Source organism: Pseudophryne corroboree, chromosome 6 (assembly GCF_028390025.1).
Source record: "Pseudophryne corroboree isolate aPseCor3 chromosome 6, aPseCor3.hap2, whole genome shotgun sequence".
NCBI classification, from domain to species: Eukaryota; Metazoa; Chordata; class Amphibia; order Anura; family Myobatrachidae; genus Pseudophryne; species Pseudophryne corroboree.
This window is the reverse complement of record NC_086449.1, coordinates 286379053-286634431: the sequence shown is the minus strand read 5'-3', so window position 1 is coordinate 286634431 and position 255379 is coordinate 286379053. Positions and strand designations below refer to the sequence as shown.

Sequence of the window (255379 nt, the reverse complement as noted above, 5' to 3'; positions counted from 1 at the left end):
ATACTGACAATGTTTGTTAAGGAATCTGCTCCATTTGGGAGGCCAAAGTTAGTAAAGATAGGGGCAGTAACCATCTGGGCACCTCCTCCATGTTACGTCCTTTGCAGCAAGTTCACGAAATTTATTTTACAAAATCAAAATGTAATTAACACCCTCATCATCAACCTCCTTACTAGTGATCGGAGATAGTCCTGCCAAAAATATTGGTATGTGCAGGCCCAAACAAAGCAAGCACTTCAGCCACAAAAGTGTCAGTCCCGTCGCTGAAGTTCTTAGTTTGTTAAACTGTGCATGTTCTTTTTAATATCCAGCATAAAAGTAGGTGGGAGGGCCCAATGACAATTCCATCTCCCACCACTTTGCTTTTCATTATGAGCTGTAATTTTGGGGGGCATTGGTGATGGCCTATTTTGCATAGACAAACATTTTTATTGGTTAATTCTCCAACATTTTTAAGTAATTTGTAATAAAACATGTGCTTCATGCATGTTAAATTTAATCAATCAATCAATCAATCAATCAATCAATCAATCAATCAATCAATGATTCTTGTATTTTATGATATTTTCCCCCTGCAGAACAGCCTCACAAATGTTAATTTTAATTATTCAATTGATCGTTCGATCATTTTTAAATTCTTCTTTCATTGCTTTTCTGTCTTTTTGCCTGTAGACCTCAAAGAGAATATGTAGTCATTCACATCAGTCTCTGCCCTAGTGGACCATACAGTTGCCTACCACAATCAATCAATCAATCAATCAGTCAATAATTTGTTTATTCTTCTTTTAATATCTTTTTGCTGGTAGGCCTCACAGAGAATATTTAGTCATTCACATACAGTTGCCTACCACATGGACCCACACATACACGATGGTTAATTTTTAATCAATCAATTGTTTTGTTATTCTTTTTTTAATACCTCCATTTCCCTGTACTGCCCCCCGGTTTCTGTACTACTTCTTGATTAATGAAAACATTCTTGGTTACTTTCTATGCGGTCATGTAGTTTATTAAACTGCCAGCCTGTCTGCCACTCTGTTTGCCAGATGTGCCATATTTGAAGTTGAACAGCCACATGTGTGTACCACCCACTGCTGTTGCTTATCCTAGTCAGCCAGCTAGCTTGGTGCAACCTTTTGGCCTGAACTGGATGAAAACAATATTGTGAGTTGTGATGTGGTCAAAATTGACTGGAAATAAAGGGAAATTAATATTATTGAAGTTAATAATACTGTAGGAACAAAAAAGGCCCAAATCAGTGGCGGAACTACCACCAGTGCAAGCAGTGCCGTTCACTGGGGCCCGCCACTGTCCAGGGGACCAAAGCAGCGCGGCATGTAATGAGTCAAACTGACTCATTACATGCCGCTGTGTGCTGCGAGCCACCGCCGCCCGGTGTGGAAAGGGGACGCTGTCTGCCGTAATGTGTAAAAAGGAAACGCTGTCTGCCGTAATGTGTAAAAAGGGGAATCTGTCTGCCGCAAGGTGTAAAAAGGGCTCTACCTGGTGTAGTGGTGCTACTGTGCCGCGTAATTTGAATAACTGGAGACTACTGTGCACCGTTATATGAATTGGTATTATTTTGTGGCAACACCCCTTCACCACGAAGCCACGCCCCTATATTTTTTGTGCGCCTGCCGCGCGCACTGCCCCTATTTTACATAGGGGGGGCTCCGATACCGTTTCTTGCACACAGCGCTAAAATGTCTACTTACGGCACTGTTGCTAGGTATCCATTCTCTGGCCCTGAGCAGGTCCCCCTCACCAGATCCTCTCCAGGGGTGAGGGAGTGGACTTGGATGGGATGAGGGGGGGAGGGGGGGGGGGCCCAAAGCATTTTGTTGCACCTGGGCCCGCCGCTTGCTAGTTCCGCCACTGACCCAAATGTTTTTTTTTTTTAAATACAGGTAATACAAATCCAAAACCAAAACTAAAACCTGTGAGGGCGGTTTTGGCAAAACCAAAACATGGAGTTTATACAGATAAAAAACCAAAAAACACGGTGGTCGGTACACATCCCTAATAAGAAGAGTGATCTTCTAGATGCCTGATTAAAAAGTTTGGGCTACGTTGCACTGTTACAAAATAGTGAAGAAAAAAAAGGAGATATTTCAAAATAAATGTAATGAGCTAGTTCTATGGTTGCCACTTTTGAAATAAAAAGTCTCACTATGTGGATAATATTTCTGCATTACTAATAGCATTGGACGTGACACCCATTTTTGCCCACAGGTCTCTAATATACTGGCAAGGGGCCACTGAGCAACATGTTAAAAAGATTTTGGCAGGATAATGGTTACCATTCTTGTCCTTTATTCATTTGTCACTCTCGCACCAGTACTAGTGGATCACATCTATGTTCAAAAGGCTGATATACATTAAATGGGATGGGATCGGGATCCCAGCGCTTGGGATGCCGGTGGTCAGAATACCGAAAGCGATATCCAGATGTGTAGAATCCCGACACCTACTAAGTAAGTATACTAAGCCTAACCTCCTGCCTCCCTAACCAAACCTCTCCCATCACCGCAGCCTGACCCTACCCCCCCTAAAGGCGGTGCCTAAACCTAACCCCCCACCTCCGTAGCCTGAATCTGACCCTTCACCCCTGCTGCCTAACCCTAACCTTCCCCGTTGGTGCATAACCCTAACCCCCCCCCCCCCCACACTGCAGCCTAACCCTAACCTTCCCCAGTGGTGCATAACCCTAAACCTCGCTCCCTGCAGCCTAACCCTAACATTCCCCCTCCCCCACAGCCTAAATCTAACCTCCCCCACCCACCCCCGCACAGCCTAACCCTAAGCAGCCCCGGCATATTTACACTTGGAATGCCGATAGTCAGGATTCCATGCCGGCATTGCAATCAATGTCGGGCTCCTGGTGTTGGTATTCTGAGTAGTGTTGGGATTCTGGCGCCGGTGTTCTGACTACCGACATTCCGAATGCCGGGATCCTGACTAAAGCCCTATTAAATAGCAAGTGAATCCCATAACTAAAATGTTTCTATATCGAGTATGACGTTACCCTACTTGCTTCTGCAGGTCCTATAAAAATGTAAATCAAGATGGAGCATTTAGTCCCTAATCTATTACAAACCGTTGAAGCTCCCCTTTACAGTACTGTATGCTGGACAATTCACCAATCTGCCAATATGCTGACTGCGTAGAACATATGCTACCTAGGAGACTTTATAACAACAAAATGTGATTTTTGCATTTTTCACAGTCATGAAGGTCCAAGATGCTTTATCCTCCTAAGTAATGTCTACTTTCACTAAAGGATACAGGAAACATGGATAGATATATTGAAGTATAAACATATTAATATGCAATAGATTATTAAGTTTAATGATACACAAGTTTATATATATGATGACAAAATGTAAATTTATTTGCCAATGTAATTTTTCCTCTTTATTTAGTTACTTATCATCCAGCCTTTATTTTCTGTTTAATGCTGTCAAAAATATGTCAGTTTGAGATTAATCTCATATGATATGCAAGGTGTGACTGGTATCTATAGGCGGATCCAGGGGGGGGGGGCACTCGGGCCCGTGCCCCCCCTGTCGTTTCTGACTTCTTTTTTTCAAAAGGAGAACAGCAGCAGCACTACTGCTATTTCTGTCAGTCAGATTTAATAAAAGAGCCGGCAGGCACTAGGACCCGCCGCAGCTCTAACAGCAAGTCTGTGTGGTAACCAATGGGGACGCTGAAGCCTCAGCTCGTCTCCCCCTGCTCACACCGCAACCTACCTCCCCCACTGCCAGGCGGCCAGAGTCCAGCCCAGGCGCGGAGTTCAAATGCCAGCATCGAGTAAGACTGTTACTTATGACAACGCAGAAGGCTTCATTAGCCCTCACTACACCGCACAGTTTCCCAGTGCTTCCTCCTCCACTTCCTTTACCACCATGCTAGGTGCAGTCAAACTCAGCCTCAGCTTTGAGAAGGCGGCCCTTGTAATTGTGACAGGGCTGTCCTGCAGATGTCTTATGCTGCTTGTTGGAGATCCAGCTGGCTGCTTCTGCTAATCAAAGATGGGCAGTTCGTGTCCTACAGTCTGAGTCTCAGTACAGTGCCCAAAACAAGGTATGCTGCACCTGCCACCACCAACTAATAATTATATTGTGCTGGGGTGCCTTCCAGGCTCCCATAACTAATGGAACAGGTGACCAATATTTCAAGGCCCAATCAGCCTTTTCATCAGGGTGAAACATTGGCAATAAACCAGGATGCGCTCCTACATCCAATCATTACCTGATGGCCTATTCTGTGAGGCCACGCCCCCTATGATAACACACCCCTTTTCTGGGAGCATGCGTGCCTTAGGTGCATGTAAATACAGGTTGAGTATCCCTTATCCAAAATGCTTGGGACCAGAGGTATTTTGGATATCGGATTTTTCCGTATTTTGGAATAATTGCATACCATAATGAGATATCATGGTGATGGGACCTAAGTCTGAGCACAGAATGCATTTATGTTACATATACACCTTATACACACAGCCTGTAGGTAATTTTAGCCAATATTTTTTATAACTTTGTGCATTAAACAAAGTGTATGTACATTCACACAAATCATTTATGTTTCATATAGACCTTATGCACACAGCCTGAAGGTCATTTAATACAATATTATTAATAACTTTGTGTATTAAACAAAGTTTGTGTACATTGAGCCATCAGAAAACAAAGGTTTCACTATTTGACTCTCACTCAAAAAAGTCCGTATATCGGAATATTCCGTATTTCGGAATATATGGATATGGGATACTCAACCTGTATAACTATTACTGTTCGCCTATCATGGTGCCCCCCCTTTCATTTTCTTCTGGATCCGCCCCTGTGGTATCCACTGTTATTAATCACACTACCAAAAAATTAAATGAACCATTAACCAGTGACAAAATGTAAGCAGGTGATAGAATCAGCATTCAAACATTTGAGTGCATATTTTTAGATCTGCAGTTTCCAATATTCAGCTTTGAAATGGTTTACTCCTCAACCTGCATGCTTGTAGCATGAAAATCTCTATTATGCTTGCCCTGGTTGTTCTGTGGAAGGAGATATGGCATGCATGTATGTACTGACATATGTGGTTAAATGTTAACAAATACTGTACAGGCCATGACCACATACACAATCTAATGAGGTCATTGACTGAACACATTTTCCAACCATTCTGAATTACATTGGCTATTGACTGAGATTTGCGGCTTTTTGGGGTATGTTACAGTTTACACTCAATTAGGCCTAAAACAGTCTAAATGGACATCTAGGGGTGTATTCAATGCTTGTTGGATCCGTTCCGACAGAAAGGATCCGACAATGCAGTATTCAATGGTTCTCGACAATACCAATCCAGCTTTTTTTAAAGTGGGATTGACATTGTTGGAAACGGGGCTAAAACCTCCACGGCTATTCCGCCAATCCACGTGTTTTCCGACAAGTCGGAATTGCCGACTTGTTGGAAAGGATTGAATAGGTCGGAACAGGATCCAACATTAAAAGGTCGGAAACTGCCATCTTTCCGACAAGACGGCTGTTCTGACTGCAATTGAATACACCCCTAAATGTTTGCATAGGTGATTTAGCTAATGTGTTAGTGAGGAGTTAAAAAAGAGCAATGCATATGCAATGTCCCTTTTATACTCCTTTCAGACATACGCCCGGCAAATGTGCGGCTCCGGCCGGGTGCCAGATCGGAGAACCCTTTCACACTACACAACAGACCCGGGATTTTCCGGGTCGACCCCCTTCACACATACAGTAAGCCCTGTCTTCCCTGGCATTCTGCATGAAATCATTTAAAGGAATGCTGTTTTGCAGTCTTCTGCCATCTGCTGCTGATGACGTAATCTGTAACAGCCCTAGGTAGCCCTGAACAGCCAATCAGCTCCTTCTCAGTGAGACACAGGTAGCCATGAACAGCCAATTAGCTCCTTTTTGGTGAGACCCAGGTCTAAAAACCCTGGTTGCACCATTCTGACATAAGTTGGGGCACTGACCAGTGTTGTGAGTCCTGGGAGGTACTGTCAACACGGGTCTGATCCTTTTAGATATAAGCAGGACCCAGGTCGACTCTGTGTGCCCCGGCAATATCCAGTTTTTTATGGCTATGTCTGAAAGGTGTAATATTTGTGTTTCTTATATGTTTATTATGCCCATTCTTGAATAATTAGTTTTAAAGAAGGTTGTGTTAGCGCAACATATAGCCAATTAGATCATTAGAATGCTCACAGCAATGGCCTGACCACTCATGTAACTAAGTAAATGGGGGTAGGGCATTAAGCGTCCAGGGAAAGAAGGAAAGCTGGAAGCCAAAGACTAAAGAGGCCTACGCAACAGGCAAAATGTGGGGCAATTCCTCATTCTGCCGATGCTGGGTTGTGGTATCAAGAGAAATCCAACATGTTGGATTTCCCTGACTCACCAGTACTGACCAAAATGTTGGGCCGGATATAATGACGCCAAGTTTGGCAGCTGAGTGGGATGCGGGCCGAACATGGACTTTTTTTTAAAGGGTCAATCACTTAAAAGGCAAAACCATTGCCCCTTTAAAAAAAATATCTGAGTTAGACCGGATTCATGCACGTCGGCCGAACTCAGTCGGCATTACATCCTGCCCATGGTCGGGATTGGCGAATCAGGGGTTTTTAACATGTTGTTTGTCACTGATTCACTGGAAAATCGATATTGGTGAATCGGCTCCCTGATCATATTGGCCATAAATGTAGATGTATAGCCCACGTAAGTGGCATATATGGGGTGTATGTGTATATATACAGTATGAACATATGTGTACCCACATTAGGGTTAGAACTTAGAAGTGCTTGTAATTTCATCAGTGTTATACAGCTAAGCTATATCTTTTTAAGACTGATTCAAGAAATGATTTAAGTGTTTTTTGCAAAATAATTGCTTTATGAAAGATGATTTGGTGTCGAGTGATACATATCTCATGATCGAAATACTGTTGATGTTATCAGGTTTAAAAGCTTTCAAGGAGAGTGAACTATCCGTTCTGTAAAAATTAATTAGCAAAAATGGATGCCATATCTGTCCATGACAATTTCAATTGCATATGAGTGTGTTTTTTAGACCAGTTCCCTGTAGACAATTATGCTGATTATTGTATTCCCCCCCATCATTCATTTTATGACAGTAAAAGAGTATGGTTTAAAGTGCATATTTATACTCCTCTAGCAGAGTACAATAGTGCTGAAGGAGGGTCTCAGTTGCATGTTAGTGTCCTGTGATTTTAAAGTAAAGAATAAAATGTGTTTGCTATTGCTGAGGCAGAACTTTGTCATGAACAATGGGAAACAGCCACAGGGAAGCATACAGATATCCGTGCTTGTCTCTTCACTGCTGGATTTACACTACACAGAAGATCATTAGGAAGAAGAGTGATTGAACCAGAGAAGCTAAACAAAGGACACAGATACATAGAGATGCAGTGGATTAGTGAATCTCTGAGACAATATTTTTATTTATACATAACATATGATGCACCCATTTCCTCCCCCATGTTCTAAAGGAAAGGCTACAAATGTGATAAATGGAAATGTTAAGTGTATTATGTTAAAGCCTTTTGTATTAACGAAAAACTCCAACTGTCTGGCAGAAACTCCCTACTCCTTTTAATCGATGCTTGCTGCCACAAGGCATCTAGTCATTTTTTATTCGATCTCCTGTAGCCTTCCCTTCAATGAAGTGGCTCAGCAGGCAGAGGAAGGACAGCTGCCTAGCCCAGGCGTTCAAACCACCAGTGAATCAGAAAAGCAGATTGGAGAGAATAATGCACGACAAAACGGGTGTGTGTTTGCTTGTATATGTGTGTGTGTGCTTGTGTGTATGTATGTGTACATGTGTCTGTGCTTTTGTGTGTGTGTATATACAGTATATATATATATATATATATATATATATTAACACGAAGAGGACAAAAGGGGGTTGGTTTCTCAGCTATGCCCTGCACCATAATCATAAACTCAAGGTTCAAAGGATTGTTAGGCTGTTGGTCTCCAATCTCATCTCAAGGTGATAGTCACCTCTGGCCTTTCTGCAGACTGCAAGCCTACTGTCCATCCATCTTAAAGCAGCTTGACATTGGCTTCTCTACCCATTTTACAGCCAACGAACATTTTCTATTGATTTATTGATCTCTGTCTGCCTGTGGAAGGAGCTCAGAGCAGACTCTATGTGCTCGTGCAGCCTCTGCATAGATTTTTTTTTCTTCTTTTTATCCCAGCCGTGCTTGCAGTCTGTGGTGAAGCAGAAATTAGACCATGCGGGAGCCCAATTTGCCGGCAGTGAATGTGCCAGGCTCCAGATGGAATAGAGGCTTCTCTCTCCTTACTCCCACCTCCTTGTATTGAATAACACTCCTCTCCCCTACTACTACCTCTTCCATCCTTTCGCTGACCTATCTGCACAGCACCTATTTGGCTTCATACAGAACACATCACATTAATTAGTTATTTTTTATGGCCTGTCACTAGCCAGAGGATTTCAGAGCACTGTGGTCAATAGAAAATTTGTCATTAGAAAGTATTTGAACTGTGACGAGCTGATCCAGTAAAATACAGTCACAGCATAGGGATCACTGGTTGTTGTTTTTTTAAGTAATATACCTAAATGAATCAAAAGGGTGAGAAATGTTATTCGATGTCAAAAGGACAAACTTTGGCAGGACATGTTTCTATACATTTGAACACACAGTTACTATTTATTTGCTCTATATTAGAGTGACGATATTATCCCTTTTACCTGGGACGCTCATGGATTACACAGGTTCTGTGGCTGGCTGACTTCAAGCCTACATTTCAGCTGGTTTTAATCATCCACAGAACCTGTGTAATCCATGAGCGTCTCAGGCAAAAGGGATAAAATGGTCACTCTATCTATATTATCTATTTTTAGAGATGTGCGGTGGGCACTTTTCGTGTTTTGTGTTTTGGTTTTGGATCTGGATACTCGCTCGTGTTTTGGATCTGGATTGGTTTTGCCAAAACCCCCCTTTCAGGTTTTGGTTTTGGATCTGGATGATTTTTGGGAAAAAAAACCCATAAAAACAGCTAAAATCACAGAATTTGGGGGTAATTTTGATCCTACGGTATTATTAACCTCAATAACATGAATTTCCACTCATTTCCAGTCTATTCTGAACACCTCACATCTCACAATATTGTTTTTAGGCCAAAAGGTTGCACCGAGGTCGCTGGATGACTAAGCTAAGCGACACAAGTGGGTGGCACAAACACATGGCCCATCTAGGAGTGGCACTGCAGTGGCAGACAGGATGGCACTTTTAAAAACTAGGCCCCAAACAGCACATGATGCAAAGAAAAAAATAAGAGGTGCAAGATGGAATTGTCCTTGGGCCCTCCCATCCACCCTTATGTTGTATAAACAGGACATGTACACTTTAGCAAACCAATCATTTCAGCGACAGGGTCTGCCACACGACTGTGGCTGAAATGATTGGTTTGCTTGGGCCCCCACAAAAAAGAAGCAATTATTCCCCCACCAAAAAAGAAGTAATTCAGTCTGTCCTTGCACAAACTGGCTCTACAGAGGCAAAATGTCATCCTCATCCTCCGATTCCTCACCCCTTTCAGCAAGTACATCCTCCTCCTCACAGATTATTAATTCATCCCCACTGGAATCCACCATCACAGGTCCCTGTGTACTTTCTGGAGGCAATTGCTGGTAAATGTCATCATCTTCTCCACATTTTCTGGAAGTAACCTCTGAAGCCAATCACTGACAAGGTTACCAGCTGCACTAAACACTCTTTCAGAGTACACACTGGAGGTGGGGGGGGGGGGGTGGGGGGGGGGCAACTTAGGTACAATAAAGCCAGTTTGTGCAAGGGCCTCCAAATTGCCTCTTTTTCCTGCTAGTATACATACGGACTGTCTGACATGCCTACTTGGATGCGGTTACCCATATAATCCTCCACCATTCTTTCAACGGTGACAGCATCATATGCAGTCACAGTAGACATGTCAGTAATCGTTGGCAGGTCCTTCAGTCCGGACCAGATGTCAGCACTTGCTCCAGATTGCCCTGCATCACTGCCAGCGGGAGGGCTCGGAAATCTTATCCTTTTCCTCGCACCCCCAGTTGCTGGAGAAAATGAAGGAGGATCTGTTGACGGGTCATTTTCCACATGAGTTGACAGCTGTCTCACCAGCAGATCTTTGAACCTCTGCAGACCTGTGTCTGCCGTAGAGATACAATGTAGGCTTTAAACCTAGGATCGGGCATGGTGGCAAAACTGTAGTGCTCTGATTTCAACAGATTGACCACCCTTTAATCCTGACAAAGCAAATTAAGGGCTCCATCCACAAGTCCCACATACTTAGCTGAATCACTCTATCGTAGCTCCTCCTTCAATTTCTCCAGATGCTTCTGCAAAAGCCTGATGAGGGGAATGACCGGACTCAAGCTGGCAGTGTCTGAACTGACTTCACGTGTGACAAGTTCGAATGGTTGGAGAACCTTGCACAAGACGGAAATCATTCTTCACTGCACTTGAGTCAGGTGCATTCCCCCTCCTTTGCCTATATTGTAGGTGGATGTATAGGCTTGAATGGCCTTTTGCTGCTCCTCCATCCTCTGAAGCATATAGAGTAGAGATGTGCACCGGAAATTTTTTGGGTTTTGTGTTTTGGTTTTGGATTCGGTTCCGCGGCCGTGTTGTGGATTCGGACGCGTTTTGCCAAAACCTCCCTGAAATTTTTTTGTCGGATTCGGGTGTGTTTGGATTCGGGTGTTTTTTTACAAAAAAACCTCAAAAACAGCTTAAATCATAGAATTTGGGGGTCATTTTGATCCCATAGTATTATTAACCTCAATAACCATAATTTCCACTAATTTCCAGTCTATTCTGAACACCTCACACCTCACAATATTATTTTTAGTCCTAAAATTTGCACCGAGGTCGCTGAATGACTAAGCTAAGCGACCCAAGTGGCCGGCACAAACACCTGGCCCATCTAGCAGTGGCACTGCAGTGTCAGACAGGATGGCACTTCAAAAAATAGTCCCCAAATAGCACATGATGCAAAGAAAAAAAGAGGTGCACCAAGGTCGCTGGATGGCTAAGCTAAGCGACCCAAGTGGCCGACACAAACACCTGGCCCATCTAGGAGTGGCACTGCAGTGTCAGACAGGATGGCACTTCAAAAAATAGTCCCCAAACAGCACATGATGCAAAGAAAAAAAGAGGTGCACCAAGGTCGCTGGATGGCTAAGCTAAGCGACCCAAGTGGCCGACACAAACACCTGGCCCATCTAGGAGTGGCACTGCAGTGTCAGACAGGATGGCACTTCAAAAAATAGTCCCCAAACAGCATATGATGCAAAGAAAAAAAGAGGCGCACCAAGGTCGCTGTGTGACTAAGCTAAGCGACACAAGTGGCCGACACAAACACCTGGCCCATCTAGGAGTGGCACTGCAGTGTCAGGCAGGATGGCACTTCAAAAAAATAGTCCCCAAACAGCACATTATGCAAAGAAAAAAGAGGCGCACCAAGGTCGCTGTGTGACTAAGCTAAGCGACACAAGTGGCCAACACAAACACCTGGCACATCTAGGAGTGGCGCTACAGTGTCAGACAGGATGGCACTTCAAAAAAATAGTCCCCAAACAGCACATGATGCAAAGAAAAAAAGAGGTGCACCAAAGTCGCTGTGTGACTAAGCTAAGCGACCCAAGTGGCCGACACAAACACCTGGCCCATCTAGGAGTGGCACTGCAGTGTCAGGCAGGATGGCAGATTTAAAAAATAGTCCCCAAACAGCACATGATGCAAAGAAAAAAAGAGGTGCAATGAGGTAGCTGTGTGACTAAGCTAAGCGACCCAAGTGGCCGACACAAACACCTGGCCCATCTAGGAGTGGCACTGCAGTTTTCTAGTGAGAGGATGAGTGCTTCCATCCTCATGTGAATCTGAACCACTAGCCATGAACATAGGCCAAGGCCTCAGCCGTTCCTTGCCACTCCGTGTCGTAAATGGCATATTGGCAAGTTTACGCTTCTCATCGGACGCTTTTAATTTTGATTTTTGGGTCATTTAACTGAACTTTTGTTTATTGGATTTTACATGCTCTCTACTATGACATTGGGCATCGGCCTTGGCAGACGACGTTGATGGCATTTCATTGTCTCGCCCATGACTAGTGGCAGCAGCTTCAGCACGAGGTGGAAGTGGATCTTGATCTTTCCCTTTTTTAACCTCCACATTTTTGTTCTCCATTTTTTAATGTGTGGAATTATATGCCAGTATCAATAGCAATGGCTTACTACTATATATACTGCGCACAACTGAAATGCACCACAGGTATGGATGGATAGTATACTTGACGACACAGAGGTAGTTAGAGCAGTGGCCTTCCGTACTGTACTGCTATATATACTGGTGGTCACTGTCAGCAAACTGCAAAACTAAAATGCACCACAGGTATAGAATCTAGATGGATAGTATACTTGACGACACAGAGGTAGGTAGAGCAGTGGCCTTCCGTACCGTACTGCTATATATACTGGTGGTCACTGTCAGCAAACTGCAAAACTAAAATGCACCACAGGTATAGAATCTAGATGGATAGTATACTTGACGACACAGAGGTAGGTAGAGCAGTGGCCTTTCCATACCGTACTGCTATATATACTGGTGGTCACTGTCAGCAAACTGCAAAACTAAAATGCACCACAGGTATAGAATCTAGATGGATAGTATACTTAACGACACAGAGGTAGGTAGAGTAGTGGCCTTCCGTACCGTACAGCTATATATACTGGTGGTCACTGTCAGCAAACTGCAAAACTAAAATGCACCACAGGTATAGAATCTAGATGGATAGTATACTTGACGACACAGAGGTAGGTAGAGCTGTGGCCTTCCGTACCGTACTGCTATATATACTGGTGGTCACTGTCAGCAAACTGCAAAACTAAAATGCACCACAGGTATAGAATCTAGATGGATAGTATACTTGACGACACAGAGGTAGGTAGAGCTGTGGCCTTCCGTACCGTACTGCTATATATACTGGTGGTCACTGTCAGCAAACTGCAAAACTAAAATGCACCACAGGTATAGAATCTAGATGGATAGTATACTTGATGACACAGAGGTAGGTAGAGCAGTGGCCTTCCGTACCGTACTGCTATATATACTGGTGGTCACTGGTCAGCAAAACTCTGCACTGTACTCCTCCTATATAATATACTGGTGGTCCCCATTACCAACAATAAAGCAGTGTGAGCACAGATATATGCAGCACACTGAGCACAGATATGGAGCGTTTTTCAGGCAGACAATGTATACTGGTGGTCACTGGTCAGCAAATCTCTGTACTGTACTCCTCCTATATAATATACTGGTGGTCCCCAGTACCCACAATAAAGCAGTGTGAGCACAGATATATGCAGCACACTGAGCACAGATATGGAGCGTTTTTCAGGCAGACAACGTATACTGGTGGTCACTGGTCAGCAAAACTCTGCACTGTACTCCTCCTATATAATACTGCTGCTCCCCAGTCCCCACAATTAAGCAGTGTGAGCACAGATATATGCAGCACACTGAGCACAGATATGGAGCGTTTTTTTCAGGCAGAGAACGGATAACTGGTGGTCACTGATCAGCAAAACTCTGCACTGTACTCCTCCTATATTATACAGCTGCTCCCCAGCCCTCCCCACAATTAAGCAATAGTGCACAATCAAGTTCAACAATAATGGAGAGGACGCCAGCCACGTCCTCTCCCTAACATTTCCAATGCACGAGTGAAAATGGTCAGCAAAACTCTGCACTGTACTCCTCCTATATAATATTGCTGGCCCCCAGTCCCCACAATAAAGCAGTGTGAGCACAGATATATGCAGCACACTGAGCACAGATATGGAGCGTTTTTCAGGCAGAGAACGGATAAAACTGGTGGTCACTGATCAGCAAAACTCTGCACTGTACTCCTCCTATATAAAACAGCTGCTCCCCAGTCCCCACAATTAAGCAATAAGCACAAATGGAGAGGACGCCAGTCACGTCCTCTCCCGTATATTTCCAATGCACGAGTGAAAATAGCGGCGACGTGCGGCTTCTTATATAGAATCCGAATCTCGCGAGAATCCGACAGCGGGATGATGACGTTCGGGTGCGCTCGGATTAACCGAGCCATACTGGAGAATCCGAGTATGCCTCGGACCCGTGTAAAATGGGTGAAGTTCGGGGGGGTTCGGTTTCCGAGGAACCGAACCCGCTCATCACTAATATAGAGTGTTGAATTTCACGTTGTTACCACCTCTTGCTGCAGGTGATGGCAGGGCAGGTTCAGGAGTGTTTGATTGTGCTCCAGTCTTTGGCACGTGGTGGCTGAATGCCAAAAGTGGCCCACTATATTTTGGGCCACTGATAGCATCTCCTGCACGCCCGTCATTTTTCAAAAAATTCTGCACCACCAAATTAATTGTATGTACAAAACATGGGACATGCTGGAATTTGCCAGATGTAATGCACGCACAATATTGGTGGTGGCATTGTCCGACATCACAAATCCCCAGGAGAGTCTAAGTGGGGTAAGCCATTGTGCGATGATGTAGTTACCATAAGAGGTTGTCAGTGGTGTGCCTCTTACGGAATCCGGTGATACACAGCATAGCCTGCCTAGGAACGAGCTGGCATTTATGAGATGCTGCTCCTGGTGCCGCTGCTGTTGTTGCTGTGTGAGGCAATGCATCTACCCAGTGGGCTGTCAGAGTCATGTATCTTTAGTTTGCCCTGCTCCACTTGTCCACATGTCTGTGGTTAAGTGGAGACTGGGTACTACCGCATTTTTCAGGACACTGTGGACACTTTTCTTAATGTCCCTGTACAGTCCGGGAATCGCTTTTCTAGTGAAGTGGAATCTAGATGGAATTTGGTACCGGGGACACACTACCTCCATCAATTGTCTAAATCCCACTGCACCAATGGCGAATACCGGATGCACGTCTAACACCAACATAGCTGTCAAGGCCTCAGTTATCCGCTTTGCAACAGGATGACTGCTGTCATATTTCATCATCCTCGTAAAGGACTGTTGGACAGTCAATTGCTTAGTTGAAGCAGTACAAGTGGTCTTCCGACTTCCCCAATGGGATGATGATCGACTGCCAGCAGCAACAACAGCAGTGGCAGCAGCAGCAGCAGTAAGGCATACCTCTCAAGGATCCTCCGGAGGAATCCTGGTTAGGAGAGGACTCGTCAGTCATGCCAGTGACATGGCCTGCAGGACTACTGACGTTCCTGACTGAGGAGGAAATTGACGTTGAGTGAGTTGGTGCTGTGGCTTGCAGGAGTTTAGGTACAAGAGGAAGAAGGGATTTAGGTGTCGGTGGACTGCTTACGCTCTTACCCAAAGTTTCTGAACTTGACAATGACTTCTGATGAATGCGCTGCAGGTGACGTATAAGGGAGGATGTTCCTAGGTGGTTAACGTCCTTACCCCTACTTATTACGGATTGACAAAGGCAACACACGGCTTGACACCTGTTGTCCGGATTTGTGGAGAAATAATTCCACACCGAAGCGGTGGCTTTTTTGGTATTTTGCCCAGGCATGACAATGGGCTTATTCATCCCACGGACAACAACTCTCTTCCCCGGTGCCTGATTTAAACAAACCACGTCACCACCAGAATCCTCATCATCAACTTCCTCCTCAGCACCAGCAACACCCATATCCTCATCCTGGTGTACTTCAACAGTGACATCTTCAATTTGAATATCAGAAACTGGACTGTGGGTGCTCCTTCCAGCACTTGCAGAGGGTGTGCAAATGGTGGAAGGAGCCACCTCTCCCCGTCCAGTGTTGGGAAAGTCAGGAATCGCAACCGCCGACACATTTGGACTCTCCTTGGGGATTTGTGATACCATCTTAGAATGCACAGTTCTTTGCTGTGCTTTTGCCAGCTTAACTCTTATTATTTTTCTACCGGGAGGATGAGGGCTTCCATTGTCAGGTGAATCTGAACCACTAGTCATGAACATAGGCCAGGGCCTCGGCCGTTCCTTGCCACTGCGTGTCGTAAAATGGCATATTGGCAAGTTTATGTTTCTCCTCAGACCATTTAAATTAATTTTTTTGGGTAATTTTACTGAACTTTGGCTTTTTGGATTTTACATGCCCTCTACTATGACATTGGGCATTGGCCATGGCAGACGACGTTGATCGCATTTCATAGTCTATGTCATGGCTAGTGGCAGCAGCTTCAGCACTAGGAGGAAGTGGTTCTTGATCTTTCCCTATTTTATCCTCCAAATTTTTGTTCTCCATTATTTTTCTGGAGATATATAACAATATGCGGCACTGGAGAGTGTACCTCTACATCACACAGGGCAAACCCTGTAAAAATGACGTGGATTAAATATTAATAATCCCTTTATTTGGAGTAAATAATATACAGCACAGGACAGCACAAGTCCAGTGGTACTGCCGTATAACTTGGTTGCTTTGGGCAACATCCTATCTTAAATAGAACTCCCATCTTAGTAAATTTACCCCTAGTTCTTTCTTTCCCCCACACAAAATATCCTGAGCCACTGGCTGCCCTATAACCCCAGAGCATAATAAATCCACCACATGCTTGATGGTTAAGAAGGTTTAATCTTCTCCAAATTTGTTGCCTGTTTTATTTTTGTGGCTATGGCAAAAAAAAAAGTTATTTTCATTGGGTTCATCAGACCATAGAACTGTGGGCCCGATTCAGACCTGACCTATGTTGTGCAAAATCACACAGCGGACGACTATTGAACTACTGCATATGCTTATGCACCGTAATGCACAGGTGCAACGCCAAACAGCGACAGAATGGTGCAAAAATTTCGATCACTAGGTGTACGCAAGGTGATTGACAGGAAGCAGACGTTTGTGGGTGGTAACTGGCCGTTTTCTGGGAGTGTCAGGAAAAACACAGGCGTGCCCAAGCATTTGCTGGGAGGGTGTGTGACGTCTGCTCCGGCCCTGAACAGCCTGTTTCTATTGCACTGTAGGAGTAAGTCTTGGGCTACGCACAGACTAGAAAAATCATTAGATGGTGAGTGAGTTCCGAACGTATTTGCAGCTGTCCGCTGTCTGGTGAGGTTTTCGCACTGTGTACACATTCATTCGCACACTTACATGGGACGGGTTTTCACTCTCTATGGGCGGCAACTATCGGATCGCAGACCTCTGCAATCAAGTCTGAATTAGGCCCTGTGTTCCAATACATTCCTGGCGTAGTTATTGTTTTGCATTCTCCATACAGTATGTTGCCTTTGATTTATCAAATGAGATGGAGCCCCTCACATTGGGGGTAATTCTGAGTTGATCGCAGCAGGAATTTTGTTAGCAGTTGGGCAAAACCATGTGCACTGCAGGGGAGGCAGATATAACATGTGCAGAGAGAGTTAGATTTGGGTGGGTTATTTTGTTTCTGTGCAGGGTAAATACTGTCTGCTTTATTTTTACACTGCAATTTAGATTGCAGATTGAACACACCACACCCAAATCTAACTCTCTCTGCACATGTTATATCTGCCTCCCCTGCAGTGCACATGGTTTTGCCCAACTGCTAACAAAATTCCTGCTGCGATCAACTCAGAAATACCCCCATTGTCTTAATCTTCTTTGGTTTTACTTTTTTCAGTTTTTAAATTGTGCAAATAAATAGTAACTTTGTGTAGAAATGTCATATTTCAGTTGTACCCTGCGGAGATTGTGGTAACTTCTTTCAATCGAAGCATCAGTGAACCATGCAATTTTAGTAGTGGTGCCGAAACTTTTGTATATACAGTGTCAAAGTCGAAAAATATTGCAGTACACACATCACATACAAACTACACACAGATGGCCTCCCTGCGTGCAGTTGTTCTGTCGTGCGTGCGCATATCCGCAATTTGCGTATGGTCGCTCCCGCGGTCCTGCGCATTAGCGCGTGGTATGAGTATTTACGGTAGAGTTTGTGAACGCATGGAAGGCTATCAAAACACATTACATATTTAATCCAAATAGTGCACAATGTACACATAGTATCCCTGCACCACATCAGAAAGTAACAACAGTTTAAATGGTAACAGAACAAAGGGATTCACCTTTACAGAATAGGAAGGGATAGAACAAGGTCATAAGGTGGTGTTTGGTATCCAGCTGAAGGGTATTTTAAGGGTAACATTCCGGTGTTGGTTTGAGAAAGATCGCATGTTCCTGCGGATAGTTATGTGCAGGAGCAGAATATAGATATAAACTGTATTTACTGTACATTATGTATGCGGCGGGAATCCAGAGGAGACCACCCACAAGAGCAGTTGGGAAAGACATTGCCTACCTATTCAAACTGACCTATGACCTCTCCTGTACTGTAAATGTGCTTTCCTGTGTCCAATGGACAAAGATATTACAGTATCTATTGTATTGCTTTTTGGAAGAATTGTATAAAGAGAGCTGCTGCAGGCCTGGTCTGCCACAAGACTCACAAAGTTATCTATCAGATGACCGGGGACCGGGCCGGGAAGCGCAAGCGAATCTACTCATGTATGTACCATTGAATGTAGCCATTTACTCTGTTATATTATATTGTATTGTATTGTTTGTATTGTAACCCCCCTTTTAGCAATAATCCACTGTGGTGTCGGAACCCAGCGGTAAAATCACAATTGGTGTCGTGTCTTCATTGCCCTGCTAAGGTTTAAAGCGTATTTTCATTGCATTGCATAACTGTTCAGGGTTTGTGGTGTATCTCTGGGTATGTACGCGCTGTGAGTACTTTGTACCGTCAGCGCGGCGTTTGTACGCGAAGTCCGTACGCAGTACGGGACTTTGTACGCTAATAGCGTACAAAGTGCGCAGAGTGTGTGTTATCTACAGCGGCCGCAGCGGCTCCATGGTAAAGTGTATTTAAGGTGTGTTTAAGGTATAGCTTTCATTCCTAAGGATATTTCAGCATTATCAATTTGGGGCTCTCCGGTTTTCCACATACTTACTACCTAACAGGTCACAGCTGACTCAATCTATCAGCAAAAGGGTGGACAGAAAGTATCCTACGTATCCTTTTCTTGGTCGTTGGATGCTGAAAACCCTGCTTGATTGCTGATTAGATGGTGTCTGCTCTGTATGGTTTGTAGAGATGCTGGTAGAACCCGTAAGGTAAACAGGAAAAAAGCTATTTAAAATCTGTGAATTTCTTTTTGGCGCCAAAACCGTACACAGCACCCATACTCTTTGCATACTCTCTCACATTGTTGCCATAACATTCAGATTGCTATATTCATTTAGACTTGTGTGAAACCGGAGATATTTGTTGCTATATAGTTAAAAAAAAAAATTTAAGGAAGTAAGCGTAAAGCACAAACACAGTCTGGCCTAGTTGTAAAGGTTTATACAGAAAGAAACTGTGTTGTGTTTAGTGGGCAATAGTAGTTTTATTGCTCACATTTATAGAAGTTGTGTGATCTATTTTATTGCGTACGCACATAGGTATACGTGGTACGGAACGTGAGGACAGCGTACAAAAACGTGCACGTAGCGCAAGGCCGCACACATGGCATAGAGGTACGCACGGTTGCGTAATTACGCAAGCTTGCATAGGGTTGTGCGCGCATAATAAAACCACACAATAGGTTCGTTTAGTTTAAAGGTGGGACAGTAGCCACGCTACAATAGCACCAAACCACACGGTTTCTAAAGAAATTTAGTATAAAAACAAAATTTAGTATAAAGATTTTTTTTTAAATTGCCTCTGGGGGTAAAGCTGCCAACTTGAATGAATCCAAATTTTCTGTACAGAAAAATAAAGTGTATTTGAGTGAGCGAATGCAGGAGTGAGTGGATACTGAACCCAAGAACTGAAGTGGTCTAGGTGGTCTAAGCTAGGTGGTCTAGGTGGACACACTGGGTTAGTAGAGGCCCGGTGGCGTAGGGTTCGCAACCCTGCGTTATTAACTAGGTGGTCTTAGTGGACTGAGTGGTATCCCATACAACTCTTAGTGGTCTGAAGTGGTCTAGGCTAGGTGGTCTACAGCAATCGTAGGGCATATAGATAACTAGTATCTATAGGCTGTGCTATTGCATCACATGTCCGTTTGTTCTGCACAGCGCAACGTGATATTATTGTGTAATATGCGCTGTGGAAGAGCATACACAGACGTGATTGTATAGACAAAGGGGTTTTTCTTTGATAACTTTGGGAAATCTCCCTGGTGGGCTTCACTGGAAAGGGTGAAAGATAGTTATCTAATTTCTCTGTTTTTCACCCTACAAACAATTCCAGTTGAAAGATGCCGAAAAGGAAATTTTCACTGCCTCTCTCAGGAAAATATTCCAAACAGAACTTCCACCGAAAGAAATTACGGTGTAAGGTCTGATAGGAGCCCTAAGTTGGGTACATTGAGATCCGCTACCAACAGTGTATCGTTGTACTGGCCAGCGTGGGCGAGAGCAAGTGGAAGGCGCTCGGGTATACTTCCACCGTCTACTTATATTGAGTATTTTGGTGTTTGTGGGAATTTTTTAAAATTATTAGAAGAGACCCACACATATGGGAGCCAGTTGCTCAAGTAAGAGACGTTTAGAGAGGGTTCAGGCAGAATTGTGGCCAAAAGGCTCAGCAAGGTTTATCATGTGTGAAAAATATGGTTCACACACAGAAGTTTTATGCAATGAGTGGGTATGTATGACTAACAATGATAGGGTACCATTCCCTAGAGTGGGCAGCTTTGAAACAGAGGTATTACAGAACTTAAGGTTAAGGATATGTCTGATAAAATCCAAGAAACAAAGGATTAAACATACAGACTATTTGAATTTATGGCAACATGAGGGGGATATGCAAAGGGAATTAGCTCGCGCAGCAGGTTCCAAACCTAGCGGGAAAACAATGGCGACCGCACCACCACCACCATATATTGTTGGGGAGAAAATGGCTACAGGCAATGATACATTGGTACAGAATAGGAGTGTAATTGCAAAATGTACTAACGCTAACCCTTGCCAGTTGTACCCTGTTTTATATTTTCCCCACGACTGCGAACAAGAAGATGAGCCCAGCACGATATCGGCACTCTCTCTAGCAGCCACCATACAAGACACTCAGGTGGGCACGGCCCAACCAACAAGAGCAGTAGTCAGGCCCCCTAGTGGAGGGATAAGTGAGGTCGTGTCCACAGGTAAGTACGGTACCATATATTATGCAGAGACAATAGCACCTCACATTGTAGAGTCAAATCAAAATGATGTAATTGAATTAAATCCTGTCAGGGTGATCGCAGTCACCAATGGGAAGACTGACGCTCAGGGAGTAACTCCCATCAGGAACATTGACATGCATTGTCCCTGGTCCCGGACAGAATTAAGGTAAATTATGTCAGAATTTCCCGATCCCAGAAAAGATCTAGTCGCATGCCAGAGGTTCATTAAAGAGTTAGGTAACGCCACCGAACCCACAAACAAAGATTGGCGAACAGTGCTACGGGTATGTTTACCCTTCAATATTGACCCTGCGAAATTTATAACTGATTGCAACTTAGACGCAGAAGTACCTCTCACTGATGAGTACACTCAGGAGAATGTACGACAAATCAATCTGCAATTAGGAATATATTTCCCTACTGTTGTCAAATGGAAGAAAATCTTTTCCATAAGACAAAAGGAAGGTGAAACGGCATCCGAATATTTCCATCGAGCACTGCAGGAAATGGCTAGATACACTGGGATCGAGGACATTAGAGACAATGTACATCATAGGGAGGTAGCTGTTTCAGTAATAATGGACGGGTTGAAGGAGGCACTCAGAACAAGGGTACAGACCTCTCTACCAAACTGGAGAGATATCTCAGTGGCTGCATTGAGAGAGTCCGCTATTGAGCATGATAGGAACATCATTAAACACAGGGAGTCACAGGGGGAAAAACTGATGACGGTAAGTATACAGGCCCTTACGGCAAAACCCCATCAGCTGAAAACCCGGACCCCTGTTGTTTGGGACAGACCTAGAACATGTTATATTTGTAGGAAGGAAGGGCATTTTGCCAAAGACTGTAAGAGTAGTAGAGCGCGTAGCCAAGATAGACCCCTAGACAGAGAATATGAACCACACTACTACTCACATAATTGGGATCAGGGACCGCATAGGAGAAGTTACGAGCCACATGCAGGGGAAACAAGGAGGTACCCACCAAGGAGAGATGGGCAGACCTCCGGAAATTCTCAGCTACCTCCCGCACATATCGTAGCTGCCAATGCGCTGTGGGAGGGTCTCACCACACAATAGGGGTTGGGCCACACCTGTAGTCTGCAGCCAGTGAAGTTGATTGCTAGCCTTGGTAGTGAATCTGAGGTCACGGTTGATGTAGCTGGTGTACCATTTCCTTTTCTTGTAGATACAGGGGCGGCCAGGACAGTGCTAAATTCGACTGTAGGTATAAAAACCACAGGTAAAACAATTTCGGCAATGGGAGTAACAGGTACAGTGCAACACTACCCTTTGAGTAGACCGGCAGAGATTACGATAGGGCCCCTGCAGACCAAACACTCTTTTCTGCTGGCTGCATCGGCTCTGACTAATCTGCTCGGCAGAGATTTATTGTGTAAAATGCGGTGTGTCATATATTGTACTCCTGAGGGTGTCTCCTTGGATATACCCAAGAATCCTGCAAGATATATTAGACACCCCTCAAAGGCTAATGTCGCACTCTGCTGTTATAGACAAGTGTCCATCAAAGGTAGAGCAAATGATCTCACAAATACCGGGTTCCCTTTGGACCAAAGATGGACAAGACACTGGATTGATGGCGAATGTAGCTCCAGTAGTAGTGCAAGTAAAAGATGGTAGGATAGCTCCAAAAATCCCTCAGTATCCTCTGAAGCCAGAGGTAGAATTAGGAGTGTACCCCATCATAGAGCGGTTGCTACAACAGGGCATCCTAGTCAGGACGTCCAGCACTGCCAATAGTCCCATCTTCCCTGTGAAAAAGAGTGGGGGGAGGGGTTACAGGCTAGTGCAGGATCTAAGGGGGATAAACAAAATAGTTGAGAGCCAATTCCCCGTAGTGCCCAATCCAGCTGTCATCCTCATGCAAATTCCCCCTACTGCGAAATTTTTCACTGTTATTGACCTCAGTTCTGATTTCTTTTCTGTCCCTCTGCACCCTGACAGCCAATACCTCTTTGCATTTACATACAGAGGAGTACAGTACACCTGGACTCGTCTTCCCCAAGGCTTCATTGACAGCCCGAGTATTTTCTCCCAGGCCTTGCATGACTGTTTACAATCCTTTCAACCTGAGAGTGGATCAGTGCTAATACAGTATGTCGATGACTTATTGTTGTGTTCTGATTCACTCGAATCGTCCTTGAAAGACACGAAACAGCTTCTGTTTCATCTTTCCCAAACGAGACACAAGGTTTCAAAGGATAAGTTGCAGTTGTGTCAGACCAGGGTAAAATATTTGGGATATTGCTTGACTCAAGGACTTAGACACCTCACCGCTGATAGAATACAGGCGATTCGCGACATGACTCTACCACAAACGCAGCAACAGATCCGCACTTTCCTTGGAATGTGTGGGTACTGTCGAAACTGGATTCCAGGGTTCTTTATACTGGCTTTACCTTTGCAAGAAATGGTCTCTTCAAACAAACCAGAACAGGTCTCGCACACAGATGAGTCCGAACTGGCATTTGAGACTCAAACAGTGCCTATCACAGGCACCTGCATTAGGTATGCCAGATTATGGGAAGCCCTTTGAATTATACGGTACAGAAAGTGCAGGGTGCGCGGCAGGAGTTTTAACCCAGAGACATGGTGATGCCAGCAGGCCGGTAGCTTACTACAGTGCACAGTTGGACACTGTAGCGCGATCTCTCCCCACATGCTTGCGAAGTGTTGCAGCGATAGCTTTGCTAGTAAGTAAAAGCGAGAACGTAGTGTTAGGACACAACCTGACCATCCATACACCTCATGCAGTACCAGCCTTACTGAACTCCGCCCAAACCAGACATGTCTCATCTGCTCGGTTTACAAAGTGGGAATTATCACTGATGGCCCCTGTAAACCTCACCATTAATAGATGCAGCTCACTAAATCCTGCAACTTACTTGCCAAGTGTGCCTGGACAGGCACAAAGGGTGGAGGATAAGAATGATGGTGAAGGAGGATTTAGTGCAGACACTGATACGCATGATTGTATGGAATACCTGAATCAGACTTTCACAGCGAGACCTGACATCAGTGACAACCCACTGGAAGGGGTAGACTTTACCTTTTACACTGATGGTAGTTGCCACAGACAGACGGACTCGGGAGACCTGTGCACTGGATACGCAGTTGTAGACGACAGAGGTATCATAGAAGCTGAACCCCTGGGCCCACCGCACTCAGCACAAGTTGCTGAGTTGGTCGCCCTAACCAGAGCATGTGAATTGGCCAAGGGTAAGTCAACTAAAATATACACAGATTCTAGGTATGCCTTTGGAGTGGTGCATGATTTCGGGGCCCTATGGCGCCTCAGAAATTTCATGACGGCAGCTGGCACACCTGTAGCGCATGCGTCCCACATAAAAAGACTTCTAACAGCGATACAGGTAACCAGACAGTGGCTGTTATCAAGTGCAAAGCACCTACTTACAACCAAGACCCAATTTCACTTGGTAATAGCCGGGCAGACAAAGCTGCTAAATCAGCAGCCAGCACCCCCACACAAACGAGCATCACATCACTGATGACATTTAACACGATCAATACACAACAATTAATTGAAATGCAAGATTTGTGTTCTCTACAGGAAAAGGCAGTCTGGAGGTCAAAGGGATATGGCCAGAAATCCTCGGGACTGTGGACAGGTGGACAAGGTAAGCCAGTAGCCCCCAGAGCATATCTTCCAAGCTTAGCTGAGGCGGCACACGGTCTGACTCATCTGGGTAAAGAGGGTATGTGTAAGCTGGTGAGAGCCTACTGGTGTGCGCCAGGAATCTCTTCTCATGCAGGTAAGAGAGCAATGACATGTTTTACTTGCTTGAGAAAGAATATTGGAAAGTCAATACCAACAGAGCCATCCCATATCCCTCCAACAGACGGCCCTTTCCAGGTAATACAAATCGATGTCATACAGTTACCCCCTGTAGGAATTTAAAATATGTGTTAGTTTGTATTGACGTATTTTCAAATTGGGTAGAAGCGTTCCCTGCTGCCACAAATACTGCTACGTTCACTGCAAAGAAAATTGTGCTGGAATTTGTGTGTAGATATGGTATCCCTAGAATAATTGAAAGTGATAGGGGTACCCATTTTACAGGTGAAGTCTTTCAGGTCATGTGCAAACTGATGGGAATTAATAGCAAGCTGCATACTCCGTACCGTCCACAGGCGAGTGCAAAGGTGGAGAGAGTGAATAGCACTATTAAGAACAAGCTGAGCAAATTAATGGTTGAAACTGGATTGTCGTGACCAGAAGCTTTGCCACTAGTGTTGTACAGCATCAGAACCACTCCCAGGTCTCCCCTTAACCTATCACCCTTTGAAATCCTTTTTGGTCGACAACCTCATGTAATGATAGACCCCCAGCATGATTTGAAATGTAATAATGAAGTGACTGTGAAATATTTGGTTGGGATGAGCCAGCAGCTGAGAAATCAACAGAGAAATTTAAAGCTGGTGATTCCTGACCTACCGAACAGTAATTGTCATGACATTGAACCTGGGGATTATGTGATGATTCAAAATTTCTTACGCTCAGGTTGCCTCATAGACAGGTGGGAAGGACCATATCAAGTCTTGTTAACCAGCACAACAGCATTGAAAGTCGCCGAAAGAGAGACGTGGATCCACTCGTCCCACTGCAAGAAGGTCGCTGACCCGGAGAGAACTCGTGACAAAGAGCAGTGTAGAGAATCTCGTATCACTGGAGTGTCTGTACTTTTTTCACCTCCCCCTACATTTTTCCTTTCTTTTCTCCTTCTTATTTTCCTCCTTTCCACTAACGAAATGGATCGATCACAACAGACTGCGTTTCGGGTTCTGTTACTAATTCTGGTTTTGATAAGGACAGTTTGTTTTGATGAGGGTCCCAGAGAGGTCGAGCAGGGATCTGGAATGGGTTCTGACGGCAAGTACGAATTTGTAGGATCTCAGGATCAGCACATCATTTTGGTAAAGGCTGGCATCAGTAAGCACTCTGGTAGTCAAGGAGCTCGGAGGCACTGTGAGGGGTTATTGTCTGATGAATATTGCATTTGTAGGAATTGTGAGAATATAGTTGAGGATGGGTGCATCCAGAGATGTCAGTCCAACCTTAATATCGACATGAACCGTCATCCGTTGAGTGATTACCACTCACTAGTGGGTAAGGTCTTAAACCAGACAGAATGTTGGGTGTGCTCACAGGTACCTCAAGGTCAGAGCAAGTCAGGATTAGTACCATACCCTTTAGCAATAGATGAGGTACTTGAATTACGGGGTGGGAGACCGGGGGACAAGAAATTCAATATTTCTAGGCCACCTAGTTTGAAGCTCCACCAGTATCATGTAGACAGATCCTTATTATGTTTCAATATTTCCAATTACCGAAAACCGGGAAATTGGGAAGTGACGTGGAATAACCAGACAATGACCTTTTCACACAGAGCTGATAGGATACCCATAGACTCTGAACTTGTATGCCAAATAGCCAACAGTGGGAGGTATTTCCGGTATAGGTATATTCGTGGAATCAAGACCACGTGGTTGGAAAAGTATCGCCAGGGTACTGTGCTCATATCATCTAGCCCGATACTTGTACTGAGCAGATGGGAGAACTAGGGATTGGTTTCTTCACTTGGAAAGTTTGTAATATGGTGATGTTATATTTTGTCCCCTATGTTCTCCCAGATGATGCCTATTTCATATGTGGGAGGAAGGCGTACAAGTGGCTTGCCCCGAGCTCAGAGGGATTGTGTTATATTGGGAGAGTACTGCCAGAGGTCATGACCATAACCCATGATAAGATGAAAGACGTTCACCGCAGTGCTCAGGCTTCTTATACTCACTATGAACACATTATCAAGAGACACCTCATAGATAGGACAGAGCACGCAGCCTCTGATTTTATCCAGGAATCCACCGGTATTCAATTCCTTCTCGCATTAGACATCACCCGTACTGCCAGAGGAATTATAAATTATAGGTATATCCATGCGCCAGCGAACTTGATAGATAATATCACGGAGATGTATGACGACACCTTCAGGTATACGGGAAGGGAGTTACAAGCTTACAAGAAGGAACTGATTCAGCACAGGATGGTCCTAAATTATATCACAGCCGTGACAGGTGGGTACTGTGTTACTCTGGCAACTCAATATGGGGTGAAGTGCTGTATGTATATTACGAACAGTACTGACGACCCAACGGAGATTATCGATCAAAAGATGGATGATATCTTGCAGTTGAAGTGGGAGTTCAGGAGGAAACACAACCTTACCTTGGCGACTGTGAGTAATGAACTGACCGTCTGGGTCTTATGGTTGAACCCACGAAATTGGTTCTCAGGTTTAGGAGAGTGGGCTCAAAATGTTATTATGAGTGTAGGGACATTTCTCCTTTGTATCCTGAGAGTCGTCATAATTATTGGTTTGATATTTAGTGGTATGAGTATTTACGGTAGAGTTTGTGAACGCACAGAAGGCTATCAAAACACATTACATATTTAATCCAAATAGTGCACAATGTACACATAGTACCCCTGCACCACATCAGAAAGTAACAACAGTTTAAATGGTAACAGAACAAAGGGATTCACCTTTACAGAATAGGAGAGGACAGAACAAGGTCATAAGGTGGTGTTTGGTATCCAGCTGAAGGGTATTTTAAGGGTAACATTCCGGTGTTGGTTTGAGAAAGATCGCATGTTCCTGCGGATAGTTATGTGCAGGAGCAGAATATAGATATAAACTGTATTTACTGTACATTATGTATGCGGCGGGAATCCAGAGGAGACCACCCACAAGAGCAGTTGGGAAAGACATCGCCTACCTATTCAAACTGACCTATGACCTCTCCTGTACTGTAAATGTGCATTCCTGTGTCCAATGGACAAAGAGATTACAGTATCTATTGTATTGCTCTTTGGAAGAATTGTATAAAGAGAGCTGCTGCAGGCCTGGTCTGGCACAAGACTCACAAAGTTATCTATCAGATGACCGGGGACCGGGCCGGGAAGCGCAAGCGAATCTACTCATGTATGTACCATTGAAAGTAGCCATTTACTCTGTTATATTGTATTGTATTGTATTGTTTGTATTGTAACCCCCCTTTTAGCAATAATCCACTGTGGTGTCGGAACCCAGCGGTAAAATCACAATTGGTGTCGTGTCTTCATTGCCCTGCTAAGGTTTAAAGCGTATTTTCATTGCATTGCATAACTGTTCAGGGTTTGTGGTGTATCTCTGGGTGTGTACGCGCTGTGAGTACTTTGTACCATCAGCGCAGCGTTTGTACGCGAAGTCCGTACGCAGTACGGGACTTTGTACGCTAATAGCGTACAAAGTGCGCAAGTGTGTGTTAAGTACAGCGGCCGCAGCGGCTCCATGGTAAAGTGTATTTAAGGTGTGTAACTGTCTGTATCTGTATCATATGTTTCATAGCAACAAAGCAGACCACACATGAGCAGATCCTCCTGCTGCTGATTGTGTACATAGATGCCCAAACTGCACAATATCTAACCATTCTGACCTGTAGACCAGGTGGCCAGGTTACTTCTGGTCACTAATGGTCATCTCATGACTGCAATTACCAATAGTCCCAAATGAAATACATACATATTCCCAGCGGATGGGATGCTGGCTGTCAGTATTCCGACAGCAACATCCCGGCAACCACCAGAATGCCGGCAGCAAGGCGAGCGCAAGGAGTCCCTTTGCATGCTCCGTGGCTCGCTGCACTTGTCACAGGTTCTATTCCAACTCTATGGGTGTCGTGAACACCTACGAGTGGGAATAGCCCCTGTGTGCTGGGATTCCAGCTATAGGCATTATTGGCTGTTGGGATTCTGGTTCGGTATCCTGATTGCTGGGGTCCCGACAGCCAGCAAATTAACTGCATCCCATCCCAAATATGGTCCAATTGATATTGACTGGATTATTACTAGACATGTTACAATATTGGGCCAAGTGCTCGATATTATTTTATTAGGTTTTGCGTTCGATGGGGTTTGTCTACATTGTTCACAATGTAGAGGTTGTTAGAGGTAAACTATTTTGCTTGGCTAGTGAGGGTTCTAAAACCAAGTAAACATAGAAGTAAAGTTATATTATACTTATCTATCCACAGTGTAACCAATCGGATCGTAGCCACACTTATTGCACTTGGCACTGCCACATCAATGTACTTTGCACATCGTCTCTACCTCAGCAGCATCCCTGCTCTTTACAGCATGTAATGTAAAAAAAATATGCCAGCTATATGGATGCAGCCATCTTAGAATTCCCTGTGTGACTATCTAGTCCAATCGCTGCACTGCAGCTGTGCTCATGTGATTCTGGCAGTCTATGTACTACCACTGTGGCCTATTTAAGCCTGCTCCTGAGCACAGCACATCACCAGAGCAATGCCTTCCTTCTGGGAAAGTTCCTGTTGCACAGGCTAAATTTTTCAGTGCCTCCCCTGTCATTTATGATTAAAAAAATATAAAAGAAGATACTTATGACACAGATTCTGTGTCATAAGTATCTGTTTTTGCCTTTATATTATTTAAATCATTTGTAGCATGACAAAAAATAGAATTCACTGTGTCTGGAGGCTGCCAATAAGGGAGGGCTGGAAACGGGGGGGGGGGGGGGGCAGGGACAAACATCGGGCAGTAAAAGCCCATTGAAAAAAGGCCCATATGCGGCCCCTAATAGCAGTGCCTCTGTGACAGGGGCGTGCTTTAAGCCCATACGAAAGCGCGCCCCTGTCACTATGGCTGGTGTGATTGGGCAGTGGGCAGGGCAACAAAGTACCTAACTCCCGGGGCTAGCTGATGCAAGCATTATCTGCCCCCCCTACCCGCGAGCTTATACCAGTGGCGGCCAATAATGCATTGCATACCCCCAGCTGGAGTTTACAGCCGCGGTCACGGTGGGTGCATCATATGGTGGAAGAGTAGTCCTGCAGCAGAGGTCCCCGCTCTGCTACCCTGTGCTGCTAAATCCACCAATGTTACTGCCGCTGCACTTGTCAAACTGACAGGCAGCGGCACGGGCAATGTGAACAGCGGTGGGTTTCAGCGCCGGGCCTGCCATGTGGTGCTTAGAAAGCTGTTGCTGCAGGTTTTCCGGAGGCAGAGCCCCTCGAGCAGCATTAAAGAAGACCAGGATGAGTGAGGAGACTTACAGTCCACCGGCTGCGGAGACTCCATAGCGGGATGTTGTAACTGCCATGGCCTGGAGGGACTCTGCTGGAGCTTAGGCTGCATGTGACAGAGGATGAACTAAAGTACCAGGACTTAAGGTTGAAGGTGGACTCCAGATAGCAGCAGCCAGAAGGTAATGTAGTGTAACTCTAATCCTACCCCTCTCAGCCTAACCCCAACTCCCCCAAAGGCCTAACCCTAACCCAACCCTCCCGCAGCCTGACCCTAACCTCCCCTCCTGCAGCCTAACCCTAACCTCCCCTCCCGCAGCCTGACTCTAACCCTCCCTCCCCTCCCGCAGCCTGACCCTAACCTCCTCTCCCGCAGCCTAACCCTAACCTCCCCCTCCCATCCCACAGCCTGACCCTAACCTCCCCCTCCCTCCCACAGCCTGACCCTAACCTCCCCTCCCGCAGGCTAACCCTAACCTCCCCTCCCGCAGCCTGACCCTAACCCTCCCTCCCCTCCCGCAGCCTGACCCTAACCTCCCCTCCTGCAGCTTGACCCTAACCTCCACTCCCGCAGCCTAACCCTAACCTCCCCCTCCCATCCCGCAGCCTGACCCTAACCTCCCCTCCCACAGCCTGACCCTAACCCTCCCCTCCTGCAGCCTGACCCTAAACTCCCCTCCCGCAGCCTGACCCTAACCTCCTCTCCTGCAGCCTAACCCTAACCTCACCCTCCCCTCCTGCAGCCTGACCCTAACCTCCCATCCCACAGCCTGATCCTAACCCTCCCCTCCCACAGCCTGACCCTAACCCTCCCCTCCTGCAGCCTGACCCTAACTTCCCCTCCCGCAGCCTGACCCTAACCTCCCCTCCTGCAGCCTAACCCTAACCTTGCCCTTCCCTCCTGCAGCCTGACCCTAACCTCCCATCCCACAGCCTGATCCTAACCCTCCCCTCCCACAGCCTGACCCTAACCCTCCCCTCCCACAGCCTGACCCTAACCCTCCCTCCCACAGCCTAACCCTAACCTTCCCCTCCTGCAGCCTGACCCTAACGCTCACCCTCCCGCAGCCTTACCCTACCATCGCCCCCCCGCAGCCTAACCCTAAACTCCCCATCCCGCAGCCTGACCCTACCCTCGCCCTCCCGTAGCCTGACCCTAACCTCCCCCTCCTGCAGCCTATCCCTAACCTCCCCCTCCCACAGCCTATCCCTCCCCCCTCCCCCCAACAGTCTAACCCTCCTCAGCATACTTACGTTCAGGATTCCGGTGCCGGCATTCTGACAGGTGTTAGGATTCCGGCGCTGGTCTGCTGATGGCCGGCATTCGTACATTGGGATGCCAACTACATCCCGCTGATATGATGTTTGTCCTTACTACTACCCCCAACCAGTACCTAACACTACTATGATCACATAGATTATAGATTATTTCTGTTGAAGTGTTGGTAGGGGCAGACCCTAACCTCCACTCCCGCAGCTTAACCCTAAGCTCACCCTCCCATCCCGCAGCCTGACCCTAACCTCCCCTCCCGCAGCCTGACCCTAACCTTCCCCTCCCGCAGCCTGACCCTAACCCTACCCTCCCGCAGCCTGACCCTAACCTCCCCTCCTGCAGCCTAACCCTAACCTCCCCTCCCGCAGCCTGACTCTAACCCTCCCTCCCCTCCCGCAGCCTGACCCTAACCTCCTCTCCCGCAGCCTAACCCTAACCTCCCCCTCCCATCCCACAGCCTGACCCTAACCTCCCCCTCCCTCCCACAGCCTGACCCTAACCTCCCCTCCCGCAGGCTAACCCTAACCTCCCCTCCCGCAGCCTGACCCTAACCCTCCCTCCCCTCCCGCAGCCTGACCCTAACCTCCCCTCCTGCAGCTTGACCCTAACCTCCACTCCCGCAGCCTAACCCTAACCTCCCCCTCCCATCCCGCAGCCTGACCCTAACCTCCCCTCCCACAGCCTGACCCTAACCCTCCCCTCCTGCAGCCTGACCCTAAACTCCCCTCCCGCAGCCTGACCCTAACCTCCTCTCCTGCAGCCTAACCCTAACCTCACCCTCCCCTCCTGCAGCCTGACCCTAACCTCCCATCCCACAGCCTGATCCTAACCCTCCCCTCCCACAGCCTGACCCTAACCCTCCCCTCCTGCAGCCTGACCCTAACTTCCCCTCCCGCAGCCTGACCCTAACCTCCCCTCCTGCAGCCTAACCCTAACCTCCCCTCCCGCAGCCTGACCCTAACCCTCCCTCCCCTCCCGCAGCCTGACCCTAACCTCCCCTCCCGCAGCCTGACCCTAACCTTCCCCTTCCGCAACCTGACCCTAACACTCCCTCCAACAGCCTAACCCTATCCTCCCCTCCCGCAGCCAGACCCTAACCCTCCCCTCCCGCAGCCAGACCCTAACCCTACCCTCCCGCAACCTGACCCTAACCTTCCCCTCGCAGCCTGACCCTAACCTTCCCCTCCCGCAGCCTGAGCCTAACCTCCCCTCCCGCAGCCTGACCCTAACCCTCCCCTCCCGCAGCCTGACCCTAACCCTCCCCTCCCGCAGCCAGACCCTAACCTCCCACTCCGCTCCTGCAGCCTGACCCTAACCTACCCTCCTGCTGCCTGACCCTAACCTCCCGTCCCTCAGCCTAACCCTAACCTCCCCTCCCGTAGCCTAACCCTAACCTCCCCCTCCCATCCCGCAGCCTGACCCTAACCTCCCCTCCCACAGCCTGACCCTAACCCTCCCCTCCTGCAGCCTGACCCTAACCTCCCCTCCCGCTGCCTGACCCTAACCTCCTCTCCTGCAGCCTAACCCTAACCTCACCCTCCCCTCCTGCAGCCTGACCCTAACCTCCCATCCCACAGCCTGATCCTAACCCTCCCCTTCCACAGCCTGACCCTAACCCTCCCCTCCTGCAGCCTGACCCTAACCTCCCCTCCCGCAGCCTGACCCTATCCTCCCCTCCTGCAGCCTAACCCTAACCTTGCCCTCCCCTCCTGCAGCCTGACCCTAACCTCCCATCCCACAGCCTGATCCTAACCCTCCCCTCCCACAGCCTGACCCTAACCGTCCCCTCCCGCAGCCTGACCATAACCCTCCCTCCCACAGCCTAACCCTAACCTTCCCCTCCTGCAGCCTGACCCTAACGCTCACCCTCCCGCAGCCTTACCCTACCCTCGCCCCCCCGCAGCCTAACCCTAAACTCCCCATCCCGCAGCCTGACCCTACCCTCGCCCTCCCGTAGCCTGACCCTACCTTCGCCCTCCCGCAGCCTAACCCTAACCTCCCCCTCCCGCAGCCTATCCCTAACCTCCCCCTCCCACAGCCTATCCCTCCCCCCCTCCCCCTTCCCCCCAACAGTCTAACCCTCCTCAGCATACTTACGTTCAGGATTCCGGTGCCGGCATTCTGACAGGTGTTAGGATTCCGGCGCTGGTCTGCTGATGGCTGGCATTCGTACGTTGGGATGCCAACTACATCCCGCTGATATGATGTTTGGCCTTACTACTACCCCCAACCAGTACCTAACACTACTATGATCACATAGATTATAGATTATTTCTGTTGAAGTGTTGGTAGGGGCAGCTGCAGTAACGGGGATTAAGTTGGCGGTGGTAGGAGTCATCGTCAGTACTCAAATGACATTTTGACTGCAGTGCATCACCAGCCACTGACCTCACCGCACGCCACTGCTGTACACCTATGTCTGGGCACCTACAGCTGCTATCTGTTACCAGTTCTCTGCACAATGATCTTCTGCACATCTGGTGGCATCTGCATTTCCTTGCTCTGTCTCAGCAGGTCTGCCAGTGTCACCTATACTTATACTTATATGTGCATATGCCGGTTTCTCCAACTACCCTATCAACAAGCATTGGTTTGTCTGCCAGTCTCACCTGTGCACTGATCAGCTGACTTCTGTACACCTGCCAGTATTCCAGAGTTCTTCACAGTTCTCAGCAGTCTTCAGCCTTCTTCATCTGCACCCCCTGATTTCCATATACTACATTTATTTCCAGGAGTGCCTTCTGCATCTAGTGCTTATCTGGACTTCTGCTCAGTCCCTCTTGCTGTCCTCCATAGGGTAGTATTGTGGCTTTTTACACCTGTTGGGATGTTCCTGTGTCTCAAGGGTCTGGTCCCAGGGCAGTGGTGGGCTGTAGTTTTCACGTTTGACTGGCTGGTTCAGTCAGGGGTCTGGGTAACGCATCTCCACTCTCAGTTCTGAGTTCTGGTGTCTGATTCCAGTTCCAGCCTTGTGTGTCAGGGTATGGGTTCCAGGATGATATGACCTCTGGTTGGTCGCCCTGAGTTTCCCATTCCAGACACAATTTCTGAGTTTCTCAATTCCAGGTTTGGTACAACAGTATATAGTTCTGAGGGGCAGATTTATTAAGCTTGGTGAAGTGATAAAGTGGAAGGTGATAAAGCACCAGCCGGTCAGCTCCTAAATGGCATTTTTCAAACCCAGCCTGTGACATGGTAGTTAGGAGGTGATTGGCTGGTACTTTATCACTGTGCAATTTATCACTTCACCAGGCTTTATAAATCTGCCCCTGAGCCTCTGTATTGGTTTTGGCCTGAGTTCCCAGCAGTGGGTTCCAGCCTTGAGCTCCTGCGTTCGGGTGCTGGGACTGAATTCCAGGTCCTCACAGCTAGGACTCCAGTCCTGTATCCTGGTCCAGTCCAGGCCTGCCACCTTGAATTGCCAGAATTGCCAAAGACACTCAAGCACATTGTCACGATCCGGGTATCTGGACGCCATTACCTGCCTTTCAGATGTCTCCTGAGGCTCGCTCAGCGTTCCAAGGCCGGATCTCATCTGTGTCCACATACTGCACATCCCTCCTGTCACGCCGAGATGCTGTCACAGCGGCGCCATGTTTGAATCCTGCATGGCGTCTCCCGTTCTCCGCGGCCTCCGCCGCCGCTCCTGTGTTATAGGTGCAGGTTGTCAGTGTGGTGTTCCATGCCTGCCGCGGCCTCCGTTGTCATCCACGAGTATCAGCATACATTTCTCAATCTGGCGTCTCCTGTCCTCTGCGGCCGGCGCCGCCATTGCAGTTATGTTTCCACATGGTTTCCTAAACCAGTTTTCCCTCCAAGTTCTAACATGGGCGCAGACATGTTGGATTCAATCACATGCTTCAGTTCCTCCAATCCACTGCCTCTGGAAATCTGCATAATTGCCCAGCCAATACCTGCATTGCTGCAGGTATAAGTATCCTGTGCCTGGGCCAGGAAATGGTCAGTGCTTTGTTTGTCATACCTTGTTCCAGTCTCTCTCCTGTGGTTGTGTTTCCAGGTTCCAGCTCCTGTCTCCAGCATCCACTAAAGAGATCCGCACCTGCCTACCATCCTGCGGTGCAGCCTGACTCTGCAGTCCTCTGTGGCTGATCCAGTTTCCAGCTTCCAGCTATTTCATCTGCTTCCAGCAGTATCCACTACCACCGGTAATCATCCTTCAACTCCTTTGTTTCCACGCTCCCTAGCATCTTATTATATTCACTCAGTGTTTCATCACCTGGCTGGTTCCACCCAGCATTCATTCAGTGACTTTATCATCTGGCTGATTCCATTCCGCATCCACTCCGTGTCTTACCACCTGGCTGGTTCTATCCAGCAATTACAACAGCTGATTCAAGTTACCAGCTTCATCTGTTCCATCTACTGGCATGTTCCTTGGATATCTTCACTACTACAGCCAGGCCTGGTAAGGTTATTCCATCTAAGGACTTTAACAACTGTTCTTAACCTACCAGTGTTCTGTGAAACCATTTCATGGTCAGAGTGCTCCAGGAATCATATTATTTATCACTGCCATTTTTATTATTTACTGTCTGTTGTTACACGGAGTTTGTCAATAAACTTTTAATTTACTTTTACCTGGTTGTCATGGTCACACCTTCGGATTCCTTTTAACACTTACATGTCCAGGGGTCTGATTAAACCTCCCCGATTTAAGTTCCTCTCAGCCCCTACAACTGAGGCTTCCTTCTGTCAGCTAAAACCCTCAGTTGTGACACACATCAGCTTCTGTTAATTTTTGCTCCATGATCAAATAAGGCATTAGGTCTCCCAGCTTCACCCACACACTTGCTTCAGCTGGTCTCAAGGGTCCCAAGACAGATCTCAAACCCTCAATGCCTATAACATGCAGCTGCAATAGGCTGTTTGCTCCATTCCCATACATTCCAACAATGCCTAGACTGATGTATATGAATATGGACCCAATATTTATTTTTACATTAACGGTCACTGAAAAATCTACACTTTTTACACTGTTGGGATTTCCACCATCGGGATGCTGAGGTCAATCGTTTGACCCCTGGCATCCTGACAGACGGGATATCATATTACAGGGGAGCAACATTTTACTGGTAGAGTAGACTGACAATTTTTTTAGTACAGTGATTGCAAGCAAGATGTCCTGCCTTATATTGCACTAACATGGCAAAATTAGATTTCATTTATACAGAAAGAGAAAAGCATCTATCTGCTTCTCAATCACTAATCACAGTTACTAGGTGCTCATTAGAATGAGCGGGTTTGGTTCTCTGAGAACCGAACTCCCCCAAACTTCACACTACAAGTCCGGATCTGAGTCCGGCTCGGGTTTTCCCGCCAGACTCAGAAACCAGAACAAGGCAAAACGTCATCATCCCACTGTCGGATTCTTGCGGGTTTTGGATTCCATATAAGGAGCCGCGCTTCGTCACCATTTTCACTCAAGTCCTGGAGAGTGTAGAGAGAGGCCGTGTCTCCTCAGTGTCTGTGCAGGAAAGTGGCGCGTGGGTGGGGTGGCGACCTGCTCTTTTGTATCATTACAGTGGTGCTGTCTTGTGCTGCATCAGTACAGTGGTGGTGTCTTGTGCTGCATCAGTCCAGTCACAGTGGTGGTGTCCTGTGCTGCCTTAAGTCCAGTGCTGCTGTATAAGTCCAGTCCAGTGGTGGTGTCTTGTGCTGCATCAGTCCAGTCACTCCAGTGGTGGTGTCCTGTGCTGCCATAAGTCCAGCGGTAGTGTCCTGTGCTGCCATAAGTCCAGTGCTGCTGTATAAATCCAGTCCAGTGGTGCTGTCCTGTGCTGCATCAGTCCAGTGGTGGTGTCCTGTGCTACCATTAGTCCAGTGGTGGTGACCTGTGCTACCATAAGTCCAGTGCTACTGTATAAGTCCAGTCCAGTGGTGCTGTCTTGTGCTGCATTAGTCCAGTGGTGGTGTCCTGTGCTGCGATAAGTCCAGTGGTGGTGTCCTGTGCTGCCATAAGTCCAGTGGTGCTGCTGTATAAGTCCAGTCTAGTGGTGCTGTCGTATATATGTCCAGTCCAGTGGTGCTGCCTTATAAGTCCAGTGGTACTGCCGTATAATTCTAGTGATACTGCCATATAATTCCAGTGATACTGTCGTATAATTCCAGTGGTACTGCCGTATAAATCAAGTCCAGTGGTACTGTCGTATAAGTCCACTCCAGTAGTGCTGCCGTATAAGTCCAGTCCAGTGGTGCTGCCATATAAGTCCAGTCCAGTGGTGCTGACGTATAAGTCCAGTCCAGCGGTACTGCCGTATGAGTCCAGGGGTACTGCCATTTAAGTCCAGCGGTACTGCCGTATAACTCCAGCGGTACTGCCATATAAGTCCAGTGGTGCTGTATAAGTCCAGTGGTGCTGTCTTGTGCTGCATCAGTCCAGTCACTCCAGTGGTGGTGTGCTGTGCTGCTATAAGTCCAGTGGTGCTGCCGTATAAGTCCAGTCCAGTGGTGCTGCCATATAAGTCTAGTCCAGTGGTGCTGCAGTATAAGTCCAATCCAGCTGCATCAGTCCAGTCACTCCAGTGGTGGTGTGCTGTGCTGCCATAAGTCCAGTGGTGCTGCTGTATAAGTCCAGTCCAGTGGTGCTGCCATATAAGTCCAGTCCAGTGGTGCTGCAGTATAAGTCCAATCCAGTGGTGCTGCCATATAAGTCCAGTGGTACTGGCATATAAGTCCAATGGTGCTGCCGTATAAGTCCAGTCCAGTGGTGCTGCCATATAAGTCCAATCCAGTGGTGCTGTCGTATAAGTCCAGTCCATTGGTGCTGCCGTATAAGTCCAGCAGTGCAGCTGTATAAGTCCAGGGGTACTGCCATATAAGTCCAGCGGTACTGCCGTATTACTCCAGTGGTACTGCCGTATAAGTCCAGAGGTGCTGTATAAGTCCAGTCCAGTGGTGCTGTCTTGTGCTGCATCAGTCCAGTCACTCCAGTGGTGGTGTGCTGTGCTGCCATAAGACCATGGTGCTGCTGTATAAGTCCAGTCCAGTGCTGCTGCCGTATAACTCCAGTCCAGTGGTGCTGCCATATAAATTCAGTCCAGTGGTGCTGCCGTATAAGTCCAGTCCAGTGGTGCTGCCATATAAGTCCAGCGGTACTGCCGTATAAGTCCATCGGTACTGCCGTATAAGTCCAGGGGGACTGCCGTATAAGTCCAGCGGTACTGCTGTATAAATCCAGTGGTGCTGTCCTGTGCTGTATATTATTTACTCCAAATAAAGGGATTATTACTGTTTAATCCAAATAATTTTTACAGGGTTTGCCCTGTGTGGTGTAGGGGTACGCTCTCCTGTGCTTAGGCTGTTCAAGGCTTCGTAAATTGGTAAAATACCTAATTCAGAGGAATGGACACTGCGGTATCCTGTAATACTTAGTTGAATGCAGGTGATATCTCTGGTATCACTGGCATTTAGCTTTTTAGGAAATATCAGGGATACTTAAATCATGTCTTGCCAGGACAGACTAATAAATATGCCCCTAAATCGTGTATGCTTAAGGAGAGACCGCAATATGTTGTGTGCCATATAAAAGTTACACTCACTCCTGAGCAGCTGCTTTCTATAGTTGTTGCAGCATTGTGACACAGTGGTTAGCATTGTTTTCATAGGTTCATTTCTAACACAGGCACTATATTTGGGGTTTAGTATGATTTACCTACAATCAAAATCCTGACAGTCAAAATACAGACATCAAAAATAGACATTTAAAATGATGACTGGTCAACAAGTCGACATGAGTTTGTTTTGGGGGGTGTATGTCGACATAGGTCGACGTGACCACTGTATAAGTGTACCGCATCCCCTCGCATGGGTCGCTGCGCTCGCCATGCTTCAGGCGCGGTGCCTCGCTGCACTCAGCACACTATTATATTCCCCCTCTAGGTCCACTGGGATGGTAAAGCATGAACAAGTCAGTTTCAATGAAACAATCATGAAAAACTCATGTCGACTTTTTGACCTCTCGACATATTAAATGTCGGTATTTTGACCTTGTCGGTATTTTAAATGTCGGTATTTTGACCTTGTCTGTATTTTGACCATCGGTCAATGGTTGTCGGGATTTTGACCGTCGGGATTTTGATTGTAGGTAAATTGACAGTATCCCCTTAATTTGTGGGTTTCCAACTGCTCCAGTTTGTTCCCACAATATGAAAAACAACTAATAAAATAGTACCACATGTGGATTTATTTGTGAGTGTATGTATGTTGTAGGAAATGTAAAACATGGCAGTGACTGATGTGAGTGATTAAATATCTCTGTAAAGCACTGTAAACTATGGTGGTGCTATATAACTAAGCATTAATAATCGTTAATAACAAGTTAACACAGTTTGTTCATGCTTACAAGACCAGGCATTAGGTGGGATGGGGGAGTTGTAAAATTCTGTAGTAGGAACTAGGAAGTGTACTGGGAGCTAGCATGACACCTGCATGAGGCAGAAAATGGGAATACTCTGTATAATATGTAAAAGGCACTTTTTTCCCCACAAACTGACAGTTCTCTTGTTGCAGAGAAATTGGTAAGTTTTAACTAAAAAGCGATGGTTTCTAAATCATTTTATCAATGTATGATATGATATAAAAAAAAGTCTGTAAATCTCACATGATTGATGCAAACATACTGTTATTTGTGTGTCAGATATAGAGACAATGACACACAGGCTACAAATAAACATAATCTGCAGTCCTAAAACTCACAGTAATGCGCAATTTGGATATGATTGCATTGATTTTGGGAAACAGACAAATGATTTGGGGAACCAATGAAGGAGCATACTGGATCCATCAGCTTCAGGTGCTACATGATATTTTGACTGGTTTAGACAGAAACACAAATTACATTTTCCCTTGTGCTACACAAGATGCAATAGTAATTTTAATGTATCTATAAAATATAATGAAATCCAAATGGGCACTTCAAGAAAGCCAGATAAATAGAATGGTAACGTGCAATTATGGCCCAGGGAAAGAAGCTGTATCTGTGAACCTTTATCCATCATTTCATAGGCTTTCTAGAATGTGTTCATTTGTATTTATTTATTTATTTATGTTTATTTATTTAGGTTTTTTTTATTTTAATGAACGTTGATATTGTTGCTGGTTCTATATGTCTGGTAGTGACGTGACCATAAAATAGACTTGTGTCAGATGCAGAGATGAAAATCTGTACAGGATACAATGATAGCTCACAAATGATCTGACTATGATATGAAAGATGTTTGAAACACAACACCATGTTTCTAGAAACATTTTTACCCTTTCATCTCTTATGTCAGTGGTGCTATGTCAGAAGACACTCCGGGGACCGGACAGGCTGACAGCTTTTATGTGAAGTTACAACAGTTTTCTTTCTTGAATAAGATGCCCATTGTCTATATCCCACCAGCTCGTACAATGAACATGTTACTTCTGGGATTTCCTCCTAGCCGAGGCTCAAAGTGATTTTACCGCAGGTGAAGTGCCATGGAAAGCATCATCTAATCAAATCCCAGGATAGATAACGAATTGATAGTGTGTCCAATGACAGCCATAATTAACAGCTGTGATATCATGACTATCTTACCCCACCATCTGTCCATGAGCCACGTTGAACATGTAATAATTTTTTTGTTCAAACATCTGCTTTTTTTTTACTGAAATGATTGCATTATATGGAAAGACCAAGGCCATGTGTTTAACCTTTAGTTCTCAAAATAGATCTAATGTAAATTACCCCCATCTCCTCCCTTTTTTTTTTTTTCTGTTACTGGTATTCGAAAATGGGTAGACATTGATGGAAATATTAAGACTTGCTCAATGTTGACAACTAATATAAAATTTACTGCTAGAACATTTTTCATCCTAAATCAAAAATGTCAGTAATATTTGACAACTTCTGGACATGAATATGTCAAATTCAAAGCTTACCAAACCAGTAGTTTAGGACTGTAAACCCCTACTTATAATTTATGGCTGCCTCTCACATTGATCTCCCACTGTAAACTGGTTTTTATCAATAATATCAATGAATGTATCAGCAAAATAAGAACTACTGGTGATTATTAAGGTTCCATGATGACAATTAAGTCACAGTAGATGTAAACACTCAAGCTAAGATAAGTGGTGGAATCTTCTTGTAGAACATAGGGTCTCAAACTTGGTCTTCAGGACCCCAAACAGTACATGTTTATAAGGGACGCAGTAAAAATGCCGGCTGTCAGGATCCCAGCATTCAGGAGACCAATGCAGGAATCCTGACAGAGGGCATTTTACAGACGGCCCGAATACTGACACCTGCCCATAATTCCCACTCAGTTGGTTGGTCCACGCAAAGTTCGCCACCGGGCCCGATATGTGGTGAGCGCACTTGCTGCTGGTATTCTGGCAGATGGGATGCTGCTGTTGGGATACTGACAGCCGGCATCCCGTCTGCCAATATAACATACCGAATCTGTTTTCAAGGTCTCATAAAAATCACAAGTGAAACAATTAGCTCCACTTGTGGATCTTTAAAATGTGTAAGTGAGTAATGAATATACCTGTGCACCTGTTGGATGACCTAGAAAACATGACAGTCTGTCAGCGAAGTATCTTAATGTCACCCCACTTCTAATAATCCACCAGTGCTTGATCCATTTCTTGTAGAATACAACAAGAATTTCCCCATGATCAGCTACTCATCCAGGGTGGATCCCTACAGTCTAGTAGAAACAGTAGTCTCTAATTAGTCATACCAGAATGGCACACCTAGCATTCCCAGTATTGCCTTTCAACTAGTGATGAGCGGGTTTGGTTTCTCGGAAACCGAACCCCCCGGAACTTCACCCTTTTTACACGGGTCCGAGCCATACTCGGATTCTCCCGTATGGCTCGGTTAACCCGAGCGCGCCCGAACGTCATCATCCCGCTGTCGGATTTTCGCGAGATTCGGATTCTATATAAGCAGCCGCGCGTTGCCGCCATTTTCACTCGTGCATTGGAAATGTTAGGGAGAGGACGTGGCTGGCGTCCTCTCCGTTTATTCATTGTTGAGTTGATGCAAATATTTGTGCTTGCTTATATCATTGTGGGAACTGGGGAGCAGCTTTATATTAATATAGGAGGAGTACAGTGCAGAGTTTTGCTGATCAGTGACCACCAGTTTTATCCGTTCTCTGCCTGAAAAAAACACTCCATATCTGTGCTCAGTGTGCTACATATATCTGTGCTCACACTGCTTAATTGTGGGGACTGGGGAGCAGCTGTATTATACAGCAGGAGTACAGTGCAAAGTTTTGCTGACAGTGACCACCAGTATACGTTGTCTGCCTGAAAAACACTCCATATCTGTGCTCAGTGTGCTGCTTTATTGTGGGGACTGGGGAGTCGGGACCACCAGTATAATATTATATAGGAGGAGTACAGTGCAGAGTTTTGCTGACACAGTGACCACCAGTATATATAGCAGTACGGTACGGAAGGCCACTGCTGTACCTACCTCTGTGTCGTCATTAAGTATACTATCCATCTACATTCTATACCTGTGGTGCATTTTAGTTTTGCAGTTTGCTGACACAGTGACCACCAGTATATATAGCAGTACGGTACGGTAGGCCACTGCTGTACCTGCCTCTGTGTCGTCATTAAGTATATTATCCATCTACATTCTATACCTGTGGTGCATTTCAGTTTTGCAGTTTGCTGACACAGTGACCACCAGTATATATAGCAGTACGGTACGGAAGGCCATTGCTGTACCTACGTCTGTGTCGTCATTAAGTATACTATCCATCTACATTCTATACCTGTGGTGCATTTTAGTTGTGCGCAGTATATATAGTAGTAGGCCATTGCTATTGATACTGGCATATAATTCCACACATTAAAAAATGGAGAACAAAAATGTGGAGGTTAAAATAGGGAAAGATCAAGATCCACTTCCACCTCGTGCTGAAGCTGCTGCCACTAGTCATGGCCGAGACGATGAAATGCCATCAACGTCGTCTGCCAAGGCCGATGCCCAATGTCATAGTAGAGAGCATGTAAAATCCAAAAACACAAAAGTTCAGTAAAATGACCCAAAAATCAAAATTGAAAGCGTCTGATAAGAAGCGTAAACTTGCCAATATGCCATTTACGACACGGAGTGGCAAGGAACGGCTGAGGCCCTGGCCTATGTTCATGGCTAGTGGTTCAGATTCACATGAGGATGGAAGCACTCATCCTCTCGCTAGAAAAATGAAAAGACTTAAGCTGGCAAAAGCACAGCAAAGAACTGTGCGTTCTTCTAAATCACAAATCCCCAAGGAGAGTCCAATTGTGTCGGTTGCGATGCCTGACCTTCCCAACACTGGACGGGAAGAGCTTGCGCCTTCCACCATTTGCACGCCCCCTGCAAGTGCTGGAAGGAGCACCCGCAGTCCAGTTCCTGATAGTCAAATTGAAGATGTCACTGTTGAAGTACACCAGGATGAGGATATGGGTGTTGCTGGCGCTGGGGAGGAAATTGACAAGGAGGATTCTGATGGTGAGGTGGTTTGTTTAAGTCAGGCACCCGGGGAGACACCTGCTGTCCGTGGGACGAATATGGCCATTGACATGCCTGGTCAAAATACAAAAAAAATCAGCTCTTCGGTGTGGAATTATTTCAACAGAAATACGGACAACAGGTGTCAAGCCGTGTGTTGCCTTTGTCAAGCTGTAATAAGTAGGGGTAAGGACGTTAACCACCTCGGAACATCCTCCCTTATACGTCACCTGCAGCGCATTCATCATAAGTCAGTGACAAGTTCAAAAACTTTGGATGACAGCGGAAGCAGTCCACTGACCACTAAATCCCTTCCTCTTGTAACCAAGCTCCTGCAAACCACACCACCAACTCCCTCAGTGTCAATTTCCTCCTTACCCAGGAAAGCCAATAGTCCTGCAGGCCATGTCACTGGCAAGTCTGACGAGTCCTCTCCTGCCTGGGATTCCTCCGATGCATCCTTTAGTGTAACGCCTACTGCTGCTGGCGCTGCTGTTGTAGCTGCTGGTAGTCGATCGTCATCCCAGAGGGGAAGTCGGAAGACCACTTGTACTACTTCCAGTAAGCAATTGACTGTCCAACAGTCCTTTGCGAGGAAGATGAAATATCACAGCAGTCATCCTGCTGCAAAGCAGATAACTCAGGCCTTGGCAGCCTGGGCGGTGAGAAACGTGGTTCTGGTATCCACCGTTAATTCAGAGGCAACTAGAGACTTGATTGAGGTACTGTGTCCCCGGTACCAAATACCATCTAGTTTCCATTTCTCTAGGCAGGCGATAACAAAAATGTACACAGACGTCAGAAAAAGAGTCACCAGTGTCCTAAAAAATGCAGTTGTACCCAATGTCCACTTAACCACGGACATGTGGACAAGTGGAGCAGGGCAGACTCAGGACTATATGACTGTGACAGCCCACTGGGTAGATGTATTGCCTCCCGCAGCAAGAACAGCAGCGGCGGCACCAGTAGCAGCATCTCGCAAACGCCAACTCGTTCCTAGGCAGGCTACGCTTTGTATCACCGCTTTTCAGAAGAGGCACACAGCTGACAACCTCTTACGGAAACTGAGGAAGATCATCGCAGAATGGCTTACCCCAATTGGACTCTCTTGGGGATTTGTGACATCGGACAACGCCAGCAATATTGTGCATGCATTACATCTGGGCAAATTCCAGCACGTCCCATGTTTTGCACATACATTGAATTTGGTGGTGCAGAATTATTTAAAAAACGACATGGGCGTGCAAGAGATGCTGTCAGTGGCCCGAAGAATTGCGGGCCACTTTCGGCATTCAGCCACCGCGTACAGAAGACTGGAGCACCACCAAACAATCCTGAACCTGCCCTGCCATCATCTGAAGCAAGAGGTGGTAACGAGGTGGAATTCAACCCTCTATATGCTTCAGAGGATGGAGGAGCAAAAGGCCATTCAAGCCTATACATCTGCCCATGATATAGGCAAAGGAGGGGGAATGCACCTGACTCAAGCGCAGTGGAGAATGATTTCAACATTGTGCAAGGTTCTGCAACCCTTTGAACTTGCCACACGTGAAGTCAGTTCAGACACTGCCAGCCTGAGTCAGGTCATTCCCCTCATCAGGCTTTTGCAGAAGAAGCTGGAGACATTGAAGGAGGAGCTAAAACAGAGCGATTCCGCTAGGCATGTGGGACTTGTGGATGGAGCCCTTAATTCGCTTAACCAGGATTCATGGGTGGTCAATCTGTTGAAATCAGAGCACTACATTTTGGCCACCGTGATCGATCCTAGATTTAAAACCTACGTTATATCTCTCTTTCCGGCAGACACAAGTCTGCAGAGGTTCAAAGACCTGCTGGTGAGAAAATTGTCAAGTCAAGCGGAACGTGACCCGTCAACATCTCCTCCTTCACATTTTCCCGCAACTGGGGGTGCGAGGAAAAGGCTAAGAATTCCGAGCCCACCCGCTGGCGGTGATGCAGGGCAGTCTGGAGCGAGTGCTGACATCTCGTCCGGACTGAAGGACCTGCCAACGATTACTGACATGTCGTCTACTGTCACTGCATATGATTCTCTCACCATTGAAAGAATGGTGGAGGATTATATGAGTGACCGCATCCAAGTAGGCACGTCAGACAGGAAAAAGGGGCAATTTGGAGGCCCTTGCACAAACTGGCTTTATTCTACCTAAATTGCCCTCCCTCCAGTGTTCAGTCACAGTCGTGTGGCAGACCCTGTCACTGAAATGATGGATTCGTTAAAGTGTGCATGTCCTGTTTATACAACATAAGGGTGGGTGGGAGGGCCCAAGGACAATTCCATCTTGCACCTCTTTTTTATTTCATTTTTCTTTGCATCATGTGCTGTTTGGGGACAATTTTTTTGAAGTGCCATCCTGTCTGACACTGCAGTGCCACTCCTAGATGGGCCAGGTGTTTGTGTCGGCCACTTGTGTCGCTTAGCTTAGTCACACAGCGACCTTGGTGCGCCTCTTTTTTTCTTTGCATCATGTGCTGTTTTGGGGACAATTTTTTTGAAGTGCCATCCTGTCTGACACTGCAGTGCCCCTCCTAGATGGGCCAGGTGTTTGTTTCGGCCACTTGTGTCGCTTAGCTTAGTCACACAGCGACCTTGGTGCGCCTCTTTTTTTCTTTGCATCATGTGCTGTTTGGGGACTATTTTTTTGAAGTGCCATCCTGTCTGACACTGCAGTGCCACTCCTAGATGGGCCAGGTGTTTGTGCCGGCCACTTGTGTCGCTTAGCTTAGCCATCCAGCGACCTCGGTGCAAATTTTAGGACTAAAAATAATGTTGTGAGGTGTTCAGAATAGACTGGAAATGAGTGGAAATTATGGTTATTGAGGTTAATAATACCATGGGATCAAAATGACCCCCAAATTCTATGATTTAAGCTGTTTTTTAGGGTTTTTTGAAAAAAACACCCGAATCCAAAACACACCCGAATCCGACAAAAAAATTTCGGTGAGGTTTTGCCAAAATGCATCCGAATCCAAAACACGGCCGCGGAACCGAATCCAAAACCAAAACACAAAACCCGAAAAATGTCCGGTGCACATCACTACTTTCAACCACCCGAGATTTTTCATGGTCCACAGGGAGTGGAAAGATGCCAGTTTGCAGGTCCTGAATAACATGGCAGCAGCAAATCTATGATGACCTTGTTAACAATGAAAAACCACTTGGTACAGGATAGCACATAAAAATCCACAAGTCCTCGGTTGATGTTTTTTGGATAATAGATAAATGACTGCTTCATTGTGACCTCATTAAGAGACTTGAACAGTGCTGTTTACAGAGTGGAATATCACACCAATCATAGTAAAATGATAGAACCAATGTTTGTTTGTTTGTTTGTTTGTTTTTGTTTGTTTGTTTGTTTGTTTGTTTTTTGTTGTGACCAACCTAATCACCAGTAATGTACTTAATATTGTTTCTGGTCAATAGAAACACACACACATTTAGTTGCTATAAATTAGTAAACATTTAAAACATGACCATCTCACTAATAAATACAAAAAGTTACATGTATGAAATAAAGTGGAAGCAATTGTATTAAAATACTCTAACTTAAGTAGAGATAACCAAAGTTGAACAATGGTAGTCATCTAACTGGTAGTGGCGTAACAAGGCTGGGGCAACTGGGGCATGTGCCATGGATGCCAGCAATGACGATGGGCACCAGTAAAGGGGCTAACATTCAGGGATGGTCTGGACCTAGCTGCCATACTCTTGCACAGGGGTGAATCGCCACCTGCCATTGTCTGAAGCACTTCATCCTGTTAAGGTGCCAATCACAGAACAAGTAACATACAGATGTGGGTTTTGGACAACAATAATTACATAACACATGATGTACAGTAGAAAGCAGAAATGCATAACCCAAACTACTCCCTCATTGTGAAATTTTCCACTACTCTTGAACTCCCCCCTCCACCTACATGCCATAAGATTCATAATATGGACATGACAAGAGTTTTGCTGTTAGCATTAACAATAATATACAGCAAATTTGTGTGTATCCAGCAAATAAAAGTAGACATTAGTTTTATTGATGAAAATATTGATACTTGCTCCCATTGATTGTCTCCATTGATGTTTTGCATCGATGGCAGGAAATCATCAATGGAAAACCACTGATGGCTTACACTGATGGCCATAGGTGAAAGGAACTGGAGGCAGAACGTGGTGGGCTGCGGGCCAATCAAGGAAGGAACTGAACTTTGTGTATTGCATCAGGGGCAGAGCTAAGTTCCATTCTCCATGCACCTGGTATTGGGGGAGAAATAACTAACATGGCTACCTTCTTTACCATCAATGGTGGAGAATTATTGGATCCGCCATTAATGATATAACCATTGACCATTGATAGCAAACCATCAATAACTGTTAATCATCAATGGATGGTGGCCATCCGTACCTGACAGTGTTGGGCAACAGACATACATTGTGATAGTGTCTACATTTATTGAAACCCTTCTAGGCCCCACCCCAGAGGTCCAAAGGGCAGAGCTTTGAAGTAGTGGGTTCCACCACAGCAGGCCAAACCAACACTTGATAGGAGATCTATCAAAGCTTGAAAAGAGAAAACGTGGAAACGGCTAAAAAAACAGTCAATCAGCTTCTAACAGTTGTTTTTCAAACACAACATGTAAAATGACAGAACTTGATTGGTACTTTATCTTTCTTTATTTTATCTCTCTCCAAGCTTTGATAAATCTATATCTGGGTAAGTTCCATGTTAAAAATTTAAGTTGTTAGTTTAAGCATCTATCTGAAAGAAATCATTGTAGTTTAGTCTGAGAATCAGTAAATCAATAGGACATCAGAATGATGCCAAAACAACTGCATAATGAAAATGGCCAATAGCGGCTTCTGGGGCAAAGTACTAGTTGGTGTGACATAACATCTGCCAGCCAGTCACTTTGTCTTGTAGATGGGCATCTAAACTCTGTGCACTAAGAAACTCATGTTTATTCTAGAAGAAGAGCTGTTTTCTAGGTTCTCCTTCATATTATTATCCAGGCTGCTCAAAAGACTAAAAGGACATTATGTATAGTTTCATTGGTAAATACTATGTGCTAGCACCTATATGTTCTGTATTATTGGCAGGTGAATTAAACATTTTTTTTGCCCAATTTCTGCAATATGCATTTTAAAATGAGAAGAGAAGATAGATATGATAATAGTTTTATCCAGCATCTCTTCATTGTATTTCTGCCCTATATAGTTAAACCTTGTAATGCCCTTGGTGCTACCAGGCAGAATATGATAAACCATCCCTCAGTAGTTCCATTATTGACAGTAAGTATGTCAGGTTGCTGGCTATGTGACGAGTGTATGGTTCTGCTTTACAGGTTCCAATCACATCAAAGAGTCTGTAATTTTGACTTCATAAACTAGTTTATTATTGATAAACTAGAATATTAATACAAATGCATATTGTTTGATGAAATGTCAGTTTACTGGTGGACTGCAGCTGAAAGGCAGGGGAAATCATGGACTGTATTGTATAGATTTTTACAATCTGTAACTGCTCTCCTGCCACACATGAGATTTATTTAAGTGGTTTTACAAAATGATGATTTATATATAATTTCTGTAAAATTTCCTGCCAATAGCTGCCACCAATATTAGTTAACCTGGTGTACTAGAAAATGTTTGACAATTTTGCCTCTACCAATTTTGCCTCTACTAATCCTCAGAAATCTGGATATCAAGGTGTTTTTTTTTAAATCATATTTGTTATTTTCCTACTAGACCTAGAAGATTGGATTTAGCAAAGCAGCCACATGAGCCAGTCGTTCTCCGGAGAGATTCAGGGGGAGAAAGTAATGCTGAAAAGTCAAACCACATGAGCAGTTTGCAAAGTCCAAAACTACATGCAGTTTTGACAAAGGGCCTGATTCAGAGCTGGACGAAAATGTAGCTGCAATTGGGAATTTCTCTGGAACGCAACTGCAGATATCGTCAGGTGAAGCTGCCACCCAGAAGTGAAAAGAGACGCCCCCCCAGAGCTTCCGCAATTCATTCGCAATTGCATGCGCATATACGCAGCTTATACGCATGAACAAGAAACATCGGGCTGAACAATTGCATGCGCATACGCAGCTTATACGCATGATCAAGAAACATCGGGCTGAAGGGTAGACCTATGGCTACGCAGACTGGACCCGGCAGTAGCCATGCAGGTGTCATGTTTTTGTACGATAAGGCACGCAGATGACGTCAGATACATGTCCTGCAAATGGCCAGGACACGTCTGCGTTTTAATAACCACTCCCCAATAACACCATGTTAACGCCCCCAAATGGTTACTTCCTGTCAATCACTTTGTGAAGGTGTTCTCATTGTATGTGGGTTTGCAGCGGAACTTTGATGCATGCGCAATGCGAACGTAGCACATGTGCAGTATGCCAATAATCGCTTAGTTGTCTGGAACATCAGCTTTGTGTACTTCTCTGAATCAGACCAAAAATCACCCAAAAAATTTAAAGATTTATAGACATGATTCTGACGGACAAGCATGTAGTTTTAGCTACTGTATATAGCCTTTCATACCAGAAAAATAATAGAGTAAGTATTTATTAGACAGTGATTTAATAAGTGAGTGCACCGTTTTTATATTAAGCAAACAACATTATTTTTTATTATTTTAATATAGAGCCAATATTAAAAAAAAAAATATTAATGTGACACAACCTATTATTTCAAGATGGAAACACCAATTATAGAGACCCAGGGGTATGTTTACTAAAAGCTGCTTTAGAGTTAGACCGATTTAAAATCTATGAAAAAATAAAAAAAATCTACCTATAGTAAATATATCTCCCAATCTTGAAATAATATGTGTCGGTCCCCTTCATCAATACATTCCGATTCTTCCTCCTTATAGATCAAATAGCATTGTCAGCATAATAAAACAATACACTTACATTGTGCCTGTATAAAATAAAGTAATATTGCCCCATAATTATAAAATACTTATTAATGGCTCTTTATTAAATATTAGTTTCTCAATAAATAAATGATTACTACCCCTATAATTAATCAATATTTACTTCATAGTACGGGCAGGATGTACTTGTTAGGGTCTCCTGCCCTGTGCTGTCACGTCGTCATGGCAACCGGGAGACAAGTGCTAGCGGAGTAACCTGAGCGCAGCTGATACTCCGGTTCGGGTCTTTTGCTGTGCAGTGGTTCTCTGTGCACGGCAGGGGATCCGGTGCTGGTTTTTGTGCTCACAGTCTGTGAGGTCTGAGTGGGGCGTGGACAGCACCTGCTTTATAAGGCCTCTTCTCAGGTTAAGCAGATGCTGCTGAATCTTTGTTGGTTAGTCAGTTCCTGAAAGTTAGCCAGTACTGTGTAGCTTTGTATTTGTTGTTGCTTACTGCAAATAGGCCTGGGGATTTGGTACTACACTCTGCCAATCCAGACCTAGCAGTAAGACTGGAGTCAGTCGTTTAACCTGCTGGGGTTCTTTTGCTACTCTGTGAACTTAGCAGGTTTGCGGCTGTATTCTCAGACTGCCTGCCTAAATCCTGTCTCACTGTGCAAGGTGTTCAGGTATTCAGTTTAGTGGCAGTAAGCTGAACCTGTGCACTGCAAGTGAGGATTAGGATTGTGGAGACTCTCCTTGTGTCTATCATTCCATCTCTGACCAAGGAGTTTACTGCCACACCCGTTGGTAACCCTTTAGGGTTTTGCTGTTGCCCTTAGCAACAGCATTTCGGGTTCTCTACGTATTAAAACACAACATCTTGCTTTTTTCATCTGAGCATTCCTAATAAGAGGGAGACACCCAGTTTCTTAGCCTCTGGGCTTCTCTGTTCACTTTGTGTTTATTTTGTTACCCTATCACCTTCTGTGTACGTAATGTCATATTCCCCAGTCTGTCTGTGAGTTCATTTGTTTTGCATCCATAACAGTTCAGACACCAGTACATTCCTGCAGGCACTGGTGTGCATAACAGTTCAGACACCAGTACATTCCTGCAGGCACTGGTGTGCATAACATATTCAGCAGCCTAATACTCCTGTTGAAATTTTGTGGGAATATGGAGCATACCCCTCAAAATACGTTGCAACAGGTGGTCGATCAGGTGCAGGTCCTGACTCGACAATTTAATGATTTGTCCATTAAAATGCACACCTCCCAGGCCGCTGGCGGAACTCCCGCAGCAGCAGCACCTTCAGGGGTTAAGGAGCCGAAAGTAAATCTCCCGGATCGTTTTTCTGGAGATCGCTCGCAGTTCTTTTGTTTCAAGGAGAGCTGCAAGCTGTACTTCCGGCTTAGGCCTCAGTCTTCAGGGTCGGAGATTCAGCGGGTGGGCATAGTGATTTCCTTGCTACAAGGAGACCCACAGGTCTGGGCATATGGGTTGCAGCCTGACTGTCCGTCGCTTAAAAGTGTTGATGCTTTTTTTACGGCACTGGGCATGTTGTATGATGCCCCTGACAAGACGGCCTCAGCCGAGGCTCAGATTTCGATCCTTAAGCAAGGGTGAAGGCCAGTTGAGGTTTACTGTACGGAGTTTCGTAGGTTGGCCCATGATACCCAGTGGAATGACCCAGCCCTGAGACACCAGTACCGAAGAGGTCTTTCTAACCAGATAAAAGACCAACTGGTACAATATCCCTTGCCTGATAGCTTGGATCAGCTCATGCAGTTATCCATCCGGGTGGATAGACGGCTGAGAGAGCGTAGGCTTGAAAGGGAGACCGAGGTTTCCTTCTTTCCCAAGGGAACCTAAGACTCTGAGGAATTTTCCGAGGAGCCTATGCAGATTGGGGCTACCCGCCTCTCCTCGCGTGAGAAGACGCGGAGGAGACAGCAGGGGTTGTGTTTGTACTGTGGGAATAAAGGTCATGTGGTAGTATCATGCCCAGAAAAGCCGGAAAACTTCAGGGCCTGAGGGTGATGGGAAATATCCTGTCAGGCCAGAAGTCAGAATTTCCCAAGAAGACTTTTATCATTCCGGTGACCTTGAAGATCCTCGGTCAAACTGTCAAGACTGAGGCCTTTGTGGACAGTGGGGCCCTGAAACACTCTGTTCCCTTAGTACCCTTGGCATCGGAAATTGAGATTTGTGGGTTAAACGGGGAACCATTATCCCAAGGTAAAATTACCTCTTGCACTAGCCAGATTTCTTTGTTTATTGGAGCCACACACTCTGAAAAATTGTCCTTTTATGTGACTGTCTGTACTTTTGCCCCATTGGTGTTGGGGTTACCCTGGTTAAGGGCCCACAATCCTCAATTTGACTGGGTCTCTGGGGAGATTCTTAGTTGGGGTACTGATTGTTTCAGGAGTTGCTTGAGCCTTCCAGTCAGGCTCTCGCAGCTAAGTTTGCCAGGATTGCCAGGGTGTTATGCAGATTTTGCGGACGTGTTCTCCAAAAAAGTTGCAGAGGTACTACCTCCCCATCGCCCCTATGACTGTGCCATTGATTTGTTGCCAAATGCTAAGCTTCCCAAGAGCAGGTTGTACTCCCTGTCACGTCCTGAGACTCAGGCTATGGCAGAGTACATTCAGGAGAACTTGGCTAAGGGATTTATCAGACCTTCACAGTCTCCAGTTGGGTCGGGGTTCTTCTTCGTGGGTAAAAAGGACGGTTCGTTGCGACCCTGCATCGACTTCAGGGAATTGAACCGTATCACGATTAAAAACTCATACCCACTGCCTCTCATTTCGGTCTTGTTTGACCAGCTTCGTACTGCCACCATTTTTTCTAAGATTGACCTACGCGGGGCGTACAATCTAATCCGAATAAGAGAGGGGGATGAATGGAAGACTGCCTTTAATACCCACTCAGGGCATTATGAATATTTGGTGATGCCTTTTGGGCTCTGTAATGCCCCGGCAGTCTTCCAGGATTTCATGAACGATGTACTCAGGGAATATTTGGATAGATTCTTAGTTGTATACTTAGATGACATCCTAATCTTCTCCCATTCCCTGGAGGAACATCGGAAGCATGTACGCTTAGTCCTCCAGAAACTCAGAGACCACCGGCTTGGGGCGAAGCTGGAGAAGTGCGAATTTGAAGTTCAGCAAATTGCATTTCTAGGATATATTATCTCCCCAGAAGGTTTCCAAATGGAGGGTTCCAAGGTACAGGCAGTCCTGGATTGGGTGCAGCCCACTAGTTTGAAGGCGCTTCAGCGTTTCCTGGGCTTTGCGAATTTTTATAGACGATTTATCGCTGGATTTTCATCTATAGTGGCGCCCTTGGTGGCACTCACTAAGAAAGGGGCGGATGTTGCTCACTGGTCTTGTGAGGCTAAAGCGGCTTTTGCCCGTCTCAAAAGGGCATTTGTCTCGGCCAAGGTGCTGCGATATCCAGATCCAGAGCGTCCTTTTGTGGTGGAGGTGGATGCCTCTGAGATGGGTATTGGGGCAGTGCTCTCTCAGATGGGAGTGTCTGATAATCGCCTTCATCCCTGTGCTTACTTTTCCCGTAAATTTTCGCCTGCCGAGATGAATTATGACGTGGGTAACCGGGAATTGTTGGCTATTAAGGATGTACTCGAGGAGTGGAGACACTGGCTTGAGGGGGCTAAGTTTGTGGTCTCAATTCTCACCGACCATAAGAATCTGGCATATTTAGAGTCAGCGAAGCGTCTCAATGCCAGGCAGGCACGATGGGCTTTGTTTTTTGCTCGCTTTAATTTTTTGATAACATATCACCCTGGGTCAAAAAACATCAAGGCTGATGCGCTCTCGCTGAGTTTTGCTCCAATCCAGGAGACCACCGAGGAGCCGTTGCCCATTGTGTCCCCATCATGTATTAAAGTGGGCATTACCCAGGACCTCTTGTCATTAGTCCTTAGAGCACAGGAGCAGGCTCCTCCAGACCTTCCGGTAGGTCTTTTGTTTGTGCCTCCTAGGTTAAGACAGCGAGTGTTCCTGGAATTCCATGCCAAGAAGTCGGCAGGTCACCCGGGTATTGCCAGAACTCGGGAGTTGCTATCTAGGGACGTGTGGTGGCCCTCGGTGGCTAAGGATGTGGATCAGTGGGTTCGGGCATGTGACATCTGTGCCCAAAATAAGACTCCTAGAGGGGTTCCTGTTGGCCCATTACATCCACTCTCTATTCCATCTAAGCCATGGACCCACATTTCAATGGATTTTGTGGTGGACTTGCCCAAATCCTCGGGGATGACAGCCATCTGGGTTGTCGTTGACAGGTTTTCGAAGATGGCGCACTTCGTTCCACTGGTTGGGCTGCCATCGGCCAGACGCCTGTCTGAATTATTTATGCTGCATGTTGTGCGTCTCCACGGGTTGCCACTTGATGTGGTCTCTGACCGCGGATCCCAGTTTGTGGCCAAATTCTGGAGGGCATTTTGTTCCGATCTCCAGATTTCTGTCAGCTTGTCGTCAGGCTACCATCCGCAGTCTAATGGGCAGACTGAAAGGGTGAACCAGTCCTTGGAGCAGTTCCTCAGGTGTTATGTCTCCAAGTGTCAGACTGACTGGGTTGCTCATCTGTCCATGGCGGAGTTTGCCTATAACAACGCGGCTCACTCTGCTACAGGGATCTCTCCCTTCCTTTGTGTGTATGGGCATCATCCTAAGGCCAATTCTTTTGACCCCCTGGACTCCACGCCTGGTGGTTCCTCTGTGGTTTCTGTCCTTAGAGGTATTTGGAGGAAAGTGAAGAAAGCCCTTGTGTCTGTGTCATTAGTGACTAAAAGGGTTTTTGATAAGCGGAAAAGACCCTGCAGCTTCAAATTAGGAGACTTCGTCTGGTTGTCTACCAAGAATTTGAAGTTGAGACAGCCATCTCATAAGTTAGGCCCCCGGTTCATCGGCCCTTACAAGATCACCAGGGTAATCAATCCGGTGGCATTTCAGTTAGACCGGCCCCGTTCTTTGGGTATCAATAAAACATTTCATTGTTCCCTTTTAAAACGGGCGATTAGTAATCCTTCTTCCAGTGGAAGACCTTCTCCTCTTCTGATACGTGGCCAGAAGGAGTTTGTTGTTGAAAGGATTCTTGACTCCAAGATGGTATGGCCCGGAGGAGCGGTCGTGGGTGCGCAGTTGTGATCTTCATGCCCCCAGACTGATACGCTCTTTCTTCTCGCAGTTCCCCGATAAACCCGGTGGTAGGGGTTATTTGACCCCTCGTCAGAGGGGGGGTACTGTTAGGGTCTCCTGCCCTGTGCTGCCACGTCGTCATGGCAACCGGGAGACAAGTGCTAGCGGAGTAACCTGAGCGCAGCTGATACTCCGGTTCGGGTCTTTTGCTGTGCAGTGGTTCTCTGTGCACGGCAGGGGATCCGGTGCTGGTTTTTGTGCTCACAGTCTGTGAGGTCTGAGTGGGGCGTGGACAGCACCTGCTTTATAAGGCCTCTTCTCAGGTTAAGCAGATGCTGCTGAATCTTTGTTGGTTAGTCAGTTCCTGAAAGTTAGCCAGTACTGTGTAGCTTTGTATTTGTTGTTGCTTACTGCAAATAGGCCTGGGGATTTGGTACTACACTCTGCCAATCCAGACCTAGCAGTAAGACTGGAGTCAGTCGTTTAACCTGCTGGGGTTCTTTTGCTACTCTGTGAACTTAGCAGGTTTGCGGCTGTATTCTCAGACTGCCTGCCTAAATCCTGTCTCACTGTGCAAGGTGTTCAGGTATTCAGTTTAGTGGCAGTAAGGTGAACCTGTGCACTGCAAGTGAGGATTAGGACTGTGGAGACTCTCCTTGTGTCTATCATTCCATCTCTGACCAAGGAGTTTACTGCCACACCCGTTGGTAACCCTTTAGGGTTTTGCTGTTGCCCTTAGCAACAGCATTTCGGGTTCTCTACGTATTAAAACACAACATCTTGCTTTTTTCATCTGAGCATTCCTAATAATAGGGAGACACCCAGTTTCTTAGCCTCTGGGCTTCTCTGTTCACTTTGTGTTTATTTTGTTACCCTATCACCTTCTGTGTACTTAATGTCATATTCCCCAGTCTGTCTGTGAGTTCATTTGTTTTGCATCCATAACAGTTCAGACACCAGTACATTCCTGCAGGCACTGGTGTGCATAACAGTTCAGACACCAGTACATTCCTGCAGGCACTGGTGTGCATAACAGTACTAAAGGAAAAATGCAGTAAAAAAAAATAATTGGGGGGACTTACTGCATTTCCATATTAACTAAGCCCTGGACACTAGGACTTCGGCTCAGAGGGTGCTGCCAGCTTTTGCTGACATTACCCTGTTGAAGCCTACTTTTTGCCTCTTGCTGTATTGGATCCTTCCCAGCATATGCTATAGAAGCCTCTGGGCTTCTGTAGGCTTTTTTCCTGAGAGGGATCCAATTGGATCCCTCGCACTACCCCTCGTGGTTGCCACGTCCCTCTGAGCATGCGCAGAGAGATTCCAGGAGCCGAAACGCCGAAGTCCCAGCCTCACAAAGGACAGCTTCTCTCGGAAGAGCTGTCCTTTACGAAACTATTTGCTTATGTTAATACATATGCGATTAGTATCAATGCAAAGTAAGGAGGAATGTGCTGCCATAGATTAGTACATCTTGGTCTTATTCAGGGTTGCTATCAAACCAAAAAACCACACTAGCAGGCAAAACCATGTTGCACTGCGGGTGGGGCAGATATAACATGTGCAGAGAGAGTTAAATTTGGGTGGGGTGTGTTCAAACTGAAATCTATATTTCAGTGTAAAAATAAAGCAGCCAGTATTTACCCTGCACAGAAACAATATAACCCACCCAAATCTAACTCTCTCTGCACATGTTATATCTGCCACACCTGCAGTGCAACATGGTTTTGCCCGCTAGTGTGGTTTTTTATTTGCTAACAACTCTGAGTAAACCCCTGAATACTGTATTCTTCTTTCTGCTCTGATAGGTCATATTGCATGAACAGTCTCCCCTATCAAAACAACATTTTTAGAAAATGCCCTTTTCTGGTGGTATGACATGCCATTGTGCAAGCTATGGTGGTACACATGAGATGATGAAACATCATCAGAAACGGTAACCGGTTGCAAGGCTGGCATTGGCAAGTGCATACTACACACTTGCCAATGCCAGCGGCGACAAATGACAGCACGGGGGGGGGAGGGGCATCCTGCATACGGAAGTACCCTGCATACAGCAGCATGGCATCGCAAGCGACAGCCTCAAATCTTCTTGCATGTACAATAGATCTGAGGCTGTCGCTAGCAACCCTCGGATGCGCGCATCTGCATCGCTATTTTTCATACACATGGACCGATTTGCACGATTGGTCATTCCGTTCGATTGGGAATGCCCACATCATTTGCTGAATCGTTCCATGTGTATGCACCTTAAGGCTTGAAACATCTTTCCATGTGCAAAAATCAGATTGTTGAATTTCTGAACTGACATTAACAAACTGCCCATCAAATACCTAAATAATAAGCAGTTTTGCAAAACCACACTTTAGTTCATCTTTTACAGACAGGACCAGCATTTGTGCAGACAGAATCCAAGTTCCCAGACATTCCAAGGACTGAGACTAAAATTGCTCAAACGCTCAACGGACAGTTCTGCCATTTTATACAAACAGCAGCACGTAATGGTCCAAAAAGATTGGCAATCGTGACCAACAATTGATCATGATTTATTGGATCTGAATTAATTAATATAGACAATAAATCCTTGATTGAGTCATCATTTGAACATGGTCACACACATGTTGTACCACACACTTGATAGATACAATATCAGGTGGGCCAGCAGATGAATCAAGCAACCAATTCATCTGGCCTATACTGGAAATGTCAAATGTTCTAAGAAATGTAATGAAAAAGTGCTCCATAATACCTAGAGCAGCTACCACAGTTCATATATTTTAACCATCACTTATTTAATTTAACAAAATACACCCATGGCTTCTTTACTGAAAGTATGACTGAAGTTGAGCATCTCATTTTACAAAAGTTTTGTAGCCAGGGGCGTTTTAAGAGAGGAGGAGGCCCGTGTTCTGCCTCCTCCGTCGGGCCCCCTCCTCTCTGCCCTGAGCGCCTTAGAGTCTGAGCACTAGAGGGTTCAGACTCTACTGTGCATGCGCAGATCTCCGGGAAAATGGCGCGGTGGCCATTTTCCCTGAGATCTCTCTACTGTGCATGCGCAGAACACCGTGAAAATGGCCGCTGGGCCATTTTCACTGTGTTCTAGCGGCGCTACGGATGCCGGCGCTGGACTTCGGAGGGGTAAGTATTTTACAAATGGGTGCAGTGTGTGCGGTGGGGGCCCCCTCTGGACTCAGGGGCCCGTGTGCACCACACACACTGCACCCATTATAGAAACGGCAGTGTTTGTAGCCCAGGCCAGTCCAATAAGAAACTCATGCACAATGGCCCTTCTGGTAAATGGGCTTAATTCAAACCTGATCGCAGCAGCAAATTTCTTAGCTAATGGGCAAAATCATGTGCACTGTATGGGCATATATAACATTTGCAGAGAGAGTTAGATTTGGGTGGGTTATTTTGTTTCTGTGCAGGGTAAATACTGGCTGCTTTATTTTTACAGTGCAATTTTGATTTCAGTTTGAACACACCACACCCAAATCTAACTCTCCCTGCACATGTTATATCTGCCCTCCCTGCAGTGCACATGGATTTGCCTATTACCTAACAAATTTGCTGCTGCGATCAGGTCTGAATTTTCCCCAATGTCCGATGACCAAGACAGGTCCAGCATTTCTGCATACACTCCCTGTGTTTTCCAGACAGTCCAAGCAGACAGTGACAGTATTTTACTGATAGAGAGAACGATAGTAGTTTTGGAACTGCACTGTTTGGAAAACTCAGGATCTTTACATGTTTTATAAATGGATCCAAGGCAGACCCTGTATTTCTCTTGATTTATCCAGTATAATTCCAGATACATCTAGCAATTCTACAGATCCATGATTACCTGACATATAATAATTGTACTGCTGCAAGAAGAAAATAAGAATTTACTTACCGATAATTCTATTTCTCGTAGTCCGTAGTGGATGCTGGGGACTCCGTAAGGACCATGGGGAATAGCGGCTCCGCAGGAGACTGGGCACAAAAGTAAAGCTTTAGGACTACCTGGTGTGCACTGGCTCCTCCCCCTATGACCCTCCTCCAAGCCTCAGTTAGGATACTGTGCCCGGACGAGCGTACACAATAAGGAAGGATTTTGAATCCCGGGTAAGACTCATACCAGCCACACCAATCACACCGTATAACTTGTGATCTAAACCCAGTTAACAGCATGATAACAGAGGAGCCTCTAGAAAAGATGGCTCACTACAGCAATAACCCGATTTTTGGTAACAATAACTATGTACCAGTATTGCAGACAATCCGCACTTGGGATGGGCGCCCAGCATCCACTACGGACTACGAGAAATAGAATTATCGGTAAGTAAATTCTTATTTTCTCTGACGTCCTAGTGGATGCTGGGGACTCCGTAAGGACCATGGGGATTATACCAAAGCTCCCAAACGGGCGGGAGAGTGCGGATGACTCTGCAGCACCAAATGAGAGAACTCCAGGTCCTCCTCAGCCAGGGTATCAAATTTGCAGAATTTTACAAACGTATTTGCTCCTGACCAAGTAGCTGCTCGGCAAAGTTGTAAAGCCGAGACCCCTCGGGCAGCCGCCCAAGATGAGCCCACCTTCCTTGTGGAGTGGGCATTTACAGATTTTTGGCTGTGGCAGGCCTGCCACAGAATGTGCAAGCTGAATTGTACTACAAATCCAGCGAGCAATAGTCTGCTTAGAAGTAGGAGCACCCAGCTTGTTGGGTGCATACAGGATAAACAGCGAGTCAGATTTTCTGACTCCAGCCGTCCTGGAAACATATATTTTCAGGGCCCTGACAACGTCTAGCAACTTGGAGTCCTCCAAGTCCCTAGTAGCCGCAGGCACCACAATAGGTTGGTTCAGGTGAAACGCTGAAACCACCTTAGGGAGAAACTGAGGACGAGTCCTCAATTCCGCCCTGTCCGAATGGAAAATCAGATAAGGGCTTTTACAGGATAAAGCCGCCAATTCTGACACGCGCCTGGCCTAGGCCAGGGCCAACAGCATGACCATTTTCCATGTGAGATATTTTAACTCCACAGATTTAAGTGGTTCAAACCAATGTGACTTTTGGAACCCAAAAACTACATTGAGATCCCAAGGTGCCACTGGAGGCACAAAAGGAGGCTGTATATACAGTACCCCTTTTACAAACGTCTGAACTTCAGGGACTGAAGCTAGTTCTTTTTGGAAGAAAATTGACAGGGCCGAAATTTGAACCTTAATGGACCCCAATTTCAGGCCCATAGACACTCCTGTTTGCAGGAAATGTAGGAATCGACCCAGTTGAAATTCCTCCGTCGGGCCTTACTGGCCTCGCCCCACGCAACATATTTTCGCCAAATGCGGTGATAATGTTTTGCGGTTACATCCTTCCTGGCTTTGATCAGGATAGGGATGACTTCATCCGGAATGCCTTTTTCCTTCAGGATCCGGCGTTCAACCGCCATGCCGTCAAACGCAGCCGCGGTAAGTCTTGGAACAGACAGGGTCCTTGCTGGAGCAGGTCCCTTCTTAGAGGTAGAGGCCACGGATCCTCCGTGAGCATCTCTTGAAGTTCCGGTTACCAAGTCCTTCTTGGCCAATCCGGAGCCACGAATATAGTGCTTACTCCTCTCCATCTTATAATTCTCAGTACCTTGGGTATGAGAGGCAGAGGATGGAACACATACACTGACCGGTACACCCACGGTGTTACCAGAGCGTCTACAGCTATTGCCTGAGGGTCCCTTGACCTGGCGCAATACCTGTCGAGTTTTTCCCAACGGTTTATAATCATGTGGAAGACTTCTGGGTGAAGTCCCCACTCTCCCGGGTGGAGGTCGTGTCTGCTGAGGAAGTCTGCTTCCCAGTTGTCCACTCCCGGAATGAATACTGCTGACAGTGCTATCACATGATTTTCCGCCCAGCGAAGAATCCTTGCAGCTTCTGCCATTGCCCTCCTGCTTCTTGTGCCACCCTGTCTGTTTACGTGGGTGACTGCCGTGATGTTGTCCGACTGGATCAACACCGGCTGACCTTGAAGCAGAGGTCTTGCTAAGCTTAGAGCATTGTAAATGGCCCTTAGCTTCAGGATATTTATGTGAAGTGATGTCTCCAGGCTTGACCATAAGCCCTGGAAATTCCTTCCCTGTGTGACTGCTCCCCAGCCTCGCAGGCTGGCATCCGTGGTCACCAGGACCCAGTCCTGAATGCCGAATCTGCGGCCCTCTAGAAGATGATCACTCTGCAACCACCACAGGAGGGACACCCTTGTCCTTGGTGACAGGGTTATCCGCTGATGCATCTGAAGATGCGACCCGGACCATTTGTCCAGCAGGTCCCACTGGAAAGTTCTTGCGTGGAATCTGCCGAATGGGATTGCTTCGTAGGAAGCCACCATTTTTCCCAGAACCCTTGTGCATTGATGCACTGAGACTTGGCTCGGTTTTAGGAGGTTCCTGACTAGCTCGGATAACTCCCTGGCTTTCTCCTCCGGGAGAAACACCTTTTTCTGGACTGTGTCCAGGATCATCCCTATGAACAGAAGACGAGTCGTCGGAACCAGCTGCGATTTTGGAATATTGAGAATCCAACCGTGCTGCCGCAACACTACCTGAGATAGTGCTACACCGACCTCCAACTGTTCTCTGGATCTTAACCTTATCAGGAGATCGTCCAAGTAAGGGATAACTAAAACTCCCTTCCTTCGAAGGAGTATCATCATTTCGGCCATTACCTTGGTAAAGACCCGGGGTGCCGAAGACCATCCAAACGGCAGCGTCTGAAACTGATAGTGACAGTTCTGTACCACAAACCTGAGGTACCCTTGGTGAGAAGGGTAAATTGGGACATGAAGGTAAGTATCCTTGATGTCCAGAGACACCATGTAGTCCCCTTCTTGCAGGTTCGCAATCACTGCTCTGAGTGACTCCATCTTGAATTTGAACTTCTGTATGTAAGTGTTCAAAGATTTTAGATTTAAAATCGGTCTCACCGAGCCGTCCGGCTTCGGTACCACAACAGTGTGGAATAATACCCCTTTCCCTGTTGCAGGAGGGGTACCTTGATTATCACCTGCTGGGAATACAGCTTGTGAATGGCTTCCAAAACTGCCTCCCTGTCGGAGGGAGACGTCGGTAAAGCCGATTTTAGGAAACGGCGAGGGGGAGACGTCTCGAATTCCAATTTGTACCCCTGAGATACCACCTGAAGGATCCAGGGGTCTATTTGCGAGTGAGCCCACTGCGCACTGAAATTCTTGAGACGGGCCCCCACCGTGCCTGAGTCCGCTTGTAAAGCCCCAGCGTCATGCTGAGGGCTTGGCAGAGGCGGGAGAGGGCTTCTGTTCCTGGGAACTGGCTGATTTCTGCAGCCTTTTTCCTCTTCCTCTGTCACGGGGCAGAAATGAGGAACCTTTTGCCGCCTGCCCTTATGGGGCCGAAAGGACTGCGCCTGATAATACGGCGTCTTCTTATGTTGAGAGGCGACCTGGGGTAAAAACGTGGATTTCCCAGCTGTTCCCGTGGCCACCAGGTCTGAAAGACCGACCCCAAATAACTCCTCCCCTTTATAAGGCAATACTTCCATATGCCGTTTGGAATCCGCATCACCTGACCACTGTCGTGTCCATAACCCTCTTCTGGCAGAAATGGACAACGCACTTACTCTTGATGCCAGTCGGCAAATATTCCGCTGTGCATCACGCGTATATAGAAATGCATCTTTTAAATGCTCTATAGGCAATAATATACTGTCCCTATCTAGGGTATCAATATTCTCAGTCAGGGAATCCGACCACGCCAACCCAGCACTGCACATCCAGGCTGAGGCGATTGCTGGTCGCAGTATAACACCAGTATGTGTGTAAATACATTTTAGGATACCCTCCTGCTTTCTATCAGCAGGATCCTTAAGGGCGGCCATCTCAGGAGAGGGTAGAGCCCTTGTTTTTACAAGCGTGTGAGCGCTTTATCCACCCTAGGGGGTGTTTCCCAACGCACCCTAACCTCTGGCGGGAAAGGATATAATGCCAATAACTTTTTAGAAATTATTAGTTTTTATCGGGGGAAACCCACGCTTCATCACACACCTCATTTAATTTCTCAGATTCAGGAAAACTACAGGTAGTTTTTCCTCACCGAACATAATACCCCTTTTGGTGGTACTCGTATTATCAGAAATGTGTAAAACATTTTTCATTGCCTCAATCATGTAACGTGTGGCCCTACTGGAAGTCACATTTGTCTCTTCACCGTCGACACTGGAGTCAGTATCCGTGTCGGCGTCTGTATCTGCCATCTGAGGTAACGGGCGCTTTAGAGCCCCTGACGGCCTATGAGACGTCTGGACAGGCACAAGCTGAGTAGCCGGCTGTCTCATGTCAACCACTATCTTTTGTAAAGAGCTGACACTGTTAATTCCTTCCAACAGTTCATCCACTCAGGTGTCGACCCCCTAGGGGGTGACAGCCCTATTACAGGCAATTTGCTCCGCCTCCACATCATTTTCCTCCTCATACATGTCGACACAAACGTACCGACACACAGCACACACACAGGGAATGCTCTGATAGAGGACAGGACCCCACTAGCCCTTTGGGGAGACAGAGGGAGAGTTTGCCAGCACACACCAGAGCGCTATATATATACAGGGATAACCTTATATAAGTGTTTTTCCCCTTATAGCTGCTGTATTGTTAATACTGCGCCTAATTAGTGCCCCCCTCTCTTTTTTTAACCCTTTCTGTAGTGTAGTGACTGCAGGGGAGAGCCAGGGAGCTTCCCTCCAACGGAGCTGTGAGGGAAAATGGCGCCAGTGTGCTGAGGAGATAGGCTCCGCCCCTTTTTCACTGACTTTTCTCCTGCTTTTTTATGGATTCTGGCAGGGGTTAAAATTCATCCATATAGCCCTGGGGGCTATATGTGATGTATTTTCGCCAGCCAAGGTGTTTTTATTGCTGCTCAGGGCGCCCCCCCCTAGCGCCCTGCACCCATCAGTGACCGAAGTGTGAAGTGTGCTGAGGAGCAATGGCGCACAGCTGCAGTGCTGTGCGCTACCTTGGTGAAGACAGGATGTCTTCTGCCGCCGATTTTCCGGACCTCTTCTTGCTTCTGGCTCTGTAAGGGGGCCGGCGGCGCGGCTCTGGGACCTATCCATGGCTGGGCCTGTGATCGGTCCCTCTGGAGCTAATGGTGTCCAGTAGCCTAAGAAGCCCAATCCACTCTGCACGTAGGTGAGTTCGCTTCTTCTCCCCTTAGTCCCTCGATGCAGTGAGCCTGTTGCCAGCAGGTCTCACTGAAAATAAAAAACCTAAAACTAAACTTTTCACTAAGCAGCTCAGGAGAGCCACCTAGTGTGCACCCTTCTCGTTCGGGCACAAAAATCTAACTGAGGCTTGGAGGAGGGTCATAGGGGGAGGAGCCAGTGCACACCAGGTAGTCCTAAAGCTTTACTTTTGTGCCCAGTCTCCTGCGGAGCCGCTATTCCCCATGGTCCTTACGGAGTCCCCAGCATCCACTAGGACGTCAGAGAAAATACTGTATAAATACTATATAATGGGCCTCATTCACGCACATCTCCGATGGTTTGACATCTGCACATGTGCAGATGCTGCACTGCGCATGTTCAGATCTCATTATGCAACATTGCATGCAGGGCCATGGATGCTGCAGCCTGATTGTGAGTCTGTGGCCATTTGGGGGAGCATCTGACAAAATGGGTTGGTGTCAGCTCGATGTTTTGTAGGCATGCTGAGGCCAGGGCCTGTGTCTTCCAACCTAGATATACCTGCATCTGCAGCATGATTACACTGGACATCCTGAGTCACCTGAGGTTAACTCAGATTTCCTATGGCAGAGCCAAATTAGGATTTCTGTCACCTGAAACAAGGCAGTAATTTGGTGTCCCCATTCCCCCCATTCATATTGCACCATTCAGTAGTACTTCTTATTCACATTACACCACACAGAAGTACCCCTTTTTCACGTTACACCACACAGTAGTAGCCCTTATAGTGTCCCCAGTGTGTGACGAGTTCAAACAGTGTCCCTTTGGATCAAACTGGACAGAATTATAGGATCAGTCACTCACCCAGAAGGACAGTTCACTCCAGTACTTAGCAGCAGAGCAGCCCCAGTCCTCAGCAGCAGAGGGACTCCAGTCCACTGCAACAGAGTGGCATCAGTCCCCTGCAGCAGATTGACCCCAATCCTGAGGCAGCAGACTGGGCCCAGTCCCCGGCAGCATCTGCCATACCCTGGACACAAAGCTTCAGTGTTGGTCATCATTGAAAGGGTGCAATGCCTCATGGGATTTGTAGTTTATCTCTTACTGCTTGGAGTCTGAGTGGTAAAAGATTAACTACAAATCCAATTGCACTAATCTTCCTCCTGTGGCCATCATTGAAAGGGTGCAATTCCTCATGGGATTTGTAGTTTATCCTTTACTGCTCAGAGTCTGAGCAGTAAAAGATTAACTACAAATCCCATGCTACTCCTCTTCCTTATCTGGCTTGTCAGGTGCTGTATGTGTCCAGCGAGGTCAGGTACTGGTACCCCCTCTAAACCAGCACCCATGTCATGTGTCCCCCTAGCCCCCCAGTTGCATCCCCGCTGATGGTCACACAGTTAATATGATGCTGTCTCCTTGGGTGATGCAGCGGATCACAGGAGCCTACAGTGAGTGTCTTTTAAATCAAGACTCCTCAAGTGGCTATTGCATGTTTTTGCACCATCACTGCGGTAGTGCAATTAACATCAACCTTTGAATCAACCCTAGTGTTCCTTGTTGATAACATATAATATGTTGACATTTGTATTGTAAATAAAAATAACAATAACATGTTTCTACTAAAACAATAATCCCCATTCTCCTGTGATTATTCTGAACATATTATGAGCTATATGAGCACTAAAAAAAACCCAAACAAGATAAATTCAATAGAATGAAAATGGTTATTTAGGATGGATATTTCTGGATCTGTTTCCAAGACTGCCTTCATTTCTCTGTTCTGTTTGTCTCCTTTCTTAAATGAAGATGCTATTCCCTGATGCCATTTGCCTGGAAGAGAAGGTGTCTGAGCTATGAAAATAGGATCACAGGGATAGCTCTGTGCAGGCCCCGGTCATGCTGACGGCAAGGCTGATCGATCAATACTCAGTGTGACACTTTCAGGATTCATTGGAAATGATGCCCTTTTTGAATGACTCTCGCATTTTATCGAGGGCAGACACTGCAGAAAAGCACCAAGTGTGTTTTTATAGATAGGTTTTGCTGGTTGTAAAGTTTACTGGGAGGATCTCAGAGTTAGGAGATATGTGTTCCCCTTTTGAACAAAGCAGAGATTTAATCTTTAAACAGCTTTGCAGTTTGACATTTCAAGTCTGAGCCTTCGCTTGTTAATCGAGCCCTTGGCCACATGCAAAAACTCTGATCTATTTTCACACTATTTATAATGGTTCAGATGAAAAGGTTTAGGACTGTTCCTGTTTCGGTAAAATTGTCATTTTAAAAAGCATTGAACCAAGACATGTAAGCTGCACTGGTCACATACACATAGCAGGAGGTCACATAAACATAGAAGTAGGTCACTTACACATAGCAGGACAGGGTTGTAAATAGGGGTGTGCAAGCCCCACCACCTAGTCATGCAGGGAGCCGGATACCATCTCTGCCCAAATGGCACCTGCATGTGGCTTTCAGGGTACCTGGAATGGCACCTTGCAGCCAGGACAGTTACTGTAGAGCGTTCCAAGGGATGCTCTGGTGCACAGCCTGTGGACTGCTGGGAACATCTTTAGGAAGCTCCAGGCAGAGCTTTACTTCCAGAGCCTGCGACTCCCTTAACTAGGCATAATGTCATGGGTTTAGTGGGAGACAGTGCCCCCACCACCTAGGCATAATGTCATGGGTTTAGTGGGAGACAGTGCCCCCACCACCTAGGCATAATGTCATGGGTATAGTGGGAGACAGTGCCCCCACCACCTAGGCATAACATCATGGGTTTAGTCAGAGACAGCACCCCCACCACCTAGGCATAATGTGACGTCATGGGTTTAGTCGGAGACAGTGCCCCCACCACCTAGGCATAACGTCATGGGTTTAGTCGGAGATGGTGGCCTCACCACCAAGGCATGACATCATGGGTTTAATTGGAGTTAGTGGGAGGTCACTTACACATAGCAGGAGGATACACAAAGCAGGAAGTCACTTGCATATAGTAGACGGTCACTTGCATATAACAGGAAGTCACTTGCACCTAGCAGGGTGTCACTTGCACATAGCAGGAAATCACTTGCACATAGCAGAAGGTCACTTGTACAAAACAGGATGTCACTAGCACATAACAGGAAGTCACTGGACATAGCTTGTCAAAATGAAATCACCGGCAATGTACAGACCTAAATCACATGCAGTTTAGGGAAAACTCCCTCCCATTCACAGTGTCTCTTTCCTGTATTCAAATAAATGATGTACGGCCTGCCTCAACAGACTGTGACAGCCACAGAACTTCATCGCCGGCTCAAAGGGGTGGGAACACAGCGTGCAAATGGCAATTACTTCCTTTCTAACACTACAGACAGCACGTGGTACAGGCTTCCAAGAATATCGGTATCTCCCCTACGACTCTCAGTGTCACTATAGGTATCTATCGATTGATTGATCGCTCTATCTTTCTATCGCTGAGACGGTGTGTTTATTTTTTTTTTTTAAAGTGGAGTTAACCATTAATCGCAGAGAATTTTTCTTTAGTCGCAGAGAATTTTCTTTTTCTTAATTTATTGTGCATTTTCATTGGCCCCTATTGTATCAAAGTTCTCAGCAGTAACATGATTACAAGTTTGATATAGCAACATTGGGCCTAATTCAGATCTGATCGCTGCTGTGTGTGTTCACACAGCAGCCAATCAGATCTGAACTGCGCATGGCAGGCAGCCGACGGCCATCTCAGCCCTGCGATCGCCTCTGCCTGATTGACAGGCAGAGGCGGTGACTGGGCGGAAGGGGGCGGGCCGGCGGCGTTTGGCAGCCGTTTTAAGGGCGCTGTCCGGGCAACGCAGGCGTGCATGGACCGTGCGGGGGGCGGGCTGCGGCAGCTGCGTGATGTCACACGCAGCAGCTGCAACCCGGACACAGAGTTGCCTACCCTCCCTCATTCTGCAGGAGACTCCCTGAAATAGCAGCAGTCTCCCTGACTCCCTAAATAGACCAGCAATCTCCCTGATTTTACCCTACCACCATTATATAGCTGTTACATTCTTGGAGAAAAGATAAATTAGAGATATATATACATTCAAATGGAATCATCAGCGCCATTTCCCTGTATTTGTTATAAGGCACAATCATCCCTATGGCTACATTCATTTTAAATAAGGTTTCTCATGGCCACTAACAGTATATGTGTATACACAGGGGCATCTCTAGAATGGAGGGGACCCGTGTGCAGACTCCATGTGTGGGCCCCCTCCTCTCCCGTAGCTGTCACGCCGCTGCTAGCGCTCTGAGCGCTGTAGACTCTGGCACAGTGACAGAGTCTACAGCGCATGCACAGAACTCCGAAAAATGTCCGCCGCGCAATTTTTTCAGAGTCCTGCGCATGTGCTGTAGACTATGGCACTGTGCCAGAGTCTCTAGTGGTCAGTATGCTAGCAGTGGCCCGATGGTTATGGGAGAGGAGGGGGCCCACACACGGTCAACAATGGACTCCAGAAAGGTAATTATAGGAGAAATGGGTGCAGTGTGTGCAGTGTGGGCCCTCGCGGGACTCAGGGGCCTGTGTGCACCGCACACACTGCACCCATTATAGAAACGCCAATGTGTATACAGTATACTAATTTTGGGGCTCATTTACATTTTGATGTAATTCATTTTCATGACACGCCTCTCAGATGCAGCAGTACACTTCCGTGCTTATAGGTGTTAATGGGGGTGTGACTTATGATGTGGCGGCATGACCAGTGGTGTGGGGGAGTGGTCTGCGTCAATGGGCTGTGGCACGTGCCTTCTTTCAATCACCTTAATTGCCCTCTGTGCATCCATTAACCCATCTCTAACCAATTCATTATCAATCCCTTCTCACAGTAGCCATTAGCACATTCATCCACCCTATAAACTCCCCACACACAGCGGCATCCATTACTACCACACTGCAGAAGCCATTACTACACACACCGCAGAACCCCTTACTACACACACCGCAGAACCTCAAACTATGCACATTGCAGCACCCCTTACTACATACACCGCAGAACCCCTTACTACACACACAGCAGCATCCCTTACTACACACCACAGCACCCGTTACTACACGCACAGCAGCACCTGTTAACTACCCCCACCTAGAACTCATTAACCATTTATTAATCAATTTCAACATCCCAGTGCCCACATATATACAGGTTGTGTATCCCTTATCCAAAATGCTTGGGACCAGAAGTATTTTGGATAAGGGATTTTCTGTATTTTGGAATAATTGCATACCATAATGAGATATCATGGTGATGGGGCCCAAGTGTAAGCACAGAATGCATTTATGTTTCATATACACCTTATACACACAGCCTGAAGGTCTTTTAATACAATATTTTTAATTACTTTATGTATAAAACAAAGTTTGTGTACATTGAGCCATCAGAAAACAAAGGTTTCACTATCTCGCTCTCACTCAAAAAATTCTGTATTTCAGAATATTCCGTATTTCGGAAGATTTGGATATGGGATACTCAACCTATATATATATATATATATATATATCTCTGGGTGGTCTTCAGTATGCCGGATCCCGCATGCCGACACATTTTCTCCCTCTTGGGGGGGTACTCGACCCCCCTGGAGGGAGAATAAATAGTGTGGCGCGCCTAGCGCATCACCGTGCCCGCAGCGCTTGCCACCTGGTTCTTATACATCATGAGGAGGGAAGCGACAGCCCCACTCCAGAGGACCTTTTGCATTTGTGTATATATATATATATATATATATATATATATACACGCACACACACAAATAAAGTACACACACTCACCCACCACCACATACACACACACATACAGTACATACACCACACATATAGTACACACACGCACACAGTATACACACATACAGTAGACACACACACAGTACACACACTATTTGATTCCACTAAACAAGAAGCCATTAACCACTTGCCTGACATGGTGACATCAGATGCGACCATGCCTGCAACTGCTCTATCTGACCTGGAGGCACAGGATGCGACTAGTCAGATAGAGAGTGTTAGCAGCGGCAGGGAAGATAAACTTCCCTCCGCTGCTGCTGTCAGAGGGACCGGAAGGTCCCTCTGCCTCCCTCCACTCTGCCCCTGTGTCTGCCGTGCTGCCGATCACTGCAGGATCCCCCCTTCCCCCCTTCCAGCGGCAGCAGACAATGGCAGCCGCTGGGGAGAGTAAATGAACCCTCCCAAGCCACCCCCTGACCCCTCCCTGCATACCTGCAGGCTGCCTCAGCTTTCAAAATGCTATAGTCGCAATGTTCCCGATGTTCCGATGGTCATGATGTTCCCGATCGATGTTTCGATGTTGGGGGCTTTTTTAAAAATAAATAAACAAACATTTTTTTTTTCTTCATTTTTTTTAACTAAAATCATTTGGGATAGGGTTAAAGTCATGTTCTTCACTTAATTCACTCATAAAAATACCCGACAATTTCAGAGCGGTTTTCAACAAAATAAATCGTCAGTCAAGTGGTTAAACTTACCAGGCTTCCTTCATCAGCAGCAGCTACCCGTACAGCATGGGGGTGGAGCTTGGGACTGTGACAGGCTCAGGTCCGAGTGAGGGAGACACGATTTTGGCGGGACAGTCCCGTTTCTCACGGTCTGTCCCTCTGTCCCACCGTGGTGAAGGGGGGGCAGTTGAGAGATCCCCCCATGAAGGTCCCTATCCCTCTATATTACGCTATATGCAGGTCCCTATCTCTCTGTATTACGCCGCACGCAGGATCCCCATCCCTCTATATTACAACACACGGAGGTCCCTGTGCCCACTTTTCTTCATTCTCTCTGCTCTTTGAAGCCCCTTTAGTCTTTATACTTTATTCTATTTAAACTTTATTCTTCCTTTCTTTTCTCTATATCTTACTCACATGGTTTCATTTCTTGTCTCTCACATAAGTGACTTCCTTTCTTATCTCTCACATAGAGCATCTTTACCTGCCATTTTCTCTCTATTACCTACTTTTCTTTGCTGCCTCAGGATTCCTACTCTTTCTTCTCACTCCACTCTGTTTCTCATTACTAGCCCACATTCATCTCTTTTCTCTCCCTCACCCCTTGCTCTACTTCATGTTTTACTACCTTGCACTGGTTTACCAGAGGCTGCTACTGTACCTCTTCTTCCTGCCTCTTCAGTCTGTGTTGTCAGTGTCACAGCAGGCTCACAGCTCATGCAGGCTTCCAGCAGTGCCGAGAGATGGCCCCGCCCCCGCATGACGTCACGCAGGGGCGGAGCTTGTAGAATGAGGAAGTGCTGCGCGGACCTCAGCATACTGATAGCTTCTGTGCAGGGACTGTTTCCTAGGCTACCTGGTCGGAGCTGAACTCTAATCATGGCAGTCGGAGGGGTGAGTCAGCCCACTAGAGAGTGCTGGTGCTAGAGTAGGAGATGCACGGGAGAGGATGTCCGCTGGCAGTCTGTGACAGGAAACAGATTTTTCCTGTCACTGCTGTCACTTCTGTGGGCCTATTTTCAATGAGGGGCCTGGAGCTGCAGCTCCATCTGCCCCATTGTTAATCCGGCCATGTGTGTGGGCAGACATGCAGGGCGGACTATCCCTGTGCTGGGCGTCCTCCCGCATGTCCGAGTAACTGATCATAGCCGTGCAAAATTTAGCACTTCTACGATCAGGTCTGAATTAGGCCCATTGTTTCACTATTCATTCCAACTATGGGGGTGATTCAGACCTGATCGTAGATGTGCTAAATTTAGCACTTCTACGATCAGCTTCCCTGACATGTGGGGGGACGCCCAGCACAGGGCTAGCCCGCCCCGCATGTCAGTCCCAGCCCCGTCGTAGAATACAAAAGCATCGCACAGCGGTGATGCTTTTGTACTTCAGGAGTAACTCCCTGCCAGCGCAGCTCCTGCTCGCTGGCAGGGAGCTACTCGTCACTGCCCGCTGCGCCGCCGGACCGCCCCCTCCCGCCCAGCAACCACCTCTGCCTGTCAATCAGGCAGAGGCGATCGCTAAGCTACGACAGCCGTCGGCTGCCTGGCATGCGCTGGCGCACTGCAGCGCCGGCGCATGTGCACTTCAGACCTGATCGCTGCTGTGTGCACATGTATAGCAGCGATCAGGTCTGATTTAGCCCCTTGGTTTTGTCTTGGACCTGTTCTATACTAGGAAATAATAGTAAACATTTTCCATGATTGCTAAATAAATAACTTGATTTTTCTTTTGGATGAGCCGGTAAGAGTTGTGTACAGCAATGACCCAGTTCTTTGGTCTATCAGACAACAATAAACACCATTATGAGCTGTGTAGTTGCCAAGGCCTGCTACATCGTTAATACATTTCACTGTTTCCAATTCAAACTATTCTTATTCTTAAAACTGCACCTTTTTCTCTACATTGTAATAGTAAAACATTGTTCCTTTCATGTGTTCTTCCTCTTTGTACAACCTGTAGCTGCATTCTTAATCAAGTGATTTGATTCAACGAGAAGAGCTTTCTGAAAGCCTATCGTGCATTGATGATGAAATATTTGTATATCTTTTGATACCCCTTTAAGTTATACAAATTTAAGAGAATATACAACCAAATGGATTCTTCGTAAAATCCTTCACCCAGCAATGATCCGCTTTGCACTCGTACGACGCGCCTGCGCATTGCGGTGCATACGCATGCACAGTTCGGACCTGATCGCAGCGCAGTGAAATATCCAGGCGTGCGATCAGGTCAGAATGACCACCAGTGAACGGGATCCCCAGTTAGTGCACCGTGTCCCCTCGCATGGCTCGCGCAGACGCGCAGGTGTCCGTTCCCAATTGTAGTCCACGTGGATCGTAAAGTATGAAAAAGATCAAAAAATGATTTATTTATTTTTTAAACTCATGTCGACCTTTTGTAATGTCTACCTAGAACATGTCAACTTAGAGTCCCTGTCGACCTAGAAACCATGTCAACCTACTTACTGTCAGCCAATAGTGGTCGACCTAAGTAATGTCGACCTAGAGACAGGATACCTTTATTTTGCATTGTGTTTGGAAAATGCTAATGTAAAGCACTTTGGAGCTAATTCCATTGGATGCCCTGTTACTGGCATCCGATGGAGAAATGCAATTGTGCAGGCAACCATTACTTACCGCACTTGTCTCGCCAAAATAGATGTATTGCAGCTAAACCTATTTAAACTCCTGGTTAGGGCACCCAAACCATAGAGTTTATGCACAATTATACTCTCTACAGGGCCAGATTAAGGAGGGTTGGTGACAGGGGCAGTTATCCTGGGGATTCTACACACAGAGGGGCCCCACAAAGGTTCAGCGTGGCCTTGCAAATGCTGAGAACAGGTGGCCAGCAGTACCTGTTTCCGGAGGGGGGCTGCCACGGCTCTGTATTCTGGATGCACAGTTAGTGCTGTATACATCACTGAGCGGCTTCCAAATCCCCTCATCAGCGTCATGTGACACATCACTTCCATGATACTGATGAGGGAACTCAGGAGCTGCTCTGTGCTGTATGCAATATGCAAGCAAAAGTTGAATACAGAGCCGGAAGCATTCAAGAGGAACTGACCACGGAAAGTAAGGGGAGAACTTAAGTGCAGTGAGTTCTCCCCTTACCCCTACTCTGCATTAATGCTGCTACTCATAGGCGTAGGCATCGTAGGTGCAGGGGGTGCGGTTTCTATGGGGCCCTGGCCACCTCCAGAGCCCGGCCCTCCCCCTGCACCTGGATATGCAGCCTGCTGCCAACACACTAACTTCACCAGAGGCCAGTGACCTGTGGGTTCTCCTCTATCAGCAGTGTGCTGGTGCTGCAGGCACATTACTTTCAGTGTTATGGATGGCTCTGTCTCCCTGTTCTCACTGATGCTGGGATGCTGGAAGGAGCCGTGGCATTGCTTGGCATGGCTCCTTCCAGCATCAGTGAGGATGGAGAGACACAGAGCCTGCCGGACGGGACATTGAGAGCAGATGTGCCTGCAGCAGCAGCACACTGCTGATAGAGGAAAAGCCACGGGGCACAGGAGGTGAGTACAGAGTCCGGTGGCGGTGGTGGGGGCATAGGGAAGGTGAATTTTGGTTGCACCATGCAGCAGAACCCGGGTGGGGGTAGTGAAGACAAATTTTCTATGGGGCCCCAATAGTCATAGCTACGCCCCTGCTGCTACTCCCAGCCTGCCTCCCCCCCCCCTCCACTCTGCAGTACTACTACTACTACTCCTAAGACTTTGTTTCCAGTCTCCAAATATCTTTACTAAGGTGGTCATTCCGAGTTGATCGCTAGCTGCATTCATTCGATGTGCAGCGATGAGGCAAAAAAACGGCACTTCTGCGCATGCGTATGCGGCGCAATGCGCACGCGCAACATACTATTACAACGAACAATGTAGTTTCACACAAGGTCTAGCGAAGCATTTCTCTAACGTCCTAAGTGGATGCTGGGGACTCCGTAAGGACCATGGGGATTAGCGGCTCCGCAGGAGACTGGGCACAACTATAAAGAAAGCTTTTAGACTACTGGTGTGCACTGGCTCCTCCCACTAAGACCCTCCTCCAGACCTCAGTTAAATTCTTGTGCCCGCCCCGGCCGAGCTGGATGCACACTAGGGGCTCTCCTGAGCACCTAGAAAGAAAGTATATTTAGGTTTTTTATTTTCAGTGAGATCTGCTGGCAACAGACTCACTGCAGCGAGGGACTAAGGGGAGAAGAAGCGAACCTACCTAACAGGTGGTAGTTTGGGCTTCTTAGGCTACTGGACACCATTAGCTCCAGAGGGATCGACCGCAGGACCCGACCTTGGTGTTCGTTCCCGGAGCCGCGCCGCCGTCCCCCTTACAGAGCCAGAAGCACGAAGAAGGTCCGGAAAATCGGCGGCAGAAGACTTCAGTCTTCACCAAGGTAGCGCACAGCACTGCAGCTGTGCGCCATTGCTCCTCATGTACACCTCATACTTCGGTCACTGATGGGTGCAGGGCGCTGGGGGGGGGCGCCCTGAGGGCAATAAATAACACCTTGGCTGGCAAAATATACATCATATATAGTCCCAGAGGCTATATAGATGTAAAATTACCCCTGCCAGTATCACAGAAAAAGCGGGAGAAAGTCCGCCGGAAAGGGGGCGGGGCTTCTCCCTCAGCACACTGGCGCCATTTTTCCCTCACAGTTCCGCTGGAAGGAAGCTCCCTGGCTCTCCCCTGCAGTCTGAGAATACTACAGAAGGGTAAAGAAGAGAGGGGGGGCACTAAATTTAGGCGCAGTATAGATATATATATATATATATATATATATATATGTAATATATATTAAAAAGCAGCTATAGGGAAAACACTCATTGATAGTGGGATCCCAGTGTTATATAGCGCTCTGGTGTGTGCTGGCATACTCTCTCTCTGTCTCCCCAAAGGGCTTTGTGGGATCCTGTCCTCTGTCAGAGCATTCCCTGTGTGTTTGCGGTGTGTCGGTACAGCTGTGTCGACATGTTTGATGAGGAGGCTTATGTGGAGGCGGAGCAGATGCCTGTAAATGTGATGTCACCCCCTGCGGGGTCGACACCTGAGTGGATGGTGCTGTGGAAGGAATTACGTGATAGTGTCGACTCCTTACATAAAAGGTTTGACGACATACCTAATGTGGGACAGCCGGTTTCTCAGCCTGTGCCTGCCCAGGCGTCTCAAAAACCATCAGGGGCTCTAAAACGCCCGCTACCTCAGATGGTTGACACAGATGTCGACACGGATACTGACTCCAGTGTCGACGACGAAGAGACTAATGTAACTTCCAGGAGGGCCACACGTTACATGATTGAGGCAATGAAAAATGTGTTGCACATTTCTGATGTTAACCCCGGTACCACAAAAAAGGGTATAATGTTTGGAGAGAAAAAACTACCAGTAGCTTTTCCTCCATCTGAAGAGTTAAATGAAGTGTGTGAAGAAGCGTGGGCTTCCCCTGATAAAAAGATGGTAATTTCTAAGAGGTTACTAATGGCGTACCCTTTCCCGCCAGAGGATAGGTCACGCTGGGAAACATCCCCTAGGGTGGATAAAGCGCTCACACGCTTGTCAAAGAAGGTGGCACTACCGTCTCCGGATACGGCCGCCCTGAAGGAATCTGCTGATAGAAAGCAGGAGGCTATCCTGAAATCTATATATACACACACAGGTGTGATACTGAGACCGGCTATAGCTTCAGCCTGGATGTGCAGCGCTGCTGCTGCGTGGTCAGATTCCCTGTCAGAAAATATAGATACCCTAGACAGGGACACTATTTTGCTGAACGTAGAGCATATAAAAGACGCACTTTTATACATGAGGGATGCACAGAGGGATATTTGCCGGCTGGCATCCAAAATTAGTGCAATGTCCATTTCTGCCAGGAGAGGGTTATGGACTCGGCAGTGGACAGGTGATGCAGATTCCAAACGACACATGGAAGTTCTGCCTTATAAGGGTGAGGAATTGTTCGGGGATGGTCTCTCGGACCTCGTTTCCACAGCAACAGCTGGGAAGTCTACATTTTTGCCCCATGTTCCCTCACAACCAAAGAAAGCACCGTATTATCAGGTACAGTCCTTTCGGCCCAATAGGGGCAAGCGGGTTAAAGGTGCGTCCTTTCTGCCCAGAGGCAGAGGTAGAGGGAAAAAGCTGCAGCATACAGCCAGTTCCCAGGAGCAAAAGTCCTCCCCCGCTTCCTCTAAGTCCACAGCATGACGCTGGGGCTCCACAGGCAGAGCCAGGTACGGTGGGGGCCCGTCTCAAGCATTTCAGCAATCAGTGGGCTCGCTCACGGGTGGATCCCTGGATCCTTCAAATAGTATCTATGGGGTACAAACTGGTATTCGAGACGTCTCCCCCCCGCCGTTTCCTCAAATCTGCCTTGCCAACCACTCCCTCAGGCAGGGAGGCAGTGTTACAGGCAATTCAAAAGCTGTATTCACAACATGTGATAGTAAAGGTGCCCCTACTTCAACAAGGAAGGGGTTACTATTCCACAATGTTTGTGGTACCGAAACCGGACGGTTCGGTGAGACCCATTTGAAATTTGAAATCCTTGAACACATATATCAAAAAATACAAGTTCAAGATGGAATCGCTCAGGGCGGTAATTGCAAGCCTGGACGAGGGAGATTACATGGTATCGCTGGACATCAAGGATGCTTACCTACATGTCCCCATTTACCATCCTCACCAGGAGTACCTCAGGTTTGTGGTACAAGATTGTCATTACCAATTCCAGACGGTGCCGTTCGGTCTCTCCACGGCTCCGAGGGTCTTTACCAAGGTAATGGCGGAAATGATGATACGCCTTCGAAGGAAGGGAGTTTTAATTATCCCGTACCTGGACGATCTCCTGATAAAGGCGAGGTCCAGAGAGCAGTTGTTGGTAGGGGTAGCACTATCTCGGGAAGTGCTACAACAGCACGGCTGGATTCTAAACATTCCAAAGTCACAGCTGGTCCCTACGACACGCCTGCTGTTCCTAGGGATGGTTCTGGACACAGAACAGAGAAAAGTGTTTCTCCCGGAGGAGAAGGCCAAGGAGCTGTCATCTCTAGTCAGAGGCCTCCTAAAACCAAAACAGGTGTTGGTGCATCACTGCACGCGGATCCTGGGAAAGATGGTAGCTTCCTACGAAGCGATTCCATTCGGCAGGTTTCATGCAAGAACCTTTCAGTGGGACCTGTTGGACAAGTGGTCCGGATCGCATCTTCAGATGCATCGTCTGATAACCCTGTCTCCAAGGACAAGGGTGTCTCTGCTGTGGTGGCTGCAGAGTGCTCATCTTCAAGAGGGCCACAGATTCGGCATACAGGACTGGGTCCTGGTGACCACGGATGCCAGCCTGAGAGGCTGGGGAGCAGTCACGCAGGGAAGAAACTTCCAAGGACTATGGTCAAGTCAGGAGACTTCCCTGCACATAAATATTCTGGAACTAAGGGCCATTTACAATGCCCTAAGTCACGCAAAACCCCTGCTTCAAAACCAGCTGGTACTGATCCAGTCAGACAACATCACGGCCGTCGCCCATGTAAATCGACAGGGCGGCACGAGAAGCAGGACGGCGATGGCAGAAGCCACAAGGATTCTCCGATGGGCGGAAAATCACATGTTAGCACTGTCAGCAATGTTCATTCCGGGAGTGGACAACTGGGAAGCAGACTTCCTCAGCAGGCACGACCTCCACCCGGGAGAGTGGGGACTTCATTCAGAAGTCTTTCAAATGATTGTAAACCAGTGGGAAAAACCACAGGTGGACATGATGGCGTCCCGCCTAAACAAAAAGCTAGAAAAATATTGCGCCAGGTCAAGAGACCCGCAGGCGATAGCTGTGGACGCTCTGGTAACACCGTGGGTGTACCGATCGGTTTATGTGTTCCCTCCTCTTCCTCTCATACCAAAGGTACTGAGGATAATAAGGAGAAGAGGAGTAAGAACTATACTCATTGTTCCGGATTGGCCAAGAAGAGCGTGGTATCCGGAACTTCAAGAAATGATGTCAGAGGACCCATGGCCTCTACCGCTCAGACAGGACCTGCTGCAGCAGGGGCCCTGTCTGTTCCAAGACTTACCGCGGCTGCGTTTGACGGCATGGCGGTTGAACACCGGATCCTGAAGGAAAAGGGCATTCCGGAGGAAGTCATTCCTACGCTGATAAAAGCTAGGAAAGAAGTAACCGCGAACCATTATCACCGCATATGGCGAAAATATGTTGCGTGGTGTGAGGCCAGGAAGGCCCCAACGGAAGAATTTCAGCTGGGCCGGTTCCTGCACTTCCTACAGTCAGGGGTGACTATGGGCCTTAAATTGGGTTCCATTAAGGTCCAGATTTCGGCTCTATCGATTTTCTTCCAGAGAGAATTGGCTTCACTACCTGAACTTTTGTTAAGGGAGTGCTGCATATTCAGCCCCCTTTTGTGCCTCCAGTGGCACCTTGGGATCTCAACGTGGTGTTGGATTTCCTAAAGTCACATTGGTTTGAGCCACTGAAAACCGTGGATTTAAAATATCTCACGTGGAAAGTGGTCATGTTGTTGGCCTTGGCTTCGGCCAGGCGTGTTTCAGAATTGGCGGCTTTGTCATGTAAAAGCCCTTATCTGATTTTCCATATGGATAGGGCAGAATAGAGGACTCGTCCCCAGTTTCTCCCCAAAGTGGTATCAGCTTTTCATCTGAACCAACCTATCGTGGTGCCTGCGGCTACGAATGACTTGGAGGCTTCCAAGTTGTTGGATGTAGTCAGGGCCCTAAAAATTTAGGTTTCCAGGACAGCTGGAGTCAGGAAGACTGACTCGCTTTTTATCCTGTATGCGCCCAACAAGTTGGGTGCACCTGCTTCTAAGCAGACTATTGCTCGCTGGATCTGTAGTACGATTCAGCTTGCACATTCTGCGGCTGGACTGCCGCATCCTAAATCAGTAAAAGCCCATTCCACGAGGAAAGTGGGCTCTTCTTGGGCGGCTGCCCGAGGGGTCTCGGCTCTTCAACTTTGCCGAGCTGCTACTTGGTCAGGGGCAAACACGTTTGCAAAATTCTACAAATTTGATACCCTGGCTGAGGAGGACCTTGAGTTCTCTCATTCGGTGCTGCAGAGTCATCCGCACTCTCCCGCCCGTTTGGGAGCTTTGGTATAATCCCCATGGTCCTTACGGAGTCCCCAGCATCCACTTAGGACGTTAGAGAAAATAAGAATTTACTCACCGGTAATTCTATTTCTCATAGTCCGTAGTGGATGCTGGGCGCCCATCCCAAGTGCGGATTGTTTGCAATACTTGTATATAGTTATTGCTTAACTAAAGGGTTATTGTTGAGCTATCTGTTGAGAGGCTCAGTTGTTATCATGCTGTTAACTGGGTATTGTATCACGAGTTATACGGTGTGATTGGTGTGGCTGGTATGAGTCTTACCCGGGATTCAAAATCCTTCCTAATTGTGTCAGCTCTTCCGGGCACAGTATCCTAACTGAGGTCTGGAGGAGGGTCTTAGTGGGAGGAGCCAGTGCACACCAGTAGTCTAAAAGCTTTCTTTATAGTTGTGCCCAGTCTCCTGCGGAGCCGCTAATCCCCATGGTCCTTACGGAGTCCCCAGCATCCACTACGAACTATGAGAAATAGAATTACCGGTGAGTAAATTCTTATTTTCTGTCGCACTGCTGGCCGCAGAGTGATTGACATGAAGTGGGCGTTTCTGGGTGGCAACTGACCGTTTTCAGGGAGTGTTCGAAAAAACGCAGGCATGGCTGGGTGAACGCAGGGCGTGTTTGTAACGTCAAAACAGGAACTGAACAGTCTGAAGTCATCGTAAGCGCTGAGTAGGTATTGAGCTACTCTAAAACTGTACAAAAAAACTTTGCCGCCGCTCTGCGATCCTTTCATTTGCACTTCTGCTAAGCTAAAATACACTCCCAGTGGGAGGCGGCATAGCGTTTGCACGGCTGCTAAAAACTCGGAATGACCACCTAAGTCCCCAGGTCTATTGAAAGTGCCCTAATTGAACTATGTTTAGACAGGGCCGGTGCAAGGTCTCTCGGCACCCTAGGCAAAACTTCTGCCTACTGCCCCTTCCCCCTACCTGCCCTTCAGGAGAAAGGCATACTGCTGCTCTCCCCTTCCCCGTCTGTTGTATGGCTGCTCCCTCTCCCCATCTTCCCAGTCTGTGCGGTCTCCTGCTGCCCCCCCCCCCACCCCACTCTTTTAAATGTCTTCTGTTCTATCCCCTCCACCATCTGCGTGCATGCCAGCTGCTCATCTCCGTCCCCCCCCTGCAGAGTTGGGACTGAGTAGTCTGTGAAAGAGCCTGGAATGAAGAGCAGCACTGTATGTCACCCCCAGCCAGGAGTCCAGGAGCTGTCAAAGTTACTGCCTGTGCCAGGTGGAGCTGGATGCTGCAATACAGGAGCTTGGCAGTCACGGCTACTGTAGATACAAGTGCCAGGGGGATTGAGGCGGCTATGAGATGTAGGACCACACTACCTTTTTCATGCATCTATAGCAGACCGCCCCTTCAGGTCCCGGTGCCCCTAGGCAGCTGCCTAAAGCTGCCTAGTGGAAGCTCCGGCCCCGTGTTTAGAATATGAATGCAAAGTGCATGAGATTTAATTTACGTCTAACCTCTCAAACAGCATTGTCTCTTATCTCTGTGCCGTCTCAATTGAAGGAACATTTTTGAATGCTAGAATGTTATCTCTTAGTATGTGCTCATTCAGCATTTATTTATATTTAATTTTATTATCTTATATTATTTTTATCGCATTATCCTTATGTTAAATTGTGTGGTGATTTCTTATGGAGACCTGCACCCCGATGACCCACTGAAATGAACTTATACATGCTCGAGATGATACAGGCCATCAGGGCACAGAGGCCCTAATCAGACTCCAAAGGAAGCTAGTGGCCCAAAGGGCTATAAGAGATGCTCCCTTGGTGGTCTGGGAGACCATATCCCCGAACCTGCAACACCAGTCACTCCCTCTGGAAAGGTGCACCTAAAGGGGCAGATAGGGTCAGAGGGAGTTGCTATAACAAATAATTACATGTGGGTCAGTGGCGTAACTACCACCCTTGCAGCCACTGCGGAGGTTTGGAGGCGCAGGGCTGCGGGCGCGCCTCCACTGATTGCTGCTGTGAGTTCGGGATGGAGCCGGAGGACACAGTGCGCACTTCTCCTGTGTCCCTCCTGGCTCTCCAGCGTCGGCGGCGTGTCTGTCAAATGAAGTGCCGGTTTGTGAGCCAATCAGAGCTCATGGACCGGCAGCCAATAAGGAGCTGCAGCTGCCGGTCCATGAGCTCTGATTGGCTCACGAACACGCACTTCATTTGACAGACACGCAGCTGGAGACACAGGGCGGACACAGGAGAGGCATGCACTGTGCCCTTCCCAGACTCACAGACTGTACCCTCCTTCCCATACAGCACAGCAGCGGGGGGTGGGTGTGTACCTGGCACTGGGGGGGCATATTTGGCACTGAGGGCATATGTGTATCTGGCACTGGGGGCATATGTGTATCTGGTACTGTGGGGGCATATTTTTATCTGGCACTGTGGGGGAATATCTGGCACTGGGGGCATATGTGACACTGGGAGCACAGCCCTAGCAACAAGCATTACCCCCTGGTAACAAGCACAACACCCAGCTCATGAAATCCCTGGCAACAAGCATTACCCCCTAGCAATGAGCATGACAACCAGTGCATGAAACCCCTGGCAATGAATATTACCCCCTGGCAATGAGTTTGACACCCAGCACATGATACACCTGGAGACAAGCATAACACCTAGCGCATGAAACCCCTGGCAATGAGCATGACACCCTGAGCATGAAAACCAATGGCACCATGCATGGAACCAAGAGCATGAAACCCCTAGCATTGAGCAGGTAATTTAAAAATAATTATAAGCCTTACTGTAGGGCTTAATGTGTAATGGGCATTGCGGTGTGTGGCATAATGTATCATGGACATTGCAGTGTATGTCATAATGTGTCACAGGCATTACGGTGTGTGGTGTGCTATATCACGGGCATTGTGGTATGTGGTATAATGTCTCAGGGGCATTGCAGTGTGCGGCATAATGTATAATGGACATTGTGGCGTGTGGCATAATGTATAATGGGCATTGCAGTGTGTGGCATAATGTATAATGGGCAATGTGGTGTGTGGCATAATGTATAATGGGCATTGCAGTGTGTGGCATAAGGTATAACAGGCATTGTGCTATGTCTCACAGGCATTATGGTGTGTGGTATACTATATCACAGGCATTGTGGCAGGGCCAGCCCGACCATTACGCTGACTACGCAGCCGCATAGAGCGCTGCATTGTGGAGGGCGCAGCGGATCACTTACCAGTGGGTGCCTGGCTCCTTCACAGTGCCTGCATTAGCTCTGTGCACCAGCAGGGGGAGACAGAGATTCTGTGTGCGGCACTGTGGAGGCGCCTGCACTCTGTCACCCAGGGAGCCTCCTGTCAAACATCAGCTAGAGGCTCAGCTCCCCCCATCCCACCTAGGGCCAGATTGACACACAAGGGCCCCCACACAGGTCAGTCCGTGTGGACACAGTAACAGGCATTTCTGTGCAGTCTGTAAGAAAGCCGCATTAGGCAGTGTCATGGGCAGCTTTGTGTGAAGGTGGCAGGGTGCAGGCAGCGTACAGAACATCTATGTGCGAGGACCCAAAATGGAGATACAAAATGTGACTGCTGAAGTGATATGTAGCTGCTGCTGTGCTCAGTCCTTGCTGCGTGGCTGCTGTGTGTACACTATGCACACAGATGAGGAACTGGAGCAGCAGTTCTGAGTCCCTTTAACTTTTCATTACATGCTTAAGGGACTTGGGAGACATTCTGTTGCATGTAAGGACTATGCATTCTGCAGCAGGAGACATTTCTGGATGCTGTAAATAAGCTGGAGGCCTCAACCAAAGGTAAGCACCCATGGACTCTTTGTGGCATGGTGGGGGGATCATTGGGACATAATGTTAATAAAGGGGGTTTGTTTTACAATGAGATGACATGAGAACATAATAAAGTGGACTCCGTGTGGCATACTGGGAGGCACTTTGTGGCACAGTGGCTGGCACTGGGTCATAGTATTAATATGGGGGTTCTGTGTGGTATAGTGTGGGTGGGCAATATGTGCCATACTGGGACAGTACTGTTGTACTGGAGCGGGTTCTTATTCATACTGGAGGCACAGTGGGGCATAATGCTTATACTGGGTGCACAGTATAGCATGTTGGGGACATTGTGGCATAAAGTTCAGTGTAGCATGATGTTTATAATTTTATTGTTCGGGGACCCTACAAATGAGTTGCCCTAATCTGGCCCTGATCCCACCTGTTGCCTCGCTCTGCAGGTTAGCGTGTGTGCTGTCACCTTGTCATATATGCTGCGACCCCCCGCAATCTCATCACTAGTGTCAGGGATAGATCCCACTGGCCCAGGCTTAGCAAGCCAGCTGTGCCAGAGACGGATTTTCCACAAGGTGAAGCAGGCAAACAGTAGCTAGACACCACAGAGACAACAGAGCGTGTGCAGTGCTGATAGCAATCAGTGAGCTCTGCTCTAGGAGGAGGGCTAGTGTGAATGTGTGGGCTGAGCGGAAAGTCCGGGCACCAATAGCATCAGAGGTTGGGACTGGGAGAGAAGCTGTTTACCGGGTACCAGGAAGCTATCTGTGTCTGAAACACAGGCTGACCTGGGGGTAATGGCTAAAACCACGTTGGGGAAAGGAACTCTGATGTCACTAGTGGTTGGAGCAAGGCCCGAACATAGTACCCAAAATGTACCCTTGCGGGCTTGCTTCACTCGACACTGGTTTACTAAAGGGAACAGTTGGTTGCGTGGATAGTGAAGGTACTATTCTGCCGGCCTTGCTCCTCCCCCTGATGTCAGAGGTCCTTTAGCCCACTTGGCTCTAGCATCTACCCTGACCCAGGAGGTGCAGAGGGGGAGGGGCAAGGCACCTGTACCTGCTCCGTTCAGTGACAGGAGGGAGAACAGCTGCGGGAGACCAACTAGCCAAGACACCACAGTCACTGAATGGGGCACAGCTGCTGGATCAAGTGAGTAGAGCAAATGAAATGGGAGCTGCATTTAACAGGCAGCAGGGAACTCAGTTGGGTTGGGGGGGGGGGGTGACAGACTGGCAGTGGCTGGGAAAAATAGATGGGGTGAAATTACAAATGGTTAGTGCAGAAAGTAGATACAGAAGTTTGTCATATACTCCAAGTCCTCTTTTGTGGGTTGTTTTTCTTTGTAGCTTTCATTGTGGAGTTTGCTCAGGCCACTTTGGAGTGCCATTAAATATATATGTTGGACTATGTTTATGGAAAAAACTCCAGTGTCATGCTGGAGACACTTACAGGAGAAACAATGTGATGTTCTTGGAAAGAGGCTGGTACATAGCTGACTGTGAGGTGGTAATGTAACACATTCTCCAACTGGTATGCAATCACATGCCTCTTCCTCAGTCTGGGACAGGATGTAGTTAGTACAACAGAATACCGACACCGGAATCCCGACAGCTGACATCTCACATGTAAGTATCCGGGGGGAGGGATAGGTTCAGGCTGCGGGAGGGGATGTTAGGTTTAGGCTGCCGGAAGGGAGGGTTAGAATTAGGGTGCAGATACAGAGGGTTGGGAAGTGAGAGGGGAGGTTAGGGTTGGGCAGAGGGAAGGGAAGTTGGACTTAGGCTGCGGGTAGGGAGGGTTAGACTGCAGGTACAGAGGGTTGGGATGTGGGAGGGGAGGTTAGGTTTGGGCTGTGGGAAGGGAAGTTGGATTTAGGCTGTGGGTAGGGAGGTTTGGGTTAGACTGCAGGTACAGAGGGTTAGGCTGCGGGAAGGGAGGGTTAGGGTTAGGCTGCGGGAAGGGAGGTTAGGATTAGGCTGCAGGAAGGGAGGGTTAGACTGCAGGAACAGAGGGTTAGGGTTAGGCTATGGGAGGGGAAGGTTAGGATTAGACTGCGGGTACAGAGAGTTAGGGTTAGGCTGCAGGAGGGGATGTTAGGGTTAGTCTGTGGGAAGGTCGGGTTATAGTTAGGCTGCGAGAAGGGAGGTTTAGGATTACGCTGCGGGAAGGGAGGGTTCGGGAAAGGTAAGGATTAGGCTTATGTTCCTTATGAAGAACTGTTGGGATTCCCACTGTCAGGATGCCCGTGTCGGTATTCTGTCCACAGGGATTCAGTAACGCACCCGTCAAGGACACCTCACTGCTGTATAGGTCTGCAAAATATCTTATTAAGGGGCGCCAAAATCTATATTCGCTTACCAAAAAAATAAAGCTTGGGCCGGCCCTGCATTGTGGTATGTGGTATAATGTCTCAGGGGTATTGCAGTGTGTGGCATAATGTATAACGGGCATTGCGGTATGTGTCATAATGTGTCACAGGCATGACGGTGTGGTGTACTGTATCACAGGCATTGTATGTGCTATAATGTCTCAGGGGCATTGCAGTGTAGCATTATGTATAACGGGCATTGCGATGCGTGGCATAATGTGTCACAGGCATTACGGTGTGTGGCATAATGTGTCAGGAGCATTACGGTGTGTGGCATATTGCGTAATGGGCATTATTGTGTGTGGCATAATGTCTAAAGGCCATTGCTGTATGTGGCATAATGTATACTGGGCATTACTATAAGGAGGCCTGTGGCCAACGTCTGGGCGTGCAAGTTGCAAAACTGGGGTATAAGGTAGTTTTTTCTTGCAATGCCACACCCCTTTATGCAAAGCCACACCCATTTCAGCAAAGCCATGCCCCCTTTTTGCAGCGCACACAGAGAATGGTTTGGCTTGGGGGAGAAAAATTTCTAGTTACGCCACTGATGTGGGTACAGTATTTAGGGGTACATTATCGGTAATGTTTTTTGTTTTTTTTTACATGTTGGTACATTATTTATGGGGTTAAATTAATGTAAATACATTTTTTCACTAAGATATTTAAATATGTTTAATTTGTGTAAATGGGCTTTCACAGTGATTTAGTTTTTTTTTTTTTTTTTTTTTTTTGGAGTGTCACATTGAACTTACTATAAAAGCGAACTCTCTAAACTCACACTTTTTTTCAACACGCACCCTATTACGTTTAGCCCGTCTTATGGGAAAGTGTTAAAATTGTATTAGTGTGCCTTTAATATCAAAAAAAAAAAAGTGTGTCCTTGGTTATATTTTAATGAGTTAATAATAATGTTTGTCCATTATGGATGTTTGAAAATGTAGCTTACTTATATAAAGTAAATGCATCAAGGAATGTGATCATTAGTGCTATATCATCTGTCACCTATGGGTGATAATTAGAAAAGAAAGTCAATACAGATAGTACGTAACACTACTTTACCAAGCTTTAAACGTGTTGTTATGTTGTTGAACATCTATTGATGAGTTTGAAGGTGCCACAGGCTAATGAGAAGAACCAGCAACATTGACGTGGTGTTTTCCTGTTTGCCGTTATTAATTAGATTGAAGTGGTTTGTTGGTGGACAATAAAGAATATTCTTTTGGAGTTCACGTCAGTGTAATGGATTTAATATGAGCTATCTGAAAAGTGAATTGCCTCCATAATAATCATCAGACACCGACTTCAAATATGTACAAAATTGTGTTGAAACAACAAAAGTAATGGTATTGTTACAGGAACTAAAAAGTATTGACCTATATACTGTACTTATTAATCTGTAGTTTATCAGCCTACTAACATAAACAGCAGTCTGCAGGATACTAGGCTATATTCAGCAAAGATTACGATACTGTCCCGATTATTATCGGGCAATATTGACTCGATACATTTTTTATCCCTTTTTTTTTTCACGTCTATTCTGCAAAAAACTTCACAGGAACAGAAAGCCGAAAACAAAACCTTTTAGAGATGTGCGGCGGGCACTTTTCGTGTTTTGTGTTTTGGTTTTGGATCTGGAATGGATTTGCCAAAACCACCCTTTTGGGTTTGGTTATGGTTTTGGATATGGATGATTTTTGAAAAAACACAAAAACAGCTAAAATCACAGAATTTGGGGGTAATTTATATCCTACGGTATTATTAACCTCAATAACATTAATTTCCACTCATTTCCAGTCTGTTCTGAACACCTCATACCTCACTATATTGTTTTTAGGTCAAAAGGTTGCACTGAGGTCGCTGGATGACTAAGCTACACCTGGCCCACACTGCAGTGTCAGACAGGATGGCAGTTTTTTTTTAAAATAGGCCCCAAAGAGTACATAATGCAAAGGAAAAAAAAGAGGTGCACCGAGGTTGCTGGGTGACTCAGCTAAGCGACACAAGTGTGCGGCACAAAACACCTGGTCCATCTAGGAGTGGCAATGCAGTGTCAGACAGGATGGCAGTTTTAAAAACTAGGTCCCAAACAGCACATAATGCAAAGAAAAAAAAGAGGTGCAATGACGTAGCTGAATGATTAAGCTAAGCGACACAAGTGGGCATCACAAACATCTGGCCCCTCTAGGAGTGGCACTGCAGTGGAAGACAGGATGGCAGTTTTAAAAATTAGGCCCCAAAGAGCACATAATGCAAAGAAAAAAATAGGTGCGCCGAGGTCACTGGGTGACTAAGCTAAGCGACCCAAGTGTGCGGCACAAACACCTGCCCCATCTAGGAGTGGCACTGCAGTGTCAGACAGGATGGCAGTTAAAAAACCAAGCCCGAAACAGCACATACTTGACACTGCACTTTAATTTAATTTGTCACTTGACAATGACTTCTGATGAATGTGCTGCAGGTGATGTATACAGTAAGGGAGGATGTTCCTAGGTGGTTGATGTCCTTACCCCTACTTACTATGGATTGACAAGGGAAACACACAGCTTGACACCTGTTGTCCGGATTTGTGGAGAAATAATTCCACGCGAAGAGGTGGCTTTTTTGGTATTTCGCCCATGCATAACAATGGGCTTTCTCATCCCACGGACAACAACTGTCTCCACTGGTGCCTTATTCAAACAAACCACATCACCATCAGAATCCTCATCGACAACTTCCTCAGCAGCGCCAGCTACACCCATATCCTCCTCATCCTGGTGTACTTCTACAGTGACATCCTCAATCTCAATATCAGCAACTGGGCTGGCGGTGCTCCTCCAAGCACTTGTAGGGCGTGTGCAAATGGTGATAGGAGCCTGTTCTTCCCATACAGTGTTCTGAAGGTCAGGCCTAGACATCGCAACCGCAGACAGTGCCAGCACTCTTGTATTTTCACAACACCCCTGTAATTTTACAGCATACAAGACAGGGCCAGTGTACATTGATTTTCACGGCACCTTAGATTTATTACAGCATACAAAACAGGGCCAGTGTAAATTGATTTTCACTGCACCCTAGAATTATTACAACAGACAAGACAGGGCCGGTGTACTGTACATTGATTTTCACTGCACCCTAGAATTATTACAGCATACAAGACAAGGCCAGTGTACATTGATTTTCACTGCACCCTAGAATTATTACAGCATACAAGACAGGGTCAGTGTACATTGATTTTCACTGCACCCTAGAATTATTACAGCATACAAAACAGGGTCAGTATTAGTGATGTGCACCGGAAATTTTTCGGGTTTTGTGTTTTGGTTTTGGATTTGGTTCCACGGCCGTGTTTTGGATTCGGACGCGTTTTGGCAAAACCTCCCTGAAATTTTTTTGTCGGATTCGGGTGTGTTTTGGATTCGGGTGTTTTTTTACAAAAAAACCCTCAAAAACAGCTTAAATCATAGAATTTGGGGGTCATTTTGATCCCATAGTATTATTAACCTCAATTACCATAATTTCCACTCATTTTCAGTCTATTATGAACACTTCACACCTCACAATATTATTTTTAGTCCTAAAATTTGCACCGAGGTCGCTGGATGACTAAGCTAAGAGACCCAAGTGGCTGACACAAACACCTGGCCCATCTAGGAGTGGCACTGCAGTGTCAGACAGGATGGCACTTCAAAAAAATAGTCCCCAAACAGCACATGATGCAAAGAAAAAAAGAGGCACAATGAGGTAGCTGTGTGACTAAGCTAAGCGACCCAAGTGGCCGACACAAACACCTGGCCCATCTAGGAGTGGCACTGCAGTGTCAGACAGGATGACAGATTTAAAAAATAGTCCCCAAACACATGATGCAAAGAAAAAAAGAAGTGCACCAAGGTCGCTGGATAGCTAAGCTAAGCGACACAAGTGGCCGACACAAACACCTTGCCCATCTAGGAGTGGCACTGCAGTGTCAGACAGGATGGCAGATTAAAAAAATAGTCCCCAAACAGCACATGATGCAAAGAAAAAAAGAGGTGCACCAAGGTCGCTGGATGGCTAAGCGACACAAGTGGCCGACACAAACACCTGGCCCATCTAGGAGTGGCACTGCAGTGTCAGACAGGATGGCAGATTTAAAAAATAGTCCCCAAACAGCACATGATGCAAAGAAAAAAAGAGGTGCACCAAGGTCGCTGGATGGCTAAGCTAAGCAACACAAGTGGCCGACACAAACACCTGGCCCATCTAGGAGTGGCACTGCAGTGTCAGACAGGATGGCAGATTTAAAAAATAGTCCCCAAACAGCACATGATGCAAAGAAAAAAAGAGGTGCACCAAGGTCGCTGGATGGCTAAGCTAAGCGACAAAAGTGGCCGACACAAACACCTGGCCCATCTAGGAGTGGCACTGCAGTGTCAGGCAGGATGGCACTTCAAAAAAATAGTCGCCAAACAGCACATGATGCAAAGAAAAATGAAAGAAAAAAGAGGTGCAAGATGGAATTGTCCTTGGGCCCTCCCACCCACCCTTATGTTGTATAAACAGGACATGCACACTTTAACAAACCCATCATTTCAGCGACAGGGTCTGCCACACGACTGTGACTGAAATGACTGGTTGGTTTGGGCCCCCACCAAAAAAAAATGCAATCAATCTCTCCTTGCACAAACTGGCTCTACAGAGGCAAGATGTCCACCTCATCATCATCCTCCGATTCCTCACCCCTTTTACTGTGTACATCCCCCTCCTCACAGATTATTAATTCGTCCCCACTGGAATCCACCATCTCAGGTCCCTGTGTACTTTCTGGAGGCAATTGCTGCTGGTGAATGTCTCCACAGAGGAATTGATTATAATTCATTTTGATGAACATCATCTTCTCCACATTTTCTGGAAGTAACCTCTGATAATGTCAATTATTATCTTAAAACATAATGCTATACACTATTACCGTGGAGCCGCTATGGCCGCTAGACTTATTACACACACTACGGACTAAGTACGCTATTTGCGCACTGAGTAACGTGTGGGTACGCACTTAGCGTAGCAGACGCTAAGCCGTGGGCGCGACGCACGAGCGGCACGTACGCTCACAGAATGATATACAGTAAACCTTGTTAATAAAACAATGTAAGGGTATGCTTATACTCTAAACCTTAGTAGTCAAATATTGTAACGATGTAACGCCTAAAAACCTTAACAATGTGTATGCTGTTAGAGCGATTAAAACGCTAAGAAAGCCCTTTGCAGGAAAGTGAAAACACAACACCAGGTTTTGCTAAAACCACAGGGCTCTAACACTGCAGTGGATTATTCAGAGAAAAAGGGGAAAACAGATACAGGTTATACACTACAAGCTAACAAGGAAATCTAAACAGAATAACAGAGAATAATGATGGCTACAGAGAATATACATACATGGGAAATCGTTCGCAAGCGCGACCTGGATCCAGTCCTCAGCTATTCAGGTAGAAAGCCTTCAGAGTCTTGTGGCTGGCCAGGCAACAGTAGTCTTTATATACACAACATACATTCACAATACAATGGTCCCTGTAATCTCATTGTTCATTGGACACAGGGATGTGTCTCTACATTACAGCAAAGGTCATAGGTGGATTTGAACAGGTGGGCTGTGTCTTTTCCCAACTGCTCTGGTGGGAGGTATCCTCAGGATTCCCGCCGCATGTGTAATTTACAGCAAATACAGTTAATGTTCATAATCTACTTCTGTACATAACTATACGCAGGAGCGAGCGATCCTTTCCTAACTAACACCGGAATGTTAACCTTAAAATACCCTACAGCTGGATACTAGACACCACCTTTCAACCTTTATCTGACCCTTCCTATCATGCAAAGAGGAATCTCTCTGTCCAGGAACTGTTTAAACTAATCATACTCGCTAACATGGTCTAGGGGAATATTATCTACTAAATGCACTATTTGGGTTAAATATGCTACGTTCGAGTCGCACGCTACACGCTCACAAACTCCGCCGTAAATACACATATCATGCGCAAGAGTCGCTGGAGCGTCTCTTACGCAACTTGCGGGTATGTGTACACACGGGGGACCAGGTGCACGAGCAGCGTGCATGTGCATGAGGGGTTATTACAAGGGATATGCATCATGATAGTTTTCGACTTTGACAGTCCACCCTTTGGCAGTCAACAATAACTGCCACTATCTAAACAATTAAGCAGAAAAATATACAATACAATGAAATACCTATAAATGATTGGGTGGAGGGAGGAGAGGAGAAGGTGGGAAATGTATGACCTAGTGGGATAGTAAAAGCATGTATGTATGAACTTAATGTCTGGGGGGCATGTATCATCGTGCCGTACATGTTCTAGATAAGCTTCGAGGTATTGCGAAGTATACATTAAATCCTTCTTATCCCGTATTAAGGGTCTGTAAGTGGGCTAACAAACACTACCGAGCTCTTTTCGGCTTCTTGTTCCAACAAATGGGGTGCACATTAGTTGATGATACATGGAGGGGGGAAAAACATGTGAGTGCTAATATATGTACCTATATCACCTGTCGACTATGTGTGTCACTACCTGAAGATCGTAGAGATGAAGATAAGAAACATATGTCACAAATACATTCATATGATAATGTGTGTAATTGTCCTTGGGTGTCTGTTGGAGTCTTGTCCGGATAGGTGTATCCTTGCTGTGGGTGATAAGCAAAGTCTTTCAAGTGTCCATACGAAGTCTTTTAAAGTCTCTAAAGTGTCTCGCAAAGTCTGTGGAAATGTTCATCAAAGGTCTGTAGAAATGTTCATCAAAGGTCTGTAGAAATGTTCATTAAAATCTTCTTCTGAGTGGATGTCTTTTTACCTTGGAGAAAAACAAAGGAGAAGCGGGTGAAAGAAACGGACCGTGGAATCACGTCTTATCACAACATTGTCTCGATTGATGGGTCATAAATTAAACCAGTTGTTGTAACAATGCCCTCGCTCCTCAAACTCATCACTCTGGTACTGCGCTTGCACTGCATCAAAATCCGAACACATCTAAATATCAAACCAATCATTATGACAACTCCCAGGATACAAAGGAGAAATTTTCCTACATTCACGATAACATTTTGAGCCCATTCTCATAAGCCTGAGAACCAATTGCGTGGGTTCAACCATGAAACCCAGCCAGTCAGTTCATTACTCACAGCAGTAAGGGTAAGGTTGTGTCTCCTTCGGAACTCCCACTTCAATTGCAAGATATCGTCCATCCTTTGATCTATGACCTCGGTTGGGTCATCGGTGCTGTTTGTGATATATGTACAGCACTTCACACCATACTGAGTTGCTAGGGTGACACAATACCCGCCTGTCACCGCTGTGATGTAATTGAGAACCATCCTGTGCTGGATCAGTTCTGTTTTGTAAGCTTGCAATTCCCTCCCAGTATACCTGAAGGTGTCATCATACATCTCGGTGATATTGTCTATCAGGTTCGCTAGCGCAGTAATATACCTAAAATTTATAATTCCTCTGGCGGTACGGGTGACATCTAACGCGAGTAGGAATTGAATCCCAGTGGATTCGTGGATCAAATCAGAGGCTGCGTACTCTGTCCTATCTATAAGGTGTCTCTTAACAATGTGTTCGTAGTGAGTGTGAGTGTAAGGAGTTTGAGCATTGCGGTAAACGTCTTTCATCTTATCATGGGTAATGGTCATCACTTCTTGCAACACTCTTCCAATGTAACACAATCCCTCTGAGTTTGGGGCTAGCCACGTATACGCCTTCCTCCCGCATATGAAATATGCATCATCGGGGAGAACATATGGGACAGAATATGACATCACCATATTGCAAACCTTCCAGGTGAAAAATCCTATCCCTAACTCTCTCATTTGTTCAGTACACGTATCAGGCTGCATGATATGCGCACAGTATCCTGGTGATACTTCTCCAACCCGCATGGTCCTACTTCCTAGAGTATACCTATACCGAAAATATCTCCCACCGGCGGCTATTTGGCGTATAAGTTCTGGGTCTACGGGCATTCTATCGGCTCTGTGTGAAAATGCCATGGTTTGGTTGTTCCATGTCACTTCCCAATTTCCCGGCTTTCGGGGATTGGAAATGTTAAAACATACTAAAGACCTATCCACATGATATTGGTGGAGCTTCAAACTAGGAGGCCTAGAAATATTAAATTTTTTGTCCACCGGTCTCCCACCCCTTAATTCAAGTACCTCATCTATTGTTAAAGGGTATGGTACTAGTCCTGACTTGCTCTGACCTCTAGGTACTTGTGAGCACACCCAGCATTCCGTTTGGTTTAAAACCTTACCCACTAATGAGTGATAGTCACTCAATGGATGACGGTCCATGTTGATATTAAGGCTGGACTGACATCTCTGGATGCACCCGTCCTCAACTATGTTTTCACAATTCCTACAGATACAATTCTCCTCAGCTAACAATCCTTCACAATGTCTCCTAGTGTCATGACTACCAGATCGTTTTCTGATACTCGCCTTTGCTCGGTAACTGTGTTGCTCTTGGAATTCTACTAATCCGTCCTTGTCATCAGAACCCATTCCAGATCCTTTCTCGACCTCTCTGGTACTCTCACCAAAATAGACTGTTCTGGTCAACAACAGGGTCAACAGGAAAACCCGGAACGTAGTCTCTTGGGGTAAGTCCATCTTGCAGGAGGAGAAAGAAAGAGTGGTAATGGGAGGTAAAGAAAATAATAGAAGGGAAAGAAAACTGGTACGATAACCGCCTCTAGTCTTTTTGTTCTCCTTGCTCAGATGCCGTCTCAACAGTGCTGCCTCTCAGTCTTCCCGAAACGGACACTCCAGTGACATGATATAATCAGCGACTTTTCTGTAGGGAGCATAAATCTTGCATTACCATTTGTTTAACTGTTGTGTGACATACCATCCGTAGAACATGAAAAAAACAAAAAGAGAGAGAATAATAGAAAAAAAGAGAAAAATTGTCAGATTTCCGTTCACCATCAGGCTGTCACACCAACATGTCTATCGGTATCTCTGCACAGTCTCCCCCACCAGCATTTCCACTCTCCACCCTCTGTGCATGGCCAGGCACAATGATGTTGGTAAGATATACTGGGGTTGGGCAGACCTCTGAGAAGACCAAATAGACATGTGACGTTTGAGCTGTAGTTCTGCTGGTGAGCGTCAGAGATGAAGAGGAAACATTTAAAGATAAATCACAGAGTTTTCCTGGCCGCCCCTGTATCCACAAGGAATGACCTACCAATTACATCAACTTGGGACCTCAGGTTTACTTCCAAGGTTCGCAATTAATTTCACTGGCTGTAGACTACAGGTGCGGCCCAAAATTTTCCCTATGTGATCCCTGATTCCAATTACGTGCGTCATAACTTTGGTAGTTTTCTTGTCTAGGGGGTCGATATACCTTATGTGGGTCTCTTAATCTGCAATTCCGTGCAATATGTCCTTCCTTATGGCAGTTATAACATTTTACTACATACGACTTACCATCAGGGGTCTGGGGTTTCGGCTGATGTGGCCTTGTTGTAAGGGCCTGTATACTTACCGTCATCAGCTTATCCCCCTGTGACTCCCTGTGCCTAATGATGTTCCGATCATGCTCAATAGCGGACTCTCTCAAGGCAGCCACCGAGATACCTCTCCAGCTAGGTTGAGTGGTTTGTACCCTGGTTCTCAACACTTCCTTTAACCCGTCCATTAATACAGACACCGCTACCTCCCTATGGTGCACATTATTCTTAATGTCTTCGATCCCAGTATATCTAGCCATTTCCTGCAGTGCTCGGTGGAAATAGTCAGAAGCAGTTTCACCTTCTTTTTGTCTAATGGAGAAGATTTTGTTCCATTTGACAACAGTTGGGAAATATACTCCTAACTGCAGATTGATCTGTTTTACGTTCTCCTGATTGTACTCATCAGTGAGAGGTACCTCTTCCTCTAATCTACAGTCAGCGATGAATTTCACGGGGTCAATATTGGAGGGCAAACATGCCCTCAGCACTGTCCGCCAATCTTTGTTATTGGGTTCGGCGGCGTTACCTAGTTTTTTAATAAACTTTTGACATGCAGCTAGATCTTTACTGGGATCGGGAAATTCAGACATAATTGTTCTCAATTCTGTCCGGGACCAGGGGCAATGCATAGCAATGTTCATGACGGGAGTGATTCCCATTGCGTCAGTTTTCCCATTGGGGACTGCGATCACCCTGACAGGATTCAGTTCAATTACATCATTTTGTGTTGACTCTACAATGTGAGGTGCAATGGTTTCTGCATAATTTACAGTACCGTACTTACCTGTGGACACGACCTCACCTGTCCCTCCACTAGGGGCCTTTGCTACTGCTCTTACTGGTTGGGCTGTGCCCACTTGAGTTTCTTGTATGGTGGCTGCTAGAGAGAGTGCCGATATCGTGCTGGGCTCATCTTCTGGGTCGCAGTCCTGAGGGAAGTTTAAGATGGGATACAACTTGCACGGGTTAGCATTAGCATTAACACATTTATCTTCTTTACTCTTATCATTAATACATTTATTAAGTGCACTTTTATCGTATACCAGTATGCCCTTCTCTGTAGCCATTTTCTCCCCTGTATTGTACGGTGGTGGTGGTGGTGCAGTTGCTATCAGTTTCCTGCTAGGGTTGGAACCAGCTGCTTGAGCTAATCCCTGTTGTATCTCACCCTCCTGTTGCCATAACTGTAAATAATCATAATGTCTAATCCTTTGTTTCCTGGATTTTATCAGACATATCCTTCTCCTTACATTTTGCAACACCTCAGGATTAAAACTGCCTACCCTAGGGAACGTTTCCCTATCATCCACAGTCATATGTTCCCATTCATTGCACATAATCTCTGCGTGTGATCCATATTTCTCACACATTATGTACCTTGCCGACCCTTTGGGTCGCGGAATATCAACCTGAACCCTGGTTGATCGTCCCTTACTTGAGCAACTGGCCCCCATTCTTTGCAGGTATTGCCTTCTCAGAGAATTCCTACAAAAACCAAATTACTCAATATAAGGCAACGATGAAAGTCCAACGAGTGCTCTCACTCACTCTCGCCCACGTCGGCCAATACACCTACACACTGTCTGCAGTGCTGGTCGTACCCAACCTAGGGCCCCTGTGTAACCTGTATTTACTGAGAGCGTGTGGGAGTATGCTACCCCTCCCAGTAAATATCAGTTGCTGGAGATTTCCTGAGTGAACAGCGAAACTCCCTTAAAATAAAAAAAAAACTGTTACACAAATCACGTTGCGTGTACTATTAGCGTCTATGACCCCGCGATTGTACGCAAATTGCGTAATGGGTATCAAGTTGAACTAACTAATGCACACAGCAACGTGCGGTACAGTCGCACTGCGTATAAATAACTATTACTTATCCGCTGCACGACCAACGGAATCGATTGTTTAGGCTGCGAAACCTCAGCCGGAGCGTATTCTCAAAACGGACCTATATGGGTACTACGCAAACCCCCGGGGCTGCGCTCTCACCGCTGACCTTTCTCAGGCCACGGTTTTCAGAGCTTCGCTTGACCTAGTCAGCGGATTTCTGACTTCGCCGACCTCTTGGTCTGCTGTTAAACATGCTACCTTGCTCCTTTATACCTTCTCAACGTTAACGTGAGCAAGCCAATCTCACGCCACCAAGTGTTCACTTCACTGGTGTCCTATGGGATCCCTGATCCCGAGTTCACAAAACCTTTATTTGCATACACACGCTCGTTCACTCATATACACTTTGATTTTTCTGTACAGAAAATTAACTTTCATTCAGGTGAAACAGCCTAATCCCAGAGGTGATGCAATAAGAGAAGGATCTTTTAAACTAAATTTTGGACACTGATCAATTTGTGCTATTATCGCGTGGCTACCGTGTCGCCTAAACTAAAACAATGCTATCGTGGGATTTGTATTAAGTGGGCATACCTGTACGCACGTTGCGTAAAATACGCCACGTGTGTAGGCCTTTGCGTTGCGTACGCAGTCTCGCACGCTGTCTGAGACACATGTACAAAGGCCGGATACGTCCGCAGTAACACAAATAACACGCTTCTATAAATGTAAAACGACATTCAACTATAATCGCTTACCAAACCCCACACAGTATCTCCTGTATAACCTTTATAACTGGGCCAGGCTGCGTGTGTGTTTTACACTTACTCCCTTAAATATTACTCTTTACTTTTAACTAAAATAGCAACAAATTTCTCAGCACGTAATCAATGCTAATGGCAAACAAGAGGGTAGATATGCAAAATACACAAATAAAATACAGGTGTGTGCGTGTGTTACGTGTGTTGCGTGCGCAGTTGGCACCAAACAGAAATTAAACAGATTAAAAAAACAATAGCTTTACGTTCTTACCTTTTCGGATCCCACCAGCATCCCTACAAACCATGCGGAGCAGAAGCTTATCTAATCAGCACTAATGTATCCCCGACCACAAAACGGCTAACAGGGGATACTACCTTCCCGCCCTTTGCTGATAGATAAAAGTCTGCCTTGTCCTGCTAGGCTGCGGATATGAGGAGAACCGGACGATGCTCCCAATTGATAATGTCAATTATTATCTTAAAACATAAAGCTATACACTATTACCGTGGAGCCGCTATGGCCGCTAGACTTATTACACACACTACGGACTAAGTACGCTATTTGCGCACTGAGTAACGTATGGGTACGCACTTAGCGTAGCAGACGCTAAGCCGTGGGCGCGACGCACGAGCGGCACGTACGCTCACAGAATGATATACAGTAAACCTTGTTAATAAAACAATGTAAGGGTATGCTTATACTCTAAACCTTAGTAGTCAAATATTGTAACGATGTAACGCCTAAAAACCTTAACAATGTGTATGCTGTTAGAGCGATTAAAACGCTCAAGAAAGCCATTTGCAGGAAAGTGAAAACACAACACCAGGTTTTGCTAAAACCACAGGGCTCTAACACCGCAGTGGATTATTCAGAGAAAAAGGAGAAAACAGATACAAGTTATACACTACAAGCTAACAAGGAAATCTAAACAGAATAACAGAGAATAATGATGGCTACAGAGAATATACATACGTGGGAAATCGTTCGCAAGCGCGACCTGGATCCAGTCCTCAGCTATTCAGGTAGAAAGCCTTCAGAGTCTTGTGGCTGGCCAGGCAACAGTGGTCTTTATATACACAACATACATTCACAATACAATGGTCCTTGTAATCTCATTGTTCATTGGACACAGGGATGTGTCTCTACATTACAGCAAAGGTCATAGGTGGATTTGAACAGGTGGGCTGTGTCTTTCCCCAACTGCTCTGGTGGGAGGTATCCTCAGCATTCCCGCCGCATGTGTAATTTACAGCAAATACAGTTAATGTTCATAATCTACTTCTGTACATAACTATACGCAGGAGCGAGCGATCCTTTCCTAACTAACACCGGAATGTTACCCTTAAAATACCCTACAGCTGGATACTAGACACCACCTTTCAACCTTTATCTGACCCTTCCTATCATGCAAAGAGGAATCTCTCTGTCCAGGAACTGTTTAAACTAATCATACTAGCTGACATGGACTAGGGGAATATTATCTACTAAATGCACTATTTGGGTTAAATATGCTACGTTCGAGTCGCACGCTACACGCTCACAAACTCCGCTGTAAATACACATATCATGCGCAAGAGTCGCTGGAGCATCTCTTACGCAACTTGCGGGTATGTGTACGCACGGGGGACCAGGTGCACGAGCAGCGTGCATGTGCATGAGGGGTTAGTACAAGGGATATGCATCATGATATTTTTCGACTTTGACACCTCGTACGCCGATTGCTGACAAGGTGAGCGGCTGCACTAAACACTCTTTCGGAGTACACACTGGAGGGGGGGCAACTTAGGTAAAATAAAGCCAGTTTGTGCAAGGACCTCCAAATTGCCTCTTTTTCCTGCCAGTATACGTACGGGCTGTCTGACGTGCCTCCTTGGATGCGGTCACTCATATAATCCTCCACCATTCTTTCAATGGTGACAGAATCATATGCAGTAACAGTAGACGACATGTCAGTAATCGTTGGCAGGTCCTTCAGTCCGGACCAGATGTCAGTACTCGCTCCAGACTGCCCTGCATCACCGCCAGTGGGTGGGCTCGGAATTCTTAGCCTTTTCCTCGCAGCCCCAGTTGCGGGAGAATGTGAAGGAGGAGCTGTTGACGGGTCACGTTCCGCTTGACTTGACAATTTTCTCATCAGCAGGTCTTTGAACCACTGCAGACTTGTGTCTGCCAGAAAGAGAGATACAACGTAGGTTTTAAATCTAGGATCGAGCACGGTGGCCAAAATGTAGTGCTCTGATTTCAACAGATTGACTACCCGTGAATCCTGGTTAAGCGAATTAAGGGCTCCATCCACAAGTCCCATATGCCGTTGAAATCATTCTCCACTGCGCTTGAGTCAGGTGCATTCCCCCTCCTATGCCTATATCGTAGGCAGATGTATAGGCTTGAATGGCCTTTTGCTGCTCCTTCATCCTCTGAAGCATATAGAGGGTTGAATTCCACCTCATTACCACCTCTTGCTTCAGATGATGGCAGGGCAGGTTCAGGAGTGTTTGCTGGTGCTCCAGTCTTCGGCACGCGGTGGCTGAATGCCGAAAGTGGCCCGCAATTCTTCGGGCCACCGACATCATCTCTTGCACGCCCCTGTTTTTTTTTAAATAATTCTGCACAACCAAATTCAATGTATGTGCAAAACATGGGACGTGCTGGAATTTGCCCAGATGTAATGCACGCACAATATTGGTGGCGTTGTCACAAATCCCCAGGGGAGTCCAATTGGGGTAAGCCATTCTGCGATGATGTTCCTCAGTTTCCGTAAGAGGTTGTCAGCTGTGTGCCTCTTATGGAAAGCGGTGATACAAAGCGTAGCCTGCCTAGGAACGAGTTGGCATTTGCGAGATGCTGCTACTGGTGCCTCCTCTGCTGTTCTTGCTGCGGGAGGCAATACATCTACCCAGTGGGCTGTCACAGTCATATAGTCCTGAGTCTGCCCTGCTCCACTTGTCCACATATCCGTGGTTAAGTGGACATTGGGTACAACTGAATTTTTTAGGACACTGGTGACTCTTTTTCTGACGTCTGTGTACATTTTCGGTATCGCCTGCCTAGAGAAATGGAACCTAGATGGTATTTGGTACCGGGGACACAGTACCTCAATCAAGTCTCTAGTTCCCTGTGAATTAACGGTGGATACCGGAAACACGTTTCTCACCACCCAGGCTGCCAAGGCCTGAGTTATCCGCTTTGCAGCAGGATGACTGCTGTGATATTTCATCTTCCTCGCAAAGGACTGTTGGACAGTCAATTGCTTACTGGAAGTAGTACAAGTGGTCTTCCGACTTCCCCTCTGGGATGACGATCGACTCCAGCAGCAACAACAGCAGCGCCAGCAGCAGTAGGTGTTACACTCAAGGATGCATCGGAGGAATCCCAGGCAGGAGAGGACTCGTCAGACTTGACAGTGACATGGCCTGCAGGACTATTGGCTTTCCTGTCTAAGGAGGAAATTGACACTGAGGGAGTTGGTGGTGTGGTTTGCAGGAACTTGGTTACAAGAGGAAGGGATTTAGTGGTCAGTGGACTGCTACCGCTGTCGTCCAAAGTTTTTGAACTTGTCACTGACTTCTGATGAATGCGGTCCAGGTGACGTATAAGGGAGGATGTTCCTAGGTGGTTAACGTCCTTACCCCTACTTATTACAGCTTGACAAAGGCAACACACGGCTTGACACCAGTTGTCCGCATTTCTGTTGAAATAATTCCACACCGAAGAGGTGATTTTTTTGTATTTTGACCAGGCATGTCAATGGCCATATTCGTCCCACGGACAACAGGTGTCTCCCCGGGTGCCTGACTTAGACAAACCACCTCACCATCAGAATCCTCCTTGTCAATTTCCTCCCCAGCGCCAGCAACACCCATATCCTCATCCTGGTGTACTTCAACAGTGACATCTTCAATTTGACTATCAGGAACTGGACTGCGGGTGCTCCTTCCAGCACTTGCAGGGGGCGTGCAAATGGTGGAAGGCGCAATCTCTTCCCGTCCAGTGTTGGGAAGGTCAGGCATCGCAACCGACACAATTGGACTCTCCTTGGGGATTTGTGATTTAGAAGAACGCACAGTTCTTTGCTGTGCTTTTGCCATCTTAACTCTTTTAAGTTTTCTAGCGGGAGGATGAGTGCTTCCATCCTCAGGTGAAGCTGAACCACTAGCCTTGAACATAGGCCAGGGCCTCAGCCGTTCCTTGCCACTCCGTGTCATAAATGGCACATTGGCAAGTTTACGCTTCTCCTCAGATGATTTTGATTTAGATTTTTGGGTCATTTTACTGAGCTTTATTTTTTTGGATTTTACATGCTCTCTACTATGACATTGGGCATCGGCCTTGGCAGACGACGTTAATGGCATTTCATCGTCTCGGCCATGACTAGTGGCAGCAGCTTCAGCACGAGGTGGAAGTGGAATTATATGCCAGTAATATATCAACAGCAATGGCCGACTACTATATATACTGCGCACAACTGAAATGCACCACAGGTATGGATGGATAGTATACTTGACGACACAGAGGTAGGTAGAGCAGTGGCCTACTGTACCGTACTGCTATATATTATATACTGGTGGACAGCAAACTGTGCAAAACTGAAATGCACCACAGGTATGGATGGATAGTATACTTGACGACACAGAGGTAGGTAGAGCAGTAGCCTACTGTACCGTACTGCTATATAGTATATACTGGTGGTCAGCAAACTGTGCAAAACTGAAATGCACCACAGGTATGGATGGATAGTATACTTGACGACACAGAGGTAGGTAGAGCAGTGGCCTTCTGTACCGTACTGCTATATAGTATATACTGGTGGTCAGCAAACTGTGCAAAACTGAAATGCACCACAGGTATGGATGGATAGTATACTTGACGACACAGAGGTAGGTAGAGCAGTGGCCTTCTGTACCGTACTGCTATATAGTATATACTGGTGGTCAGCAAACTGTGCAAAACTGAAATGCACCACAGGTATGGATGGATAGTATACTTGACGACACAGAGGTAGGTAGAGCAGTGGACTACTGTACCGTACTGCTATATATATAGTTATACTGGTGGTCAGCAAAATTCTGCACTGTGCTCCTACTATATACTACAATGCAGCACAGATATGGAGCGTTTTTCAGGCAGAGAACGTATAATACTGGTGGTCACTGGTCAGCAAAACTCTGCACTGTCCTCCTACTATATAATACTGCTGGTCCCCAGTCCCCACAATAAAGCAATTAGCACACTGAGCACAGATATTTGCAGCACACTGAGCACAGTCAGATATGGAGCGTTTTTCAGGCAGAGAGCGTAGATATTTGCACTTGCAGCACACTGAGCACAGATATTTGCAGCACACTGAGCACAGATATTTGCAGCACAATTTGCAGCCCACTGAACATAGAAACTGAGAGGACGCCAGCCACGTCCTCTCACGATCATCTCCAATGCACGAGTGAAAAATGGCGGCGACGCGCGGCTCCTTATATAGAATACGAATCTCGCGAGAATCCAACCGTGGGATGATGACATTCAGGCGCGCTCGGGTTAACCGAGCAAGGCGGAAGGATCCGAGTTGCTCGGACCCGTGAAAAAAAAGGTGAAGTTCGGGCGGGTTCAGATCCCGAGGATCCGAACCCGCTCATCACTAGTCAGTGTACATTGATTTTCACTGCACCCTAGAATTATTACAGCATACAAGACAGGGCCAGTGTACATTGATTTTCACTGCACCCTAGAATTATTACAGCATACAAGAAAGGGCCAGTGTACATTGATTTTCACTGCACCCTAGAATTATTACAGCATACAAGACAGAGCCAGTGTACACTGATTTTCACTGCGCCCTAGAATTATTACAGCATACAAGACAGGGCCAGTGTACATTGATTTTCACTGCACCCTATAATTATTACAGCATACAAGACAGGACCAGTGTACATTGATTTTCACTGCACCCTAGAATTATTACAGCATACAAGACAGGGCCAGTGTACATTGATTTTCACTGCACCCTAGAATTATTACAGCATACAAGACAGGGCCAGTGTACATTGATTTTCACTGCACCTTAGAATTAGGGTGTAGTAGGGTATTCCGGCAGCCAGGCTCCCGGTGACCAGTATACCAGTGCCGGAATCCCGACCGCCGACAGCTGGGCGAGCGCAAATGAGCCCCTTGCAAATGAGCCCCTTGCCGGAATACCGATAGCTGGGCGAGTGCAAATGAGCCCCTTGCGTGGACCCCCAAGAGGGAGAAAAGATGTCGGTATGCCGGCGGTCGGGATTCCGGCGCCGGTATGCTGGTCGTCAGGAGCACGGCCGCCGACAAACAGAAGACCACCCCTAGAATTATTACAGCATACAAGACAAGGTCAGTGTACATTGATTTTCACTGCTCTTCCGAATTTTTATACCATACAGGGCCAGCAGCACCCCTATATTTAACAGCATACAGGAGCATTGTGCTTTTAATTTTTAACAACTGCACCCAAATTTTTATAGCAGACAGTGCCAGTGTAATGTTATTAAGATATCAGCACCCCTATATTTGAAAGTATACATGAGCAGTGTGCTTTTAATTTTTAACAACAACTGCACCCAAATTTTTATAGCAGACAGCGCCAGTGTAATGTTATTAAGACATCAGCACCCCTATATTTTACAGTGCCTCTGCCCCCTGTACAACACAGTGACAGCTAGGGCAGCAACACCCATATACATCTGCAGTACATGAAACACCACTGACAGCCAGGACAGCATCCCTTACACAGCACAAGTACACCACAGTGACTGCAGCAGCACCCCTACAGAGCACACACTAACTCCACCCGACGCCACCACCCACAGAGAAACAGAAATGTTTCTGCCTCACTCTCCAAGTCTGGAGTGAAGATGACGGCAACGCGCGGCTGTTTATATGGGATCCAAATCCCGCAAGAATCCGGCAGCGGGATGATGATGTTTTGCCTCATTCTAGTTTCTGAGTCTGGCGGGAAGTCCCGAGCAGGACTCGGAGTGGGAAGTTTCGGGGGGTTCGGTTCTCAGGAAACTGAACCCGCTCATCTCTAGTTATTAGTTCTGCGCGTGCTCAGGCTGAAGTGTGACAAGGGACAATTGTAAACCAAGCTCCAGCCTCCCAAAGCTTCTACATTGATTAAAATGTGTATATAGGATTTATATTAGTCTGTATATATTTACATTATATATATAAATGTTATACATACATTTTGTGTATATATTAGAGATGTGCGCCAGAAATTTTTCGGGTTTTGTGTTTTGGTTTTGGGTTCGGTTCCGCGGCCGTGTTTTGGGTTCGAACGCGTTTTGGCAAAACCTCACCGAATTTTTTTTGTCGGATTCGGGTGTGTTTTGGATTCGGGTGTTTTTTTCAAAAAACACTAAAAAACAGCTTAAATCATAGAATTTGGGGGTCATTTTGATCCCAAAGTATTATTAACCTCAAAAACCATAATTTACACTCATTTTCAGTCTATTCTGAATACCTCACACCTCACAATATTATTTTTAGTCCTAAAATTTGCACCGAGGTCGCTGTGTGAGTAAGATAAGCGACCCTAGTGGCCGACACAAACACCGGGCCCATCTAGGAGTGGCACTGCAGTGTCACGCAGGATGTCCCTTCCAAAAAACCCTCCCCAAACAGCACATGACGCAAAGAAAAAAAGAGGCGCAATGAGGTAGCTGTGTGAGTAAGATTAGCGACCCTAGTGGCCGACACAAACACCGGGCCCATCTAGGAGTGGCACTGCAGTGTCACGCAGGATGGCCCTTCCAAAAAACCCTCCCCAAACAGCACATGACGCAAAGAAAAAAAGAGGCGCAATGAGGTAGCTGTGTGAGTAAGATTAGCGACCCTAGTGGCCGACACAAACACCGGGCCCATCTAGGAGTGGCACTGCAGTGTCACGCAGGATGTCCCTTCCAAAAAACCCTCCCCAAACAGCACATGACGCAAAGAAAAAAAGAGGCGCAATGAGGTAGCTGTGTGAGTAAGATTAGCGACCCTAGTGGCCGACACAAACACCGGGCCCATCTAGGAGTGGCACTGCAGTGTCACGCAGGATGTCCCTTCCAAAAAACCCTCCCCAAACAGCACATGACGCAAAGAAAAAAAGAGGCGCAATGAGGTAGCTGACTGTGTGAGTAAGATTAGCGACCCTAGTGGCCGACACAAACACCGAGCCCATCTAGGAGTGGCACTGCAGTGTCACGCAGGATGTCCCTTCCAAAAAACCCTCCCCAATCAGCACATGATGCAAAGAAAAAGAAAAGAAAAAAGAGGTGCAAGATGGAATTGTCCTTGGGCCCTCCCACCCACCCTTATGTTGTATAAACAAAACAGGACATGCACACTGTAACCAACCCATCATTTCAGTGACAGGGTCTGCCACACGACTGTGACTGATATGACGGGTTGGTTTGGACCCCCCCCAAAAAAGAAGCAATTAATCTCTCCTTGCACAAACTGGCTCTACAGAGGCAAGATGTCCACCTCATCTTCACCCTCCGATATATCACCGTGTACATCCCCCTCCTCACAGATTATCAATTCGTCCCCACTGGAATCCACCATCTCAGCTCCCTGTGTACTTTGTGGAGGCAATTGCTGCTGGTCAATGTCTCCGCGGAGGAATTGATTATAATTCATTTTAATGAACATCATCTTCTCCACATTTTCTGGATGTAACCTCGTACGCCGATTGCTGACAAGGTGAGCGGCGGCACTAAACACTCTTTCGGAGTACACACTTGTGGGAGGGCAACTTAGGTAGAATAAAGCCAGTTTGTGCAAGGGCCTCCAAATTGCCTCTTTTTCCTGCCAGTATAAGTACGGACTGTGTGACGTGCCTACTTGGATGCGGTCACTCATATAATCCTCCACCATTCTATCAATGTTGAGAGAATCATATGCAGTGACAGTAGACGACATGTCCGTAATCGTTGTCAGGTCCTTCAGTCCGGACCAGATGTCAGCATCAGCAGTCGCTCCAGACTGCCCTGCATCACCGCCAGCGGGTGGGCTCGGAATTCTGAGCCTTTTCCTCGCACCCCCAGTTGCGGGAGAATGTGAAGGAGGAGATGTTGACAGGTCGCGTTCCGCTTGACTTGACAATTTTGTCACCAGCAGGTCTTTCAACCCCAGCAGACTTGTGTCTGCCGGAAAGAGAGATCCAAGGTAGGCTTTAAATCTAGGATCGAGCACGGTGGCCAAAATGTAGTGCTCTGATTTCAACAGATTGACCACCCGTGAATCCTTGTTAAGCGAATTAAGGGCTGCATCCACAAGTCCCACATGCCTAGCGGAATCGCTCCCTTTTAGCTCCTTCTTCAATGCCTCCAGCTTCTTCTGCAAAAGCCTGATGAGGGGAATGACCTGACTCAGGCTGGCAGTGTCTGAACTGACTTCACGTGTGGCAAGTTCAAAGGGCATCAGAACCTTGCACAACGTTGAAATCATTCTCCACTGCACTTGAGACAGGTGCATTCCACCTCCTATATCGTGCTCAATTGTATAGGCTTGAATGGCCTTTTGCTGCTCCTCCAACCTCTGAAGCATATAGAGGGTTGAATTCCACCTCGTTACCACTTCTTGCTTCAGATGATGGCAGGGCAGGTTCAGTAGTTTTTGGTGGTGCTCCAGTCTTCTGTACGTGGTGCCTGTACGCCGAAAGTGTCCCGCAATTTTTCTGGCCACCGACAGCATCTCTTGCACGCCCCTGTCGTTTTTTAAAAAATTCTGCACCACCAAATTCAAGGTATGTGCAAAACATGGGACGTGCTGGAATTTGCCCATATTTAATGCACACACAATATTGCTGGCATTGTCCGATGCCACAAATCCACAGGAGAGTCCAATTGGGGTAAGCCATTCCGCGATGATCTTCCTCAGTTGCCGTAAGAGGTTTTCAGCTGTGTGCGTATTCTGGAAAGCGGTGATACAAAGCGTAGCCTGCCTAGGAAAGAGTTGGCGTTTGCGAGATGCTGCTACTGGTGCCGCCGCTGCTGTTCTTGCGGCGGGAGTCCATACATCTACCCAGTGGGCTGTCACAGTCATATAGTCCTGACCCTGCCCTGCTCCACTTGTCCACATGTCCGTGGTTAAGTGGACATTGGGTACAACTGCATTTTTTAGGACACTGGTGAGTCTTTTTCTGACGTCCGTGTACATTCTCGGTATCGCCTGCCTAGAGAAGTGGAACCTAGATGGTATTTGGTAACGGGGGCACACTACCTCAATAAATTGTCTAGTTCCCTGTGAACTAACGGCGGATACCGGACGCACGTCTAACACCAACATAGTTGTCAAGGCCTCAGTTATCCGCTTTGCAGTAGGATGACTGCTGTGATATTTCATCTTCCTCGCAAAGGACTGTTGAACAGTCAATTGCTTACTGGAAGTAGTACAAGTGGGCTTACGACTTCCCCTCTGGGATGACCATCGACTCCCAGCGGCAACAACAGCAGCGCCAGCAGCAGTAGGCGTTACACGCAAGGATGCATCGGAGGAATCCCAGGCAGGAGAGGACTCGTCAGAATTGCCAGTGACATGGCCTGCAGGACTATTGGCATTCCTGGGGAAGGAGGAAATTGACACTGAGGGAGTTGGTGGGGTGGTTTGCGTGAGCTTGGTTACAAGAGGAAGGGATTTACTGGTCAGTGGACTGCTTCCGCTGTCACCCAAAGTTTTTGAACTTGTCACTGACTTATTATGAATGCGCTGCAGGTGACGTATAAGGGAGGATGTTCCGAGGTGGTTAACGTCCTTACCCCTACTTATTACAGCTTGACAAAGGGAACACACGGCTTGACACCTGTTGTCCGCATTTCTGGTGAAATACCTCCACACCGAAGAGCTGATTTTTTTGGTATTTTCACCTGGCATGTCAACGTCCATATTCCTCCCACGGACAACAGGTGTCTCCCCGGGTGCCTGACTTAAACAAACCACCTCACCATCAGAATCCTCCTGGTCAATTTCCTCCCCAGCGCCAGCAACACCCATATCCTCCTCATCCTGGTGTACTTCAACACTGACATCTTCAATCTGACTATCAGGAACTGGACTGCGGGTGCTCCTTCCAGCACTTGCAGGGGGCGTGCAAATGGTGGAAGGCGCATGCTCTTCACGTCCAGTGTTGGGAAGGTCAGGCATCGCAACCGACACAATTGGACTCTCCTTGTGGATTTGGGATTTCGAAGAATGCACAGTTCTTTGCTGTGCTGCTTTTGCCAGCTTGAGTCTTTTCATTTTTCTAGCGAGAGGCTGAGTGCTTCCATCCTCATGTGAAGCTGAACCACTAGCCATGAACATAGGCAAGGGCCTCAGCCGTTCCTTGCCACTCCGTGTGGTAAATGGCATATTGGCAAGTTTACGCTTCTCCTCCGACAATTTTATTTTAGGTTTTGGAGTCCTTTTTTTACTGATATTTGGTGTGTTGGATTTGACATGCTCTGTACTATGACATTGGGCATCGGCCTTGGCAGACGACGTTGCTGGCATTTCATCGTCTCGGCCATGACTAGTGGCAGCAGCTTCAGCACGAGGTGGAAGTGGATCTTGATCTTTCCCTAATTTTGGAACCTCAACATTTTTGTTCTCCATATTTTAATAGGCACAACTAAAAGGCACCTCAGGTAAACAATGGAGATGGATGGATTGGATACTAGTATACAATTATGGACGGGCTGCCGAGTGCCGACACAGAGGTAGCCACAGCCGTGAACTACCGCACTGTACTGTGTCTGCTGCTAATATATAGACTGGTTGATAAAGAGATAGTATACTCGTAACTAGTATGTATGTATAAAGAAAGAAAAAAAAACCACGGTTAGGTGGTATATACAATTATGGACGGGCTGCCGAGTGCCGACACAGAGGTAGCCACAGCCGTGAACTACCGCACTGTACTGTGTCTGCTGCTAATATATAGACTGGTTGATAAAGAGATAGTATACTCGTAACTAGTATGTATGTATAAAGAAAGAAAAAAAAACCACGGTTAGGTGGTATATACAATTATGGACGGGCTGCCGAGTGCCGACACAGAGGTAGCCACAGCCGTGAACTACTGCACTGTACTGTGTCTGCTGCTAATATATAGACTGGTTGATAAAGAGATAGTATACTCGTAACTAGTATGTATGTATAAAGAAAGAAAAAAAAACCACGGTTAGGTGGTATATACAATTATGGACGGGCTGCCGAGTGCCGACACAGAGGTAGCCACAGCCGTGAACTACCGCACTGTACTGTGTCTGCTGCTAATATATAGACTGGTTGATAAAGAGATAGTATACTCGTAACTAGTATGTATGTATAAAGAAAGAAAAAAAAACCACGGTTAGGTATATACAATTATGGACGGGCTGCCGAGTGCCGACACAGAGGTAGCCACAGCCGTGAACTACCGCACTGTACTGTGTCTGCTGCTAATATAGACAGGTTGATAAAGAGATAGTATACTCGTAACTAGTATGACTATAAAGAAAGAAAAAAAAACCACGGTTAGGTGGTATATACAATTATGGACGGGCTGCCGAGTGCCGACACAGAGGTAGCCACAGCCGTGAACTACCGCACTGTACTGTGTCTGCTGCTAATATAGACTGGTTGATAAAGAGATAGTATACTACTAATATTATATATACTGGTGGTCAGGTCACTGGTCTCTAGTCACACTGGCAGTGGCACTCCTGCAGCAAAAGTGTGCACTGTTTAATTTTAATATAATATTATGTACTCCTGGCTCCTGCTATAACCTATAACTGGCACTGCAGTAGTGCTCCCCAGTCTCCCCCACAATTATAAGCTGTGTGAGCTGAGCAGTCAGACAGATATATAATATATATAGATGATGCAGCACACTGGCCTGAGCCTGAGCAGTGCACACAGATATGGTATGTGACTGACTGAGTCACTGTGTGTATCGCTTTTTTCAGGCAGAGAACGGATATATTAAATAAACTGCACTGTGTGTCTGGTGGTCACTCACTATATAATATATTATGTACTCCTGGCTCCTGCTATAACCTATAACTGGCACTGCAGTAGTGCTCCCCAGTCTCCCCCACAATTATAAGCTGTGCGAGCTGAGCAGTCAGACAGATATATATAATATTATATATAGATAATAGATGATGCAGCACACTGGCCTGAGCCTGAGCAGTGCACACAGATATGGTATGTGACTGAGTCACTGTGTGCTGTGTATCGCTTTTTTCAGGCAGAGAACGGATTATAAAGTAAACTGCACTGTCCTCACTAGTAAACTCTCTCCACTCAGTCTCTACACTTCTACAGTAACAGTACTCCTCCTAGTCAGCTCCAGTAAATCTCTCTCAGTCTCTTATAATCTAAATGGAGAGGACACCAGCCACGTCCTCTCCCTATCAATCTCAATGCACGTGTGAAAATGGCGGCGACGCGCGGCTCCTTATATAGAATCCGAGTCTCGCGATAGAATCCGAGCCTCGCGAGAATCCGACAGCGTCATGATGACGTTCGGGCGCGCTCGGGTTAACCGAGCAAGGCGGGAAGATCCGAGTCGCTCGGACCCGTGAAAAAAAACATGAAGTTCTGGCGGGTTCGGATTCAGAGAAACCGAACCCGCTCATCTCTAGTATATATATATATATATATATATACCACATATACACATTTGGGCTTACAAGTGGCACTTGTCACAATATCCTTATATTGTGTTATATTATATTATGGGAAAATTTCCCTCTATCCCTACAGTTTTCAAGAAATCTAAGGATTTTCTTTATATAACGCCATTCTGAAATGGTGTTATATAAAATAAAGATTTTCAGACAGTTTAACGTTTTTATGCTTGCTGAAAAGCATAAAACATTACACCATAGTAGAGATCAAGGAGTGATACCTACTGTGCATTATTCAGTGAAAAGGGTATGAACAGAGAAGATAATTGGGTTATGTACACTACCTACCCTACTGACCCAATTACTGGCCCCAGGGATGTACTGTACACTACCCACCATGCCCGCTGGCCCCAGGGACATATACTGTCCACCATACCCCAAGGTCCCCTAGACACAGTACCCCTCCTGCCCCAGGTACATATATTCCCTACAGACTAACCCCCCTTCCCCCCATGGACCCCTAGACACACTACCCCACAACTCGGGGACATACTCTATCCACCCCATTTGTTACTGTGGGGGCCAATATGTTTGTATTTTTTGACTGTGGGGGCCAATGTGTTTTATTTTTTCCTATGGGAGCTGTGTTTTTTTCTGTGGGGGCCAATGTCATTTAATGTTTTATTATGGACAAATGTGTTTTATTTTTCTCTAGTTGGGGCCATTGCGTTTTATAGTTTTTTTGTGGGGGTCAATGCGGTTTTTCTGTTTCCAGTCAAGGGGTCAATGTGTGTTTTTACCTGTGGGGCAATGTGTGTTTTTTCCATGAGGGCCAATGTGTTTGTTTGTTTTTCCTGAGGGGGTCAATGTGTTTTTTTCTTGTGGTGGCCAATGTCTTTTATTCTTTTCTTAGGGGCCAATGTGTTTTATTGCTTTCTGTCAGTATTTTTTGCTCCTTTTAGGGGTTAATGTATTTATATATTTTCGTGTGGGGGTGAATGTGGTTTATTTTTTCCTGTGGGGCAAATCAGTTTTTTTCCTGACGGGTATCAGTGTGTTTGTATATTTTCCTGTGGGGTCCGATGTGTTTTATTTTTTATTGCGGAGGCTAATCTGATATTTTTTCCTGTTGTGGGTCAATGTGTTTATTTTCTGTGGTGGCCAATATCTTATTCTTTTCTTGGGGGCCAATGTGTTTTGTTGCTTTCTGTCAGTATTTTTGGTTCCTTTTAGAGGTCAATGTATTTATATATTTATTAGTGACAAATGTGTTTTATTTTTCTCTAGTTGGGGCCTTTGCATTTTATATTTTTTTGTGGGGGTCAATGCGGTTTTTCTGTTTCCAGTCAAGGGGTCAATGAGGTTTTTTTTTTACCTGTGGTGCCAATGTGTGTTTTTTCCATGAGGGCCAGTGTGTTTGTTTATTTTTCCTGTGGGCGTCAATGTGTTTTTTTTTCCTGTGGTGGACAATGTTTTTTATTCTTTTCTTAGGGGCCAATGTGTTTTATTGCTTTCTGTCAGTTTTTTATGTTCCTTTTAGGGCTCAAGGTATTTATATATTTTCATGTGGGGGTGAATGTGTTTTATTTTTTCCTGTGGGGCAAATGTGTTTTTTTCCTGTTGGGTATCAGTGTGTATGTATATTTTCCTGTGGGGTCAGATGTGTTTTATTTTTTATTGTGGAGGCTAATCTGATATTTTTTTCCTGTCAGGAGTCAATGTGTTTTTTTCTGTGGGGGCCAATGTGTTTTCTGGTCTTCTGAGGAGGTCATTGTGTTTTTTTTCCTGAAAAGGTGTCAATGTGTTTTTTTCTTATACACTGTTTGTGTTGCACTGCGCAGGCATACCAATGGTGTTCATATACAGTTGCAGTACAGAGTCAGATGCACACACCAAGAAGTTTATTAGAAATGTGTTGGGCATTCCTAGGTGGATACAGTTGGCATGGGTGTGTTGCTGAACGTGTTGGCATATACAGAAACTGATTTGCTCACACTGGAGGCCATACTCATACAGATGCTCTGCACCTAGCATAGGGCTGGTGAAAGTATCAGTGGTGCAACCAATGGTGGTGTCTACAGACATACAAAGCATGAAATGAGTGGGTTTCTCAGTACATGCATATTCAGACAAACAGATGTACACTAGGGAAGGGCAGTGTAGCTGCATTAGCATGAAGTCCATATGCAACTGCAGCAAAAAACGCAAGGAAGACAGCAACTGTGTAGAATTCAAAATCAGACCCTATGAGGGGGGATCCCGCCCCACTCTAGACAGACACCACCCCCATTAGGGCTGCTTCCAAAAATTTCCGGAGCTGGTTTTCAATCCCAGTCCGGCCCTGATGTACTTTAGTGTTGTTCTACAGTAATAGTAAATGTATTACTAATCTCTACAGTTCAAATATAATCAATTATATTTTCTAGATTGTAATAAAGCAAAACCCATTTTTAACTCACAAATTGTTGTATAGGTGTTTTTAGTTTATTCTTTGCTATTTCCTTCCCCGGGGTGCTGGAAGTTTCTCAACAGTCCATAGCACCCAGGTGCTGCTTTCATGTACATAGGGGGTCATTCTGAGTCGATCACTCGCTGCCAATTTTTGCAGCACAGCAATCAGGTTAAAAAAACGGCACACGCGTCATACAGGCACAAAGAGCATCGGTGCTATGCACTGGATCAAGCGAAGATTCCATTCGCACAGTCGACCGCAAGGAGATTGACAGGAAGAGGGTGTTTATGGGTGTCAACTGACTGTTTTATGGGAATGTTTGGGAAAATGCAGGCGTGTCCAGGCGTTTGCAGGGCGGGTATCTGACATCAATTCCGGGACCTTTGTCGCTGCAATCATCGCACAGAATAAGTAACTACAGGGCTGGTCTTGTTTTGCACAAAATATTTTTGTACCACTCGGCTGCACAGGCGTTCGCACACTTGCAAAGCGAAAATACACTCCCCCGTGGGCGGCGACTATGCATTTGCACAGCTGCTAAAAGTAGCTAGCGAGCGATCAACTCGGAATGACACCCATAGTACATATGTTACAAGTGGCACTAAGAGAAATTTGATAAATGAATGTGTGCGGACCAAACCTCACTGACATTTTTCAGAAATTAAGTATAAATGTGCGATTAGTGTTTACAGTGTTTATTTGTATTTCTCAGTCACTTTTTATTAAAGATGTGCAGTTCAGTTCTCCAGAAACCCAAATCCACCAGAATTTTGTAATTCCAAACCGAACCAAAACCCATTCCAGATCTCCCAAGGAGATCCAATCCGAACCAAGTACCAGTTCAAATCTTCATGCATTTCAGAATTCAGATTTTAAATGACTTGAATTTAGCTGTTCTTCTAGATTTGTATAAATTTTTATCAAGTATTATCGATTTTCTTTTGATTTTTGACCAAAGAAAAATGGAATCTGAACCAAAACACTTATGTGTGGGTTTACCAAAAACTAAATACAATGATGAATTAGAACCAAAACAAAAGCATGGTGGTCTGTGCACATGTCTACTTTTTATATATTTGACCTATATGTAGTCATATTGCCAACATTCAGAATATTGATACTGCAGTGTTGAATGATACTGATTAATGACCAGAAGAATGTCAACACCTTTGTCAACACCTTTTTTCATAATGTCAACATGTTCACAATGTCAACATTACGCATGTCTGTTTTCTGAACATATCTGCGTTAGGGTTAGGTTGCGCTTAGGTTTAGGGCTAGCGGTAGGGTTAGGCTGCGCTTAAATTTGGGGCTAGTATTAGGGTCAAGCTGCGGTGATATCAGAGTTAGCGTTAGATAGTATTGTTGACATTCGCACTGTCAACATGCATCATGTTTACGTGTTTGTCGACAATATGTCAATGTCAAGAGAATGTCAATGACAACTGTCAACTTTAACTCCCTGTCAAAAATTACAATATCGACATTCAGACCATGATAACATTCTCATTTCGACGTAGTGAATGTTGACATTATGACTGTCGATCTCATATGCCACACCTGTTTGACCAATTAGCGTGTGCTATCTAAATCCTGTTGGTGTTCCTGATTAATGACAGAGGAACATCCTGTACATTATTGCCATACTGGTGATTGAGTAATTCTGCAGTTTAATTATTTTATTTAAGTAAATCTAAATCAAGTCTTTATTATTAATATTAATAACAATAATGAAATGTAAGAAAGGCTCGGGGCTCAGTGAGTAGGGGCATGGCTCCCTAGTGTCAGTGCCAGTGCCTGATAATGCCTGAAAGGCATGTCCTGCTATTCTCCCAAAAAAATAATTGCAGCTGCTTGGAATTTTTAATTCAGCATTGGAATATTTTGGCCTGCCTGGAGACCAGGCTAACACTGACTGTGTGAGGAATCTATGAAAGAACTAGAGCTTCCTGATGCCTACAGGTAAAGACTGTGTGAAATAAAGATTCTATAAGATTACATTAATCCTTGTACATTTGAAGGCTCACCTTGCCATCAAAAGATACTCTTGAGTTGAAGAGATGAAAATAATCTTAGTGTCTAAGCTATTAAGAGGCCCTTAAAAATGCTGGAGACTGAAAATGGATCCAGAATCCTTTCATCTATTGTATTTAGATTTCCTTTTAATTACTTACCCACCCAAGTCCAGCATACTGTAGGTTAGTAATGAAAGGAAAGATACAGCACTGTGGAAGCCAATACCACAAACGTTTAATGCAAAACACTTCTGGCATCAAAACTATCACTTGTGATTTGCTTCAGTGCATTATGAGTGGAAATATATAAAATGTCCTTTGTAAATAAATGTACACTGGTCCTGTCCTGTATGCTGTAAAAATGCAGGGGTGCTGTGAAAATAAATGTACACTAGCCCTGTCTTGTATGCTGTAGAAACTAAAGGGTGCTGTGAAAATAAATGTACACTGACCCTGTCCTGTATACTGTAAAAGTACAGGGGTGCTGTGAAAATAAATGTACACTGGCCCTGTCTTGTATGCTGTAAAAATTCAAGTGTGCTGTGAAAATAAATGTACACTGGCCCTGTCTTGTATGCTGTAAAATAACAGGGGTGTTGTTAAAATACAGGGTGCTGGTACTGTCCTGTATGCTGTAAAAATACAGGTGTGCTATGAAAATAAATGTACACTGGCCCTGTCCTGTATGCTGTAAAAATACAGGGGTGCTGTGAAAATAAATGTACACTAGCCATGTCTTATATGCTGTAAAATTACAGGGGTGTTGTTAAAATACAAGGGTGCTGGCCCTGTTCTGTAAACTGTAAAAATACAGGGCTGCTTTGAAAATAAAGAGGCATTGTTCTGTGTGCTGTAATAATGGTGCTATCCTATGAAATGGAGAACAAAAATTTGGAGGTAAAAATAGTGAAAGATTAGGAAACACTTACAGTTCCTAGTACTAGTGCTGAAGCTGCTTCTGCCACCAATCATGACATTGATAATGCAATTCCATCAACGTTGTCTGCTAAGGCCGATGCCCAATGTCATAGAGGGCATATCAAATCCAAGAATCAAAAATTAAGAACCAAAAATCAAGAAATTATCTGATAAGAAACGTAAAATTGACAATATGTCATTTACGACACGAAGTGGCAAGGAAAGGCTAAGGCCCTTTCCTATGTTCATGACTGGTGGTTCAGCTTCTCATGAAGATAGAAGCCCTCCTCCCTCTCAAAAAATTAAAAAAATAAAGCTTGTTAAAGCACAGGAAAAAACAACTGTGCATTCAGAAATATCACAAATTCCCAAGGAGAGTCCAAGTGTGTCCGCAGTTGCGATGTCTAGGCCTGACCTTTCCAAGACTGTATGGGAATAGGAGGCTCCTACCACCATTTGCATGCCCTCTGCAAGTGCTGGGAGGAGCACCGCCAGTCCAGTTGCTGATATTGAGATTGAGGATGTCACTGTAGAAGTACACCAGGATGAGGAGGATATTAGTGTAGCTGGCGCTGAGGAGGAAGTTGACAATGAGGATTCTGATGGTGATGTGATTTGCTTGACTAAGGCACCAGTGGAGACAGTTGTTGGCCATGGGATGAAAAAGCCCATTGTCATGCCTGTCCAAAAATCCGGACAACAGGTGTCAAGCCATGTGTTGCCTTTGTCAATCCATAATAAGTAAGGGTAAGGACGTTAACCACCTAGGAACATCCTCCATTTTACGTCACCTGCAGCACATTCATCATAAGTCATTGTCAAGTTCAGAAACTTTGGGTAATAGCATAAGCAGTTAACTGACATCTAAATTATGTGGTTTGTTTGAATAAGGCACAGTGGAGACAGTTGTTGGCCATGTGATGAAAAAGCCCATTGTCATGCCTGAGCAAAATACCAAGAAAACCACCTCTTTGGTGTGGAATTATTTCTCTGTGAGGATGAGGATGTAAACACTGAAGTGGGAGAGGAATCGGAGGATGAGGACGACATCTTGCCTCTGTAGAGCCAGTTTGTGCAAGGAGAGATTAATTGCTTCTTTTTTGGTGAGGGCACAAACAAAGCAATCATTTCAGCAACAGTCATGTGGCAGGCCCTGTCGCTGAAATTATTGGTTTGTTAAAGCGTGCATGTCCTGTTTATACAACATAAGGTTGGGTGGGAGGGCCCAAGGACAATTCCATCTTGCACATCTTTTTTTGTCTGCCACATCATTCCAAGGATGCTGCCCTATATGGGGTGCTACCCCTCTGCCTTATCAGTCCAGAGGTGCTACCTCACTGCTGTTTAAGTCCAAGGGTGCTGTTGCCTGTCTGCTGTGCTGTGTAATTTTCCAGGGGTGCTGCCTATGCTGTATAAGTCCAGGGGTGCTGCCTATCTGTTTTATAAGTCCAGAGGCACTGCCGTATAATTTGAGGGGTGCTGCTGTACTTTATCCTAGGTTTAAATTAAAGCGTAGAGCAGTATATGAAACAAGCTTCTACATCACAACCCAATTTGTAAAAACATATAGCCGCAAAGGTGGAAATGGAAATTGCAATTTTGATGAAGTGTTTACAATGAGACCACATTTGTGGCCAAATTCAGTCAGACTCAGAATAGACAGAATCATAGTACAGCGCAACTGTTGGAGAAAACTAGATTTTCCAAACACACCTATGTCTAAACTGTATGTCTGACATATTATTCCAGAGGTGCCCTGTCTGAACCCACTCATCTAAATCTTCTAATGTGCACTGTGTACCCATTAAAAGAGAGAGGTTCTTTTCAATTGGGCAGTACAGATGGTGTAATGGTTAGCATTACTGCCTCACAGCACTGAGGTCATGGGTTTGATTCCCACAATGGTTCTAACTGTGTGGAGTTTGTGTATTCTACCTGTACTTGCTTGGGTTTCTGGTTTCCTCCCACAATCCAAAAATATACTGGTAGGGTAATTGGATCCTAAGAAAATGAACTCTAGTGTGTGTGTGTGTGCATGTACATGTCGAAGAGAATATAGATTGTAAGCTCCTCTGGGGCAGGAACTTATGTTGTAAAGCACTGAGGAATATGTGTGCGCTATATAAATAACTGGTAATAAATACTTCAATTATTTCATGTTAGGGACTCAAATGACTGGCTCCAAATAGTCAACCTTAATTTTGATTTATTATTAATGTTCCACATTTTGGGATTATTTACAAGATGCACATTTGTTGTACAGGGTACTTTTCCTTTATTTGTAAATGTTTTCTCCTTAATAATTGTACAATGTAAGGGCTGCATAGGGTTATCGCAAGACCTTGCGGTGTTAGAAGAACAGAGTTTCAGTGATCTTGCATTACATCAGCTTTCCATTACACTGCAGCACTAGATGGGCCAGGAGCTCCTGTGAGACACAAGCAGTAACTGAATAGGGGCCCAGAATGGAGTCTCATGGTGGCTTACAGCCAGGAAGATGTCTGGCTTGCCAGGCTGAGGCATGCTGTTGGCACAGAGGTTAACATTGCTTCCTCCAACAGTCCTACTTATAGTTAGAGATGAGCGGATTCGGTTTTACTCGGTTTTACTCGGTTCTCAAAACCGAATCTTATTGGCTATCCAAAACACGTGACATCCGTGAGCCAATTAGATGCCGTTTTGAGAACCGAGTAAAACCGAGTAAAACCGAACCCGCTCATCTCTAACTATAAGTAGGACTGTTGGAGGAAGCAATGAGTTTCGACTGTAGAGTGGTAAGCTCCACTAGGGCAGGGGCTCAATAACAAAAAATTCACTGCACAGTCCTGCTTACTACTGTACCAAACCCACCCAAATTTAACTTGCCCCATCCAGGGCTGCTGTGGGAGCTCACGAGGTGCTGCTAAAACATCTAAGGGGCTGCTTTGTTTAAAAATAAAATATGAATAAAACAAACAAGACACACAGGTATGCTCACATGCATGTAACTGGGACACACAGGTATGCTCACATGCATGTAACTGGGAGCTGTGAAAAATGAAAATAAGGCATCTGCCACAAAATATGTAATTAAAAATGCAATAAAAAAGTGGAAAAATAAGAAACCCACGAGATTTTTACAAAATAAGTCTTGAGACTCCATGCAGTGGTGTCGAGAGAGGGGGGAGAGGGTACAGATTACCTGGGCCCAGGCGTGCCAGGGGGCCCGGACCAGAGCACACCAGTAGCCATTTTTGTTGGTTGGGAAAAAAAATCTTTATTATTTATTATAAAACAGTGGGTGGGTCAGGCCGCCGGGAGGGGGGATGTATGAGTGTGTCACATGGCTGTTTGTCCCTTGTCATGGACGTCCCTCTCAGCCACTTCCAGCCGCCCCACCACTGCTAGGATCTTATATACTTATAACCTGGACGTTGGGGTGCTTTGAGGAGCGTGTTTGAGAACCTCTGGTGTATTATATTTTTGTATGTTTCCTTACACCTGAAGAAGCAGACCCGGGGGTGGTTGAGTTTGAATGGGACGTACAGTAGGATGACTACAGTAAGGCGACACAATTAGACACTTGGCAGATGAACCTTACAGAAGGCGGTTCCCTAGTAGACGCAGAGAAGGCGGTGCAGCGATACGCCATGATAACTATCACCAGCACTACCTGCTGATGATTGGCTGAATGCAGAATAACCTCACCGGTTGATACACAGATCATTAGCGGCTATATTATATGACGTCATGACCATCTATTCACATTACTTCATTGACATCTCCTCATTTCCAGGATCTCTCAAGATGATGTCATCATCTAGCAAGCTCTGGATGACCTCTTCAGAATCAGCAAGCTCCAGGAGGTGGGCAAGGACTGGGAGGGGCAGGTAGCAGCTGGATGGGCATGACCCTTGAGTTTAGGAAGTGGTGCAACCCAGTGACGTGCAGTGGGGTGAGGCAGAGCCTAACCTGCAGGGCTGTTTCTAGCCAATTTGGCTCCCGGTGCGAGATTTAAAAATGCACACCCCCCACATAGATATAAAAAGTAAAAGATACCCCCCCCCCCCGGCAAAAGGGACGTGGCCTCTGTGAAATGGGCGTGGCCTCTGTGAAATGGGCGTGGCCTCGTCTGAAAAGACCACCTTACACCCCAGTTTTTGACCTTGCACCGACAGATCACGGCGAGCACAGGAAAAAAATAAAAAATATATTATGCCATACACCGCAATGCCCTTGATACATTAAATCCCCATTTTACACGTTACGGCAGGCAAGAGTCCCCATTTTATACATTACAGCAGGCAAGTGTCCCCATTTTACACATGATGGCAGGTGGCAGAGGGGGGAGTCCTTACTCCCTTCACAACCAGGTATCCTGTTATTCTTTCACACAAGTAATGTTGGGTGAGGTAACCCCTGCTAATACTTGATGTAACCCCTCGGATTCTATGGGACAGAGAAATCCTCAGTGTGTTTCTTCTGAGGAAATAGCGGAATATCAGTCTATAAATAACTAAGAGTTACAGGGGTGGAATGACCAGTAGTTTACAAACTGTCAGTATAGAATGGTCTACTCAGTGACAGGACTTAAGGGAGCAAATAGTAGTTACTGTCACTCTCCTCTGCCCCTTATTGACGATGTCTATAGAGCAAAGCTAGCAGTGTCTCTCTCCCCCTGCTCTTCCCCTGATCAACTGTGGAGGTTGTGACTAGATAATAGGCAGTTTGTAGGGGTGTCAATTAGAGATGAGCGCCGGAAATTTTTCGGGTTTTGTGTTTTGGTTTTGGGTTCGGTTCCGCGGCCGTGTTTTGGGTTCGACCGCGTTTTGGCAAAACCTCACCGAATTTTTTTTGTCGGATTCGGGTGTGTTTTGGATTCGGGTGTTTTTTTCCAAAAAACCTAAAAAACAGCTTAAATCATAGAATTTGGCGGTCATTTTGATCCCAAAGTATTATTAACCTCAAAAACCATAATTTCCACTCATTTTCAGTCTATTCTGAATACCTCACACCTCACAATATTATTTTTAGTCCTAAAATTTGCACCGAGGTCGCTGTGTGAGTAAGATAAGCGACCCTAGTGGCCGACACAAACACCGGGCCCATCTAGGAGTGGCACTGCAGTGTCACGCAGGATGGCCCTTCCAAAAAACCCTCCCCAAACAGCACATGACGCAAAGAAAAAAAGAGGCGCAATGAGGTAGCTGTGTGAGTAAGATTAGCGACCCTAGTGGCCGACACAAACACCGGGCCCATCTAGGAGTGGCACTGCAGTGTCACGCAGGATGTCCCTTCCAAAAAACCCTCCCCAAACAGCACATGACGCAAAGAAAAAAAGAGGCGCAATGAGGTAGCTGTGTGAGTAAGATAAGCGACCCTAGTGGCCGACACAAACACCGGGCCCATCTAGGAGTGTCACTGCAGTGTCACGCAGGATGTCCCTTCCAAAAAACCCTCCCCAAACAGCACATGACGCAAAGAAAAAAAGAGGCGCAATGAGGTAGCTGTGTGAGTAAGATAAGCGACCCTAGTGGCCGACACAAACACCGGGCCCATCTAGGAGTGGCACTGCAGTGTCACGCAGGATGTCCCTTCCAAAAAACCCTCCCCAAACAGCACATGACGCAAAGAAAAAGAAAAGAAAAAAGAGGTGCAAGATGGAATTGTCCTTGGGCCCTCCCACCCACCCTTATGTTGTATAAACAGGACATGCACACTTTAACCAACCCATCATTTCAGTGACAGGGTCTGCCACACGACTGTGACTGATATGACGGGTTGGTTTGGACCCCCACCAAAAAAGAAGCAATTAATCTCTCCTTGCACAAACTGGCTCTACAGAGGCAAGATGTCCACCTCATCATCATCCTCCGATATATCACCGTGTACATCCCCCTCCTCACAGATTATCAATTCGTCCCCACTGGAATCCACCATCTCAGCTCCCTGTGTACTTTGTGGAGGCAATTGCTGCTGGTCAATGTCTCCACGGAGGAATTGATTATAATTCATTTTAATGAACATCATCTTCTCCACATTTTCTGGATGTAACCTCGTACGCCGATTGCTGACAAGGTGAGCGGCGGCACTAAACACTGTTTCGGAGTACACACTTGTGGGAGGGCAACTTAGGTAGAATAAAGCCAGTTTGTGCAAGGGCCTCCAAATTGCCTCTTTTTCCTGCCAGTATAAGTACGGACTGTGTGACGTGCCTACTTGGATGCGGTCACTCATATAATCCTCCACCATTCTTACAATGGGGAGAGAATCATATGCAGTGACAGTAGACGACATGTCCGTAATCGTTGTCAGGTCCTTCAGTCCGGACCAGATGTCAGCATCAGCAGTCGCTCCAGACTGCCCTGCATCACCGCCAGCGGGTGGGCTCGGAATTCTGAGCCTTTTCCTCGCACCCCCAGTTGCGGGAGAATGTGAAGGAGGAGATGTTGTTGACAGGTCGCGTTCCGCTTGACTTGACAATTTACTCACCAGCAGGTGTTTGAACCCCAGCAGACTTGTGTCTGCCGGAAAGAGAGATCCAAGGTAGGCTTTAAATCTAGGATCGAGCACGGTGGCCAAAATGTAGTGCTCTGATTTCAACAGATTGACCACCCGTGAATCCTTGCTAAGCGAATTAAGGGCTCCATCCACAAGTCACACATGCCTAGCGGAATCGCTCCGTGTTAGCTCCTCCTTCAATGTCTCCAGCTTCTTCTGCAAAAGCCTGATGAGGGGAATGACCTGACTCAGGCTGGCAGTGTCTGAACTGACTTCACGTGTGGCAAGTTCAAAGGGCATCAGAACCTTGCACAACGTTGAAATCATTCTCCACTGCGCTTGAGACAGGTGCATCCCACCTCCTATATCGTGCTCAATTGTATAGGCTTGAATGGCCTTTTGCTGCTCCTCCAACCTCTGAAGCATATACAGGGTTGAATTCCACCTCGTTACCACTTCTTGCTTCAGATGATGGCAGGGCAGGTTCAGTAGTTTTTGGTGGTGCTCCAGTTTTCTGTACGTGGTGCCTGTACGCCGAAAGTGTCCCGCAATTCTTCTGGCCACCGACAGCATCTCTTGCACGCCCCTGTCGTTTTTTTAAAAATTCTGCACCACCAAATTCAAGGTATGTGCAAAACATGGGACGTGCTGGAATTGGCCCAGATTTAATGCACACACAATATTGCTGGCGTTGTCCGATGCCACAAATCCACAGGAGAGTCCAATTGGGGTAAGCCATTCCGCGATGTTCTTCCTCAGTTGCCGTAAGAGGTTTTCAGCTGTGTGCGTATTCTGGAAACCGGTGATACAAAGCGTAGCCTGCCTAGGAAAGAGTTGGCGTTTGCGAGATGCTGCTACTGGTGCCGCCGCTGCTGTTCTTGCGGCGGGAGTCCATACATCTACCCAGTGGGCTGTCACAGTCATATAGTCATGACCCTGCCCTGCTCCACTTGTCCACATGTCCGTGGTTAAGTGGACATTGGGTACAGCTGCATTTTTTAGGACACTGGTGACTCTTTTTCTGAGGTCTGTGTACATTTTCGGTATCGCCTGCCTAGAGAAATGGAACCTAGATGGTATTTGGTACCGGGGACACAGTACCTCCAACAAGTCTCTAGTTGGCTCTGCAGTAATGATGGATACCGGAACCACGTTTCTCACCACCCAGGATGTCAAGGCCTCAGTTATCCGCTTTGCAGTAGGATGACTGCTGTGATATTTCATCTTCCTCGCAAAGGACTGTTGGACAGTCAATTGCTTGGTGGAAGTAGTAAAAGTGGTCTTACGACTTCCCCTCTGGGATGACCATCGACTCCCAGCAGCAACAACAGCAGCGCCAGCAGCAGTAGGCGTTACACGCAAGGATGCATCGGAGGAATCCCAGGCAGGAGAGGACTCGTCAGAATTGCCAGTGACATGGCCTGCAGGACTATTGGCATTCCTGGGGAAGGAGGAAATTGACACTGAGGGAGTTGGTGGGGTGGTTTGCGTGAGCTTGGTTACAAGAGGAAGGGATTTACTGGTCAGTGGACTGCTTCCGCTGTCGGCCCAAGTTTTTGAACTTGTCACTGACTTATTATGAATGCGCTGCAGGTGACGTATAAGGGAGGATGTTCCGAGGTGGTTAACGTCCTTACCCCTACTTATTACAGCTTGACAAAGGGAACACACGGCTTGACACCTGTTGTCCGCATTTCTGGTGAAATACTTCCACACCGAAGAGCTGATTTTTTTGGTATTTTCACCAGGCATTTCAACGGCCATATTCCTACCACGGACAACAGGTGTCTCCCCGGGAGCCTGACTTAAACAAACCACCTCACCATCAGAATCCTCCTGGTCAATTTCCTCCCCAGCGCCAGCAACACCCATATCCTCCTCATCCTGGTGTACTTCAACACTGACATCTTCAATCTGACTATCAGGAACTGGACTGCGGGTGCTCCTTCCATCACTTGCAGGGGGCGTGCAAATGGTGGAAGGCGCATGCTCTTCACGTCCAGTGTTGGGAAGGTCAGGCATTGCAACCGACACAATTGGAGTCGGACTCTCCTTGTGGATTTGGGATTTCGAAGAACGCACAGTTCTTTGCGGTGCTACTGCTTTTGCCAGCTTTAGTCTTTTCATTTTTCTAGCGAGAGGCTGAGTGCTTCCATCCTCATGTGAAGCTGAACCACTACCCATGAACATAGGCCAGGGCCTCAGCCGTTCCTTGCCACTCCGTGTGGTAAATGGCATATTGGCAAGTTTACGCTTCTCCGACGACAATTTTATTTTAGGTTTTGGAGTCCTTTTTTTACTGATATTTGGTGTTTTGGATTTGACATGCTCTGTACTATGACATTGGGCATCGGCCTTGGCAGACGACGTTGCTGGCATTTCATCGTCTCGGCCATGACTAGTGGCAGCAGCTTCAGCACGAGGTGGAAGTGGATCTTGATCTTTCCCTAATTTTGGAACCTCAACATTTTTGTTCTCCATATTTTAATAGGCACAACTAAAAGGCACCTCAGGTAAACAATGGAGATGGATGGATTGGATACTAGTATACAATTATGGACGGGCTGCCGAGTGCCGACACAGAGGTAGCCACAGCCGTGAACTACCGCACTGTACTGTGTCTGCTGCTAATATATAGACTGGTTGATAAAGAGATAGTATACTCGTAACTAGTATGTATGTATAAAGAAAGAAAAAAAACCACGGTTAGGTGGTATATACAATTATGGACGGGCTGCCGAGTGCCGACACAGAGGTAGCCACAGCCGTGAACTACCGCACTGTACTGTGTCTGCTGCTAATATAGACTGGTTGATAAAGAGATAGTATACTCGTAACTAGTATGTATGTATAAAGAAAGAAAAAAAAACCACGGTTAGGTGGTATATACAATTATGGACGGGCTGCCGAGTGCCGACACAGAGGTAGCCACAGCCGTGAACTACCGCACTGTACTGTGTCTGCTGCTAATATATAGACTGGTTGATAAAGAGATAGTATACTCGTAACTAGTATGTATGTATAAAGAAAGAAAAAAAAAACACGGTTAGGTGGTATATACAATTATGGACGGGCTGCCGAGTGCCGACACAGAGGTAGCCACAGCCGTGAACTACCGCACTGTACTGTGTCTGCTGCTAATATAGACTGGTTGATAAAGAGATAGTATACTCGTAACTAGTATGTATGTATAAAGAAAGAAAAAAAAAACACGGTTAGGTGGTATATACAATTATGGACGGGCTGCCGAGTGCCGACACAGAGGTAGCCACAGCCGTGAACTACCGCACTGTACTGTGTCTGCTGCTAATATATAGACTGGTTGATAAAGAGATAGTATACTCGTAACTAGTATGTATGTATAAAGAAAGAAAAAAAAACCACGGTTAGGTGGTATATACAATTATGGACGGGCTGCCGAGTGCCGACACAGAGGTAGCCACAGCCGTGAACTACCGCACTGTACTGTGTCTGCTGCTAATATATAGACTGGTTGATAAAGAGATAGTATACTCGTAACTAGTATGTATGTATAAAGAAAGAAAAAAAAACCACGGTTAGGTGGTATATACAATTATGGACGGGCTGCCGAGTGCCGACACAGAGGTAGCCACAGCCGTGAACTACCGCACTGTACTGTGTCTGCTGCTAATATATAGACTGGTTGATAAAGAGATAGTATACTCGTAACTAGTATGTATGTATAAAGAAAGAAAAAAAAACCACGATTAGGTGGTATATACAATTATGGACGGGCTGCCGAGTGCCGACACAGAGGTAGCCACAGCCGTGAACTACCGCACTGTACTGTGTCTGCTGCTAATATAGACTGGTTGATAAAGAGATAGTATACTCGTAACTAGTATGTATGTATAAAGAAAGAAAAAAAAACCACGGTTAGGTGGTATATACAATTATGGACGGGCTGCCGAGTGCCGACACAGAGGTAGCCACAGCCGTGAACTACCGCACTGTACTGTGTCTGCTGCTAATATAGACTGGTTGATAAAGAGATAGTATACTCGTAACTAGTATGACTATAAAGAAAGAAAAAAAAACCACGGTTAGGTGGTATATACAATTATGGACGGGCTGCCGAGTGCCGACACAGAGGTAGCCACAGCCGTGAACTACCGCACTGTACTGTGTCTGCTGCTAATATAGACTGGTTGATAAAGAGATAGTATACTACTAATATTATATATACTGGTGGTCAGGTCACTGGTCACTAGTCACACTGGCAGTGGCACTCCTGCAGCAAAAGTGTGCACTGTTTAATTTTAATATAATATTATGTACTCCTGGCTCCTGCTATAACCTATAACTGGCACTGCAGTGCTCCCCAGTCTCCCCCACAATTATAAGCTGTGTGAGCTGAGCACAGTCAGATATATATATACATTGATGCAGCACACTGGGCTGAGCAGTGCACACAGATATGGTATGTGACTGAGTCACTGTGTGTATCGTTTTTTTCAGGCAGAGAACGGATATATTAAATAAAACAAACAACTGCACTGTCTGGTGGTCACTGTGGTCGTCAGTCACTAAACTCTGCACTCTCTTCTACAGTATCACAGCCTCAGGTCAATCTCTCTCTCTCTCTCTCAACCCTAATCTAAATGGAGAGGACGCCAGCCACGTCCTCTCCCTATCAATCTCAATGCACGTGTGAAAATGGCGGCGACGCGCGGCTCCTTATATAGAATCCTAGTCTCGCGAGAATCCGACAGCGTCATGATGACGTTCGGGCGCGCTCGGGTTAACCGAGCAAGGCGGGAGGATCCGAGTCTGCTCGGACCCGTGAAAAAAACATGAAGTTCGTGCGGGTTCGGATTCAGAGAAACCGAACCCGCTCATCTCTAGTGTCAATGTGGCTGAGAGGGATACCTGTTAGTTGCTGATGCAGTTCGCTGGCACTCTTCCCTCTGACCGTACAGCCGCAGCAGCTCTGTTTCTCCCAGCACCTCAAACTCTTTCAGTTTAGGCCCTGGCTGGTGGCGATACTCAATCCCCGACTCCGTCCCCGGCAGCGGTTCCCCTCAGTGGCAGGCAGGCTGGCAGCAGCGATTGGTACCCGGCTCTGAACCAAGCTGCGGCTCTCAGCTCCCATCCTCTCCTGTCCGCGCCGGCCGGCTTGGCTCCCCCTTCTCCCTCCTTCCGAGTACCGAGCTCGGGGGGTGGAGTTTCGCGGAATGACACTATTGCGTTATGACGTCACGACGCACCGCGTCATTCAGCGAAACTCCGCCCCCCAAACTGGGTACTCAGGAGGAGGGGGGATTTTAAAGAGTTCAAAAAGTGCAGCGGCGGGCGCCCCCGTGCGCTTGCACGGCTCGCCCGCCTCAAGAAACGGCACTGCTTACCTGTCATACTAACGTTTGTGCCAGTGTTTTTACTGTATAAAGTATATGAAAAATACAAAGAATATGTTTGAAATGTATTCTTTGTATTATTCTAATCATTTTTATAGCCAAAACTCTGGAGTAAAAAGTCTATGACAGGTGAGGCAGTGCCTCACCTGGTTATCTTTTCAACACATCTCTAATTAAAACTCACAACATTTTCAGGAGTTTATACTGCTGCACACGTGTATAATGTCCCCATGTACCTTTTGGCTCATATATTGCGTGTAAATCTTGCTCTGGTGCTATCCAGTGCCTCCTGAGCAATTTAGCTCACCGCACATCCCTGGTGCATCCAGGGCTGCCATCAGAAATTATGGTGCCCGGCACTTACAAAATACACAGGGTCTCCCCTCACAAAAACTAGATTCAGCCGCACGATCCACCCCATGTGATGTCACAGATCATGACTTTACATATAGGTGGTACATTGCAGACCCACAGGAATGATTCACAGAGAGCTGGTGCGCAGGGAATGCTTGTTTTAAGAAGTGCTCCCTGCACATCAGCCCGCTGTTGTTGCACAACCTGGTGCAGCTCTCTAGGTGTCAGAGGTAGGAGCAAGGGGTGCTTCCCCCTCTCTATAAGAGCCCGGGACTCCAGTCCCTGCAGTACCTACCTGATGGCGGCCCTGGGTGCAACTCAGTTCCGTTGTAAGAATCAGCAACAGGGCTGTCACCTCGTCGGGAGCTAGCCTGCTAGGCTGCAACACTGTGAGCTGAGAACTGTGACTGTGACTGACACACTGCACTGTGTCTTATAAATTCTACATTAAAATTATATAATACATGCATCCATACACTACCATTAGTGTTAGTATTGTATATACTGTGTGTATATATATATATATATATATATATATAGTCCATGGAAGCAGCCCGGCACTCCGCTGTCCCCGTAGGGGTATCGCTCCGGTGCCCTCCTAGGGGTATGGTGGCTCCAATATGCAGAAGAGAGGGTAGTGGCGGCACTCAGAGTTTTTCACAATGAGGTGAATCAAAGCAAATAGTGCATTTATTGTCAACGTTTCGGGGGACGAACCCCCTTCCTCAGGACACTGCAGTGTCCTGAGGAAGAGGGTTCGTCCCCCGAAACGTTGACAATAAATGCACTATTTGCTTTGATTCACCTCGTTGTGAAAGACTCTGAGTGCCGCCACTACCCTCTCTTCTATATATATATATATATATATATATTTACCTAAATATAGAAATAGATAAATATACATACTGTGGCCACACCCATTCTGGGGGAGGGCTCAGGAAGTTGTTTTACCGGGGGCCCAGAATTTCTCTTGGCAGCCCTGACTCCATGGAGGGGAAAATATCCAATCTTGATCCTGTGGTATACACCAGTTTATTTGCATCCCAGCATTAAATCCGAGATTATCTTAAACCCTGACAATGGAAAAGGGAGTACACAGTTGGAGGCTTTGGCCCCTAGTTTTTCAGTTTGTCCAGTAATGTGGTAATTAATTCTATATTTGCTTGGTTGAAGTCCTTTCCGTTCCACACTGTCAGGTCCGGGTGTTTTTGTGAATCCGTTAACCCGGGACCAACAACAGGTGTAGGTGCTGGGCTATGAAGAAAGCAGGGAGGACGAAGAAAGTTCCGATTCATATATTTATTCAAAATAACAATTCAGTAAAGAGTTAACTGACAAGTTGTTAATCATCATATTATACTGAAGTATTGCAGGAATAATATGCAAGAGAAAACTCAAAAATACATAAAAGAAATGTTCATGGAAACATATGCAAAACAAGCTGATGAATAAATGTTGGATTGTCCAAATATAAACGAGCTTTGATGCTGAACTGCAGAATATGTTTAACTGGATAATGCAGACATGAAGAGATAACTGTAAGGATTTGCAATGGAGTTTTGAGAGTTAACTGAGAGACTGTAGAATTATCCTTGTTATGACAACATAGCAAATATAAACAAGCTTTGATGCTGAACTGCAGATTGTGTTTAACTGGTTAATGCAGACATGAAGAGATAACTGTAAGGATTTGCAATGGAGTTTTGAGAGTTAACTGAGAGACTGAAGAATTATCCTTGTTATGACAACATAGCAAATATAAACAAGCTTTGATGCTGAACTGCAGATTGTGTTTAACTGGTTAATGCAGACATGGAGAATTAACTGTAAGAATTGGCAATGGAGCTTTGAGAGTTAACTGAGAGACTGTGATGAATTATCCTTGTAATGACAACATAGCAAATAAAAGTACTGAATTGGGTTACTTGCGGGTTCCGGAGATCACTGTGAAACTGTAGTAGAAGACAAGGTGATGAATGGGTTAAATGCAGAGTTGAACAAACGAACAGCTGAGAGAAACAGAATCCTCCAGACTTTGAATGATAGGCAGACTGACAAGGTAACCTCATGCAGGACACTGGGAATCCAACTATTTCCAATAGGAGTGCAATTAACTGACAGCACAGCAGAGAGCCGGTGGATCTTTCAGCAGTGAAGGCTGCAGACGGACCTCTGGGAACGGAGGCGATATCTGGACCACAGGAATCACACAGGAATGCACGGAGAGAGCTCAGAGCTAGAGCACAGCTTTGATACAACAAAGCACTGGCCCAGAGTAACATAATCCCAGCCTACTTAAAGGCAGCACAAGCACGGGATTGGCTTACACCTGCCCACAGGTGTTTTCACAAGTGCTCTGTATTAGCTATTTGGTCTCCAACATGGCCACCTCCTATACAGCAGACACACCGCAGTGCCTTAGGCCATTTGGTCCCCGCACTCACAGTTCCCAGACTCTGCATTACCTGTGCCATTGATCACGCCGTGTCCCCACACGGGCGCACAGCACCGCGAGCAACCGCACTGGCAGCGGATGAACCCCAGAACCCGCAGAGGTAAGAGACCGGTTCATGACCGTACCCCCTCCTCTAAGGGTGGTCTCTGAACACCTTTGAACCTTATCAGGATTTTTGGAGAAGTATTTCTGTACCAGTCTTGGAGCATGAACATCTTCAGAGAAAACCCAGGATCTTTCCTCTGGACCGTAACCCTTCCAGTCGACCAGAAACTGTAAACGTCCATATCGGGAACGTGAGTCCACAATCTCTTTAACTTCAAATTCCTCATTCTGCAAAGAGTGAACTTTAGGAGATTTGGACTGGGTAGTACGGAACTTATTGAGAATCAAAGGCTTCAGTAAAGATGTATGAAAGGCGTTAGGAATTCTCAAAGACGGTGGCAACTTGACTTTGTATGACACAGGGTTGAGTACCTTAACAATGGGAAATGGACCAATAAACTTGGGAGCAAATTTCTTAGAAGGAACTTTGAACTTGAGATTGCGCGTAGAAATCCAAACTTGGTCTCCCACTTTGTAACTCGGTACAGCTTTACGTTTTCTATCTGCAAAAGATTTATAACGAGCGGAAGTTTTGACCAAGGACTTACGTACACAACTCCAGATGCTAGATAGACGTTGAAGCTCTTGATCTGCTGCTGGAACCTCTAGGGCTGGCAATGGATGAAACTCTGGTGGAGAACTTCTTGGACTCTTATGTTGGGCACATTTAGGACATGCTGCTATAAACTCTTGGACATCGACTTTGAGACGTGGCCACCAATAAGACTGTTGAATAAATTTGAGAGTCTTTAGAATCCCAGGATGACCCATGAAGGAAGAGGAGTGAGCCCAGGTAAGCAGCCGTTTTCGAAGACTTGTGGCGACAAAGGTCTTGCCAGGCGGAGGAACTGGAGAGGTTCGAGTCATTAAGAAGGACGTAGGATTCACAATGGTTTGATTCGTGGTAGCATCATTTAATTCAGAAGAAGCAAAGGACCGGGAAAGGGCATCTGCCTTTTTGTTCTGAGACCCTGGACGATAGGTGAGTTTGAAATCAAATCGTGAGAAGAAAAGCGCCCATCGAGCTTGTCGTGGATTCAAACACTGAGCTGACTGCAGATACAGAAGATTCTTATGATCAGTATAAACTGTAATGCGATGTTGAGCTCCTTCTAGAAGGTATCTCCACTCCTCAAATGCCAACTTGATGGCAAGTAACTCTTGCTCACCGATTGCATAATTACGTTCTGCCGGGAGGAACTTACGGGAGAAATATCCGCAGGGATGGACCTTTTTATCTTCAAAGACTTGTGACAACACAGCTCCTACTGCTTCTGTAGATGCATGCACCTCTAGTAGAAAGGGACGATTCAAATCAGGCTGTCGAAGAATGGGGGCTGACACAAAGGCTTGCTTTAAATCAGAGAAGGCTTTGATTGCTTCAGAAGACCAGTTCGTAGGATTTGCTCCCTTGCGAGTTAGGACTGTGATGGGAGCAGCTAACGTAGAATAATTCTTAATGAATCTCCTATAGAAATTAGCAAAGCCGAGAAATCGCTGAATCCCCTTGAGAGTTGTAGGAGTGGACCAATCCCGGATAGCTCGCGTCTCTGGGATGGATAGCGGATGAATTTGTCCCCTAGGTGGGGTCTTGCCCGGAACCAGGACGACTGGGCAGTCCCATTCACGATGAGGAGGTAGAGAGTCTGCTGCTTGCTTACTGGAAACATCCGCAAAGGATTGATACACCGGAGGTAGATCGGAAAGGCTAATTGACCGAAGAGGTACAATTGTAGCTACACAGTCCTTGGTACAAGATTTACCCCATGAAAGGACTTCCATGGTTTGCCAATTAAGTTGAGGATTATGTTTCTGCAGCCAAGGTAAACCAAGTATCACATCTTGAGAGGCTTTGGGAATCACGTAGAAGGAGAGGTATTCGGAATGGAGCTCACCAACTTTCATCTTGAGACATACGGTTCGATGAGTAATTATACCATCTGGAATTCGACTTCCATCCACTGCTGTAACAGCAACTGCTGCTTCCAGGGGCATGGTTTGAACTTTAGACCGTATGACAAAGGCTGAGGAGATGAAGTTCTTGGCTGCCCCGGAATCTAGGAGGGCTGAAACTTTCACTGTAGAACTTGGAACTTCTAATTGAATAGACAAGGTTGGCTCTTTCCCAGAACGTGATTCTAAAGTAACTCCTAGCTTAACCTCTCTTGAATAAGCTAGGAGGCGAGAGTTTCCCGGTCGGAGTTTGCAGAATTTAACTAAATGTTCGGAGGACCCACAGTACATGCAGAGGTTACCCTGTCGACGACGAAGTCGTTCCTCCTCTGTGAGGCGAGAGTGCCCAATCTGCATAGGTTCTTCAGTCATTACTGGAGACTGTGATGAAGAATCTTGTCGAGGTCTAGGATGATCACGTGGACTGGAACGCTCTGCCCTGGATTTCTCTAAACATCGCTCCCTGTAACGTAGATCAAGTTTGTTACAGAGAGAAATAAATTCATCCAGTTTAATTGGCACATCCCGGATAGTTAAATCATCCTTGATTCTTTCTGAAAGTCCATTCCAAAACGCGGCGATCAGGGCCTCCTCATTCCAGTTTAACTCTGAAGACAACGTGCGAAACTGAATAATATATTGACTGACAGGACGTAAACCTTGACGTAGACGGAGAATCTCCAAGGATGCTGAGGTGGTCCTGCCTGGTTCGTCAAAGATTCTCCGGAAGGAAGATACGAACTCTTTGTAATTAGAGAGGATAGGATCACCTCTCTCCCATAATGGTGATGCCCACTCCAGAGCCTGACCGGAGAGGAGGGCAATAATATATGCAACCTTAGAACGAGCTGATGGGAAACTGGCAGACATCAGTTCAAACTGGATCTCGCATTGATTCAGGAATCCTCTGCAAAGTTTTGGAGTTCCGTCAAACTTACTCGGAGAGGGTAACTGCAAGCGGGACGTAGGCAGCGTCACAGGAGAAGCTGTAGTGGTAACTGGGACATCTGGGGTTGGAATCTGGACTTGGAACGTTTTAATAGCCGTATGAAGAGTCTCTAAACGGTCTGCCATAGTTTGCATAAACTGCACTATTTGTGTCTGTATAGACTCCTGGTTTTCCAGACGGGAAAGGATATCTGACGTAGCACCGCCTCCTGCGAATTGGTCACTTGACGGATCCATGTGGCCAGTGCTTACTGTCAGGTCCGGGTGTTTTTGTGAATCCGTTAACCCGGGACCAACCACAGGTGTAGGTGCTGGGCTATGAAGAAAGCAGGGAGGACGAAGAAAGTTCCGATTCATATATTTATTCAAAATAACAATTCAGTAAAGAGTTAACTGACAAGTTGTTAATCATCATATTATACTGAAGTATTGCAGGAATAATATGCAAGAGAAAACTCAAAAATACATAAAAGAAATGTTCATGGAAACATATGCAAAACAAGCTGATGAATAAATGTTGGATTGTCCAAATATAAACGAGCTTTGATGCTGAACTGCAGAATATGTTTAACTGGATAATGCAGACATGAAGAGATAACTGTAAGGATTTGCAATGGAGTTTTGAGAGTTAACTGAGAGACTGTGAAGAATTTATCCTTGTTATGACAACATAGCAAATATAAACAAGCTTTGATGCTGAACTGCAGAATGTTATTAACTGGATAATGCAGACATGAAGAGATAACTGTAAGGATTTGCAATGGAGTTTTGAGAGTTAACTGAGAGACTGAAGAATTATCCTTGTTATGACAACATAGCAAATATAAACAAGCTTTGATGCTGAACTGCAGATTGTGTTTAACTGGTTAATGCAGACATGGAGAATTAACTGTAAGAATTGGCAATGGAGCTTTGAGAGTTAACTGAGAGACTGTGATGAATTATCCTTGTAATGACAACATAGCAAATAAAAGTACTGAATTGGGTTACTTGCGGGTTCCGGAGATCACTGTGAAACTGTAGTAGAAGACAAGGTGATGAATGGGTTAAATGCAGAGTTGAACAAACGAACAGCTGAGAGAAACAGAATCCTCCAGACTTTGAATGATAGGCAGACTGACAAGGTAACCTCATGCAGGACACTGGGAATCCAACTATTTCCAATAGGAGTGCAATTAACTGACAGCACAGCAGAGAGCCGGTGGATCTTTCAGCAGTGAAGGCTGCAGACGGACCTCTGGGAACGGAGGCGATATCTGGACCACGGGAATCACACAGGAATGCACGGAGAGAGCTCAGAGCTAGAGCACAGCTTTGATACAACAAAGCACTGGCCCAGAGTAACATAATCCCAGCCTACTTAAAGGCAGCACAAGCACGGGATTGGCTTACACCTGCCCACAGGTGTTTTCACAAGTGCTCTGTATTAGCTATTTGGTCTCCAACATGGCCACCTCCTATACAGCAGACACACCGCAGTGCCTTAGGCCATTTGGTCCCCGCACTCACAGTTCCCAGACTCTGCATTACCTGTGCCATTGATCACGCCGTGTCCCCACACGGGCGCACAGCACCGCGAGCAACCGCACTGGCAACGGATGAACCCCAGAACCCGCAGAGGTAAGAGACCGGTTCGTGACACACACCAATATAGGAGTGGAGGTGAAAGCCTGTGTGTTGTTCCTGATTGCATGTGCCCCTCTCATTTTTAATCACCTTCTTGACACTGTACTTTTCCTCTTCTCATAATGTGAAAAGTCATCAAAGAAGGAGGTGGTATGTTTGTAGCTAGCTATGTGTTACGTTCACTGTACTTGGTACTCCTGGAACTGGGCGGATGAGCCCCAAGTACAGGAACGTAAAGCTGCTATAGATACGGAGCTCAGCAGCAACCCCTACGGAAACCTGACTCCGTTGTCTCACCCTCGTTGTCAGCCTACGCCTGCGTGACTATGGTTTCTTGGGCCCACGGCAGCCGCGTTTGAAGGGCGGATTATGTCTGCCCAACTCCGATGCCCCCCGGTCTTAGTTGGAGACAAGGCGTAAACTGAGACGGGGGGATGACAAGGGGAACCTCTAACTAAAGACAGAAATACAAAGTTAGGGGCGCTACAGAACTTAAATAAAGTATGTGCGGCACAGCCGCCAGGATAAACAACAACAAAGGAAATGCTGTCCACACGCCGACACAATACTGTTGTGTACCGGCGGAGACAGCATATGCAGAACCCTCTGCAAAACACCAGTAACTAGAAACTAAAGAATACAGCGGCCTTGGCCGACGGATGCGGCAAATCCGCTACTCACGGAACCGGTACAAATACTGGCAAACGGACAGGAACCCCCAATGTAGCTGACACAGGCTCTCAGGACCAGAGGACAGACATAGTTCCAACGACTGAGCAGTGGACACCAAGGAACAGGATACCGAATCAGGATCAGGAACAGACAAAGCCACTGGACTTCAGGACAGGAACGCTTCAAGGCAAGAAGCTGGGTCAGACATTGGGTCAGACATTGGGTCAGACATTGGGTCAGACACTGGGTCAGACACTGGATCAGACACTGGATCAGACACTGGATCAAGGCTGGAAGCAGCTAGACAGAAGCTGCTAGGCAGAAGCTCAGAAACTGGACAGGAACTATCACCGGCGTCTGTGAAATGCACTGAGACAGAATATAACAGGCAGCCCTCCAATAGCTGCAGAGAACCTAATTAATTATGTCGTTCAGCTGCCCTGCTGCACAACTGACAGGTGCAATTAACAGACAGGTGAGGCTGAACACATGGAAACAGGCTGCAATTACACAGACTCACCACCGTCAGCAAACAAGAGTCTTCTAAACCAGAGCAAAGGGAAATCCTGGATAAAATACATAAACGGAAAACAGGAATGAACCACTACCTGTGGTTCATAACAGTACCCTCTCCTTAAGGTTGGGCTCCGGACACCCCATGACACCCACGGGGAACAGAAACAGAAATATAACATAAAATACATAACCAAAATGCACAACAGGAATAAGCCACAGCCGTGGCTCATAACACTATGATTCGGAGAACTTGGCAAGCTTTTTTCACAGGACCACCTGTTGCTGAAATGATGGGTTTATTAAACTGTGCATGTCCTCTTTAAACAACATAAGTGTGGGTGGGAGGGCCCAAGCGCCTTCAGTCCTGTTGGAGAAAGGCGCTATATAAATAAAATTATTATTATTATTATTTTAATTCCATCTTGCACCTCTTTTTTTTCTTTGCATTATGTGCTCTTTGGGGCCTAGTTTTTAAAACTGCCATCTGTCTGCCATTGCAGTGCCACTCCTAAATGGGCCACGTGTTTGTGCCGCACACTTGTTTCGCTTAGCTTAGTTATACAACTACCCCATTACACCTCTTTTTCTTCTTTGCATTATGTGCTGTTTGGTGCCTAGTTTTTTAAGTCATCCAGCTACCTTGGTGCAACCTTTTGGCCTAAAAAAATATTGTGAAGTGCTCCGAATAGAGTGGAAATGAGTGGAAATTAATGTTATTGATGTTAATAATATAGTACTGTAGGATAAAAAATACCCCCAAATTCTGAGATTTTAGCTGTTTTTGTTTTTTTCAAAAAAAAATCCAGATCCAAAACCAAAATGAAAGGGTGGTTTTGGCAAAACTAATCCAGATCCAAAACATGAACGGAGATCCAGATCCAAAATCAAAACTCAAACCCCGAAAAATGTCCGCTGCACATCTCTAGTAATTACACTTCAAGTCTTCCTGGCAGTGTAATGACAGTTTTGAAAAATGCAAATATTTATATGTACACTGTATAATGCATATGGCCCTTCCCAACACTTCTCTGACATGAATTCACACTACTGCTCCCAAGTTCTCTTCTATTGAAACTCCACTTGGGAGATAGAGGAGCATAATGGGGTGGGAGCAGTATGTATTCAATGCAGAGGAGCGCTAGGAAGGGCTATATATATAGTGTACATATAAATATAGCAGGGGCGTTACTCACCTTTGTGACACCCGGTGCGGTAAACTGATTCCTAAGGCACGTGTCGGCAAAAAAAGGCATGTGGCCTCACTGGAAAGGGCGAGTCCTCGCAGCCCAGACCCCATTTTTATCACTCTGGGAGTCTCGGAGATGCTGGGCTACCCTCGGAGACTGTCTGTTCTCTGCAGTACCGACTGTTAAATTCAGAAATCATATATATTGTGTTGATATTGCTAGAAAATGTTCAGGACAATATCTGCCCTGTTGCTGAACAGAGCCCTTGATATTATATAGTGACATTAAATGGAAACTATTAGTCCACGTTAATTTAGCATAACACTGTAAACTTATTAAGGGCCAGCACAGGCATGCTAGCACTTGTAGTGCTACAAGCATGCAGTATTATTCATGCCTCATCATTTATTAAATGATAAGGCTCCATTCTACATACAAATATTATTGTCCCCACAATTTAATAAAAATATAATACAACCATCTTAATATTACATAATTCATATATTTTCTTCAAGAGAATAATTCAATAATTTCCCTCGCATTATAAATTCAAAAAATATTATATAATTAAATTGTAGCCCCATTAAGTATTACAAACAAAACTATTAACTGTTATGCCTCGTTTAAGTACACAATAATCATTGGCACAATAATAGTCTATTGTGCCTCTTTATTAGGCTCTGAATGACCAGAGGTACTTTGGGTTTCCAGAAATGTTTCCAGTTGGATTGGTTGCGGTTCGCAAAATCTGACTATTTGTTTTCTGACTATGAAAAAGCAGCAACAGAATTGTAATTTTCCAGTGAATAAAAATACGGGGCAATCTAGCAATCACTGTTTGATAAATGCCCTCCTCTTGGCTCACAAATTAAACTTGCCACATTATGATTTGAAAAGATATGCCTACTGCTGTGACCAGATAAATCATTTCTGTTATTGTTTACTAATACAAATGTAAGTTAAAGAGTTTTGCTAATTAAATAGTCTATACACTACACAGGGTGTATCAAGTAAACAAGAAAAGATTAGTAAGGTCATTATTAAACAAGTAAAAAACATTAAAAAAGTGAACTTATTCTAAAAATATGTGATTAAACATACAGTCACAGCATTATAACAACATATAAAATAATATTAAAAAGACTTATTATCTATTAACAATTACAACCACATTTTATTGATTTCCACAATATTGTAACAGATTTAAATTTACTCAAGTTTTGTTATACATTGTAGAGAGCATTCTTCATGCTTTAAATGTATTTGTACTGTAAGCTATAGTATGTTGAAGGCGTCAGTTAAACAGAGGACGTCTGCAAATGTTTATATTACCAACTTGGTGAGACACAACAGAAGTCCTTAAGGCACAACAAGGGTTCAGCAGATCTCTGTTTCTATTAGATAAGGGCTACTACACCCAAAGGCCTTTCTTATTATGTTTAATTTTCCATTTCATAATTCCAACTCTAGTACTCCAGAGGTGTCTAGTTAACCATGTCCTCAGGTCCTGGAGAGAGAGGGTGCAGCTGGAAAAAGAAGTGTTTCTGGCTCAGGCTGATTATGTGACCTGTCCAGAATAGACTCATGGGACCTTTGGTGTTCTGCAAATTAGAGTGGTCCTGGTCTGAAGGTCAATAGCCATTCTTCAGTAATCACCTCAACCATCCAAGCCCAGAGCCCTGGAGGTATTGCTTGATAGGATAAATATTTCTTTGGATGCCAAATAATTTTAGAGCAGTATTAAATCTAAATCAGAGAGGAAATACATATGCAAACTGCCTGATGTGATGTATCTTGTCTATTGAAAAGCCAGCATAATCATGAACAGCTACAATCTCCAGAGTAGATCAGGGAATATTTACAAAAAATAAAAGTTTAGTGATAAAAATTTATCATTTTTTGTAACTCGGCACAATCAGGTAAAATGGTCAAGTATATTGATAAGCTGCCTGACATTATGACACTTACCAAAAAGAGTACACAACCTTTTATTTTATTTTTGGTACATTTACGAACTTATTCTTCAGTAAATTATATTTATAGTGAAGGATCTTTAATTACTATTTTTAACTTAAACACACACATACACACCGCACACACAAACAACACAAACTGTGTATCCACACAAACAACACACACACACACACAAACACACACAGTTATAATTTATAGGATAATATCTTATTAAAGAAAGGGTAATTCTTACAGGTGTCATTTGACAGTCATAGGAAGTTTTATAATTCCTATTAGGAGTTGCCATTTGCAAAATTATTTGCAACTTGTTACCCATTTATTACTACTCATTTCAATCAGTTTTCACTTTTCTCCAAAAATAATGGCTTATTAACCAGGAGTGTGGACACAATAAGGCACGCCAGCCGGTACTGCTATAAAACGCCTCTCCATCCTACTCCCCTGCACAACCACCTGTGCCATCTGCTCTTCTACCACAAATGCAGCCATCTTGCTCCATACATACTGCCCAATGGTAATACTCCACAATGTGGGTCCACCAATGATTTCACAGTGTGGAGAATCATTGACATATATAGTATTACAGTTTGTCTAATATAAACAATTCAATTTAAGCACTTGAATTCATTAGATTAATGACTCAAATAACAGTGTTGTGTCTATAATAATGAGCAACATCTGATATATTTAAATCTTTTACGATAAGGTATGTTTTCCTATTTTGTACATTATTGTAACTTTTAATGTCATTTTAGAAGGGAGATTATCAAGTGTAGTCAATGTACATCTCTCCCCATTTCTTTTCCTAACAATGATAGAGAGATTTTATGCAGATTCCACATTAAAAACTCAGCATGCTTATGGAAATACGATGAAATCCTCAAAGAGTGAAAAAGCTATTTGAGTAGAAAACCGAGAAGCCCGTGTGATACAATAACTACAAAATTAATTTAGGTCCATAAAACTTATGATATGCTTTTTTTGTTGGACGGAAAAGGTGTAATAAAACTTGGTTAATAAAAAACAAACAGAATTGATAAGGAGAAAACCAGAATACATGGTCCCTAACTTTGAGTAGAACACACATTTGCAAATATATCTTCCATTGCCAAAAACATTTGTTTCTTAGCAGCTGACCAAACAACAGACATTGGTGCCTGCTGCAACTCATGTATCATTGCCAGCTACAGGAGTTTGCTTGTTTATTTAAATTTGCATTAACATGGAAGAACCCGAATTGCCTGTTCATGAGCCTTTCTAATTTTGGAGCACACAAAAGTAAACAGCACTGGTGCCATAGGTGTAACTAGGGGTAGGGGAAATATAAGGGTCCAAGCCAACATTCTGGACCTGAGCAACGGATGCTTAGCACGGCTTTGTATTAGTACCATAGACAAGTTCTGTCTGTCAAAGAAATCCACACAGTTGTAGAAGGGATGGCACTAATTCCCTGCATTTGTCTGGGTGGGTTTTATCATAGCAAATTGAGGAGTTCTTAAGCCACAACAAATGCATCATGTCTCCTTGCTATTAGAGATGAGCGGGTTCGGTTTCTCTGAATCCGAACCCGCCAGAACTTCATGTTTTTTTTCACGGGTCCGAGCGACTCGGATCTTCCCGCCTTGCTCGGTTAACCCGAGCGCGCCCGAACGTCATCATGACGCTGTCGGATTCTCGCGAGGCTCGGATTCTATCGCGAGACTCGGATTCTATATAAGGAGCCCGCGTCGCCGCCATTTTCACACGTGCATTGAGATTGATAGGGAGAGGACGTGGCTGGCGTCCTCTCCGTTTAGAATTAGAATAGATTAGAGAGACACTTGATTTACTAATTTTGGGGAGCATTAGGAGTACTCAGTAGTGTACAGTGCAGAGTTTTGCTGATAGTGACCAGTGACCACCACTTTTATTTATAATCCGTTCTCTGCCTGAAAAAAGCGATACACAGCACACAGTGACTCAGTCACATACCATATCTGTGTGCACTGCTCAGGCTCAGGCCAGTGTGCTGCATCATCTATTATCTATATATAATATTATATATATCTGTCTGACTGCTCAGCTCACACAGCTTATAATTGTGGGGGAGACTGGGGAGCACTACTGCAGTGCCAGTTATAGGTTATAGCAGGAGCCAGGAGTACATAATATATTATATAGTGAGTGACCACCAGACACACAGTGCAGTTTATTTAATATATCCGTTCTCTGCCTGAAAAAAGCGATACACACAGTGACTCAGTCAGTCACATACCATATCTGTGTGCACTGCTCAGGCTCAGGCCAGTGTGCTGCATCATCTATATATATATTATATATCTGTCTGACTGCTCAGCTCACACAGCTTATAATTGTGGGGGAGACTGGGGAGCACTACTGCAGTGCCAGTTATAGGTTATAGCAGGAGCCAGGAGTACATAATATTATATTAAAATTAAACAGTGCACACTTTTGCTGCAGGAGTGCCACTGCCAGTGTGACTAGTGACCAGTGACCTGACCACCAGTATATAATATTAGTAGTATACTATCTCTTTATCAACCAGTCTATATTAGCAGCAGACACAGTACAGTGCGGTAGTTCACGGCTGTGGCTACCTCTGTGTCGGCACTCGGCAGCCCGTCCATAATTGTATATACCACCTAACCGTGGTTTTTTTTTCTTTCTTTATACATACATACTAGTTACGAGTATACTATCTCTTTATCAACCAGTCTATATATTAGCAGCAGACACAGTACAGTGCGGTAGTTCACGGCTGTGGCTACCTCTGTGTCGGCACTCGGCAGCCCGTCCATAATTGTATATACCACCTAACCGTGGTTTTTTTTTCTTTCTTTATACATACATACTAGTTACGAGTATACTATCTCTTTATCAACCAGTCTATATATTAGCAGCAGACACAGTACAGTGCGGTAGTTCACGGCTGTGGCTACCTCTGTGTCGGCACTCGGCAGCCCGTCCATAATTGTATATACCACCTAACCGTGGTTTTTTTTTCTTTCTTTATACATACATACTAGTTACGAGTATACTATCTCTTTATCAACCAGTCTATATATTAGCAGCAGACACAGTACAGTGCGGTAGTTCACGGCTGTGGCTACCTCTGTGTCGGCACTCGGCAGCCCGTCCATAATTGTATATACCACCTAACCGTGGTTTTTTTTTCTTTCTTTATACATACATACTAGTTACGAGTATACTATCTCTTTATCAACCAGTCTATATATTAGCAGCAGACACAGTACAGTGCGGTAGTTCACGGCTGTGGCTACCTCTGTGTCGGCACTCGGCAGCCCGTCCATAATTGTATATACCACCTAACCGTGGTTTTTTTTTCTTTCTTTATACATACATACTAGTTACGAGTATACTATCTCTTTATCAACCAGTCTATATATTAGCAGCAGACACAGTACAGTGCGGTAGTTCACGGCTGTGGCTACCTCTGTGTCGGCACTCGGCAGCCCGTCCATAATTGTATATACCACCTAACCGTGGTTTTTTTTTCTTTCTTTATACATACATACTAGTTACGAGTATACTATCTCTTTATCAACCAGTCTATATATTAGCAGCAGACACAGTACAGTGCGGTAGTTCACGGCTGTGGCTACCTCTGTGTCGGCACTCGGCAGCCCGTCCATAATTGTATATACCACCTAACCGTGGTTTTTTTTTCTTTCTTTATACATACATACTAGTTACGAGTATACTATCTCTTTATCAACCAGTCTATATATTAGCAGCAGACACAGTACAGTGCGGTAGTTCACGGCTGTGGCTACCTCTGTGTCGGCACTCGGCAGCCCGTCCATAATTGTATATACCACCTAACCGTGGTTTTTTTTTTCTTTCTTTATACATACATACTAGTTACGAGTATACTATCTCTTTATCAACCAGTCTATATATTAGCAGCAGACACAGTACAGTGCGGTAGTTCACGGCTGTGGCTACCTCTGTGTCGGCACTCGGCAGCCCGTCCATAATTGTATATACCACCTAACCGTGGTTTTTTTTTCTTTCTTTATACATACATACTAGTTACGAGTATACTATCTCTTTATCAACCAGTCTATATATTAGCAGCAGACACAGTACAGTGCGGTAGTTCACGGCTGTGGCTACCTCTGTGTCGGCACTCGGCAGCCCGTCCATAATTGTATATACCACCTAACCGTGGTTTTTTTTTCTTTCTTTATACATACATACTAGTTACGAGTATACTATCTCTTTATCAACCAGTCTATATATTAGCAGCAGACACAGTACAGTGCGGTAGTTCACGGCTGTGGCTACCTCTGTGTCGGCACTCGGCAGCCCGTCCATAATTGTATACTAGTATCCAATCCATCTCCATTGTTTACCTGAGGTGCCTTTTAGTTGTGCCTATTAAAATATGGAGAACAAAAATGTTGAGGTTCCAAAATTAGGGAAAGATCAAGATCCACTTCCACCTCGTGCTGAAGCTGCTGCCACTAGTCATGGCCGAGACGATGAAATGCCAGCAACGTCGTCTGCCAAGGCCGATGCCCAATGGCATAGTACAGAGCATGTCAAAACCAAAACACCAAATATCAGTAAAAAAAGGACTCCAAAACCTAAAATAAAATTGTCGGAGGAGAAGCGTAAACTTGCCAATATGCCATTTACCACACGGAGTGGCAAGGAACGGCTGAGGCCCTGGCCTATGTTCATGGCTAGTGGTTCAGCTTCACATGAGGATGGAAGCACTCAGCCTCTCGCTAGAAAACTGAAAAGACTCAAGCTGGCAAAAGCACCGCAAAGAACTGTGCGTTCTTTGAAATCCCAAATCCACAAGGAGAGTCCAATTGTGTCGGTTGCGATGCCTGACCTTCCCAACACTGGACGTGAAGAGCATGCGCCTTCCACCATTTGCACGCCCCCTGCAAGTGCTGGAAGGAGCACCCGCAGTCCAGTTCCTGATAGTCAGATTGAAGATGTCAGTGTTGAAGTACACCAGGATGAGGAGGATATGGGTGTTGCTGGCGCTGGGGAGGAAATTGACCAGGAGGATTCTGATGGTGAGGTGGTTTGTTTAAGTCAGGCACCCGGGGAGACACCTGTTGTCCGTGGGAGGAATATGGCCGTTGACATGCCAGGTGAAAATACCAAAAAAATCAGCTCTTCGGTGTGGAGGTATTTCACCAGAAATGCGGACAACAGGTGTCAAGCCGTGTGTTCCCTTTGTCAAGCTGTAATAAGTAGGGGTAAGGACGTTAACCACCTCGGAACATCCTCCCTTATACGTCACCTGCAGCGCATTCATAATAAGTCAGTGACAAGTTCAAAAACTTTGGGTGACAGCGGAAGCAGTCCACTGACCAGTAAATCCCTTCCTCTTGTAACCAAGCTCACGCAAACCACCCCACCAACTCCCTCAGTGTCAATTTCCTCCTTCCCCAGGAATGCCAATAGTCCTGCAGGCCATGTCACTGGCAATTCTGACGAGTCCTCTCCTGCCTGGGATTCCTCCGATGCATCCTTGCGTGTAACGCCTACTGCTGCTGGCGCTGCTGTTGTTGCCGCTGGGAGTCGATGGTCATCCCAGAGGGGAAGTCGTAAGCCCACTTGTACTACTTCCAGTAAGCAATTGACTGTTCAACAGTCCTTTGCGAGGAAGATGAAATATCACAGCAGTCATCCTACTGCAAAGCGGATAACTGAGTCCTTGACAACTATGTTGGTGTTAGACGTGCGTCCGGTATCCGCCGTTAGTTCACAGGGAACTAGACAATTTATTGAGGCAGTGTGCCCCCGTTACCAAATACCATCTAGGTTCCACTTCTCTAGGCAGGCGATACCGAGAATGTACACGGACATCAGAAAAAGACTCACCAGTGTCCTAAAAAATGCAGTTGTACCCAATGTCCACTTAACCACGGACATGTGGACAAGTGGAGCAGGGCAGGGTCAGGACTATATGACTGTGACAGCCCACTGGGTAGATGTATGGACTCCCGCCGCAAGAACAGCAGCGGCGGCACCAGTAGCAGCATCTCGCAAACGCCAACTCTTTCCTAGGCAGGCTATGCTTTGTATCACCGCTTTCCAGAATACGCACACAGCTGAAAACCTCTTACGGCAACTGAGGAAGATCATCGCGGAATGGCTTACCCCAATTGGACTCTCCTGTGGATTTGTGGCATCGGACAACGCCAGCAATATTGTGTGTGCATTAAATATGGGCAAATTCCAGCACGTCCCATGTTTTGCACATACCTTGAATTTGGTGGTGCAGAATTTTTAAAAAAACGACAGGGGCGTGCAAGAGATGCTGTCGGTGGCCAGAAAAATTGCGGGACACTTTCGGCGTACAGGCACCACGTACAGAAGACTGGAGCACCACCAAAAACTACTGAACCTGCCCTGCCATCATCTGAAGCAAGAAGTGGTAACGAGGTGGAATTCAACCCTCTATATGCTTCAGAGGTTGGAGGAGCAGCAAAAGGCCATTCAAGCCTATACAATTGAGCACGATATAGGAGATGGAATGCACCTGTCTCAAGTGCAGTGGAGAATGATTTCAACGTTGTGCAAGGTTCTGATGCCCTTTGAACTTGCCACACGTGAAGTCAGTTCAGACACTGCCAGCCTGAGTCAGGTCATTCCCCTCATCAGGCTTTTGCAGAAGAAGCTGGAGGCATTGAAGAAGGAGCTAAAAGGGAGCGATTCCGCTAGGCATGTGGGACTTGTGGATGCAGCCCTTAATTCGCTTAACAAGGATTCACGGGTGGTCAATCTGTTGAAATCAGAGCACTACATTTTGGCCACCGTGCTCGATCCTAGATTTAAAGCCTACCTTGGATCTCTCTTTCCGGCAGACACAGGTCTGCTGGGGTTGAAAGACCTGCTGGTGACAAAATTGTCAAGTCAAGCGGAACGCGACCTGTCAACATCTCCTCCTTCACATTCTCCCGCAACTGGGGGTGCGAGGAAAAGGCTCAGAATTCCGAGCCCACCCGCTGGCGGTGATGCAGGGCAGTCTGGAGCGACTGCTGATGCTGACATCTGGTCCGGACTGAAGGACCTGACAACGATTACGGACATGTCGTCTACTGTCACTGCATATGATTCTCTCAACATTGATAGAATGGTGGAGGATTATATGAGTGACCGCATCCAAGTAGGCACGTCACACAGTCCGTACTTATACTGGCAGGAAAAAGAGGCAATTTGGAGGCCCTTGCACAAACTGGCTTTATTCTGCCTAAGTTGCCCTCCCACAAGTGTGTACTCCGAAAGAGTGTTTAGTGCCGCCGCTCACCTTGTCAGCAATCGGCGTACGAGGTTACATCCAGAAAATGTGGAGAAGATGATGTTCATTAAAATGAATTATAATCAATTCCTCCGCGGAGACATTGACCAGCAGCAATTGCCTCCACAAAGTACACAGGGAGCTGAGATGGTGGATTCCAGTGGGGACGAATTGATAATCTGTGAGGAGGGGGATGTACACGGTGATATATCGGAGGGTGAAGATGAGGTGGACATCTTGCCTCTGTAGAGCCAGTTTGTGCAAGGAGAGATTAATTGCTTCTTTTTTGGGGGGGGTCCAAACCAACCCGTCATATCAGTCACAGTCGTGTGGCAGACCCTGTCACTGAAATGATGGGTTGGTTAAAGTGTGCATGTCCTGTTTTGTTTATACAACATAAGGGTGGGTGGGAGGGCCCAAGGACAATTCCATCTTGCACCTCTTTTTTCTTTTCTTTTTCTTTGCATCATGTGCTGATTGGGGAGGGTTTTTTTGGAAGGGACATCCTGCGTGACACTGCAGTGCCACTCCTAGATGGGCCCGGTGTTTGTGTCGGCCACTAGGGTCGCTAATCTTACTCACACAGTCAGCTACCTCATTGCGCCTCTTTTTTTCTTTGCGTCATGTGCTGTTTGGGGAGGGTTTTTTGGAAGGGACATCCTGCGTGACACTGCAGTGCCACTCCTAGATGGGCCCGGTGTTTGTGTCGGCCACTAGGGTCGCTAATCTTACTCACACAGCTACCTCATTGCGCCTCTTTTTTTCTTTGCGTCATGTGCTGTTTGGGGAGGGTTTTTTGGAAGGGACATCCTGCGTGACACTGCAGTGCCACTCCTAGATGGGCCCGGTGTTTGTGTCGGCCACTAGGGTCGCTAATCTTACTCACACAGCTACCTCATTGCGCCTCTTTTTTTCCTTGCGTCATGTGCTGTTTGGGGAGGGTTTTTTGGAAGGGACATCCTGCGTGACACTGCAGTGCCACTCCTAGATGGGCCCGGTGTTTGTGTCGGCCACTAGGGTCGCTAATCTTACTCACACAGCTACCTCATTGCGCCTCTTTTTTTCTTTGCGTCATGTGCTGTTTGGGGAGGGTTTTTTGGAAGGGCCATCCTGCATGACACTGCAGTGCCACTCCTAGATGGGCCCGGTGTTTGTGTCGGCCACTAGGGTCGCTAATCTTACTCACACAGCTACCTCATTGCGCCTCTTTTTTTCTTTGCGTCATGTGCTGTTTGGGGAGGGTTTTTTGGAAGGGCCATCCTGCGTGACACTGCAGTGCCACTCCTAGATGGGCCCGGTGTTTGTGTCGGCCACTAGGGTCGCTAATCTTACTCACACAGCTACCTCATTGCGCCTCTTTTTTTCTTTGCGTCATGTGCTGTTTGGGGAGGGTTTTTTGGAAGGGACATCCTGCGTGACACTGCAGTGCCACTCCTAGATGGGCCCGGTGTTTGTGTCGGCCACTAGGGTCGCTTATCTTACTCACACAGCGACCTCGGTGCAAATTTTAGGACTAAAAATAATATTGTGAGGTGTGAGGTATTCAGAATAGACTGAAAATTAGTGTAAATTATGGTTTTTGAGGTTAATAATACTTTGGGATCAAAATGACCCCCAAATTCTATGATTTAAGCTGTTTTTTAGTGTTTTTTGAAAAAAACACCCGAATCCAAAACACACCCGAATCCGACAAAAAAAATTTGGTGAGGTTTTGCCAAAACGCGGTCGAACCCAAAACACGGCCGCGGAACCGAACCCAAAACCAAAACATAAAACCCGAAAAATTTCAGGCGCTCATCTCTACTTGCTATACCACTCTCTCTCAGTCTTGAAACAAACCTGCCTTAAATCATAATCTGTCTCCTCTTGCCATATTCATCACCCCACAAACAGCTGCTCATCCAGTCATCTACTCATCATAATTTTTTTCTCTTTTTAATACACACTCCTGTCTTTTTCTACTTATCTCTTTGGCAATGTTACCTCCCAAATTCTCTAAACAGCTCCTCAATGCTTGCCTAGAAGTAACTTTCCTTTTCAGCCTGTCCCTTGTCACTATCCCTTCCATCTTCATATATACACTAATTCCTCATCTGCAAGTAACCAGATCTTGTACCTACCTCTTCCTTTACTTTTCTTCCCTCTGATTTGCTTCTAAACTACGAGCAGCTTGTGAACAATTGCCTGATAAACTTTCTCTCCACTTGCTCTATTCCTAACCCTCAGCAATCCAGTTTTCGCCCTCTACAATCCATCAAGACTACTTTAAATAAAGTAATCAATTATCTACTCATAGCTTTGTCGTAGGCTCACTTCCCCCTGCTTATCTTCCTTGAACTCTGCTTCAGTGCAGTTGACCACCCTCTACTCCCTAACTTCCTCCACTCTCTTTAAACCCACAGCACTGTTCGTTTATATATCTCTGGCCTTGTTATGAGTTACCATTCCTTTCAGTTAATTTGACTTTCCTCTGTCCTATGGTTCTATTTCTTGCTGACAATCACCTCATTTCCACTCCCAAAGCTTCTCCCATGCTGCACCAAACTCACAGAACTCCCAATTCCACCATCAATAACCTTTATTCTTTTAAGCGCCCTATAACAAACCACCTCTTGACTAGAGCCTACTGTACTCTCTGTGTCTATTTTACCATCAGTCCTTTGTTCACTTAGAGTTCCATTAAATAGTATTGCTTCAGCATTGACTTCTTCCATTAGACAGTACTCTTTCTAGAGAAGGTATTTTGTCTCACATCTGTACCAATCAGTCAATCAATCAATCAATCAATCAGAACTTTTGTATGATTTGTAACTTTAACTACCCACCACTGTAGAGATTTGTGGGACTTTACAAATAAAATAATGGATCATGATGGTCGCACATCCAATTATACTGATATTGCTTATTTTTGCAGCCCATGAAAATGGACATGATGATACATAGCTCAATACATGCTTCAGATAAACTGAACTTATTACAATTCTGGGAAGCCACGTAATCACTTTCTAAAACATTGAACAGGAAATACTGCTAGGAGAGGAAATGATATTAATAGATCAGTGTCAAGTTTAGAGCTCGACAAGGATAATTATGAAAATAATATGCTAATGTTGTCCTGATTTATTTTAATGTCTAAACTTTTTTTAATCAAAATGATTTCCAGCAAACCGCACAGTGTAAGCAAACAAAATGTTAATGTGTTTTAATGAATGAAACAGACATTTAGAGAGCTGCTTTATGTCACTTTCCTTGATTATTTAATGTTAGATGTCGCATTATCTCAGAAGAGCAATAACATTTTTTTTAATACTCAGGTACAGTATTTATTCCAAGGACCTGAATAGCTGGGGTAAACTATGTGGGTCATCACTATTTATTTATTTAATTATTTATTTATTCATTCTGTAAAAGAAACGGAATTAATCAAAGCAATAGTTTACATTATACATTGGGATGAAGATTTTTGTATAAATGTATAACATGTGGAAGTAACCACTTAATACTGTATATGTCAATTTTTTTATTCACTGCTGTCTTTGAGTTAAAGAAAGCTCACAACTGGTGTAACTGGCACTGTCAAGAGTCTGCCTGACTGAGTGCCAACCTGAGGTAAGCACAAGGAGTGGTGGCCCCTGTCACAGACAGAGCAGAGGCCGCTGTGTTCCTGCCCTCACCAAGGTCCATGTTGCCTGTTCTCCGCACCATGCAGGACATTGTGTTTGTACCCTTATCACACACTGTCTCTATCTGTAACCCTCTCCCTGTCACCCACTATCTCCCCCTGTCACCCTCTGCCTCCCCCTGCCTTCCACTGTCACCCTCTGCCTCCCTTTGACTTCCGTTGTCACCCTCTGCATCTCTACGTTAACCTCTGCCTCTCCCTACCTTATGCTGTCACCCTCTGCCTCTCCCTGTCACTCACTGCTGTGTTGCATATTGTGAATTTGGGTCGGGTTGGAGGAGGGGGCCACAAATTATATTTTTGCATCAGGACCTACCACTCACAAGTTCCGCCACTGCTGTAAGGTCCACTCTCTGTAGACTTTCCCAGATGACACATTAATAAAAAGAATGCATAAAAGCAGTTCTTCCTTGTTTGTGCTTGTTTCATATTTTAAAGAAACTTTTGTATTTATATTTATGTAGGCCTGCCTATTATCACCATATTGATTCTGTAAGCACTGTGACATTTTTGCATACTAAATCCCAATAAGCACTGTCCTGTTTTTGTCTTCTTAAAGAATGTGTGTTAGATTGGTTTGATTTTCATACTGCAGTATTTATAGTATCCGGTCTCTAGGTCGACCACACTTAGATCAACAGTCATTAGGTCGACCACTATTGGTCGACATGCATTAGGTCAACAGGGTTTCTAGGTCGACATGGTCACTAGGTCGACATGACAAAAGGTCGACCATGAGTTTTTTACAATTTTATTCATTTTTTTTTTACTTTTTCATGCTTTACGATCCACGTGGACTACAATTGGGAACGGTAACCTGTGCCGAGTGCAGCGAGGAACCTTGCCCGAAGCATGGCGAGCGAAGCAAGCCATGCAAAGGGACATGGTGCACTAATTGGGGTTCCAGGTTAAACTACGAAGAAAAAAAACCTCATGTCGACCTAATTCTTGTGTCAACCTATTTTAGACACTGTCGACCTAAGTGTGGTTGACCCTATAAACCACACAAGTATTTATGCAGGGAATTGTTTTATCATGTATTTTCATAAATTAGTATGTGTTTGCATTTACTGATAAGTCAGATAGTACAGTAACTGAAGACTTCCTAAGGCAATGTTTCTCAGACTTGGCCCTCTCCCTAATAGTTCATGTTTTCTGGATTTCCTAGCTCATGCACAAGAACAAATTTGCATGTTGAATCGCAGCTTATTTTCTCCTCACTAGTATTAATCTCACCCTGTATATGAATATGTTTTTTGTGCTTTCTTGGTTTGTGACCATATACAGTAAGCATTGCTTTATATCAATTTGTGTCCAAACATCTGTAATGATGTCTTCACATTATGGAGCCTATTTGTCAGCGTTGCTCCGGTGCCGGGACAGCGTTGCTCCAGTGCCGGGACAGCTGCTCCAAAAAGCAGCAGTAACCACAATCAATAACACTGCTACTTCAGTACAGTAACAGTGTCGGGTCTGTCCTCTGCACGTGTTTGACTTTATGTCACGTAAGTGCACAGCTGCAGGTCACTCACTGCGGAGGTGGCAGAGGAATCTCCTTCCCATAGGAAGGAACAAAGCTATGGGAATCAGTGCTATATGAGGATGGTGTTGATTCTAGGTGGTCTTATCAGGCCCCTAATAATGAATGGGCCTGGGAGAGTGGCTTGGCTTGGCATGGAGTGTTTCGGATAATTGAGCGATTTGGCATTTTTTCAGGTTTGTCAATTAACTGAGGAAAATCACATATTTTTCCTATCTCCGGACATATACCAGAAGATATGCACAAGGCTCATCCTCTGCAGTGGACGCTATGGTTCAAGTACCTTGGTATGTGGATCACTCCTTAAGCTGCAGAGTATGTAGTTCAGAATATTGACCACATTGTTCAGAATTTTAGGGAAAATGCTCATGCCTGGAGAAAATTGCCATTATCTGTACTTGGCCACATTAATTTGTTTAAAATTTTTATATGTCTTACAAAACTCCCCAATCTATATTCCGAAAAAGGTGTTTAGTGGGATTGAGAGTATATTGTCATCATTTATTTGGGGTAACAAACCAGTCAAAGTCTCCATTAAAACCTTATATAAGTCCTAAATATCAGGGTGGTTGGGCCTCCCAAATCTTAGATTCTATTATATGGCCGCACAGCTGTCACATTTGTCTAGCTGGACTACAGGCACAGTGGACCTGACTATGGCAGGTTCCTGGTCGAGTGGGTGGAGTACTCCTCTACTTTTTTCTTTTTCTCCTCTTCAATTTCTACTCTCTAGTCTGTCAGTCGCTGCATTGCCTCCTCTGCTTCGTCAGGCCCTGTTGGTCTGGTGATTTGTTCATATGCTTTATGGTTGGTCGTATCAGGATAGTTATACTCCACTCTGGTTTAATACTGCTTATTCTGAGATGAAAAATTGTCTGTAGATAATATTTGGATAACCCGGGGAGTGCTATCTGTGGGTCAATTGTATTATAATGGGGTGTTTGGGTCCTTTCAACAGTTGAAGGAGGACTTTGATCTCCCTAATACCGCTCTATTTCGTTACTTCCAATTACGACATGCTGCAATGGCCCAATTTCCTCACGGTGCCCACGGTAATCTCTGACTCTCCTGTCAAAAGTGCTGTTACTTAATTTGGACCAGAAAGGGAAAATTTCTTCGATATATGCAGCTATTAATGATAGATTGAATCTAGATCACTTAAATAGTAAATAGTCTCCTGCTAAAATGGGAATCAGATTTGGGATCTTTGGGCGTAATTCAGAGTTGATCGCAGCAGCAAATTTGTTAGCAGCTGGGCAAAACCATGTGCACTGCAAGAAGGGGGGCAGATCATTGGCGTTTCTGTAATGGGTGCAGTGTGTGCGAGGCACACGGGCCCCCAGGTCCAGTGGGGCCCACCCTGCACCCATTTGCTTAATACTTACCTCTCTGAAGTCCCCCGTCGTAGCCATCCCTTTTCGGCAGCGCAATAAAGTTTGAACACTAGGGAGAACAAACTCTATTGCGCATGCTGAAAACTCTGGAAAGATGACACGGCGGCCATTTTTCTGGAGTTTCGCGCATGAGCATTAGCAAAATCTTTGGGAAAATGGCTGCTGCACCGTGTTCCCAGAGGTTTGCGCATGCGCAATAGAGTCTGTTATTAGACTCTATCGCCGCTGCCGCGGAGAAGGATGGCACCGCCGGGGGACTCCGGAGAGGTAAGTATGAAATCCTGTGCATCAGTCAGAGAGGAGGGGGCTCCTGAAGCAGAAGGCTGCACACGGGCCTCCTCCTCTCTTAAAACGCCCCTGGGGCAGATATAACATGTGCAGAGAGAGTTAGATTTAGGTGTGGTGTGGTCAAACCAAAATCTAAATTGCAGTGTAAATATAAAGCAGCCAGTATTTACCCTGCACAGAAACAAAATAACTCACCCAAATCTAACTGTCTCTGCAAATGTTATATCTGCCCCACCTACAGTGCACATGGTTTTGCCCAACTGCTAACCAATTTGCTGCTGCGATAAACTGAATTAACCCCTTTATCCAATGAGCACTGGATTCAGATTCTGGTGTCTCTTAAATACACCACCCCTTGCATTAGATTTCGGCAAGTGTATTTTTATGTCCTTCATAGGCTCTATCGTACACCTGTGTCTTTGCAGAGGGCCGGCCTTAGAGATAATTCCTTCTGCCCTAAATGTCAGACTGACGATACTGGGTTTTGGCACTTATTATGGGACTGCCCTATGATCAGTGTGTTTTGGGAAGGCGTGTGGAAGGATATGTTACTCACTACTCCTTCACTTCCTGCCATTAATCCGAGAATTTGTTTATTCGGCTTGGATCTTGAGGAGACACATTCAATCATAATATATAGGTATGTCCTCTGTCTTACTACTTTGGCTAAGGTAGTTATAGCCAGAGTTTGGTTCTTGGCTGATCCCCCCAGTCTACATAAATGGAGGGCACTGGTTAATGATGTGGCCCGACATGAGCGCCATATGTTCAAAATACGTGGCTCTATCTCCAAATTTTCTGAGAAGTGGGGTGGCTGGTGTAACTCCAGATTGGGCAGAAATGAAGGGTCTCTACCGGACCCCTTGACCAAATGATATGCTGTTGTGTAATTTTAGGGCTAATGTACAAATATTGATTCTGATATTAATACTGTATGTCACTATTTGATATTATGGACACATTGTATGTATACATTAGTGGCAGCTTAATGTGGACTTATTATATTTTGATATCTAAGAAAGACACCCAGGCAATGTTTTATTTTTCTTGTTGTTACTGTCATCGTCTTAGGCGCTGTTGTTTTTGTTTTCCTGTTCTGTGCTGTATTTTGAAAAGTCTAATAAAATACTACATGAATAAAGTAAAAAAAAAATTGTAATGAATGGGCCCGTTACATAAAACATACATAAAATAACATTTCCGGATGTGTAACGGGCCCATCAGTGATGATGAATAGGCCCCTGTGTATGTAGATGAAAAAGAGCAAAAATGCTTCTTTTTAGTCTAACGTTCTTCCTTAAAATGATCATTCATGTATGCTAAATAATGTAAGGTCATCGCTTTCTTGATTATCCTCATTTTAATTTTGGTTGTATCCCAGTACACATTAACCCCTTCAGTTCTGAGACCATCAAATATATAGCAAAGAACATCATCTCTTGGCATCTGAGGATATTGCATTCAGCAAGCTTTCAATTTCAAGGCTCAAATATATGAGGTTGGATGAACAGAAAGGCATTATGTCAGAAATGATTATGTTAGTTTTTGGATAACATCTTTCATTCTTGAAAGCAAATTTATCATTTTTGTCAAAACAGCCTCAATACACAAATCCATTTTGCGATCTTTTTTTGCCAAGGGCCTAAAGTTAGGTGGGCAAGGATTTATCAGTCTTGCACGTGTTACAGCTCTAGCATTGTGGTTTCCACAGGACTCTATTTCATACATTAAAGCCAGACAGAATTTGAGATTTGTAGCACCAGCGTATCACGCTGCATTACTGCAGAATGCTGTTTGAAATATGAGATTATTATTGCAGGAAAGTGAACAGGTGATTAATCCAACATAGTTTATACAGTAGGTAATAGTGAATAACTATTAACTATCTATGCTTACAGATCCACAAATACATGCTGCTATGTAAAGTTCACAATTTCTATAGTGACTCTTACCTGTGGAAACACCTGCGGTTGTCCATATTAGGCCTTATATAATAGCCTGTGAGATGCAGGCAGGGGGCAATTTCAGCAAGTCAGCACATATATTTAAAGCAGCAATCATTTTAAGATTAAAACCAGCTTGCTTTTGCCTTTTAAATGATTGCTGCTTTTAAAATATTCGCTAACTCACCAGAATTATGCCTGCGCCTATAATTTGCAGGCTATTACATAGCCCTTGGGCAACCTTAGAAGATGCTTTTCGGTTACCAGTATGTTTAACCATATGTGTGCACTGGAATGAAATAGTCGTAATGGAGGACATCCACCATTAAAAGATAGCTTTATATGTATATATACACCTTATACAGTGTGAGCGGGGTATGCCACCTTTATTCTAGCAAAGAAGAACATCAGTGATCAAGTGTTTGATTTGTGTCAACTTCTAATAGACAATACTACAGTATTTCCTTTTTTTTTTCCCTGTCATTTCCTTTTTGGAGCATGATATTCGCCTGTAGACAACATCTGGATTTCTCTGAGTGACTGACAGCTGGACATATCATTCTGATTGACCCATAGATTTTCCTTTGGATATAATCAAGGAACGTATTGTAGCAATTTTTTATTGAAGTATTGTTAGCGCCCTGGACATAAATAGATGTCAATTTGTTTGTATCAATACACAAAATATGAACACCAGGCACATACCTTCCCTTACTGGATAAAAAAGATGTTCGGACCTAGAAACACTCTGCTAGATTTCTGCTAAAGGAGGTGTACACACTAGGCCAGGCGTGGCCAAACTTTTGGAGTCAGTGATCAACTTTGAAAGCTGAAAAGCTTTTGTGATCTACATAGGCAGGATAATTGCACACGCTGAAGGCGCGCACCCAAAAAAGGGGCATGGCATAACAAAAGGGGGCGTGGTATAACAAAAAGGGGCGCAGCCTTGCTGCACAGGGTGTAATGACTGTCTCGCACGAAATCACACATTGACCCTGACAGGTAAAAACCTCAAACACATATGCTCCCACAGTGCCAGATACACATATGCCCCCCCAGTGCCAGATATGCCCCCACAGTGCCACATAAGCCCCCACAGTGCCAGATACACATATCGTCCAGTGTGTATGGAGGCAATATTGGTGACCGATGAACGATGCGTGCTTCCGCACGCTGTTCAGAGATCACTAATATTGAGTTGATATGCAGCTCAACTGTCAGGAATCTGCATTTTCCATCATGTCACTCTGATGTACTGGCCTCCTGAGGTCACATTCCCAGCCTGGCAGCATGTTCCATGATTGCCTGCAATGTGCAGAGACTCTCTCCAGTGTGTACCCCGCTTGCCATACAGCATTTGCCATGATGTATTCCCACCATCTCCACAGTATGGGTGCTGCCATGACACCTGCAGTCAGCTGACTTGGTGCTATCCACTCCTGAGCAGTGGAGCGCTCACATGACTTGATTCTCCAATCCCTGCTGACCAGGGGGTATATGCTCAGAGTTCCTGCTCAGTATAATTGCCTTGAACAACGCGTGACATCCTGTGAACAAGCGTCTCCTGGCTCTAGTCTCCTGTCTTCAGAGATTCCCCTGTGTATTAGCTCAGTGGAACTACAGGCTCCAGCCATCCAGTTTGGTGCAGTTCCATCTGCATTCAGATTCAGTCACCAGCTGTCTCCAGTAACTTCCTAGCTTCAGTGTCTCTGTGGAACTACAGGCTCCAGCCATCCAGTTTGGTGCAGTTCCATCTGCATTCAGATCCAGTCACCAGCTGTCTCCAGTAAATTCCTAGCTTCAGTGTCTCTGTGGAACTACAGGCTCCAGCCATCCAGCTCTGCTACAACTCCTTCCACAGTCAGCTTCCACTTCTACATGCAGTAAGAGACTCTCTCCAGGTGCTGCCTCATCATTCTCACCTGTGTGTTGTTAATCTGCATTCAGCACTGTGCTATTGCATCCAGCACTTAAACAACCAGCTAGTATATTACCAACTGTCTCCTGCTATAGCCTTGCTTGGCTCTGTGGACTTTGTGCATATATTCTGACTGTGTGAATCTATTGCTGTCGGTTTCCAGACTGATTACCGGGTTACTTATTGCCTGTATTTACTACCAACGGTTGCTTTACCTACCTATTGCATATTGATCCTGTTACCATCGGCTTCCAAGCCAGCCACCGATGTTCACCATCGGCTTCCAGGCCGATCATCGCAGTTTGCTAATTACATTGGTTCCCAGACCAGTTCATTACCTGTGACTGTTATTATACCATTTGTATTACTTACCTCCAGAGTACTGATCTCAGTTGCCATCGGCTCCCAGGCCAACCATCATTATTTGCAAATTGTTAACGGTTTACAGACTGAATACCAAAAGTTACTTATTGCCTGTGTTGTTCCATCACATTCTCCCATCGGTTTCCAGGCCGATCCTCTGTGTCATTATTTATCCTCAGGATATAGATTCTGCTTCACATCGGCTCCCAGGCTGACCATCGTTGATTGTCTTCGGCTTCCAGGCCGGTCATTACTGTTCTCTAATCACTGCTGGTTTCCAGATCAGCTCTTTCTTCGTGACTGTACTTAAAACCAATGTCACCTTCCACGCTGTGAAACTTCTGTATTGTTATTCCTATTCCAGAAATCATTATATTGCTGTGTGTATTTAATAAACATCATTGCGCACATGCGCAGGAACATTTCATATTGATATCTGCTTGAAGCATAAAAAAACTCTCCTTTTTGGCAGTAATATTTCTTACTGTAGGTTCCTGATCAGTACCTGCTCTCTGCATGTACCTAACATCAACAAGTACCCATGCAATGTAGTAATTCTAGAGTCTGAAAGCCATCTATGATATGTTCCTGTTACAGATTTGCACAGTGCTGGTAATGATGACATTATTTATGGTGCCAGAAACTTCTTGGCACCTAATTCAGATGTGGATGGAGGAGCGGAACATGCTGCAAAGTTCTGATGTACAGTACTTTGCACACGCGCCGGACCCATACTGCACATGCACAGCACAGTTCTGTGACATAGCACGCAGCTCAGCATCGGACTGTCAGTGATTGACAGTCTGCTGCTGTTTGGCTACAGGGAGGGGTGGCGGCGGCTTCTGTTACCCAGGCATGTCCCGATGTGGGAGAGTGACAAGGCCAGGATCTCCATCAGAAGACAGGTACTCCTGGCCTCTTTGTTGGACCTGTGGAAGGTTGGCTTGCGCGACCCCATGGGTCACGCAGTTGGTCGATGGTGTCGCAGATGATCCATTGAAGCGTAACGCCTCCTGCAACATTACCATATTAGAGCTATCGCTGTTGCTTCCATGTAATTCTAGCCATCCATCAGACCAACTTTCCTCCAATCATCCAACTAACCAACCGTCCAACTTTTCTGTCTAACTAAAACGGTGCCCCACACACCTAACCAAATTTTTCATCAGACCTGCCAACTTTTTCTTTAGGCCTGCCAACTTCTCTCCAACTTGTGATGTCGCAGAAGTAGGCGGACAGGTTCTGCCTACTTCTGTATATTTTGCATAAATGTTAGGTTATGGGGGTTTTAAATAGTGAACTACTGGTCTTAGCATTTGCTAAGCTTTATTTTTAAAAGTCAGTGTATTTTATTTTTTGGATTGTTGAACTACAGTTGTCAGCATGGCCTGGTGAAAGGGAAAGCTGCAACTTCTTGTTTTATCATGGGAGTATCCACAAATACTGGGATTCCTGGGATATACCATCCATTTTTTTACTCCAATACCCAGCTTCCATCTCCCTCCACAGATGCTCAGCTTCAGTTTCCCACCTAAAAAGCCCCGATCCCATCTCTGCCCTCAAACACCCAGCTCTCATTTCCTTTCCATGTCCAGCTGTCCTGATGCCCAGCTCCCCTTTCCTCCTTCTGATGCCCAGCTCCTATCTCTCTGCTCTGACACCCTACACCCCTCTGCTGAATCACAGCTCTCTTCTCCCTCTCATGTCCAGCTCTCCTCTCCTGATGCCCAGCTCCACTCTCCTTCTCATACCCAGCTCCCATCTCTCTCCTCTGACACCCTGCTCCCCTCTCCTGATGCCCAGCTCTCCTCTCTCTCCCATACGTAGCTCCCCTCTCCTGATGCCCAGCTCTCCTCTCCTGATACCCAGCTCTCCTCTCCTTTTTCTGATGCCCAGCTCCCACCTCTCTCCTCCGACACCCTGGTCCCCTCTCCTGATGCCCAGCTTACCTCTCTTTCCCATGCCTAGCACCCCTCTCCTGATGCCCAGCTCTCCTCTCCTGATGCCCAGCTCTCCTCTTCTTCTTCTTCTGATGCCCAGCTCCCACCTTTCTCCTCCAACACCCTGCTCCCCTCTCCTGATGCCCAGCTCTCCTCTTCCCTCCTACCCAGTGCCCAACAGCAGGAGACAGACACAGGGGTGGTCTGCTGCAAACTGTTGCTCCTCCTGGCACCCACTCCATCACTGCCACCATGATTCCAGGCTAACAGGGGTACCCAAGTTATCAAGGATTGTCTGCAAGGAGCAATCGCGGGTGCCAATCCACATTCTCTAGCAGCAGCACCTATCATTTTCCTCTTCCGCAGCTGGCAGCAGCGATAGGAGGGTGCCACGATCGCTGGTGGGGGGTGAGAAGGGTGCAGGGGTGCCGCAATCGCATGTAGCGGGGTGTGGAGATGCCGTGATAGCGGTGATTGCGGGGGTAGTATGCAGTATCTCAGGTGGGGATGTACGGGGTGCCGTGATCTGTCAGTCCGGAAGCAGAGGGGTGCTAGCTATCAGACCCCCACCCATCCGGACAGCTACCGTACCAAAGTACCACCACTGCTGGGTTGACAGGGGCAGCCGGGCAGCAGTGAAGTACTGCCGACGCTGCCCATGGTTCTCTTCCAGCTCTGCCGCCACTGCTCGGGGTACCAGTGTCACAGGGGCAGCAGTGAAATAGGAGTGATGGTGAAGTAGTATGCGGACACTGCTGGTCAGTGGCCGCTTACTTATCGTTCAGTTGGGGGGAAAGTTCCCCCTACACCTGGATGATTACTTCAGGTGTAATCATTCAGGTGTAGGGGGGAACTTTCCCTCGGACCATTCCTGGATGTTTTTTAGCATGTGGGAGCAGATGGCTGATAATCGTTTGCTCCCACACAGTGCCAGATTATCGTTCCAATTAGCCAACTAGTTGGCTGGTTGGAATGATATCTTCCTGATGTATGGCTAGCATAAGCAGCAGCAATAGCGACTCCAACCACATCTGAATCTGGCCCTCTGTGCTTATCTAATTGTATGTCTGTTTGCAGCACTCCCATATGCAACAATGTTTATCTTTTTTCATAGGGCAATCGCAAGTATTTTCTCTACAGTAATTGCTTTCCATCCGACTATGTTTTTGTGATCCAACTGTGGTCTTTACAGATCCACAAGCATGTAGAATGTATCTAGTATAATTTTGAAGCTTGTACTGTACACCATTCGGAAATATTCCATCAATGACATTCAGTTTTTATCACAATCCACATTTTTAATACAGATGTAGTAAATATTTTCCACTCTATTGCTTAAAGTGAAAACAAATATCTGCATGCAAATTTACTAACAATCTGGCTAAGATTTGGAAGCAGTGTGATAGTAAAGAAAAATAAAGATAGAAAAAGTTTACCTCTACTTGCTGATTCAACATTTCTAAAACAATATAATTGCTGTTAAATATAAAAAAAAATCAGTTAATTCCCTTTATTTACATATTTTATACCGTGCACGTACATATACTATAGGTTTCGTACTGCAACAGTAAGAGAGAGTGAGTAACTGCAGGGCCAGGCCAAGGTCTCTCTGCACCCTAGGCAAAGCTTAAGCCTAGCGCCCCCTAACCTGCAAACCCCCACCACCTCTCAGAGGGGAAATGCAGGTGGCCACTAGGTGACCTAGGGTAAATTGCATCATTATACATTACAGAGAAAAGGGACAACACCATACCCTCCAACATGACCCGCCCCACTAGGTACAAAATGCTCTGTTAACTAGTTCAACACAGGTGATGGAAATCATAAATTAAGAGGGAAGTCCAGGAACAGAGCATTTTGTACCTAGTGGTGCGGGTCATGTTGGAGGGTCTGCAACACTCAACGACTTTTAAAGTGAAAAAGTATATTGTAAATATAGTCACAACATTTTGTGACTTTATTCACAATATACTTTCACTTTCAAATCCTTGAGTAACGACCATTCTTTCTGCCTATGTATGCATGCTAGCTGACATTTTAGGAATTGAATAGGACACTGATGCCAATTTCACATTGGCCTCAGATGGCAGCAGCATTACAGCTATGCTGCTGCATGCGGACATGTAGTCAGGTGCTGCTTGCTGCTGGAGAGCCGGGATCCAGCAGCCTGGAGGAGGTGCCTCAGGGCTATGAGTAGCGGCCCTGGTGGCACCCCTTGAGAGCCATAGTTATAGCCACCTTCCCCTATGTGCCTTCACATGACTTGATGTTACACGTGTCAGCATGCAGTAAGCGCAGAGGCACTATGTGGTACAGCTTAATAGCAGCAGCTGCACCTGATTAGACCCGCAGCAGCAGTCATGGCCGTGTGAAAGGAGGAGGCTGTATACATAGAAAATAAATCCTTCAGTTTTTGCTAGATGAATTCAGTGGTGCCTTTCAGGAGCCAGTGTCTCTAGGCAGCCACCTAAAGCTGCCTAATGGAAGAGCGGACCCTGCTGTCAGGGTAAGGTAAGTGAGGAAAGGAAACCCCTCCCCCACCAGGCATTTGTAGGGTCATATATGTTAATAGATTACAAATCTAAATGTATATAGAGTCCAGGATAAATTTAGGCAGGGAAACCTCTGTGGTATGCTTGTAATAAAACGCTGCCCACAAAGGATGGAAGGTGCCCTTAACAACATCAGTGCTGCAACAAAGAATCTACCTAGCAACTAAATAAATACCTCCTGGGACATTAAAGGTTGAGATTCACGGTCAAGGAAGTGGCATGCGGGCAGCATTTAAACTTGGGCTTTAATTTACAGATGTGCATAAAAAGATGATCATGTGTAATACCCCGTTGGAAAGGATAAAGATGGTGTGGTGCAGGTGTAAACTGACGGCAATTCCTAACTCAGCCCATGCCCTGCAGAGAGGCAAAGGTTCCCCAACAAGACACAGACAGTGAGAGAGAAAACTTATGCAAAAGCAATTTAGATTTATTTCTAGTCACCCAAAATTATTAGAATGGATCACTGTTATAGAGTAATAGGCTTGGTTTATTAAACAATAAAACTTACAATAATTAACATAAATAACAATAGCTATTACCATTTTTCTAATTAACTATTCCCTATACAAAATTAACAGTGTCTTTTACACATTAGTAGAATGTCCCAACAATATAAAATAGATGACATATCATAATAACCCAGGTTGTTGTTAATTCTTCACAACACATAGCAGTTGTGTGTAATAAGGGGTTCCTCCCAACAAATCGGAGGACCTAAATCAGGATGTATCTTCCCCTCCAAAATATAGGCACACCAAACAATTGGATGGGTCTCTCAGCCTGGCTTTGTATGTGGCGCTACAATTCCCAGGATTTTTTCTATGGTTTTCTCAACTGCTTATCACTGTGTAATGGTGTCCCCTCAGCTCTCCCCTCTCCACAGCTCTTTTTTAAGTCAACTTTATTTAAAGATTACACTGGCTACAGGCCATTTTCAAAATGGCAACTGTGGGGTATCACACATGGTAAGCGGACCAATCTTTATGAAGCTGTCTCATAGAAAGTAGTAAGTAATGTGCATGATATGAGATGACCCTTACTAGGGGGCATTTCAATTCTAAGAGATGTGCAGTCTCCATGTGTAAAAACACCGTATTTTTTTCCTGCACAACACTATGGGGTGTAAGGAAAAGTCTATGATGTTGATGGTTACAAGTTGCAAGACAAAACGGTCAGAATGCCAGTAACTCTCAGCCATTGCTCTGAATTCAATTGTGCGCTCAGAGTTCCGGCACAAACACACAGAAAGGCCATATTTGGATGCTACCAACAAATATTAAGTATCCCCAGAATGTACGGGGGGCGCAGCAGATTTTGGAGATATCTGCTACAATATGCTGTTTTCACTTGCAAAGACAGCCCCCATAGAATTCTATAAGAATTCACCAATATTTGGTATTGGGACCTGGCCGCAATTAATAATAAATATGCCCTAGAGTCCCTACATTAGCATACAATGTAAGCTTTTTCTTAAATGCTCTCACATAATTGCAGGGAGCAAGGAAAAATACTGATTTAACAATAAGTGCTATGCAAAACAAGTGTTCAGACAAATGTGATTTTATTTAAAGCTATTTGCGTTTCTTGTTTAATAATCTACCACTAACCATAGGACTCTATTACTCTGGGAAGTAAAACAGAAAGATATATTGTACCAATACAGCTCTGTAGTGTTTACCAGGTATATAATGATAATTCATTTCATTGATGAAACAACCCAGGAACACACAGTCACATCTGAATAATTACCGCATAAAATAGAGCAAGTATCCAAATAATGGATCAGAAATGAAAGTTTAATCTGTGTAAAAGTACATGGAAATTTTTCAAAAAACATTTACATATTCAGATCACTCATCCATAAAGTATCTCATTCTTGTATGAAGTGAATGTAAGACATGGCTAGGTGACGATTTACAGAGCAGGATGAAAGTTGTGATGCCCTATAGCAATATATGTAGTTTGGCAGCCTATAAGGTCAGGGAATGTGCCTTCTTAGGATTTCACTACAGTTACTTACTTTACAATGGGGTCTGTGTAGCAATAATTGTGATATTGGGTCAAATACAGTTCATCCGGAAAGTATTTACAGCGCTCCACTTTATACATATATATACTATTATTATTATTATTATTATTATTATTATTATTATTATTATTATTATGTGTATTATTATACACATATACTATTATATATTTATATATTATATAATTCATATTGATTTTTATTATTTGGAACATGCTGAATATTGAAATTATGTATTTGTTACATGCAACATAGGTTGGATTCTAAATGTGATAATATTGTAATATAGAGCAATGATAAAATATGACACTTTGTTAAATAATATCTTGCAAAGGATTATTATATATAATCTCATGTGTCTTGTATTTGCTTGGTCTGGTCCAATTTGTTTAATCAGCATTTAAATGTATATAGTATGATGTTTTTGTTTGGTAGCTATGGTGATGCAGCGACGGACGTGTGCATCATCAGTGGGCGTCTGCACACCAGAGCTTACACACGTGGTGGGGAACATGTCAATGGTTATCTGTTTTTACCTGATGACGGAGTAAATAACATTTCCTGAAATGTTGTAATACATCTGCATTTGATGGTGATTTGTCCAAATGCCGCCATGATGCTATATATGTATATATATATATATATATATATATATGTACGTACGTATGTTAGTTCTTCATAGGCTCCTACATGACTTGATGGATCTGTACCAAACTTGGTACATATACCCTTCATTATCCAGTTAAAAAATACTGTCAGTGTGTAAACTAACAAAATCCACCCCTTTTGGGGGCCAGGGCTATAATTATATATATTAAAAATAACGAGCGCTATTAAAAGAACTTTAAAGCACAAAAAGACAGACATTTAAAAAAGTAATGTTTGTAGCTCTTTTTTAAAATATTTTTTGAAAGAGTGCCGGTACTTTTCTTCATCAGATACATTTTTCACAGTCCCAGTAACTCTATCCCTGATCTTACCCTAGCGTGTGGTGTCCTCGGTGTGTTTCCGATTCCACTTACTTCAGGGCTCGTACCTTGGTCCAGGGACTTGGTCCCAAGCCAGTGTAATTACTGTACCTAGTGCAAGTGAGTGGTGGAGAGTGGGCAGAGTTTAAGCCGACTGCAGAGTCTAATTGGATGAGAGCCTTCTGTCCTGGCGGCTTTGACTGAAATACAGCTATTCTTCATATAGTGCCATTCTCAGGTGGTGGTATATAAGGTAAACCTTTAAGGATTTTCTTAACGTTTTTCTGGTACCTGAATAGCAGAAAACCTTAAGTGCTGTCGAGAGCAATGACTTGTTCTCTACAATGCAATGTTGTAGGAGGCAGGCATTAATGGGGAAGATAATTGCATTGTCTTTTCCATTAACCCTTTCCTACATAGCTTGTGATACCTAACTGCATGATTTAAGTGACTTTCTCTGACGTCCTAAGTGGATGCTGGGACTCCGTAAGGACCATGGGGAATAGCGGCTCCGCAGGAGACTGGGCACAACTATAAAGAAAGCTTTAGGTCTAACTGCTGTGCACTGGCTCCTCCCACTATGACCCTCCTCCAGACTTCAGTTAGAATCTTGTGCCCGGCTGAGCTGGATGCACACTAGGGGCTCTCCTGAGCTCCTAGAAAGAAAGTATATTTTAGGTTTTTTATTTTACAGTGAGATTTGCTGGCAACAGACTCACTGCAGCGAGGGACTAAGGGGAGAAGAAGCGAACCTACCTAACTGGTGGTAGCTTGGGCTTCTTAGGCTACTGGACACCATTAGCTCCAGAGGGATCGAACACAGGACCCGACCTCGATCGTTCGGTCCCGAAGCCGCGCCGCCGGCCCCCTTACAGAGCCAGAAGCAAGAAGTGTTCCGGAAAATCGGCGGCAGAAGACTTCTGTCTTCAACAAGGTAGCGCACAGCACTGCAGCTGTGCGCCATTGCTCCTCATGCACACCTCACACTCCGGTCACTGACGGGTGCAGGGTGCTGGGGGGAGGCGCCCTGAGGGCAATATAATACACCTTGGCTGGCAAATCTACACCATATATAGTCAGGAAGGCTATATAGGTGTAAAAATACCCCTGCCAGAATTCCAGAAAAAGCGGGAGAAGTCCGCCGGAAAAGGGGCGGGGCCATCTCCCTCAGCACACTGGCGCCATTTTTCCCTCACAGCTCCGCTGGAAGGACGCTCCCTGGCTCTCCCCTGCAGTGTCAAGCTACATAAGGGTAAAAAAGAGAGGGGGGGCACTAAATTTAGGCGCAGTATATATATATATATATATAATATAAGCAGCTATAAGGGAAAAAACACTCATTTATAGTGGGATCCCTGTGTTATATAGCGCTCTGGTGTGTGCTGGCATACTCTCTCTCTCCCCAAAGGGCTTTGTGGGGTCCTGTCCTCTGTCAGAGCATTCCCTATGTGTATGCGGTGTGTCGGTACGGCTGTGTCGACATGTTTGATGAGGAGGCTTATGTGGAGGCGGAGCAGATGCCGATAAATGTGATGTCACCCCCTGCGGGGTCGACACCTGAGTGGATGGTTCTGTGGAAGGAATTACGCGACAGCGTCAACTCCTTGCATAAAAGGTTTGACGACATACCAAATATGGGACAGCCGGCTTCTCAGCCTGTGCCTGCCCAGGCGTCTCAAAAGCCATCAGGGGCTCTAAAACGCCCGCTACCTCAGATGGCAGACACAGATGTCGACACGGATACTGAATCCAGTGTCGACGACGATGAGACTAATGTATCTTCCAATAGGGCCACACGTTATATGATTGAGGCAATGAAAAATGTGTTGCATATTTCTGATGTTACCCCGGGTACCACAAAAAAGGGTATTATGTTTGGAGAGAAAAAACTACCAGTTGTTTTTCCTCCATCTGAGGAATTAAATGAAGTGTGTGAAGAGGCGTGGGCTTACCCCGATAAGAAACTGGTAATTTCTAAGAGGTTACTAATGGCGTACCCTTTCCCGCCAGAGGATAGGTCACGTTGGGAAACATCCCCTAGGGTGGATAAAGCGCTCACACGCTTGTCAAAGAAGGTGGCACTACCGTCTCCGGATACGGCCGCCCTGAAGGAATCTACTGATAGAAAGCAGGAGGCTATCCTGAAGTCTATATATACACACACAGGTGTTGTACTGAGACCAGCTATTGCTTCAGCATGGATGTGCAGTGCTGCAGCTGCGTGGTCAGATTCCCTGTCGGAAAATATTGATACCCTAGACAGGGACACTATATTGCTAACCGTAGAGCATATTAAAGACGCACTCTTATACATGAGGGATGCACAGAGGGATATTTGCCGGCTGGCATCTAAAATAAGTGCAATGTCCATTTCTGCCAGGAGAGGGTTATGGACTCGGCAGTGGACAGGAGATGCAGATTCTAAAAGGCACATGGAAGTTTTGCCTTATAAGGGTGAGGAGTTGTTCGGGGATGGTCTCTCGGACCTCGTTTCCACAGCAACAGCTGGGAAGTCTACATTTTTACCCCATGTTCCCTCACAGCCAAAGAAAGCACCGTATTATCAGGTACAGTCCTTTCGGCCCAATAAGGGCAAGCGGGTTAAAGGCGCGTCCTTTCTGCCCAGAGGCAGAGGTAGAGGGAAAAAGCTGCAGCATACAGCCAGTTCCCAGGAGCAAAAGTCCTCCCCCGCTTCCCCTAAGTCCACAGCATGACGCTGGGGCTCCACAGGCGGAGCCAGGTACGGTGGGGGCCCGTCTCAAAAATTTCAGCGATCAGTGGGCTCGCTCACGGGTGGATCCCTGGATCTTTCAAGTAGTATCTCAGGGGTACAAGCTGGAATTCGAGATGTCTCCCCCCCGCCGTTTCCTCAAATCTGCCTTGCCAACAACTCCCTCAGGCAGGGAGGCAGTGTTAGAGGCAATTCACAAGCTGTATTCCCAGCAGGTGATAGTAAAGGTGCCCCTACTTCAACAAGGACGGGGTTACTATTCCACAATGTTTGTGGTACCGAAACCGGACGGTTCGGTGAGACCCATTTTAAATTTGAAATCCTTGAACACGTATATAAAAAAATTCAAGGTCAAGATGGAATCGCTCAGGGCGGTTATTGCAAGCCTGGACGAGGGGGATTACATGGTATAACTGGACATCAAGGATGCTTACCTGCATGTCCCCATTTACCATCCTCGCCAGGAGTACCTCAGATTTGTGGTACAGGATTGTCATTACCAATTCCAGACGTTGCCGTTCGGTGTATCCACGGCTCCGAGGGTCTTTACCAAGGTAATGGCCGAAATGATGATACTCCTTCGAAAGAAGGGAGTTTTAATTATCCCGTACTTGGACGATCTCCTGATAAAGGCGAGGTCCAGGGAGCAGTTGTTGGTCGGGGTAGCACTATCTCGGGAGGTGCTACAACAGCACGGCTGGATTCTAAATATTCCAAAGTCACAGCTGGTCCCTACGACACGTCTACTGTTCCTGGGGATGGTTCTGGACACAGAACAGAAAAAAGTGTTTCGCCCGGAGGAGAAGGCCAAGGAGCTGTCATCTCTAGTCAGAGGCCTCCTAAAACCAAAACAGGTGTCTGTGCATCACTGCACGCGGATCCTGGGAAAGATGGTAGCTTCCTACGAAGCAATTCCATTCGGCAGGTTCCATGCAAGAACCTTTCAGTGGGACCTGTTGGACAAGTGGTCCGGATCGCATCTTCAGATGCATCGGCTGATAACCCTGTCTCCAAGGACCAGGGTGTTTCTGCTGTGGTGGCTGCAGAGTGCTCATCTTCAAGTGGGCCGCAGATTCGGCATACAGGACTGGGTCCTGGTGACCACGGATGCCAGCCTTCGAGGCTGGGGGGCAGCCACACAGGGAAGAAACTTCCAAGGACTATGGTCAAGTCAGGAGACTTCCCTGCACATAAATATTCTGGAGCTGAGGGCCATTTACAATGCCCTAAGTCAGGCAAAACCCCTGCTTCAAAACCAGCCGGTACTGATCCAGTCAGACAACATCACGGCGGTCGCCCATGTAAACCGACAGGGCGGCACGAGAAGCAGGACGGCGATGGCAGAAGCCACAAGGATTCTCCGATGGGCGGAAAATCACGTGTTAGCACTGTCAGCAGTGTTCATTCCGGGAGTGGACAACTGGGAAGCAGACTTCCTCAGCAGGCACGACCTCCACCCGGGAGAGTGGGGACTTCATCCAGAAGTCTTCCAACTGATTGTAAACCGTTGGGAAAGGCCACAGGTGGACATGATGGCGTCCCGCCTAAACAAAAAGCTAGAAAGATATTGCGCCAGGTCAAGAGACCCGCAGGCGATAGCTGTGGACGTTCTAGTGACACCGTGGGTGTACCGGTCGGTTTATGTGTTCCCTCCTCTTCATCTCATACCAAAGGTACTGAGGATAATAAGGAGAAGAGGAGTAAGAACTATACTCATTGTTCCGGATTGGCCAAGAAGAGCTTGGTACCCGGAACTTCAAGAAATGATGTCAGAGGACCCATGGCCTCTGCCGCTCAGACAGACCTGCTGCAGCAGGGGCCCTGTCTGTTCCAAGACTTACCGTGGCTGCATTTGACGGCATGGCGGTTGAACACCGGATCCTGAAGGAAAAGGGCATTCCGGAGGAAGTCATTCCTACGCTGATTAAAGCTAGGAAAGAAGTAACCGCAAACCATTATCACCACATATGGCGAAAATATGTTGCGTGGTGTGAGGCCAGGAAGGCCCCAACAGAGGAATTTCAGCTGGGCCGTTTCCTGCACTTCCTACAGTCAGGGGTGACTATGGGCCTAAAATTGGGTTCCATTAAGGTCCATATTTCGGCTCTATCGATTTTCTTCCAGAGAGAACTGGCTTCACTACCTGAAGTTCAGACTTTTGTTAAGGGAGTGCTGCATATTCAGCCCCCTTTTGTGCCTCCAGTGGCACCTTGGGATCTCAACGTGGTGTTGGATTTCCTAAAGTCACATTGGTTTGAGCCACTTAAAACCGTGGAATTGAAATATCTCACGTGGAAAGTGGTCATGTTGTTGGCCTTGGCTTCGGCCAGGCGTGTATCAGAATTGGCGGCTTTGTCATGTAAAAGCCCTTATCTGATTTTCCATATGGATAGGGCAGAATGAGGACTCGTCCCCAGTTTCTTCCTAAAGTGGTATCAGCTTTTCATCTGAACCAACCTATTGTGGTGCCTGCGGCTACTACAGACTTGGAGGCTTCCAAGTTGTTGGACGTAGTCAGGGCCCTGAAAATCTATGTTTCCAGGACAGCTGGAGTCAGAAAGACTGACTCGCTATTTATCCTGTATGCGCCCAACAAGTTGGGTGCACCTGCTTCAAAGCAGACTATTGCTCGCTGGATCTGTAGTACGATTCAGCTTGCACATTCTGCGGCTGGACTGCCGCATCCTAAATCAGTGAAAGCCCATTCCACGAGGAAGGTGGGCTCTTCTTGGGCGGCTGCCCGAGGGGTCTCGGCTTTACAACTTTGCCGAGCAGCTACTTGGTCGGGGTCAAACACATTTGCTAAATTCTACAAGTTTGACACCCTGGCTGAGGAGGACCTAGAGTTTGCCCATTCGGTGCTGCAGAGTCATCCGCACTCTCCCGCCTGTTTGGGAGCTTTGGTATAATCCCCATGGTCCTTACGGAGTCCCAGCATCCACTTAGGACGTCAGAGAAAATAAGAATTTACTCACCGGTAATTCTATTTCTCGTAGTCCGTAGTGGATGCTGGGCGCCCATCCCAAGTGCGGATTGTCTGCAATACTTGTATATAGTTATTGTTTAACTAAAGGGTTATTGTTGAGCCATCTGTTGAGAGGCTCAGTTGTTGTCATACTGTTAACTGGGTATTGTATCACGAGTTATACGGTGTGATTGGTGTGGCTGGTATGAGTCTTTCCCGGGATTCTAAATCCTTCCTTATTGTGTCAGCTCTTCCGGGCACAGTATCCTAACTGAAGTCTGGAGGAGGGTCATAGTGGGAGGAGCCAGTGCACACCAGTTAGACCTAAAGCTTTCTTTATAGTTGTGCCCAGTCTCCTGCGGAGCCGCTATTCTCCATGGTCCTTACGGAGTCCCAGCATCCACTACGGACTACGAGAAATAGAATAACCGGTGAGTAAATTCTTATTTTTTGTTTGCTAACTAGACCATAATGTCTCTGTGCAATGTTTACATTTTTTTTTATTAATTTGCCTAAACGTGTAGCAATATTTATTAGCTATTTATATAAGACACGGTGCGATATGCACTTAACTTTTCTTACGATTTTGACTATAAAGTTAAAATCGTAAGGAAAGTTAGTGCATATTGCACCGTGTGTACACAACTTGCGATGCTGATGCGCACTCCAGCAGGATTGGCATATCAAGAAAAAATAGATTGACTATATCGGCAGGGCCAGACTCCTGCCCCGTTGAATAGTTAATATCGGGCTGTGCGGCGCATCACGCCATGTGTACACAGCTTTAGTGAGAGTTTTTGTAAGTTGTATGTTTTCATTATTTAATGCTTAAAAATAAATAGAAAATAGTAGAATAATTTCTGAAATTCTTAATTAAAAAAAAAAAAATGATTGCAATAAGTGATCTGAGAATGCAATAGGGAGATGCCAGCATATATATGCTGGGTGGGCATATGATTTTTCTAATGTAATATCGACTGCTTCTCATAGATTAATGTGAGAAGGAATCCAGCTGCTGATCTTTGTCTGGGTAACACCTCCCAGAGTCAGCTGCTCATAGACACTCTGGGGTGCTCATCAAAGACTAAGGTGGAATGGAACTAAAGGGATGAATGGTGGTTTGAGAAACATAGGGAGGACACATCAGTCCCTGGTCTCCGTGTGGTGTTATAGAGTGGGCTGTCTCTTCTATTTGACTTTGCTGTAAGGCAGGCAGAAAGCTTACAGGTCATCTGTTTTTGTTAGATTAATTTGATTCAGCATTTAGAAAGAGAAGGCTGAAGCTGTGCACGCTAATGGCTCTCTGCAGGTGACATTGCAGTTGGTCAATGCTTACTCCCACCCCTCCATTAGAAATAAAATAAAGCCATGCCTTCATCTTGTTTTAAAAGAGTATCATCCCCTATACATGTTATTCTAACTCCCTATGTGATGCAGTCACCAGGGCTTCTGGTAGGAACACCACTATAATAACAGGACATGCCACGTAATTTAATTGCAACCTACTGCTTACAGCAAGGTCAGAGTGACAAGACAGCACTATGCTAAGTGGCTTTCCACAAAATACCAGCTTTTGCTTTATGTGTTGTAGATAAAAAAAAAAATGTAGCTTTTAAAATGTAGGCACAGTACAAGAAATGGGGGTTTTAATTTGCTTTAATTTGCTTTAAGTAATCCAGTTTATTTGTAATTACATTATATCAGAAATGTTATTATATACTTTTTTGTTATTTTTACATATTGGTTTTATACAAAGAAAATGACATTGTGAGAAGTAGGAGAAAGAAAGTGATCTCTTAAATCATCATATTATAGATATATTATAGATTACTTCAAATTGATACATTAATGCTGTGTTTCGGAATGAGATTGAACATTTTCTCATATGTTGAAATGTATCAGTGAGCATATAAGGTAGAAAAGGATGCTGGGAAGACATGGTTCTGTCATAGCCGCAAATGACTGAATTCAAATATGCAAATAATCAATATAGTTTTCTGTAATTGATTGGCAAGTTAATGATATAGCTTCAATTTTAAAAATGGGTAATAAAGGGTTACTTAATATTTTGGTGTAAACAAACAAGGCTCACCTATCATTTTCTGCTGACAACCCACAATATGTGAACGGTTGGTAATGACATACAAGCCCCCACAAATTCACTAATGTGTGGAAAATGAAATGAAACAGAAGAACCCTATTCCCATCACCACAAATATGAAAATAAGTATAGTAAATGTAATATTTTATGTGTACGATGGGTCTGCCTTGGGAATATAGTATATTTGATAGTACTACATGAATAGCTTGCATATACTATTATTCAGATAATATTGTATACTACTACTAAATTAACCTTCTAACATTAGGTAGGTACAACTCCTATGGTTACCAGGTAAGAGGGCAATGCTGAGTGGGAAGAAGACTAGTTATATGATATCTATGTGCATGTTAGTGAGATACTTTACATCCACCAGTTTCTCCTTTGTTTTCGCCAGAGAACCATCATTATCTATGTAACTAGGAATGCAGATATCACAAGTAATTTACAATATGCTGAGAGCCGCAGGTTATTTCCAGAGGCCCAACAGTTAGGTAATGTTGAGAAAAAAACAATCTAGTTACAAATAACCAGTAAGTATTCTGGCTGTAACAAATGTATATTACTCTGTGTTCTAATTGCCCTTCAAGCTATGGATTTCCATAGGTAATTGCAAACATTAATAGCACAAAGCCGCCTCTGCCCCTGTGCCATACTATTTCTGAACAGTCAATTTCGCTCCCCCCTCCCCTGCCATTTCCCCCACTCGACAGTGCTGACCATGTTGGTGTAGGAACTGCCTGAGGTTTAGTGCAGCATTGATTTTTTTCCCTCTCTCACAATGCTGACAAAACCATAGATCCAAGGCAGAAACAGAGGCACATTCAGCAGTGATAACATTTCTTACACTAAGGTTGAGCTGCATCAAAGATCAGCTCACTGTTTCTACACGCTGGTAAAATCCCAAATGTTTAAATATGAATTCCAATTTTCCTAGAACTAATTTGCCCTCCAAAAGTAATCCCTTGAAGAAGAACGAGGTACATAAAAAATGTATATCTGTAGGAAGCTCTTGCATGTTTGACCATCAAAGTGCAAACAGAAGGAAAGCCGTCATGTCTGAATTGCTTAATATTTAGTACATCCTACAAAGCAGGCCATTGCTTACTACTGTATATGCTTGCCAACAAATTACAAAAGGCAACAGTGGTGGGAGAAAAATAAATTATAATTTAAATAATCAATTTAAGTAACATTTTCCACACATGTAGTCAAATGTGTTTGAAACATGCCGTACATACCGTATTTACCATTATTGTGGATATTTGCTTTCTAAATCGAGTTATAAAACATACATTTTATGTAATACGTTTATAGGTTTAATGTATGTACTATTTTATCTTATTGTTAGAATTTTTGCTACATTGCCAAAACTTAATTTCTGCAAGTGAATTTTTGAACTTATGATATTATTATTATTATTATTATTATTATTATTATTGCTACCAATATAGCATTTTAATACATTAATACCAGTATATAGCTGATACAATTTTGCAGTGCTGTTCACAGATGAAAAAACAAACAAAAAACTATACATTTTGCAAATGTAAAACAATATACACTGTACTACATGCAGTTATAAATCTGGGTGGTATATGTTGTATAATACCTTGTACATAGCAGCTCTAGTTTAGCTTTAACCACAACAGGGACTGCTGGGAATAACATGATTGCACACCTTTAACCATGAGTTTGTGCAAATGAAGACTTTTAAGCACAAATAGTAATTAACTACTTTCTTAGCTGCAAAAAAGTCTTAAATGTCTATTTATCTAATAGTCCCCAAGGGTGTCTTTGTTTTGAATAGACTAAAAAAAATCTTAGCAACAAAATAAGCAGGCAATTTCAATCAATAGAGCTTGAGGACTATATTGATTACAAGAACTCCATTATTTAATCATTAACTCTATGTTTTCTGCAGTAAAATAGTTAAAGACAGATCTTTATTATAGTAGAGAGGGTACAAATATTTCAATAATTAATGATAGCCCTCATAATAAGTGTGTTGTGTCTTTCTCATGTTCTAAGGACCAGATAGATCAAACATCATGTGTTTTGAGCAATCTCATAACTCACAACCACCTATTTTGTCTGGGTTTTTTTCTAGCAGATTGATACATTTTGTGGTTTATATTTTTATTATTTTAAATCAAGATGGCAATTTTTAAAGAGCTGCTTTGTAAAACAACAATGTATGTTGTTTTCCAATGTTTTGGCATTTAGCAAATTCAATTGTGCGCTTTCAAAAACACCCTAAAAACTTGACAATAAACTTTGTATTTCATAAACTACCCTTTACTAAATGTTACCCTTACAGTCCAAAGAAATAATACTATCAACTTTTGATACTAAGGGGTCTATTTATTAAGCCTATGATGGAGATAAAGTGGACGGAGGTAAAGTACCAGCCAATCAGCTCCTAACTGTCATGTCACAGACTGGGTTTGAGAAATGACAGGAGCTGATTGGCTGGTACTTTATCTCCATCCACTTTATCTCCATCCAAGGCTTAGTAAATAGACCTCTTATTTTTATTACTGCAAATACTAAAAATGAATAACCCTTTATATGAACCCTCAGGAAACATTTAAAACTGGAAGCATGAATAGGTAGTCATTATTGCGTAAAGGTTTGAATATTTAAAAATATAAAGATGCTCCCCATTCTGGTATTACACTGCTATTGTAGTATATAATGATTCATCCCTTAATAATAAAATGGTAATAACAGAAGAACCACACAGCTTTTATTATTCCCTCATCTTATCTGCTTATGTTACATCTGAAATAACATATGACATCTCGTATATATGATTCAGAGATATTGTGTGTGTGTCAATAATAGCAGATCCATAAATGCAATTGTATTCAAAGACTGACATATCCCTAAGTAGAAATATAGTGCATCAAACATTATCAAAGTAGTCATAATTATCTGTGCAGGTTAAGGTGTACTATACTGTGGTAAAGGTAACACAGACTGCAATAAAACAACTACATTATTTGTATATGAATTTATAAGGGACTGATAAACAGCAACAATTTAAAATGATTCTAGAAATGCACATGACCAGATTTAGTCTATGTAGTCAGATGTAATCTTTTAATACAAATGCCCCTATGGCATACTTAGATACATGAAGAGGCTCCCTCCTAGGAGATTTTTAATTGTTGGAGAGTGAGGTTCATTTTGGGCATGGTGACATGATTCATGCCAGCACCCCCTCTCCCATCCTTCCCCCCCCCCCCCACACACACACACACATTCACACACACACACACACACACACACACACACACACACACCGTCATTTGCGGCACAACACAGTGAGGTGGTGGACCGAATGATAAAATTCACCACAAATCACATCATCACATTCCTATACTACCCACTACACTGGTGTGAGATTGGGTCACGCTCCCAGACAGTGGCATATCTATAATAGGTGAAGGATGTGTGGTGAATATGGGTAAATATTGGCCCTTGAATCTGCACCCAGAATATACTTTACTATTGATATGAGGTTGCCAGTAGGGCTGTCATTCCAGAAAGAAGGCACAAGAGATATAAAGGCCATGGCACTGTGAAAGAGTCTTTACCACCTTTTTAACAAATGCCACTGCTTCTAGGGGTCTCCTGGAATTTCTGGGAGAGCAGGCAATTGTGAACTATGGTGCTGTTATTTCAGCAACAAATGAATGACATTACTAAACAGCAGTGGCGTCACTTGGGGGGTGCGGGGGGTGCGGCCCGCACCCTGGTGTCACCTTTCAATGGGGTGACACCAAATAGAGCCACTCTCTCGTCCGCACCCCCTCCTCCTATAGCGGGCCACAGTCACGCCTGTCGCCCGCTATGTTTAACTACTAGACAAACATATACCCCTGCGCCGCGGACAGCGTGCTTCGGGTGCGCCGCCACCGCCGCCGGGGTTGTCACTGGGGTCCGTCCGGCACTGCATTGCGTCTCGGTCACACTGTCTTGTAGCCGCCGCTGCGGAGCTATGGACGGAGAGCAGACTCGCGAGATGATGACATCATCATCTCGCGAGTCTCTCTCTCTCTCTGCACTGCAGCGGCTGTGGCTTCAGGCTGGGAGGCTGGGAGGCTGGGAGGAGCGGGCGGGAACTCTGCGGGACAAACTGAGAGTGAGTGTAGCTGTGTCCTGTGGCGCAGCTCGCACCCTCAAAAAGCAGCAGGGGAAGGGCTGGCCTGTCTGTTCGTCTGGAGCTAAGTAAGTTGATGTAACTGTAACCTCCTGAGTCCTGTGCAGTCTATGTGACTGCTGTACATTAATACTGATAATCTGATATACTAAATGCAGTTCAATAAATGTTTATTTGAATATTAAAAGGTAAATTAGATTAGATTTTATAAGTGTGTATTGCATGGCATGAAAAATTCTGGGGGCCAAGACGTCATGGCGACCAGGTATTGGTGCCTGGCGACCTGGGCCGGGAACACTATGAGGAGGTGGCTGGGAACGTGGTGAGGAGGGGGCCGGGCATGCGGTCAGGCAGGGTAGTGTCTAGTTACCCTTCATGGAGAGGACCTTTCCCATAACCCCCTGGGTCCATGTCACAAACTATTTGGAATAGTAACCTGCGGCGAGCGAGACACCGAGCCTGAAGCGTGGCGAGTGAAGCGGAGCGAGACACCGAGCCTGAAGCGTGGCGAGCGAAGCGGAGCGAGACACCGAGCCTGAAGCGTGGCGAGCGAAGCGAGGCCGTGAGGGTCCAATGGTGCATACATAAAATGAAATAACCTCAAATTAATGGAGAACAGAGAAAACATTTACTGTAGGTGCTGTAAGGGCGGAAATTATCTTCTGCCCTCTCGTGCTGTCACTTCCTAGTCCTGATCACGAAGGGAACATAGACACAACCGGTCAGGCAAGGGCTGGGCAGCTATGGATAATAGCGCTGAGTGATAACCCTTCAAATGAGGCGCCGATCTCCAGCCATTCTAAGCTTGTGGATCGACAGCTAATCAGGAGCGTTGCCGGACTGCGAGCTCCTATTGGTTCGCAAATAGGCGCCACATTAAAAATGGCTCCTGGCCGCCCACCGCTCTGCCTGGTTATCCTCATCCCGATAGCCTAATGCATTGCAGCTTCGCGTTCCTGTTGCTTGGTCTCCCGCAGCCTGCCCGTCTGTGATCTCCACGGTGAGGGACCCGCATAACAATAAGTCTTCAGCCAGTGGTGAGTACAGTACTGTAACTGTTCATTTTTTTTAAGTGTATCTGGCTTTTACAAGGTTTTTTTGTTCTTGTGGATCTGGCTTTTTAAGTATTTTTTTATTAATGTGGATCTATCTTTTGCAATGTATTTTATGTGGATTTGGCTTTTTCAGTGTTTTTCATTTTTAATGTGGATCTGGCTTTTTACGTATTTGCAGTACTGCAGGCTTTGTTGCCCTCCTTGTAATATGGATACAAGATGCAGCACGGATGGTGTAGTGGTTAGCATTACTGCCTAACAGCACAGAGGTCGTGTGTTCAATTCCCACCACGGCCCTAACTGTGTGGAGTTTGCATATTCTCCCTGTGCTTGCATGGGTTTTCATCAGGTTCTCCTGTTTCCTTCCACAATCCAAAAATATACTGGTAGGTTAATTGGCTTCCAACAAAAAATAAACCCTAGTGTGAATGTGTGTTCATGTATATGTGGTAGGGAATATAGGGGGTCATTCCGACCCGATCGCACGCTGCACTTCCTCGCAGTGGTGCGATAAGGTCGGAAGTGCGCATGCGCGGCGTTGCCGGCGCCGGGCAATGACGCCGGGAACGAGGAAAGCGGTTGCAGTGGCGACCGCAAGAAGATTGACAGGAGGAAGGTGTGTCGGGGCATCAACTGACCGTTTTCTGGGAGTGGTCCAGCGAACGCAGGCGTGTCCAGGCGTTTTGAGGGCGGATGTCTGACATCAAATCCAGGACCTGCATCGCTGGATCCGTCGCACAGGGTAAGTAGGTATAGGACTACTCTTGTTTTGCTTAAAACTTTTAATGCATAGCAGGGCTGTACAAGTGATTGCAGCCCTGCTATGCTAAAATACACTCCCCCATAGGTGGCGTCTAGTTGATCGCACAAGCAGCAAAAAGTTGCTACGTGCGATCATCTTGGAATGACCCCCATAGAGTGTAAGCTCCACTGGGGCAGGGACTGATGTGAATGGCCAAATATTCTCTGTACAGCGCTGTGGAACATGTGTGTGTTATATGTGTATGTGTATTCGGCTAAATGGCGACATTTCAGGACCATGGGGGGTGACACCATGAGTTACCATACCGGGTGACACCATCCCTAGTGACGCCTCTGCTAAACAGTAGAGTAAGTTACCAGCTTATAACATAGGACAAAATTGGTACTGGGTGGGTATTGTAAAAAAAGGTACATAAAATTATATAGTACATCGGTTAAGTCAAGTGGTTGTGTGGTACCCAAAGAGGTGTTGAGGCACACAGGTGTTAAGAGTGACATTGTGTAGATTAGTTCAGAGTGTGTACCTTTAAGTTTCAACATGAGTGAGCTCAGAGTTTAATTTTCTAAATTGTGCTTAACAGTTTGATCCTGACACACTCCACAGCAGAGAGGCAAAGAGCACACAAACAATTGACAAACACTATGGACCAAGGGAATATTGACAAAGCAAACACTTGGGCTAAAATACATTTTTTTATTACCTTTAAAGCAATGAGTAATAGTTGTCTATTATTCACTTATAAATTACTTTAAGCTGACTCCTAAATATTTTAAGGTTTGACTATTTCTATTCTATTGCCATTCTGATTCAACCATCAATTAATATTCATCTATTATCTACTGCTAAATATTACCTAAATAAATCAATTAATAGATTATTAAATTAAAAGTTTTGCTTTATATTTGTAATAAATTAGTAGGGAAATTAGATTTACCTTTTCTAAATGGTAAGCAGATTGCTTAAGCCACTTAAACTGGGTACACATCACATGATGTGTGTACCCAGCGACACTGCAGGCGATGGGTCCTGGCAGGGGGACGGCATCGGCATGCGCATAAACACTTGCGCATGCTCCAACTGAGGATGTCATTGGCAATGTGCGGGAGCGGGCATCATCAGCGACATATTGTTTAGTGGCCCTCATTCCGAGTTGATCGGTCGCAAGGCGAATTTAGCAGAGTTACACACGCTAAGCCGCCGCCTACTGGGAGTGTATCTTAGCATCTTAAAATTGCGACCGATGTATTCGCAATATTGCGATCACAAACTACTTAGCAGTTTTAGAGTAGCTCCACACTTACTCTGCCTGTGCGATCAGTTCAGTGCTTGTCGTTCCTGGTTTGACGTCACAAACACACCCAGCGTTCGCCCAACCACTCCCCCGTTTCTCCGGCCACTCCTGCGTTTTTTCCGGAAACGGTAGCGTTTTCAGCCACACGCCCATAAAACGCCGTGTTTCCGCCCAGTAACACCCATTTCCTGTCAATCACATTACGATCGCCGGAGCGAGGAAAAAGCCGTGAGTAAAAATACTATCTTCATAGCAAAGATACTTGGCGCAGTCGCAGTGCGAATATTGCGCATGCGCACTATGCGGAATTTCACTGCGATGCGATGAAAAATACCGAGCGAACGACTCGGAATGAGGGCCGGTGTGTTCCCAGCTTTACAGTATTTCAGCAGTGAGCTGACTAAATTACTAAATAATTCTCAACACAGTCACATTCACAATATATTCTGACATAGGTAATATTAAATAAACCTCAACATTAACTGTGTAGGGGTCGATTCTGCATCTGATGAATGTCTGTGCACAGAGGCAAACTGCGAGTTTTGCATACAGTGCATGCACAGATATAATGTATGCATTTTTGCGTATGTCTGTCAGATGAAACTTGCCCAGATCTGTCTTTCCTTGAAATTGGGCATTTTGGGAGGGAACTGGGTGGCAACAAAACAGACCAGCCTAAGTTGTTAGAATATCATGGCAGTATCAGGGTATGTTAGGGGCATGTACCTAAATCTCTGTGCGATTCTAAGTCATGAGCACGGGGATGGGAGGGCTGTTTCAGATGGTTGTCTTGCACCTAACATGAGGATGGTGGATACTAACCTTGATGGTTTTGGCGACTGGTGGATAATCACTGAAGATTTCTGTTTGCAAATGCATGGCTTCTGCATCAGGTGAATGGAGTCTTGCAATAGAATAAAGCAGCTTCCGCAGCTGACTGCCAATATAGCCACTTTGTGTGAAACTCAGAATCAGCCCCATAGTATACTCAGGGCCTGATTCTAAGTTGGGAGCCAAGCAAAGGAGAGCAACTATGCACCATGGTAAAATCATGTTACACTGCAGGTGGGGCAAATCTAAAATGTTCAGAAAGATTTTGATTTGTGAGAGGTGTGTCCAAACTTAAATCTAAGTTACAGGGTAAAAATAAAGCTGCCGCATAAAATAGTAGCTGTTCAATCAATTTAATAATCCTTCTCAGATGCCTTGACGTGACCATGGCAGCTTAATCATATATTTGCAAATATATGTTACGATCCTGATGCTCAGGACAGGGGAGATCTTATGTAGTGAGTCCTGAGCACCAAGATGGAATGCTGGGATAGGGAAATGGGAAGGAAATAGCCCCTAGCACCCTACCTCCGTTGTCTTACCCGTGTTATCAATTCACGCCTGAACGACTATGGTTTCTTGGGCCCATGGCAGCCGCGTTTGAAGGGCGGATTAGGTCTGCCCAACTCCGATGCCCCCTCAGGTCTTAAAGAGAGACAAGGCGTGAACTGAGACAGGGTAATAACAAGGGGACCTCTAACTGAAACAACCACGCTAGGGGCTATAAACTACCTAAAAACTAAACGTATGTGCGGCACGCCGCCAAAGGAAAAAGAACTACAAATAAACCACTGTCCACTCCCCTACACGGCACCGCCGAGTTCCGGGGAGGACAGTGAAAGCGGAAACCTCCGCAAATGCACCAATTCACAGTAAAGTAAATACTAAGCGGCATAGGCCGCAACACACGGCAGAAGCCGCTACTCACGAAACCGGGCGAGAACCCCAGATGACAAACAGGTTCGCAAGGACTAGAAGGATTCCCAGGACCGGCTTCGGACCTCCAAAGTACCAAAGGGCAGGGAGCAAGATCCACCAAACACGGCTGACAGGAACAGAGTTCTGCAAGGCAGGAACAGCATACAAGAAGCTATCACCGGCGGGGCTGCAGTGTGCTGGCTAACATAAAAAGGCCCTGCTGGCCAATAACAGGAGGGCCAGCAGGACCAGCCCCCAGACCCTAATTACTAGTTGCCGTGCAGCTGCCCTGCTGCACGAGCAACCTAATTAACTATTCTTAGCAACGGGGAACGCGGTCCACCTGTGGCGTCCCCGTTGCTATGCACCCGGCGGCCCTGCACGCACGGCGTCCTGCGTTGCCAGGGACCCGGCGGCTATCGTGCGCACGGCGTCCTGGCGTTGCTAGGCGCCGTGCGGGGGACAGGGAAGGAGAGAGGCGCGGCGGCCGTGACCGCTGCTCAGTCAGGGCACGGCCGAAGACCGCCGCGCCTAACAATATATGCAACTGAGATCTCTGCACTTTTGTTATTATGTAGTATTCAAATCACATTGTTGATACTTTTCAGTGTGGTGGGGAAATACATGCAAAGGCAGACAGTATTTACCATGCATATGAAAATAATAAATATATTTGCATCCCTTGCAGTGCAACATAATTTGTCCAGGAGCATAGTTACTTGTCTTGAATGAGGAGTGCACTAATTTGCTGACCTCAGTCTTCCTGTTATTAAAGGAGCCTTCATGCCCTATACCAAAATGGCCTTTGCGATCTCTACTGAGCATGTGCAGGAGCCATTTTATTTTTTTCACCATGTAGTGTGTAATAGTGGAAGACAAAAGACTCCTGCTTAACTCCTATGAGAGACCTTATTAATACATGCCTAAGGAGCTGTTCCTGCATCCCTGCACCACTACCCATGTGCAGTATACACTCACTAGCTGGGGAACTGTATTGGACCCCACTCTGCTCAAGCTCCTATCCTTCACCAGTGTATATGTAACAATGAGTATGGCTATTCCTACTATACAGTATATCAACAACCCAAAATGACTGGTTAAGTAGTTGGGCTTTTCATAGTTTCAGTCATCCACTGGTGTGTACCTATATAACTCTGCAATATCAACACCTGCATATGCATAATTATCAACAGGTTATAGACCCAGGCATACAGATTTTAAGTACCCAAGCTCTAAGGGAATCAGGATCCTGGCAGTCAGTATCTCCACTGTCAGAATCCCGACAGTAAGTACTAAAGTTAGGGTTAGGCACTAGGAGAAAGGGTAGGCTACTGGGGTGGGGGAGATTAGGGTTAGGCTGCAGGGGACAGTTAGAGTTAGGCTGCAGGAGGGGATGGTTAGGCTTAGGCTGTGGAAGGGTGAGTTTGGATTAGGACACAGGAGGGATGGGTTAGGGTTAGATGTAGGGGTAAAGTTAAAATATTTACTGGGATCCATAAGGAGCATAAGCAGCCAGCCTACAATACCAACTATATCTGCTCCTATAACTCTACCCAGGCAAAGTTTGTGGACCCATGAAGGACTGAAAAGAGATGGTATGGTAATTTTAGGATTGGAGTGGGACCAAGTGCTGATGCCTGTAGGTTGCCTCCCCCAGTAAGAAATAAATGGCACTGGCTCATGAGTAGAACTTCACAAAGACTCAGATGGAATGACCTGAGAGAAGTGGAGAGGTTCCCAATCCAACAAAGGCTATGATGATATTATAAGTGCTTTTGTAAGTGAAATCTCATTCTGTTATATGTGTATTGGTGTTGGTGAAGGAGTGAGAGTGCCTTCAAGTAGATTGTCACACATTTAAGCTGCTCACAAGCCCACCTGTTTAATTTCCTTTTTCCTTTGCATCCATAAGAATTTTGACCGTCAGGATGGTGTTGTCAGGATTGTGACTGCCGGGTTTTCATACCCCACCTGCTCAAAGCTACTAGGATGCCCAAAGTAGCACACAGACCCATCTTAAGCACATATGTAGTGCAGACTGTCATAAGACACAGAGTGAACACAACGGTGTTTCCAGTGCATTGTGTTTGCACATAAGCTAGTTAGTACACAGAAGCTGCATAGAACACAAGGTGAGGACAGCACAGAGTGTTCCCAGCGCAGTGTAGCTGCACAGAAGCACAAAACCTGCAAAATTATGTTTGTAAGGAGCATGAATACAGGAACTACACCCATAATGAAGTTTATCAAGTTAAAAGGTACAGAAAATGATAAATCCTGGAAGTTTGCTATAGAAATGCAATTGAAGCGTGAAAGGTTGTGGAAGGTTACTATAGAACCAGATGCAGATTCAAGGCCAGATGATGTAGAGGGGGCCATTGGCACTATTGGTTTGATTGTGGAACAACTTGTCTATTATGCATGGGAAGACGTCAGCAATACTCATGTGCTTATCCTTTTCTTACTTTAATAATCCTCAACTGCCCAAATCACACAGTTTTTTGGCCCCCTGGAACTTATCTCTGTCATTTACTGGTGTAGTTATGCTTAGTTACCCTGTACTTGTCCTATATTGTCTTCAACTGTAAGTCACTGTTTTCCTGTTTTGATTATGTGCATATGTACTCTGTAATTGGGCGCTGCGGAACCCTTGTGGCGCCATATAAATAAAGGATAATAATAATAATAACAGGATGGAGGTTCCATGAGAAGAATACATTTAAGATGTGTGCTGTATAACACAAAATTGAGTGATTACATCAATATGAGTGAGTACATTGGCAAAATTATGTCTGTTTCTTAGGAAACTAATGTCTATTGGAGTGCAAATAGATGAAAAAGAGCAATGTTAAAGAACTTGAACACCTTAATTTAAGTTCTTAGTTGTGACATTTCAGAATAAAAAGGATTTCCCACAATTGGCACAATAATACAACATATATATATATATATATATATATATATATATATATATTAGTGATGAGCGGGTTCGGTTTCTCGGAAACCGACCCACCCGAACTTCAGCCTTTTTACACGGGTCCGAGGCAGACTCGGATCCTCCCTCCTTGCTCGGTTGACCCGAGCGCGCCCGAACGTCATCATCCCGCTGTCGGATTCTCGCGAGATTCGAATTCTATATAAGCAGCCGCGCGTCGCCGCCATTTTCACACGTGCATTGAGATTGATAGGGAGAGGACGTGGCTGGCGTCCTCTCCGTTATAGTAGAAAAGAGTGACTTAGTTATAATTGTGAGGAGGATTGGGGACGGGGAGCAGCTGTTAGGGAGTACAGTGCAGGGTTTTGATTATAATACCACCAGTGAGTTTAATCCGTTGTTTCTCTTCCTGGAAAAAACGCTCCACCATATCTGTGCTCAGTGTGCTGCACTGCTGCATGATATATCTGTGCTGAGTGCACTGCTCACACTGCCTAATTGTGGGGACTGGGGAGCAGTTATAGCAGGAGTACAGTGCACAGTTTTGCTGACAGTGACCACCAGTCCAGTATACGTTTGTCTGCCTGAAAAACACCCTGTGGTGGCTTTTTTTTTCTTCATACTAGTTTAGCAGTTTGCTGACAGTGTCCACCAGGTCCGTTATTATTATACAGTATATTATATATAGCAGTACGGTAGGCCACGGCTGTACCTACCTCTGTGTCGTCAGTGCACTCGTCGTCCATAAGTAATATAATACTATACTATCCATCCATCTACATTGTATACCTGTGGTTGCTTTTTTTTTCTTCATACTAGTTTAGCAGTCTGCTGACAGTGTCCACCAGGTCCGTTATTATTATACAGTATATATATATATATATATATATATATAGCAGTACGGTAGGCCACGGCTGTACCTACCTCTGTGTCGTCAGTGCACTCGTCGTCCATAAGTAATATAATACTATACTATCCATCCATCTACATTGTATACCTGTGGTGGCTTTTTTTTTTCTTCATACTAGTTTAGCAGTCTGCTGACAGTGTCCACCAGGTCCGTTATTATTATACAGTATATTATATATATAGCAGTACGGTAGGCCACGGCTGTACCTACCTCTGTGTTGTCAGTGCACTCGTCGTCCAAAGGAATATAATACTATACTATCCATCCATCTACATTGTATACCTGTGGTGGCTTTTTTTTTCTTCATACTAGTTTAGCAGTCTGCTGACAGTGTCCACCAGGTCCGTTATTATTATACAGTATATTATATATAGCAGTATGGTAGGCCACGGCTGTACCTACCTCTGTGTCGTCAGTGCACTCGTCGTCCATAAGTAATATAATACTATACTATCCATCCATCTACATTGTATACCTGTGGTGGCTTTTAGTTGTGCGCATTAAAATATGGAGAACAAAAATGTGGAGGTTAAAAAAATAGGGAAAGATCAAGATCCACTTCCACCTCGTGCTGAAGCTGCTGCCACTAGTCATGGCCGAGACGATGAAATGCCATCAACGTCGTCTGCCAAGGCCGATGCCCAATGTCATAGTACAGAGCATGTAAAGTCCAAAACACAAAAGTTCAGTAAAATGACCCAAAAATCAAAATTAAAAGCATCTGAGGAGAAGCGTAAACTTGCCAATATGCCATTTACGACACGGAGTGGCAAGGAACGGCTGAGGCCCTGGCCTATGTTCATGGCTAGTGGTTCAGCTTCACATGAGGATGAAAGCACTCATCCTCTCGCTAGAAAAAAGAAAAGACTTAAGCTGGCAAAAGCACAGCAAAGAACTGTGCGTTCTTCGAAATCACAAATCCCCAAGGAGAGTCCAATTGTGTCGGTTGCGATGCCTGACCTTCCCAACACTGGACGGGAAGAGCTTGCGCCTTCCACCATTTGCACGCCCCCTGCAAGTGCTGGAAGGAGCACCCGCAGTCCAGTTCCTGATAGTCAAATTGAAGATGTCAGTGTTGAAGTACACCAGGATGAGGATATGGGTGTTGCTGGCGCTGGGGAGGAAATTGACAAGGAGGATTTTGATGGTGATGTGGTTTGTTTAAGTCAGGCACACGGGGAGACACCTGTTGTCCGTGGGAGGAATATGGCCATTGACATGCCTGGTCAAAATACAAAAAAAAATCAGCTCTTCAGTGTGGAATTATTTCAACAGAAATACGGACAACTGGTGTCAAGCCGTGTGTTCCCTTTGTCAAGCTGTAATAAGTAGGGGTAAGGACGTTAACCACCTCGGAACATCCTCCCTTATACGTCACCTGCAGCGCATTCATAATAAGTCAGTGACAAGTTCAAAAACTTTGGGCGACAGCGGAAGCAGTCCACTGACCAGTAAATCCCTTCCTCTTGTAACCAAGCTCCCGCAAACCACACCACCAACTCCCTCAGTGTCAATTTCCTCCTTACCCAGGAAAGCCAATAGTCCTGCAGGCCATGTCACTGGCAAGTCTGACGAGTCCTCTCCTGCCTGGGATTCCTCCGATGCATCCTTGAGTGTAAGGCCTACTGCTGCTGGCGCTGCTGTTGTTGCTGCTGGGAGTCGATCGTCATCCCAGAGGGGAAGTCGGAAGACCACTTGTACTACTTCCAGTAAGCAATTGACTGTCCAACAGTCCTTTGCGAGGAAGATGAAATATCACAGCAGTCATCCTGTTGCAAAGCGGATAACTCAGGCCTTGACAACTATGTTGGTGTTAGACGTGCGTCCAGTATCCGCCGTTAGTTCACGGGGAACTAGAGAATTGCTTGAGGTAGTGTGCCCCCGTTACCAAATACCATCTAGGTTCCACTTCTCTAGGCAGGCGATACCGAGAATGTACGCGGACGTCAGAAAAAAACTCACGAGTGTCCTAAAAAATGCAGTTGTACCCAATGTCCACTTAACCACGGACATGTGGACAAGTGGAGCAGGGCAGACTCAGGACTATATGACTGTGACAGCCCACTGGGTAGATGTATTGCCTCCCGCTGCAAGAACAGCAGCGGCGGCACCAGTAGCAGCATCTCGCAAACGCCAACTCGTTCCTAGGCAGGCTACGCTTTGTATCACCGCTTTCCAGAATACGCACACAGCTGAAAACCTCTCACGGCAACTGAGGAAGATCATTGCAGAATGGCTTACCCCAATTGAACTCTCCTGGGGATTTGTGGCATCGGACAACGCCAGCAATATTGTGCGTGCATTACCTCTGGGCAAATTCCAGCACGTCCCATGTTTTGCACATACCTTGAATTTGGTGGTGCAGAATTATTTAAAAAATGACAGGGGCGTGCAAGAGATGCTGTCGGTGGCCAGAAGAATTGCGGGCCACTTTCGGTGTACAGGCACCACGTACAGAAGACTGGAGCACCACCAAAAACACCTGAACCTGCCCTGCCATCATCTGAAGCAAGAGGTGGTAACGAGGTGGAATTCAACCCTCTATATGCTTCAGAGGATGGAGGAGCAGCAAAAGGCCATTCAAGCCTATACATCTGCCCACGATATAGGCAAAGGAGGTGGAATGCACCTGTCTCAAGCGCAGTGGAGAATGATTTCAACGTTGTGCAAGGTTCTGCAACCTTTTGAACTTGCCACACGCGAAGTCAGTTCAGACACTGCCAGCCTCAGTCAGGTCATTCCCCTCATCAGACTTTTGCAGAAGAAGCTGGAGGCATTGAAGGAGGAGCTAAAACAGAGCGATTCCGCTAGGCATGTGGGACTTGTGGATGGAGCCCTTCATTCGCTTAACCAGGATTCACGGGTGGTCAATCTGTTGAAATCAGAGAACTACATTTTGGCCACCGTGCTCGATCCTAGATTTAAAACCTATGTTGGATCTCTCTTTCCGGCAGACACAAGTCTGCAGAGGTTCAAAGACCTGCTGGTGAGAAAATTGTCAAGTCAAGCGGAACGCGACCCGTCAACATCTCCTCCTTCACATTCTCCCGCAACTGGGGGTGCGAGGAAAAGGCTACGAATTCCGAGCCCACCCGCTGGCGGTGATGCAGGGCAGTCTGGAGCGACTGCTGATGCTGACATCTGGTCCGGACTGAAGGACCTGCCAACGATTACTGACATTTTGTCTACTGTCACTGCATATGATTCTCTCACCATTGAAAGAATGGTGGAGGATTATATGAGTGACCGCATCCAAGTAGGCACGTCAGACAGTCCGTACATATACTGGCAGGAAAAAGAGGCAATTTGGAGGCCCTTGCACAAACTGGCTTTATTCTACCTAAGTTGCCCTCCCTCCAGTGTGTACTCCGAAAGAGTGTTTAGTGCCGCCGCTCACCTTGTCAGCAATCGTCGTACGAGGTTACTTCCAGAAAATGTGGAGAAGATGATGTTCATTAAAATGAATTATAATCAATTCCTCCATGGAGACATTCACCAGCAGCAATTGCCTCCAGAAAGTACACGGGGACCTGAGATGGTGGATTCCAGTGGGGACGAATTAATAATCTGTGAGGAGGGGGATGTACACAGTGAAAGGGGTGAGGAATCGGATGATGAGGAGGAGGTGGACATCTTGCCTCTGTAGAGCCAGTTTGTGCAAGGAGAGATTGATTGCTTCTTTTTTTGGTGGGGTCCAAACCAACCAGTCATTTCAGTCACAGTCATGTGGCAGACCCTGTCGCTGAAATGATGGGTTCGTTAAAGTGTGCATGTCCTGTTTATACAACATAAGGGTGGGTGGGAGGGCCCAAGGACAATTCCATCTTGCACCTCTTTTTTCTTTCATTTTTCTTTGCGTCATGTGCTGTTTGGGGAGTATTTTTTTGAAGAGCCATCCTGCGTGACACTGCAGTGCCACTCCTAGATGGGCCAGGTGTTTGTGTCGGCCACTTGTGTCGCTTAGCTTAGTCACACAGCTACCTCGGTGCAAATTTTAGGACTAAAAATAATATTGTGAGGTGTTCAGAATAGACTGAAAATGAGTGGAAATTATGGTTATTGAGGTTAATAATACTATGGGATCAAAATGACCCCCAAATTCTATGATTTAAGCTGTTTTTTAGGGTTTTTTGAAAAAAACACCCGAATCCAAAACACACCCGAATCCGACAAAAAAAATTCGGTGAGGTTTTGCCAAAACGCGTTCGAACCCAAAACACGGCCGCGGAACCGAACCCAAAACCAAAACACAAAACCCGAAAAATTTCCGGTGCACATCACTAATATATATATATACTGTATATATAGAAAGAAGTCTTTACATTAAAAAATAGTTCTCAATAGATCAGGTTATTTTCCAATTCTTGCTGCAACTGTTTCCTTTTTTCAGAGATATTTCAAATTTTCAATCCATAAAAGAGAAAAATTCACGCTTTCATCCCCAGTAAAACCACTTCCCTGCTTCGTATCTCAAATGCAAGAGAAAGAAGATGACACAGTACAGCACTGTCAGGAAACAAATTGGAAATGTATTAACACATCACACTCACAGATTAAAAGAGTAAACAAGTATGTCATCACTCTCAAGTGGAAAACGGTTCCCTTTCTTGCCAACCTGTTACCTTCCCAAGTGGAGCAGAGATGAAAAGTCCCTGGTATTTTCCCTCCTTGTCCTTGTAAACGATGGCTCCCACAGAGATTCCTCCAATCAATAGTCACATTGCCTGAAGCTTTTCGGGCATCCTGTCCTTCATCAGAGGCATAGTGGCTAAAGTTTACCATAACCATATTTATACCCAACATAGACCAATGCGATTTTTTCTAACACCTCCATTTTCCTACAACCCAAGGCTCAACGCATGGGCGGAAGTGATGTCATTACCGGAAACCGGAACTGGAAGTGTGGCTTGCATCTCACCATGCGTTCCAGTGATTTTCCTGCCACTCGTGGCTCCATTCCACAGGTGGAAATGACGGAAATACCGGAAACCGGAAGTACGTCTTGCGTTTCACCATGCATTCCAGCAGGATGAAACCAGAAGTGTGCAGCTCCCGCAATAATTTATTTGCTCGAACTCTGGAAAAGAGGAAATATTACAAGTGATCTACCACTGACACAATCTTGAGTACATGTAAAAGTCCTCAAAAGTCCATCAGCATTTTTAGACCTTCTTCTCTATGTTAAAGATGACCTATACAAAAATCACAGATTCTAACAGCTATATAGATAACACAAGTTTACATCATAATAACTGGTTAGATGGGATTCCAGATAGCCAATTTCTGCGTATATGACAAAATTGTAAAGAAAAACAAACAAATCTGAACACATGGAGGAGATAGGAAACCGTTTCTTAGAAAAAGGGTAACAGAAAGAGGTAATATTGGAAGCTAAAGAAAGAGTGAAAGGAACTGAAAGAAAAGATCTGTTAGTAACAAAAGAGTTGGGAAAATAACCTGATCTATTGAGAACTATTCTTTAATGTAAGGACTTTATATATATATATATATATATATATATATACACATATACACACACACACATATACATGTATGTATGTATGTATATATATATATATATATATATATAGGGATGTCAAAACATTTTTGGGCTGGGGGGGCAAGATAGATCCTCATTTGGTGCCCCTGGGGGCCGAGCCACTGGGGAGGAGGAGGCGGTACTACGGGGACAAAATGGAGGCGGCACCATGGTGGGGAGGAGGTGGGAAAAGAGAGGCAGACTGTCAGGGAAAGAAAGAGGGAGAGAGAGAGAGAGAGAGAGAGAGAGAGAGAGAGAGAGAGAGAGAGAGAGAGAGAGAGAAAGAGACTAAGTGTTAGGGAGAGTGAGGGAGAAAAAGGGACAGTGTCAGGTAGAGAGAGAAATCATGTTAAGGAGAGAGAATGTTAGGGAGAGAAAGAGAGAGAGAAGAGAGAGGAGAGAGAGTGTTAGGGAGAGAGAGAGAGAAGCTGGAGTGTTAGAGAGGAGCAAGAGTGTTAAGGAGAGAGGAGAGAGTGTTAGAGAGAGAGAGAGAGAGGAAAGAGAGTGTTAGGGAGGGAGAGAAAGAGAGGGGAGAGAGTGTTAGGGAGAGAGAGACAGAGAAAAGAGAGAGTGTTAGGGAGAGAGAATAGAACAGGGAGAGAGATGGAGTGAGAGAGACACTATTGTACCTGTCCTGATTACACAGCAGCACAGCCACAGGTCTCTCATGGAGGCGGGCACTCTTCAACATTTGGCCGAGATGCCCCCTTGCACCATCCATTCCGATGCCTATAAATAAATATATATATATATATATATATACATACAGAGAGAGAGAGGAGAGAGAGAGAGATAGAGATAGATAGATTTATTTAGATATTTATTGATTTTATTCCACCAATTGTGTCAAATTCTTTTGGTCTGCACCATTATTGTGGAAGAGTTGCGAAGCCTCTTTTTTATCATAGGGCTGCATTGATAGGTTGCACGGTCTAGATCATTTTCTGTATATAGTAGTGGTGTGTGAAGCAAACACAGGAAATGTAAACCACAGACAAAGCTAGAGCAAAGTTATTACATTTTCAAGAACATGTGCCTTGTGAGTAAAATGTTGAGACTACAGCATTGCATATGCATAGAAAAGAGAAGCAAATCAGAAAATTCTAGTTCCTGTGCAACAGTTGTCACAGGATAGGTCACAAAGCATTTGAGTACAGGCAGAAAGTGTGAATCCTATTCAAACCAAGAAATGCAATGGAAAAGATAAATTAGCCCCGGGTATTACATAGTTACATACAGGGCCGGTTCTTGCCCTTGCGGCGCCCCGGGCAAAAGTTAGGGGCGTGGCTTAACATGGGGGCGTGGCCAGTCACGCCCCCCATTTGTAGCGCCGCTGAAAAAAGAAAGAAAGAAACAAAAGTATACTTACTGTACCCCGCTCCTGTTTCCAGACCCTGCAGACCGGCGCCGCTCTTCTCCTCGGATCTATGGGAGAGACGTCAGTCATGACGTCTCTCCCATAGCACAGCATAAGCGCTAGAGGTCAATTATGACCCCTAGCGTCTATGCCACAATGCTGTGCGGTGCGCGATGACGTCATCTCGCACCGCACACCAAAGGTCCTCTCCATGAAGGGAAACTAGACGCTTAGCGTCTGATTCCCTTCAGAGCGGGGGAGGACCAGCGCCACGAAGGGAAACCAGACGCATAGCGTCTGGTTCCCTTCTCACAGCGGGAGGGGGGGCACAGCGGGGGGACACTGCTGGGGCGCACACTGACAGTGGAGGATCTTGCCATGGTGCGGCGCCCTCCGGATGGCGCCGGCGCCCCCCGGAAGGTGGCGCCCCGGGCAAAAGTCCTGCTTGCCCGTGGCAAGATCCGCCACTGGTTACATAGTTAGTGAGGTTGAAAAGAGGCAAAATGCTCATCGGGTTCAACCTGTATTCTGTGTTAAGCTGTACATATTATAATGCGCCTGCTGAAGTAATGGTTTAGTATCAATTGACAACTATGGTTCTTATCACTCCCAGATATTTAATGTCAATATTTTAAATGCTATAGCCCTGGATACTTTTTCCAGTTCGAAATTTGTCCAATCCATTTTTAAATGCATTTACAGAGTCCGCCATAACCACCGGCTCCGGCAGGGAGTTCCAAATCTTAATTGCCCTTACCGTGAAGAACCCTTTCCTACGTTGTGTACGGAATTGTCTCTCCTCTAGCCTCAGTGAGTGCCCACGTGTCCTATTCAGAGCTCTTTTAATAAACAAATCCCGTGCTAACTCCTTATAATGGCCCTTTACATATTTGAAGATATTAATAATGTCTCCTCTTAGACGCCTCTATTCTAGTGTATACATATTCAACCTAGTGAGCCTTTCCTCGTACTCCAGTGTCTCTAACCCTTTAATCAATTTAGTAGCTCACCTTTGAACTCTTTCTAGAGCCCCGATATCTTTTTATAATATGGTGCCCAAAACTGAACACAATATTCCAGGTGGTTCCAGGTGGCACCAATGATTTGTACAGCAGCAGGATTACATCCTCATCCCTCGTCTCAATGCCCCATTTTATGCACGCGAGCACTTTAGTTGCCTTCTTTGCTGCATTTTGACATTGTGTACTGTTGTTAAGCCTATTATGTATGAGCACCCCCAAATCTTTTTCCACCACAGTTACCCCTATATTTTCCCACCCAGAGTGTAGGATGCAAATTTATTTTTTGTCCCAAAATGCTTAACTTTTCATTTTTCTATATTGAACTTCATTATCCATTTAGACGCCCAGGTTTCAAGTTTAAATAAGTCGTTCTGTAGAGACTCCACATTGCTTTCTGAGTTAATTACCTTACACAGTTTAGTATCATCAGCAAAGATTGACACTGTGATTTCCAGGCCTATTCCTAGATCATTGATAAATATATTGAACAGTAGCGGGCCAAGTACGGACCCTTGCGGTATTCCGCTGACTACTGGCGCCCAGCTAGAAAACATCCCATTGACCACTACTCGTTGTACTCTGTTATCCAGCCAATTACTTATCCATGTACAAATACTATATCCTAGGCCAAGTTCCCTTAATTTGATTATCAGTGTCCTGTGAGACACTGTATCGAAGGCTTTTGCAAAATCTAAATAGACCACATCCACTGCTTTTCCCTGGTCAAGATTCTCGCTCACTTCCTTGTAGAAGCTAACTAAGCTAGTTTGACATGATCTACCCCTTACAAATCCATGCTGACTTTTGCGAATCATTTTAATAGCATGCCGATAATTCTCTATGCTATCCCTCAAAATTTCTTCCAATATTTTACCCACTATAGAGGTTAAACTAACTAGTCTATAGTTACCAGGATTATCTTTAGTTCCCTTTTTAAATGAGGTCACTACCTCAGCTATGCGCCAATCCTTTCGTACCATGCCTGATCTAATTGAACTATAGAAAATCAAGTATAGGGGTTTTGCTAGCTGTGACCTAGGCTCCATAATAACCATCGGATGAATGACATCAGGGCCTGGTGATTTATTAATCTTTATTTTGCATAGTCTCTCCCGGACTACTTCCTCACTTAAAAGAGTATCAAGCCAAGAGCCATTATCTTCACTATCGTTATGCACTACTCTCACCATCGGATCTTCCCTGGTGAATACTGAGGGGAAAAATTGTTCAGTATTTCTGCTTTTATTTTGTCGTTTATCAAAGCTCCCAGTTAATTTTTTATTTACAGATACCCTTTGAAAAAGATTCCTGGTTTATAGAGTCAGGAACACTAAGACATTTCATCTGCAATGAGGATTGGTTTACCATGTTAACCAAATGTGACCCTATTATGATTAAAGGGATTGGCATCAAATTGCATGCAGCTACAAAAGTTGGAGCAATTATCGCTCACTTAAAATTGGAACAACAAAAGTCACAGAAATCCAAAACATGCTTTATGTACCAGAGATGGGAACACATTTTTATAACCATCAGTGTCCTAAAACATAGAGGCCAAAGAGTTCACTTTGCTAAAGGAAAGTGCATTGTGAGAAACAGAAAATGTCCCTTCACAGCTACAGGCACAAGGTGTCAGCAATAGTATGTCCCTGATAAACAGAACTGTTATGCAACGATAACAGCAAGATGTTTGTGGTCCAATGGAAGTAAAGTCAGTAAGTGGATACAGATACTTTGTGATAGATGGCTTCCCAAGAAAGACACACGTGTTCTTCATCAGAGAAAAATCTGAAATAGCAAAGAAGATTACTACAATAGACTTGTAGAAAATCAAACAGGTCACAGACTCAAGACCATGAGATACAATATTTCCACAAAGAGGAGGAACAAATCTTATGAAAATATGGAATAGAGCATCAATTGACCATTGCATATACTACTGAGCAAAACAGTGCCAGTGAAAAGGGCAAACCATACACTAGTAGAGGGAGCAAGATGCATACTAAAGGACACAGGCCAAAATAAGCAGTTTTGGGCAGAAACCATGGGGTATATTTACTAAGCTCCCGATTTTGACCGAGATGCCGTTTTTTCTTCAAAGTGTCATCTCGGTTAATCTCGGTAATTTACTAAACACTAATCACGGCAGTGATGAGGGCATTCGTAATTTTTTGCAAGTTCAGGTAAAAAATTACGAATGAATACACCATCGGTCAAAACGCGGCTGTTTAAGTATGAATCTCGGTCATTTACTAAGAAGTGCAAAGCCAAAAAAGAACAAACACTGCCGTGAAAAATTACAACTCGTAAAAAAGTGCTAAAAAAAAACAGACCTTTTTTTTTTATTCGTGATTGGATAGGCATGCACGGATCCATGAGATCCGTGCATGTATATCAGTGGGAAGGGGTGGGAAAGTGCTTATTTTTTCAAAAAAAATTGCGTGGGGTCCCCCCTCCTAAGCATAACCAGCCTCGGGCTCTTTGAGCCGATCCTGGTTGCAGAAATATGGTGAAAAAAATGACAGGGGTTCCCCCATATTTAAGCAACCAGCATCGGGCTCTGCGCCTGGTCCTGGTTCCAAAAATACGGGGGGAAAAAAGAGTAGGGGTCCCCCGTATTTTTAAAACCAGCACCGGGCTCCACTAGCTGGACAGATAATGCCACAGCCGGGGGTCACTTTTATACAGCGCCCTGCGGCCGTGGCATCAAAAATCCAACTAGTCACCCCTGGCCGGGGTACCCTGGGGGAGTGGGAACCCCTTCAATCAAGGGGTCCCCCCCCCCCAGCCACCCAAGGGCCAGGGGTGAAGCCCGAGGCTGTCCCCCCCCATCCAATGGGCTGCGGATGGGAGGGCTGATAGCCTTTGTTGTAAAATAAAAGATATTGTTTTTAGTAGCAGTACTACAAGTCCCAGCAAGCCTCCCCCGCATGCTGGTACTTGGAGAACCACAAGTACCAGCATGCGGCGGAAAAACGGGCCCGCTGGTACCTGTAGTACTACCACTAAAAAAATACCCAAAAAAACACAAGACACACACACACCGTGAAAGTATAATTTTATTACATACATACACACATACATACATACTTACCTTATGTTCCCACGCAGGTCGGTCCTCTTCTCCAGTAGAATCCAAGGGGTACCTGTTGAATAAATTCTACTCACGAGATCCAGGGGTCCAGGCTCCTCGGCAAATCCAGGGATAATCCACGTACTTGAATAAAACAAAAAAACGGTTGCCCGACCACGAACTGAAAGGTGACCCATGTTTGCACATGGGTCACCTTCCCACGAATGCCAGAAACCCACTTTGCCTTCTGGCTAAGTGGGTTTCTTCAGCCAATCAGGGAGTGCCACGTTGTAGCACTCTCCTGATCAGCTGTGTGCTCCTGTCCTCACTGACAGGCGGCACACGGCAGTGTTACAATGTAGCGCCTATGCGCTACATTGTAACCAATGATGGGAACTTTCTGCCCTGCGGTTGACCTAAAGTGACGTCACCGCTGAGCAGAAAGTTCCCATCATTGGTTACAATGTAGCGCATAGGCGCTACATTGTAACACTGCCGCGTGCTGCCTGTCAGTGAGGACAGCAGCACACAGCTGATCAGGAGAGTGCTACAACGTGGCGCTCCCTGATTGGCTGAAGAAACCCACTTAGCCAGAAGGCAAAGTGGGTTTCTGGCATTCGTGGGAAGGTGACCCATGTGCAAACATGGGTCACCTTTCAGTTCGTGGTCGGGCAACCGTTTTTTTGTTTTATTCAAGTACGTGGATTATCCCTGGATTTGCCGAGGAGCCTGGACCCCTGGATCTCGTGAGTAGAATTTATTCAACAGGTACCCCTTGGATTCTACTGGAGAAGAGGACCGACCTGCGTGGGAACATAAGGTAAGTATGTATGTATGTGTGTATGTATGTAATAAAATTATACTTTCACGGTGTGTGTCTTGTGTTTTTTTGGGTATTTTTTTAGTGGTAGTACTACAGGTACCAGCGGGCCCGTTTTTCCGCCGCATGCTGGTACTTGTGGTTCTCCAAGTACCAGCATGCGGGGGAGGCTTGCTGGGACTTGTAGTACTGCTACTAAAAACAATATCTTTTATTTTACAACAAAGGCTATCAGCCCTCCCATCCGCAGCCCATTGGATGGGGGGGGACAGCCTCGGGCTTCACCCCTGGCCCTTGGGTGGCTGGGGGGGGGGGACCCCTTGATTGAAGGGGTCCCCACTCCCCCAGGGTACCCCGGCCAGGGGTGACTAGTTGGATTTTTTATGCCACGGCCGCAGGGCACTATATAAAAGTGACCCCCGGCTGTGGCATTATCTGTCCAGCTAGTGGAGCCCGGTGCTGGTTTTAAAAATACGGGGGACCCCTACTCTTTTTGTCCCCCGTATTTTTGGGACCAGGACCAGGCGCAGAGCCCGATGCTGGTTGCTTAAATATGGGGGAACCCCTGTCATTTTTTTTCCCATATTTCTGCAACCAGGATCGGCTCAAAGAGGCCGAGGCTGGTTATGCTTAGGAGGGGGGACCCCACGCATTTTTTGGGGGGATTTTACATTGTTTAATTAAAAATAAAAAATAAAAAGAACCCCAGCACGGATCACACAGATCCGGCCGAGATTGATTGTAAAAAAAAACGGCAGTGTTTTGCTAATCACTGCCGTAAAATTAGGTAAAAAAAAACGAATGACATCGACATCGGAAGAAAAGAAAAACACGAATACGACAGCTTAGTAAATCCATCGTAATAAATTCAAAAAGTTGCAGTTTTACACTCTCGATGTCATTCGTGATTGAACTTTGACCTATTTTCGGAAATTACGAATGTTAGTAAATATACCCCCATGTCCACAGCAGTTCATGTCGAGAACCATTCTCCCACAGTTGCCAGAGACATAACACCTATTGAAGTGTGATCAAAAATAAAACCCAGTGTAAAGCATCTCATATTAATTATTGCCTATGGGCCTAATTCAAAGTTCATCACAAAATCTTTCCCTAATGTGCAAAACCACGTGCACTGCAGGTGGGGCAGATATAACATGTGACTAGAAAGTTAGATTTGGGTGGGGTGTGTTCAAACTGAAATCTAAATTGCAGTGTAAAAATAAAGCAGCCAGTATTTACCCTGCACAGAAACAATATAACCCACCTAAATCTAAATCTCTCTGCACATGTTTTATCTGCCCCGCTTGCAGTGCACATGGTTTTGCCCATTAGAGGATGATTTTGCTTTTGCAATCAGCCTTGAATTAGGCCCTATGTGTCAGGAATCGACTTACCACAGCTGCATCTGTCTGTCGGTGTGGACTCCGTCCGGGGTTCCTACGTCTCGCTGTCGCTGGTCCGCTGGTCTCCCTGTCGCCGGATGCCATCCTGGGCCTAGGAACGCTCCTGTTGTCAGCGGGCGTGCATGCACGCCGCGTTCCCCCCAGGCCGCGGCATGGGCGCCACCATGACAGCTTTCCTCAGACTGCCGCATCAGCCAATCCGGAGCTTGGCCGCACCTCCTCGTTTCCCTTCCAGCCAATGCCTACAGACCGGGGGGTATATCAGGAGCAGCAGGGTGAGTCAGTCCTTGTCCTGGACTTCGTGTCACTCCTATGACCTGTGTCTCTGGCTCCGTTCTCCAGTTCCTCCGTTTACGTGCTTTGCCTTCCAGTTTGTTCCTGTACTACCGTGGAACCACAAGCACCAGCAACCCTTGCACTTGAGTTTTAGCTTCACACCTTTACCAGCTACAGTGTGCTCCAGCCCTCTGCAGTAGAGACTCTCCTCCAGGTGCATCTCGTCATCTACACCTGTTCATCAGCCTGCAAGCTGCCAGTGTTATTCAAACTGCACTGAGAACTTTAACACTTGTCTCCTGCAATTGCTACCAGGTTTGCTATTCCCACTAACATCTCTGCTGGCTCCACGGCCCAACAACTATCGGTTCCCATACCGACACATCGATCCCCTGATCGATTGAACTTACCATACAGACTTTGCCATAGACTCTCAGCTTCCACGCTGCATATTCACAATTGCATTTGTTTCTGTTGTTATCAAGTATTCCTGCTGCCATATTGTTTAAAGCCTATTGTTTAATAAACAACATTGCGCACATGCGCAGGAATCCAATCCGACCTCCTCACTTCTTCCATCCTACCTCCACTGACCCACTAGCTCCCCCTCCGGGGACACAAACTGAACAGAACCTGACACTACAGTATGTCCACATCCTAAAAGAATGAGGATGCAAACTGGAATCAAAATCAGTAAAGTGCATCATGCTTGTTTATTGCAATGAAAACAACAGATACAGATTATGGAATCCAAATGCCTAAAAGTTAGTCAAGTCTAGAGATGCTATCTTTAAAGAAACAGCACATGTCTGAGAAAAGTTAGAAGCTGATATGTAGAGGAAGTATGTGTCAGCAGATATATCAGCAGTTCAAGATATATCTGAGTAAAAAGCTATCAGAGTGGAAGTTCAACCACAGAGGAGATCTTCTGCAAGAACAAATATCGTAAAACCACCTAAGAGGTATAATGAAGAATTTTCAGCACAGGGGGAGATACAGTATACTACATCTCGGGCAGTGATAAAGTGGAGAGAGATCAAGTAGTTTGTTTGTTTTGGATATGTTTATTTTGTGTGTATGGTTAGGTTCTCTCTTAAGCTAAACTTTGATCTCTAGTCAAATTACATAGTGGGAGTGCTAAGCTTTGAAGCTGATTGGTTGGTACTTTATCTCTCCACTTTATCACTCTCCAAGGCTTAGAATATCTGCTCCTGAGTAAACCTTAAGATAACTAGAAACCAGAATTAATGTCTGAATGGTATGAATAGAAATCAAAGATTAGTATAGAGATTTTGTAAGATTTAAATGCCATAAATGTGAAAAGCATTAAGAATCGTGATAGTGACAGCAGTCCCAAGTTTGTGAGTAGAGAGGCTGTTGTTATGGCCCATGCTGCCAGTAAAGGAACTTTTACTAATATACCTTAAAAGAAGGCCAAGCTAAAGTCACGTGATATGTTGATGCCTTTTCATGTGTTTAACCTAATTTATTTTATAGATTACTACAGAAATGTTGAAATGAAATGTTTGGGTAACATAGAGAAGCTTGCAGTGAGGGGGGGTGTTGAAAGAGGAGTGTGCTGCTGAGAGATAAAACACCAACCAATCGGGTCCTAACAGCCATGATTCGGGCTGTGTTTGAAAAATGACAGTTAGGAACTGATTGGTTGGTACTTTATCCCTCTCCACTTTATATCTTTCCAAGCTTTGATAAATCTCTGTAGAGAGAGAATTGAAGTAGCAGCTCTAGAATTTATATACAACAAAAGTCTGGCTAGTATCTTCCGCTGACATAAGGGGGGTATACACGGAGAGATCAGTGCTTAAATTCTAAGCAATCTGACTAGATTGCTTAGAAGTTAAGCACTAATCTCTCAGTGTGTACCCCCCACAGCGATAGTAATGTGCGGCCTCAATCTAGCACATAGCTCATTTCACCCGCTGGATGAAATGAGTGCCCCCCCCATCCGTCCCCCTCGCTCAGCACACATCGTGCTGTGCTGAGCGGGGGGGAGGGATGTGTGCTGAGCGAGCTGTGTTAAGATCGCTCAGTACACATCTCTCCCGTCAGTACTGGCCTATACATTATGAGGGCAAGACTACTGAAGATAGTTTTTTCTAATCTTTTCACCAATATAATTGAGACATCATAAATATGGTACCCTCTCGTTTGCAAATCAGTGCTGCCTATATAATCTGGTACAAATGAGTCACACCAGAACTCCACAATGCACAATATCAAACAGAGCTGTAACAGATATAATGGCACTTTGATCAATTTGTCATGTGAGTTGTTTCCCCTGTTTAATGGGTGCTTCTTCTCTCCATGAAGAATCTTATGTAAAACATGAAAAAGAGAGTGAAGCAACAACCAATCATGTAATACTGTTTATACAGCAAATATTACAGTAAATGTAATAAAAGTCATTAATTGATAAGGTAAAAATATATTTTCTTTAGAGGCTAATATTCAGGGCATTCACCAATTAATGGAAATGGGCATTGTCCCACACACATGTGACTCACAGCTTCCAAGCTTGCAATCAGGCATGTATATGTCTCAAAGATCAGGTTACAGACTAGCACCATAAACCAAACAAAACTCTCTCTAATCTCTAAATACCAACCTCTCAATCCTAATCACTCTCTCTCTCTCCTTCACGCTCTCTTTCTATCTCTTTCTCTTCTTCCCCCTCTCTTTTTTCTTCCCTCTCCTCTCTCTCTCTCTCTCTCTCTCTCTCTCTCTCTCTCTCTCTCTCTCTCTCTTTCTCCTTCTCTCTCTCTCTATCTAGCTATTTTTTCCTCTCTCTCTCTTTCTCCCTCTTCTCCCACCCCCTTCTCATCACTTTGTCGAACTGCCTCTTTCAAACTGTCGGTACCCATGCCTCTATCATCTGACGCTGCTTATGTGACATCTTCCTGAACAGCCACAAAGGCTGCTGGGAATTTATATTTTATGGCATACTTGTATGATGACATGCGCATGCACTGCAGTACGATGTGTAGTGTCGGGTGTAATAACTTGCATGGTTGTACCTGGTGCTAAGTGAGAATGGAGTAGGCTTATATAGACTGTTCTAGAAAATGATAGCTAGAAGTTGATTTGATGTTATGGACAACTTCTCCACTTGACCTCTCTTTAAACGTAAGAAACAATTCTCCTTAAATGTTGAGGGAAGTCGTGCAACAGTGTCTATAACATTGAGTAATATATCAAGGTAAATATGTATTACCATCTAAGTGCTAAATTGTCACCTGCCCCTTCACCTCCCTGGAGGCCCATCTTTCCTAGGGATCCTCCTTTTTCAGTCATATAGACTTTAGTCATATAGACCTTAGTAAATTTACCCCATAGTATCTTTGAGATGTAGGGCTTCCTTGGCTGATTCTGTTAAAACCATATAGTCGGCCTTAGTAGAGAAGGTTGTTTCTTGCTCACCTATATTAACACTGTATCTGACAGTCAAATCAGGTATCCAGTATAATAATGGTGAGCATCCTCATCTGCCCCTAAATCAGCATCACAGAACTACTCCAGCATAGAGTTTCTGTACATGGAAAACTCTTGTTTAATGGATGGTGTCCCTTTCAGATACCTCAGGATTCCCTTGACTGTCTTCCAATGCAGTCGTTCTGGATTAGTGACAAACTGCTTACTTTGCATACTGCATGCAGTTTTAGTCCCAAAAATGACATACATCAAGTGCCCAATGGCATTCTGGTGTGTGATATTTTCATGTCCTCTGCCTCCTCTTCACTTTAAGGCAATATCTTTTTTGTTAACTTAGTTCCTGTGTCAATGGTGCTTATTGGTTTGGCATCTGTCATCCCATACTTTAAGTATGTTCTCGGCATAGGTCTGTTGGCCTTCTCTAATTCTAGGTTAATTCTCAGTCCTAGTAAGTAATGTGCTGGACCCAAGTCTCTCATTTTAAATCTTTGTGCAAGTAACTATTTTACTTTGACAATTTGCTCTACTTGGCCTGCCAATATCAAGTCAACCACATACACAATGATGATGAAAAGCATACTCTATATGTACTTGTGGTAAAGACAGTAATCTGTGTTTCAGAGTTTAAAAACTCATCTCTTGTAGTACAACATCTAACTTAATATACCAGCACCAACCACCCTGCTTCATGCCATACGGTGATTTTTTCAGGAGACAGACTTCGCCCTCTTTAAACATTTCTTTATTATAGTTCTCTGGCAGCTCCATTTAAAGTATATCTCCTCTTTCAGTTCACCATTCAAAAAAGCGAAATGGAAATCCAACTGGTACAAAAGCATATTATGCAAACCTAATATGGCAAATAACCAAACGCACTGTCCTGTGTTTTGCGACGAAGAGAAAGTTTCACTGTATTCAATTCCCAATTTCTGGGTGTAGCCTTTTGCAACCAAACAAGCTTTATAATGTACAATGCTTCAATCTACCATCTTTTTTTCTGCAGAACACCCACTTAATCTTGAATGTCTCACAATGACTTGGTGTCTGAGCAAAAGTCCATGTATTGTGCTCATTAAGCAACTTAATTTCCTTGTCTATCCCTGATTTTCATGCACACCTGTCAGCTCTTGATTTGTCTTCTCAGATACTGTATAGAGGTTCACTGAACACAATATTTGTGAATACCTCATCGTATCCTTTCAGTGGTTTTCCAATATTTGATCTCACAGAAATTATTTTTTCAGTGGTTGCATCTTCATGCTGGTTGCATCTGTTCAGATATGTCTCCAGCTGCTGGCATATCCAGGGACACATATGTGTTCTGTGTTTCAGGTTCTAGCTTCTGTTTAATTTGTGCTGCTCTCTCTTGACATGACAAGTTTTCTGGTACTTGGCTTCCAGAGTCTGTATCCTTTACTCTCATGGCAAAAACCAAGCATGATGCACTTTGGACTTTGAATCCAGCTAGCTTCTTCTTTCTTTGGGTATGTGTACATAGTTGAAACTCCCAAAAACTGTGAGATGCTTTACATTGGTTTTCTTCTTGACCACGCTATAACTGGTGTTTTATCTTTCAAAGCAACTGTGGGATTCTTCTGATAAACTGCTGTGAACACTGCTTCTACCCAATATTGCTTTTTTAGACCTGCATCCTTCAGCATGCATCTGGCTTTCTCCACTAATATATGGTTTGCATACTCACTCACATGGGGGGGTAATTCCAAGTTGATCGCAGCAGGACATTTTTTAGCAGTTGGGCAAAACCATGTGCACTGCAGGGGGGGCAGATATAACATTTGCAGAGAGAGTTAGATTTGGGTGTGGTGTGTTCAATCTGCAATCTAATTTGCAGTGTAAAAATAAAGCAGCCAGTATTTACCCTGCACAGAAACAAAATAACCCACCCAATTCTAAATCTTTCTGCACATGTTATATCTGCCTCCCCTGCAGTGCACATGGTTTTGCCCAACTGCTAACAAAATTCCTGATGCGATCAACTTGGAATTACCCCCATTGTTTTGCTCTGATGTGCAGTCGATAGTCAATTGATGATAAGTTCAATCTTTAGGAATGTAGGAATTCCAAATCGTTGTTTAGATATTCTTTACCACTGTCAGATTTTTAAAACTTTAGTCTGTGGCCAGTTTGATTTTTTAGTAGCCTTTTGTAGTCTGCTATCTTCTTCACAACTTCAGACTTTCGTTAATGAAAAATGGGGGTAATTCCAAGTTGATCGCAGCAGGGTTTTTTTTTAGCAGTTGGGCAAAACCATGTGCACTGCAGGGGAGGCAGATATAACATGTGCAGAGAGAGTTAGATTTGGGTGTGGTGTGTTCAATCTGCAATCTAATTTGCAGTGTAAAAATAAAGCAGCCAGTATTTACCCTGCACAGAAACAAAATAACCCACCCAAATCTAACTCTTTCTGCACATGTTATATCTGCCTCCCCTGCAGTGCACATGGTTTTGCCCAACTGCTAAAAAAAATTCCTGCTGCGATCAACTTGGAATTACCCCCAATATGTGTATCATTCTTGTGAAGTCATCAATGAACGTTATGAAGTATATGTAACATTTTATTGACCTGACTTGCATTGGACCACAAACATCTGTATGCACTAATTATAGTGGTGCTTTAGTTCTGCTCAATGATTTTGGAAATGGTTTGACAGTTTTGCTGTTCTATTACACAGCTTTCTCATACAGGTTTCTTTTTATCAGTTATTGATATTCCTGTAACCATCCCATTTAGCAATTTCTGAACACTGTCATATCCAAGCTGACCAAATCTTCTGTGCCAGAGTTCCATAGAGAGTGACCAAGTCATCATAATTGCACAACACTGCTGTGTCTCAAGGACATATATTTGAGGGCACTGGTTAACTGTTGCTATAACAGTCCCTTTTCTGTTACAATTAAATTTCCTCTTGTGAAATGGACTCTGTGACATTTATGCTCTAAGACACTGTTGGCTTTGAGATTTGTTCCCATCTCCGGTACATAAAGCATATCTTGGATTTCTGTGACTTTGGTTTTAGTCCCAATTTTCAAGGGGGTAATGACTGTTCCAACTTTCGTAGCTGTAAGCCCTAAGGGGCACATTTATTAACATTATTTTTACTAAAAGAATGTGAAAAAGGTTGTTTTCACACCCTTTTCCCATTATTTTAGTATCACTTAATGTATTAATGGGCTTTTGGAGCAGTTTTCATGAAAAACTGCTAGTAACCCACTTCTCATTCCCCATAGATATAATAGAAAATGCAATGTGGCCAGCAGAGAAAGCTGTGCGGGACTGGGCTCTTGTGATCAGCTCTGTGTGTCCGATGGACACACAAGCTGATCACCTTTTAAAAAAAAAAGTTTTAAAAAACATACTTAATGTACATGTCCCAGGAGCTGGGGATCAGTGTTTTGGGAAGCGCTCCCGGGCACCGGGTCCTCCATGTGCTGCGCTGTGACCCCTGTGCAGCAAAGTGATGCTGCAAAGCAGCAGCTCACTTTACAGCACCGGGGGTCACACGCAGCAGCAGGATCCGGCTCCCAGCAGCCTCCTTAAACAGCAGACACTGGCACCTGGGACTGGTCTAAGTATAAATCCGGGGAGGGGGGGCTCTTTTGCGGTGCAGGGGTTGTCACGGCAGTGGTAGCGATGGCGGTTGCGCATGCGCAGAAGGACATCGGAGTATTTTTTACAAATATACCCAGATGATGCTGCGGAGAGGCATTGCAAGGACAGAGCTTGTCCCTGCTGTGCCTGCGGAGGTCATTCAGACCTGATCGCACGCTAGGATTTTTCGCTGCACTGTGATCAGGTCAGAACTGCGCATGCGTATGCACCGCAATGTGCAGGCGCGTCACACGGGTACAAACTAAAGCGGATCATTGCTGGGCGATGGATTGTACAAAGAATCCATTCGCACAGCCAATCGCAAGGAGATTGACAGGAAGAAGGCGTTTGTGGGAGTCAATTGACCGTTTTCTGTGAGTGGTTGGAAAAATGCAGGCGTGTCCAAGCGTTTGCAGGGCTAGTGTCTGACGTCAATTCCGGCCCCGGACAGGCTGAAGTGATCGCAAGGGCTGAGTAAGTTCTGGGCAACTCAGAAACTGCACAAAACTTTTTTGTACCGCTCGGCTGCACATGCGTTCGCACACTTTTAAAGCAAAAATACACTCCCCTATGGGCTGCGACTATCTGCTCGCAGCAGTGCAAAAAAAACCTAGCAAGCGATCAGGTCTGAATGACCCCCTGCATGCGATAATTGATACATCCATGTGAGGTACTCAGTTATTGCATTGCGACTTTGGTCGACATTATCACGTCATCCGAATCATTAGATGCGTATGGTGATAAATCGTCCCCTTAAAATCAAATGCCCTTGATTGTTATAGGATCACACATGGCTAATGTGGTGAACCACTTTTCATTGCAGCTGAAATACCTGGTAGCACCTGAAGCAATATCTCAGCAATATTTTCTGCAGCTGTCTGTGACACTCAAAGCTGACTCACCATTGCTGTTGCACTTCTTATTCTGCATAGCATTTTCATTCTTCTGCTTACATTCAAATGTTTTGTGACCTATTTTGTTACCTATTTAAAAGTTGTACTGTACGTAGCGTGTAATGCAGTTTTCTCAGCATTCAATAAAACTGCCACACATTCCTGGAACGGTAGCAGTTTTGCTCTGACAGTGGGGGTGATTCAGAGCTGATCGTAGATGTGCGAAAAAATATGCGGGGCAATGCCCAGCACAGGGCTAGTCCACCCCAACTGGCTGCACCACTGGACTGGACTTATACGGCAGTACCCCTGAACTTATACGGCTGCAACACTGGACTGGACTTATAAGGCAGTACAACTGGACTTATAAGGCAGTACCACTGGACTTATACGGCATTACCCCTGAACTTATACAGCAGTACCCCTGAACTTCTACGGCAGTACCCCTGAATTTATATAGCTGCAACACTGGACTGGACTTATACGGCAGTACTACTGGACATATGGCAGTACCCCTGGACTTATACGGCAGAACCACTGGACTTATACAGCAGAACCACTGGACTTATACAGCAGTACCCCTGAACTTAAACTGCTACACCACTGGACTGGATTTATATGGCAGTACCAATGAACTTATACGGCAGTACAACTGAACTTATACGGCTACACCACTGGACTGGACTTATACGGCAGTACCACTGGACTTATATGGCAGTAACCCTGAACTTATACAGCAGAACTTATATGGCAGTACTGCACAGAACGGGTAGTGGATAAGTGGAATAGCCACCCATCAGAGGTGGTAGAGGCTAAGACTGTAGAGCATATTGAACATGCTTGGGATAGGCATATGAATATGCTTACAAAGAATTAAGGTTCAAAAAGGGTTGAGATTACTTAAAGTATAAATAAAGGGGCAGACTAGATGGGCCAAGTGGTTCTTACCTGCCGTCAAATTCTATGTTTCTATGTTTACCCCTGATCTTATACGGCAGTACTCCTGAACTTATACAGCAGTACCCCTGAACTTATACGGCTGCACCACTGGACTGGACTTATACAGCAGTACCACAGGACTTATATGGCAGTACCACAGGACTTATATGGCAGTACCACTGGACTTATATGGCAGTACCCCTGAGCTTATATGGCAGTACCCCTGAACTTATATGGCTGCACCACTGGACTGGACCTATACGGCAGAACCACTAGACTTATACGGCAGTACCCCAGGACTTTTACGGCAGTACCACTGAACTTATATGGCAGTACAACTGGACGTATAAGGCACTACCCCTAAACTTATACGGCAGTACCCCTGAACTTATACGGCAGTACCACTGGACTTATACGGCAGTACCACTGGACTTATACGGCAGCAACCCTGAACTTATATGGCTGCAACACAGGACTGGACTTATACGTCAGTACCACTGGAATTATACGGCAGTACCCCTTAACTTATACGGCTGCACCACTGGACTGGATTTATACGGCAGTACCCCTGAACTTATACGGCAGTACCCCTGAACTTATACGGCTGCATCACTGGACTGGACTTATAAGGCAGTACAACTGGACTTATACAGCAGTACCACTGGACTTATACGGAATTACCCCTGAACTTATACGGCAGTACCATGGAACTTATACGGCAATACCACTGGACTTATATGGCAGTAACTCTGAACTTCTACGGCAGTACCCCTGAACTTCTACGGCAATAGTCCTGAATTTATATGGCTGCACCATTGGACTGGACTTATACGGCAGTACTACTGGACTTAAATGGCAGTACCCCTGGACTTATATGGCACAACCACTGGACTTATACAGTAGTACCACTGGACTTATACGTCAGTACAACTGGACTTATACGGCAGTACCCCATAACTTATAAGGCTGCACCACTAGACTGGACTTATACAGCAGTAGCACTGGACTTATATGGCAGTAACCTTGAACTTATATAGCAGAACTTATATGGCAGTACTTCACAGAGAGGGTAGTGGATAAGTGGAATAGCCGTCCATCAGAGGTAGTAGAGGTTAAGACTGTAGAGCATTTTAAACATGCTTGGGATAGGCATATGAATATACTTACAAAGAACTAAGGTTCAAAAAAGGGTTCAGATTACCTAAAGGATAAATAAAGGGGCAGACTAGATGGGCCAAGTGGTTCTTACCTGCCGTCAAATTCTATGTTTCTATGCTTACCCCTGAACTTATACGGCAGTACCCCTTCTACAGCAGTAGTCCTAAATTTATATGGCTGCACCATTGGACTGGACTTATACGGCAGTACTACTGGATTTACACGGCAGTCCCCCTGGACTTATACGGCAGATCCACTGGACTTATACAGTAGTACCGCTGGACTTATATGTCAGTACAACTGGACTTATACGGCAGTACCCCTGAACTTATACGGCTGCCCTACTGGACTGGACTTATACAGCAGTACCACTGGACTTATATGGCAGTAACCCTGAACTTATATGGCAGTACTTCACAGAGAGGGTAGTGGATAAGTGGAATAGCCACCCATCAGAGATGGTAGAGGCTAAGACTGTACAGCATTTTAAACATGCTTGGGGTAGGAATATGAATATCCTTACAAAGAATTAAGGTTCAAAAAAGGGTTCAGATTACCTAAAGGATAAATGGGTTCACTATGATATGCTGGCGGTCGGGCTCCCGGCGACCAGCATACCGGTGCCGGGAGCCCGACCGCTGGCTTACCGACAGTGTGGCGAGCGCAAATGAGCCCCTTGCGGGCTCGCTACGCTCGCCACGCTACGGGCACGGTGGCGCGCTACACTATTTCATTCTCCCTCCAGGGGGGTCGTGGACCCCCACGAGGGAGAATAAGTGTCGGTATGCCGGCTGTCGGGCTCCCGGGGCAGGTATGCTGGTCGCCGGGAGCCCGACCGCCGGCATACTGAAGACCACCCGGATAAATAAAGGGGCAGACTAGACGGGCCAAGTGGTTCTTACCTGCCGTCAAATTCTATAATTCTATGTTTACCCCTGAACTTATACGGCAGTACCCCTGAACTTATACAGCAGTACCCCTGAACTTATATGACTGCACCACTGGACTGGACTTATACAGCAGTACCACTGGACTTACAGTATATGGCAGTACCACTGGACTTATATGGCAGTACCCCTGAGCTTATACGGCAGTACCCCTGAACTTATATGGCTGCAACACTGGACTGGACTTATACGGCAGAACCACTAGACTTATGCGGAGTATCCCTGGACTTTTACCTCAGTTCCACTGAACTTATATGGTAGTACCACTGGATGTATAAGGCAGTACCACTGGACTGCACTTATGCGGCAGTACCCCTGAACTTAAACGGCAGTACCCCTGAACTTATACGGCAGTACCACTGGACTTATATGGCAATACCCCTGAACTCATATGGCAGGACCCCTGAACTTATACTGCAATACCACTGGACTTATACGGAAGTACCACTGGACTTATACGGCAGTACCCCTGAACTTATATGGCTGCAACACAGGACTGGACTTATACGTCAGTACCACTGGAATTATACGGCAGTACCCCTTAACTTATACGGCTGCACCACTGGACTGGATTTATATGGCAGTACCCCTGAACTTATACGGCAGTACCCCTGAACTTATACGGCTGCATCACTGGACTGGACTTATAAGGCAGTACAACTGGACTTATACAGCAGTACCACTGGACTTATACGGAATTACCCCTGAACTTATACGGCAGTACCATGGAACTTATACGGCAATACCACTGGACTTATATGGCAGTAACTCTGAACTTCTACGGCAGTACCCCTGAACTTCTATGGCAGTAGTCCTGAATTTATATGGCTGCACCATTGGACTGGACTTGTACGGCAGTACTACTGGACTTAAATGGCAGTACCCCTGGACTTATATGGCACAACCACTGGACTTATACAGTAGTACCACTGGACTTATACGTCAGTACAACTGGACTTATACGGCAGTACCCCATAACTTATAAGGCTGCACCATTAGACTGGACTTATACAGCAGTAGTACTGGACTTATATGGCAGTAACCTTGAACTTATATGGCAGAACTTATATGGCAGTACTTCACAGAGAGGGTAGTGGATAAGTGGAATAGCCGCCCATCAGAGGTAGTAGAGGCTAAGACTGTAGAGCATTTTAAACATGCTTGGGATAGGCATATGAATATACTTACAAAGAACTAAGGTTCAAAAAAGGGTTCAGATTACCTAAAGGATAAATAAAGGGGCAGACTAGATGGGCCAAGTGGTTCTTACCTGCCGTCAAATTCTATGTTTCTATGCTTACCCCTGAACTTATACGGCAGTACCCCTTCTACAGCAGTAGTCCTAAATTTATATGGCTGCACCATTGGACTGGACTTATACGGCAGTACTACTGGATTTACACGGCAGTCCCCTTGGACTTATACGGCAGAACCACTGGACTTATAAAGTAGTACCGCTGGACTTATATGTCAGTACAACTGGACTTATATGGCAGTAACCCTGAACTTATATGGCAGTACTTCACAGAGAGGGTAGTGGATAAGTGGAATAGCCACCCATCAGAGATGGTAGAGGCTAAGACTGTACAGCATTTTAAACATGCTTGGGGTAGGAATATGAATATCCTTACAAAGAATTAAGGTTCAAAAAAGGGTTCAGATTACCTAAAGGATAAATGGGTTCACTATGATATGCTGGCGGTCGTTCTCCCGGCGACCAGCATACCGGCGCCGAGAGCCCGACCGCCGGCTTACCGACAGTGTGGCGAGCGCAAATGAGCCCCTTGCGGGCTCGCTGCGCTCGCCACGCTACAGGCACGGTGACGCGCTACACTATTTTATTCTCCCTCCAGGGGGGTCGTGGACCCCCACGAGGGAGAATAAGTGTCGGTATGCCGGCTGTCGGGCTCCCGGCGCTGGTATGCTGGTCGCCGGGAGCCTGACCGCCGGCATACTGAAGACCACCCGGATAAATAAAGGGGCAGACTAGACGGGCCAAGTGGTTCTTACCTGCCGTCAAATTCTATAATTCTATGTTTACCCCTGAACTTATACGGCAGTACCCCTGAACTTATACAGCAGTACCCCTGAACTTATATGACTGCACCACTGGACTGGACTTATACAGCAGTATCACTGGACTTACAGATGTGTCCACTTACATCTTTGCTTTTTTACAAATTTGGCAAAACATGCAAAACACGGCTAAGTAATTTTCACAAGTAGCGAGTGGATGAATTTTAAAAAATATGTTTGCCATTACAGAATATGTATAAAGTAACATATTAAAGAAGCAAATTAAGAAAAATGACAAGGTATGGCTAAATCTCTGAGTCAATGGCATGCAAAACTGTGCCATACATGGCGGGATATAGCATAGATGTATGTGGACACATCTGTATATGGCAGTACCACTGGACTTATACGGCAGTACCCCTGAGCTTATACGGCAGTACCCCTGAACTTATATGGCTGCAACACTGGACTGGACTTATACGGCAGAACCACTAGACTTATGCGGAGTATCCCTGGACTTTTACGGCAGTTCCACTGAACTTATATGGCAGTACCACTGGACGTATAAGGCAGTACCACTGGACTGCACTTATGCGGCAGTACCCCTGAACTTAAACGGCAGTACCCCTGAACTTATACGGCAGTACCACTGGACTTATATGGCAATACCCCTGAACTCATATGGCAGGACCCCTGAACTTATACTGCAATACCACTGGACTTATACGGCAGTACCCCTGAACTTATATGGCTGCAACACAGGACTGGACTTATACGTCAGTACCACTGGAATTATACGGCAGTACCCCTTAACTTATACGGCTGCACCACTGGACTGGATTTATACGGCAGTACCCCTGAACTTATACGGCAGTACCCCTGAACTTATACGGCTGCATCACTGGACTGGACTTATAAGGCAGTACAACTGGACTTATACAGCAGAACCACTGGACTTATATGGAATTACCCCTGAACTTATACGGCAGTACCATGGAAGTTATACGGCAATACCACTGGACTTATATGGCAGTAACTCTGAACTTCTACGGCAGCACCCCTGAACTTCTACGGCAATAGTCCAGAATTTATATGGCTGCACCATTGGACTGGACTTATACGGCAGTACTACTGGACTTAAATGGCAGTACCCCTGGACTTATATGGCACAACCACTGGACTTATACAGTAGTACCACTGGACTTATACGTCAGTACAACTGGACTTATACGGCAGTACCCCATAACTTATAAGGCTGCACCACTAGACTGGACTTATACAGCAGTAGCACTGGACTTATATGGCAGTAACCTTGAACTTATATGGCAGAACTTATATGGCAGTACTTCACAGAGAGGGTAGTGGATAAGTGGAATAGCCGCCCATCAGAGGTAGTAGAGGCTAAGACTGTAGAGCATTTTAAACATGCTTGGGATAGGCATATGAATATACTTACAAAGAACTAAGGTTCAAAAAAGGGTTCAGATTACCTAAAGGATAAATAAAGGGGCAGACTAGATGGGCCAAGTGGTTATTACCTGCCGTCAAATTCTATGTTTCTATGCTTACCCCTGAACTTATACGGCAGTACCTTTGAACTAATACAGCAGTACCCTTGAACTTATATGGAAGTCCCCCTGAACTTATATGGCTGCACCACTGGACTGGACTTATTCAGCAGTACCATTGGATTTATATGGCAGAACACTGGACTTATACGGCAGTACCCCTGAACATATATGGCTGCACCACTGGACTGGACTCATACGGCAGAACCACTAGACTTATTCGGCAGTACCCCTGTACTTATATAGCAATACCACTGAACTTATATGGCAGTACCACTGGACGTATAAGGCAGTACCCCTGAACTTATACAGCAGTACCCATGAACTTATACGGCAATACCACTGGACTTATACGGCAGTAACCCTGGACTTATACGGCAGTACCCCTGAGCTTATACGGCAGTGTCCCTCAACTTATGTGAATGCCAAATTGTTTCCTTACAAATATTTAAAATGCCCGCTCTAATATATATTGTAGATGCCTGCACATCTTATTACCATTTGCCATGAATGTGCGCTGTACATCACAAAACACTGCATCCCATAAGAGAAAACAATACACCCACACATTATCTGAGTTCCAAAGCTCATTGATGTATATATTTGTTATTAAAAGGATATGGATTCAATATATTACAATGTACAGTATACCTATAGTTACATGGTTACAACTCACACAGTAAGCAGTTAAAACATACAGTTACAGTCCAGCATACAATACCATTATCCTTAAGTTATATAACTTCGTCTCTCCATATCACTCTCTCTCTCTCTGTAAAATCATGCAGGAACTGGTGAAGAAGCAACTCCATCATCCTCTGAGACAAAACAGCAACTGACTTCTGTGTGATCAGCAATGTGTTATCTAGTTTTTAGGGGTGGGGACTTTCTCATTCATGATGAGTCACTGGTTTTTTCGTGTGCTGAAGAGGTTCAGCTTCGGGGACGTCTGAGGGGCTGGCCTGAGCTTCCTGTCCACTACCTGTTTGGAATATCTATTGTTCTAATATAAGTGATTTTACCTTTCGTACATTTAATCATAACTATTTGTTGCAATGTCCTACAACTTAATAACAAGTATCAAATGAATCTACACATTAATCTGCTTGCTTTAATACCAAATATGACAGGTGTATCTGGCTTCGTTCAAATAATACACATACCAGTGGCGTCACTTGGGGGGTGCGGGGGGTGCGGCCCGCACCCTGGTGTCACCTTTCAATGGGGTGACACCAAATAGAGCCACTCTCTCGTCCGCACCCCCTCCTCCTATAGCGGGCCACAGTCACGCCTGTCGCCCGCTATGTTTAACTACTAGACAAACATATACCCCTGCGCCGCGGACAGCGTGCTTCGGGTGCGCCGCCACCGCCGCCAGGGTTGTCACTGGGGTCCGTCCGGCACTGCATTGCGTCTCGGTCACACTGTCTTGTAGCCGCCGCTGCGGAGCTATGGACGGAGAGCAGACTCGCGAGATGATGACATCATCATCTCGCGAGTCTCTCTCTCTCTCTGCACTGCAGCGGCTGTGGCTTCAGGCTGGGAGGCTGGGAGGCTGGGAGGAGCGGGCGGGAACTCTGCGGGACAAACTGAGAGTGAGTGTAGCTGTGTCCTGTGGCGCAGCTCGCACCCTCAAAAAGCAGCAGGGGAAGGGCTGGCCTGTCTGTTCGTCTGGAGCTAAGTAAGTTGATGTAACTGTAACCTCCTGAGTCCTGTGCAGTCTATGTGACTGCTGTACATTAATACTGATAATCTGATATACTAAATGCAGTTCAATAAATGTTTATTTGAATATTAAAAGGTAAATTAGATTAGATTTTATAAGTGTGTATTGCATGGCATGAAAAATTCTGGGGGCCAAGACGTCATGGCGACCAGGTATTGGTGCCTGGCGACCTGGGCCGGGAACACTATGAGGAGGTGGCTGGGAACGTGGTGAGGAGGGGGCCGGGCATGCGGTCAGGCAGGGTAGTGTCTAGTTACCCTTCATGGAGAGGACCTTTCCCATAACCCCCTGGGTCCATGTCACAAACTATTTGGAATAGTAACCTGCGGCGAGCGAGACACCGAGCCTGAAGCGTGGCGAGCGAAGCGGAGCGAGACACCGAGCCTGAAGCGTGGCGAGCGAAGCGGAGCGAGACACCGAGCCTGAAGCGTGGCGAGCGAAGCGAGGCCGTGAGGGTCCAATGGTGCATACATAAAATGAAATAACCTCAAATTAATGGAGAACAGAGAAAACATTTACTGTAGGTGCTGTAAGGGCGGAAATTATCTTCTGCCCTCTCGTGCTGTCACTTCCTAGTCCTGATCACGAAGGGAACATAGACACAACCGGTCAGGCAAGGGCTGGGCAGCTATGGATAATAGCGCTGAGTGATAACCCTTCAAATGAGGCGCCGATCTCCAGCCATTCTAAGCTTGTGGATCGACAGCTAATCAGGAGCGTTGCCGGACTGCGAGCTCCTATTGGTTCGCAAATAGGCGCCACATTAAAAATGGCTCCTGGCCGCCCACCGCTCTGCCTGGTTATCCTCATCCCGATAGCCTAATGCATTGCAGCTTCGCGTTCCTGTTGCTTGGTCTCCCGCAGCCTGCCCGTCTGTGATCTCCACGGTGAGGGACCCGCATAACAATAAGTCTTCAGCCAGTGGTGAGTACAGTACTGTAACTGTTCATTTTTTTTAAGTGTATCTGGCTTTTACAAGGTTTTTTTGTTCTTGTGGATCTGGCTTTTTAAGTATTTTTTTATTAATGTGGATCTATCTTTTGCAATGTATTTTATGTGGATTTGGCTTTTTCAGTGTTTTTCATTTTTAATGTGGATCTGGCTTTTTACGTATTTGCAGTACTGCAGGCTTTGTTGCCCTCTTTGTAATATGGATACAAGATGCAGCACGGATGGTGTAGTGGTTAGCATTACTGCCTAACAGCACAGAGGTCGTGTGTTCAATTCCCACCACGGCCCTAACTGTGTGGAGTTTGCATATTCTCCCTGTGCTTGCATGGGTTTTCATCAGGTTCTCCTGTTTCCTTCCACAATCCAAAAATATACTGGTAGGTTAATTGGCTTCCAACAAAAAATAAACCCTAGTGTGAATGTGTGTTCATGTATATGTGGTAGGGAATATAGGGGGTCATTCCGACCCGATCGCACGCTGCACTTCCTCGCAGTGGTGCGATAAGGTCGGAAGTGCGCATGCGCGGCGTTGCCGGCGCCGGGCAATGACGCCGGGAACGAGGAAAGCGGTTGCAGTGGCGACCGCAAGAAGATTGACAGGAGGAAGGTGTGTCGGGGCATCAACTGACCGTTTTCTGGGAGTGGTCCAGCGAACGCAGGCGTGTCCAGGCGTTTTGAGGGCGGATGTCTGACATCAAATCCAGGACCTGCATCGCTGGATCCGTCGCACAGGGTAAGTAGGTATAGGACTACTCTTGTTTTGCTTAAAACTTTTAATGCATAGCAGGGCTGTACAAGTGATTGCAGCCCTGCTATGCTAAAATACACTCCCCCATAGGTGGCGTCTAGTTGATCGCACAAGCAGCAAAAAGTTGCTACGTGCGATCATCTTGGAATGACCCCCATAGAGTGTAAGCTCCACTGGGGCAGGGACTGATGTGAATGGCCAAATATTCTCTGTACAGCGCTGTGGAACATGTGTGTGTTATATGTGTATGTGTATTCGGCTAAATGGCGACATTTCAGGACCATGGGGGGTGACACCATGAGTTACCATACCGGGTGACACCATCCCTAGTGACGCCTCTGACACATACATGACATTACTTCATTATATAATTTTAAATCATCATGATGTCTGGCGCTTGATATTATTATAATTATGTGCTGTATAAAATAAGTGTCGAATCCATCTCTGTGGCATGTCTGTGTAAATGCGTGTGTTACCATATATATTGCTGTGCTCGCTACGCGTATTTACAAGTATAGCGACTCATAATGTGTGTCGTTTGTATGTTCTTTTTATGTAATATTTTTGACTTTGACAGTCCACCCTTTGGCAGTAAACAATAACTGCCATCAATTATTAACATAAGAAAAAAAATATTTCATACAATAATCGGTTGCTTTGGCCTATAATGTCTGATTTGCAATAAACATTTCACACATACATGTACCTACATCTTTGTACACTGATGTTTGGATTCGATTGAGGTTCTGCTGGGTAGATGAAGAAGACACAAACAAATCGTGACAGTGACGTATAAAATTTTCATGATCTACATATTCCTATCATTTTCTGAACATTGTTTCCATTTCTGGAACGTATGCTAGGTCTGTTTAATAATTGAACAAGGGTTATAAGTAGTGTACTTCCTAAATAACATAAACCTTCGGAGTTCGGGGAGAGCCACTCATAAACCTTTCTTCCACATATATTAATGAGCTCTTTATCTGCAATGTGTGAATAGCCATTGTTTGATTGTTCCTGATTACCTCTGAACTCCATAACTACTAGACCTTTGATTTTTCTCTGACTTTAACAAACTGATTGGCTAATCCTGGGATCCTATAAGAAAATCACTCCTTCCTCCAGAACCAGTTCCAGTCCCACACTCGACTCCTCATAAAAAAAAACCTTGCAAAAATAGAATATCCTGGAAAAGATGTTTGTCAGCGGGAAAGAGAGAAAAGAGAAATAGAACAAAACAACTCTTGTTCATAACAAATCAATTACATTGACTGGTCTTTCTGCAATCCTTTAGTATGCTCAGGTAGTGTTCCACAGTGCCGCCTCTCAGTCTTCACGGAACAGAGTCTCTGGTGATACTTTTGCGATCTCACTCCATTCACGAGTTCCTTCCGGACTACCGACTTTCCGCAATGGGAATCGTGGACTCAAGTCTCTCTCTCGGCTACTTTCACTGGGATAGTACTGTCAACAAAACTTGGTATGGTCCTTCCCACCTGTCTATTAGGCAACCTGAGCGTAAGAACAATCACACAGTCTCTTGGTTCACAATTAAGACAGTATTTGGCATACCAGCAATCAACAGTTTCAAGTTCTTTTGTCAAGTTCTCAAATGCTGGCTCATCTCAATAAGGTACTGTACTGTCACCTCATTGGTGTATTTCTGATCATTGTGCGGATCAATCATGACATGAGGTTATCTTCCAAAAACAACCCAAAAAAAGACACAAATACCAAAACAAAAACAAAAACAAATTTTGAAGAGGGTGATTTGTTGAGTGAAGATCTGGGAGTGGTTCCGATGCTACATAATACTAGTGGCAGTATCTATGATCACAACAGTACAATTTCAAGCTTTGCTCCTACTTCTTGGGGTACCATTATCTACACACAAATTTCTGCACAATTTTTCTTTACAGTAAACACAGCAGCATCCGTGGAGGCAGGAAATGCCTCTACCCAGTTTGAGAAAACATCAGTGCACACCAATACATAACAATAATTCCTAAAGGGTGTTAACTGTATGTCGATTTGTATTTCCTGAAAAGATCCGTCTGCAGGAAGGATATGGGATGGCTCTGTTGGTATTGCTTTACCAATATTCTTCCTCAAGCAAGCAAGACAGGTCATTGCTCTCTTACCTGCATGAGAATAGAATCCTGGCGCACACCAGTAGGCTCTCATCAGCCTGCACATACCCCCTTTGCCTAGATGAGTCAGACCGTGTGCCATCTCAGCTAGACTTGGAAGGTATGCTCTGGGGGCTACTGGCTTACCGTGTCCACCTATCCAGTCCTGAGGACTCCTGGCCATACCCCTTTGTCCTCCAGACTGCCTTTTCCTGTAGGGAACACAAATTTTTTCATTTTAATTTACTATCGTGTGTTTGCAATGTAGAGTACCATGAGCATAACTCAAAAAAAAAAAGAAAAAAACATCTCTAGAGGAGAGAAAGAAGAAGAAAATGAAAAAGAAAATGTCAGGTTTGCCATTCACCAACAGGCATATCAGTGTCTATACAAAATTTCCCTTCACCAGTATTCCCATTCTCCACCCTTTGTGCATGACAAGGCACACTGCAGTAATACTGGTGTTATCGTGCTGTTGAGATATACTGGGTTTGGGCAGAACTCTGAAGGACCTAGGCATGTGGAGTTTGAACTGTAATTGGGTCCATGTATTGTACCACCCTGTGTGAACGCAAAAGATGAAGAGGAAACTGTAGAGAAACAGAATAGAGGTTGGTGACAGATGAGTTTGTAGAGGTGAAGAAGATTTTATAAAAATTTGACAACTGGATTGGGCACTACGGGGAAGTGATTCTCTACTTGGTCTACTCCCCTTACAAAAATTTCTGTTTGTCGTATCGCTATTGGGACTGTCCCAGCCATCAATCCAGTGTCCTGTCCATCCTAAGTTCATAGGGAACCTGGTATCTGTGAGATAATTTCCTCTACCTGTGATGGACATGCATCTAGAACAGTAGAATGCGACATTAGTGTTCGTGGGTGTCTAACATACTTTGTACTTCCTGAGCGGGAGCACAGTATATGTATATCATATCTAACAAAATTAAGTTAATCAGGGGCCATTTCTGCTAGGAAAAAGAAGCAAAAGTTTAGAGGCCCCATCTTAACCCCAGCAAGTTTTGTCAAAGGGTAATGTTGCATTTATTTTGTTCTTCCCATTAGCCAAATCTGCGTTTTCTATATGGCTTATGATTCCTTACTATATGTCCCTTGGTCCCGTCTATATGTTTAATAATGTGGCTTGTGTTTTCTGTCTAGGGGATCTATATAGCCTATGTGTCCTACTACTCCTACAATCTCTGGCAAAATCCCCTTCCTTCCTACAAGTGTAACATATTATTGACCATTAGGGATCTGGGGTTTGGACTGATGGGTCTTTCCTGTATGTGCCAGTATACTTACCGTCCTCAACCTCTCCACCTGTTGTTCTCTGCGCCTAGCACTATTCTTGTGATGTTCAATAGCACACTAAGATTAGCTACTGTGACCCCTTTCCAATTTTGCAATGAAGTCTGCACCCTGACACTCAATGCCTTATTGAGCCCGTCCATTTGCACAGAGACAGCCACCTCCCATTTGCCGAATTAGTGTTTACCAGTGATCTTATCCAGATGGAGAGTTTTATATTACTGCAAGAGACAAAAACAAAAAAAAGTTTAACAAGCTTCTAGGTCATGCAAATTATTCATTCAATCCTTCTCATCCCGTATTAAGGGTCTGTACATGGTCCAACAAACATTTGCGAGCTCATCTTGACTAGGGGCATTACTAGGAATGAATACTTCTTATATGCTAACTGAAAGAAATACCCGGGTGTTACCTTGTCTCTGTCCGCTTTCCTACTGGCAAATACTAATGTGCGGACAGGTTTTTCTCCATTTCTGATGTTACTTTCTTGATTTTTTTGTTTTTTTTGTTTTACTATATATGTACACGAATGATACCATACTTACCTGTTCCACTGGTATCAGCCACTTCCGCCACAGGCTACTGCTCTTCTTTTACCGGTTGGATACTCTTCTGGGTACATGAGAAATGGCTGAAAACAATCAGGTCACCTTCTCCTCCTAAATAAAACTTCAATATTCATTAGTACATATATAGGTTACAGTCATATTTTTCATATTTTTATTATTTTCTATAGTTTGTATGCTGGGTGTAACTGCTTCCACATCTACATAAGGCGGTGTACTTGCATTCTTTTTTTTTTTTCCTACTTGTTTATTGTTGCTACAAGTTCAAACAGTTCTTATATTTCCATTCTTGTCTTATATGACTTTGGTTAGACATACCACCTGCAATACCTTAGGATCAAACTCACCAACCCCTCTTGCTGCCACAGATTTAAACATTTTGTATGTCTGACCCTTTGTTTTCTTGATTTTATCAGACATATCCTTATCCTTAAGTTCTGCAGTACCTCTGGTTCAAAGCTGCCCACCTTAGGGATTGGTACCCTATCGTTGTCAGTCATACGTACCCATTCAGACAAAAAGTCTTCAGTGTGTGGACCATATTTCCCACACATAATACTTTTTCCTTTTTTTTTTTTTAAACCTCGCTGACCCCTTGGGCCGCGGCTCTTCAGCCTGAACCCTTGCTAAACGTCCTTTCGTTGAGCAACTGGCTCCCATAATTGTTGGCCTTTTCCCACAAACACCAAAATACTCAATATAAGGTGACGGTGAAAGTTCTCCGAGCGCTTTCACCCACTCTCACCCACGTTGGCCAGTACTACCATACACTGTCGATAGCGAAGGCGATGTACCCAACCTAGGGCCCCTAATTGACCTATATTTACTGGAAGTTTTTAGGAATAACTTACCCTTGACAGTAAAGTATCTGTCGTTGGAGATTTTCCTGAGAGAGACCAGCGAAAACTCCCTATGCACTTTTTATACACAAATCACGCTTGCGTATGCTGTATACAGCGCTAATGATACTGCGATTTTACGCAAAAGCTCGTAAAAGGGGTATCAAGTTGCGCTATATATCGCACCCACAAACGCACAGTCCAATAGCACAGCGTATAGGTACTTGTTACCTATTCACCGTACGACCACTGGAATCGAATCACAAGCTGCGAAACCTCAGCCGGAGCATATCAAAAAACTACATGGGTCACACAGTTCATAATTCACAATTCCCTACCATGCTCCTGTGTAAGTCTCCTCACGACTTACGTATTCCAAATCCTATACTAACGTGAGTCAGCTGCCTCACGCCACCAAGCCTCCACTTACTTGGTGTACCACACGACGGGATCCCGAATTCCGGGGTTCGAATCCACTCACTCTTACGTTCGCTCACTCAAATACACTTTGTTTTCTGTACAGAAAATTTTAATTCATTCAGATTGGCAGCTTTACCCCCAGAGGCAATACAGTTTAAACAAATGTTTTATACTAATCTGCTTTAGAAACCGGGTAGTTTTGTGCTATTGTAGCCTGGCTACTGTCCCACCTTTGAACTAAACGACACGATTGTGTAATTTGTACTTAGCGCTGGCACTCTTACGCACTTTGCGTAAACACGCGACCGTGCGTGTCTCTTACGCTGAGTGCGCAGTCCTGTACTTTGTCCGAGACACGTGTACAAAACCCTGCATCCGCAATAAAACAAATCACACAGCTCTATAAATGTGAACAATACTAATTACTATTGCCCACTAGACACAACTTGTTCTGTATAAACTTTTATGCAGACCTGCGTTTGTGTCTTTACACTTACTTCCTTAAAATACTGTTATTTCAAATGTACCTATATAGCAACAAATGTATCCTATTTCACACAGATCTATAATGACTGCAATAATCTATAATTTAAATGATATGATTCAGATTGGATAACTATCTTGCAGAACATACACTGATATAAATATACACATAATTATAATAATATTATATATATATATATATATATATATATATGTACCATTCACTGGTCTCCTATGAGACACCTTACCTCTTATTTGCATATCAAAGCTATGTGCTTTTGCCTGCCTGTAAAAGTGGTTGAACCAGTTAATTAGCATTTCATTGCCTATCTTATAGCAAACAGAGAGTTAACTAAATCCTGGGAAAGAAGAAGGGGAAAAAAAAGTATTTTTCTTTCTTTTTTCGTGTGCAATTTCTTACACCAAGCCAAGCATTTATCTCACCATTTACTCTCACTAGGCCCAATTGAAACTATTTGTAATTGACTATGGCATGGGTTAAATAAATGCATTGGTAACTCATAAATGGTGCTTGATGTGACCAAGGAAACTGATTGTTCTGAGCAGACTGAAAATCAGCTATTTAGAAAATTACCTTCCTAAAATGGCCACTGCTCCTCCCCCTTCCACATCCATGAGGTTTACACAAAATGGTGGACAGGCCATGTGGTTAGTCCAAAATGGAGGACAGACAATGCGGCTTCCTTTGTCACAAAGAAATCACACATTAAACAAGCACCAGAAGTTATTTTAGGCCTGAGTTAAAAAAAAACTATATCAAGGCTATGCAGCAACTTTTAAATGTACTTTTAAACCTACTTAACAGATAAACAATCCAATCTGAATCAAACACAATATGACTTATTTGAACTTTGTTTTGCAACAATAAAAATAAATTTTAGCATTTTAAATATTATGAGAAACGCATTGTCCCTTGAAATTTCATATAATTGGCTTACTGATATCACAACAATACACACGGATATGATTTTCTCAGCTTTACGATGCGTCCACCACAAGCTGATCGACCACAGTGTCGCGTTTATAATGTACAGTGCATCATTAAGACCATGATATCACGGACCAGCCCCCATCTGTGAATGCCAAATTGTTTCCTTACAAATATTTAAAATGCCCGCTCTAATATATATTGTAGACGCCTGCACATCTTATTACCATTTGCCATGAATGTGTGCTGTACATCGCAAAACACTGCATCCCATAAGAGAAACAATACACCCACACATTATCTGAGTTCCAAAGCACATTGATGTATATATTTGTTATTAAAAGGATATGGATTCAATATATTACAATGTACAGTATACCTATAGTTACATGGTTACAACTCACACAGTAAGCAGTTAAAACACACAGTTACAGTTACAGGCCAGCATACAATACCATTATCCTTAAGTTATATAAATTTGTCTCTCCATATCACTCTCTCTCTCTCTCTCTCTCTCTCTCTCTCTCTCTCTCTCTCTCTCTGTAAAATCATGCAGGAACTGATGTAGAAGCAACTCCATCATCCTCTGAGACAAAACAGCAACTGACTCCTGTGTGATCAGCAATGTGTTATCTAGTTTTTGGGGAGGGGACTTTCTCATTCATGATGAGTCACTGGTTTGTTCGTGTGCTGAAGAGGTTCAGCCTTGGGGACGTCTGAGGGACTGGCCTGAGCTTCCTGTCCACTACCTGTTTGGAATATCTATTGTTCTAATAAAAGTGATTTTACCTTTCATACATTTAATCATAACTATTTGTTGCAATGTCCTACAACTTAATAACAAGTATCAAATGAATCTACATATTAATCTGCTTGCTTTAATACCAAATATGACAGGTGTATCTGGCTTCGTTCAAAAAATACACATACATGACATTACGTCATTATATAATTTTAAATCATCATGATGTCTGGCGCTTGATATTATTATAATTATGTGCTGTATAAAATAAGTGTTGAATCCATCTCTGTGACATGTCCGTGTAAATGTGTGTGTTACCATATATATTGCTGTGCTCGCTGCGCGTATTTGCTAGTATAGTGACTCATAATGTGTGTAGTTTGTATGCTCTTTTTATGTAATATTTTTGACTTCGACACTTATATGGCTGCATCACTGGACTGGACTTATACAGCAGAACCATTAGACTTATACGGCAGTACTCCTAGACTTATACGGCAGTACCACTGAACTTATATGTCAGTACCACTGGACGTATATGGCAGTACTCCAGAACTTATATGGCAGTACCCCATAACTTATACGGCAGTACCCCTGGACTTATATGGCTGCACCACTGGACTAGACTTATACGGCAGTACCACTGGAATTATACAGCAGTACCCCTGAACTTATATGGCTGCAACTCTGGACTGTACTTATGCAGCAGTACCACTGGACTTATACGGCAGTACCCCTGGACTTATACGGCAGTACCCCTGGACTTATACGGCAGTACCACTGGACTTAAATGGCAGTACCCCATAACGTATACAGCAGTACTCTGAACTTATACAGTAATACCACTGGACATACATGGCAGTACCCCTGAACTTATATGGCAGTACCCCTGAACTTATACAGCTGCACCACTGGACTGGACTTATACGGCAGTACCCCTAGACTTATACGGCAGTACCCCTGGACTTATACAGCAGTACCCTAGAACTTATTCGGCAGTACCCCTGGACTTATATGGCTGCACATCTAGAATGGACTTATACAGCCTTACCCCTGAATGTATATGGTTGTACCACTACGTATATGGTTGTACCACTGGACTGGACTTATACGGCAGTACCATGGACTTATACGGCAGTACCGCTGAGTTTATACGGCAATGTCCCTGAATTTTTATGGCTGTACCACTGGACTGGAATTATACAGTAGAACCATTAGACTTTTACTGCAGTACCCCTAGACTTATACGGCAGTACCACTGAACTTATATGGCAGTACCACTGGACATATACGGCAGTACCCCTGAACTTATATGGCAGTACGCCATAACTTATACGGCAGTACCCCTGGACTTATAAGGCTGCACCACTGGACTAGACTTATATGGCAGTACCACTGGATTTATACAGCAGTACCCCTGAATTTATATGGCTGCACCTCTGGAATGGACTTAAACGTCAGTACCACTGGACTTATACGGCAGTACCCCTGTACTTATACAGCAGTACCCCTGGACTTATACGGCAGTACCCCTGGACTTATACGGCAGTACCACTGGACTTATACGGCAGTACCACTGGACTTATACGGCAGTACCCCTGAACTTATATGGCAGTACCCCTGGACTTATATGGCTGCACCACTAGACTGGACTTATACAGCAGTACCCCTGAACGTATATGGTTGCACCACTGGGCTGGACTTATACGGCAGTACCGTGGACTTATATGGCAGTACCGCTGAGCTTATACGGCAGTGTCCCTGAATTTTTATGGCTGCACCACTGGACTGGACTTATACAGCAGAACCATTAGACTTATACGGCAGTACCCCTGTACTTATACAGCAGTACCCCTGGACTTATACGGCAGTACCACTGGACTTATACGGCAGTACCACTGAACTTATATGGCAGTACCACTGGACATATACGGCAGTACCCCTGAACTTATATGGCAGTATGCCATAACTTATACGGCAGTACCCCTGGACTTATATGGAAGTACCAACTTATACGGCAGTACCACTGGACTTATATGGCAGTACCCCTGTACTTATACAGCAGTACCCCTGGACTTATACGGCAGTACCACTGGACTTATACGGCAGTACCCCTGAACTTATATGGCAGTACCCCTGGACTTATATGGCTGCACCACTAGACTGGACTTATACAGCAGTACCCCTGAACGTATATGGTTGCACCACTGGGCTGGACTTATATGGCAGTACCGTGGACTTATACGGCAGTACCGCTGAGCTTATACGGCAGTGTCCCTGAATTTTTATGGCTGCACCACTGGACTGGACTTATACAGCAGAACCACTATACGGCAGTACCACTGGACTTAAACGGCAGTACCCTATAACTTATACGGCAGTACCCCTAGACTTATATGGCAGTACCACTGAATTTATATGGCAGTACCCCTGAAATTATATGGCAGTACCCCATAACTTATACGGCAGTACCTCTGGACTTATATGGCAGTACCCTTGAACTTATAAGTCTGCACCACTGGAAAAGACTTATATGGCAATACCACTGGACTTAAACAGCAGTACCCCTGATCTTATACAGCTGAACCACTGGACTAAACTTATATGGCTGTACCCCTGGAATTTTACGGCAGTACCCCTGAACTTATACGGCAGTACCCCTGGACTTATACGGCAGTACCCCAGAACTTATACGACGGTACCCCTGAACTTATATGGCTGCACCACTGGACTGGACTTATACAGCAGTACCCCTGAACTTATATGGTTGCACCACTGGCCTGGACTTATATGGCAGCACCCCTGAACTTATTTGGCAGTACCCGTGAACTTATATGGCAGTACCCCTGAACTTATATGGTTGCACCACTGGCCTGGACTTATATGGCAGCACCCCTGAACTTATTTGGCAGTACCCGTGAACTTATATGGCAGTACCCCTGAACTTATACGGCTGCAACACTGGACTGGACTTATAAGGCAGTACCACTGGACTTATACGGCGGTACCCCTGGACTTATACGGCAGTACCACTGGACTTATACGCCAGTACCCCGGAACCTATACGGCAGTACTCCTGAACTTATATAGCAGTACCCCTGGACTTATATGGCTGCACCACTAGACTGGACTTATACAGTAGTACCCCTGAACATATATAGTTGCACCACTGGGCTGGACTTATATGGCAGTACCGCGGACTTATACGGCAGTACCACTGAGCTTATACGGCAGTGTCCCTGATTTTTTATGGCTGCACTTAAAAATTATGGACTTATACAGCAGAACCACTATACGGCAGTACCACTGGACTTAAATGGCAGTACCCCATAACTTATACGGCAGTACCCCTAGACTTATACGGCAGTACCACTGAATTTATATGGCAGTACCACTGGACATATACGACAGTACCCCTGAACTTATATGGCAGTACGCCATAACTTATACGGCAGTACCCCTGGACTTCTATGGCAGTACCCTTGAACTTATAAGGCTGCACCACTGGACTTGACTTATACGGCAGTACCAATGGACTTATACAGCAGTACCCCTGAATTTATATGGCTGCACCTCTGGACTGGACTTATACGGCAGTACCACTGGACTTATACGTCAGTACCCCTGTACTTATACAGCAGTACCCCTGGACTTATACGGCAGTACCACTGGACTTAAATGGCAGTACCTGAACTTATACAGCAGTACCCTGAACTTATACGGCAGTACCACTGGACTTACATGGCAGTACCCCTGAACTTATATGGCAGTACCCTGAACTTATACAGCTGAACCACTGGACTGAACTTATACAGCAGTACCCTAAACTTATACGGCAGTACCACTGGACTTACATGGCAGTACCCCTGGACTTATATGGCAGTACCACTGGATTTATACGGCATTACCACTGGACTTATACGGCAGTACCACTGGACTTAAACGGCAGTACCCCTGAACTTATACGGCAGTACCCTGAACTTATATGGCAGTACCCCATAACTTATACGGCGGTACCCCAGAACTTATATGGCTGCACCACTGGACTTATACAGCAGTACCACTGAACTTATATGGTTGCACCACTGGCCTGGACTTATACGGAAATACCCCTGAACTTATTCGGCAGTACCCCTGAACTTATACAGCTGCAACACTGGACTGGACTTATAAGGCAGTACCACTGGACTTATACGGCAGTACCCCTGAACTTATAAGGCAGTACCCCTGAATTTATACGGCTGCACCACTGAACTGTACTTATACGTCAGTACCACTGGACATATACGGCAGTACCCCTGAACTTATATGGCTGCACGACTGGACTGGACTTATATAGCAGTACCACTGGACTTATATGGCAGTACCACTGGACCACTAAAACACCTGAGGGTGATCGGAAGGGGTGCCAATATCAGATGAAGGAAGCCTTGCCTTCCTGTCTACAATATATACACAAATATAGAGGAAAAAAGTGGGGCCCTGGACTGCATTCACCCTCAGATGTTTTAATTAGCTAGGTTCCTGCATTTCAGATCACACATTGATAAGGGCACTATTTAGAGGTAAGTCCTGGACAAAATTTATATAATGTGATAGTATTATGAATGTTAGGGACCCATGTGATGAAGTCACCTGGCCGCGGTACATGAGTCTGCATATTTGCGCAATGTGTGCTAAGAACTTCAATTATACTCCAAGTTAATTGTGAGGGTTTAGTTAAAAATATTTTTACTATCAGCGTTCTTAGTGCTAAGAGAGTGCATCTGCATTTCTCTTCCTCCAGCATAGTATTAGAAGCCTCAGCATGATAGCACATCTAATATCTTTAGTAATAGGGTGTGCAGTCCAGGCCCCCTTTTTTCCTCTATATTTGTGTATATATATTATATTGTACATTGGAAGGCAAGGCTTTCTTCCTCTGGTATTGGCACCTCTCCCATTCACCCGCAGGTGTTTTAATTAGCTAGGTTCCTGCATTTCAGATCACACATTGATAAGGGCACAATTTAGAGGTAAGTCCTGGACAAATTTATATAATGTGATAGTATTAGCAATGTTAGGCACTTATGTGATGAAGTCACCTGGTCGCGGTACATGGGCCTGCATATTTGCGCAAATGTGTGCTAAGAACTTCACTTATACGCCAAGTTAATTGTGAGGGTTTATTTAAAATTATTTTTACCATAAGTGTTCTTAGTGCTAAGAGTGTGCATCTGTATTTCTCTCCCTCCAGCAATTTTACATTTTTGCCAGCGAAGTTTCTCTATATTATTAGAAATTATGTTTTCTTTAACATTGTGAAATATTTAGATTACAGGAGCCCTTTCTTAAATGTTGTGTCCCCTGAACCACCTTTAGTCACTGATGTAGTCCTTAGTGCTGCACTCCACAGCCCTTTACAGTCTGAAACAGCCACAGCACTAGTACCACAATAGTGATTGCACCCCACAGCCCTTCATTGACACAGTCCTTTGTATTGCAGGCAGCCCCGAGCCCTTCACAGTCCGCCACAGCAGTGCTTAGTTGCACCCCACAGCCCCTCACTAACACAGTCCTTAGTGCAGCAGGCAACCCACAACCCTTCACAGTCTGCCACAGCAGTGCTTGGTTGCAGCCCGCAGCCCTTCGCTGTCACAGTCCTTAGTGTTGCAGCACACATCCCACCTTAACTCTCTAGCATCCTGTGTGAAATGGCACCTGAACCATGAGAGGGAGGGACTTTTATCAAATCCAAAACACAAAAGATCCAAGATTACTTTTTTGACTCATTTTGGAATCCAAGCCTGTCGGGAAAACCATAGCCCGCACACGGAAGTACTCGGATATGCAAAATTTGTGTAGGTTGGGTTTTCAGAATACCGAACCTGCACACCTCTAGTGTATATATGTATGCATTGTGATGAGATCAGTGTAGGGGTTCCCTCTCCTCAGGTAGATGGGCATCTCTAAATACACAGCAGCCAGGAAAACAGCACACCAGTCCAGGGTTTTCGTGCAATCTAGCTATGGCTAGTGTTATTGTGCAGTACAAACACAAAACATAAAAAATTAATTCTAGCCCATCTGGGCACTAAATAAACATAATAGATTCCCTCTCTCAGAGTGATACGACCTAATACCCCTACCACAAACACAGATATATGCACAGTACTCACATTTAGTAAATCACAGTGTCTTATAACAGGCCTGCTGCCTGTTACTCCACATAGGGAGACCCTGAGCCAAGCCCGGACACAGGTTTTATCAGCCTCTAACAGGTGCAAGCATTAATTAGCCTGCTCTAAGCCTGAAGGCCTAAAGTCTCAAAATGGGCCTCATGGATCAATTCTCTCTAATATCCACACAACAGGAACCCTTTTGCCAAAAGCCCCAAATCTCCCAGCAGAGCAACCACAAACATCTTCCTGGGGTTTTAAAATACATAGGCCAGAAACCTGGGACAAACATATCTCCCGTTTATCACTTTATCAGTGGTTTTATCACAGTATATATATATATATATATATATATATATATATATCAGTCCAAAGAGGCACTCCTCATATGTAAATATATAAACAATAATAGAACAAACAGTCAAGCTAGGGTGACCAACATTTCAATGCTGTATTAGAGAAGCATTTTCATCAGGGTGTATATACATACAAGTGACATTGAACCTACAGGAATGTAGTCGGGATCCCGTCGGGCGAAATCCCGATGATCCAAATTCCAACAACGTAATCCTGACCGCCAGAATGCCGGCCGCGGCGCCACAGCTATTCCCTCTCCCGGGTGTCCACGACAACCATGGCAGGGGAATAGAACCTGTAGAGAGCACAGCAAGCCACTGAGCCCGCAGTGTGGCGAGTGTAACGTGCCTGCAAGGGTCTTCGTTGCGCTCACCATTCTGGCGGTTGGGATTATGGCATTGAAGATAAGAGAAAAGACAATGTAGTTCATCTACAAATTTCTTGGGAGCACCACCAATCAAAAAGCAGTTCTGAACTTGTGTTGTAAACTGCTCACATATTGGTTATCATATCATTCTAATATTTACACATCTATGTGGTACTGGTGCGGATTCACACTCATCATAGTAGTACGGTTGGGATTATGGCGTCAGAATTTTGACCTCCGGGATTTCGACCGCCAGGATCCCGTACCTAACGCAGCCTACCTAAATACCTACTAGACCATCCATGTCATGCCTGCCACAGTCTTCCATGCTGAAGAATGGCATCATGGAACCGTGTTGCCCAGGGACATGGAGGGAACCCCACCACGTGATCTAGAGCAAACATTAATTAATTAAGTCTTTTAAATTATGACCTTGTTGATAAGCTGTCATCATTTTTTTTGTCACGTAAGAAGCAGTTTGAAAAATGCCTGGATTACATGGTATCTATTCTAGACAGTGATATACTGATTGGTTATTATTGGGGTACATTGAGGAGATCCCAATAGCAATATGAAATGCTTGGTTCGGGAAAGGTCTGCTATATCAGCCAGTAACATTTACAGGGTTACAAAGAAACAAGTTAAAGTTTTTATTTTGCTTAATTATTATAAAAAAACAGTGGTCATATTTATTTCAAACGGTCCCCAAGTAAAAACAGCAATAAAATGAATTAACAAATCTACATAATTTACAAGTGATAAACAAATCCCTTAATTATAATAATATGCGTCTAATTCAGAGTTTATAGAGTTCCTGCCAAGCAGTGTACATTGCTTATCTTGTAACAACCCAGGAACAGTATGTAAATAACAAAGTGGATCTTTGATTTTGCCACAAATCTTTCAGATATAATTACAGCATACAGTTAACATTGTAAACATTAATTAAAGAGATGGGTTCATAAATGGCTCAATTTTATTCTTTATTTCAAGATAGAACGGAATGATATACACATTTGTTGCTATACTATAATTAACTAGTACCATTGACATTTCTTATGTAAATCTCATGTTCCTCCTCTGAAATACCAGTTATAAAAGCATTGGAGGAGTTGCAGGATAAAAACCTACTGTAGCTAATTATCACCCCAACCACAATAACATATACGTGTGTGTGTGTGTGTGTGTGTGTGTGTGTGTGTGTGTGTGTGTGTGTGTGTGTGTGTGTGTGTGTCTGTGTGTGTGCAAAAAGGACCCGGCACTCATACCAATTCCCCGTCGGCGGCTCCCATGCGGGTTTTGTGAATAAACTTGAGTTGATATTACCCTCCTCAACACAAGTTTATTCACAAAACCCACTGACAGAAATAATTTGTTAAAATATGACAGTTTCCACCTTAGATCCACCATAAAAGGGTCTCCCATACTCCCAATTTCTACGGGTATGTCGTAACATCGATGAGAGAGATTGTCAGCTGGATCAGATGTTGAATACATTTTTACAGAGTGGGTATCTGCTAAATGAATTGAAAAAGGCTAGACTGAAAGCGCTGAAACAGACCCGGTAAAAATTACTAGAACCCAGGGCCACTAAACAGGTATATGGTAGATATCCATGGGTTACCCAGTACAATTCTAGCAGCCCACATTTAGCCAAAAAAGTGACCAAACTTTGGCCTGTAGTGTCCATGGATAAAGAGTTGGGTGAGGCCTTTCGCTCTGAAATACTCTTCAGCTATTCTAGAAATAGAAGCATTAGAGATATCGTAGTGATTTGTCTAAATTTGATGTACCAAAGTCACACTTCCTTAAACGAAAGAATGGTTGTCACCGATGTAGTGGATGCACCACATGTAGCTACCTGATCCTAGGGGACAGAATTCCAGCATCCACACACAGGCAAGAAATATTCTATACGCTACCCATTATCCTGTGATTCTAAATTTGTGATATACCTTTTGACAAGTCCGTGCGGCCTAGCCTACGTCGGAAAAACCAACTGTGAATTTAAGATCAGAATGGCGCAGCACAGATATGCCATAAGGGAAGCTATTAAAACTGGGCACAGTGATCAACCAGTGGCGCGTCATTTTATGTTAGCCAAACACAGCATGGCAACATTGCGCTATAAGATAATTGACCATGTGCCAAAGTCACTTAGGGGGGGAGATAGATCTAGAAAATTATTGCAGGTTGAGTCCATAAGGATTTTTAAACTGAACACCCAATTTCCTAAAGGACTCAATGAATCTCTTAATTTGAGATGTTTTCTATGAAGAGGCTTTGAGTAGAAATGGTTTTCAGTCCCAAGAAGAGACTGGAGAGGAAATAATATTTCTATACTCGGTAAAAGCATTGCAATATAGTGTCACAAGTGGTAGTATTGGCTACTTGGTAACACTTGGTATTTGACTGGTTTGTTTGCATTTTTGTCACATTTTTTTATGAATTATGTAACATGGATTTTAGCAATTAAACATATACAAGTTTTTTTAATCGAGTTGTATTTTATGACAAAACATTGTTATAGGGGAGAATGATTCACATTTGTATTTATTATAACCATGGTTACCCTTGTTACAGCCCCAACACGCCGGCTGGTCGGTCACTTCCAGAGGAAACGGGGATGACACGACCAGAAACCGGGCAGCGTGATTTGAGTTAGTGCAGAGGACCTCCTAGTTTGAAGGTATTTAAACTAGAGATGTGCACTTGAAATTTTTCGGGTTTTGTGTTTTGGTTTTGGGTTCGGTTCCGCGGCCGTGTTTTGGGTTCGACCGCGTTTTGGCAAAACCTCACCGAATTTTTTTTGTCGGATTCGGGTGTGTTTTGGATTCGGGTGTTTTTTTCAAAAAACACTAAAAAACAGCTTAAATCATAGAATTTGGGGGTCATTTTGATCCCAAAGTATTATTAACCTCAAAAACCATAATTTCCACTCATTTTCAGTCTATTCTGAACACCTCACACCTCACAATATTATTTTTAGTCCTAAAATTTGCACCGAGGTCGCTGGATGACTAAGCTAAGCGACCCTAGTGGCCGACACAAACACCTGGCCCATCTAGGAGTGGCACTGCAGTGTCACGCAGGATGGCCCTTCCAAAAAACACTCCCCAAACAGCACATGACGCAAAGAAAAAAAGAGGCGCAATGAGGTAGCTGTGTGAGTAAGCTAAGCGACCCTAGTGGCCGACACAAACACCTGGCCCATCTAGGAGTGGCACTGCAGTGTCACGCAGGATGGCCCTTCCAAAAAACACTCCCCAAACAGCACATGACGCAAAGAAAAAAAGAGGCGCAATGAGGTAGCTGTGTGAGTAAGATAAGCGACCCTAGTGGCCGACACAAACACCTGGCCCATCTAGGAGTGGCACTGCAGTGTCACGCAGGATGGCCCTTCCAAAAAACACTCCCCAAACAGCACATGACGCAAAGAAAAAAAGAGGCGCAATGAGGAAGCTGTGTGAGTAAGATAAGCGACCCTAGTGGCCGACACAAACACCTGGCCCATCTAGGAGTGGCACTGCAGTGTCACGCAGGATGGCCCTTCCAAAAAACACTCCCCAAACAGCACATGACGCAAAGAAAAAAAGAGGCGCAATGAGGTAGCTGTGTGAGTAAGATAAGCGACCCTAGTGGCCGACACAAACACCTGGCCCATCTAGGAGTGGCACTGCAGTGTGGTAAATGGCATATTGGCAAGTTTACGCTTCTCCTCCGACAATTTTATTTTAGATTTTTGAGTCCTTTTTTTACTGATATTTGGTGTTTTGGATTTTACATGCTCTGTACTATGACATTGGGCATCGGCCTTGGCAGACGACGTTGCTGGCATTTCATCGTCTCGGCCATGACTAGTGGCAGCAGCTTCAGCACGAGGTGGAAGTCGATCTTGATCTTTCCCTATTTTTGGAACCTCAACATTTTTGTTCTCCATATTTTAATAGGCACAACTAAAAGGCACCTCAGGTAAACAATGGAGATGGATGGATACTAGTATACTTATGGATGACGAGCGACTGCCGACACAGAGGTAGCTACAGCCGTGGACTACCGTACTGTGTCTGCTGCTAATATAGACTGGATGATAATGAGATAAAATTAAAATATATATATATATCACACTAGTACTGCAGCCGGACAGGTATATATTATGTAATGACGGACCTGCTGGACACTGTCTGTCAGCACTGCAGACTCCTAAAGTAAGCTACTAGTATCAAGAAGATAGAAAAAAAAAAACACGGGTAGGTGGTATACAATTATGGATGGACGAGCGACTGCCGACACAGAGGTAGCTACAGCCGTGGACTACCGTACTGTGTCTGCTGCTAATATAGACTGGATGATAATGAGATAAAATTAAAATATATATATCACACTAGTACTGCAGCCGGACAGGTATATATTATGTAATGACGGACCTGCTGGACACTGTCTGTCAGCACTGCAGATTCCTAAAGTAAGCTACTAGTATCAAGAAGATAGAAAAAAAAAAACCACGGGTAGGTGGTATACAATTATGGATGGACGAGCGACTGCCGACACAGAGGTAGCTACAGCCGTGGACTACCGTACTGTGTCTGCTGCTAATATAGACTGGATGATAATGAGATAAAATTAAAATATATATATATATCACACTAGTACTGCAGCCGGACAGGTATATATTATGTAATGACGGACCTGCTGGACACTGTCTGTCAGCACTGCAGACTCCTAAAGTAAGCTACTAGTATCAAGAAGATAGAAAAAAAAAAAAAACACGGGTAGGTGGTATACAATTATGGATGGACGAGCGACTGCCGACACAGAGGTAGCTACAGCCGTCGACTACCGTACTGTGTCTGCTGCTAATATAGACTGGATGATAATGAGATAAAATTTAAATATATATATATATCACACTAGTACTGCAGCCGGACAGGTATATATTATGTTATGACGGACCTGCTGGACACTGTCTGCAGAATTCGTTTATAAAAACACCACACGACGAGTGTTTAACTTTTTCAGGCAGACAATCACAATATACTGGTGGTCAGCAGACAATCACAATACTGGTGGTCAGTGGTCACTGGTCAGTCACACTGGCAGTGGCACTCTGGCAGCAAAAGTGTGCACTGTACTTAAAATATGTACTCCTGCTATGACTGCTCCCCAGTCTCCCCCACAATTAAGCTGTGTGAGCAGTGAGCACTCAGCACAGTCAGATAATGATATACAGTATTACATATGATGCAGCACACTGGGCTGAGCACAGATATGGTATGTGACTGTGTCACACTGTGTATCGTTTTTTATCAGGCAGAGAACGGATTAATTAAACTGGTGGTCACTGGTTACACTATCAGCAGCAAGTAGTACTCCTCCTAATAATATGCTCCCCAAAATTTGTGTCTCTCTCTAGTACTCTAGTCTAAACGGAGAGGACGCCAGCCACGTCCTCTCCCTATCAATCTCAATGCACGTGTGAAAATGGCGGCGACGCGCGGCTCCTTATATAGAATCCGAGTCTCGCGATAGAATACGAGCCTCGCGAGAATCCGACAGCGGGATGATGACGTTCGGGCGCGCTCGGGTTAACCGAGCAAGGCGGGAAGATCCGAGTCTGCCTCGGACCCGTGTAAAAAGCGTGAAGTTCGGGGGGGTTCGGTTTCCGAGAAACCGAACCCGCTCATCACTAATTTAAACACATTTTTGTTACATTTGTATCATCCTGATGAAGGGGCTGCGACGCCGAAACGTTGCTGTATTTGATACTGCTGCATTAAAGCACCTTATTACAACGTTTGAAGTCTCCCAGTGCCGCCTTCATCACTATTTTATATATATATATATATATATATATATATATATATACAAAGTCTACTAGGACCGGCACTCCCCCATCCAGCTCTCAATGCTCAGGTGCCCTCTTAGATGAAGATGGATAGATTGAATGGATGAAGCGGCACTCCGAGTCTGTCAAATTCAAATATATTTCACACAAAGTGATCCAACGTTTCGGGGTCTATGCGCCCCTTTGTCAAGGTGAACAATACCACATAATCTCAAACACATACCTTATAAACTGAAGAAACCCGCCAGTGTCGCGTTCACACCCGCCCGCCCGGCCGCATGCAGTCCATCCTCACTTCCGGCTCCTGTAACTGACGTCATGCACAGCGCGTCCCGCGAGTGCATCGTAGCCATGGTAACCCGATGCTCTAGCCGGCCGGGCTGCGGCGCTATTAAAAATAAATTTAAAAGAGTGCATGTTCCTACATCAACAGAGCCCAAACACCATATATAAGAATAAAAACTGTGTTACACTCATTTTACCAAGGTGATAGCTGAAAGTGCACATATATAGCAGCAACGCAGCAATATTGGTATCCCTGATACCTGTCAGACTAATACACTGTACCATTTAATGCTGAGCAATATTACTAACATTATATAAGCACTATACTATATTACTTCATAATGGGCCCCCTAAACTATACCCACATTAAAGCCTTCAGTTACCACCTCGATAAACTGCAGTGGCCCCTGACTCAAATTTCTAATACATACAAGGGACTACCAGTGATTAATTAGTACTACATTATGGAAGAGCTCCCACTACATTAAATACGAGCGAGATTCATTTGAAGATATTCCAACTGAGTTTCTCATTCAGTCCGTGGGGATTCGTGGTGTTCAATTCAAAGATCCACTTGGCTTCAAGTTGTAGGAGCCTCCGATCCCTATCCCCTCCTCTGATATGCTTAGGGACATGGTCAATGATGATATGGCGAAGGTCATTCATGGTGTGTTTGGCAACTGTGAAATGCCTTGCCACTGGCTGCTCTGATTCTTTACCTGCCAGCGCTTGCTTGATGGCCGAACGGTGGAACGCCATCCTCTCCCTTAATGTTCTCACTGACTTGCCCATGTAATGAAGTCCACATGGACACTTTATAAGATACACTATGTGTGTGGTTGTACAGGTAAGAACAAAGTTGATCTTGTAAGTTTTGTCCCGATGTGGGTTATCAAACTTTGAGCCAGTTATCATGCTTTCACAAGTTGTACACTTGATGCATTTGTAACATCCAGGCGGCCTACTCATAAAAGTCGTGGAGGTCAGTTTTTGTTGTTGTTTTGCTTCCTGGAACCCAGTGATATCAGAGTGCACCACTACATCCTTGATGTTTTTGCCCCTTGAGAAACACATCATTGGACGTGTTTCTTTGAATACTGGCATTGATTGATCAGTGGATACAATGGGCCACAAGGCCCTTTTTGCTCTTTGCACCACAGGACTCGTAGTGTTAAATCTAGATATAAAAGGAATAACAGGCTTTCGTTGGCGATCACTAGGAAAAAGGAGGGATTCTCTAGATAACTGCATCACATCCTGCTTATGTTTAATGAGAAGATGCCGACTATAAAGTGTCCATGTGGACTTCATTACGTGGGCAAGTCAGTGAGAACATTAAGGGAGAGGATGGCGCTCCACCGTTCGGCCATCAAGCAAGCGCTGGCAGGTAAAGAATTAGAGCAGCCAGTGGCAAGGCATTTCGCAGTTGCCAAACACACCATGAATGACCTTCGCCATATCATCATTGACCATGTCCCTAAGCATATCAGAGGAGGGGATAGGGATGGGAGGCTCCTACAACTTGAAGCCAAGTGGATCTTTGAATTGAACACCACGAATCCCCACGGACTGAATGAGAAACTCAGTTGGAATATCTTCAAATTAATCTCGCTCGTATTTAATGTAGTGGGAGCTCTTCCTTAATGTAGTACTAATTAATCACTGGTAGTCCCTTGTATGTATTAGAAATTTGAGTCAGGGGCCACTGCAGTTTATCGAGGTGGTAACTGAAGGCTTTAATGTGGGTATAGTTTAGGGGGCCCATTATGAAGTAATATAGTATAGTGCTTATATAATGTTAGTAATATTGCCCAGCATTAAATGGTACAGTATATTAGTCTGACAGGTATCAGGGATACCAATATTGCTGCTTTGCTGCTATATATGTGCACTTTCAGCTATCACCTTGGTAAAATGAGTGTAACACAGTTTTTATTCTTATATATGGTGTTTGGGCTCTGTTGATGTAGGAACATGCACTCTTTTAAATTTATTTTTAATAGCGCCGCAGCCCGGCCGGCTAGAGCATCGGGTTACCATGGCTAAGATGCACACGCGGGACGCGCTGTGCATGACGTCAGTTACAGGAGCCGGAAGTGAGGCGGCGGGCGGGTGTGTGCATGTGGGCGGGCGGGCGTGAACGCGACACTGGCGGGTTTCTTCAGTTTATAAGTTATGTGTTTGAGATTATGTGGTATTGTTCACCTTGACAAAGGAGCGCATAGACCCCGAAACGTTGGATCACTTTGTGTGAAATATATTTGAATTTGACAGAATCGGAGTGCCGCTTCGTCCATGCAATCTATATATATATATATATATATATATTTATATATATATATATATATATATATATATATATATATATATATACACACACACACACGCACACACACACAAACTATGGTGATTTTTTTTTTTTCTAATTTTACTACTTTGCTCATTTCCTGTTAGATTTTTTCAGCATGGTAACCAAGACTTTGGGAAAGAGCAGGTGCTAGGTGACATGACCATTGGAGGTGAACGTTGAATCACTTTGTGTGAAATTTATTTGAATTTGACAGACTTGGAGTGCCGCTTCATCCATTCAATCTCTCCATCTTCATCTAAGAGGGCACCTGAGCATTGAGAGCTGGATGGGGGAGTGCCGGTCCTAGTAGACTTTGTATTGTATTTGGAGATATTGGACGTTTGTTGCCAGTACCCCGACCCGGGTCAGGGCACCCCCGCTATTTCTATTTATCTTCTTTTCTGAAGTTATCCCTTGGCCGGGAGTGAGCATTGTTTGCACAGCACTTATTGCACTTTTGCACAAGCACCTGCACAGAGCCCTTATGGATTCAGCAGTCACAGACGATTCCCCTGGCTGCAGAGGGATGCACCCCACGCTGGGAGAATCATTTAGCTTCACAGATGATGATGCTGAGCGTTTACGATTTAAAGAGCAGCTAGACCCCTATGAAACCGAGGGCAATATTGAGGACTTGTACCATCAACTCCTTAAGCTAAATCGACGGGATGTCGACTTTTTACTGCACGGAATTTCCCTATCAGAATATCACAGACAAAAGATGATATCGTGTGGCTTTCGTGTCAGAAATGTGCCAACTATAGGCAGACACGGCCCAGATTTTTGTAGAAAATGGATAGGGATCTTGAACAAATGCAGTTTAGACCTTATGTTACTTGTTGTGGAAGAAGCGGGCAAGGAGTTAGGTGGGACACGTGAAAAGATCCATGTTATTAAAACCATGCACAAATCCGTACTACAGAATGATGCACATAAGGACTGGCTGAATAAGCTGCAGCATCAGATAGAAAGGTACAAAGGAGATTTGGTGAAGTTCAAGAGAAATAAACAACATACAGTAAAGGAAGATTACGACACCAACAGGGTGTATAGGTGGCTGATGGGAGAAAATGTACCGTCATCGGGCCCTTACAATCTCAGTAGCAAGCACAGTTGGCGTAAGAGGAGAGAAATGCAGCAGAATGTAGCGGGCACCTCTAATAGTGACAGTGAATTTGGTCCAGGTGATTCTGAAGGACCGTCTCAAGGTCCTAGTGTCCCTTTAGGGACCTTGTCGACACCTCAAGTAGAAAAAGGAAGAAGAGGTCGGCCACCCGCAGGGGCGGCCAATGCACGCGGGACCAGAGGTTCCTCAGCAAACAAAAACCGTTAATTTATAATCTCTCTAAGAGGACGTTGTCTGAGGCAGAGCAGAGTGTGTTGGAGAAGGGCCTTTCGTTCGTTCCCTACAGCACCTTCAATGATTTTAGATGGCATATTGAACTGCACCATTATGCACGTAAACTCAGATGTCAGGAATTCTTTCAAAACTCCCCAGGGAGTGGACTTTCACCTACAAATTTGGATTGTGTACATCAAGGTTTTCTAAATAAGCGTTTGGCATCCACCTTTGATCCCATGTCCACCAATGCCTCCATTAAGTCCTTCACTAGGTTGCTGGATGACTCGGTCCACAAATATAATAATGCTGTGGCCACAGTTCCAACACATAACCTGTCCAAATTGGAGGGGGCAGTGTTGAAGCAACTAGGGAATTACAGGGACATAGTCATCCGTCCCGCGGACAAGGGGGGAGGGGTGGTGGTCCTTGACTTGGAATACTATGTTAAGGAAATACAGAACCAATTGGCAAATAAAGATGTGTATGAAGAGTTGGTCTTCGATCCCATCCCTGAGTATCAGAAAGCACTGAAGAGCACTTTAGATGCGACTAAGAATAGTGGCAAGTTAACCACAAAATTGCACAAAGCACTTTTTCAGGAACACCCTTTGGTGACTATATTTTTCACGGCTCCGAAACTACATAAGAACCTACATGCCCCACCAGGTAGGCCCATCATCGCTGCTAGAGAGTCGATTTTTCAACCAGTGTAAAAAATTTTAGATAGTATCCTGCAACCCCTGATTTTAAAGCATAAGCACTTTATTAAGGATACCACCAGCTTCCTTAATTGTCTGGGAGAGATTCAGCAGGTACCGATTGGCACCTTAATGTGTGTAGTAGATGTGGTCAGCCTTTACACAAATATACCCCATGAGGCAGGCCTAGGAGCGATGGAGGTCTTTCTTAAAAAAGAGAACATGGATAGGTTGGACATTCCTCTATTTATGGACCTCCTCCGAATGACCTTGGAGAATAATTTTTTCTTATTTAATGGTAAATTCTACCGCCAAAGGACGGGGTGTGCGATGGGGAGCAATGTCTCCCCATCGTTCGCCAACGTATTTATGTTTGAGGAGGAGGAGAATGTGTTTTTTTCAGACAAATCCGTTTCCCGATACATTTTATTTTTTACCCGGTACATAGATGACTTGTTCATCTTGTGGACACGGGGCATAGATGGATTCGATCAGTTAATGCAGTCGATCAATTCCAGGCCGACAGGTGTCAAATATACGTACCAGACCAGCATCAGTTCTGTACACTATCTGGATGTCCAGATTACCATCAGCGGGGGCGTATTGCACACAGGAGTGTACAACAAGCCTACAGACAGGAACACCCTGCTGAGGGCTAATAGTCATCACCCTAAGGCTCTCAAAGACGGACTTCCTCGCTCCCAGATGATTAGGGTTTCTCACCTCATTAGTGACCGCAATATGTTGGATGCGGAGCTAGACAATATGGTATCAAAATTCTTAGAGCGGGGGTACAGTCGGCATCTTCTCATTAAACATAAGCAGTATGTGATGCAGTTATCTAGAGAATCCCTCCTTTTTCCTAGTGATCGCCAACGAAAGCCTGTTATTCCTTTTATATCTAGATTTAACACTACAAGTCCTGTGGTGCAAAGAGCAACAAGGGCCTTATGGCCCATTGAATCCACTGATCAATCAATGCCAGTATTCAAAGAAACACGTCCAATGATGTGTTTCTCAATGGGCAAAAACATCAAGGATGTAGTGGTGCACTCTAATATCACTGGGTTCCAGGAAGCAAAACAAAAACAAAAACTGACCTCCACGACTTTTCTGGGTAGGCCGCCTGGATGTTAGAAATGTATCAAGTGTACAACTTGTGAAAGCATGATAACTGGCTCAAAGTTTGATAACCCACATCGGGACAAAACTTACAAGATCAACTTTGTTCTTACCTGTACAACCACACACATAGTGTATCTTATAAAGTGTCCATGTGGACTTCATTGCGTGGGCAAGTCAGTGAGAACATTAAGGGAGAGGATGGCGCTCCACCGTTCGGCCATCAAGCAAGCGCTGGCAGGTAAAGAATCAGAGCAGCCAGTGGCAAGGCATTTCGCAGTTGCCAAACACACCATGAATGACCTTCGCCATATCATCATTGACCATGTCCCTAAGCATATCAGAGGAGGGGATAGGGATGGGAGGCTCCTACAACTTAAAGCCAAGTGGATCTTTGAATTGAACACCACGAATCCCCACGGATTGAATGAGAAACTCAGTTGGAATATCTGCAAATGAATCTCGCTCGTATTTAATGTAGTGGGAGCTCTTCCATAATGTAGTACAAATTAATCACTGGTAGTCCCTTGTATGTATTAGAAATTTGAGTCAGGGGCCACTGCAGTTTATCGAGGTGGTAACTGACGGCTTTAATGTGGGTATAGTTTAGGGGGCCCATTATGATGTAATATAGTATAGTGCTTATATAATGTTAGTAATATTGCCCAGCATTAAATGGTACAGTGTATTAGTCTGACAGGTATCAGGGATACCAATATTGCTGCGTTGCTGCTATATATGTGCACTTTCAGCTATCACCTTGGTAAAATGAGTGTAACACAGTTTTTATTCTTATATATGGTGTTTGGGCTCTGTTGATGTAGGAACATGCACTCTTTAAAATTTATTTTTAATAGCGCCGCAGCCCGGCCGGCTAGAGCATCGGGTTACCATGGCTACGATGCACACGCGGGACGCGCTGTGCATGACGTCAGTTACAGGAGCCGCAAGTGAGGACGGACTGCATGCGGCCGGGCGGGCGGGCGTGAACGCGACACTTGCGGGTTTCTTCAGTTTATAAGTTATGTGTTTGAGATTATGTGGTATTGTTCACCTTGACAAAGGAGCGCATAGACCCCGAAACGTTGGATCACTTTGTGTGAAATATATTTGAATTTGACAGAATCGGAGTGCCGCTTCATCCATTCAATCTATATATATATATATATATATATATATATATATTTATATATATATTTATATATATATATACACACACACACACTATGGTGATTTTTTTTTTCTAATTTTACTACTTTGCTCATTTCCTGTTAGATTTTCTCAGCATGGTAACCAAGACTTTGGGAAAGAGCAGGTGCTAGGTGACATGACCATTGGAGGTGTGCAGCTATGCTCCATCATTATATACATTACTATGGTACACACTGGCATGAAACATTTGGGTTCTTGATCATGGCAATGCGTACACTCCCAAGACCCTACCTGCCCCCTTGGCCGTACCTCATTCTCAGTACCAACTAGCCATTCATCAAATCATCCAAAATTATGTTGCCAGAAGTAATAAGAATCCAGACCTACACTAGATTCGAAAAGAGCATCCATGGGTTCATGTGCTAGGTGACGTGACCACCTGAGGTGTGCAGATATGATCCATCATTATATACATTACTATGGTGTGCATCCTGTACCCAACCTCAATTAAATAACCCCCCCCCCCCCGACCCCATATACAGGATTATACAGTAGACAAAGAATAGATGTCACTAAAAGACTTTTAAAGTGGAAGTGTATTGTGAATAAAGTCACAAAAGTTTGACTTAAAAGTCCTTGAGTATTGTCCCATTTCTTTGTATATGTATAATGATGCAATTCACCCCAGCCCACTTAGTGGCCACCTGCATCTCCCCTCTGGGAGGTGGTGGTCGTGGTAAGGGGTTTGCAGGTTAGGGGGTGCTAGGGTGCAGAGAGACCTTGCACCATCCCTGAGTACATAGGATTACCAATAGCTCGGAGGTCAGAGATACAGTGATATTATTAGGTTTAGCAATAGCCTGTATGCAAGTACAATATAGATTTAATTAACTGGGACCCTGTTCAAGTTTATATAAGGAACATTAACAATTCATACTAATACAGACTGAAGATTTTATATGGAACAATTCATACTGATATAACTTTTGGTTTATTGTGAGTTTGGACACATTATTGAGCGCCTGAAATTTTTCGGGTTTTGTGTTTTGGTTTTGGGTTCGGTTCCGCGGCCGTGTTTTGGGTTCGACCGCGTTTTGGCAAAACCTCACCGAATTTTTTTTGTCGGATTCGGGTGTGTTTTGGATTCGGGTGTTTTTTTCAAAAAACCCTAAAAAAACAGCTTAAATCATAGAATTCGGGGGTCATTTTGATCCCATATTATTATTAACCTCAAAAACCATAATTTCCACTCATTTTCAGTCTATTCTGAATACCTCACACCTCACAATATTATTTTTAGTCCTAAAATTTGCACCGAGGTCGCTGGATGACTAAGCTAAGCGACCCTAGTGGCCGACACAAACACCTGGCCCATCTAGGAGTGGCACTGCAGTGTCACGCAGGATGTCCCTTCCAAAAAACCCTCCCCAAACAGCACATGACGCAAAGAAAAAAAGAGGCGCAATGAGGTAGCTGTGTGAGTAAGATTAGCGACCCTAGTGGCCGACACAAACACCGGGCCCATTTAGGAGTGGCACTGCAGTGTCACGCAGGATGTCCCTTCCAAAAAACCCTCCCCAAACAGCACATGACGCAAAGAAAAAAAGAGGCGCAATGAGGTAGCTGTGTGAGTAAGATTAGCGACCCTAGTGGCCGACACAAACACCGGGCCCATCTAGGAGTGGCACTGCAGTGTCACGCAGGATGGCCCTTCCAAAAAACACTCCCCAAACAGCACATGACGCAAAGAAAAAAAGAGGCGCAATGAGGTAGCTGACTGTGTGAGTAAGATAAGCGACCCTAGTGGCCGACACAAACACCGGGCCCATTTAGGAGTGGCACTGCAGTGTCACGCAGGATGTCCCTTCCAAAAAACCCTCCCCAAACAGCACATGACGCAAAGAAAAAAAGAGGCGCAATGAGGTAGCTGACTGTGTGAGTAAGATAAGCGACCCTAGTGGCCGACACAAACACCGGGCCCATTTAGGAGTGGCACTGCAGTGTCACGCAGGATGTCCCTTCCAAAAAACCCTCCCCAAACAGCACATGACGCAAAGAAAAATAAAAGAAAAAAGAGGTGCAAGATGGAATTGTCCTTGGGCCCTCCCACCCACCCTTATGTTGTATAAACAAAACAGGACATGCACACTTTAACCAACCCATCATTTCAGTGACAGGGTCTGCCACACGACTGTGACTGATATGACGGGTTGGTTTGGACCCCCCCCAAAAAAGAAGCAATTAATCTCTCCTTGCACAAACTGGCTCTACAGAGGCAAGATGTCCACCTCATCATCATCCTCCGATATATCACCGTGTACATCCCCCTCCTCACAGATTATCAATTCGTCCCCACTGGAATCCACCATCTCAGCTCCCTGTGTACTTTGTGGAGGCAATTGCTGCTGGTCAATGTCTCCGCGGAGGAATTGATTATAATTCATTTTAATGAACATCATCTTCTCCACATTTTCTGGATGTAACCTCGTACGCCGATTGCTGACAAGGTGAGCGGCGGCACTAAACACTCTTTCGGAGTACACACTTGTGGGAGGGCAACTTAGGTAGAATAAAGCCAGTTTGTGCAAGGGCCTCCAAATTGCCTCTTTTTCCTGCCAGTATAAGTACGGACTGTGTGACGTGCCTACTTGGATGCGGTCACTCATATAATCCTCCACCATTCTTTCAATGTTGAGAGAATCATATGCAGTGACAGTAGACGACATGTCCATAATCGTTGTCAGGTCCTTCAGTCCGGACCAGATGTCAGCATCAGCAGTCGCTCCAGACTGCCCTGCATCACCGCCAGCGGGTGGGCTCGGAATTCTGAGCCTTTTCCTCGCACCCCCAGTTGCGGGAGAATGTGAAGGAGGAGATGTTGACAGGTCGCGTTCCGCTTGACTTGACAATTTTCTCACCAGCAGGTCTTTCAACCCCAGCAGACTTGTGTCTGCCGGAAAGAGAGATCCAAGGTAGGTTTTAAATCTAGGATCGAGCACGGTGGCCAAAATGTAGTGCTCTGATTTCAACAGATTGACCACCCGTGAATCCTTGTTAAGCGAATTAAGGGCTCCATCCACAAGTCCCACGTGCCTAGCGGAATCGCTACGTGTTAGCTCCTCCTTCAATGTCTCCAGCTTCTTCTGCAAAAGCCTGATGAGGGGAATGACCTGACTCAGGCTGGCAGTGTCTGAACTGACTTCACGTGTGGCAAGTTCAAAGGGCATCAGAACCTTGCACAACGTTGAAATCATTCTCCACTGCACTTGAGACAGGTGCATTCCACCTCCTATATCGTGCTCAATTGTATAGGCTTGAATGGCCTTTTGCTGCTCCTCCAACCTCTGAAGCATATAGAGGGTTGAATTCCACCTCGTTACCACTTCTTGCTTCAGATGATGGCAGGGCAGGTTCAGTAGTTTTTGGTGGTGCTCCAGTCTTCTGTACGTGGTGCCTGTACGCCGAAAGTGTCCCGCAATTCTTCTGGCCACCGACAGCATCTCTTGCACGCCCCTGTCGTTTTTTAAAAAATTCTGCACCACCAAATTCAAGGTATGTGCAAAACATGGGACGTGCTGGAATTTGCCCATATTTAATGCACACACAATATTGCTGGCGTTGTCCGATGCCACAAATCCACAGGAGAGTCCAATTGGGGTAAGCCATTCTGCGATGATCTTCCTCAGTTGCCGTAAGAGGTTTTCAGCTGTGTGCGTATTCTGGAAAGCGGTGATACAAAGCGTAGCCTGCCTAGGAAAGAGTTGGCGATTGCGAGATGCTGCTACTGGTGCCGCCGCTGCTGTTCTTGCGGCGGGAGTCCATACATCTACCCAGTGGGCTGTCACAGTCATATAGTCCTGACCCTGCCCTGCTCCACTTGTCCACATGTCCGTGGTTAAGTGGACATTGGGTACAACTGCATTTTTTAGGACACTGGTGAGTCTTTTTCTGACGTCCGTGTACATTCTCGGTATCGCCTGCCTACAGAAGTGGAACCTAGATGGTATTTGGTAACGGGGGCACACTGCCTCAATTAATTGTCTAGTTCCCTGTGAACTAACTGCGGATACCGGACGCACGTCTAACACCAACATAGTTTTCAAGGACTCAGTTATCCACTTTGCAACAGGATGACTGCTGTGATATTTCATCTTCCTCGCAAAGGACTGTTGGACAGTCAATTGCTTACTGGAAGTAGTACAAGTGGGCTTACGACTTCCCCTCTGGGATGACCATCGACTCCCAGCAGCAACAACAGCAGCGCCAGCAGCAGTAGGCGTTACACGCAAGGATGCATCGGAGGAATCCCAGGCAGGAGAGGACTCGTCAGAATTGCCAGTGACATGGCCTGCAGGACTATTGGCATTCCTGGGGAAGGAGGAAATTGACACTGAGGGAGTTGGTGGGGTGGTTTGCGTGAGCTTGGTTACAAGAGGAAGGGATTTACTGGTCAGTGGACTGCTTCCGCTGTCGGCCCAAGTTTTTGAACTTGTCACTGACTTATTATGAATGCGCTGCAGGTGACGTATAAGGGAGGATGTTCCGAGGTGGTTAACGTCCTTACCCCTACTTATTACAGCTTGACAAAGGGAACACACGGCTTGACACCTGTTGTCCGCATTTCTGGTGAAATACTTCCACACCGAAGAGCTGATTTTTTTGGTATTTTCACCAGGCATGTCAACGGCCCTATTCCTCCCACGGACAACAGGTGTCTCCCCGGGTGCCTGACTTAAACAAACCACCTCACCATCAGAATCCTCCTGGTCAATTTCCTCCCCAGCGCCAGCAACACCCATATCCTCCTCATCCTGGTGTACTTCAACACTGACATCTTCAATCTGACTATCAGGAACTGGACTGCGGGTGCTCCTTCCAGCACTTGCAGGGGGCGTGCAAATGGTGGAAGGCGCATGCTCTTCACGTCCAGTGTTGGGAAGGTCAGGCATCGCAACCGACACAATTGGACTCTCCTTGTGGATTTGGGATTTCGAAGAACGCACAGTTCTTTGCGGTGCTACTGCTTTTGCCAGCTTGAGTCTTTTCATTTTTCTAGCGAGAGGCTGAGTGCCTCCATCCTCATGTGAAGCTGAACCACTAGCCATGAACATAGGCCAGGGCCTCAGCCGTTCCTTGCCACTCCGTGTGGTAAATGGCATATTGGCAAGTTTACGCTTCTCCTCCGACAATTTTATTTTAGGTTTTGGAGTCCTTTTTTTACTGATATTTGGTGTTTTGGATTTGACATGCTCTGTACTATGACATTGGGCATCGGCCTTGGCAGACGACGTTGCTGGCATTTCATCGTCTCGGCCATGACTAGTGGCAGCAGCTTCAGCACGAGGTGGAAGTGGATCTTGATCTTTCCCTAATTTTGGAACCTCAACATTTTTGTTCTCCATATTTTAATAGGCACAACTAAAAGGCACCTCAGGTAAACAATGGAGATGGATGGATACTAGTATACAATTATGGATGGACTGCTGAGTGCCGACACAGAGGTAGCTACAGCCGTGGACTACCGTACTGTACTGTGTCTGCTGCTAATATAGACTGGTTGATAAAGAGATGTAGTAGTAGTATGTATGTATAAAGAAGAAAGAAAAAAAAACCACGGGTAGGTGGTATACAATTATGGACGGACTGCCCAGTGCCGACACAGAGGTAGCTACAGCCGTGGACTACCGTACTGTACTGTGTCTGCTGCTAATATAGACTGGTTGATAAAGAGATGTAGTAGTAGTAGTATGTATGTATAAAGAAGAAATAAAAAAAAACCACGGGTAGGTGGTATACAATTATGGACGGACTGCCCAGTGCCGACACAGAGGTAGCTACAGCCGTGGACTACCGTACTGTACTGTGTCTGCTGCTAATATAGACTGGTTGATAAAGAGATGTAGTAGTAGTAGTATGTATGTATAAAGAAGAAAGAAAAAAAAACCACGGGTAGGTGGTATACAATTATGGACGGACTGCCCAGTGCCGACACAGAGGTAGCTACAGCCGTGGACTACCGTACTGTACTGTGTCTGCTGCTAATATAGACTGGTTGATAAAGAGATGTAGTAGTAGTATGTATGTATAAAGAAGAAAGAAAAAAAAACCACGGGTAGGTGGTATACAATTATGGACAGACTGCCCAGTGCCGACACAGAGGTAGCTACAGCCGTGGACTACCGTACTGTACTGTGTCTGCTGCTAATATAGACTGGTTGATAAAGAGATGTAGTAGTAGTAGTATGTATGTATAAAGAAGAAAGAAAAAAAAACCACGGGTAGGTGGTATACAATTATGGATGGACTGCCGAGTGCCGACACAGAGGTAGCTACAGCCGTGGACTACCGTACTGTACTGTGTCTGCTGCTAATATAGACTGGTTGATAAAGAGATGTAGTAGTAGTATGTATGTATAAAGAAGAAAGAAAAAAAAAACACGGGTAGGTGGTATACAATTATGGACGGACTGCCGAGTGCCGACACAGAGGTAGCTACAGCCGTGAACTACCGTACTGTGTCTGCTGCGACTGGATGATAAATAATGATATAAAAAATATATATATATCACTACTGCAGCCGGACAGGTATATATTATATAATGACGGACCTGCTGGACACTGTCTGTCAGCAGAATGAGTTTTTTATAGAATAAAAAAAAAAACACCACACAAGTGAAGTCACACGACGAGTGTTTAACTTTTTCAGGCAATCACAATATAGTATACTATACTACTAACTATACTGGTGGTCAGTGTGGTCAGGTCACTGGTCAGTCACACTGGCAGTGGCACTCCTGCAGCAAAAGTGTGCACTGTTTAATTTTAATAATAATATGTACTCCTGGCTCCTGCTATAACCTATAACTGGCACTGCAGTGCTCCCCAGTCTCCACCACAATTATAAGATGTGTGAGCTGAGCACAGTCAGATACGAGTGTTTAACTTTTTCAGGCAATCACAATATAGTATACTATACTACTAACTATACTGGTGGTCAGTGTGGTCAGGTCACTGGTCAGTCACACTGGCAGTGGCACTCCTGCAGCAAAAGTGTGCACTGTTTAATTTTAATAATAATATGTACTCCTGGCTCCTGCTATAACCTATAACTGGCACTGCAGTGCTCCCCAGTCTCCTCCACAATTATAAGATGTGTGAGCTGAGCACAGTCAGATATATACATAGATGATGCAGCACACTGGGCTGAGCAGTGCACACAGATATGGTATGTGACTGAGTCACTGTGTATCGTTTTTTTTCAGGCAGAGAACGGATATATTAAATAAAACTGCACTGTCTGGTGGTCACTGTGGTCAGTCACTAGTAAACTCTGCACTCTCTACACAGTTCTACAGTACTCCTAATCTCCAGTAAATCAGGTCAATCTCTCTCTCTCTCTCTTCTAATCTAAATGGAGAGGACGCCAGCCACGTCCTCTCCCTATCAATCTCAATGCACGTGTGAAAATGGCGGCGACGCGCGGCTCCTTATATAGAATCCGAGTCTCGCGAGAATCCGACAGCGTCATGATGACGTTCGGGCGCGCTCGGGTTAACCGAGCAAGGCGGGAAGATCCGAGTCGCTCGGACCCGTGAAAAAAAACATGAAGTTCGTGCGGGTTCGGATTCAGAGAAACCGAACCCGCTCATCTCTAGTTGGGACACATTATTATTTCTGCATAATGCTAATGCAAGCTAAGTATTTACCTGCTCTACCAAAGAACTTTATATAAGGACTGGCCACTAATGAGATTTAGCTAAAAAATTGTCCTAATCAGGTGTGGCAGAGACAGCATGTTGCCATGTGAAAGTAATGTGGAGGATCCAGACCAGGTTTTGGAAGCAGTAGCAGAATCCCAGGTGTGTGATCAGCAGCACCTGGGATTTCCTGATATAAGGGTTTCCAGGGCAGATTCACCTTGCTCTTGACGGCGGAATAGCTGCCCAAGTGAGGGGCCAGGTTGTGTGGGTTAGACTAGGGACCACTGGAGCCTATCAAGAGTCTGCTATGCTGAAAGTGCCTGTATGCTACTACCTTTAATACTGACTACATATGGATGTAACTTGCTATGTGCTGACCTGCTGTTCCAAATAAACACCGAAAATGTTCATCTGAGTTCCCGTGTGTGATCCTTGTCACACAGGTTATTACATAAATGTTTGATATGAAACAATGGTTTTTTTTTTAATTGAATCATCGACCAGGTGTAGATTGTATTTTATTGTGATATAAAATTGTTATCTGGATTCAGCACTTGATTACTCAATTATTTGTTATGCTATCTCTAGACTATCTGTACGCTTTCTTAATGTTATTGTTTTGGTAAGAATACACACTCTTGATGTAAACCTGGCACATATTC

The 255379-nt window shown here is 45.1% G+C and overlaps 1 long non-coding RNA gene across 1 annotated transcript; it reads left to right on the top strand.

Moving 5' to 3' along the window:
- The first annotated feature begins 72632 nt into the window (after positions 1 to 72632).
- Positions 72633 to 227394, top strand: LOC134935199 (uncharacterized). Its single transcript, XR_010179978.1, has 3 exons — positions 72633 to 72719; positions 175930 to 176026; positions 227156 to 227394. It is a non-coding gene; the product is annotated as an uncharacterized LOC134935199 (long non-coding RNA).
- Positions 227395 to 255379: the final 27985 nt, after the last annotated feature.